General features: G+C 39.4%; 1 protein-coding gene and 2 non-coding genes across 6 annotated transcripts; all 3 read right to left on the bottom strand.

The window, feature by feature from the left end:
- Positions 1-50,619: 50,619 nt before the first annotated feature.
- On the bottom strand, positions 50,620-173,653 carry ATP2B1 (ATPase plasma membrane Ca2+ transporting 1). 4 transcript variants are annotated; one of them, XM_075551192.1, is made up of 22 exons: positions 172,885-173,138; positions 165,266-165,363; positions 109,122-109,551; positions 99,559-99,756; positions 92,106-92,360; positions 91,853-91,978; positions 87,846-87,986; positions 85,458-85,496; positions 84,363-84,524; positions 82,502-82,716; positions 80,906-81,148; positions 79,182-79,423; positions 77,079-77,316; positions 72,093-72,272; positions 69,870-69,957; positions 69,427-69,533; positions 65,444-65,635; positions 65,001-65,214; positions 64,375-64,586; positions 61,017-61,124; positions 58,127-58,309; positions 50,620-52,863 (listed from the first exon to the last, which is right to left on the bottom strand). In XM_075551192.1, the coding sequence occupies exons 3-22, from the start codon at positions 109,327-109,329 to the stop codon at positions 52,552-52,554; spliced, it is 3,663 nt and encodes a 1,220-aa protein (XP_075407307.1). In that variant the 5' UTR covers positions 109,330-109,551; positions 165,266-165,363; positions 172,885-173,138; the 3' UTR covers positions 50,620-52,551. The 4 variants fall into 4 exon arrangements, with proteins under 4 accessions (XP_075407307.1, XP_075407306.1, XP_075407304.1 ...); XM_075551191.1 differs by having other exon boundaries at positions 165,270-165,363; XM_075551189.1 differs by lacking the exons at positions 165,266-165,363; positions 172,885-173,138 and adding an exon at positions 173,510-173,653.
- On the bottom strand, positions 70,373-70,535 carry LOC142451910 (U1 spliceosomal RNA). Its single transcript, XR_012785015.1, has one exon. It is a non-coding gene; the product is annotated as a U1 spliceosomal RNA (small nuclear RNA).
- A 95,511-nt stretch (positions 173,654-269,164) lies between the features above and the next one.
- On the bottom strand, positions 269,165-269,355 carry LOC142451953 (U2 spliceosomal RNA). Its single transcript, XR_012785047.1, has one exon. It is a non-coding gene; the product is annotated as a U2 spliceosomal RNA (small nuclear RNA).
- Between the last annotated feature and the right edge of the window lie 6,328 nt (positions 269,356-275,683).

The raw sequence follows: 275,683 nt of genomic DNA, 5'->3' as shown, positions 1-275,683 counted from the left end.
GGACTAGTGGTGTGAGTGGCAATACGGGGAGGGTGGAGGAAGGTGGGTTAAGGGGGAACCGAATACAAGGATCTACATGTGACCTCCTCCTTGGGGGATGAACAGAAAAGTGGGTGAAAGGAGGCATTGGACAGGGCAAGATATGACAAAATAATAATTCATAAATTATCAAGGTTCATGAGGCAGAGGGAAGGAGAGAGGGAGGGAGGGGAACAATGAGAAGCTGGTGCCAGCGGCTTAGGTGGAGAGCAAACATTTTGAGAATGATGAGGACAATGCATGTACAAATGTGCTTTCCACAATTGATGTATGTATGGATTGTGATAAGAGTTGTATGAGCCCCTAATAAAATGATTTTAAAAAACTCAAACTGGCCAGATGGACTTCCGGCAGGATGGCAACTAAGTAACACATACCAGAGGGACTCCCAGAAATCAGCGCTGGAGAGTTACTAAGAGGGAATTTCCACATTGTCAGGTCGCAGGAGGAACATCATAAAGATAAGTAGGCACAGATCCACTAGGTTTTGAGGAGCTGCGGGCTTTGGGCTTACACATGGAGGCCAGCTACAGTCTAACCTTAGTGCTGCCACTGTCTTTGCCAGAGCCAGGATCATTTGCCACATTGACATGGAAAACTATAAGAACCACATGATAATATTGATAGATGCAGAAAAAACATTCAATAACATCCAACACCAACTCCTGTTTAAGACACTCAAGAAGATAGGAAATGGACAGAAAATTCCTCAATATACTAGAAGCTATATATGAAAAACCAATGGCCAAAGTAATAGTTGATGGAGAAAAGACAAAAACAATCCCACTGAAAAAGGGGACCAGACAAGGATTTCCCTTGTCCCCAGTCTTATATAACATCATACTGGAGGTCTTAGCTAACAGTATAAAGCAAAGAAAAGACATCAATGGTATTTGTCTGGAGAAGGAAGAGGTGAAACTATCATTATTCGCAGATGATATGATTTAAATATGGAAAATACCAATAGCTTCACAAAGGAAGCACTAAAAGCAATACAGGACTATGGCAGAGTGGCAAGATACAAGATCAACAAACAGAAATCTATTGGATTGCTATACATATCGAATAAGACCACAGAAGAGATCAAAAAGGTGGTACCCTTTAAAATAGCCAAGTGCAAATTGAAATATCTAGGGATATACCTGACTGAAAAACCAAAAGATTTGTATAAGCAAAACTACAAAACACTACTACAAAAAGCAAGAGTGACCTGAACAAATGGAAGAATATCTCATGCTCACAGATTGGAAGACTCAATATAGTAACGATATCAGTTCTGTCCAAGGCACTATATAAGTTTAATGCAATCCTGATACAATTACCATCATCTTTCTTCAAAGAAATGGAAAAACTAATTACCAACTTCATATGGAGAGGAAAGAAGCCCAGAATTAGCAGAGAACTCCTCAAGAAGGACACCGTGGGACACAAGCTAATTACAAAGGAGGTACATAAGCAAATGTGGTGAAGAACGCTGATGGTGCCCAGCTATCAAAAGATAAAGCATCTGGGGTTTTAAAGGCTTGAAAGTAAACAAGCGGTCATCTAGCTGAGGAGCAACAAAGTCCACATGGAAGAAGCACACCAGCCTGTGTGACCATGAGGTGTTGATAAGATCAGGTATCAGGCATCAAAGAACAAAAAAATCATATCACTGTGAATGAGGGGGAATTTGGAGTGGAGACCCAAAGCCCATCTGTAGGCAAGTGGACATTTCCTTACAGAAGGGCCACAAGGACGAGACAAGCCAGTCAGTGTGCAGTATAGCACCGATGAAACATACAATTTCTCTAGTTCTTTAAGGCTTCCTCCACCCAACTATCATGACCCCAATTCTACCTTAAAAATCTGGCTAGACCAGAACATATACACTGGTACAGATCAAAACTGGAGACACAGGGAATCCAGGACAGATAAATCCCTCAGGACCAATAATGAAAGTAGAGATACCAGGAGGGTAAGGGGGAGGTTGGGGAGAATGTGGGAATTGATCACAATGATCTACATATAACCTCCTTCCTGGGGAATGAACGGCAGAAAAGTGGGTGAAGGGAGATATCAGACCATGTAAGACATGAATAAATGATAATAATTTATAAATTATCAAGCGTTTGTGTAGGAGGGAGTAAGGGAGAGGGAGGGGAAAATCTAGGAGCTGACACCAAGGGCTCAAGTAGAAAGAAAACATTTTGAGAATGATGATGGCAACAAATGTACAAATGTGCTTGACACAACGGATGTAAGTATTGATTTTAATAAGAGTTGTATGAGCTCCCAATAAAATGATTTTTAAAAGAAAAAAATAAGGCATTTCAAAATCAGATCTCTCACTAATAAATAAAATCACAGGTTGTTACTCTCAAAAAAAGAAAGAAAGAAAATAATTATGGCAACATCTGTACAAATATGCTTGATACACTGGATGTATGAATTGTTATAAGAGGTATAAGAGCCCCCTATAAAATAATATTTAAAAAACAAACAAACAAACAAAAAACTGGCCAGATAAGAATAAAGTTAGATTGAACTAATGAATTATATGATATGGGAGTATGTCACAATAAAGCTGTTTACAGACAGACAAACAAACAAAAAGTGAGTAAACTAATGCTGGCAGAGATGAAAAATCCTAGTTTGGGATTCAGAAATAGGCTTTCTTTCTGGCTTTATTATTTTTCAGTGATTTGACTTTGGGCAATTGCAGTCTCTGTGCTTCAGTTGCTTACTGGTAAAATGGGAATAATTTATCATAATGTTCACCATCACGTTGCTATGAAGAGTGCAGGAGTGAAGCGACAAATGCCAACAGTGTAATTGGTGAGATGTATGGTTATTCTAATTCCTGGCAGGAGTCTGAGGCTCGGAAAGAGGGAAGATCTGAGCAGTGGTATACGTGAGGTAGAGAATTTAAAAAACAAACAAAATGCATTCCAAGCAGGAAATCCATGGTTGCTGAGGCTGGAAGAGTTCTGTCTCCTTCTAAAGTCTGTCCATGTGGATGTGAAAGACTGCTTTCTCTCAAGAGGGCTGCCCAGCTAGGGGTTTCGAACTGTAGCAGAAACTCGACCTCATGTACAAACGTGCCTGACACAATGGATGGATGGATGGATGGATTGTGGTAAGATTTGTAGCAGCCCCCAATTAAATGATTAAAAAAGAAAGAAACTTGACCTTAAGAAAAAATAGGAAGAATTGAGGCTCCCGAGAGAAAGATGAAACTGGTGTGAACGAACATGAGCTCACTAAAGCCCAAGTGGTTCTTTTCCAAACTTGCTTTTTCACCACCCAACGAGTCCTGCCCAGAAGCCTGGAGAGGAGGTGTTAATTGGGCTCTGGAATGCCATTTCATGACTGGCTGCCAAAGATGAATCATAATCTTGGGGGTGGGGGTTATTTCATTTTTCTCAGAACTTATAGTACTAAAGGAGTATTTATTTTTATGTTTGTCCTGTGCCTCAGGGCATTATCTTAGCATGCATTATCTCATTTAACCCTTCTCTCAAGACTTTCCTGCACAAATATTTCTATCATTGAACTTCAACTTGATTTACTTGTGCTTTCTTATTAAATACTCACAAGCTTATGAAAGAATCCTGAATCCGATGGTTTATGGACAGACAGGAATGATGTGGTGTGCTGCTTGATGGTGGAGGCAGAGAGGTCAGCTTGACTCTAACTCATGTGTCTGAAGTCCAACTGTGATCTGTAGAACTTGTAGTGACTGATATTTTTGGAAGTAGACAGACCACCAATCGTTTGTCCCAGCATCACTGAGTAGACTTAAACTGCCAAATGCTAGCTAGCAGTTGCATGTCTTAATTCTGTGCTCTACTCAGGTACTTTAAAGAAAAATTTATGATGCACAGAAGGAGTGGCTGCACAGAGATAATAAAGGATGCGAGGATTGGCACGGGATATAGGGTGGTAGGAGGGGAGATGGAGAGGGTTTGGGGATTTCAGAAGAAAACAGTAGAGGCGGGACGAGAGGGAGCACTAGCACTGAATGTGATTACACAGTTCATTTTAAAGTTCATGATTGAGTTGGGGAGGGGGGGAGATATGAAAATGCTCTGAAATTGATTTTGGTAATGATTATACAATTCTCCTTAACATGATTGAATTGTATGATATGGATTATGTGCCAATAAAACTGGAGAGAGAGAGAGAAGCTTAGAATATCAACAATACGCTCACATGAATGTGTATATGGATTTTGATATGAGCTGTAAGAGACCCCAATAAAATGATTTAAAAGAGAGAGAGAGAGAGAGAGAGAGAGAGAGAGGGAGAGTTTTGTTCAACTCTATACTTCCTTCAACAGCAAATTAGCAAACATTCCTGAGCAACTGTTCTGGCAATTCTCCATAGGCACACAGAGAATGAATATGATCAGTGATTACAATGCAAATTAGGAAATGAGCAAGTGCTATACGTGGCCAAAAAGAACACAGAGGAGAGAGCGTGTTAATTGGAGGTCATATTAGGTGAGGCATGGATTTGGTCTTACATGTGAATTGGGGCGGGTAAGGGATAGAAACTGAGGGCTGGAATAAGTGGAATGACAGATATATTAGTTTGATTGAGGTGGAAATGTAAGCTGTTGGGCCCAATGATAGACGTCATGCCATAAACTCTCTGCTTTCCTTTTTAAGGAGAACCAGTCAAGAGTTGCTAGAGGAACAGTTTCCTTTGCTAGAACCGAGTAACGCTGAAGGTCTCCGTTCCAGATATCAGGATTCTGCCTTACAGATAAGCATCACCTCTCTCGTCCTGTCCTCCTCCTTGGCCGCCATGCCTGCAGGGCCCAGGGCCGACAGTACCCAAGATCTTCCTTACTCTCTTTGCTCCCGGGGGCAACGTGCAGAGACCAGAGCAAGGTGATGGATGGGTTGAGGTAACTGTTTTTAGAACCCTCCCTGGAAAATCACTTAGGGTTGCTGCGGTCCCCACATAACGCCCGTAACTCTTCTGGCCTTTGAGTTCTGAGACCACACACAAATCCTAAAGGTGGTAGCGGCTCAGTTTGGGTTCTCCCGTTCCTCATTCCTCCACTCTGCCGTCTCTGTTAATAATCTCCGATTAAACTTCCTCAAACGATCTGTTTCTAGTGTGCTTTCTATTTGCTCTTGGTGCCTGTCCCCTTCAGTGGTATTACAGGCACCACACACCTTGGTTTACCTGGTGGATCCCACACCCCTGGCCAAGGATTATTGGAAGAGCCTGAACCAAGTGAGGCTAATCAGGTATTTTAGGGGGCGTTTGTATGAAGAAATTCTCCATATGAACTGGGAAGGAGGTGAACTCAGGAGTTTCAGGGTGCCATTTTTGCCTGGTAAATTGACTGAGATGTGCAGGAAGTTAGTCTGCAGAGAAATTCACTTATCAACACTATGCGCATTCTGAATAGTTTTTTTAGTGACTTTAGGTGACTATTAATCTATTGAAAGCTGGAATACAGCTCCCAAGCCAAGCAGCTGAAAGAGATTTATAGTTGTGCCCATTATAAGAAAAGGTGACTCAACAGAATGTGGAAACTACTGAACAACATCGTTAGTATCACACACAAATCCAATGTTGTTGAAGATCACTTTGAAATGATTGCAGTAGTGTGGCAAAAGAGAATCGGCAGAAATTGAAGCCAGTTTCAGAGAAGACGTAAAGGATATATTTGCTGATAAGACATGGATCTTGACTGAATGCAGAGAATACATATATAGAAAAAAAATCTACCTGTGCTCTATTGACAATGCAAAGGGATCCAGCTGAATGGATCATAACAAACGGATAACATCGAGAAGAATAAGAAATCCAGAATGCTTCCAAGTGCTCACGTGGAACCGATATATAGACCAAGAGGCAGCTGTCTGGCCCACACGAGACCCTGCATGGCTCAGTATCAGGAAAGGTACCCATATGCATCCTCTCACCGTATTTATTCAGTGGACATGCTGAGCAATAATTCAAGAAGCTGGACCATATGAAGAAGAATGCACTTCAGGGTTCTTGAGGAAGGCTCATTAGCAAGCTGCAATATGCGCATGATTCGATCTTGGTTGGTGAAAGCAACGGAGGACTTGAATTACCTTTATTGCTGATGAAGATTTAAAAAGTACAGTCTTCAGACAGATTATACCTCAACACAAAGACAACAGAAGTCCTCATTGGACCAGTAACCGCCATTAGAGTAACTGGAGAAAATAGTAACATTTTAAAGAATTTTGTTTTACTTCAATCCGCCACCAACACCCAATGGAAGCAGCAATTAAGAAACCAGGGATGATAGAGTGGGAGAAAAATGTGGAACCAAACTCAGACACCATGAAAGAGACCAGGCTGATCGGTCAGACAGAGCTTGGGGAATCCTCCTGAGCTGGCGCTGAACTCTCTGTGGTTCCATTTTCAGCCTAACAGTGGTCCACAGGGGGAATAAGAACATCAGTGAGCTACGCACTCCTAAGAATAATCAACCACTTAAGATAAAAAGGTACCATTTACCCAAGGGCAATGTTCACAGGGGTAGGAAAGAAGCGGAAGGAATGGGAATGGCAATTACAGGAAGGAATTGGGATGAGGGACTGCACCTTCATTGGCCCTCATTGACTTATTAAAACTGTGTGTTGTGAATTAGGCGATGTGGCCATTACACATCTGTCAACTCGTGAAGGGGCAGAGTATAGCCTGTCAATCAGGTCACAGCCAATGAGGCCTCTGTGTGGGCATGGCCTTCTCCTGAGGATTCTGGGAACCCCTGTCTTTCTCTCTAGAGGCAGGAGATACACTCTCTGCTGTGTCTTCCTGTTGACAAGCCACATGGAGCTATGCTGAGGGTAGCCAGAGCCTTGGAGCTGGAGGAGCCACGTGGAGACCCACATCAACACAGTTCAAAACTTCCAGCTGCTTCATGGCAGAAAGAGGACATGCTTCCACTGCTACTGAATCCACAACACTTTCCACCTGTTGGCCTGTGGTCTTCCTATTTTCAACATCATTGCATGATTGTGTGAGTCTAAAGAAGAAATTATGGACTACTATGTGACCTATGGACTAATATCAGACTTACGGACTTGATCTGGACTGGGCTGGGATGTTTCCTTCATGTACAGTCACTCTTTATTTGAAGCTCTCTCTGACACACACAAGTGCCTCTGGATTTGTTTCTCCAGTCCTCCCAGACTAACACAGGTGAAGATTTACTATATATATATAATTGTTGAATGTAAAACTGATTATCTGCTTGTAAACCTTCACCCAATTCACAAGGAAAAGTCGTTTTTATTATTTTATTCAGTCAATGATGTATAGCATTGGTCAAATATTCTGCAAAAGATTTTTTTTGTCACCTTGAAGACTAAGGTGTTCCTGACCCAAGACATGACATTTTCACTCACCCCCACTGCATGTGCAATCTTGACAATGAACAAGTAAGACTGAAGACTAGTTTATGCAATTGAATTATGGTGCTGGTGAAAAATATTGAAAGTACCATGGACTTCCAGAAAAATGAACAAACCTGTCTTGAAAGAAATGATGATGGCCAGACTTTGCCTCATCTACTTTGGTTCTGTTTTCGGTCTCTAGAGAAGGACATCATGCTAGATAAATGTGTTAGTCTGGGTAGAAGACTAGAGAAACAAATTTATAGACAGTCATATGTGTATAATAAAGAGTTCTATATACAGGAGTAATTGAATATTGAGAAAACAACCCAGCCAGTCCAGATCAAGTCCATAAGTCTGATATTAGCCCAGATATCCAATAGCAATCTATAAATTCCTCTTCAGACTCATAAAACACATACAATGACGCCGATTTCAGGAAGATCACAGGACAGTGGGTGGGAAGTCTTGTGGATCCAGTGGCATTGTAAGCATCTCAGCACTGGCAGGGGTCTCCACGTGGCTTCTCCAGCTCCAAGGTTCTGGCTGCTATCAGCCTGTATCCATGTGGCTTGTCAACAAGAACGTCTCGCAGGCAGTGAGCATCTGTCCCGCCTCCATTGAGCTATGTATCTCCTTCACCCCTCCAAATGAGGTCATCAAGCTGCGGTCTAATTAACAGGGGAAACTCTACCCCTTCATTCAAACTCAAATTGACAACACGTTATGTAACTACCACAGTAAAGTAGCAGGTCAGTGAAAAACAGGAAGAACCCTCAAGGTGACGGATCAACATGGTGACTGCAACAATTGGCCCAAACACATCTTAGGATCAGGCTTTATCTACTTTTGCATATGTTTCGCTTTGACTTTCAAAATAAATAGGGCTTCACAGTGTGTAGAATAAAGATCGCCTAACCCTGGGAGAGGCATAAATTATAAGTATTACCATTTGACATTTAAATACAGGCTGGTATTACCAAAGGCAAGCCGTTAATTCATTTCAGACAATGCATGGTAGGTGTGTGAATCGTTGTGAGTATACTAGTTCATTTTAGTGCAACCGTGTCCATTTTTTATTCCATTAGAATATTTTCTCTTTACCGCTTCTTCTTCCTATAAGGTAATCTCAGGTATGTTATTCCTACTCCCTCAAGTGCGTTCCTTCTTCTGATATCCCAATGCTCCTGTGGATTCTTCCATGCCAGTGCATTAGGTTCAAAATGCTTGTTTTTCGTGTATCTTTTTTACCCATTAGCCCGCCAATTTTTAGAGAAAAAAATCCCATTTCATTTGATCATTTTGTTTCAATGCATATGATAAGAGGCCATTTGATGGGATGGATAAATGGATGGATGACGGAAAAAGGGTGGGAAAGAAAGAAGCACTGGAGAAGGAGAGAAGGATGGGAGAAGGGAAAGAAAGATGAACTGAAAATGACCAGACACCTTTCTGGGATGCCTTCATTTCCATTACTTCCTACACTCAAATTCAATATCTCAGGAATAAAGCAATATTATGTCCTAGAAATATGTAATTTTTTGGTTTGTGGTTTCAAGAAATTAAATGAATGTTAGATCGATATTAAATGAATTGAAAATACTTATGAGAACATCATTGCTGATGTCACATGGATCTTGGCTGAAAGCCAAGAGTACCAGAAAGATTTTTATTTGTGTTTTGTTGACTATGCCAAGGAATTTGACCATGTGGATCATAGCAAACTATGTATAACCTTGAGAAAAATGGGAATTCCATAACACTTTATTGTGATCAGATGGAACTTGTACCTGGATCAGTAGACAGTTGTGTGAGCAGAACAAGGGAATACTGCATGGTTTAAAATCAGGAAAGGTGTGGGTCAGGGTTGTATCCTCTCACCATGCTTGTTCAATCTATATGCTGAGCACATCATCAGAGAATATGACTTATATGAAGAAGAACATGGCATCAGGATTGGAGGAAGGCTTATTAACAACATGAGCTACAAAGATGACCCAACCTTGCTTACTGGGGGGTGGCAGGGGGTGGGGGGGGGAGATGACTTGAAGCACTTTCTGATGAAGATCAAGGATTGCAACCTTAAATATGGATGACAACTCAGTGTAAAGAAGACCAAAATCCTCACAACTGCACCAGGAGGTAGTATCATGATCAATGGAGAAGAGGTTAAAGTTGTCAGGATTTCGTCTTGCTTGAATCCACAATCAATGCTCATGGAAGCAATAGTCAAGAGATCAAAAGATGTGTTGCATTAGGAAAATCTGCAAGACTTCTTTAGAGTATTGAAAAGCAAGGATACTACTTTGAGGACGAAGGTGTGCCTGGGCCACCCCATGCTATTTTCAATGATCTCATGTGCATGTGAAATTTGAACATCACATAAAGACATAGGACAAGCCTACCTGTCTCAGAGGAAGTGAAGCTAGAGTGTTCCTTAGAGGCAAGAGGGTAGGACTTTGTCTAACACACTTTGGGCATGTCAGGAGAGACCAGTCCCTAGAGAAGGACATCATTTTTGGCAAAGTAGAGATGAAAAGTAAAGAGCCAGACCCTCAAGGAGATGGACTGCGGCAGTGACTGCAACAATGGCCTCACGGACAGGAATAATTGTGAGGATGGAACAGGACCAGGGAGTATGTATTTCACTCTGTTGTGCATAAGATCACTTGGGTTGGAGCCAACTCAATTGCACCTAACAACAACAACAACATGAGAACATTAATAATTTTACATTGTATAAAATGTAGTGGGTTTTGAAACAGAAATCATGCTTTGATGCTTACTATTTTGATAGCTTCAGTTTCCTCATCTACGAGAACAATAAAATTTATATAATAACATCCTAATCAAGAGTCAAACACATAGTCATGACTCAACACCTGTCAGTGACCTTCTTCTCTGGCAAAAGCTGAATAGAATCTTTATAATTGGAGATCAAATTCATAGCAACATTTTTATTTAATTTCCAAATCTCTCTCTATATCTATATATAGATATATAGATAGATAGATAGATTAGATGCTGTTAATATAGTAGGTGCATGACAAAATGGTTTAATTTATTTTGGCTCAGTCTAAATTCTAATTTTAGTTACCTTCAATGTTAGGAAGTGAATTTCCAAGCATAGCAACAACACTCAAAAGATTACGGTTTTCTATCCAGAAATCTTGATATATATCTTCAGCGTTTGACTTTTAAAAAGAATAAAAGCAGGGTACATGGGGGCAGAATGCAAGGAGGGTTGATGAGTGGTTTGAACTGCTGAATGCTGAGTTGATGGTCTGAAATGTACTCTCACCACCACCTAATGCACAATAAAATATTCATAAGAAGAAGAGTGCCAATGTTGGCATTATCTTGTTAGCAATGTGTCAGGAACTGGGATCACACACAGTTGGGTGCAGCTCAGAGAAACACCAGACAAAGAATACATTTCTTGCCCACGCAAACTCAAAGCAAAACCCACAAGCTGTCTCATTATTCTGACAGCCCAAGTAAGGTTTCTTGTTTTTCTCATAAGGAAACTTGATAAAATTATAAGTATTTTCCATTATGTGGAATTTTTCCTTTTGAAATTATTAAAGCAGATGCTATATTTATTTTAATAGAGACTAAAGTCTCAAGAGTTATAGAATTTGACAATTCTCATTCGAGCAATAAAAATTCCTGTTTAAGCATCAAGATCAGGGCTACTATTTGGACTGGGCCATCTTTCATCCCTCTCCACCATGCTTTCTGGTAGATATGAGTTCTTGATATGTGTAAGTCTTGGTACCAGGTGCAAGACATAAGAGCCAGGACTCCTTGAAATCTTACTGGAACCCATCTTTATAGAATAGAGAGCAATAGGGAAATATAATTAAATAGTGGTCATTCTACTTTCAACTCCATTTACTGGAAGTTATCAATACTGTGACAGGTTTTGTGTCAAACTCAACTGGTCTAGGATCCTTAGTGGTTTGGACCTAACAAAATATAAACAACTCCATGCTGTCCTGTGTGGTAAGGCAATCAGGTTGCAGCCTGAGGATGTCTTTGGAGATGTGGCCTACTTGATATCTATAAATAGACACCATGGAGAACTCCTTCTTCATGCTGACGTGGCTCTGGCATCTGCCACACCAACTTCCAATAGCCCAACTGATTGAGTACCCACGACCAGTACTCAATCATACTCCCAGCTGAATGCATTAGAATGGAGCCCCATGAAATAACAGTCCTTCACATGAAATCCTCCAAACATATGAAACCCGCAGGTCATTCTGAGCAAAATATGACCACGGATACTCTGAAGAAAATAGTTGCAGCAAGGCTCGAAGTAATGCATAACAAAACCAAAATTAACGTTAATAGTGTGAAACAAAATACTGATGAACCAGAACCTCAGCAAAATTTTCATAGGCCAGCCAGAGTGAGAGAAAAGACAAGATAGTAAAGACCTGAAGACTCCGGGCAGCAGTTCTGGGGCTAGATCTGTCAAACATCAAGCTCATTTGGTGTTCACACACATCTCAGGATCAAACGTTAGTACTGATGCCTAAATCCACAGCTCAGTCTTTGCGTGTGAAGCCCCATGGTCATCCCACTTGCACTAAAGGACCTCATCATCCGGCACAAACTGGGCATTTATGACATGCCAGCCAGAGTAGTGCCATAAGCCCCAGCAGTGGGTCCCAGCAACGGAAACCAATAGTCGTGTGAAGGAAGAGTATGAATATGCAGGTGTAGAGCATTTTAAGGAGGAAGATAGGCTGAAACTTTAAAAAAGAAAAGAAAAATCTACAACCCCGCCAAGGAAGTGGCAGCAATTTTTTTTTGATGAGCCACCTTTGTTTATTCCAGATAATGGAGCTACTGTGTGATGAGAAGGCTCAGATCACAGCTCCGCATTCAAAAGCAAATATATGTGAACTGCCAGCAAGCAGGTGTGTATGGCAACAGGTGTGTATTTGCATGACATGTGTACATTTAAGAGAAATTGCTTTGGGGGGTGAAGGGGGCGTGTGGTTAATGTGAGAACTGTTTTACAAACAAAAACAAATTATTTAACATACAAAAAAATTGAGTACTAATCTTGGGAACTATCAGTGGCCTGCTATAATGTCAGATTGGCCAATCCACCTCGATATCTACTTCCAACGGATTACAGTCATGAAAATTCAACGCAGCAGTGTCCTACTCTACATTCTATGGTGTTGCCCTGAGCCACCATCAACTCAACAACTGCTTTGGTTTTCTGGATTTGGGCTTAAGACATTCCAATAGAAATGGAACACAGGAATGTCCCAGAGGAAAGGGTCACCGACTATATAGAAGGATGCTGCTACGTCTACAGCGATGGGGACTGAGACTCTGATGCTGAATGTATACACACACACCTATGTACATACATATATTGTATACATACTTGCTATATGTATAGGACACATACATGTAGTGTATGTATATATATATATAATTTGTGCTTTTGATAAAAGTAGTTTGATAAAAAATTGTTTGATAGTTGATAAAGTTTGATAAAAAATCAGACTTCTGTCCTTACATACCCAAACTATTTTTATCAAGATCACAAATTATATATATATGCTACATGTTATATACATATAGCAAGTATAAGATCACAAATTATATATATGCTACAGATATGTGTTATATACATATAGTTAGTATATATAAAATATAAGGACAGAAGTCTGATTAGAGTGGTTTTAAGTAAGAGAGTGAGAAGAAAAATGAGAGACAGTATAGAGACCTCATTGAGAAATGCTGCAAACAGGAGTTTAAAAAATGGGACAGTAATTCATGTGGCGAAATGGGTTCCAAAGGTATGTAGCTGTAAGGACAAGCCAGCAGAGTAAGAAGGTAACTGATTTCGGAGAGCGATGACAAATTTCTGAAGCGCTCCCCTGGCATAGGTGAGGGGCCGCAGAATGTGAGGTAAAAACATACATCAACCCTCTGACTTGAGGCAAGAAGAGCGGTACAGTGGGGTCTGGCTGGGTGGGAGGGATGCAATATGAACCCCTGGCAGCACCGCCGTGTCTTCTGAGGTTTGTTGTCATAAATCCAAAGTGAGGTCAGTCCGAGTGCTTGTGTCTTTCTCCAACCAGCTTCAAGGGTAGGTAGTGAGTAGGCAGAGAGGTGAATTTAATGAGAGTATGATGACATGAGAGATGGATTGTTTTTATTAGGTGCTGTTGACTGGATTCCACCTCACAGTGACCTTATGTCCAGCAGAGCAAAGCACTGCCCGTTCCTGAACCATGCTCGCCAGCCCTGCTGTCACCATGTCACTGGGGCTTTTCCTCTTTTCAGTGACCCTCTTCCAAGTCCTTTTCCAGAGACTGTTCCCCCATACATCCATGATATCAAGTGGACATGTACAAATGTAGCCATCAATAATTTAGAAACATTATCTTACTTCATGAGCCCTTTGTTATTAGCTCTTTATTCCCTCCCTCACCCACCCTGCCACCCTTGTGAACCCATAATATGTATTCTTATTATTATTTATACATATCTTATACCACCCCTTCTATCCTTACACCTGTTATCCTGATGTTCCTCCCTCTCACGGGGCCTTCTTCCACCATCATTGCTATCCATTCCCCTTTTTCCCCCACCCACTTCCTTCTCCTACCCTCCTGGAATCATTACTCCCATTACTGTTTCTGAGGGGTTTGTCTATCCTGAACTCCATATATGGAAACCTCTCATCTGTACTGATATATATATAAAATATATATATATATAAAATCCTGCTATATATATAAAATATATATATATATAAAATCCTGCTATACACACACACACACACACCAGTCTAGCAGGATTTTCGAGAAAGGACTGATTTCCTTTTTCAGCTTTCATACCTATTGAGGACATTAAAAATAGCATGGCTTGGATTAGGCACAATTTATTCCCCAAGGTAGTATCTTTGCTATTTAATATTTAAAAGAGACTTTGTAGCAGATTTGTCCAATGAAGTATGTCATTTTGTGTCTTGACTCTTGCTTCCACGGGGTTGATTGTGGGATCCAGGTAAGCTGAAATCCTTGACAATTTTGGTATTTTCACCATTTATCATAACACAGAGGAGCCCTGGTGGTGTAGTGGTTATGTGTTGGGCTGTGATGTGCATGGCTGGAAGTTCAAAACCACCAGAAGCTCCGCGGGAAAAGATTGAGCTTTCTATTTCCAAAGAGTTACAGTTTTGGAAACCCATAAGAGGTTGCTATGAATCACCACTGACTCAATGGCAGTGAGTTTTGTTTTGCATGTCACAGCACAAGCAAGGATGGAAACAGAGAGTGATGATAATTACTGACTATGAAATTTAAGCTGAGTAAGATGCATAATGAGAACCCATAAAGTGAGTGAAGGAAAGTGTAAAGATTTTAGGATCACTGGACAGAATATTTTGGTGAACAAAAAGCAGACATGTCATACTGTCATGTGGGATAACTACTTTTTCTGCCCTGTGACCCTGCCAACTAGCAAAATCTGGCTTTATGAATATCAATTCCTGTTCCTTGGAGCTGGAAAACTTCCTATGAAAATCAGAGGTAAGCTTGGAATAGGAAAAAGACAGATATACCCCTTTCACCGATAATAGTTACAAAAATTAGACAAGATTATGAATTGTATTCTTAATACCCACTCTTCATTTGTTGAATGGGTCCATACTCCCACTCCTCATTAATCAAATGCTCAGAACTTAAGACCAGGCACTATGCCAAAAGTGGCATTAAGTGATAATAGAGGATGACAACATTAGTATGAAAAATGCCAAATTATATCATTACATGACTTATAAGCCACCAAGAATCTTGGCCCAGCCAAGATGACCCATGACATTAACTGTCACAGCCAGTGCTAATCTTGCTTCACACTTTGTCATGTATTCCTGCCAGGTGTACACCATTAATGCACAAAAAAATCAGCTTTTTCTCTATTGCCATAAATGTGAAATGTTTAATGAGGTAGCAAGTAAGGAGTAAGTAGATATCATGAGTTTCATAGAACTGTTTTTCTTTAAAAAATAAAACAGTTTTATTTGCATAAACTTCATATATTATGCAATTTAATTATTCAATCATATTAAGAGGAGCTGTGTAACCATCAGTACAATCAATTTCAGAACAGTTTCCTTTGTACTTGTTGTTAGTTCCCCATTCCGTCCCATCCTTCCCTGTCATGCCCCTAGGTGACGATGAACCAAGTTAAGTCCCCAGACACTATTCCATGTCTCTATTATTCTGACTCTCAGGTACAGAATATTAGGCAAAGCACAAAAAGCAAGCAAGCAAGCAAACCTACAAAAACCTCAACAATGACAGACAAAATAGAAAAACCTCAACAATGCAAAAAGCAGAAAGTACATATTAAAAACGGCAACAACTTTAAAATGAGTCAACAGGGAGATGAAATGAGAAGGCATTGCATTTGAACCTAAGTGCATCTGCCATCGTTGACTTTCCAATGCCCTCTGTGTAACCACAAGGTGATTCACAGCCCTGACCTAAGCTCAGAGGGGGGGGAGTCAGTCACCAGAGACCTCATCCATGCCAATGGATTTGGGGCTTCGACTCTCAACCCTGGCCTTCTGCAAACCAGGTGCTCACAATTTAAGCTTTCGTCTCTCTTTTGGATTATTTAAAACAGGCTAATGTGTTTCTTCCACATAAACTTAGCTGATGCTTCACTTAGATGGCTGATTGTTTGAAGACAAGCCTGTATGACTTCAGGCACTATTCTTTCTGGTAGCCGGGCACCATCTAGTTGCTTCAACACACTTTGCAGTAGCATCCATATCTTCAGGTATTCATAGAGTTCCTTTTCTTTTCCTTCTTATAATAATCTTCAATGGAAGCTTGTGGCATCACACTAAAACCCAATTCTGACATTAAATTTAACATTATTTTGTACTTGTCCTGAGGAGGATGAGGTCAAACTTATGCCGACGTCAAGACATGCACACTTATGTAAAATAAAAGGATTCATTATTTCCATATTGAGGCTTTCTGGGAAGAGGAGGGAATTCTGCTGGGGAGAAGGAAGGGGTAAGTGACTTTGAGTTTTCCAGGGCTTCGGAGGAGATGGGAGGAAGTGAACTTTTCTGCTGGCATCAAAGGAAGCCCAAGCTTTCTTATGTCTTGACCAGATGTGGGGCAAAAGAGAAGGAGTGGGATTGGACTTGACATGGTTGTTGTTGGTCATACAAAAAAGGCAAAGTTTTTTATTATAAATGCAAACATGTATCACAAATCTGTTAGGCAACAGGTCTAGCATGATTTCTAAAATCCCAATTTTGGAGGAGGTTGGTGTGTACAGTCTGGTTTTTTAACTATGTGACCTCAGCTCTTTACCTTAGGAAAATTACTTAGTTTCTATATTGAATCTCAGTTTTCTCACCTAGAAAAAAAGCAATAAATGTAGTTCTTTTCTGAGTCATCATGGGGCTTAACAATGCTTAACACAGTTTTACATATTAGCAAGCCGCATACACTAATTTATGAAAATTCTGTGATTGATGCTTCTCCAGAAGGTATACAAAATCTTTGTGACTAAGTCATTATTGTGTTTGCCATAGCTCCTAATTAATTATTTTTCCAGTACTTCTCTTAATTTTGAAAACATGTCCAGTTACACGGTCATCACAGAAAAGCTGACTTCATTTTGTGCTTCTCTGTTCAGGAGTCTCAAATAGCTAAAGACGTGTGCCTATGTGCTGCGCCTGGGTTTCTCAAACGAAGAGCCAGCGAGCCACTTCCCGGGGGAGCACAGTCTTCTGAAACAAATGGGGTCACTCTCCTACCACTAGGAGTATGAGCTTCAGGAGTCAGGTGATATATTTTTCACTTATTTAAATGTAAACCTTTAAGCACATTATGTAGCCTCTAACCCTCACTTGCTTATCTGTAAAATGACCACAAAAATACCAGGTTCCCGAGTATATGACATAGAGTACTTCTCAAAAGATATCATGCCCACCAATCACCTTTATGTCTTGTTAAAATGCAGCTTCTGATTGAGTAAGTCAGAGAAGAGGCCTGAGATCCTACATTTCTAAAAATAATCCCAAGAGGTGCTGATGTTGCCCTTTTGTAGACCGTGCTTTAATTAGTAGGACGATCAATCTACCATCAATAAGGTATGACGAGACACACTTGTCTGTTGAGCATTTGAAAGGTGACTAGTTCATGTAAGAAAGGGAATGTTTACTTTTATTTCATTTTAATTATTTTTTACTCAGTTCAGTTGTTGGAAAAATTTCTACTATCTTTGGAACACTATGAGTATTTGAGTCTACCTTTTCAGATGTTAATTTCATGAAATCTAAATGTGAACATTGTATTCACAGTGAAAACATAACATTTCATGGGGGTTAATTTGTTTTCATAAATTATCAAGAGTTCATGAGGGAGCGGGGTGGGTAGGGGGAAATGAGGAGCTGATATCAAAGGCTCAAGTAGAAAAAAATTTTTTGAAAATGATGATGGCACCATATGTACAAATGTGCTTGCCAAGCTGGATGAATGTATGGATTGTGATAAGAGCTGTAAGAGCCCCAATAAAATGATTTTTAAAAAACCAACTTAACATCTAAATTAAAATATTATCTACCTGTAAAGTACACATTAGATTTAAAGATTTAGTTTTAAAATGTAGAATCCTGTATTGATAAATATTTTGGATGTATAAGCTAACCCAAATATTAGCCAGGGCACCTAGTTTTACCACAGAAACTGTATTAAAAAATGTGTTCTTCCCAGAATAATTTACTTCAGAGGACAGCACTGAAGCTACAGCTCAGGGAGAGGGACATGTTTGATCAGAGCACACAGGAGCAAAAGAAGGGGGAGGAAGAGAGAGTGGAGCACATCCTGACCACCGAGCCTTGAGGATGATATCCCTGCTCAAAGCAGCCAGTGCACAGAAAGGACCATAGGGCTGGTGCTACCATGAGACACAACATCCCTCAGGGACCCATAGCCCTATAGGGGATGACACTGGAGATGCAGTGTGGGAATTGCGCCCGATCTGACTCCACCACACCAAGGCAAAACATGAAGGGTATGTGACAGAACAACAAAGGGAACAGAACAAGGAAGTCCGGAGGGAGTACCAAAAATAGGCTTTGGGGCCAGGGTGTGGCACTCCATCAGACTGACTGACCAGAAAACATTTCTAAAGGTCAACAAGCAGACCTTGAACTATTTACAGGCTTTTCTTTTATGTCATTTTGTTGTTGCTGTTTTGTTGCTTTGTTTTTGTGCATATTATTATCTCTGAAGGTCTATCTAGATAAGATAGGCTGGAAAAACAATCTGGAGGAGAAAACAATGGGACCAATGGTTGGGGGGGCGGCATGGGAGAGGGAGAGGGTGGGAGAAAGGAAGTGGGTGTTAACAAACCCAGGGACTAGGAAACAACAAGGAGGCAAAAAGGGTGCAAGAGACCAGGTAGGGCTTTATCAAGGGTAATGTAACCGAGAAGAATTACTGAAACCCAAATGAAAGCTGAGCATGATAGTGGGACAAGAGGAAAGTAAAAGGAAATAGAGGAAAGAACTAGGAGGCAAAGGGCATTTATAGAGGTCTAGATACAGGCATGTACATATGTAAATATATTTAAGTATGAGGATGGGGATATAGATCTATGTGCATATATTTATAGGTTTAGTATCAAGGTAGCAGATGGACATTGGGCCTCCACTCAAGTATTCCCTCAATGTTCTATGAAACTAGCATTCCATAATGCATACCTTCCTGACACGATTGCTGAAGACAAAGCAGGTGCATAAGCAAATGTGGTGAAGAAAGCTGATGGTGCCTTGGTATCAAAAGATATAGCATTTTGAGTCTTGGCTTGAAGATAAACAAGTGACCATCTAGCTCAGAAGCAACAAAGTCCACATGGGAGAAGCACACCAGCCTCTGTGATCATGAGGTGTCAAAGGGATCAGGGATCAGGCATCAAAGAACAAAAAAACATATCATTGTGAATGAGGGGAGTGCAGAGTTGGGACCCAAGACCCATCTGTAGGCAATTGGTTTTTCCCTTACAGAAGAGCCTCGAGGAGAAGATGAGCAAGTCAGGGTGCAGTGCAGCAATGATGAAACATACAACTTTCCTCTAGTTCTTTAATGCTCCTCCCACCCCCCCACCCCACTATCAGGATCTCAATTCTACCTTACAAATCCAGCTAAACCAAAGGATGTACACTGGTACAGATAGGAACTGGAAACACAGGGAATCCAGGACAGATGAACACCTCATGAACACCTATATACCGGGAGGGTGGAGGGAAGGTGGGGTAGAAAAGGGAAACTTATTACAATGATCTACACATAATCCCCTCCTTGGGGGACAGACTACAGACAAGTGGGTGAAGGGAGACATCGGACAGTATAAAACATGACAGAATAATAATTTATAAATTATCAAGGGTTCATGGGGTGGGGTAGGCATGGAGGGAGGGGGGGGAATGAGGAGCTGATACCAAAGGCTCAAGTAGAAAGAAAATGTTTTGAGAATGATGGCAACAAATGTACAAATGTACTTGACACATGGATGGATGTGTGGATTGTGATAAGAGTTGTATGAGCCCCGAATAAAGTGATTTAAAAAACTGTGCTGAAAAACTCAGTTTATACTCCAGTATATATGGTATTGGGGTAAATATCTTCTTATAATTAATTTTGCTTGAACAATTAACTTTTGGGAAATAGAAGAACCAGGAGGCAAAGAACTTTTTTTTTTTAACAATTTATTGGGGCTGATACAATTCTTTTCACAGTTCATACATATACATACATCAATTGTATAAAGCACATCTGTACAGTCTTTGCCCTAATCAAGTATTAAGGTGGCGGAAGGACCTTGGGCCTCTACTCAAACACTCCCTCTATGCATGAATACCTTCTTTTATTAAATTGGAACTCTATGATGCTCACTCTCCCGACACAACGGCTGGAGCCAAAGTGGGTGAACAAGTAAATGTGGTGAAGAAAGCTGATGGTGCCAGGCTATCAAAAGAGATAGTGACTGGGGTCTTAAAGGCTTGAAGATAAACAAGCGGCCATCTAGCTCAGAAGCAACAAAGTCCACATGGAAGAACACACCAGCCTGTGTGATCGAGTGGTCCCAAAGGGATCAGTTACCAGGCATCAAAGAACAAAAAATCATATCATTGACTGCACACCTCCATGATAGGATCGCTGAAGACAAATGGGTGCACAAGCAAATGTGGTGAAGAAAGCTGATGGTGCCCGGCTATCAAAAGAGATAGTGTCTGGGGTCTTAAAGGCTTGAAGGTGAACAAGCGGCCATCTCGCTCAGAAACAAATAAGCCCACATGGAAGAAGCACACCGGCCAGTGCGATCACGAGGTGCCCAAGGGACCAGATATAAGGCATCATGCAAAAAAAAAAGATATAAGTGTGTGTATGTATGTGTATATATGTGTATATGTATATATGTATGCGTATATATATATTATATTAAATGAAGGGGGAAGTGCAGAGTGGAGACCCAAGGCCCAAGTGTCGGCCAATGGAGATCCCCTCATAGAGGGGCTTAGGAGAGGAGATGGGTTAATTAGGGTGTGAGGTAGTATCGATGAAGAACACAGCTTTCCCCCAGATCCTGGATGCTTCCTCCCCCCAACTACCATGATCCGAATTCTACCTTGCAGGGCTGGATAGGACAGAGGCTGTACACTGGTACATATGAGGGTTGGAGGTACAGGGAATCCAGGGTGGATGATACCTTCAGGACCAAGGGCGTGAGGGACGATGCTGGGAGAGTGGAGGGTGAGTGGGTTGGAAAGGGGGAACTGATTACAAGGAGCCACATGTGACCTCTTCCCTGGGAGAGGGACAGCAGAGAAGGGGGGAAGGGAGACCCCGAATAGGGCAAGATATGGCAAAGAACTTTTATAGAGGTCTAAATACAGGCATGTACATATGTATATATATATATGTATATATATATATATATATATATAAAGCAAGAGGGTAATAGGTAATAGAACTATGTACTCATATGTATATGTTAGGAATTAAGTTTTCAGATGGACATTGGGCCTCAACTCAAGTATTTCCTTAGCACAAGAACACTTTGTTCTAACAGTCCGGCCTTCTGTGATGCTCACCTTCCAGACATGATCACTGAAGACAAAATGGGTGCATAAGTAAATGTGGTGAAGAAACCTGATGGTGCCTGGCTATCTTAAAGGCTTTAAGATAAACAAGTGGCCATCTGGCTGGGAAGCAAGAAAGCCCACATGGAAGAAGCACACCAGCCTGTGTGATGAGGTGTTGATGGAATCAAGTACCAGGCATCTATGACCCAGAACAAAATCATGCCCAAGGTGAAGGGTGGGGCATGGAGTGGAGACCCAATGCCAATATGTAGACAATTGGACATCCCCTCACAGAAGGGCCACAGGGAAGAGATGAGACGGTCTGGATGAAGGATAGCACCAATGAAATACACAACTTCCCCTAGTTCTTTGGTGCTTCCTTCCCCCCATTATCATGACCTCAATTCTACCTTACAAATTGGATTGGACCAGAGCATGCACACTGCTACAGATAAGAGCCTGCAACACAGGGAATCCAGGATAGAGAACCCCTCCTCCAGGCCAACAATGAGAGTAGAGATACCAGGAGAATTAGGGGAGGGTTGGGGGAGGAAGGGGGAATCGGTCACAAAGATCAATCTATAACCCCCTCCTAGTGTGACAAAAAATGGAAAAGTGGGTGTGGGGTGATGGAGGACTAAGAATAAGGGAAAAATGATAACTTATCAAGGGTTCATGAGGGAGCATGGATGGGGGAGGGAGGCGGAAGAAATGGGGAGCTGATATCAGGGGCTCAAGTGGGAGAGAATGCTTTGGAAATGATGATGGTGGCATATGTACAAATGTGCTTGTATCACTGGATGAATGTATGGATTATGATAAGAGATGTAAGAGCCTCCAATAAAAGTATTTAATAAAAAAGAAAGAAAAAAATTTTCTTGAGTGGGAAGAAAATGGAGACCAGATAGGACTCATCCCTCCAGATCTCCTGCTGCTAGACCAGAAAATTGGGAGGTGAGGTGAAGGAAACGGGGAGGTGGAGTCCTGAAATTAGAACTAGGGTACCAGGGCTTCCCCTGAACCCCTTTTTGTGTGGAATTTCCACTCACAAAGCAAACCAAGAACGCTTTAAAGCGCTCTAACTTTGGCGAGGCTGCAGGCACCAGCTGTGCCCTTGCCAGGAGCAGTGATCTCTGCAGGCAGATGCCCAAGAGGGGACAGAATCCCGGACAAGAGGGGAACTTCTCTCTGGAGCTCTCCACGTGGTTGGCTGCCTTGAGAACATGGCCAGGGTTGTGGTGGCAGATAGCCATACTATAGAGTAAAGGAAAAAATACAGTATTACCTTAGGAAGATTGCGGTGTGGGAGAATATCAACGGAAAGTTGGGAGCCCAGGGAGCAAATTTAGTTCCAATTGGCCGAGAAGGAAGCACCCTCCTAATAAGCTGGATCTCCCCCTCTGGGGGCCAGCATGACAGCCCCCAAATCCGAGCACATCACAAGCAAAAATTAAAAAGGGGTGAAATATATATTATTGGTTTAAAACTCAAATCCCAGTCTGGTTGCTCAACTTCAAGGGAGGTCCTTAATATAAATCAGCATAAGAAGTAACCTAGCTATGGAATGTCAGAACTCAGCTACAGGGCCTGGCAGCTTTTAGCATAACAAAGACCCTCTGTAACAAGAGTCAGCTTTAAACAGCAAGGAGCTACAGCCCAAGTGACTGTGAGAGACAATTACATTTGAGTATACTCTAGATGGCCAGGGAGATAAACAAACAAACAAATAAATAAAATCCTCAGGCTAATCACGCTTTTTAACTTTTTTGTCTCCTCTTTGCCTCTTTCTTGGTCTCTCACATTCTACTGCTAAACTCCAGACCACTCCCCTTAGCCTACGGCATTTACACCTGCTCCACACCCAGCTAGGTGAGCTCCACCCTGGGTAGCTAGATAGGCTGGGAAAAGCCCTGCTGACTCCCTCCAGGGGATACTCTGCTCAACTTCTTACTGGGCAATTCCTGCCTGTGTGCCTGGGGGCATAAGGCAGCTCAGCCTACACTCCTCAACACTCCAAACTGCAGCAGGAACCTCTGTCCAACCTCCACAACACCAAAGCAGGCAACCCTTCTGGGTCACTCCCCTGAGAGGGAAGCCACAGAAGGATAAAGTGGTAGGTTAATTCCATAGTGAAATAAGCTATAGGCAGTTCGAAGAAGTACTCCTACAAGTCTATCAGAGAGAGCCAGTGCTCTTTGACTCCCAGGAAAATGGCACCTGGCTCTTCTAAAACAACACAACGCAAACAGCCATCAGCCCCAACGACCTCAATGAAAAAAATTGGAGAAACAAAAGGCAATGCCAGAAGATGACCTGAACATAATGACATGCATAGAGGAAGCAGACATTGCGCTGCCACAGAAAGAAATTTTCAGAATGCTACTTGGAGTCATAGAGGATATGAGGGAAACAATACAGAAAAAGGATGAAATGATAGAAGAGGTAAAAGCCATAAATCAAAGAGAAATACAGGAGCGTATGGAGGAGATAACAAAAACCAGTAGCACACTCATGGACCTCAAGAAGCGATGGAGGAATCAGAGAACTGCATCAGTGACTTGGAGGGTAAGACAGCAGACTTCAACAAACGCGAACAAAAATCTAATAAGATCATCAGAGAAGCTGAAGAAAACTTAAGAGCTATGTCTGATGCTATGAAGCGGAACAACTTAGATTTATAGGCTTACCGGAGGAAGACACAGCAAAGAAGTCATCTGCAGCAGTAGTGAGAGAATTCTTGGAGGAAAGCTTCCCCAGCTTAGTGAATGAAAACCAGGCAACCACAGGAGGCTGAAAAAAACCCAGCAAAACTGGATAACAAGAAGAAGTCACCAAGGCACATAATAGTTAAATTATCCAACTTTGAGGAAAAGGAGAAAATCATGAGAGAAGCTAGGGAAAAACAAGCAATCACATATAAAGGTTCCCAAATAAGAATATGCTCAGACCTATCAGCAGAAACTATGAAGAAGAGGAGAGAGTGCAGTAATATATTCAAAAAATCGAAGGAAAACAATGCAAAACCAAGAATACTCTACTCGCCAAACTATCGATCAAGATAGATGGAGAAGTAAGAGTCTTCCCAGACAAGGAAAAACTTAAAGAATACGTTAGAAGAAACCCAGCCCTACAAAAGAGCCTTCCGGACCCAGTATGGGCAGAAGAACAACACTCACCAAGCATAAATAAGAGACCACCACATAGAACAACCTCACCCAGAGGGCAAAAAGGAGAAAACAGACCACAAGATAGCATTGACTTAAATACAGAAATACTTGAAAGGCTGCTGAGGTAAGCTTTAAAAAAAGGCAAAAGGGCATAGGGAAAAAGCTACGGTATACAAATATCCCTGGGGTGAGGACCAGGTACTATGTCAGGGACCAGACCAAATACAGGGATATACATGGTAGACAACTAAAAAAAGGGGTGGGGAAAGGAAAAAAAATAATAAAAATGAAAAGGGTAGTGGGGGCACAGGGCACTAACCCACCCAAGTGGAGGGTATTGTTTGTGTCTCTACAGGGAAAGAGGGACCAGACTTCATCCCGATGCTCCAAGATGTGAATGCAACATGCTGGCGTGGAGTAGGGAACCAGTGGAGAGGTCTGGGAGGCCGGCCCTAACCCCAACTACTAAGGGGACATCTGCCCCTCCCCTCAGAAGAATTTATGTCAAAGGATGGCACTGAATCTACAGCTCTGGAAGAGGGACATATCTGATCGGAGCACATGGAGCAGAGGAAGCGGGAGGAGGAGAGAGTGGAGCACATCATGGCCCACCAGTCCAGAAGGTGGATGTTTCCAATTAGAACAGCCAATCGACAGAAAAGACCACATGGCCGGCCCCACTATGAGACACGACATCCCTCACAGACTGACCCATAGCCCTACAGGCGACAACACTGGAGACACAGTGAGGGAATTGCACCCGATCAGATCTGCCACAGTGAGGCAAAACATTAAGGGGGTGCAACAGAACAGCAAGGGAATGGAGCAGTGAGGTCCCCAGGGAAAGCTGAAGGTGGACTTTGGGGCCAGGGCTTGGTGCCCCAACGGACTGGACTGGAAAACACTCCTAAAGGCCAACAAACAATCCTTGAACTAACTACAAGCTTTTCTTTCTTGTGTTTTGCTTTTGTCATTGGTTGGTTGTAAATTGTTGCTTGGTTGTGCTCTGTCTTGTTTTTGTGCATGTTACTGTCTCCGCAGGTCTGTCTAAATAAGATAGGCCGGATGAACCATCTGGAGGAGAAAACAATGGGACTGATAGTTCTGTGGGGACATGGGAGATGGGGAGGTGGGGGAAAGGTAGTGTTGTTAATAAACCCAGGGACAAGGGAACAACAAGCGATCCAAATTGGTGGTGAGAAGGGTGTGGTAGGCCTGGTTGGGTGTGATCAAGGGCAATGTAACTAAGAGGAATCGCTGAAACACTGGTGGGACTGAGCATGATAGTGGGACAGGAGGGAAGTCAAAGAAAATAGAGGAAAGAGAGGGGAGGCAGAAGGCTTTTATAGAGGTCTAGATAAAGACATATACATATACAAATATATTTATACATGAGGATGGGGAAATAGATCTATGTGCATATATTTATAAGGTTAGTATTAAGGCAGCAGAGGGACATTGGACCTCCACTTAAGTACTCCATCAATGCAAGAATACTTTCTTCTATTAAATTGGCATCCTATGATGCTCACCTTTCCAACACAACCGCTGAAGACAAAGTGGATGTACAACTAAATGTGGTGAAGAAAGCTGATGGTGCCCAGCTATCAAAAGAGATAGCATCTGGGGTCTTAAAGGCCTGAAGGTAAACAAGCGGCCATCTGGCACAGAAACAATAAAGCCCACATGGAAGAAGCACACCAGCCTGTGTGGCCAAGAGGTGCTGAAGGGATCAGTTATCAGGCATCAAAGAACAAAAAAATTGTATCATTTTGCTCACCTCCCTGATATGATTGCTGAAGACAAAGTGGGTGCATAAGCAAATGTGGTGAAGGAAGCTGATGGTGCCCGGCTATCAAAAGATATAGCGTCTGTGGTCTTAAAGGCTTGAAGGTAAACAAGTGGCCATCTAGCTCAGAAGCAACAAAACCCACAGGGAAGAAGCCCACTAGCCTGTGTGATTACGTGGTTCCGAAGGGATCAGTTATCAAGCATCATCAGAACAAAAATCTTACCACAGTGAATGAAGGGGGAAGTGTGGAGTAGAGACCCAAAACCATTTGTAGGCCACTGGATATCCCCTTACAGAAGGGTCTTGGGGAGGAAATGAGACATTCGGGGTAAAACGTAGCAATGATTAAAAATACAACTTTCCTCTAGTTCCTAAATGCTTCCCCCCTCCCCTCTGTCATGATCTGAATCCTACCTTGCAAGCCTGACTAGACCAGAGGAGGTACACTGGTACAGATGAGAATTGGAAACACAGGGAAGCCAGTGTAGATAATTCCCTCAGGACCAGTGGAGTGAGTGGTGATACTGGGAGGGGATAGGGAGAGTGGGTTGGAAAGGGGGAATCTATTTCAAGGATCTGCATTTGACCTCTTCCCTGGGGGACATACAACAGAAAAGTGGGGGAAGGGAGATCTGGGATAGAGCCAGATATGACAAAATAATAATCTATAAATTATCAGGGGTTCATGAGGGAGGGGGGAGGGAGGGGAAAAATGAGGACCTGATTCCAGGGGCTTGGGTGGAGAGCAAAAGTTTTGAGAATGATGAGGGCAATGAATGTACAAATGTGCTTTATATAATTGATGTATGTATGGATCGAGATGGGTGGTGTATGAGTCCCTAATAAAATGATTAAAAAAAAAAGAAATGGGGGAAAGTGGTAAGATGCCACTATATTTCAATTCATTTTTTTCTACACTTTAAAATAATCCCCTCATATTATACTTAACCTTAAATAATATATTGTTTAAGGGTATTTTTAAAGATTATATGCCATCTATGTAAAAAAAAGAGAAAGAAAACGTTTTGAAACCGACTCTGGTAGTAATTGTGCAATACTGTTTTATGTGATTGATGGAATGTTATGATATATGCAGGCGCTCCCAATAAAATATTTAAAAAAAGAAAAATTATTTTTTGAAAGTGCTACTAGCAATTAAAACCTGTTGTCATAGTGACATTATGTGTTTCAGGGTAGAAATAAAGTTTTCCATCATTGATTTTTCCTAAGTGGATTGCTAGCCTTTTCTTACAAGGCATCTTTAAATGGACTCAAATCTCCAACGTTTTCGGATAGCCGTGGCAGTACAACGAATTACTTGATACGACTCTTCTAACCATGGTCTTTGCAACTCCCTCCAAATAAGCGGGTAGGGTTTTGCAAATGTGTGTTGTGGCCCACCAACAGGCTGAACAGATTGCTAGTGGTGTAAAAAGAGGTACTATACATACTAGAGTATAAGCCGCCCCGAATATAAGCTGAGGCACCTAATTTTACCACAGAAATACTGGGAAAACGTAGTGACTCAAGTAGATGTCTAGGGTGGGAAGTGCGGCAGCTCCTGGTAAAATTTCAAAATAAAAATAGATACCAATAAAATGACATCATTGAGGCATTAGGTTAAATGCTTTTGAATCTATATTTCAAGGAAAAGCAGTAAACTAGCTCTGTAAGTGGAAAAGAGGGTCAACAAAAGAATAGGTATCAACAATAACTTTAAAACTACAAAATCTTTAGCTCAATCAGCAACCAAGCTAAAACACAAGAGTTAACATCCTTCAAAACTGGATTCCTCCTCCTCATCTGTACGTCCAAAGCTTCAGCTTCAGCTGGTGTGAAGGGATCAGCGTAGACACTGTCATCCTCCCTGAGTTCACAGGCATCACCAGCGCTGCGGTCGTTCCCATACAAAGTGCTGTCTTCATTGTCTTCCACAGCATTACTAACGTCACACTTCTTGAGGGAGCGTTGCACCGTGTCCTCGGGGATCTCTTCCCATGCATCATGAATCCACTTTGCTATCATTTCTGTGTCGGGCTTCATCAGATTTCCAACTTATGTCAGTCAGGCTTGACTGGATGACATCCATTCATGCCACATCTTTCACACATGGTCTTTGAAAGGTTTATTTAAACACACATCTAGGGGCTGCAATACAGATGTAAGCCCACCTAGAATAACGGCCAAAGTCATAAGCATAGTCAACACTGGGTCCAGATAGGGGTTAATAAGAAAATAAAAAATAAAATACAGCAGACTAAGTACTGTAGATAAACGTACTGTATATCCAAGACCAGAGATATACCGGTACTTGTATTCAGCAATGCTTCGGTGGAGCAAGCGGGTGTAACAAAGCACATGTAAGACTGTAAAAAGGCTACGTCATTGGTCTCAGGCCTGGAGAAGAGCAGGAGCAGAGGAGCTGCACATCCGACATTCATCTGACAAGGATGCGGTGCGCCCCGGTACCAGCACACAGAAGCGGGCAGGTTGGGGCCAGTACGCATGGACAACACAGAGGCTGCCGGCGAGCAGGAGAAAAGAAGAGGGGGATCTCAGCAGTCATGGGACCACCCACAGAGGCTGCAGGCCCCCACAGATGAGCGGGAGAGACTGGAGAACACCCATACTGCACTGCACCGCTGCATAGTTAATTGGGACCCTCACTCAAGGAAAAGCCAAGAGGAGCTTTTCAGCATAAAACAGGTGCTGAAAAACTCGGTTTATACACGAGTATATGCGGTATATGGCATTTAGTGGGGTGGAGGGTGAAATGATGCCAATAAGGTATATGGAACCATAACTCGGGGATTGGTTAGTTTTTGCCATCCTGTTAGGTTTAAAATAAGCCATCTCAGAAGTGGAAAGGCGATCTCACAACAGTAAGAAAGAGCCAGGAGTGGAACATGGCCTGTAACCAAGGTCCCTGTGCTGAGTCTCCTGGATCCAGCAGACAGAACTCTAAGACTGCAGATGACGAGAGATGGTGAGAGGCAGCAACTGGGACAGAGAAACAGAGGCAACTGAGGTGGCAGAACCAGGAGGCTGGCAGAAGTCAGCTTGGGGGGCTTCTTCTAGCCAACAGAGCAAGAAAGCTGAATGGTTTAGTAAGGAGGCTTGCTGCAGAGTAGCAAGCCTAATTAAGGACTCATTAAGTACTCCCAGGTACTTAATTAGGAGGACTAGGTTTGCCGACCCACAGAGCTGAGGACATTTGTGATGACACTGAATGGGAGAATGGGCATTTATCTGCAGAACTAAACCAGCTTTCTTTGTACAGTAGAACCCTGACCGCGATGCTAATCCATTCTAGGAGCACTGAGAAGCGATGTAGTCGAGTTCCGAATCAATTTTTCCCATAAGAAATAACTGTAAGCAGATTAATCTGTTCCAGACCACAAAGTTTTTACCCTACCCTTGCCTTGTTATACAAAACAATACACAGAAATTTCAAAGTAAACAAGTTCACAGTTAAATAATATCATTTATATCAGAAACACAACATTAAAAACACTTTTAACAACTACAATATGGCCCATATATATCTGTGGACACAGATGTGGAGAGGAGGGATGGAGAGAAAGTAGTAGTTTGGAAGGGGAATCTCCTTTCAGGAAATCAAGTGGTAGCTGCTTTTCAGGCGTTCCACCCCACCCCCCTTTGCCTTTTTTCACTAGAACCTGTCTGGTATTCTCTAAACATTTAAAAATCTGTCTAATGTGGTCTGCTGTTGGCATTTCCTTAACTGTTTTCTAAAAAGGTTTACTACTCAGTCACAAAAACAACACGTACTTTAAACAACACTTACTAACAACAGCAACTAATGCCGAGTAACCAGAACACAAACTGCTTTTGTTAACAAAAATAACGTGTGTAGTGTTGGATTCAATGTATTATTCGAGATGCAAAATTTCTCGATATTTCAGTTGAAATCTGATTATATCAAGTACTGATGCGGTCAAGTACCGGGGTTCTACTGTAATATTGTCTAGGCGGGTAGAGGCCAAGGGGCCATGTGACTGAGAGGCTTAGAACCAGAGAGATGCCTGGCTGAGTGTACAGCTGAGAAGATCCTGTCCTGACTGAAGAACTGTATCCTGACCATTTCTGATCCTGAATTGTAATTGGTTAAATTTCTCTAACAAACCCTAGGAGCTCTGGTGCACAGTGGGATATGTACTGGGCTGCTCCCTGTAAAATCAGCAGTTCTACATCACCAGCTCATCCTTGGGAGAAAGGAAGCTTTCTACTCCTGTAAAGAGTTACAGTCACAGAAACCTACAGGCACCGTTTTACTCTGTGCTATAGGGTAGCTGTGAGGTGGAATCAACTCGATGACTGTTTTTTGTTTGTTTAATAAACTCCATAACTGTATTGCCTGTGAGTTCTGCGTGGCCATTGCACTGGACTATTAGGCTCAGCAGAGAAGTGTAGGTGCAATGGTGTCGGAAGTGGTAATGAGGTTGGAGAGCAGGACAGGTGGGACCTCTGCATTGTAAGAATCTGCCTTGGGCTAATGCTGATTGTTCCTCCTACCCACCGGTGAAGTTAGGGCACCCAAACACGTTGTCACACCATTTTTCACAGAAGATGAGCATTTACACCACGAGGGACTCCAAGGTGCTCCTGGGAAACTTAAAATTGGCACACCTGGCTCACATTATTTTCCTATTGGGCGGTGTAAGCACAGAGCGATAAGCACAGGACTCGACTCTGCCAGCTCCCTTCTGAAGCTCGTCTGCCTTTGGTGGGTGGCCTCCGGCTGGAAAGAGGAAGTGAGGTGGTGGACAGAGACAAGTTTCCTCTTTCCCTGCAGGAGATGGTGGCAAAAAGCCAACATTCGCAGCAAGTTCTTTAGCTCAAAAGCGGTTTCTTCTTTGGTGGGTTGTTTCCAGTACATTCTGAGGCAGGCTCTGCTGTTTGGAGAGGTAAAGGAGAAACATGTCCGTGTTCCTTGCTCAAAGCGAGCTCTCCTGAGAAGATGCTTACATTTCAAGAGCTAAGGGTCATGGCAAAGGGCCCGTTCAATCTTACCCCTTTAAGGGGAGCTAATTGAAACAGCGTGGTCTTCTGCAAATGAGCTGCATTTTCCTCCTAGTTGACTCAGCAGTTCTGAGCGAGGTTAAAAGCTTAATGAAAGGCAATAACGACAAGCTCTGCAAATTTGACAATCACCGAGAAATTAGCAAAAAGACGTTTGCAGAAATGAACTTTCCGCGTATCATAAATTACATTATGGTGGTTTCCCTCTCTCCACTCATGAATCCTTTTTCCTTCTTAACGCAGGCAAATATTTACATGTGGACTCCGGCCTGGCAGCAAATCGAAAGAAAAGCATTAAGGCTGAGCAAAAACTGCTTCTGTAACAGAGGCTTTGAGAGTCTTGGTCTCAATGAACCTTTTCAAATAGGAACTGACCGACTTGAATGGAAAATGCACATGGGGGGAGGGAGACTAAAATGCTTTTGAAGAATGATGACAAAGTAAACAGCCTTCATAAAAATATTAAATCAGATGTTGCCTCGGTGCTCCATAAAACTGAATGCACAGTTAAGGGTGCTGTACAGTTAAAAAGGCTTGGATAAAAGAAATAGGAAACAATTTCAGTGATGATCCAAACTTTGTGTAATTAGTTTTGTTGGCCTAAGACAGAGAATTTATTTTTTCAAAATTGTTTGATTTTGTCCACAGTTGATCAGGTTCAGTGAAGGCATAAGTGTAGAGATGTTTCTTTTTAAGCCTTGTCCTTCCTGTCACCAAATCAAACCATGAGAAAATATTTCCTAGACATATTATTCACTTCAGAGTAGAATGCCCTTTTGATGACCAACGTGTTAGTTTTAGTTCAAACAGTACAGTAAATATTTATTATTCACATTCAGAGTTTATTTAGCTTTAGAGGAAAGTAAACGGACAGTGAATTTTGCAAATCCATAGCAAAATCAAGACTATACAAGGTGAAGTTTAAATGCTAGAAGACAACATGCTGAAAACACATTTATAAGCCAGTGTTTCACTGTCAAGTGTCAACTTCCCCAATTCTTATTATTCAACACAGCTATTCCCATCTAAATGCTTTTACATATTTAAAAATGGCACCATCCCACCAAAAAATCCAGTTAATCAAACCTTTCTTGTTAACGTGTTTGAGAGAGAGTTTTACTATATTGGAACCATCTATAATCCAATAATTCTCAAAGGGTAGTGAAACTAAAACTTACTTTATGAGCTTGGAGATCATGAAGAAAGCGTGGTGTTCTCTGTTCCTGTGGACTAGCTTTTTTTTTTTTTTTTTTTTTGGTCTAGACTGCTTCCATCTCTCCTGGCTTGTTGAGACTTGACCATATTTCAATTCCTTGCCTCAAGTGTTTCTCTGCCGAGTCTTTTCTCAGCCTGCTTTCCCATCTTTCTTGGAGTTAACCACTACCGGGTCAGTATCATTCTTGTACTTTCCATGTGACAGTATTTATTCCCCCAGCAGTCACCTGACAGATGGTGCATTGTCAACCTTGGTGCCCTGTCAGCCTAGCTAGCAGTTCCTGCATGGTCAGATGTTCAATGAAGGTTTCTGGAAAGAATTCAAAGCATCACTTTAAATGACATTTAAATTTTCAAGCGATTAGTCTAATTGGAGTTATCTTGCTCTAGCTAGTCTGCTCTGCCATTGCTGCTCAGTTTGAGTCTTCTACACTTGCCCTCTGCTCCTGGGGTCTAGCACCCTTGACATTCTTGTTCCATGCCTACTTCTCTCTCCCGATGATTCCTTGTCTTTGCCCTTCTAGTAACTTAGGAAGATCCCAAAGAAGATAACAGCCCTCAGTTTCATTATACAGTCCTTTGGGGAGGAAGGTAGCCTTTACTGAATAATAGCTGGCTAATAAATCTCGAAAGGTAGTGAAAATAGACCACAACCTACTTTATGCGCTTGGAGATGGTGAAGAAAGCCTGGTGTTCTCCTCAGTTCCTCCGAACCAGCTATTTTCTTGGTCTCAACTACCTGGGTGGTGTCAACAGTTAAGCACTTGACTATTAACTGCAAGGTTGCCTGGGGCGTCAATCCTACCGAGGTGCAGCTGAAGAAATGTCAGGTGTTAAGTTAGCAGCTGGTTTGGTTTTATATCTTGTTACCTGGGGCTTTTAATCAACTATTTTCCACTTTCATTCTCTCTCTTTCTTAATTTTTAAGAAAACTACAGAAAATATTTAAAGCAAGACCAAGCCCAAAGTGTATCAGAGGGGAGATCAAGTGACAAGGTTTTAACTGTTCAAGTCGGGTTTGTCATTTTAATCTAGTATTGTCATCTCTCCAATGCTCTGTCTGGCACCTAGTATATTCCCACCCCTCAATTATGGTTAGAGGGAAACCACTGGAGGCTTATTCCCTGTGTAAATCCTGCAAAAGTATTTTGGGCTTTCACTGTCATCCATACATTTTTGCAAACTAGGGTCTCACAATTTAAGGTCTGATGCAATTTCTTCCTTTGGATTTGGATGATAGAATTTACAATCCTTGGATCATGAATGTTGGCGAGCTTCTTCCATGTGGACTTAGATAACATTTCTCTTAGATGACTGCTTGCTTGGAAACAAGCCTTTAGGACCTCAGACACTATTCCATCTGATAGCCGGGCACCATCTAATTTCTTCACCACTCTTTGCTATGGCACCTATATCTTGTTTCCTTCATGTGGGCGAGTTGAGATGCTTTATTAAATGCGACCACTTAGCATTCTTGTAAACTACTGAATATACTCAAGTATAAGCCAAGTTTTTCAGCACATTTTATTTTTTATTTTTCTGCAGCAGTTTCCTTTTAAAATCATTTTATTGGGGACTTGTGTAATGCGCATCACAATCCATCATACATCCATTGTGTCAAGAACATTTGCACATTTGTTGCCATCATCATTCTAAAAACATCTGCTTTCCACTTGAATCCCTGGTTCAGCACATTTTAAATGCAGTTTTTGTCATAAAATTAGGTGCCTCAGCTGATAGTTGGCTTATAGTTGAGTATACAGGTATATCTTCAAATTAACCTGATCACATGATAAATGTCCACAGAGATTTTACACTTAGTAGTAATGTCTCTTTTATTTAGTAAAGACTCTCTAAACAAAGAAAGACAATGTAAAAAGGAAATGATTTAGCTCATTTTGGTTGTTCTTTGCATTAGATAATGTCTTGGGAAAAAGTTGAAATTAATAATGAAATGGGAAAAATATATATGTACACTCCTATAGATACTGAGTTGCTGTTGAGTATTTTCTAACTCATAGCAGCCGTGTAGGAAAGAGTACAGCTGCCGCACATTTCCGAACATGCCTGTCTTGATGGAAGCAGACTGCCATAGCTTTCTCCTATGGAGCACGTGGGGTGGGTCAAGTTTCCAGCCTACCACTGACCTTTCAGTGAGCAGCCAGTGCTTTAATCACCGTGTTTAAAGGGCTCCTCTACACTCATGCATATACATTTAGTAGTTGCTCTTTTCAGCAGTGTCTCCAGTCCCAAAGGTAATCAAAAATCACTGCAAAGTTCTTTCCTACCTAGTAAATGAAATTTATAATCAAAACACCAAAATTACTTTCAATGCATGTATCAAGGTAGTAGGACCTCCAGGGGGTGTGTTCTATCCAGATTCTTCATCCTTGAATAAAATAAAAACCAGTAAGTGCAAACTAAACAACACATTTCAATGTACTCTAACATTTCTGTAAGGATAGAAAAAATCTAGATACTCTCTTATTTTCAATGTAGAAAATCAATAAAGCATCTTAAAAATACTTTCTGGACCATGGTTTTACAGTCAAATGAGGCACAAAAATGATCAAAGGGTTACCAGTTAGGGGGTGTCCAGTTGCCTACAGATGGGCTTTGCGTCTCCACTCTGCACTCCCCCTCATTTACAATGATATGATTTTTTGTTCTTTGATGCCTGATACCTGATCCATTTGACACTTCGTGGTCACACAGGCTGGTGTGCTTCTTCCATATGGGCTTTGTTGCTTCAGCTAGATGGCCACTTGTTTATCTTCAAGCCTTTAAGACCCCAGAAGCTCTATCTTTTGATAGCTGGGCACCGTCAGTTGTCTTTACCACATTTGCTTATGCACACATTTGTCTTCAGTGATCATATCAGGAAGGTAGTCACCCACAGGTATGATCAGGCATAAAAAAAATCATATCAGTGTAAATGAGGGTGAGTGCAGAGTGGAGACTCAAAGCCCATCTGTAGGTAAGTAGACACCCCCTTACTGAAGGGTCGCGGGGAGGAGAGGAACCAGTTAGGGTAGCAATGATGAAATATACATCTTTCCTCTAGTTCCTAAATGCTGCCTTCCCGCATTATCATGATCCCAATTCTACCTTACAAATCCGGCTAGACCAGAGGATGTACACTGGTACAGATAGGAAATGGAAATACAGGGAATCCAGGACGGATGATCCCTTCAGGACCAGTGGTGTGAGTGGCAATACCTGGAGGGTGGAGAGAAGGTGGAATAGAAAGGGGGAACCTATTACAAGGATCTACATATAACCTCCTTCCTGGGGGATGGACAACAGAAAAGTGGGTATAGGGAGACATTGGACAGTGTAAGATATGACAAAATAATAATAATTTATAATTCATGAAGGAGTGGGATATGGGAAGGGAGGGGGAATGAGGAGCTGGTATTAAGGGCTCAAGTAGAAAGGAAATGTTTTGAGAATGATGATGGCAACAAATGTACAAATGTGCTTGACACAGTATATGTATGGATTGTGATAAAAATTGTACGAGCCCCCAATAAATTTTTTTAAAAGGGACTAGAAAAAAAAGCTACCAGTTACAATATTAAATTTCCTAATACCACTTCAGTATATGCATTTTTACTATTAAAACTCATCAAATATTTACTGAGTTCTTTCTACTGTTTTTTTTCTTATGCTGTGCTTTGTTAAGACTGACTTTTCATCTCACTTTCATTGTAAGAACCCTAGGAGTACCTGGATACATTGTTATTCCCATTTTAAAGGTGGATGAAGGCTCATAAAGACCACATAACCTGTCCTACCACACACAGCTAATTTTTAGGTTTAAGTCTAAAATTTTGAAACGAAAATATTTGCAATATTATACTAAATGAAAAAAGCAGGCTAAAAATGCAGATATATTACTACTTTTAAAACATATATAATGATGGCATATTTTCCCGTCGTGAAGGTACGTCATAATGTACTTCAACACACATTTACTTAATCCTTGAGTTGCTATTAAAATCATAGATGAAGGTATTTCTTTTAACATCTGATTTTCATTCATTGATGGCCTAAACATTGGTCACTTTATTAGATGCTGCACATCAAGGGAAGACTAACTTACAATCTTCCTGGGGTAAGTAGGGTTTTATCAAAGCAATCATCATAAGTCACAATGCTTCTTGGAGCACTATGCAGGCACTCAGATAAGCTACATGGGTTTTAGTAATATTTAAGCACTCACCTCTGAATCAATGGTCAGGTTCCCAATTCTATCCTCAGCCTTGGGCTGAAAAGATAGGCTTAGCTGGATGGCTTCCCTTGGAGACTTGCCTAGAGGAGTGCAGAGGTCTCTGCCAGTAACTGTAGGAAGCTTTATTGAGTTTGATTAAAAAGAACGCAGAGAGCTCTCTCACTTAGCAGGCATAGGACCCCTTGTGCGGATGGCGCAGGACTGGGCAGTGCTTCGTTCTGTTGCCCACAGGTCGCTATGGGTGGGAGCTGACTTGATGGCACCTGACAACAACAGTACCTGCACATTTTTAATATTCATAGTGAAATCTACTGTTTCCCTATCGCACAATGATAACTGCTGCTTACTTTCAATGATACAAAAAGTGAAATAGGCTAGAACTAAATTATAAAATGACAAAGTGCTTTGAAACCGCATCTATCAATATGTCGTAGTTTTTGTTAGGTGTCAGAGTCTGTTCCAACCCATCGTAACCACATGCCCAACAGAACGAAACACTGCCTACAACTGCACCCGCCTCACAATTGCTCCTGTGCTTGAGCCCATGTTGCAGCCAGTGCCAATCCAATCCATCTATAAATACTCAATTTTACAATCATCTCATGTTGCAAATTCTTTCATTTTTCCCATAAACTTGATTGGTTTATTTTAAATTGTATTATATATTTTTTTCCAGATAAGGTAAAGAGGTTTTAGTTTGCTTTTAGTAAGCACATTTCAAAAAAAAATTCAAGTTAATTTTTAATCAAAGTCAAAAAACAAACACAATGCTTAATATATCTTCTATATACTTTCTTTTCAAACCTGATTTTTCTAGCAGTAGGGAGAATCTAGAAGACAGCCAAGAGTTTTCTACTCCCATGAAGAGTTAGTCTCGCTCTCTCTGCTCGGACCTGGCTCTTGAAGTCAAGACAGTCCCGGAGACTTTTCAGGTGCATAAATGACGTCTAAGAAGCAGGATGCAGTGATAGTTTGCTGCATGTTGTGAGCAGTCATCTGGACCTGAAGCCCCCTGCCCGCAGTCATGTGAAAGAGCCATCTAGATAGTGGACCCTCCCCTAGTCAAGCCTTCACTTGACTGCAGCCCCAGCCAATGTCCTGAGAGTAACTTCCCGAGACCTTGAGCCAGAACCACCAGCTAAGCCAAGACCATTTTCCTGATGTCAGAATTGTGTAAGAGAATACATGGTTATTGTTGCAAACCATGACATACGGGTTCATTTGCTATGCAGCAACATAATAAAGCATCTCTTTCAGGGTTTTAAAAAAAAAGAAGAGTTAGAGTCTCAGAAATTCAGTGACATTTGTACTCTGTCCTGTGGGATCCCTACGAGCCAGCATAGACTCTATAGCAGCGAGTTTGGGTTTTGTTTTTTTTTTTGGAGGGACCACCTGATGTTTTATTTTGTTTTGAGAGCATTTTGATCAAACCAGTAAAACTTCTTGATCGGCACACTTAGCAGCTTATTACATTTTATATTCTAGCTGCAGGGTTGAAAGTACTTGGCAGTTCAAACTCAAACTCATCAGTGGTTCAGGGGGAAAAAAAAGCAGGTCGTCTGCTCCCACAGCACATGACGGCCTAGGAAACCCGATGGAGCAAATCCACTCTGTCCCAAAGGGCCATTATGAGTCACAATCAACCCTGTAACACCCAACATAAACTTCTTGCATTCCAGCACTGTGGTTGAATTACAGTTTCAAAATTGTTTAACGCAGTAGTTTCCAAAGTTTGCCTGCAGATTAGAATTATTTTAGAAGTTTGTAGTTATGTTGATGCCCAGGCCGCTAGACCATTCAGTGCAATGTCTGTGGGTGGTACTTGGGTGCTTTTGAGAGCATCCCAGGTGGTCCCAATGTGTAGCAAAGTTGAGAAGCACTGCTTATCCCCTGGTCCAAATAGCAAATTCATCTGAAAACCCAGAGCACACCAAAAATTGTGATACTTATAATTCTGAGAAGTGAGGTTTCAAGATATTAAGAACTGAGGCCAGAATCCCTAGGGTTTTTGACCAGTAAATAAACTATGTAACAGAGACACTTTTAGAGCCTCAGCAACATTTTCAGCTAGGGAGATTTGTGTGTGACAAAGACTTTTCCTTATCCTTCAACATATCTTGAGGAGAGTGGGCTGGAAGGGTGGCAAGGAAAACAGCGCTGTGCATGACCTGGTGGCATAGTGGTTGTTAAATAGGCTGAGATCCACATGGTGGGCAGTTTGAAACCACCAAAAGCTCTACTCCCATAAACAGTGACAGTCTCAGAAACCCACAGGGGGGTTGTTCTGAGTCAGCATTGACTCAATGGCCCTGAGTGTTTGTTTTTTGGCTATACACAGTGAAAAGGCATGAAATAAGAAAAAGACCAGAACAGTGGAGGGAAAAGGCTCTGAACATAGAATGCTTTTGTAGCAATGGAGAATAAAGGGCTGGTGACAGAGGCTAGAGACCAGTCTGAACTGGTTAATAAAATAGCTGGATTATCATGTATTTTAGGATATATGGCAAAGGTATGCCATTTACTTTCAACATCGATGAAATCCATAAAAGCCTTCTAATCTGTTTCAAACTCTCTAAACTCCCATAAAACCTCAACCATGACCTGAAGAACTGAGGGAAAAGAGGCTGATGGATACTTTCCATGCACCCTTGAAAATGAAGGACTTTCCATAGGTATCTTAGGAAAGATTTCTGTCCTCTGAAAAAATAGGTCTCTAAGGAAAGATCCACTTTTAACGTTTTTTGTCTATGCGTTACACCTAAGTAGAACAGAGTGCTGAAATATGCAGATACTTAAGGTGGAATAAAACAGGAAAATAGAACTATTGAATAAAAAATACTATCTGCTCTGTAAACCCTGTCCCCAACTTACATTTAAAAGTTAAAAACAAACCAAAAAGAAAAACAGTTTAAAGGTTGAAAAGAGAAATACAAAAACTTTAAAGAACTTTTAAAAAATGAGAGTATGGGCTCAAATTTACTCTGCCGTTTTCACATATCTATTCCTAGGAAATCTCTTTTGAGATGTTAAGGACTGCCAAAAAGATATGATAAAGCATACTTAGTAGGGACTCTTAAAAAGGTTTATTCTTCTTATTCTCCCTAATAATTATAGGGCTAATAATTTTTTTCATGAAAAATTATGTGTACAATCTATTAAGGACCTGTGGTTATGAGGGTAAGTAAAAAAGGATTGCTACAAAATCATAGAAACCATTATTAAACAAAAATATCAAAGTGTGAAACTAGTATTTCTTGACATGTCCCCCATCAAGTCTATACACTTCTGAAGACTGTTTCCATTATTACCCTTCTCTGAAGAATCCTGGCCTCTTCGATTTATACATCAAAACAGCAGGTTGGGCATCCACAGGGGACTGAAATTGTGTTTCTTTGATTGGAGTTTTGGTAACAAAAAGAAGTCCTGAAAGGGCAATATGTTGTATTGTATGACGGATGGAGTAGGGGTTCCCAATGAACTTCTCTTTAAGACAGTCTTTGTTACCCTTGTAAAACAGGCAAATGAATTGTGATGGAAAAAATTCCCAAGAGCAACTTTCCTGACCTTTCTCTCACCAGTGCAGTTTTCAATTTTCTGAAAGCTTCTAATAAGCCCTGTGGCCTTTGAAAAAATTTAATCAAGATGATCAGTGTTGAATCTCTTGAGCTGACCTCTCTGCCTTGATTTTAAATGATCAGAGCAGATCCCTTTGCAAGCCATTGTTGTGACTGGACCCTGCATTGTGTATCATATAGGTAAATCTAGGACGCATCCCTGGTGATTATTCATTCCATAAAATCCTTTTCACTTACCAATCTTTGCCCAATTCTGGTTCCCATCAAGGTTGAAAACGCCCTATCATGTGATATCTCAACTTTAATAGCTATCCCATCAATGGTAGCTGGGATCTCCCACCAATTTCTGGACTTCAGTTTCTTCATTCATCAAGGTTGGTCTTCCGTCTCCTGGCTCACCTTCAATGTTTTCTTTCCCGACCTCCCTGAAAGCACTAAATCCATCTAAAATCTGTTGTCTCATGTGTGGGGAATTCCCATAAACTTACTGCAAAATTTCAATGATTTGAGATGTCTACTTGAATTTTGTTAACTATTTTTTATTAGCTGTAACTTCATCACCTCTGCTTCAACCATGGCACATAAAGTATCCCTTTTTAAAAATGTAAAACACGGCAAATAAAGAAAAAAAATGTAAAACACATCTCAATAAGACCAAGACAAGTGTACTATTGAGAGAACTAGTTGTAGAGATTTGTTTAAACACCTTTGATTTAGAATGAACCCTCATATGCCTGAGCTGGAGGCAAGACACAATACTTTTTAGGCTTACTCTTATATCTGTTAGTAAGAAAAGGCTTTGCTGAATAAACAATGTACTTACATTAAGGCATCATTAGATATGCTTGTACATACAAATAAGAGACAAAATTCTTGAGGTCAATCATGTAGCAAAATTGTTTTAAAATATTCCAGGACATAGTCCTTGGAGTTATACTTGGTTCTTGAGCGAGGAAAGCCAGATGTTGGGTTGCTAGATATCAATCCAGCCAATTCTATACATAAATTTTAGCCATTAAAAAAATAAGTCATTTTATTGGGGCTCTTCCAACAAATCCACACATCAATCATGCACATTTGTACCTATGTTGATATTGGTCAATTCTAAGGTAAAAGTGTGCTTGTTGAAAGCCAAGGGGGCTTGAGGAACCTACCAATGCAGATCAAAATCTACAGTCTTAAAAAGATTCAGTCAATGCTTATGGAAGCAGAAATCAAATATTGCATGGCACTGGGCACATCTGCTGCAAGAGACCTCTTTAAATAAAAGGCAATAGTGGAAGGAATTAGGAGGTAAAGATCATTTATAGAGGTCTAAATGCAGGCATGTGCATATGTAAACATATTTATATGATAGGGAAATAGATCTGTGCATATACTTATAGGTTTAGTATTAAGGGCGCAGATGGGACATTGGGCATCTACTCAAGTACTGCCTCAATGCAAGAGCACTTTGTTTTATTAAACTGGCATTCCACGATGCTCACGTTCCTGACACGATTGCTGAAGACAAATGTGTGCATAAGCAAATGTGCAGAAAGCTGATGGAGCCCAGCTATCAAAAGATGTAGTGTCCGGGGTCTTAAAGGCTTGAAGATAAGTGATCATCTAGTTCAGAAGCAACAAAGTCTACATGGAAGAAGCACACTAGCCAGTGTGGTCACAAGGTGTCTATAGGACCAGGTATCAGGCATCAAAGAACAAAAAATCATTTATTATTGTGAATGAGGGGGAGTGCAGAGTAGAGACCCAAAGTCCATCTGTAGGCAACTGGACATCCCCTTACAGAAGGGTCACTGGGAGATGAGTTAGTCAAGGTGCAGTATAACAACTTTCCTCTAGTTCTCGAATGCTTCCATCCCCCCACCCCCCACCGATCATGACTCCAATTCTACCTTACAAAACCGGATAGACCAGAGGATGTACACTGGTGCAGATCAGAGCTGGAAACACAGGAAATCTAGGACCGATAAAACCCCTCTGGGTCAACAATGAGAGTAGAGATACCAGGAGGGAAAGAGGAAGGTGGGGGGAGAAAGGGGAACCAATCACAGTGATCTACATATAACCACCTCCCTGGAGGACGGACTACAGAAAAGTGGGTGGAGACATTGGACAGTGTAAGACATGAAGAAATAATAATTTATAAATTATCAAAGGTTCATGAAGGAGGGAGCGTAGGGGAGGGTAAAAATGAGGAGCTGATACCAAGGCCTCAAGTACAAAGCAAATGTTTTGAGAATGATTGTGGCAACAAATGTACAAATGTGCTTGACACAATGGATTTATGTTTGGATGTGATGAGTTGTACAAGCTCCCAATAAAATTATTAAAAAATTAAAAAAAAGACCTCTTTAGAAGGTGAAAAAGCAAAGATGTCACTCTGAGGATTTTGGTGTGTTTGACTCAAGCCATGGTAGTTTCAATCATCTCATGCCCATTTGAAAGCTGGACAATGAGGAGAGAAGGCTGATGAACTGTAAATTCTGTGGGCAAAGAATATGGACTATACCATGGACTGTCAGAACAAACGAAGCTGTTTGGGAATAGAGTATTATAATCAAGGATGGCAAGAAATCTCATGCATTTTGGACATGTTATCAGGTGGGACTGATAACTGAAAAAGGACTTCATACTTCAAGTCAGTGACAAAGAGGAAGACCCTCCATGAGATGGAGAGGGCAGATGGTCTTTGTACACAGGGTCGCTGAGGAGGGGCCACTCAACTGTATTAACAAACTAAAACTCAATAGTTCCACTTACCTATTTAGATGTGAAGTGAAAAGCTCATGGAAAAATTCCATTATCTCTTAATTTCATTTTTTACAAACTTTTGAACACCTTTCGTGTATATGCTTTATATTTTTATCTATATATAACATTTAATTGGGTCTCCATCTCTAACATTTCTACTTACGAGATGGGCATCATGATACTGCACTAGTTAGAATTCCATGTTAGACATAGAAATGTTAGAATCATTACTTTTAAGTAATAAATGTACTATAAAATGGGAATGAAGAATTTTGAGTTATTTTACCTATCCCTTCAGAACTCAAAACCAAAACTATGTTCATCAGATCTATGGGAACAGTCAAGGTAGGTTCTCCATCAAACTATACCTGAGCCTGCAAGTTGGAGTATGTTGCCACTCTCAAATTGTACTCTTGCAAAAACATACGTAAGTAAAGTTTTTCTGCTTTAAGAGTATATTATACTCTATGAAGTTATGCTGAAACCAAATTAGTTACATTTGCCTGAAATGTCTAACGTTTTCATTAAAATTCTAACCTTAAAAAGTGCAACAGGTGAAGTAGGGAAACTGATACCTACATCATTGTGTGCTTATCTCCATGATATGATCGCTGAACCCAAATGGGTGCATAAGCAAATATGGCAAAGAAAGGTGATGGTGCCCAGCTATCAAAAGATATAGTGTCTGGGGTCTTAAAGTCTTGAAGGTAAACAAGCAGCCATCTAGCTTAGAAGCAACAAAGCCCACATGGAAGAAGCACACCAGCCTGTGCCATCACAAGGTGTCACTGGGATCAGGTATCATCAGAACAAAATACTTATCATAGTGAATGAAGTGGGGAGTGTGGAGACCCAAAGCCCATATGCAGGCCACTGGACATCCCCATACAGAAGGGTCTCGAGGAGACGACGAGCCAATCAGGGAAAGATGTAGCAACGATGAAAGATATAATTTTTCTCTAGTTCCTAAATGCTTCCTCCAACCCTCTATCATGATCAGAGTTCTACCTTGCAAGTCTGGCTAGACCAGAGGATGTACACTGGTACAGATAGAAAATGGAAACACAGGGAATCCAGGGCGGATGATCACTTCAGGACCAGTGGTGTAAGTGGCAATACTGGGAGGGTAGAGGGAGAGTGGGTTGGAAGGGGGAACCGATGACAAGGACCTCCTCTCTGGGGGATGGACAAGAGAAAAGTGGGTGAAGGGAGACATCGGACAGGGCCAGATATGACAAAATAATAATTTATAAATTATCAAGGGTTCACGAGGGAGGCAGGAGCGGAGGGGAAAAATGAGGATCTGATGCCCTCAGGGGCTTAAGTGGAGAGCAAATGTCTTGAGAATGATGAGGGCAATGCATGTACAAATGTGCTTTCCACAATTGATGTATGTATGGATTGTGATAAGAGTTGTATGAGCCCCTAATAAAATGATTCAAAAATACAAAAAAAAACCCCACCCAAAAACAACAAAAAAAGAAACTGATACGTAGAACACACCCCAGGGCTGGACACTGTACTATGAACATCACATTGTTAGCTCACCACTAGGCTCCCGCTTCTTTAAATGTGTTGGTTACTTCAGGTAATGTTAGAAAGTTATTTCAAGTTTAGAGAACTTAAGAACACAAAGGTATTGAAAAAACATTTGACTACTGCATAACAATCAGCTATGCCAGTGTTCTTAAAAAGAAGTTGGAAAAAAACACTTAAAAGCTAAAATTAAAAAAAATTTTTTATTTTGAAGTGGCCAAATGATTAATTTAGGAAGATTTTGGAACATTTATTGGATCGATTGGCGGGAGATGGGAGAGCATGGCAGTGGGGACATGAAGACAACAGTGAAGAATATTCTGGCTATGGGGGTAATTAACACAGGATAACAACAGTGGAAACAGTACTTGAAATCAAGGAGAAATGCACTGTAGCAAAGTAGGCCATGTAGTTGACAGCATTTCAACAAAGACTGATCACCCGTAGTCAATCTATATTGAGCAAATGTCAGAAGCTGGATTAGATGAAGAATGAATGCTCATCCGTAGTCAATCTATATTGAGCAAATGTCAGAAGCTGGATTAGATGAAGATTGAAGCATCAGGATTGGAGGAAGGCTTATTAACCACCTGCAGTATACAGACGACACCACCTTGCTTGCTGAAAGTGAGGACTTGAAGCATTTGCTGATGAAGATCCAGGACTGCAGCCTTCAGTATGGGCTACAACTCAACATAAAGAAGACCAAAATCCTCACATTTGCACTAATAAGTAACATCATGACACATGGAGAAAGGTTAAAGTTGTCAAGGATTTCATCTTGCTTGAATCTACAACCAATGTTCATGGAAGCAGCAAAGGATCATATGAGACATTACAAGGGGGTAATCTGCAGTACAAAATCTCTTTACAGTATTAAAAAGCAAGGATGTTACTTTGAGGACAAAGGTATGCCTGACCCAAGCCATGGCATGTATTTTTTCATGCATGTGAAAGTTGAAGACCAAAGAATTGATGTACTTGAATTGCAGTTCTCTTGAGGAATAGTGAAAGTAACATGCACTGCTACAAGAACAAACAAATCTGTCTTGGAAGCACAGTCAGAAAGCTCCTGCGAGGCAAGAAGGTGGAGAGAATTTGTCTCATGTGATGTCAACAGAAACCCGTCTTGGAGAAGGGCATCATGTTGGTAGAGGATGCAGTCAAAAAGAGCGAGGCCCTCCACAGACTGACAGAGTGGCTGCAGCAATGAGCTCCAACACAAGGGCCATGGTGAGTACAGTGCACTACGGGGCAGTGCTGCATTCCTCTGTACGTAAGGTCACTGAGTCAGAACTGACTTGACAGGACCTAACAACTGGGTGAATGACTGGATTAGTGACCACTGGTATTAGTCTGGCAGTGTTTTCCAAGTGAGGCACAGGGTGGTTTGCAGATTGGTTCTGGCTGTTTCCCAGTTTTTTTTCATAAGTTGTTTGAATAGAAGCAAAACACCACTGTCTAGGACATCATTAAAATGGGAAAAGTTGACAGTAAATTCAACGTCAGAAGCAGGAGCCAAAGTTTTAAGTGCTAGCAAGAATAAAAACAAAGCTGTTGCCCCTGAGTTGATTCTGATTCATGGTGTTAAGGGTAGAAAGTCCACAGTATTTTCTTGGCTGTAACCTTGACAAAATCACATTGACAGACTTTTCTTCTGTAATGCTTCTTGGTGAGTTTGAGCCATCAACCTCTTGGTCAAGGTAAACTAATCACACCAGCGGAGACTACTGACAAAAACAAGTTTAGGGGAGATGTAAAAACCTCTTGTATTGGAGACTAAAATGCAGTAAGACAAGGAAAAGCAGGCATGTATTTGCTAAAATAATCGGGTAGGGGTGGAAGGAAAGGGAAGGATAGTTTTGGTTGGTCGGTAGAGGAAAAAAAGAGGTGTTTTCTAGTCAGACAATGCAGATTTTGAACACTGGCTCTAAAGAAAATATAAATGTTTGAGATAAAAGAAACAAGGAATAACCCTGAATAGATTAAGACAAATGATTTAATTGTCAATGATGAAAACCAGGAAATGTGTTAATTGTTGTCATCAGTCAAGATTACAATACATTCTCATGCTAAGAACAGGTATAACGTTGAAGGTGGTTCAGGTACTAAGGTGATGAACAGTCAAAGCCATCCAGGCCAGTGACAGTAGGAGCGAAGTAGCCAACTCAAATGCCTTGGGAAGGACCTAATAAAAGATAATTAATGGTAACAGTTTGGGGGAAGATGGAATCAGTCATGGCAATCACGCATAGAGTAAATGTTAGCAAGTACAATGAGTTTCTATAAAGCCAGAAAAAATGCTGGCAAATATACTATGCTTTTGGAGAACGAACCAGGTAAAAAATGGTAATGTTACAAAATGATCCAGATAGGACAAAACCTATAAAGTCAACAGGGAAAACATACAGGATCTGAGATGGCCAAAGGATGGAATAAGCAGCCCAATTTGTATTATGTGGAGCACAAAGCATAGAGAGGAAATGTGTCTACTGGAGGCTTTAGGAAGGACTACAAAGTAGAAAAATCTAGTCTGATATGAAAGGTTATATAAAAAACAAAAACGTTCTAATTGGTTTCTTAGCTTCCAAACTTTAGGCCTCACAACAACAAGCTACTGTTTCAAATGTCTAATACGCAATTCTTCCCAAAATCTCCCACTGATTTTGTATCTCACTTGGCTTAAGAGCCAATGTCCTTTGTAAGTTTTGCAAGGTCAAAGTCCCCATTACCTCTGGTCATATCTTAGCAGTTTCCACTGGTTTACTTCACTCCAGCTACATTGGTCTCCTCACTATTTCCAACTTACAAAGCACAACCTATCGGAACATCTGCCTGAAGATTTTCTACATCGTTAACCAGTTGGCTCTTTAATTCTGTTTCTGATCAAATGGCACCCTACTAGTTTTTGTGACCGCATTTTTGTAGCATAATAACCCACCACTGAGCTGAGGTTACTCTTTGTCTTAGTTTCTTTAGCTATTCTTCACAAAGGTTATGATGACTGTTAAGATTATCTCTGAGCCTTTGATACCAGGAAAGAGGTGCAACAAAGGGAACATTTCTAGGCTAAGCAAGATTGTTAGGGTATGACTCAAAAATTAAAATGAGCACAGCAGGGATGCTTTACTTTAAGTCCCAACTCTACAATGTGGAGCAAGTTCCTAAACTTTCTAAACCTGTTTCTCAACTGTACAAGAAGGTAGGTGCTGACAAAGCTATTGGGGGAAAAGTGGCCATTGTAACCCTGATTTAAATGAACAGAATTTTTGAGACTTCTTCCAATGAATTTAAACTCAGACCCGCGTGCCACTATTTTGGAAACTAGTTCTTTTAGGATCTCGTGCTAGCAAAGGAAGCTGTGCTGGAGGTTGATGTTGTATAAACACAAATGTACTATTTTTCTTTCTTTTTAAAAATTCCCCACTTTGAGGCCATTAGAGAAGAACTGCTCAATAATCCCACCTCGAACTCAAGAGAATACAGATTAGACATCCTTACATGTAGCATGCAGTCTCCGGGCATATGAATGGTTCATATGCCCGGTGGCTAATAGGTAAATTTAAATTCACCCAGAGATGCCCTGGAAGAAAGGCCGAGTCATATACTTCTGAAAAATCAGTCATCAAAACAGGATACTCTAACACACAATCATCATGAGGCAGAATCTGCTTAACGTAACTGTATTTTTATATTGAATGTATTTGCGCGTGGAAGTATTTTTCTAATAAATGGGGGAAATGTGAAAGAAGCAATTATGACAAAAAGCATAACTGCAGTAAACTCTCAAAGGAGACATTAAGAGACAAAATAATCTACTTAAAATGGAATTATTTTTTTAGGCATCTAGGTAATTTTCTTTTTGACATCTACAGATAAAAGGAGCACAGAAACACCATCAGGAACTCCCACACCATAGGCATGAAGCACTTTGGCATTTTTAAAAGACTTATTCTTAAAAAATAAAATAACATCTTTCAAAGATTAATTTTAGTAAGGTGAAAAATTATATCCACACTCTCTTTTTCAGACTGAAGAAGCACAGTATATTAAAAAAGGTAAAGTTTTGAGTGGCTTACACTAAATCAAGTAAGACAGTTTCAAGATGAGGGAATTCTCTAAAGGATTGGTAAAGGAAAAAACAGCAACAAGCAAAGGCTTGAACATGTCTCTTCTTATTCAGTTAACTTTTACAAAAGCTTAGTTAATAATTTAATCCTAATACATAATATATATAAGACTCAACAAAATGAGAAACCTTTCGAGTCATAAATATACATATAAACAATAACTTGCTAATAAGTTATCCTACTAGAAAAATAGGATATTCACAATCATTTGTTTTCTCAGTATTTGAAAGTTGTTGTGATAATAATTCATTAGCAAAAATTAGGGATCATTTTATTAATTTTTATCACACACTTCAGGTAACTGCTATTGACATGCTTCTACTATTTAATATGAAAATAAGACCTTAGTGTCAGTATGCTACTGATCTGTTCTAAAATCAAAATACCATACTCCCGTGAGTGGCAGAAATGATCTATTTTGTTGTAAAAGTTGAAAATGGCAGGTTGGGCAGTAGGGAGAATGTACTCACTCTCTGTTTAGAAGACCATGCATATTAGAACACTGATTCACTGTAACATAACCATAACATTTCAAGCACATTATAAAATTTTCAGGTTTTAAAAATTTCAAGTAAAAAACTAAATTCAAGATGTGATGTTCACATTAATGTCAATATTCAAAAAGTTCAGTCCCCATTCAGAAACAGATAAACAGTATATTTATTAAATGAGTTAAGACAAATAAACTTTACAAATAGACAAATAATAAAAGGCTCAGTGGCTAGAAGATGGTAAGCATCATTTAAAGAAATCAACACCATCACGGTATCTCAGTTGGCTTACATGTGTAAAAAGAAATTTTCAAAGAGCAATTTCACAGAAATGAAGCCAGTTTTTTTCTTATAAACAAATCACCATTTCTTGGTTCAAAACTGACATCTGTTATGAAAATTACCATATCACATATTTATAAGATGACAAGGAGTAACTCATCTTCAAAGTGCAAGTAAGTCTATTTACAACCACAAAAAAGGCAATGAGGAGGAGAAAAGGACTTCTTAAAAAATATACAAAGATTAAAAACATTTGGGATGCAAAATTAAACATTTTTTTTTTTTTTGGTTAAGAGGATAGAGAAAAAGTGATTGAGTTACAGATGCTGATCCAAGATCTTTGACAGCTTGCATTGTTTTCTACTTACATAATGCTCTGGAAATTTCTGGTAGAAATTACAGTGTCTCCAAGAGAAAAATGCATACTAAGCATGTCTTGCTGCTAGTTCATGGATGTCTTAAAACCCGTTTATGGATGAGAGTTGGTGTAAAAAGCCAGTGCCTTGAGTCGAAAGGAGCACTGTCAAAGCTCTGTGCAAATCCTCCAAAGCACATGCACTTCTAAATCTTTTCTTAATTACATTCACATTTAAGCATAACCAAAATAAAAAGTAAAACTGAAAGCATTTCCCTTTTCTTTATTCCCTATGCCTTGTAGGCTTGTCCAGTTGACAGGTTCAATTTTTAGAGTTGAAAGGGTTTTTCAAGAGTCTAGTATACCATCATTCAGGATAAATGATTTCTCCCAAGGCCATGCAGCAAGTTAATTGCAAAACCAGGACTAGCAACCAAATCTTGATTTCTAGGCTGGTCTGCTTTTCAGCGTATCATGCTTTTTTTTTTTTTTACAGTATGATTTACTATAATAACCTGATGAATAAATGTACAAATGCCTAAAGAACCGATGTGCTTCTAAAACTTGCAGAGGACACTGCACAGTATGGATCGTTGGAGTCCCCCCACCCACCAAAAATATCAAGCACCATCAACTAAGTTTTTCTTTGCTGGGTCAGCACTTTCAGATGTGTAGGAGTCTTCGTAAACTTTATGTCAGCCTGAGGATAATATATCTGACGAAACCTGGGCCCTGACACGATGCAAATCCTACAGGGTAAAGGAAGAGTAAAAAAGAAGATAGAGAGACAAAGGAAAGAAACAGCTGGATGATCTAACAGGCTTAGGGATGGGTGTATGGTTAACTTAAAAATCTACATGTATATATTTTGGGGACTTTTTCTATCTTTTCATCTAATCTCATTTTACCTAATCTGTTATTTGGCCACTTAAGAATTACAATTAATGTATCAAGAAAATGATGGTCATCGTTATGTATTTACTTCTTAAAGTGTGAGACTATTTTAGATAAAACTATATCTATGAAGTACAAATCAAATGGCAAAACTAGGGTATTTTTCTCAGTAGGCTTCTACTACTACCACCAAGTAATTAGAGTCGTACTTTATAGGGCTGTTACCATCTTGAAATGTGTTCCAATTGTGGCTAAAGAGAAAAGACTAATGTACCATATATGCAGAATTGAGTAAAGAAGCTGAAATTTCTTTTAAAAAAACATTGCTGGGTATTTATTTAATAAAAGGGCATATTTATTTATGTTTACAAACAAATTTCAAAAACAAAAGGAAAACATGTGCTTCTATTTATTAACCATTTTCAAAATGCCAACAGCCCTCATGCTGTATGAAGGTTCCTAAAGATTTATTAGAAAAAATCAACACAGTTCACTCACAGGTCACCAAGACATCACTTAGCTAACATGTCTAGACAAAAACAAGAAGGACTAGGGTTGTTCTCTTGCAGTCTGATTTAATTTGATTTGCCTGAAATAACAAAAGCATTTCAAGCACTTCTTATTACGTGTTGATGCCCCGCATTAAACAATCTACTAAATCCGGAACAAAAGGTTATTAGCAAGTTTTTCAAAAATTTTAAAAATTAAACAGTTGTTCAAAACCATTAAGTAGTAAATGTATTTAAGAAACTAATTAGGACAGATGCCATAATTTCATTAGAACACCACTGCTCATGTTTTTTTGTTTTGTTTTGTTTTTTTTGTTTTTTTAAACAAAGCATTAGTGTTATCTATTTGGCTATTAGTATTAGCAATTTATCTACAATATTTAACAAGGTAAATTGTAGGCAAAATTTTAGTACAGTTTCAATAGAAACACCCCCCCTGCCTTTTTTTTTCTCCTGAAAATACAGCAGTATTTGAAGGACTAATTTTTCTCTGCATCAGTTATAAGGAAGCTTCCCATCTATGAACAAGAACAAAAAAAAGTATCTACAAACCTTGTAAACAGATCTGTATCATTTATAAACATAAATAATCCAAATTATTAACAGCCAACAGCAGAAATTAAAGTATCAATTCAGTGATCCAGGGCTCTTTTGCCTTGCCCAGCTTGACTCCTCCCTCACTCCCACCACGGACTGAGATAAACGAACGTGCTGCTAATAAACGGTTCCGGACCAATCTTAGGTACTACTACTGATGATCCACAGGCCACTTATGCTGAGTTACAGTTTATCTGTCAGTTCATTCCCCCACCCCCCAAAAAAGCACCCTCAGTCTGGCAGAAAGCTTTGCTTTTTTTTTTTTAAAAAAATAAATCTACATTCGTACAAGTGTGTCTTCTGTTGAAGTCCAAAGACAAGAATACTATCTTGTCCATCACAATATGTGAAAAGACCCAGTTTCAATTTTTCTTTACAATGCAGCTAGTGTGTTAACATTCAGCTTACAATCAGAGTGATGTTTCCAAACTATGTAGTGGGCTTCCTGGGGATGAAGAGGTAGCAGACTTGTTCATTTCTATTGTAAGGTGAATTCCGCTGTCAACAGCATTGTTATTTTTGTTGGGAGAGGGTGGAGGACTGGGGTTACGTTTTGTAGGAGCATCATCTTCAGCATCAGTGTCATCAATAAGGGGGATGTGAGGCTCTGAATCTTCTATCCTAAACTCAGGATGTGACATAAAGTTGTGAATTGAACTTCTTGATTCTGGTTTTTCTAACCCTTCATATAAAGAACTACGAAATGCATTCACCACTCGAATCTGTAAATATGAGAAAACACAGAAATTGGTCAGTATATTATTAATTTAACTTTAAAATGGTTCATTTATGAGACTGAATCCACAAACAGCACGGTATGAGTGAGTCATATTTGCATGTGATGCAGTGGGACTTGCAATACACTGTAAAAATAAACGTTTTAGTAGGACGCTACAGAACAGCAAAACCACACACCCTGACAGTTGAGAGGCACAGATTTCAAAGTAATATTAAGAAAACCTCATTATAACTAGCTAAAAATTTAATAGCCATTTTATAGGTTCTTTTCCCTAAGAAAATAAAACAAAACACAAAATGAACAAAACAAAGGCGAAACCACACACAAGCTTAGTTGATTTAAATAATAAAAATAAAAATTGTGAAAGCAATTCAAGTAAGTTAAACCAAGTCAAGCACAAAGGGTTACTATTTATCATGCTAGGAGTCAGGGTGTCACTGACTATGGAAAAGCCAAGCAGATATAAGCTGAATGCCACAATGAACTGACATCTACCCCACTATTCCCGTAATTCAAAAATAAAATAAAGACAACGCCCAAATCAGTAGCTATAAAATGCCATTAAACAGCTATAAATATTTGAGTATATGCCATTTGTCTACAAGGTTAGTGTTTTCCTCTACAATAGATTGAAACACAAGTCAATTTGTATACTATCGGTCACTAGGAAGATTTAAAAACGAGACCATTATCCTGGAATTTTTCTAGGAAAATTTTCTGTAGGAGAAGACAGCTTTCTCACGTTTTTACCCTTAAGCACATTTTTCAATGATTCCTATAACTTTCTTTCCTGGAAGTTTGCTGTATGGATTAAATGAAGTTAATGAGAAATCAAATGTGAAAACACGGCATACTTTAACATTAGGTTTTATTAACCTGGTGTTAGTAAGACTTAAAAAGAAAAAGGCCAAATACTTGACTACCCCACTACATGTCCCTTAAAAGGTAATTTATGCTTTTCCTTTTATTAGGGTGAATTATTTAGTCATGAAGACATCATTTACTCATATTAAATGAAGTAATCAACACTTAGATAAGATATTCAAGGGGAAAAGATGTCTCATAAGACAAGCATCAAATTATATGATCACACTTTTAAAACACATTAGGATGAATTTAAAAGTCTAATTTCTACTCAAGATGTCTGCTTTGATTTACACAGTAAGCTATTTTAAAGCAGTCCATGTTCACTTAGCCTTCCTATGGTGAGTGCGGCATAAGAGTTGAGTAAGGATAACGGAGCTAAACTCTCTGCGTCTAAATGGCAGCTCTGGCACTTACTAGCTGAGGAAACCAGGTCAAACAATGTCAACCTTTAAGGTTCACTGAATGTCAACTGGGGAATGACAACAGTACCTACAGCAAAAGGCTGTTATGAAATTACGTAAGTTAAGACACAACAGACTTAGTGCTGGCTCCCTTGGTGTCAGCACCATAGGAGCTTCTTGGGGATAAATTTCTAACAAGCCCCCAGTACTGTTGTTGCTGGTGGTCCACAAATCAGACTATTAGGAGCAACCATCTACTCTTACCGTGCTACTTTTATGCAGAGTATCGTTTTATACACATTACATAAATGACTGCGGATACACGGTTCGGCTCCTGTACTGCTTTGCAGGAGTCTACATAGTTCCGTCAAGAGTCACAGCCCTGGGCACCCACAGGACTGTTCTACCCTGTCCTACAAGGTCACTGTGAGTCCACATCGACTCAACGGCAGCGAGTTTGGAGTTTTTAAAATATATCGTTCTAATTAGATATTTGGTAGCTTTTATTATGAAATCCTATAAATCATATTTTATACATGTGAATGCTTACTTAAGTGTCCTGACTCTTCTCATGATCAACTACAGAAGTTAAAAACAAAACAAAATACACTCCTCAAAAAAAATAGAAAAAGAGTGAGAAAAAAAATCTGTTGGTGTCAGCTATCACCAGGAATAAAGGAGAATAAAAATTAGAGATTCAAGAAGCAGGACCAAATCAAACCAAGCCCACTGCCATCAAGCTGAACCCAATTGACAGGCACTCTTTGAATGACAGAGCAGAGCAGCTCCTAATAGTTTCTCAGACATTCAATCTCTATGGGAGCAGGTGAAGCAGCTGGTGGGCTAGAACCCCCGACCTTGAGATGAGTAGCCCACTGCTAAACCCACTAAGCCAACAAGCAACATAGTGATTGGGGTTGAGAATTATTAGATGAGACTGGGATTGCATATTTGATTAGGCTGCTTATTTTTGCGACTAGTAGAATTTGAGAAATAATTGAGAAATAATTCTACTTCCTGTCACTTTTGTCTTTTGTTTTGTCTATACCAGTCTGGGCAGCAGGAAGGAGGAAGCAAATCAAGAAAGGAACAGGTGCATTTTCAAAACTTGTTAAGTTTGTGGCAGCTGCAGAACATCCCAGTAACAACATCAAAAGCTCAGGGGAGTGGTAGGAGCTTACACAGCTGAGAGGCAGGGTGCAGAGTGAGCAGGAGGGCGGTATGTTTGTAACCTCCCTGTCCCCGCCCACACGCATCTGTGGTTGGTGGGATGAGATTAAACCCTTTTATATACCTAAAAACTTAAAGTCTATTAAGAACTTTTCCTATCTGGGAAACAATATAATTTTCCTAGAACTCCAGAGCTTGAAAGAATAAGAGAGATTATTCTAACTACTTTATAAATGCGAGCCACTGCAAGGATGGGTGATTGACTTGTTAAGATCAGAGAGCCACAAAACCAAAGCTCAGAACTGTCAATATTAGGATCCTTGGAAATCTATTTAAGAATAGAACATATGATCATATGAATACTTATGTCAGTCAATGAAGAGCTCCTAATGCTTCCCTCCTCTAACTTTTAAAGCCATATGCCAACTGATAGCAGGCATCAGCACAGTACAAAAGATAGCTTCACGCTGCTCCAAAGCAGTAACGATGTCCAAGAACAGGTCTCACACTCTACTGCATATGCGTAATGGAATCTGGTCCTCCACTTGCAAAGAACCAGGTGCCTCTTACTTTCCCTAACCTTAGGCAGCACATGAGGGCAGCTTAAATTTTGCCGATTTTTATTACTTTCTGTTTGTAAAACTCATGCTATACAACAGTAACTGTGAAGAAAAAATAATTATGCTCACGATACCTTAGGAAGATAATAAATTTTATCAATACAAAAAAAAATTAAGCAGAAATTTAAAAAGTGACTGTGACTACCTACTACCCGTGACAATCAAGCTTTATGAACCACTATGAGACAACATCAGTATGACTTAGATGGAAAAAAATTCAGGTAAATCAGAGATTCTCATCCTGTGGGTCGCAGCCCCTTTGGGGGTGGAACTACCCTTTCACAGGGGTTGCCCAATTCATAAAAGGAGTAAAATTAGAGTTACGACGTAGCAACAAACATAATTTTATGGTTAGAGGGTCACCACAACAAGAGGAGCTATATTAAAAAGGGTCACGATATTAGGAAGGTTGAGAACCTCTGAATTAAGTCCTATGTCAAGAAAAATTTCAATGCCTAAATCATTCAGTACAAAAAAAATCAGAGTAAAAATATGAATATGCATTAAGTAAAATAATTGATTATTAACATAAAGTAATTTTAAGAAATCAGTCAAAACCAGGTCATGCACCCTGCAAATAATCACCTGTTTTTCTAAGCACTATCCTAATTGTTAATCAATTGTCCCAAATATGATATGAAAGCGGACAGTTTAAAATCTCAGCCTATTTAATCAGTTGATATGTTGTACTTTATACAACAGATTGTGTTTCTTATATTTATTTTCTAATTGCTTTTAATATATGTACAAAAATTGCAATGATAAAGCAAAAGACACTTCAAAACAAGAAAAAAAAGAAAGTCTAGGTTATTTTCCAAGATTGGATACTTGGATCCCAAATTTTCTCAAAGTGAAAAGTTTTGGGGTGGAGGCAAGAGACAGGTTTCTAAAGACCCCATGAGATCAGAAGGTTGTAATCCAGAGTAAGGATTATTATAATGTGTTTAGAGAGGTTTGTTACTATCTCAACACTCTAGTCAATGAATGGAGATTGCAGACACTCCATGGGTCCATAACTAAGCAATGGCACACTTTTCAGGCACACGTAAGATAGCAAAGCATTATCTATGTATGACATGAATTGAAATTAAACTTATTATACAAATGGAAAAAATAGAAGAACAACTTGATAAATATTATAGGGAGAGATCTTCTTGAACAACAACAACAGTCCAAAGCAAAGCACACAAAATTCAGGCTAAGTAAGTACTTAGTTATCTATGCTACCAACGTACTTTTCGAAAACTGAGAAAAACTTAGAACACTAAATTCATTTTTAGCTTTAAAAATGTTATTTCCTGGTTTTGTTAGACTAAGTTTCAAATCACATGCTTCTGGAAACCATGCAGTATGAACATGTTTAAGGGCATATACTCAAAAATTTATAGTAGTTTCACAAATCCCAAGCTACAATTTTATTCCCCATTTAACTGTAAGTTAGCAGAGAGACAAGCTCACAAATTTCTTATCTAACCTTTTGTTGCAAATTGTTCCACCTGTTATCTAGCCCTCTAAGAAATGAAACAACAATGACAACACTCTGAGGTCTCGATCCACTTTACGAAAAGAAAGCTTAATGAAAAGCCTGAACAATGAATTTAAACATTAAGGAGAAAATGAGAAACGTTAGGTGTGTGAAGTAGGAAATGTTAATTTCATGCACTTAGGAACACACACTCACACCCCACAGTAGTAGAAGCAGTAGAAGAGGAAAACACTACATGTGTAGGGGTAGAAATATTTGTTACATCATGATGCTGGCTGGCGATGGAGGGTTGCCGCCTTAGAGCCCCCTGAATGGAACTTCCACTCTGGAAAGCATTCACTACATCCATCTGCAAGGAATCAGAGATTGTGACAGCTTGCTCAGCAAGAGAGAGAGAGAGAACAAGAGAAAGGGCCATTCCATCTATTAACATATAAAAAGTAAAGAAAAAGGCACTTTTTACAGAGCAAGAGTAGCATTTTGAGAGGAAGAGGGAGAAGGAATCTAGAGGAATCTAGATACATTCTTTCATGTCCATTAAAACTTTCGCTCATTCCAGTCGCCAGGACTATTTTTCAAAAGCGTTAGTTTTGTGGGCCAGGAAAGCTGGAAAAGAACGTAAGTTGCGCACTGCAATCTCCTCCCCAGGCCAAAAAGCCCCTGGCCCCTGGCATCTGGCCTACCTGCCTACCAGGCCCATACCTGTGTTTGGATTCTGTTCAGACCTCTAAACCACAAGATCTGGCCACGTCGCAATTCCCTTTCTGCATGATCAATCTCTTCAACATCCTCTGCTAATTCCTCCTCTGGTATCTCTTCCTTTTGTGTTCCATGACCAGCTTCTTTTAGGAATTTTAAACGGCTAGTTGGAATTGTTGAAATAAGCTATAACACAGGGGAAAAAACTTAGAGAAAATTCAATCAAGTGCAGTTAAACTGATCAACTTTAATCCAAAAGGTATTACAAATAGCACGCATATCCAACTCTCTTTATCAATGAAGCGCTGAGGTCATGTGGATCAGGTTTTCTTTTTCAGAGTAAAAAACAAAATAAAATTAAAGTTCCAAACCAAGACAATCTTCTGTTAGCTACAAAAATGGCTTAAGTTTGTAGGGTAAAAATGTCTCTAAATGAAAATGAACCTAATTGGATTATTTGAATTTCAGTTAGGACATATACGATAGTAAATGACAGTCATGCTTTGATATATTAAACTAACCTCTTATTAAATTTAAATTAAAATGCACCTAACAGGACGTCTTACTGAATAAAAAATAAGTCTTTATTAGCACTGTAAGACTTCATGAGAAAAAACATGTCAAGAAATATTAGAACTTTTAAAATTGATACTGAAAATAATTTTATTAACATTTTATAAAATGCAAACATTTAAAATTGGATGAAAATGGATTAATAATGACAAGTAGAAACAAATGCCCTCCAACTTACAAGGATACAAAACACCAATTGGTAAGTATTCTCCTCTAAGTATTTACATCTTTTGTTGTTTTAAAGGCAGTAAGGATTATCATGAGGAAACAAGTAATTGCCCACAGAACTTCTAGTCCTAACTTCTCACTGCACACTGGTGAGACAGGCCCTGAGTCACATGGAGTGACATCAAATGCCTATGACCTTTGAACTTCTGGTACACCTGAGATCAAAAGAAGTGGCCAATCAAAGAGTAAGTAACTGAAGCCCATTGAGATGGTGTACTGACAGGTAATTAATTTCCTCTTCCTCAAGTTAGGCAACCATTTTGGGAGGTTGAAAAGTTTGTTCCACCACGAGAGAAACTTATAAAACAATTACAATAATAATAAAAAAGGTGAATCAGTATGGATCCCACTTAAAAGAAGCTCTCTATTAATGAGGTCTTTAAAGCGAGATGAGAAGCGAACGAGATGAGAAATCTCAGAAGCTAGAGATACAATGAAGAAAAAGGCAAGATAAAAGGTACATTAAGTACGTTTTAAAAGGTAACTAATATCTTTAAAAGGTACTTGATATTTTTTTAAAAAAAGGGTAAGTAATATCAGAAATGTTTGATTTGACTAACTTGGAAAATGATAATATATATTTGTTCACAAGTTATGCTTCAAAAAGTTCACAGAAAAATAGAACTAAAGATAATGGAATATTTACATAAACTCTTTGAAGCCTCTTGTGTACTAACTTATGAAAATGTCAGTATAGATTCTCTATCTGCTAGTTCTATAGCAATAGTAAATGGCTTAAAATGAACCATGTACACACTATTTTTTCACTTATTAAAAAAATAAGCATTCACTTATTTGCAAACCAGCTATCTATTATAAATATTAAGTGTACCACAATTTTAGGCTATATACAAGAGTTAGTCAAAAAGTATTGCTGCAAAGAATAAACTTTCATTAAACAACATCAAAATGTGAAGTTATTGCTTACTGACACAGCCACCATCTAGTGTCCATTCAACTCTGAAAGCAGGGCTTTCAAAGCTCTAACCCTTCTCTGAAGGATTCTGTGTTCTTCAATTTACACCACGTAACAATGACAGTTTTGGCGCTTCAAGAAACTCAAATAGCATCCCTTTGAAATGTTCTTTTCACTTTTGGGAACAAAAAGAACTCCGAAGGGGCAAGATCAGGGCTGGAGGGTAGACAGACTAAGATGTCTCAACAAAATTCTCCCAGAACAGTCCCTCTGCCCCTTCAAGAATGAGACAGGTACGTTGTGATGGAAAAGATTTTCTTGGTGCAAATTTCCTGGCCTTTTGATCCCCAATGAGGTTTTCTGTATTCTCAAAACTCCTTCATAATAAGCCCCCGTGATTCTCCCGAGTCCGTCCAAAAAAAAAATAATCAAGATTCTTCCTTTAGAATTAAATAAAAAGGAAAAACAACAAAAAAGTCACTGTAACCGTTTGAGACGACCTCTCTGCCTTGGATATAACCAGCCCAGAAGAGCTGGGAAACAGCTGCTTGGATGGAACCTTTAATTTTGTAAGGCACTCAATTCTGGAAACAAAAAGAAACTAACAACCTAACAAAAATAAACAAACCAAGGCATGTGTGTTACAGGAAGAATCTGTCTGCTGCCATTCACTGATCGGAGAGACATATTAAACACAATAACACAATGTTTGGAAGAAACCTCTGAATGTACGAACTGAAATACTAGTAGCAATACTTTCTGATGTAACCTTGTACATCTCATTATGTAACACAATCATGAAAAGGCTTAAGTACAAAATAGTTTTACATTTTTGTTAAATTATTCCCAAGAAAAAGAAAACAGGTCATGAAGCAAAAGGTAAGATATTAATATCCTAATCAGTTATAAATACATCATCTTTAATGTAAAAGTTATTGTAAAACACAAGTTAAAAACTAAGAAATTAAAAGTCTTCTATGTAAGGCATAATCATAAAACCCAGGTGATACATTATAACAAATAGTACATTAATAAGACAACAACAGATCCTTAAATAGCATCTCTTGGTAACTAGTTACAGTCAAATACTACAGGTAACTAAAGAAAATGTACTCTAGAAATTTTAAATTAAAAAGATAAAATCATTATAGATTTAAATAAACAATGTATTTTTACCTGGCCCCAGAGTAATGTCCCCATTCCTAGGAATATTGACCATAGCCACTGTTCTATCGAAAGTTCTGAACAACTGAAAGGCTTTCCACCAAACTGCACAATTATTATCTGGAGGGATAATCAAGAGTAAATTTATTGAAATATTAAAACATTTATAAATCAATACTTCTTTAATATACAGATTTTTGTCCTCTAGGATGCAAATTGAAGAGCCATTACTGTGATGGTGAATTATAGAATATTAGTGAGTATAAAATAAATGAGTCTCTACCAAAATTTTTCATGTATATTTTAACCAATGCTTATATAACACATTTAAATATTATGATGAAGAGTAACTACATATTTTTCCCTAGAAATCCCAAGTAACTATGTTTCTCCTGCATTTAAAAGAAAAACTCTGACTAATTTATGCCCTTCTACAAAAGATAGTGCACTTTTGTGGAAAAGACCACATGTTCTAGAAAAGTACACATAATATTCAATTTTTTTCTATATAGCTGTTCCTTCCAAATATGAACGGCCTGTAAGAGAAAAAAAAGCAACCTGCAAAGTTCTATGACATTGAATTGAAATTCAGTTCCCATAAGTTTGCTCTTCTTTATAGAGTGAAGTGCAACAATCTATATAAATAAAATTTGTAATATTTGTACATCTCTCTTCCCATTTTATAAGTCCTAAAACAGACTACTTGGGAATAATAAGAGTTAATTGAACAACACCCGCCTGTTGTGTCTGAGAGGCCTCTCTCCCACATGGCAGAGAGTAGCTGCCAAACATTGAAAGACAAAGAATCATTTCAATAGTTAACATTTTTCAACTTGAAAAAAAAAACCCACCCGAAAAAATCCATCTTGACTCAGTTATATGCATTTACCAATTCTACAGTACTTCAAAGTCAAGAAAATTTGTATAGACAAAAAATGCTCTGTAACTGCCCAATCACCTGGATTATAACTGATCTGTATTTTAATAGCAATATAAAAATAAGTAATATTCCTTTGTAAACTTAAGTAAACTGTGAGCAAAACAGCAACAATTTATGAGGGCTCTCAAAAGTTTTAAATTTAAACTTTGCCTTTTTTTGTATATTGAAGCCTAAAAGGAAGATACTAAAATATTAGGGAAATGAATGATCACTTTGATTGGCTACTTTTGTTTCATAAGAAATTCTAATCTTTCACTTTAATGTTGGAGGAAACAATATTCTTTAACTTGTTATTACTAAACTACTAGGTTAATATAAATAGCAATGCGTATTTCTCACGTCATTTTGTATTTGAATTGCCTACTGAAGCATTTCCTAAATGGCAATAAGGAAACCAGGTATTATCTCTTATAATATATTGGATTAACTAAAGTTGAACAGGTTAAAGCCTGTAGTTTATCTGGAGAAGAACTGACGGACTATCAGGCACTACGTGCAGAAATGTACATGTATGGCTGTCCTTGGTGCTTCACTAGTTCTAAGATGTGACGTAATATGTGAGTCCCATTTTACAGCGGGAAACCGTAGTTCATAATAAGGGCATACAACCAATAAGAAGCAGCATAATGATGTGAACATGCTGACTGACTCCAGAGTTCACAGCCCAAAGCACTCAAATTAGATGCCTTTAAGAAGAGACAAGATTTTCTAAAATTCTTATCTCATGATTTAAGAGTAACTCAAAAGGATTAGTACCTTCTTAGAAGATATTTTAAAAACAACAGTTTTGTATTAACTAACTACTACAAAGAAATTACAAATATTGGCAAAGGATTATTGTGCACTCCAAGATCCATTATAAATAAAATGAATGAAAACTCAGTGTGAAATAAAACATAGATGTGACAATTTAAAAGGTGAAGTACTTCAAGTATCTAAATCTAATAGGACTTTGGCTAGACTGCCCCAGGAACAAAGAAAATATGGGTAAGTCACAGGTCCTAGTATCTTCCTACTTACACTGTCTACAACAATGTTACTCAAAAATGCTGGTCCACGATAAGGTAAGGTATGTTCACTGGCAACCAACACAGTGTATTCTTCTTCATCAAGAGATAACAAGAAATACCCAGCAACAACACTAAAATCCTCACTTGAGGTAAGCAGTGTGGTAACTATTGTTGCCAATTTATATTCTGGCCCAAACTCCTTACTGTTCTGGTCCATAGACCATACTCGGAGTAGCACTGAAAAATGACATCTCACATGAACTCTCTCTGGTCAACATTAAGCCTCAGTGAGAACTAAGTTACTAGATTTACTTGATGGATAAGCAGTTGACTCTTGCAATCTCCGGAGTAAAAACAACTGTTTCTAAAGCAACAGAAGAACTAAAATTCTAGGGTCACAAACAATGATTTTTATTAAATTTACATGAAATACTTTCAGAAAATGCACAGCAAGAAAGGTTTCCTCCAAAGGTTATAGGAATTGAGAGCTAAGGCAAAAGAAGTTTTTACAGAAGTAATTTTAGGTTTGGATATCGATCCACAGTGCACAAGGTATAAGCTAAATGAACTACTTAAAATTCTTAAAGATTTTCTTTCTAAACATGTTCTGTTCCCTGTATGATTCTACTGTTGCAAAGCTTTACTTTTTAATTCTAAATCTTATTTTGTTCACTGGCTGGTAGCATAACCACACAATTCATTCCTTTGGTCTGATTCTTCACCGCCACCAGACACTATCCAGAAGGATGAGGAGGCCGTCTGCTCCTATAAAGGCAGTCTCAGAACATCAAAGGAGCAGTTTTATTCCATCCTATCAAGTTGCTATGTATTAGAATCAACTTGAAGGCAATGAGTTTTGGGGTTTGGTCTTGATTCCACATTCCACTACTCACAATAATTTAAGTAAGCGTCTCAAAGTCAAAGGTCATATGAAGACACTGCTAAGTAAAATCACTACAGTCAAAAGTCCACGGCACTCCTTTCACTGCACACTCCACTGCCCTTTAAGTTTTGTTTGGACAATATTACACATCTTAGACAATGGGGAGGTACCACATAATGCAGGCATTCAAAATCACATGGATTGTGAAATGTGTCAAAATCTTTATTACCTAGTAATAAACTATAGTGATCAATCTAGCTAAACTACAAAAAGTGGTGTCTCTAAAGTCTTATTTTAAACAACATTAAAATGATAGTACTTTTGATAACCATGACATGAAGAGAACAATTATCAAGAGAGAGAATGTGAAGCACCATAGCCATAGAGTCAGTGGTGCGCTTAGTGGGGTACACACTTTATATACCAGCTCCTTTAGGATTTGTAGCAGGCCAGTCATTTCTCAAGCAAGCCAGCTGTTTACCTAACAGGTCTCCCACATAAAAACAAAGTTTGAAGCTATTTTCTACAGTTACCCACCTGTACTACAAAAGTCCCTAAAACAATTGTGCAGAAGATGGCATTATTAAAGATTCCTTCAAAAACATTTCTTTCCCCATGAATCTTCCGGGCATTTATCTCGTTGAAGAGCTGCATCAGCACAAAGGTGTTGAACACGATGGTGTAGTGTTCTGAAGGAGGGGCGTGCAGAGGGGCGTTTCTTCCATTGTCAATGTCAAAAAACCTTTCTCCTAAAAGAATGACGAGAGCTTTTATAATTAACATATACAGCAAATCTACATTTCCAGAAAGTATGAAATAACAAAACTTGGCCAGTCTGTTTATTAGATTTCAAATGATAGCATATAGCATTAACTCTCTCTCTCTCTCTGATTCTACAGCTGAGGAAACTGAAGGCTGAGCAGTAATGGTGGTGTACACAGCTACATGATTTATGTTAGTGGCACAGCCAGGACAAGACATTAGAGGACACTACCCCACTACCTATGGTGCTGACTCCTCACACTGACCACGTATTCCCTTATAACAAAGGAAACATTCAAGATTAATAAGGAGTTGGGAACAACTAACTTCTTGACAACTTTGCAACATTAATACATCTAAGAATCAACGAACTGAAGCTTTTTTAGAGAGAAAATTCTTACCAGCAAATAAGAGTGTAAAGACTACCACAAGTTGATAGAATGCATGACCCAAAATATTCTTCATCATTGTGCGTGAGATGAGAGGCTTATTTCTACCGTAAGGTTTCCGAAGCAAAAGAGACTCAGTGGGTGGTTCGGTTGCCAGAGCCAGGGAAGCGAGCGTATCCATTATGAGGTTTACCCATAGCATCTGCACAGCCTTAAGCGGTGAATCCTAAAAAAGATATGTTTCCTAATAGATATTCACAACTATCCAGGGACTCAGCAATTCTCAGAAAGCCTTTAGAATTTAAAAAACTTAAGGTACAGAACAGGATTATACTTCTATTATACTTAACCTAAGCATTAAGCTTCTACTTATTTAAATATTCAGTATTTTAAAAAGGCATATTATAAACTTGTTGCTTATCAAAAGAAGTTTCAATAAATAAACTGCCACCTACTTGAGTAATACAGGCACCCGTGAACGCAACAATCACTGCGACAACATTAACGGTCAGCTGGAACTGCAGGAATTTTGAGATGCTGTCATAGACATTTCGTCCCCACATCACTGCTTTAACAATGCTCGTGAAGTTGTCATCCGTGAGAATAATATCAGATGCTTCTTTAGCTACATCAGTTCCAGCAATACCCTGTGAATTAGACCAATCAATTCAAATAAAGACTTTTAACGTTCAAAAATATAAAATTAAGAACCAAGAGATACTTAATAATTACTGTCTAAAATTTACCACAAAATACTTTAGCTATTCTAAGATACAGAATTTCAGAAAGACATTTTAGTAGTAATAAAATGTAAATATTGAAAATAAAGTTCAAAGTTACATACCCCATTTCTTTCAAAAAGTCACCCAAAAAAGATACTTAAAAAAAAGGCCAGAAGGAAACTTAGGCAGGAAAGCAAATAGTCAAACAATAAGCAATTCTGCAGACCGCAGCTATCTGTTTCCTAAACTCACAGTAGGGAAGGAGAAAGATTGACTTTCTGTGTCCACGTGACAGCATTCATTAACTGTGGAAGAAGGGGTGAAAATGGGTATGGCAACAGGGTTTTACAAAATCTACTGAAGCTGTACTTAGAAACTCCAAACTAGGATTAACCCAATGGCAATCAGCAGAATGAGATGGATTACTATTGTGGATTAATAAAAATGAGTGAGCTGCAGTTATAAGCAACACAATACTGAAGAAAATCATACTTAAATCAGAATACAGATATCCTCAATACTTTTAGAAAATTTGCTTTCTGCCACTTTGCTTAAAAAACAAACCAACAACCCTACATTAACACCTGTTTCACCAATCAAAAGAAACCTGTAGATTTGTGCTTTTATAACAAAATGTGAAAAGCAAAACAGCATTCTATGTCTGTTTTACAGTGAACTGCTAGTAGTGGAGGGGCACTGCCCAGCCCCTTCTCCGGAGCTACACTCCGCCTCGCAGAATCATGCTGCCAGACAGGTGCCGGCTACGGCAGCGCCTTGTTGCAAGCTGAGTCCTCGGTGGCGCAGTGTGTCCATGTTAGCCTGCAACTGAAAACCTTGCGTTTGGAACCTGCCAGAGAGTGTGGGGAAGACCTGGAAACCCATCCTGCAAAGACTCCTAGGAACGCCTAGGAGGCAGTTACAGTCTGTCACCCAGAGTAGTCACGGATCAGTCAAACCGATAGCACAGACTAATAAGAAACTGCTTCTAGTTCATTATTAACGGAGGGTCTTCTCCCTCGGTCAAAGCTACCTCCTTTAGGAAACCAGTGCCAGTTTCCACCAGCAGAGTCAAATACTTCTTCCTGGAGGCTTTCCATGTGCAGCGTTTAGTCCAGACTGAGCTGCTTCCCTGCTGTGATGATTTCTTTGTATGTCTGCTGAAGATTCAGGAGGTGGGAACTTCCGACACACCTCTGGTTCAAAGTTTTAAGAGCAACCTCTTAATGCTTGAGGTAATGAATGAAGCCCCTCACTAATCCAAATAAAGTTTTAAAATGATAGCATTAAAAAAAAATTACCAGCTAGAAGGTAGACACATTAACGTGGGTGACAGGGAGGGAAACAAAACAGTATTTTAATTACCTTGGAAAAGGTTTTACTACCATAAATGTTTCTGGTTGTAGGAATCTGTAATTTGACTCTTTTGGTGACAGAAGTATCTGTACCAATTTTTGGAAAGATGTAACATATAATACAATAGTAGTAATAATCACATTTTAGGCACATTAAAAAGGCCTGCTATGAATAACATTATGTACCCATTTTGTTGTTTGTTATTTTACTGTTGAAAATTTAATTTTAACGTTGAATTTATAAACATACTGAGTGCTCAAAATTCCACTTTTGAAAACTAGAAGACATTGCTACTACTCAAAAGAACTAATTAATAGTGACTTCTTGTGGATAAAGCTCTAAGACAAATAACTTCATTTCTGTTTCAAAATAAGAAACTGCACAACCAAAGCAAATAAGCATGAGTAAGAGTGCTTTCATTCCAAGGCATTATGCATGTATGCTTTCTCTATTTTTTCCAAATGAAGATGTTTTTTGGCAACCAAAACAGATAAAATAAAAAAGCGGTACAATGGGCCTAAGACATTCAGAGCACCGAGGAAAACGAATTAACAAAATCCTCCACAAATATAACTACCACTGCACTATATTGGTAGCACTACATATACCTGCGTTTACTTAAAAAGGCCAAGCAGTGCTGGTGGCAGTGAGCCGCTAACCGTACAGTGGCTAAAACACCCACTAGCCACTCCACAGGAGGAAGACAGGCAGGTTGCTCCCATAAAGATTCAGTCTCAGAAGCCCGATGGAACATGTTCTCTGTCTTATAGGACTGTTATGATTCAAAACTGACTTAATAGCAGTGGGTTTGATTTTTTTTTTTTGGTTTTAAAGCTCTTGGTATCTCAAAATTTGAGAAGGAAAATTAAAAAAATTTAAAATACATCCTATTACATATATGCATTTCATTGCTAGCTAGCTACATGAAGTCCCCCCACCCCGAATGCACTGAATGCTCAAGAGCATGGTATACTTGGAGCAAAAGGTGTGCCTATTTACATCTTCACTTACTCTTTCATGTCTTCTGAAATTCATACAGGATACGGCCCAACCCTGTAGACTTTGGGATGGGGCTGAATGGGGACTTGTGAGTACAAAGCGATTGAGTTACTCAAGCAGGTCCCCTGTTCTCAAAGAGCCAGGGCGGTTCTTTTTCTAAATCTCTCTAATGTGGCAGCAATGTGCCTGGGGACACACACTGCAAATAAACCTGGATGGATAAAATCCTATTTGAAACATTCCAATGCGTATCAGAATTCAATATTTCTCTAAGAAAGATAATGAGCGCCCATAATTTATCTCATGAAATATTGCCAGATGTGGGTTTTTCTCACTACCATCAAGTCCATTCCAACTCAGCAAGCCTGTAAGACAGAGCAGAACTGCCTGCCGGGGTTTCTGAGGTTGTGGGCTTTCGCAGGAGCAGACAGTCTCATTGTTCGTCCGCACTGGGAAGCTAGCACACCATACAAACATGTTGATTCTATTTTCTTGTTGAGTGGAGAGTTTACATTTTAAACCATCAACTCTACAGTCAATCGTTTAAACTAATTGACCCTTTACTAGAAAGTCCTATACTAATGGGTCAAATCATAGTCTAATATCAATTCAGAACAACGTTAAGAGGTAAACACTTGTCTGCTGCAAAAGAAAAATATTGCCGATTTCAGAAATTTTTGGACTGTGAATTTTTATTATAGATCTGTTTTCTAAACAAAGTATAATACTTAAATTTCCTTAAGTACTAAAGGTATTCATTACAAATTAAAAAGCTTTGGAAGAGACGGATTCAAGGATATAAATCCTAATTTAAATGATTTAATATTTATGTATATGCGTTTCATGGTATCCATTATTGTGAACATTTCACCAATACCTGTGCATACAGTATAGACATAAACAGAACATTTCTAACGCTTTAGATATTCAAGTTTCAATCAAGACTTTCGACCATACAAGTCGATTTTTTCAATCAAAAAGATTATGTCCACATATTAAATGATGACCTTCAGTTACTCGTGACATTTTTAGCTTAGCAGAAGACTCCATTATACTCAATTTAAATACATATAATCATCCTAAGAATGTCTTTTATTTGAAGAGACTACTATTATGTTCAAAAAAAGAAATTTCTAGTCAGATTCACTGTATCAAGAAAAAGTAACGTGTAAGCTAATAAGATTTACAAAACAACTTCAGCCTAAGGATTATTCTACAAATTAAACTAATGTTTTAATTTTGAAATTATGTAAATTTTAAATTTAAATACTGGTTTAAAGCCACTATTTAAAATAAATCTAAATTCAAAAACCAAAAACCCACTCAGCAAATGACATCTGAATGTGGTATAGGCGAGTTCCTACCATTGCGAATCCAACATCTGCTTTCTTCAGTGCTGGGCCATCGTTTGTTCCATCACCAGTTACAGCCACAACCTGGCGTTGTTCTGAGACAGTGCTGTCGATTATACCTTAAATACAATTACACATTTGTGTTTTAGTGATATTCTCATTAATCAGTAATATGACTCTTCAGCATATCCTCACTAGTTTACAGATTCACTGTTAAAAATAAATAAACATTGAAAGGTGGAAACTATTAAATGTTGGGAAAAGACCAGCTCCAGAAACTAAGTTACAAAAGGAGCCACATTCTAATTTAATTACTAAAGTTACACATACGCACTTTTCATAGCCAAAAGAAATGTATTTCAATTTTATGATAAAAGGTAAGTTATCTATTTACTCTAATATTCAGTGTCTATTATTTTCTCATTAAATTGTGATATAACTTAAATGTTACTCACCTTTAACCAGTGTATGTTTGTCAGTAGGAGATGATCTTGCAAGTACTCGGAGCTTTGGCCAAATCTTGTCTATTCGTTCTTGTTCAATCTATAAATTTTTTTAATCAAAATTAAAATGTGCCCAAGGCAAGTTTCAAAATTCCAAATTAGTGATCATACAGATCAGTGGTTCTTAGTGTGGTGAACACACTTGACGAGTCAGCAATTCCTGGGAACTTGTTAGAGACGCAAATTCTAGAGCACCACCCCAGGCCTAGATCATGAGGGGTGGGGCTTCTAGCACGCTGAGACTCCAGGTATCTCCAAGACATACTCGAGTTTGAGAATCACTGTTATTTTTCAGTTGGTCAAATGTTTAAAATCTAAGAACATGGTTTACCATTAAAAAGCTCAGGGCATTTGGAATATATGCCTTTCCAACAACTCCAAACTCTTCCTCCAATACTTCCTTACATCTGAAATTGACCCAAGACTGCTACAAATATTATTACTCCCCCCGCCCCCAGGAGAGAGTGTGAACGCAGTCCCCACTACCACATATTATGCAGTCGGGTTTCCCACATTTGGGGAAATCACAGGGGTCAGCACATCCGGAGGGCAATGGATAAGCCTCGCCCTGGGAACACCACCTTCCTGATCATGGTATCTCCCCTGCCAGGTAAGTATCTATCATTACTTTCATAAAGCATGCTACCTAGAAGTGCTCACTCCTTTTATGCAGTTTCTTTGTTATTTTATCCTTTTCAACTCCTACAATATTAACAATATTAGTTTAAATGCCTTCCCCCCACCCCGAAGGGCAGACTCCCATTTATACACGTGGTGCCTAACAAACAGCAGCATGATGAGGATTTCTGATTGCATCAAGATTGAGTCTCAGAAACCCACATGAGGTCATTATGAGTCTGAATCACCTGATGCCAGTGGGTTGTGGTGTCTAATACCTTGTATAAGGAGCCCTGGTGGCACTGTGGGTTTTCAACCCACTAGCTGCTCCCCCAAAGAGTTAGACTCAGCAACCTTTGAAGGGTGGCTGCAAGTAAGAATCGACTAGATGGCTTGTTGTTTTTGTTACGTGCTACTAAGTCAGTTCCGACCTACAGCGGACCCTATGCACAAGAGACCGGAAGCATGACACAGTCCTGTGCCTTCTTTACACCAGTTCTTCAGCCCAGTGTTTCAGCCACTGTGTAATCTATCTCCCTGAGGGGCTTCCTCTCTTCCACCATCCTTCCACTTTAGCAAGCAGAAGTCCTCCAGGGACTGGTCTCCCTCGACAATATGTCCAAAGCATGTAAAGGAGCACTCTGGTCTTACTTCTTCCAACACAGATAGTTTATCTTTAGCGGTCCCTAGCATTTTCAATACTCTTCTCCAGTACAATTCAAATGCATCGATTCTTCTTTGGTCTTCTTTATTCAATATCCAACTTTCACATGCGTATCAGGCTATTGAAATTACCATGGCTTGGTTCAGGCATATTTTGGTCTTCAAAGTAACATTCTTGCTTTCTCAATATCATATAGAAGTCTTGTGCAGCAGGTTTACTCAATGCAACACATCTTTTGTTGGATCTCTTAGCTTGCTGCTTCCTTGAGCACTGATTGTGGATCTAAGCAGGCACAATCCTTAGCAACTTCATCCTTTTCTCCATTTATCATGACGTTACCTATTTGTGGGAATTCTGGTCTTCCTTACATTGAGTTGTAATCCATAATGAAGGCTGCAATCTTTGATCTTCATCAGTAAGTGCTTCAAGTTCTTCTTACTTTCAGCAAGCAAGGTTGCGCCATCTTCAATTCACAGATTAATAAGCCTTCCTCCAATCCTGATGCCTTGTATCCTCTCACCATACTTGTTCAATCTGTATACTGAGCAAATAATCAGAGAAGCTGGATTATATGAAGGACTAGAGAGCAGTGGGGAACACATCACCGAATCACTGCCACCAAGTCACTTCTGACTCATAGTGACCTTAAAGGATAGGGCAGAGCTGCCCTGTGGCTTTCTGAGGCTGTAAATCTTTACAGGAGAAGAAAGCCTCAATTTTACCCCTGGAGTGGTGGCTTTGAACTGCTGACTTTGTGGTTGGCAGCCCAACATGTATGTATCTCCTATGCCACCAGGGCTCCTTGGGAAATACATAGTACATTTTTAGTATGTATTTGTTTAATGAAATCACTAATAAAAACAGATCAACAAAAAAGAAAATTTAAACTTTACCTCTCCTTTCTCATTTCGTATTCTTCTGTTGAAATCTTTACCTTCTAGGCACAGGAAATCTTCCCCAGGATGTAAAATACCACACTTGGTAGCAATAGCCCGAGCAGTATTAATATTATCACCAGTGACCATCCGCACAGTAATTCCAGCCTTCTGACATTTTTTAATTGCATCTGGTACCTGATTTACATGGAAAAAAGAGAAACTTATTATTTCTAGAGAAGGGTGGAAATTGTCCTGACTATGCACTGCATTTTAGTTCCACAAATAACTGAAACTTTTATATCATCTCAAGTTATTCAATATTTCTTGAATTATCTCTAGTAATCCTTCCTTTTCCTTCAACCACTAGTTTTACTGGTTGTTTGCATTATTTATTTCCCAAGGGTTTTTAAAGCCTCTCTACTCAAATCATTGTTATTCTTTTTCAGTTGGCTCTCTGCTTTTCTAGTTCGACAGCCCAAATCACACTAGAGTAAATGCTAGGTTCTGACTGACCCACCTTCCTTCCCACTATAAATGAAGGGGGCTTCAAAATGTTTGTGGCAATACCGAGTTAAAAGATGATGGTATTTTAAAAAAAACCACATTTTCGGAACTCTCAAAGTTTTAAGGGTTACCTCACCTTTACATATCTTTTACTACTCTTTATAAGCTAATGATTCTTAAGTACACATTTTTCACTGACCTCATTTCAAGTCTAAAACTGAACATCAGAATTTGTGTTATTTAAATGGGAGGCTGTATTTTTTTAAACCTACCTACCTACCTATTGCAACAGAAACCTAAGGATCATATCAACCTCTTTTCATCTCTTACCCCATACACCTCTACAGGTCAAAGAGTCTTGTGGATTCTAACTCAGTTCTTAACCTATACCAGGTCTTTCAATTACCAAAGCTTTTTAATTGCTTTTTATAATAGCTTTTGTACTTAATGGTGGAGTGCTTTTTCTAATACACCAATACACTTTCTTAAAAATGTTTGATGACTCAACTGCTGTGCTGTAAGCCATAAAGCTTTCAGCATCAGGGGGAATTGCTATCAAGGCTCAGTTTAGTTTTCTAGGCTTGCCTAATAGGATTCGCTGCTTTTTATCATTTCATAGATGAATTTTGTATACTATTTCTCCGCCTCCATAGTTCCTTCTGTCTGTCTCTCCTTTTCCAACTTTCTCTAGCCAGAGACTCCATACTTCTACCAAAACAGGAATTGCAAATTCAAATGCTAAGCCACGTATTTGGCCCACCACCTCCATTTCAGGAAAAACAAAAACCAAGTGCCGCTCTAATTAAAAATTTTGTACTATGTTCTATAATCCAGGAAAAAGTGCAGCCATCTGCTTTGCCAGGGCCCTGTTATCATTCATCATCTTCACCTCCAAAGACTGACACTGCCCACTTTGGGAAACACTGTGCTACACAGTCTTGCAGGTAACACGATCAAGGAAAACCTGGGACCCTTGAGACAAATGCCTAAAGAGCGAGCTCCTCCATTAGGGACCACTTGTAGCACAGAACGAAAGTTCAAGTTGACAGAACCTAAGATTTTAAGAGAGCAGAAATCCAGATTTGTGTGCGTCACTTCCCAATACTTAAGTGTTTTTACACACACACGCGCACTACATGGGGCAAGCTATTCTGACTAAAGGTTAAAATTGGCCTGCAGGTTATCTGTGATTACCATTCTGAATTCAAGCAGTCCTGGTGGTACAACTGGTCCTAACTACAAGGTCAGTAATTCAAGCCAATCAAGAGAAAGAAGAGGCTGTCTGCTTCTATAAAGATTTAGTTTCAGAACTCTTATAGAGCTAATTTCTTGGTATGACTTTTGGACCAGGTATGTTAGTAAATACTAGTGACACAGTAATGAGAAAAAGAGGGAGTCTACCCAGATTAAAAAAAAATCAGTGTTTGATTTCAAAAATACTACTTGACTGTGTAAATATTTTGGCTATTCCTCTATCTTATTTAAGACAAAAAGAAAATCTACATAAAAAAGCACTCACTGACTCTAGTATTCACAAATCCTTTGGACAGGGGAACATGGAATAAGAAAAAGAAACTGTGCTAAAATCAAACTGTGTGGCAAATAATGTTTAAGAAAGGCAAGCTAACATATACTGATTATTTCTTGTGTGCTTTTGAGTCAATTCTAACTCACAGCAGCTCTGTAAGACAGCATATCACTGCTCCACAGAATTTCCAAGGCTGTAATATTTATAGAGAAGCCTTGTTAGTATGGTGGGTAAGTGCCTTCCTGCTAGCTGGTCAGTAGTTTGCACCCACCAGGACTTCTATGGAGTGTGGCAAGATGTAGCTATAAAGGTTTACAGCCTAAGAAACATGGAACAGTTCTCTGTCCTATACAGCCACATTATAAAAGAGTTGAAATCAACCCAATGGCAACTATTTATGAACTCTGTAAGGGAGCAGACTTCCATATCATTCTTCTGCAGGGACTGGTGGATCTGTACCACTGCACTTCGGTTAGCAAACTATCACTGAGCCATCAGGGCAGCATTTGGAGTAGTTAATACCCACCAAGTACTTCCACAGAAAATTCACAAAATCCTTGTTTCACAAAAAAAGGATTTAAAGAAAGATCAAGTATTCAAGTGCCTATGCAGAAAGAGTTACCGTATATACTCACGTATAAACTGAGTTTCTCAGCACATTTATAATGCAGGTTTTGTGATAAAATTAGGTGCCTTGGCTGATATTCGAGTCAGCTTATACTTGAGTATATATGGCAAGCTGGATTTGTTCCAGATATCTAATGACTCATGATTCTTTTTAACAAGAGTGCACAGTAAAAAGTGTTCAGAGAAAGTTACTATCATGTCAATTAAAAAAAATTCTTATTTTGTGATACCAAAAAATGCAAGTGTCACTCATATGTTAAAAAAACGATAAAGTCCTCTGGGAACCTCAATGCCAGCAGCACTGGTAGGTAACAGTGCTGCTTTTCAAAGGACTGAACATGAAGACATCCTGATTTAACTTTTGAAGCCATGAACCCATGCAAAGAAATTTGAATGGTTTTCCTTTGATCAAACGTTGGTGGATGGATCCAACTGGTTATTTCATAGGCATTTTAAATGCCAAAACCTACAAGTCAATGATTTCCAAAAGGTTCGTTCTGACTTACTGCAATAATCTTAATGGCTTCTCTACTTCTCTTCTATTGACTTCTTACACAGAACCCCAAATAGTACTTTAACAACATAAATTGTCACTTCCCAATTGGAATTTTTTAAAAAGTAACTTCTCACTGGTCCTTCTGGTCTAGTAAGGTCTAGTAAGGTCTATAATCAATTCCCCCTTGCTGTCCACACTTGCAGTCACTGTGGAATTCTCCCCATTTTTTTGCATTAACCAAGTCTTTTTTCTCACTGTAAGAGCTGTAAATATTTGACCCCCTTGGCCTGAATGCTTTTCTTGCAGCTATGTGCACAGTTGGGAATCCAGGTAAGGAAGATACTGGGCTATATGTTGGGTTGCTAATCGCAAGGTCAGAAGTTTGAAATCACCAGGTACTCTGAAGCAGATGAGGCTTTCCATTTTTGTAAAGATTTACAGTCTCAGAAACCCACAGCAGTACTATCCTCTCCTATAGAATCAGTGAATCAGAATTGACTTGATGGCAGTGAATTTAGAGTTAGAAATTTGAGCTTAGCTCAAATGTCCCATCCTCAGAGAGTCTCCCTGTAGTTCCCCTCAGTTGCTTTATTATCTTACGTATAATGTTCTTAACCCTTATCACACTTACATCTATCTTGTCTATGTCACTCAGCTAGTCTCCCATATGCAATCTGGAATGTAAGGTCTCTAAGGGTTAAGGACCAAGGTTAATGTTCTTACATTATTTTCATTTGGTGTCTTGTCCATGCAGCTAGCTGCCATTCTGTGCTTGCTATTTTCCCTCTCCTGAATACAAATATCGTGACTATTTTGTTCACTGTTGTATTCCAAGTGCCTAGAGGGTTGCCTGATACATTAAGTGTTGAGTCAATTAGTTGATAGTCAGATACCTTACGTTGTCTACTTTGTTCAGAATGTGCATATTTGCTTTGTCTCTTGGATTAGCTTATCATCATCCCTTTATTTTTGTCATCCTCTTTTAATTTCTAGGGCAAGTAATTAACCTAGAGGACATCTTATCAGACACTCTGCAATATTTAATACTGCAATCATAACGTGCCATAGAATTGGCCCCAAACTCATGGTAACTCTATGCACAAGGGGCTTGGACTGTTGTGATCTACAGAGTTTTCACTGGCTCACTTTGGGAAATAGATCACTAAGCTCTTCTTCTGTAGCATGTTTTAGCCTGTAAGCTCGCTGAAAACCTGGTCAGCATCTCAACAATATGAAAACCTACATGACAGGCAAATGATGCCTTCCTTGGAGGGGTACAGCCCCCGTAAGAAGGCAGGAATATAGCACCAAACCCACTGCCCTCCAATGTAACAGAGTGATCTTTTAAGCACATGCATTTTTGGCAAATCTGGGATTTGAGCCATAGTACATACATCTCAGTGGAGCCCTGGGTGATTGGTGGGTATGTGTTGGGCTGCGAACTTCAAGGGCAGGAGTTCAAAAATACCAGCCACTCTGAATGAGAAGGATGTGGCTTTTTACTCTTATAAAGAGTTAATAGTCTCAAAAACCCACAGGGGCAGTTCTACCTTGTCCTACTAGGTCACTGTGAGTTGGAATTGACGAGATGGCAATGAATTGTTTGTGGTTTTGTTTATAGCTCTATTGTCTACAGATAATCACAGTATTTTTTTTAAAGAAATCAAACGAGAATGATAGTACTCACACTTCACAGAACTGAACATTGAATAATACTTCAGTTATCTTGGAGTCATACCAAAAACTCACAAAACCACAACTAGCGAGAATTTTATCAGAAAACCAATGAAAGTTAACCCCTAGGTTTCCTACAGTTAAAAGAATCTGAAGCAGAATCCTTCATCACCTCAGGTCTCACAGGATCTTCAATCCCCACAACAGCAATACATGTAAGGCCGGTGACAATATCATTTTCATTATCCCACTCTGGTTCTGGTTCTCCTGCTGGAAAATCTCTGAATGCAAGACATATGGTTCTCAAGCCTTCTGATGCCATCGGTTCAATTACAGTTTTTACAATATCATCACGGTCCCTTGGTCTGAATACTTTCGCCTCACCATTAGCACTCAAGATTTTGAAACACCTAAAAGGTAATATTTAATTAAAATATCAATAATGGACAAAAAATAATGGGTAATGCCATGCTAAATGAACCGGATGGGCTAGATATAATGGATCTGATATATGAAAATTTTATGTATTTCATTTTTACAGAACTAAATCATATCAAATTTACACTTTCTTTACAAAAAGTTATAATCTTTTAAAATTTCATGTTCTCATTTTATCGGTCTGCACCCCATTTTATCGGTTATGTTAGATATTGTCTAAACTTCAATCGGAAACGTAGTGTCTTTAAATTTTTCCCAAGACTCCCGAGTGGCAGAAGAGGATAGACTATATAAGGATGTGCCAAAAATTCACGAAAAACTTGTTTCGAAGTCCTTTTATACGCCTGATCATATTGGTATAGAATGAGCCATTAATGTGAATTTGCACACAATTTTTAATGTAAAAAAGTCCATGTTCAATCAGTTCCTTACCTGGAAGCTATTTCATTACCAACATTTTAACTACTGAAAGAAAAAAACTTATTTTAAAGCAATCATTCTGTCTCCAGTCTATCTGCCCTGTCCCTTCCCCCACCAACTCACCTTATTCCCTGATGCAAAAATTATTTTAAATCATGGCTTGATTAAAAACAAACAAATTAAAACTGCAATTACACTATCTGGCTTATGGAATTCTGTTCTAAGGGCTCAGCCTAACATTCAGAGGTGCTACAGTAAAATGTAACTATCACCACGGGACCATTTGCAGTCCGCTGTACTACCAGGTCCTGGGCTAGAGGGTTCACATGCGTTACTTCACCAGCACAGAGTTGGTGGTAGTTATCCTTTTTGTTTGTTTAGTGAAGAAAATAGAGTCTAATCAGTTTTGCTTGGGAAAAAAAACTCCCTACTTGTTCCTCCATGCTATCTACCTGCTACCCAACTGGTTAAGACTGAGTTTTCAACCTTTTTACACCGAAATCAGCTAATCTGCAGTATTGTGAAGTTAAGAAATCTGTGTGTCCTGTGGGGAACGCGTCTGTCCACACATGTGACCTGCACATTCCTGGCTGTATCCCTCTGATACGGAGGATTGCTTCAACTATCTAAAAGGCCACCCCCTATGGACCGCGACCCGGCAGTCTGAAATTTTGCAACTACCTCTCATGTGCTACTTGTTCAGTTACTTGTCTTAAGCATATCATCTTAACATCTAGCAAGTGTTCATTAAACTACTATGCATTATAAGCCAGAAACAAGTTAAAAGCAGACATTAAAAATACATGTTAAAATTTCAAATGATTTCCAATTCGAAAAAACCATCTGTTCCTTGCTAGAACAAAAGAAAGCAAAGTAATCCTAATACCTGCAGCAACAATAGGGAGATTATACATAAATATGTAGTCAGAATTGATACTACTGGTCTGTAAAAGCAAGCAACATTTTGATCCGAAGTGACAAGATACACTTAAAGATGACATCAAAGCAGCATGAACGACAGCTCTCACTTTTCTAGACCCCATTTCCTTTTGAGCCTATAATCTTTAAAGCAGTGTTGAATGATACACTTGTTTTCCTTCTTCCCAGGCTTGTAGTTTTCACGATACTGTAACAAGGGGAACACCATGTCTTAAAACAAAGAACCAGAGTGCACTTCATCAAATTTACCAGGTTGAATTCAATGACATTTTTTTCTTCCCTGTATCAGAGCACTAAGAAATAAGAGAAACCAGAATGTGAAAATGGCAGAGTACACGGCACATGTCTGAAAAGCATAAAACACAGCTCATCTTCAAGTCCTGTCCAGTATCTGAGGTTCACTATAAGAAAACAACAATAGTTATTCCACAGATCAACTACTGATAGCAATTTATTCACCTAAGTGGTTTACTCTTACTTTTTCAGAATTATCTCAGATGCACCCTTGCTGAATATTCGAAAACTTCCATCTGCATTTTTCAGGACAGTGCTCATGGACTTTCTAACAGAATTGAAAGTGTAGACTTTGTGCAGAGCTTCTTCTGGGATTTCATTTCTCACATCCTGATAATCTCGTTTCAAATCCAAAAGAAGGCCCAACAAGGCACACTCAGTTTTATTACCGACATGACGAGGCAACCCGCCCTCTTTCTCTGGCGGCTGTAAGATAAAACAGGGTCATAACCTAATAAGATCTAAATTCTCGATGAATGCTTTATTTATAAGTCAGGATGCTATACTCTAAAACAAAATTAAATAGAAAATTTCTAATGCCACCACTTCCAAGAGGGACACAGAAATTTACAGTAAAAAGGAACTCTTGGGGGAGAATGACATTGATTCCAATCTCAGCCCTTCCAGTTACTAGCTATGTAAACTTCTGACAAGTTACTGAACTGCTGTGATCTTGGGTTTCAGCATCTGTAAGACAGGGATACGTATGATCCAGAAATTGAATTTGTTAAGCATAAATTCATGACATACAGTAGACTTAATAAATTCTAAGTTATTTATTTTTTACTTAAAACATATTTACATATTTATAAATAACTGAAAATTAAAGCATTAAAATGATTTACAGCATAAAATAAAAGTGCATGAATTAAAATGCACTTTTTTCTGCCTTAGCTATACAGAAAAGCTTTAGTCCCTTCCCTTCATGTTTTTTTTTTGCACATGTACTATATGATTACTACAAAGGTGAAAGGCAGACGTGATTGTCTTAACAAGTGAGTGTGAAGTTCAGACTTTGTGGGAATAAGTGCAAGACATGGCTAGATTTAGAACCAAGAGCGCATAAATCTAATTACTATACACTTTCATTAGCTCAATAACTTGCAACACAAACTTTGTCAATGGCTTTGTCAACCAAAGTATAATTTAGGCTTGTTATAAATAAATATGATTTAATAAACTTAAGAACTTGAAAATACTCGAAAATAACAAAAACTTAGAATAACTTTAATGCATTATTTTTTAAAAGGACCATATTGCAGCCTATTAAGAAACAAAGACCAGATTATCAAATATATAAAACAGTTTAAGTTTTGAAACAATCTAGTTTCAAAACTTTCTTTACAAAATTGAGAAATGGGGGAGCAGGGAGGTAGGGGGAAAATGAGGAGATGATATCAAGGGCTTAAGTGAAGAGCAAATATTTTGAGAACGATGAAGGCAATAAATGTACTGGACATAACTGAGGTTATGTGTGCATTATAATGAGTTGTATGAACCCCCAATAAATGATTTTTAAAAAAGAAAATTGAGAAATGACTTTCTATAATAAGATAGCTTGGTATTTCATAAAATAAGTTTAAGACAAATTTTGATTTTTGTGTTAACAAGTGCCTGAATACAAGATTTTCAAAGAAAGAGAAAAAAATACAAGCAAGCAGAATATTTATATAACCAATGGATTGTACACATAACACAAATTGTGCTGAAAGAAACCTTCTATGTAATACACTGACTTCAGGCGTCCTGGTGGCACAGTGGGCTATGGGTTGCGTGCAATTTTTAAAAACCTAAAAGAACTTAGTTGTTCTATTTATTTAATAAGTATAGACATAAAGAATTACAGTCTAATTATTATAGATTTCGGGAATGAATTTTAATTAATATAAATTACTAGAGAAATCTTACCAATATTTTTGATGTATAAGCACAGTTCACGGAAATTCCCGTTACAAGATAGGACAAGATATTTGGTGGAATAGCTTCAGGTTCAGGAATCTTTTTATAATGTTTTTCATTTATGTAAGCTTGGACAACTGTCATTCTGTTCATTGTCAATGTCCCTGTCTTATCTGAACAGATGGCTGTGGCATTCCCCATGGTTTCACAAGCATCCAGATGCCTTACCAAGTTGTTATCTTTCATCATTTTCTACAGTAGAAAGGAACATCTAGTTAGTTACTTGTAAAACAAATAATCTCAGTATATCAAAATGATTTTATCTGAAGTAAAGTAAAAACCAAAACTCCCAAATATATAGTTACATAGTATTAAGTATTTGCCAATTTGTTACTGGAAGAGTTTAATTTTACATGACGCATTCAAATTGAGCTACAAAGAATACCGTGTCCTGTTTCCGAGTCCTCTATCATTACATGACACAAGCTAGTGAACGGCAGCAGATACCTGCAGATACACCTATTTATTATGTACAAAAGATGGCTTCAAAAAGTTGTGGAAATATTCCATTATCTTTTAATTTCACTGTTCCTTGAAATTTTCAAAGCCCCCTCAAATGCCTTCCATAGTGTCTGCTATTGGAGTTTTCCTATTCCAAGGACAAATGAAAATCTGTACTCAGGCAAAATCAAACTTAAAGCAGTATAAGAATATATTACACTTCGGTATTAAATGTCCTTATTAAGTGGTGCCTTGGTGGCATAGTGGTTATCTGTTGGGAAGTGATCCGGAAGGTAGGCATTTTGAAACTACCAGCTGTTATGAGGGACAAAGATAGGGCTGCTTTCTACTCCCATGCATAGTTAAGAGTTTTGGGCAGGTCTACCTCAGCCTGTACGGTCATTATGGGTTGGTATCAACTCAATGGCAGTAAGTTTATTTGTTCTTTGGTTTATTAAGTAGAAAACAAGTTTCTTTTATCAAACACGAAGGGGGGAGGGGCGGGATTTCACCCCCGCTAATTTTTATTGCGAATGATTACAGAGCAAATCAATGCTCCATTCAGTAATTCATATATATTTTGTTTCACACCACTGGTTGCTGTCTCCACAGTTTAACATCACTCATTCCACATATCCCGTTTCCTGTTTCCATTTCCTTTCTTCTTTCCTCTTTGCCTTCTAAACTTTTTTCTTGAGTAAATGCTTTTTTCTCAAATGGTTTCTTTAAGAACAGTCTTCCTACTATGGAGAAACTAGGTATGAGGGCAGAAGCGTGGAAGCACACAGACCTTAGAAAACTGCACTATAGAGAATCCTTATTGTCCTTGTAGCACTTAGGAAAGGGACCGGCATTCTTAGCTTAATTTTATAGATGGGGCAGTGCAGATGGTAACACTTGACAGTGTCTAACTATCATTTAATGAAAATTAGGCTAAAACATTGTCTATACCAGAGATATTAGCCTGGAGAGAAAAGGAAACAGTAATTCTACTAAACACAGTGCAAACCCCACCCCCACCTCCCCTGCACCGGTGCTTTCAAAAATCAAAGAGAGCAACCACATTTGAGTCTTTAAATATAATTCTAACTATTTTCTACTTACCTTGACTGAATAAGCCAGTGAGATAGTAACTGCAAGTGGAAGACCTTCTGGCACCGCTACCACTAAAACTGTAACTCCAATAATGAAGAACTTCACAAAATATTGTATGTAAATTGGAGTACATTCAGCAAGCCATGGCTTCTTCTGAACCCAAAATGTATTAATTACAAAATATAATACTAGGATGATAACTGTGATGGCGGACATCAACAGACCTTTCAGCATATAAATAAAAGAAAAACATATTATTATTTTTATATTCTAGATACTACTCATTGCCAATTTTACACTAGCCACTGGAAATATAATTGACTTAACACCTTTATTTTAATTTTCCTGAAAAAACGGTTACCCCTTTCTCTTCCTAACTCATTCATCACTGACACTGTCGGACTAAATTCTTGCTTCTAATAAAGACCTATTCTCAGAAAGAACTACAAGAAAAGCATTTAAGACTTTCTTCCTTAAAATCAATTCTATCTTCACTAGGACAACAAAAGAAAACTCAAAGGAAATATCAACAGCTTAGCAAAAGCGAGTACTTTATATGCTGAAGAGGCAACTTCCCTGATGCTGAAAGAGAAGCCAGTAAGAATATGATTAACAGAGACAACCTGAAATAAAAGTCAACCGTATGCTTAAAAAATAAGAAACCCAGGTGGCACAGTGTTTAAGGGTTGGCAGTTGCCCCAAGGGAGAAAGATGGGGCAATGTGCTTTGATAATGATTTATAGACTAGGAAACTCTTAAGGGACAAACCACCTTCCCTGTCCTATACAGGTTGTTATGAGTCAGATGGACTTGGCAAAGGGTTTGGGTTGCTACAAAAAGAAAATAAATACTTTCTGAATTATTAAATTTAAAATTTTTGCCTATTTGTATAGCTCCATTAACTTAACAAAGACTAAGCACTACTATGCATTAAAGGAATTTCTTATTTAGAAGATGTTCAGCCTTTCATCATTGAAGACTAAAGACCTATAGCAATTAAATATGCAAGGGGGCTTCAAGAAGTTGGTGGAAAGATGCAGTTGAAAGATGGACTTTTCTTCATGAACTATCTGAAGGCCCTCTTATTGGGATCTACAATGTTCACTAAATAATGTCAATCATCTTAAAGTGCCCCTTCTCCTAAGGCTATGCAAATAAATGCTACCACCATTTACTTAGGTACCACACAAAGCAAGTGTCTGCTGCTAGTTAGTAAGCTTACTGAAAATAAAAGTAAAAAGTCCACTTTTTCCAACATAATCCTAGAGAGTATTAAAATAATGCAACTTAATACTAATTTTATTAACACATGTTGACTTATCCGCATTGTTCTTTGGCTAAGATGCTGCTGGTAGAGGGCATGAGCTGCTTGTTTTTTAAGCAACAGGTGCTTGGACAGCAACTGGTCAACTTCAGTCTCACTGGGATGACACTATTTCATCCAGTTTAATTAGACAAAACCTCTAAGTGAATTAGAAACACACACCTAAATTATTGTATACGTAATCACTAAAAATAATGAACCAAATGTGCAATACATTTTCTCTTTTTTTAAAAAAATTTTCTCTTATTTAAATATATTTTTAGTGTCAGATTTAGAAACTAATCCTAGCCAGCCCCAATTAGCTAGCTGACAGTAGACAACTGCCTCTAAGAAAATGGGGGTGATGGCCCTTAAGAGGCAGATGTTCTAGAGACTTGCAGTATCGATAGACTTATAAAGGTTATAGCACATTGTGGATAAATATCTTTTTAAAAACTTCCTTTATACTCACTAAATAACAAAGTCTGTCAAAAGGTAATTTCTAAGCAGAAAATTATTGTACGTTAAAAAACAAAACAACCTAATTGTCTTCTATATACCACAGACCTGCTTTGCCAATCTGGACAGCCAACTTTGTGAGTTTCCCCTGTAAGACAGATTTTTCCTTTTTTGGCAAATTTGCTTTCTTTTTGTCTTTTTCATCACCATCGCCACCATCTTCACTCTTCAAAGGCTGCATTTCCATGGCTGCACCATCCTGGGCTTTTGCTACATTTAAAAGCAAATATCACTTCATTACGTCTTAGAGAGACACATCACGCATAACATTTGAAGCATTTAAAAAATGAACTATAAAAATAAAGCTTTGAGTATAATGTGTTTCTATATAGACAAAAGAAGACAATATCTACATTAGATTGTGAAATTGAACAAAAATTGAAAATGTTTTGCTAGGTACACTAAGTAATTGAATCAAGGATCCTTAAATTAAGAACTAAGAAATACTAAACAATCATTTTTCTTCATGCATGTTGTGTTAGGTGACTGACTTATCCCAGACAGCAGAACAGCCCACATTACTCCCAGATATGACAGTATATCAGACAGACAAATGTGCACACGCTTACAGACTTCTAACTGAATGCGAGATTTCGATGGGTGTTACAAACAGTTAAGCGCTCGACTACTAACCAAAAGGCTGGTGAATTTAAACCACCAGAGGTACTTCTGGAGACAGGCCTTGCCCTCTGCTCCCAAAGATCCTAGCCTTCAAGATGTAGTTGGCACACACACTGTCACTATGACCAGAATGGATCTGACAGCAACCAACAATGTAAACAAATAATGGCAAAGCCACTTAAATGATACATAGTGTTTATTTTGTTTCTTATGCACGTTCGCTAGCAATTATCCACAGAATAACTGGTATTAAAATATATGAAATGCTTAACTTGAAAATTACCTACATTTGGATCTTTCTAAGTTTACTATCTAAAGTCCTAGTTATAATCTTTTTAAGCATTGTAGAGGTTATATAGCTAAAGCAATAGCAGGAAGACAGGTGGTTAACCCAAGTTAACATACATTGTTTGATTTCTCTGCTACATGTATCTGACTTTCACAGATGATTATCTGTACACTGTTGACATAGTTGGGGAATAATGACACCAACCTCTATATTTTTTATCCTCCTAAATTTACCTTTGTTGCGATTCTCAATAGCTCCATCTTGTTTCTTATCTGTAGGAAAAAAATGGGAATTAAAGCTTTCCAAAAGAAATGAATACAGGCATGCTAAATTATGCAGAGGTAGCTCACATTTCTATAACTGAATTGTTATACAATGGGCATGATGGGGTGGTGTGTGTTGTGTTTATGCATTACATACTTAGCTTCGAATGACCTGATTATCGATCACTTCTTATATCTTTCCATCAGGGAATATTCCAAAATAATTTATGGCAGTTATACTTATCTGGGTTAGGTATGTGTTCACCTTCTAACTAACCGCAAAGTTAGCAGTTTGAAATCGCTAGCTGCTCTGTGTGAGAAAAATGAGGCTTTCTGTTCCTGTAAAGATTCATAAGTTGAGAAATCCACAGTAGCAGTTTATACTTGTTGACTTCTCCCTAAGACTTTATTCTTTTATAAAGTCAAATAGGTACAGAAGTTTCCAGGCTAAATGCAGGCATACTGCTAAGAGAGCCAAGGCTTGGGGGTGGGGTGGGGGTGGGAGAAGAAAGTAATAAAAAAACATAGATATGCAGCAAAGTTCTAGTGGGAGAGAGAAGAAAACGATTACAGCCCCAGAACATAAATCTATGAATACACAGAATAAATCACTAAGACTGTTAGTTAATGTCCCAAAGCAGTACAGATTGGGAGATAACAAAAAGATGAGAATGCTTGAAATAATAATCGAGGCATATCCTATGGTTGAGTAGATAAATAACAACAAAGCAGTAGTTGAACCATTCAGCCGACTTTTCTCCCAATCCCTCTATCACAGAGAATTATCTTCAGCTGGAAAAGGTGGAACAAACATAGCCACGAAGGAACTGAAGCTCAGCTAGAGGAGGAGATAGTAAGAGAACACCTAGCTCCTTTCGGTGAGCTCAAGTTTGGAGGCACACCAGATAGCCACACTCCAAGTTACTAAGGGAACTGAGACAGGTTACCATGGATTTCTTTTGAGTAATAGCCAAAGCAGTCAAGAGAAATGGAAAAGGGCTGGAAGTCCACAGATGGAAAATGTTCTACAAAACAAGGTTCAAAAATCATAGACTGTGAGTTGAATGTTAATTTCTGGGAATACACTGGGCTAGATTAATAATAATCAGTGCATAAATCTTTCGAGAAAGGGTGTTTATGGGAAGAGACACTGAGGGGTCAAGCTAGTATAAAGCTATGTGAAACTCTTCTTTCTTCTTAAGGTTCCTTAATTTTAGGCTCCTGTGTGTTAGTATGCACCAGTCTGTGTCAGCAGCAAACCCAAGAAAATAGAGTTGCATGTGTTACTTACTAACTTTCTGGTCTAGAACAAGTCACAAATTCCGCGAGCCTTAATTTATTCATCAGAAATCAAGAATAACAGATGTCACCTCCTGGATCTAAAGAGATAATGCATATATAAAATCCAAACTCACTGTCACTGAGTCCATTCTGACTCCTAGGGACCCTCAATGACAGTCGAACTGCCCCTGTGGGTTTCCAAGGCTATCCATCTTTACAGGAATTGAGAGCCTCCTCTTTCTTCTGTGGAGCAGCTGGTGGTAGTTTCAAAGAACCCAGCTGTGTACTTAAGAGTGGGATGAATGAATGATACCAAACTTCTAAAAGAGTAAAAGTTTGATGAGACCAAAATAAAATATGGCTGGCAACGTCATTACTGAAGGCAACGAAAAAAAGGGACCAAAAAGAACTGCTATAAATTGTTACTTTGTCAGTCAGATGACAGCGGGAGATGATAAAGTGAAACAAAAGAAAAAGCAGGAAAAAAAATGAGGTGTTCAAATACATGATGAGTTTGTCTGGCTATTGTAAAGGGAGGGGGCCGTGAATTGACCGCTTATCCTTCAAGGACTATTGTAAAAGGGGTTAATGAATTCACCAGAGAGCCTTCATGGAAGATTAAGATTATAGTGTAAATATAAAAGCGGTGAGGTTTTGTTTTGTTGTGTTACAAACGGAAGGTCTGTGGCAGCCCTTATTGAGCAAGTCTATCAGGCCATTTTCCAGTAGCAAGTGCTCACTTCGCGTCTCTTTTTGGTCATTTTCACATTTCAAACGCCTTAACAATAGGCTAATGTATAGTGTAAAACGTAACTTTTATATGCACTGGGACACCAAAATATTGTGCGACTTGCTTTATGGTGATATTTGTTTACTTCAGTGGTCTGAAACGGAGCTAATGGTGTCTCCAGTGTCTGTCTGCACTTCAAAGTATGGTGCTCAGTAATGAGCTTGTTGTACAAGTGTTCATTCCGAGTCTCAGGAATGAAGCCTATATTTCGTACCAGTCCTTACAACAATCTAACTACTGCACACATTTTAAAACGTCAACTCTTAAGAGAAAATTGGTACGTTTACTTTTCTTTTCCTTTTTCTTCTCATCTTTCTTCTCCTCCTCTTCACCTCCAGCTCCAAGTAAGGTAAAGATAATTCCAGTTTGAGAATTTATGCCGACAGCTGTAACTACCATTCTTCCAGAGCCTTCCATTACATGAGTACCTACAACAGAAAAGCTTGTTTTCTATCAATTTCAAAACACCTCCCACCAACCCCCAAACTTGAGTAATGCTGATTTTAATGTTCCCAGTATCTAATAAACCGAATTTAAGACATTAAACAAAGCCAACTCTTTTGTGCTTACAGTTTTGTTATCATTATATCTGAGTTCGAATCTCATGGTACCATTTATTGGGTGGTATCAGACAATTTACATCTCTATTCCTCCTCTGTAAAATGGGATGGATTACAGTGCCTATTCTCCATGGAAGTCACGAGAATCAAAAAGGCTATTCAAAGTAAGCATCCAGCACACTGGTTGGAATTTGCAGAGGTTCAATGACTGCTTATTGTTATTATTATATTAATTATAATTAGGGCTACTATTAGGGGCACCTTTCTGAGAAATGCATTGCTTATTTTAAAGAAGGTGCTTATGAACAAAAATACTCTGAAAGTCATATTTCATCTTCCACTCCCAATTGTGCAACCCCAGTTTGCCAGATTATTACAACGGCTTCTTAGCAAAGTCTTTCTGATTTTTCCATTCATCCTGGGATCAGATCTAATCTTTGCAAACTACTGATTTTATCAAATCTTCTCGTCTCTAAAAAATGTCTACTCTACCCTGTCTGCTGAATTATGTCTAAATTCTTTACCCCGAGACTGACAACCTTTCAAACTGATGGACCCACTACTTTAACACAAGCTCAGTTACATAAAGCTAAGGAACAGAGGCGAGAACATCTATTGGATTCTATCAGGTTGGCAGGCAGGCGTGCTGAGGATCTAGAGACTTGACCAAAGCTCCACAATCTCAAAAGTAAAACAAAGATTTGACTCAGATCTATCAGAGGATAGAAGCTATATTCTTCCTGTAACAAATGCTAATAAGCTTACATATCGTTTCCTAACTTGTGTATTCATAGCTATGCATTATTTCTCACTCTTTAAGAGGCTTCTTTCCCTTCTATAATTTTTGTGGATTTTCTGTGTTTACAATCAATGAAGTCTTCAATTAGTAATTACTTGAACTTGATCTCCTCTTAATTCACAATGTTATGGAGGGCACCAGTAACCATTCGCTATGCCAAATCAATGGCTCAGTGGTTATTCACTGATGAAGAGGGCAAAGCATATGCACTTAAGAATTTGATTAGAACTTTGGTTCTCTTGCTGGAAAAAAGCAGTGTTTATCTGGAATGCTGGACAAGTTACAGACTACCCTGGTGCTGCCATCACATTCTCACCTACTACTTCTTTGGCCGAGAGCAACGCAAAAAACTAGCTTGGTGAAAATAAGGAGCCAAGCTGGGACAGGTTATACCCTCAACACCAAAAGACAGCAACTATGATAGAAACAAGCTCTTTTGCATTATAGTCCTCTGTTGAACAAAACATTTTTCTCTTTCATAAAACAGGAAAATCCATTCTACTAGACAATGGGTTGAAAATGAATTTAATTTATACATGGGCATACTGGAGGGCAAGGATACCGATTCAAAAACCTTGCAGTGTGCAACAAAAGAGGAGAGGAAACGGCATGGAGTCACTGCTGCCTCTGATTTTAAAAGGCAACTGTAAAGTGAGTAAAAGAAAAACTCTCCATATTAGGGCATATATTACTGAATCACAGTTATTTACCTTTCTGGGTATATTTTAAGCCTTTCATAAAAAACAAAAACAGAAAACACGCTTTAAGAATCTAGATCCTGGATATCCCACTAGTGAATAATATCTTTGTTAATGAGAAGGCAATGGAGTTTATTGGAGCAACAAAAAGTGAAGCTCAGGATGGTGAAATAACATTTAGTAAGCAAGTACAATGTGTAAAAGAAAATTTGTGCCTTTTCAATAATTTTGACTTTTTGCAGATTTAAAAGTTTTATGTTCTGGTCTTTCTTAACACAGGTAAGGAAATTAAATATGCTCAGGCAAAGCAAATAGTTTTTGTCCTAGTCATGTCCCCACCACCAAGTTAATAACTACTTTAAAATTCTAAATTTAAGAATCCAAGAACAGCCGTGAGAGATGGCATCATGAGAGTAAATTTAAAAATAAATGCATTTCATGTTTTTCAGTACATTTTTGGAATAGAGAAATAAATGCAGAAAAACTTTCCCACCAAAAATGTGGTAAGGGACACAAAAAGTTATTTCAGTCTTTTCTTAAACATGGAAAATTCATAGAGTTCTCTTGGTATACTCGGTGCATTAGAAACCTGAGTCTACACAAAGCGTGCTAAAACAGAAAAGGACTAAAGTTAGTTAGGGGCAGTCAACCTGAAGTTAGGGACTATGTAAATAAGCTAAATACACACAAAAGGCCATGATGTATATATAGTAAAAAGGGCACAAGAGACTATCCCTACTGCAGAATATCACGGCCCAGTTTGTGAGAGGTAGTAAGGTATGATTAGATAGACTCTTTCATCTTTAGGAGACATTAGATTTAATTTAATTGAAACCAATTACAGTTTATTGGAAGCATTACAAGGAATAATGGAGTACATATACATTATACTAAAATATACTATATTTAAATATCCAGGATAGTTCTATTCATAAAGAAAGAAACCACATACTGTAAGAATTTCCTAAGTGAGGCAGGATACTGAAGGTATAAAAAGTTGAAGATTTCATCAAAGTAACATTAGAACTTTTGTCCTAAATAGTATTTATTTACATACAATTATTTGGGTGCATGCTACATACGTGTGCGCACACACATACACATGTTTTTAGTGGTAGGGAGGTTTTGCATTAAAGTTTCAGATACCTCAATATACTAAAAGATACGACCTAAATTTGGGTGTTTGTGCTTCAAACTTGTGATGCCATCATAATTAGCTCTTAGGAGGATATTACAAATTTGACATTTGTGAAATCATGTTTAGGCCATTAAAATATAATGTTCACAGAGAAAAGACTGAAAATTGGTAACGGCAAAGGTGTTAAATAGTTAAATAAGGACTTTTTGAAAATACATAAAATGTTAGCATTAGACTAACACTGCCTCTCCCCAAGCTCTACGATAAATTCAAACGAACAAATACAGTTCATAAAGACCATTATGCAAATTCTTCAAATAATACCAGAAAATGACAAGAACTGGAAACTGAAAGTACTGACAGTCATGCGGTGATACTCTGACATCATTCTATTTAGCATTTTAGAAAGCAGCGTATAATGCTCCCATCATCCTTTTCATTACATTTTTAATTACCCTTAATTCAAATAATCATAGTTTGGCTGTTACATGAGCTTCCTAGTAGAAACCACTTCTTCCTCTCAAACACAAATTCTTCCCCTCCCCATTTTCAAAATGCTCTAATCGTTAGCAAATTCAATCCTGAGTAGAAGTGGGTGCTACTATTGGACCTACTGTTGATTTTTCATATAATCTTGGACAGTTTATATTTTAAGTAGGTTTCAGAGAGAGTTGGATTAAGTGAACTTTTAGAATTTATCATTCTTTTTTACATAAAAAAGAAATAAACAAAAATAATAACAGCACTCAAACCTAGGTTTTGTAGAACTAAAATATAGAATTGATTAATTTGCCTTATATACATATTAGCTTTGAATTTTAGATTTCAATGGCCTAAAGAATAAACATGAGTAGTAACTGTCATTAAGTCTGTATTTTAGTTTTATTAATAAGCCAATGTTTAAGTCTCAAGCCTCTTGATTTTTTTGGACTCAGATTTTTCATTTATAAAGATTAAAAGACCGAAAACTTACAAAAAACCAAAACATTGAAAATTTGAAGGACAGAAGAACACAATACAGGAGGATTAGGAAAAAATGCTATCAGTCAACAATAGTTATACTTGTGGGGGAGAAACCACTTCAAATTGAAAGTCATACCTGATAAAAGTAAGGGATCTTTATCTAAAGACTTCTTAACATGATCAGATTCACCAGTCAATGAACTTTCATCAATTTTAAGATCGTTGCCTTGAATGAGTACGCCATCCGCGGGAAGAAGATCACCTAAGAGAAAAAGCGATCAGGCGCTCCACTACAGTAAACATGACCTGATTGTAGGAATGTTACTCGCCGTGCCACGGCAGCGCCCCTTTTACTTGTAATGCCCAGAGTTTAAGCTCTTTGTATTTACCGTATTTCACTTGCGCAATATCTCCAACTGTAATGTCGGCTACAGGTATCTGAATGACCTGACCACCCCTGATGACAGTGAACTTCTGTTCTTGCTCAATACGACTCTGCAAACCTCGGAACTGTTTTTCCTTACTCCAGTCATTGAAAGCTGTTACTAATACCACACACACCACTGACAAGAGGATTGCAGCGCCTTCAATCCAGCCAGTTTCACCTTCACCTTCTTCCTCTCCAACAGTAACTTCTCCGCAAACTATTTGGAAGGAAAGAAAGATGGTATCAAAAGACATTCTGAACTGATAGCAGCACTCATGCAGTAAGCCCGGACTGTATTTATTTGGGTTGTTAATCATGTTTATGAACTTCCTCCTGTTTAGAGTTAGGGTAACAGTAAATGCTGCTTCCCTCAAACACTTCTCAAGCTGAAGAAGAAATCACGCATAACTGTGTGTGAATTTACCATTTAACTTCCTTTAAATATTAGTTTTAAGAACAATTTAGATGATAAGAATAACCTCTGTATTTATACAGAGTAGGTCTGGACTTAGAAACAGAACACGGAAGTACTGTGCTGACTCACGTGAAAAACTACCATAGAGTTGATTCTGACTCCAAAGTTACCCTTTGGGTTTCCAGACTGTAAATTGTAATGCGATTAGAAAGCCTCTCCTTTCTCCCATACAGCAGTTGGTGGTTTCGAACTGCCACCTTTGCAATTAGAAGCCCCATGCGTAACCCAATAAACCATCAGGATTCACACTGTGCTGCCTATTCACCTCAAATTAGAAACATAGCTAAAAATATTACATTTCAAATGAAACAATCCAGTGGATGCAGTGTGAAAGGTCTGAACCCAACAGCCACTCCGTAACGGGGGGGGGGGGGGGGGGGGGGGGGGGGGAGAAACAACCACCATCTGCTCACATAGGAAGAGGAACAGGTCTAGGACACCCTGGGGGCCGGTCTACTCTGTCATGTAAATTAGAATCAGTGGGTTTATTACTATTTTTAAATGCACTGGTATATTTTAAAACTTCTTAGTTTTAATTTCAAATACATAAGCATCTACAGTTGGAATTCACTATAAATAAAAAGCTTTATGAAATTCTCAATAATTTGAAAGTGTATAGAGGTCCCAAGACCAAAAAGCCTAAGAATTAATGGATACAGATACTAAATTCACTTGTGATGCAGGGTAAACACTTCCATGTCAAACAGTATTAGTCATAAATTTTTATGACTATATACTTTTAAGTAATGGATTTCCTTTTGGCAAATTACTGTTTCTGAATGTTAAAACACAATATGAAAAGATGTATACAGAATACTATTATGGATTGAACTGTGTCCTCCCAAAATGTGTGGTAAATTTGAATTCCTCTCCAATATCTGTATGTTTGCAATCCCCATTTTTGGCTATTTTGTTATGTTTATAAGACAGTATTGGAACAGGGTGCTATATTTTTTCTCTTTGTCAATGCCACTTACTACCTCATCCCCAATTATAGCCACATTGATACTTTTTTTTAAAACTCACAGTCATTGATTTATGACTCCCAGTACCCTATAGGACAGGGTAGAATTGCCCGTGGGTTTCCAAACTGTAATTCTTTCCAGGAGTAGAAAGTCCCCTCTTTCTCTTGCAGAACGGCTGGTGATGTTGAAGTGCCAGCTACCTGCCCAACACACACAACCACTATGCCCAATCACACCATGTCACTGTATAAAAATTAGCATCTTGTGATTACAAAAATTCCTGGGTGTGAGGAGGTAAATGTTGGAAGGAAAAAACAAAGGCCACATAGCGGAAGCATTTATTGTAAGCACACAGTTTGGGAAGATAGATGGCAGCCACGTGGAAATCACCAGGAAGTACAGACAGAAGCTAAGAAGAGACAAGGACCTTTTCGTTAAGTCAGCAGAAGGAGAAAGCTTCCCAGAGAGTAGCCCCCTAAATTCGGATCTCTAACCTCTTAAACAACGTGGGAAAAAGTCACGCACCCGAGGCATTTCTGTTATCACTAGACAACCAAGAAATACACTAAAAAATGTTTTTATTTTTTAAAAGTACAAACACTGACTTATTTTTCAACATGCAGTAAAAATCTCACAACTTACCAACACCTCCCAGTGGGTTTTGACTGACAAAAAAAAATTCCTAGTTGTCTGCACTAAAACATTAGGGATTCATTTACTTTAACACACTTTTATCCTGTTACTACAGTGACTGTAACCTTACAGTGGTCTAAAATCGTGGGGAAATCAGTGGCTTTCTATTCCCTTAATGTGTTACAGTATTGAAAAGCCAAAGGGGGCAGTTGTCTTGTCCGATAGGGTTCATGATGAGTTGGAATCAACTCAATGGCAGGGTTCAAAAGAATCTGATTGGAAACTCCCGAGTATAGCCAACTATAGACTATCAAGCAACCAGAAAAGCACTTCCCAATGGAAAATCAAGAAGCATATAACCCACTTGAATCCTCTCTTTAAAGCTATAGAATTTAAATTCCTAAAATCAGAGGTTCAACCAGTAAAAGGGAAATAGTCACAGGCTAGAGGCACATTCTTTTCTGTCCTTATCTTATACTTCCAGAGACCAACAATGAGAACATTGCGAAAACAAACAGGAATCCTTCTTAGGGAAATATCTTTCTTTAGCTGGAATAATATCTTGTAATGGTTGAGATTATTCTATTTCTGTTCTTTTTATAGAGAGAGATGGTTTGAACTCATTAGGACTAGCTTCCTCTGTATCTAAATAATTTAATTCATTCGAGTTTATTAAAGTTACAACCTTTGTGTATGTGTAGCTGCTTTATGAGTTATAACAAGTTTTCAATAATATAAAAAGAGCACAGAAAAAAGTAAGAAAATTGTAAAAAATACCCCCACCCCTACCTACATTTAATTAAAATTTTTGGCAAACCATTATTTTAAAGAACTGAAGGATGAACGAATTTCACACTGGAAATTCACTGATAATGGTGTTTGGTGTTTCACGTGTGCCACTGTAAAGCTATGATTTGCTTTGTCTCCTCTCCCTACTGTCCCACAGTGGTCTGCTGTAGCCACAGAGCTATGCATTTGAAAACTTTATGGTTTTGTTCCTGCTGTAATATTACTGTGGTACTCAGAACATGATAACTTTTAATCTAACCATGTTACCATTTAAAAAATAACTTTTCATATGAGCTCAGGGCAACCACCTACAAAAATCAGTATTTTCTTAATGCTCGCCTTTCAAACCATTTACTCCCTTCAGAGATAATCTAAACAGATAATATTAAAAGCAAAACCCTGGAAAACTCAAACCTTTCAGTTAGCTAGAAGTTCAGGTTCTCTTCAGGAGAAAGGTGAGGCTATCCTGGTCCTATAAAGACTTACAGAGCTAGCAAGCTGAGTGCCTTTGGAGGAGGGCACTTCCTGGCAAAGTGTGATCCCTCTGAGAAGTAGTTAATTGTGAGGTTGGATGAGGTCTTCCATTATTTTTATATAAGAAAAATAAATAAGAGTTTAAAAAGGTAATAATAATTTGGTTCAATGCTGATGAGAGCGTTGCTTAAAATTAATGATGCCCTAGTGGCCTAGTGGGGTATGCTCTGGGCTGTAAGGTCAACAGTTCAAAACCACCTCCACCGGAAAAAGATGAGGCTCTCTACTCCCATAAAGTCTCAGAAACCCACAGGTAAGAGTTCTATCCTATATTATAGGGCTGCTATAAGATGAAACGACTTGATACTGTCAAATTTTTAGTTTTTGGAGGGGGCACTTGGCAATGGCTAAAGGCTTTCCCGGGTGCTTCAACGAGGGGGGAGAGGGTTGGTACCTGGCAGGGGTAACTGGTTTAGTTATCTAGTGGGGACCGATCAGTGATGTTGATAAACACCCTACAATGAACAGAGTAACAACCCACATAACAAAAAAATTTCTTGGCACAAAATATCAATAGTGCTGCTGTAGCTATGAAACCCTAATCTACCCTCATAATCTCAGGTAAACTGGCTTATTTTTCAGAAATTAACTAAATTTTCATTTTAGTCTTAGGCATGCCTTTGATAAAATTACTTTAAATAATTACCCAAACCCAACTTTTTTCCCTCTGCGTCTGGGCTGGGACAATGCTGGGGGTTAGGACTACTCGGCAGCTCTACGGGAAAAGCCTGGCAGTCTGGCCCCACAGGGATTACAGCACAGCAGCTCTCGAGGGCAGGGCGCACAGTCCTTCTTAGTTGAACATCATCTCAACAGTACCCAACAACAGCAAGCCAACCATTAGACTTAGCCAAATGCTTAGTTAATTTTTCATAAGCAGAAAAAGTCTAAGAAGAAACTTATGAAGTTGAATCTATTTTGGTGAAACAGTTTTTTGTTCCATAGCATATGTTTGGTTCACTCCTATAGCAGTGATTCTCAACCTTCCTAATGCCGAACCTTTTCATACAGTTCCTCATGTTGTGGTGACCCCCTCAATCATAAAATTATTTTTGTTGCTACTTCACAACTGTAATTTTGCTACTGTTATGAATCAGGCAACACCTGTGAAAGGGTCATTCAACCCCCAAAGGGGTCGCGACCCACAGGTTGAGAACCGCTGCTCTATAGCTACTGTAGTATAGTAACCAAAACCCAAGCTAGATGTCCTCGCAGCTATAGAATACATTGGCAAGAACACTTTAAATGAAAACAAAATAGCTAAAAAGGCTAAGAAAAACGTAAAAGAGAAATGAAGGGCAGGGAAAGGTAGGAGGGAAAGTACAAAAGCAAAAGCAGATTGACTGCTGGTCAGAATGCGTACAGAATGTAAGCATTTCTAGAATGGTGAGGAAGAACCCAAGATATCTTAATATTATCAAAGTAATGACTGGATAGTACATTTTTGTTTTATCGACATTTCCTCTAAAACATAAATTTATAATTGAAATCCTTCCAGTTCTCTAAAGAACTTAAAAAGCTTGATGGCATAAACCGCGTAATAAATATGGTTTAGCTGAGTGCTACACAGTTTGTGCATATTGCTGCCGATAGGTGCTATTAAGTTGATTTCAACTTACAAGGAGGCCACATGACATAGAACTGTCCCATAGGATTTCCTCAGTAGTAATCTTTATAATCAGATTATCATCTTTTCTCCCATGGAGTAAGCACCTGAGCTGTGATCAGTTACTCAATATGGTCCTTCTAGTCATCCCCTCTTGTGTTGTACTATGAATTAAAGCCTCTATGCCTGTGGTTATAATCCCATTTTGCAGAGAGGTCTCCTCTATGCTTATGGACAGGATTAAGGTGGGATGTATTTTGAGTTCCCACCTTACTAGAAGATGTGCACCATGCCACCACCTTTTGATTCCTTATGGAAATGGTCTGCTGAAAGGAACACACACACCCACACCCCTCTGCCTATAAGAGCTCTTTCAGAAACAAAAGAGAGAAATCCCCCCCCCCCCCAAAAAAGAGAGAGAAATCCCAATACCATCACAGAAGAGCCACTAATGGAGTACATTCAAGATCTCTGTCTGAAGTGGCGGAGGCTGAGGCAAGAGACAGAATAGAGGCGTAGTGTTGAGACTGAGGAGAGCAGCAGGCTGACTTCCTGGCTTATGGAGGTACAAACCAAGGAAGCTTCCTGGCTCATGGAGGTACAAAGCATGTAGCTGAGAAACTGAAGACTAGACAGAAAGTTGGCTGCTGGCAGAGAAGTACTGTTTGGACACAAGATTATCTACTGAATGGCTCTTATCCTGCTTTGTGGCAACCAGTTAAGTTCCCTAATATTCCCAAACTCAGCGCCATCAAGTCAATTCCAAGTACCCCTGTGGCTTTCCAAGACCGTAACTCTTTTATGGGAGTAGAAAGTCTCATTTTCCCCCAGAGCGGCTAGTGGTTTTGAACTGTTGACGGTGTGACTAGCAGCCTAATGCGAAACCACTCTGCCAACAGTGCTCCTTTAATAAAAAAACCACCCATAATTATGAATGTTGTCTGTGAGTTCTGTCTAGCCATTGCAACAGATTATCAAGTCCAGCAGAGGTAGAGTGCCATGTGAGGAATGACCAGTGTGCAAATAAAAAAGGAGAAAGGGTAGAGGCGTGTCTGACGTCACCTAATGGGACTATACCTGGGGATGCTGAAGAGTTGACTTTCCGTCTCCATAATAGAGGAGGTCAGATATGGCCCTTTATGCTGTGTTCTCAGCATCTAAAACCAACCCCCAACCTGTTGTCTTTGAGTCTATTACAATTCATAGTGCCTCTCTATAGGTCCTATGCCCCACAGGCTTATCAAATCTGTCATTTAATGGACATAAACTACGACAGCTTTTGTTCACAGAGTGGCTAGCAGTTTTAAGGCCCTGACTTTTCATTAACAGCAGACTTCACCACTGAGCCACCATAGATTCTACGAATAACACCACCTGAGACTTAGAAAACAAGCAAATATGTTGGCTGATTATTATATATTAAATAACCTAATGAATCGAGATAGTTCTACATCACGAGAGACAATAATCGTTTGTTTCTATGATGGAAAGTTTTCTCTTTATTTCACTAAATCAGTGATTAGTCATCGTTTTGTTAGGTGCTACATAGAAAGGCAACAGAACAAGGTTCCTATTCGTGATTATTATTCAAATTTTAGAGGAAAGAATTTACATAATTTATCAATAATAAATTCAAACTCAATGCCACTCAATTTCAACTCCTAGTGACCCTATAGGATAGCATAGAACCAGAGCCTCTCTGGGTTTCTGAGACTAACTCCTTTTTCTCCCCAATTAGTTTATTTTTAATAATTTCATTGATATACAATTCACATAGCCCATATTTCAGTAACATTAATAAGAGTTAGGCAATTATCACTACAATCAATTCCAGGACATTTATTCTTCCTTGTACTGGTTGTTGTAATCTAATTTCCTGCTAACCTCCTGTCTTATGTCACTTTGTGCTGCCTAGGTTTACCTAATCTGGGTTTCATCTACAGAAAATCATACATCAAGAACAAATACAAATGGGCAACAAAAATGACACAATTAAACAAATAAATACCTCAAGTGTAAACAAAGCAGAAAATATCAAAAACAATTATACATTAGATCAAGAGGTACATCAGTGACAAGTATCACATTTTGACCTAACTACACCCTGCAACAAAGCCTTTCCCATCTCTGTCCACAGTCAGAGGGCACTCATCAGAAGCTCAATCCAATCCACATTGGGGACCCTACAATGGATTTGGGGCTTCACTGTCATCTGCACTGGGTGTTCAGAATTTTAGCTGTAATATCATTCCCTCTTCTGGTTTTGAATTTTATTATGTATAATTCTTTGGTCACACATACTGGTGTGCTTCTTTTGTGTGGATTTAGCCTTTGCTTCCTTTTAATAAGTCATATTAAGACAAGCCTTTAAGTCCCAGATGCTATGCAGAGAAAGTCATTTTTATTTACTTACGTGCATTATTGCCTTCTGGAGGTTGGTAAAAAGAAAGGCCCAATGATACTATGGCTGCAATTTCTAATATAATTAAAGTAACATCTTGTAAAGCTTCCCATACTAATTGAAGAAAAGTTTTTGGCTTTTTAGGAGGTATAAAATTCTTTCCAAACACTGCTTCTCTTCTTTCTATATCTGCAGGATTTCCACTTAAACCTATAAAACAAAATTAGAAACAAAGAAAAACAGTGAAGACCTTTAGTATTTACAAGTAAAATATTCATTTTATTAAAAATCTATTAATTCATTAATTGTAAATCTTAATGAAACTGCATCAAAATTATTTATTCCTGTGCTTTAGATAAAGTGTACAGAATTTAAATTATTGAGAAACAAGTGAAATGGATTATACATTTTTACTTTTCCTAACTGCTTGCTTCTGACAAAAATATTTTATAGCATTTTGTGACTAGCACTTAGAACTGATATTAGTCTTTATGTAATAATTAAACATTCCCATGACATTTAATATGTTTTCAGGATAAAAATATACAAAGACATAGATTTACTTATTGAGTCTTCGGCCACTTTAATCAATAAGTCTGATTTCACTCTTATTTAATGAAAAATAAGACAATCTATCACAGTTCTAAAAGTTTCCTTATCTCTGTTTAGTAAAATTTCCAAGTCTCAAAACATAGTATACTTAGGATTATCGTTCTTTCTACTTTTACTTTTAGTATGTAATTCCAAATGAAGAAACAACTCATACTGACTGACCCAACGTACTCTCACTGTAAGGGAAATAATGTTACAATGTAGAATGTATTGTTTATTGCCTGTGGTGTAAAACTGGAAAGAAGTAGTTAAGGGAGTTGGATGAACAAGAATACCACCTTTCCTTCACCTATTAAGTATTCCTTTAACCTTCTGTTAATCTTGCCAGACTTAATAGGTGAAGGAATATGAAATCTTTCCACGTAATACCCAAATTTTTGTTATTTAAATGTTATTGGCCAAAGAAATATGCGTACTGATGGAAACAGGTATTTACAACATTCAACTACTTATTTCCCACTCCTTTAAGCATACATATTTTTTAAGTTCAAAGAGCTCTCTTACAACAAACCTTTTGTGGTCCAAAATGCTTGTATTGCGTAAGTGTATATAATAAATATTGTTTCCCCATTAATGAGTTGTAAGAAATTTGAAAATAAACGACATCAGTTTAACTTAGACTTAAATAGGGCCTACCGAAAATTACACATAGTTTCTCTGTGGGAAAAATATGTGTCAGCCTGCTTCCATAAAGATTACCAAACCAAACCCACTGCCATCAAGTTGATTTCGACTCACAAGGGCCCCCCCATAGGACAGAGTAGAACTGCTCTGGTTAGTTTCTGAGCAGGTACCTCTTAATGTAAAAGATTACAACCTAGGAAACCTAAGGGGGCATTCTATTCTGTCCTACAGAGTCATTATGAGTTGGAATTAACTAAACGACAATGGTTCAGTTAAGAATCACCAATGGAACAACAAATGTAATTGATGCTATCTTAACATACATGGCTTATAACAAGGACCACTATTTTATGTTAATACTGAACAATCTCTAGAGAGAGGTTGGAAATGTACCTTCAAGCAGACTTAGGTAAGGGGGAAAAGCAATTGCAGCTAAAGATTTCAAGTTTTATAAACTGCCATCACCACCACAAACTATACCAAGACCTTGACTAGTTTAGAAGTCAGAAGATTTAGATTTCTGTTCATGTACTGAAATCGTATACAAGTCACTATGGTGGTAGGTAGGGGCTAGTAATATTTGGTGGTCTAAATTAAGCTTTAAAGGGCCAAAATAAAGGGTAAGTGATAACAGTTTTAAGATCATAAATCACAGAAGAAACATTATCACACTAAGAGGGACGGAAAATTATAAGCTGACTGAACACTATACAAATTAACTTCATTTTGGCAACATTTACTTTCTACTATGTAGTCAATTTAATATAATGAAGTTTAAAGCTTTGTACTAACAATCTGTTGACCAACAGATACTGACTGACATCTACTATTTATAAGGAGTCAGTGTGAACAAGACAAGCCCTACAGTCAACCGACTTACACTGGAGGAAGAACAAAGAGCCAACTGAAATAATTATGTGCACCAGCAAATGCCATGAGGAAGAAAAAAGAAGGCAGAGTTCCTGTAATCCAGGTCAGCTTTACTGAGGAGGTCATGTTTGATGTGAGGTTGGTCGATAAGGCATCAGCTATGAAGACCTCAGAAACAAAAACAAGTGCACAAGCCCAGAGACCAAAGCAAGACCGGACGACACAAGATTAAGAAATGCATCCAGGATGGCAAGCCAGGGTGCCTAGAGGAAAAGAGGCCTGAAAGGGGGAGGCAGCCACAGGGAAGATCATGGATGAGTATGGGGATAGGGTTTTGGCCTTTATTCTAATGATCTGAAAACCAGTAGGAGATTTTGAATCAGGGTTATGATAACAAATCTGCTTTTAGAAAAATCATTTTAACTGTTGCATGACTGATCAATGAATGGGTGCGGCAATGAAGGAGAAAAACGAACTAGAAACAAACAAATAGAGCAGTCCATTAGAGCCATGAGAGTGCTCGTGACTTGCCAACAAGTCAATGACTTCCTCTGGGCAAGGGTTCTGGGTTAAAAAAAAAGTTTTATGTTAAATTTTATTTCCAAATTTGAAATGTTAGTTTTATTGTATTATGCCATAGTCAAAGCACACCACTACTAGGAGGCTTATTTCTACTGGTTGCAAACATAAACTATGGTCAGATACAGATAACTATTTTTCTACTGTCATCTGAAAAATTACAGAAACACTAGCAGCCAAGGGCAGCTTGTGCTGGCCCTACCCTGCTGCCTATCATAGTTTTGTTTCTTTCTACCATAGCTTTTATTTTCTCTGCTTTCTCTCTTCTACCTAACTTTAGCAACCACTACTTAAAACGTGCTGTGTCCCATTTGCTTCCATGTCCTTTATAGGATTTATGACAACATGCCTTTTACAAAATACTGCTCAGCAGCTACTTTTAATTTAAAAAATCATTTTATTAAGGGCTCGTATAACTCTGATCACAATCCATACATCCATACATTTTGTCAAGCACATTTGTACATTTGTTGCCCTCATCATTCTCAAAACATTTGCTTTCTACTTGAGTCCTTGGTATCAGCTCATTTCCCCCCACCCTCCTTGTTCCCCTTACTTTTAATTTTTATAAATTCACTTTTATCCATTAATTATGCAGCTCTCCTGGATGTTACACATGTTGTCAGTGCTAGAGACTTACATTTTAGAAATCTTACTAGAAATTCCACTTCATCATAATATAAATAACAGAACAGATTAAAATAGAGAAAAGATATCAAGGCCACAGTAAAAAGGTTCAATGAGTATGATGTAGACCACAAACTAGCCAAGGTACAACAGGAGTATAAAAAGGGTAATTTTATGAAGTTAGGATATTATAAGCAGGATATTTTAGTATAAAAGGGATTTTTAGATTTTGAGGATTAAGATAGGTGCTTGCTCTAACAGATAAGGTGAAATATAATGAAGTTATAAATCTCAATCATAGTTAACTTTGAAATTTGTAGTTCCAATTCCTTTAAGGGTGATTATAATTAAAACCAAAAGGTTTTTTTTTTTTAACAATTTATTAGGGACTCATACAACTCTTATCACAATCCATACATACATCAATTGTATAAAGTACATTTGTACATTCTTTGCCCTAGTCACTTTCAAAGCATTTGCTCTCCACTTAAGCCCTTTGCATCAAGTCCTCTTCCCCCCCCCTCTCCCCGCTCCTCCCTTCCTCACGAGCCCTTGATAATTTATAAATTATTATTTTGTCATATCTTTCCCTGTCCGATGTGTCCCTTCACCCCAAAAGGAAATTTTTTATTATGAAATCATACATGTTTCAAAACACATCCTACTGTGCAATATACAGGTAAGATAGTATAGTACATACTTTTCAAAACATAGTAAAGGACTATTCGGACAGAAAACAAATGATAAACTGATGGTTCAAATGAGGGACAAACACAATTTCCTTAATATGGCACATTTTCAAAGACCAGACCGATAAATAGAACTTAAAATCAATTTGTTTCATCTTGTGCTACTTTTACAAAAAATGTTACTGAGATGAGGGAATGCAGCACTTCTTTCTGCATATTTTGAAAATTGTATGATCTGAACTTCATAGCAGGAAGTGTATTATAGTAGTCAGATGAATGGCATCTGGAGCAAGAATGGCAAGGTGTGAGTCTCAGCTCTGGTAGCAATTACAACAATGAGACTTTGAGTAAGTTCCTTAACCTCCGTGTGTTATGGGTTTCTCAAATGCAAAAGAAATGGTAACAATCAACCTGGAACAAAAAGTGCTATTATATATGTTACCTATCTCTTTTTTTGGTCATTAATTATCTCAAGAAATGTCTTTCATTATTCCTCCAGGCTATAGTATTGGAATACTTAATAATTCTGAGTTACTTTTCTATTTAAAAAATTATTTAATTGGGGGCTTGTACAACTTTTATCACAATCCATACATCTATCCATTGTGTCAAGCACATTTGTTGCCATCATCATTATCAAAACATTTTTCTACTTGAACCCTTGATATAAGCTCATTTTTCTCTCTCCCTCTCCGCTCCCTCATGAACCCTTAATAATTTATAAATTATTATTTTGTCAAATCTGACATTGTCTGACATCTCCCTTCGCCTACTTTTCTGTTGTTCGTCCCCCAGGGAGGAGATTATACGTAGATCCTTGTAATCGGCTCCCCCTTTCTACCCCACCTTCCCTCCATCCTCCCAGTATCACCTCTCACTACTGGTCCTGAAGGGTTCATCTGTCCTGGATTTCCTGTGTTTCCAGTTGCTATCTGTACCAGTGTACATCCTCTGGTCTAGCCAGATTTGTAAGGTAGAATTGGGATCATGATAGTGGGGGTGAGGAAGCATTTAAGAACTAGAGGAAAGTTGTATGTTTCATCATTGCTACTCTGCACCCTGACTGGTTTGTCTCCTCCCTGAAACCTTTCTGTAAGGGGGTGTCCAGTTGTCTACAGATGAGCTTTGGGTCTCTACTTCTGCCCTGTGCCTCATTTACAATGATATGATTTTTTGTTCTTTGATGCCTGATACCTGGTCCCTTCTACACCTTGTTGTAACACAGGGTGGTGTGCTTCTTCCATGTGGGTTTTGTTGCTACTGAGCTACATGGCCGCTTGTTTACCTGCAAGCCTTTAAGACCCCAGGCGCTGTATCTTTTGGTAGCCAGGCACCATCAGCTTTCTTCACCACATTTGCTTATGCAACTCATTTGTCTTCAGTGAGTGTCGGGAAGGTATGCATCCTGGAATGCCAATTTAATAGAACAGTGTTCTTGCACTGAGCAAGTCCTTGAGTGGAGGTCCAATGTCCATCTGCTCCCTTAATACTAAACCTATAAATATATGCATATAGATCTATTTCTATTTTTAAGCATTTATCATGAATACACTACATATTTAATTTCTTCGGAACTGTATGCTAATGCTATGTGAAAATAAGGCAGGATTTTTTGTTTAATTGTGGATAAGCACACAGCCTGGAAATTAGCTGCCATATAGCAGATATAAATAACTGTATTCCAAACAAGTTTCCATATGGTTTTACATTTTATTTATATTCTGAAAAGGGTCTGCCAACACTTTTTCTTCTTAGATGTTATGTAAAACATATTAGGATCACTATGTGAGGTCTGATGAAAGATGTGTCAATGAATGGATGAATGATCAGATCAGATGAACTAAAGGAAGGGGTAAACAACTTCAGTTTAACCAAATCAAAATTCACGTACTTTTGGGAAATCATTTTAACTTTTCCTTTCCCAAGGATAAATCAGTTATTCTAATAAAAGAGTACTGACTGTCTAAGATTATTTCCTTAAGCATACAAATAGCTAGTCATCCTTGATTATGCTTTATTATCATTTGTCTAGTTGAGTAGATACAAACGGTTCACTTATTTCTGCATATAATACAATAATGAAGGGTGCTGCTATTTTGTTTTTAATTTCAGCAATTGCAAGCACAAATGGAATGCTTAAAATGACTTATTTTACATTTTATAAGAAATTCAAATAATGATGAATTAACAGTGAAGATAATTGCTTGTACAAATTTTAGCAAAAAGTAAATTCAAAATTCAGGGAAGATGAACAAGAGAAAAGGTGAAAGTTCAAATATAAAAATGCGAGGACTTTTCAAAATAAAAAGGCTAGAGAATAAGAAAACGAAAAACAGGCCAGTAAGAAAGTACACAAAGAAAGAAACAAATAAATACAGAATGGAACAGCTAGTCTGAACAAACACACACAATCACTGACTACTTATAGTGTATAAATTAAGAAAAAAACAAATCCTACTGGTATAAAAGTTTTCATCTATGAAATTAGAAAACAAAGACTAATTTAATGCTAATAGATTTGTTGGAAACAGTTTTTTCACACTGATTTTGGTATTCAAATTGGTAAGATATTTCTAAAAACATAATTTGGGACTATCTATTACTTTAAACTTTAAAACATACCAATCTGATCCAGTAATCTCATTTTGTAGGGGAAACCTGTCTGGAAAATGATTTGAAAATTTTAACAAGCTGTGTTCACCACCAACTAGAACCAATCTAGTGTCTAATTGCGGGTGACTTCGTAGCAGTAAAGACTTCGAAGGGTAGTGGGTTTCACAGCACTCTCCTTCGATCTTCAGAGATGATTAACATCAGCTCTACTTTGTCTTCACCCAGCTGTATACGCCAGAAGCTCAGGGGCCACAACACCAAAGTTTTAGTTCTACACTAACCACATACTGCCTGGATTTCACATGAGGAAAAGTTAGCTAGCTACCTACAGATGGCCTCACCCGAGAGGTGGGAGGGGAGAGGGGAATCTGAAAACAATTATCAAACACTTTCATAGCGGTGATGGATTACACTCATGGCATTATTTTACTTATCTATTTGATTTTTAACAGTTCTATTCACATATAATTCACAAATCATACAATTCCATGGCTTAAACATATTAAAATGAGTTGTGCAACCCTAACCAATCTATTTTTAGAATTTTTTCTTCTTTCTTGTACTCATTGGTAGCTACCCATTTCCCCCAAATTGTCCCTGCCAGAAACTATAATACAATTACTGTCGCTAGAGCTTGCCTATCCTAGATTTCATAAAGTAAAACATACCACAAAAAACCCCAACAAACTAAGAGAAAAACCCTCAATCGAAAAGAAATCGGAAAATAATAAAAATGAGAACACATTTAATAAAATGGGCCCAAAAGGAGGATAAGTGATAAGCTGTTAAACTTTAACCTAACTCATGTGCACTAGTCCACTTTCCAGGGCCCTGGGTCTGATAGCAAGGTTAGGCCCCAACCTCGGCTGATGATGGTCAGAGAGGACTCACCCGAGGCTCAATCCATGGGTAAGAACCATCAACACAGACTTCCATATTCCTACTAGTGGTACTAACTTGAGGAAAAGATCCAGAACATTTTGAAGAGTTAACAAGATGCAGGAAAGAATTATTCCTCGTGGTCTGAAGTTCTTCGTCTCACATATTTTGTGTGTACTGACACAGACCTCTTTACAGAGATCAAAGTAGCTAAGATTACAAACAATTAGCTGTGACCACAATTCTGTGATCACACAGAATTAATGACTTTACAGAAATTTTTGGTGCGATTTAAAATTCTTTGGCAATTTTGGAAACAACTTTTTCTATTAAGTCTTACTAAAAATAGAATGTCATTACGTTTCAAGAAAAATAATCAGTAAAATGACTTCTGAAAAATTTGTCCTGATATGGTTTTGGAATATAAATGAATAAACTATACGGTTTCACATCATCTGACTCCTAAAAGAGATGTTCAATAATAACCACTAATTTTAGTGTCCTATCTTACACAAAACATTCTTTTTCTCTATCTGCATGTTTTCATTGTTACATGTTCTCATCTCTCCCCTGCACTTTGAGAACACCTTCCTGGAATATTCTATGTCTAGTTTTATATTCAACATGATCAATGTATATAAAAAGTCCATCCTTCTCACTCCATCTCAAAGACATATAGGGTGAGCCAAAAAGTACTGCTTCAAAAACCAGAGAAATAATTTTGAACACTAATATAAAAATATGAAGTTACTGTTTTGTGACATATCCTGTCAACCAAAACTATAGGCTTCTGAAGGCAGTGTTTCCATCTCTAATCCTTTCTTGAAGAAATCTGTTAATTCACATCATAATTATAGTCTGGGACATCCTCAAAGGCTAAAATTGTGTTCCTTTTAAAAAGTCTTTGGGCTGTGAAACAAAAAAAGAGTCTGAAAGCAAGATCAGGGCTGCAGGTAAGCTTTCCAAATGAAATTCTTGTAAACAGCCTTTGTTACCCTCAAAAAAAAAACGAGCAGTTGCATTATCGTGACAGGAATAAAGTCCTTGGAGTAATTTTCCTGACTTTCCCAATTTAGTTTACAATTTTCTTAAAATTTCTTCAAAAAAAAAAAGTGACCATGACCATCCTGTGTCCTTTGAGGAAATCTACCAAGATTACTCCTTTGGAATCTTAAAATACAGTCAAGTCATAAACCTTGGAGGTGACTTCTATGCCCAACAGATCACCTTTGAAGTCACTGTTTTGATGGGGACTGTTTTTTGAAATTTCTCTAATGAGACTAAGACAGGTGTAGTTCTCTTGAGAAACTGTCTGCAGCCTTCCACTGATCTCAGAGGCATATTTAAGCATGTTTTATTTGGAGCAAATCCTCAAGAGGTACCATATATACTCGTGGATGAGCCGAGTTTTTCAGCACATTTTAATTGCATTTTGTGGTAAAATTAGGTGCTGATATTCGGGGTGGCTTATATATATGATAATAGTTTTTGACTTATCTTCGCATGCAATGAAGTGACAATGAAACAGTGAATTGTTTCCCTTGCGCAATCCTAAAGAAGAAACTACAAATCATAAGTTATGCAACCAAGTTTCTCTGAACATAAAAATTCAAAATAACTGAAAGACTCATCAATTATTTTTAATCAAAGAAAGCATTTGCTAGACAAAAACTATGTGCTATTTAATCTATTTTATTTGCCTATCGGCCTCCTACATGAATTATGACAGTCTAAGTTAACAACAACTTTGTCAGCTACTGGCAATGACGACGATATTATGCCACTGGCAAAATGAAAGAGAGAGAATAGGGTTTATCTCTACGGAATCCCTGGGGCTACCAGTAGCCCCATCCATCTTCTATAACAAGAGCTGGGAGACAATTGTGCTATCATGAGCAGGTAATTTGCAGCATTATTCCTTAAAATTACTTTAACCACACCAATCTGATTAGCTTATCTCTGATATCACTAAAGTTATAGCCACAAAAATATAAGAACCCCCAAATTTTATGCTTATTTATTTGAGTCAAATAGACAAACATTCTCTGAACAAGGACTAAAAATAAATGTAGTAAAACTCACCTTCGTTGGGAGATGTTTTCAACTTAGTGCAAATTCCATAAACATCTCCATAGCTTTCTTGTATTTTTCGTAATGCATCTGTGGACCTGAGCTCCATGAGAGCCCGCAGCTCTGCGAGCGTAATTCCAAAGTCTCCATCATGATTTGCTTCTTTCAATGAGTTTTTTACACCACCATATGAAACTGAGTTGTTTGCCATATCGCCCATTACAAGGATAAATTATGAGGAGGAAAATGTTTCCCAAAAGAATTTAATTTTCACTTGATAAAGTTCCAAGATGAAAATTTTTTAAATATGAAAATCTTCCTTAAACCAAACACTCATTGTATTACTTAATAAAGCAGCTTCAAGCAGTAGTATTTCCCAGAGAAGTATCTTGACCTTTGGCCCATGACTAGTTTCTTCCAATCAATCATGAGATGCATACATCTGCAATTAAAAGAAAATAAGTTAATGAAATCCACTTTAGTCTTATGCATATAAGCACCGAATGCCAAGTCACTAATCAAAGTATATCACTTAATTATAAAAATATTGATTAATATTTTTGAATAGGAGTTTTAAGCCTCTAAAGTTGGTTACATGACTGAAGTTTACTGAAATAACATTACACAAGAGATTTTATATCTCTCAATTATTAGAAAAAATGTCATTTCACACGATTGAATTTTACATTCCATTCAGTTTTATTATTACCATAAACTATGACTAACAATTACCATAAATAATTATCAATATTAGAACTTAAGTTCTAAGCACTGCTTTAAATTTGTTTTTTACCATTGAATTAAGTTTAACTGTGTCAGACAGATTAGAACTGTTCATAAATTTCTGAAACTATACATCTATAAAAAAATCATTTTATTTGGGGCTCGTACAACTCATCACAATTCATCCATCCATCCATCCATCGTCAAGCACATTTGTTGTCATCATTATTCTCAAAACATTTGCTTTCTACTTGTGCCCTTGATATCGGCTCATTTTTCCCCCTCCCTCATGAACCTTTGATAATTTATAAATTATTTTGTCATGTCTTACACTATCTGACGTCTCCCTTCCCCCACTTTTCTGTTGTCCGTCCCCCAGTGAGGAGGTCATATGTAGATCCTTGTAACTGGTTCCCCCTTTCCACCACACCCTCCCTCCACCTTCCAGGTATCGCCACTCTAACCACTGGTCCTGAAAGGATCATACTCCCCGGATTCCCTGTGTTTCCAGTTCCTATATGTACTAGTGTACATCCTCTGGTCTAACCGGATCATAACAACGTAATCCCCAAATCCCACGAGGTTTTATTATTCTTTATTGAGAAGTATAAGATTCAGAGAATGAGGGTTTGTGCACAGTTAAGAAATGGCTAAGCTGGGTTCTCTACTGAGTTATCTTTCATCTGAATACTTTAAACATTTTCATACCCATTTTCAATTTTATATCCAATTACATGTTTCTTCCTATCGATGACTCTATCCTCCTAAGTATTTCACATCAAATAATTTATGAAAGGACAAAATGCACAACAAACCCACTAACACTGCCTTCTTACAATTTTTCTTGGCCTCACTATGACTACCAAAGCTTGGCTTCCTAGTACAATCTCCTATGATGACTTTTGTCACATGTCACTGCCTTAAGTTTTCCCAGGACTAGTAAAGTGGAGGGATGGATGCCTTACTTTATCTTCACAGTTTGAGGGGGCTTCAAAACGTTCTTGGAAAAATTCCATTATTTCGATTTTTCCAAGAAACATTTAAAATCCTCTCTTACTTTTCAAATCTTTCCCTTATTCTACTCCTGGAGAGTTCTCTTCTTTGTCTACACGTTCTTTTGCAAAAGCACGCACCATTCTCCTTAACTAGCTCATATCTATTAAGTCTTAGTTGTGGGTGCTTCACCATCTTTCAGCCACTCCAAAGTTAGTCAACAAGTACAACATAGCATTCCAATCTCATTCCCTATCAAAAAGCTGCCTCCACCCATTTAACCTGAGTGACATCACCATCACTCTCACCACCTGGACTCTCTTACATCTTCTTTGATGCCATCTGCTCTAGTTTCAGTATGTACTGAAATGAAGTCCTTGGTTTCTTTGAAAAGTCTCTTTCATATAACTATTTTCCTTCCCCATCTTCAAACCCCAGGTACAATTTATAATCAAACCACATAAGTTCTATCTCATTTTAATATTTGCTACATCCAATCCTTTGTGCATTTCACTATTTTAATTGATATAGGCAACATGGTACTATACTTAAACCTACGGAATTAAATCCAATCCTATTGCTTCTGCTGTGTTTGTCATTCAAAATCAAGTTTCACCTACCTTTTTCTTAAACAATTCTCCAACACATCAACTCATAATAACCCAACAGAAAAGACTAGCACTATCCCAAAGGGTTCCCCAAGCTGAAATCTTTATTATTATGTAGGAACATATCTCCAAAGTTTTGGCTTTCATGGAGCAGATGGGGGTTGAATGACTACTTTCCAGTTAGCATTCATGTATCTTAACTAACTACTGCAACACCAGAGATCCTGTGTAATGATTAAAAACTAGAAAAGATTACCAGCAAATACAATTAAACTTCATCTCCCAAAATATTACAGGATGATTGCAATTAGAGTTACATGGTCCTTAAACTTCTGTATGTTCTAAGATAACCTAAGGGCTTATTAAAATTGTTGGGCCCCAGCCTTGAGACTTTTAATTCAGTAGGATTTCATAGGGGGGTTAAATGCACATTTCTAACCTATTGTCCAAGTGTCACTGATGCTACTGTTCCCGAAACCACAATGTGAGAACCACTGAATTAGAGAATGGGCTTAAACTTCTGAATTAATACTAGCTGGTTAAGGACAGCTGTTTGAAGAAAGTGTCCTTGCCTTGGGTTAAATTTCCAATGAACCCAATGCTTGTTTAGTCTTGATAGTTATGGGTTCTCGAAGACATCATCGCCTATCTTTTTCCACTTCCAAAAATAATTATCCTCATCTGATTATTACTTAAAAGGAGTTCTGGTGGTGTAGCGGATTACTCAAAGGGCTGTAACTGCAAGGTCAGTGGCTTGAAACCACCAGCTGCCCTGTGGGAGAAAGATGAGGCTTTCTACTCCTATACAGATTTGAAGTCTCAGAAATCCACAGGGACAAGTCTACTCTGTCCTACAGGATCATTATGAATTGGAATTAATTCAATAGCAGTGTTATTTTACTCATCCACTAAAAAATTATTTCCTTTCTTCTCACACATTGTTCTAACTTGATTTCAAAGACTCAGTAAAGGTGGTGGCGATTTGCTATTTTCCCTAAGTTTTTACAGCAAAAAACTTTCACTGAGACATAGCACTAACCTTAAGAGTTTATTATGGTTATTATTTACAAAAGCCCGAGTGTGTTTGGGCTATGTGCGGTGTTCATTACACATCTTGTTTCCACGATGAGGAATTTTCTTCAACAACTCCTGGCATCCTACTCCATCATTACCATTAAGGTGAAATGGGCTGCCTGACTAGAGACTCTCTAAGAAGAACTGGGTATCTACAGCTTCTTTATCTTGCTGTCTTCTGGGAACTAGTTGTCTACAAGAATCCTGCATCCTGGTGTGAGATTTTAGGATCAGGCTTCCTGGTCAAAATCCTGCTATTGTTAAAAACAAACTGAGTCGGGCAAGTGGATAACTGATTAGTTCTGGGGTCAATACTAGAACCCCATGTTGACACTCAAAAACCAAATAAGGATCCCATTTGTTCAATTTCAGTTTTTATCAGCAATAAAAATGCTATTTTTATTTCTATGTTCTGAAATTTGTCTTTTCACATAGAAAAGAAGGTTATTTAGTGGGGGCCCATAAATTCCTCAACAATAGTAAAGTGGGAACATGATTCAAGGAGCTATCCATGCCCCTCCATTTGCAGAATGAATGAAAGGCAAGAGAAGGATTGATGCTAAATAAATAAGACAGACACCCACTTCTTCCCAAAATAAAACCCCTATGCCATCAAGTCTATTTCAATTCATAGCAAACCTACTGGGCAGAGTAGAGCTGCCCCACAGGGTTTTCGAGGCTGCAATATTTATGAAAGCAAGCTGGCACTTATTTTCCTGAGTAGTGGCTATTGGGTGCAAACTGCCTAGTTAGCAGCAGAACATTTTAACCATTGCACTAGGGTTCCTGATTTTAAAAAGATGACTACAGATCCAAATTCAATTAAGCACACTAAAATGTATACAAATGATTGTTTGTCAACACCTCAATCCCAATCAGTCTACCCTTTAAATGTCAATATTCCTTTTAGGTTAGATTACTTAAAGACAAGATACTCCCAACAAGAAAGGTTACTCTTTCTTGTATGTAGTATATGAAAGATAACATACAATTTGAAGGCCTGCAAATTGTAGTAATAAGTTTAGGGATGTCTTTTGATTAATTTTAACCCTAACTTTAAATAATGTAATTAGAACTCAGAAGTCATTTATTCGTTTAAAGCATTCTTTTCTTTAAATTACTATTGCCATCAGAGTTCAGTGCTGCAGTGGCAGTTTCAACTCACAGCAAGGCTGTGTACAACAGAAACACTGCCCAATCCTGTACCGTCCTCACAATGATGACTGTTTGAGCCCTGACTTGCAACTATTATGTCAATTCATCTTGTTACAGGTCTTCTTCATTTTCCTTAGTTCTCTAACAAACAGTTTCTCCAGGGACTGGTCCCTCCTGATAATATGTTGAAGACATGTAAGAAGTTGTTTGCCATCAGCTTTCATATGCATCAGGTGATTGAAAATACCATGGCTTCTGTCAGGCATGACTTAATTCTTCAAAGTGACATCTTTGCTTTAATTTAGGTAGGTTTTCTTCCAGCAGATCTGCCTAATATAATACACTGCTCCACTTTTCAACACCTGCTTCAGTGGGTGTTGATTTTGGATCCAAGTAAAATAGCTGCTGAAGATATGTTGCTCATTAGTCCAGTTGTGACCAGTCTTTGTAATCCTTACAGAAGGCTGGGGTTTTTGATTTTCAATATGGGCTTCAAATTCTTTCCAACAAGCAAGGCTGTGCCACCTGCCTATTTCAGGTTATTAATGAGTCTCCCACCAATCATGAGGCTGCATTCTTTTTCAGACTCCAATTTCTCAAATTATTTGTTCAGCATGCAGACTAAGCATGTATGAATAAATATGGCGAAAGGACACAATCTTGATGCATACCATCTCTGACTTTGAAGCAAGCAGTTTCCCTTTGCTCGATTTGAAAGACTGTCTTTTGCTCTATGTACAGGCCCTGCATGAGCACAATGAAATAGACTGGATTCCTATTGTTCTCAACCTGAGCCAGTTTATGATCCATGCAGTCAAAATGCCTTTGCATACTCAATAAAAACACAGGTAAACATATTTCTGGTTTCCTCTGCTTTCGGCAAACATCTGTCTGACATCAGCAATAATATCCCTCGCTGCCCATATTCAGAATTTGGCTCGAATTTCTGGCATTTCTCTGTCAAAGTACTAATGAAAATGCTTTTGAATTAAGTTTGGTAAAATTTTATTTAAACATTAATGACATGGGTTAATAATTTATGCTTTCCATTGGATCACTTTTTGGGGGATCTTTTTCAGTTGTAGGCCAGGTAGTTAGTTATCTTCAACATTTTGAGCACTTCTATTTTACATCCATTTTCTAAAACATCTCATATGGAATCCTGTTAATTCCTGAAGCCTTCCAAGTAGCGAGGATTTCTTTCAAACCAGTCACTTTTATCATATGCTATTTCCTGAGATGGTTGAATATTGACCAATTCTTTTTGCTACAGTGACTGTGCATTCCTTCTACCTTCTTCTGATGCTTCCTGCATCATTTAATATTTTACCCAAAGAATCTTTTATTATTTTAACTCAAGGCTTGGATTCTTTCTCTCTACTCCAACCCAATCCCCCCAGTTCAGCTGGAGAAATGCCAAGCATACTTTTTCCTATGTTTTCTAACTACAGGCCCTGGCACATTTCCATGTATCTCACTTTGTCTTCGTGGCAACCTTTTGAAATCTGTTGAGCTCCTTTTCTTCTGGAAGCTTTAGCTACTCTAGTCAACTGGATTGAAGCATATTTCAAAAACCGAATGTTCGTTAGTTTCTAAAATTTGGTCTATAAAATGTTCTTGAGTCAAACGATTTAAAAATTCCCGACTATCTTAAATCATGGTATTTTTATCACTTACAATGTATAATAAAATGTCAAAATGAAGTAAGCGGAATTTTGGTCATAAATTTTACTCAGTAAAAGGTACATTGAAATACCTCCATTAAATGTCTTTGAAATTTCATTTAATATAATGAAATATTTAAGTGTTATGCCTTATTTCTATTTAATAGCTGCACTACAAATCAGTATTTTTGAAACATTTCCCAAACTAGTATTTATAGAGGTTCTTAATCCGTAACTAATTCTAGAGTAACACAGATCCCCTAAAGATAAAAAGCTTCTTTTCAGTCACGTGATAATGTTATGACAATTGAATATCAAACTTGACATAATCATACAAAATCATAGCTTGCTTACCAAAATCAAGTCAAGCCCACTGACAGTGAGTGAGTGCACCGTGACTCCAAGCTACCAATAGTGCAGAGCACAAAGGGTTACCAATGCTGTAAATCTTTACAGGGACAAAGAGTCTCTTTCCTCTCTCATAGAACGCTGGTGGGTTAACTGCCAGTCCTGTAGTTAGTAGCTGTTGCCTCACTGGTGTAAAAAGGGCATACTGGAGTCAGATAAACCAACAGAGCTCTTATTGAGAGTAACTGATACAATTTTGAAGTGACTTAAGGTTTTTATTTGCTATGTTTTTGGACTGACGAAGTTTTTAAAGTAACTAAATCTAAATCAAAATAAAATACAAACCATAAAAACAAAAGTCGCTATTCTGTTAAATGATGACTACAGAGCAAAAATGTACACAATTTAATAGCGGAAAGGGATGGTAGATATCAAATCCAATTGTTTGCTGATAGCCACTGAAACTATATACTCATAAATCATCTATGTGCTAAAGCTGTTTATAATCAAAAGCAAGCAAGCATTAAGGACTCATAAAAATCAATAAAGAGTGAAAGACCAAAACTTAAAATGAACTCAATGGCAAATGAAAAAACTACAATGGAACACAAATAACTGGCATCCTACTTCAAAATACGAATGACCAAGAATCATAAACAATTTTGAGTAGTCTTTCAAAAAAGAACACTCAAGACACTTCCTTTTTAATTTCTGAAATATAAAAATGAATTAAATTTCCTTTATCTACAAGTAGAGAAAGAATTTTGGGAAGAGGTTTGCTCTTCACACTTCACTGGGAGTATGACCTCATAAATTGAAAAACCTGCACTCCACTTCATCCCTACTAGATGCTATCCTGTAGTTTCGTGTACATTAGGAAAAATGTCAAACTAGTACATCAAAACTGTGATTTTAAAAAGAGAAGGAAAAATAATTGCAAAATTTTCATATAAATCCATCAAACACAAAAGAGCAACCTCTAGCTCAGGGGTTCTCAACCTTCCTAATGCCGTGATCCTGTCATACAGTATATGTTGTGGTGACCCCCAACCTTAAAATTATTTTTGTTGCTACTTCATAACAGTAATTTTGCCACTGTTATGAATTGGGTGACCCGTGAAAGGGTTGTTTGACACACACACACCTCGCCCCCAGCAAAGGGGTCCTGACCCACAGGCTGAGAACCACTTCTCTAGCTGCTTGTTCTATTTTCCACTGCTGTTTCTTCTTTGACAAATGCTTAATTACCAAGGCAGTGTGTGTGTGTGTGTGGGGGGGGGGTGACATTGTAATCTGAAAGCCCAGACCAGACCAATTCAGCCAAAACCAACACCATCAAGTTGATTCTGACACAGTCAACCTTATAGTATAGAGTAGAACTCTCCCTGTGGGCTTCCAAGCCGTAACTCTACAGGGCAGGTGTTCAAAGCCTCATGTTTCTCCTGTAGAGTGGCTAGTGGTTTAGAACTGTTGGCTTTGTATTTAGTAGGCTTACACTTAACCCACTGTGCCCCCAGGACTACTATAATCCACAGAGAATGAGAGCCGTTTACAGCTAATAGTAATAATTTATTCTCATGTTCATTTACAATGCTCATTTAAAAAATTTTTTCTTAGTATTTCACAATTCAATGAAGACAGTAGTCATTCTATAGAAGTTTGGCTTAGAGAAGATATGCACAAAAGCCCACCATTTTCTTGTCCTAGACTCAAACACAACACGTATTCTATACAGTGATGTCAATTCAAAGGAAAATAGTGCCTATAAATTGGTGATTCGCACCCTCCTTGGAGTTGTATCACAATTACTCTGGCTTTTGTTATCTGTCCTTACCACCACAGATCATTTGTTCATGCTAACAAAGTAATGGCACTTAAATAAGCAGAACATGATAAAAAATTAATGTGACTTTCTAACATATATACCTTGAGGTTCACTGCACTGTATGGTCAGGTCAGTTGCAATCATCTTATGCCAAACACTGACAATACCTGTATTTATTAAGGAGTTGGCCTAATTTTGCAGTTATATATAATTTTAAAACATATCATTCTGAATTTGCCAAAATCAAGGTTATAGTTCTGGGTCACATTAGAATATTACATTCATTTTGTATTATTTACATATGTAGATCAGTAATTTTTAAACTACATCTGCTCTCATATGACACAGATTGGTGGGCCCCACCCCAGAGTTTGTAGTTAGTGGGTCTCCATGAGGCATAGCCTAGTGGCACAGGGATTACTAATTATACTCATGTATAGGCTGAGTTTTTCCAGCACATTTATAATGCAGTTTTTGTGGTAAAATTAGGTGTCTTGGCTGCTGTTTGGGTTAGCTTACACTTGAGTATAGATGGTATACATGGCCAGCTGCTAACCTAAAGGAAAGGCTGGAACTCCAAACTCACCCTCGAGAAAGATGTAACAGAGTATGCTCTCCTGAATACTGGAAACCTTGCGAGGCAATTCTACTCTGTTCTATCAAGTCACAGTTCACAGTGGTAAATCTAAACCTGACTGTGGGTTATGATATGGTACGGAATGCCGACGGAAGAGAGCCAGCCTATAGCTGGACTACTGGGCCTCTCTTTAGGGTGTGGTAAAGATTTTAAAAGCCAAGAAATATGTAAACAGCACTCTGGAACCCCACTATCATGGGATTTTTGGAGATGGGATGTAAAACACACATTCCTACCAGCTTATAAGGTGACAGTAATGGTGATGATGCTGGTCTAGTGAACCACATCGCAGACAGTTAAGTGTCTGAAACTGACTCTCAAAAAAATAAACTTATAATTATTGACTGAGTCAATTCCAGCTTCTAGTGACACTATAGGACTGAGAAGAACTCCCCTCATGGGCTTCTGAGGGTATAAGTTATTACTGGAGTAGAAAGTCTCATCTGAGGGGCTGGGTGTGTATGTGTCCAAAAACTTACTGGGATTACCACCTTAATCCAAAAATTTCCTGCAATGATATAAGCAAATTACTAATGGTTTTTTATTAAGTTGTTAACTTGCAAAGATAACTGAAAGTAGATCATATTCAAAAGATCTTTTATGAGCAGTATTTTGAGTAATTTGATTTTCAATACTAAATACATATATTTCTTACTTACAATTTTATGGTTCATAAATATGGCAAATATTTTGCCAAAGTAAAAATGTAGACCTTAAGTGGCTACATTTGAACATATGAAACACCTACAGGTTTTAAATTAATTTGAACAAGTTTAACAGAAACTACAAGGGAACTAGGAGCCTGGGTGGCTTCACCAGTTACACGTTAGGCTAAGAAAATAAACAGTTCCAAACCACCAGCCCCTCTATGGGAGAAAGAGGAGGCTTTTTATTCCCGTGAAGACTTTTAACAAGCTCAGAAACCCATAGGGAAATGAGTTTCAACACAGGGAACTATAAAATCTCTCCTCCAAAATACAGTACACTTCTTTTCTAATTTTCTATTTTACTTAGGCATTTTGAAAACACTGTTCATCATAACAGTAATTTAAAAACAAACTAACTGCTAGAGAGTCAATTCTGACTCATAGTGACCCTACTACAGAACAGGTTAGAACTGTACCTTTGAATTTTTTTACCACAGTTGAAAAAGACACATCTTTCACCCTCATAGTGACCTTGAGGTTAGCAGCCAAAGGCTTAACATACATCACCTGGGTTCCTATAATAATACTAGTGTCCTACTAAAAAAATTAAGCCTTTCAGCAACTCAAAAATAGAAAAAAGTTAATTTTATATAATCCTGTGAAGTTTACCACCAAGTATAAAATCATATAATATCTCCAGTTAAATATCAGAACCAAATGTTCTATCATTTTCTAGTCTCACTGGTGTTGAAAATTTCAGCTAGTCAAGGAAGAGATTTCTAAATTAAAACAGTGTTTCTTCCTTCTGTTCAGGAGCTAAAAGGCAATATGAACGCTTGAATGTCACACCAGCTGCTCTGTCAGCCTACTCAGTTCTTAAGAGCTTCTATCCTGTCAGTTCACAAGAACCTACACTTAAATGCTTAAGGAAACAGGATGCTCATTATGTCACTGAACAAGCTCACAAAAATAAAGTTGGCAATATTTAAGGAGGCCTAACTCTTATCTGTAAATGTAGCATGAGATTTTTTGTCTTCCTAATTAAGAACTCTGGATTTCAAGGATGATCTAGTCCAGTATTTGAGCATTTCACTACAGAATTAAGGGCAGAGGACAATTTGGTTTTCATTACAAAGTGTGTTGTTATTACTAGGTGTTGTCAAGTCAATTTCAACTCACAGCGACCCTATGGTACAACAGACCCACACTTGACCTGGCCCTGTGTCATCCTTATAACTGTTCTGATGTGTGAAGCCACTGTTGCAGCCCTGCATTAATACATCTTGTTGAGGGTCTTTCTGTTTCCCACCTCTGAACTTTACCAAGAACGATGTCTTCTTCTAGGACCTCATCTCTCCTAATAACATGTCCATTGGTAATGTTGCTAGGTTCCAGTGAGTTGGTTCTAACCCATAGGGACTTTATGCACAACCGAAGGATACACTGTTTAGTCCCTGCACATCCTCACAATTATTCTTATGCCCAAGCCCATTGTTGCAGCCACTGTGTCAAAATCCCCCTGTTAGGGCCCGCCTCTTTTTTGCTGCCCCTGTACCAATCATGATGTCCTTCCCCAGGGACTGGTCTCTCCTGACAACATGTCTAAGGTATGGAAGGCAAAGTGTCGCCATCCTTGCCTTTAACAAGCACCCCTGGACCCACTTTTTCTAAGACCGATGTTTGTCTTTTTAGCAGTCCATAGTCCAGCAACACAACTCAAATGCACCAATTCTTTTTTGGTCTTCTTTATTCAATATCCAACTTTCACATGCATAGGAGGCAACTGAAAATATCATGACTCGATGCAGGAACACCTTACTCCTCAAGATAACAACCTTCTGTCAATGCCCCAGAGGTCTTGAAAAGCAGAATTAGCTAACACAACTTATCTTTTGATCTTGACAGCTGTTTCCATGAGCACTGATTGTGGATCAAAAGCAGGGAAAAATTCTTAACAACTTCAACGGTTTCTTCATTTATTACGATGTTAACTATTCCTTCAGTTGTGAGGATTTTGACCTTCTTTATGTTGAGATGTAATCCAAACTGAAGGCTGCAGTCTTTGAACTTCTTCAGCCAGTACTTCAAGTCTTTCTCACTTTCAGCAAGCAGTTTTCCAAAGGACACAAGATGAAAGTCGGTCTCCTCAGACATACCACTTTGCTGAACAACGTTGGTAAAATTTTTAATTCTGAACTGTTAGCACCATTAGAAATTTATTCTTTCTCAGTTACATGCAACCCACTGTGTTGCATCTCTCTCATGCACACTCGCTGCCCAGTCACCTAAACTACCGTTGTTCCTATTTTCCACTACCCAGTCTACTTCAGTCACTCCAACACCTTCATCTTTTATGGTCACTGCAAACACTACTGTGCTAGCTTTAATCTCCTTTTGTACAGGGTCCTTCACTTAGTCTACCACCTCAAAAACTTTTTCACATATAAGAAAATGGCCACTTCTCAAAAATAAACCTCCATGGAACTTAACTAATACTTCAAATTATGAGCCTTTCTTGTTTTCTTTCATCACATTACAGTGAGTCATTTTGATTATCCTCTCACCTTGATCCCTAGAGAACTGGGTCGGTCTCTCTCTCTCTCTCTCTCTCACACACACACACACACACACACAGTATTGAGACCCACCTCCATGGTGATTAACAGCTGCAGGCTTTTTCTCAAATCTCACCCTCCCCTACATTTGTCATTTGCCAGGAATTTCCCTTCCCGTGTATAACTTACTTATGCTTTATACCACACCAAAAATGAAGATATCATCCAGGCATCTAGTCACAGGTCTTACCTATAACTTTCTCTCTTACCGTATCATGAACTACATCTAAAGCCTTGTACGGGCCATATTCTCAACTGTTAACAACAGACTTCTCCATTTGAACATCTTGTATGATTTCAAATATAACCTAATCAATACTGACCTAAACATTGTCCTTCCAAAACCTGTTTTCTTCAAAGTTCCTATCTGTCCCTAACTCATCTGAATATGCCCCAAGTCCAAGACTATGTCTTCAAGGAGTTTTACAGTTCACAAAAGAAAAACAAGTATACAAACAAATACAATTAAATACTGTATAGAGCATCACAAACATATGGGGAAACACACAAAAAAGTGGTAAAATGGGCATGTGATTTCAAGATAGGATTTCCTGTCTGGGATACTCCCAAACTGGTTGAAGTAGGACAGGGTGGGAAAGACTCCAGTCCCAGAGGTGTGATTCATAGTTTTATATGGGTGAGTACAGGGAGAAAAGGGGCAGCAAAAAGAAAAAAACAGATACCCTGATGAAAACGTATCATTAATTTGTATCTATGGAGGGTTTTTAAAAGCTTATCTTCTTACTTCAGGGGGCCCTGGCTGCATAGTGGTTATTACACTGGGCTGTTAACCCAAGGTCAGCAGTTCCAAACCCCCAGTTGCTCCAAGGGAGAACGATGAGGCTTTCTATTCCTGTAAAGAGTTACCGTCTCAGAAACACACAGAGAGTTTTACCCTCTCCTATAGGGTAACTATGAGTCTTGATGGCACCAAGCAAGTAATCTTCTTACCTCAAGAATAACTTACGCTTCCTGTGATAGGCTTTTTTGTGCCAACATGGATCTGTAAGAAGATATGGGAGGCGTTTAACCTGTCAATCAGGTCGAAGCCCAATTACCTCCCTTGGAAGTGCGACCAAGAATAATATAGTTCTCTGGGGACCTGCAGCCCTCTCTCTCTGCCTTGATCTTCCTGCTCGCTGACCCAAAGAGCTTCTGGAGCCCAGCCATGTTTCCATACGACCCAGGATCCACACAATTTGCATGTACTGGCCTGTGATCTTCCTGCATTATGCATTGTTCCATGTGGCTGCATGAGTCTGAAGAGGAACTTATAGACCTGACTTGAACTGGGCTGGGTTGTTATCTCGATATATAATTACTTCTTGATATAAAACTTGCTCTTGTTGCGTGTCACTATATTTGTTTCTTTAAGAAACTTAGAGACCTAACACACTTCCTAAAGGAAATAACCTTAACTATTGTCTCCTTTGTAGCCCTTGGTTCGTGAGAATAAAAAAACGGGTAGGAGTAATGTTTAAATTATGAAACATTAGTAGTATTAAAATTCTCCAACTCTTAAAACAGAGAATGGAGATAAAGAGATGCGTATAAACATACACAGGACCAAATGTCCAGGATAATATAATACTGAGAGTGAGAAAGCAAGCAGTGTTCGAAAGTTTCTAGATATGGCTGTGTCATCTTATAAGACTAAAGAGAGAGGTGTGTCATCTTTTGAGAAGATCAGAATATGTTTAATTTCCTTCTTAGCAATTGAAATAAAAAAGAATGGACCAGGAAAGCAATAAAAAAGGAAGGGTACTTTCAAGGCAGTTATAGAAACCGGGCATCTGGCCTGTAAACATTTCTCTTCCATATACTTCTTCACTTGAAGAGTCACAAGTCAACTTCTCATCTCTCATCCATTTGTGCCACAATAGATGGCTCCTTGGTTCCTTTATTTTTTGGTCAACTTACAAATAATAGTTTCCTATTTCCCTGGTGAGACCACTGGATAAGTGTTGGATTGCCAATCTCCAGCTTGGCATTTCAAATCCACCAGCTGCTCTGTAGGAAAGGTTAAGGCTACCTGTTCCTATAAAGATTCACAGCCTCAGAAACGCCACAGAGTTGACATGAGTCAGGGCTGACTGAATGGTAGTGGGGTTTCTGGGCACTGTCATTTGTGAGTTAAGCATTGTACTGCTAACCGCAAGGTCAGTGATTCAAGCGTACCAGTCTACAAGAGAAAGATGTGGCCATGTTCCTATAAATATTTAAAGCCCTGAACCATAGGGAGCAGTTTCTCCTTTGTCCTACAGTCACTTTGAGTTGGGATCCACTTGATGGCAGTGAGTGCGTGTGTTTGAAGGAATCCTGGTGATGCTGTGGGTTAGGTGCTAGGGCTCCTTATGGAAAAGCCAGCAGTCCTTCTAGCCACTGGCCATTTCTTAGGAGAAAGATGAAGCAGCTTGCTCTGGTAAAGATTTACAGACTCAAAATGCAGGGAGTGGTTCTTTGTCGTCCTTCAGGGTTGATATGCCTGGATGACAGTGGGTTTGGTTTTCTATTGTCATTCTGGGACTAGTCCCAGGGGTGGTACAAAATACCAGAGTAGCTTTCAACTGCTAGCCAAGGCTGGAGATTTGAGTCCACAGTTGGCATCAATTCGATGGCAGTGAGTTTTCAGTTTGAAGGCACCTTAGAAGAAAGGTCTGGCAATCTACTTCAGAAAAATTAGCTATAGCAAATCACTGTACATACATGGTGAGGCTGACATGAGTCAGCACTGATTCCATGGCAACTGGTTTGGTTCATTCTGGATAATTTTCCCTAATGAAATAAATCTAATTCCCTTTGCTTTTCAACTAACTTATTTTTCTGGATAAATCTGTTTCTGTACTTTTGGGGGTCTCTATTAACAAATAAATATTTACTATAATTACTGCAGGGGCAGTGAATTATTTAAGGTGGCTTTAACTCCCATCAGAAGACCTTTTCCTACATGAGTCTGGTAAGGTGGGAGAAGATACTGATAGAATTTGCTTGTGAGTAACTGAACAGGATTCCCTGCAAAGTCATCCTGCTGAGTATAAAATGAGCCCTCCTGAGAAGCAGGAGGAGGGATTTCATTACCCGCAGGAGCCAGGAATGGAGCATCCTCTGAGCCCAAGACATCAGAAGAGTAGAAGCAGGAGTCCAAGCACTGAACCGCGTGATGGATGGGCTTCCCAACCCTCAAAGCAAGTGAAGCTGAGTGCTTTTGTGCAGAAGGCTGGTTCGCAAGTTGTACAGTGGTGTACTTCTGGGTACTTAATTGGGGAAACTGGGCTTGCTGACCCACAGAAGTAGAGCAGAGTGCCTTCAGGCTGGGGCTTACAGGAGTGGGGGTGCCACTCAGCACTTAATTCAAGGAGCTGGGTATATTGATTCTTGGAGCGTGAGCAGAATGCCTTCAGGTTGCAGCTTCCAGCTGCGTGGTATACCCTTTGGATATTTATTAGCATACTTGAAAGAATGTTACAACATATCATGATAAACAACTGAACCCTGAGCATTTTTCACTAGCATTACAACTTCCTTAATAAACCCTATAATCATCAATTCTCAGAGTTCTGTGTAATTACTGCACGGATATTAGAACCCAAAGAAGTGAAAAGGAAACATTAAGACAACAGGAATACCTGTGTAACTCTCAAGTTCTGGAATAGCATGGTCTTGTGCTCATCTCTGCATCTAACAACCACACATCAACACTACTATGTCCTTCTATTCAAACTATTCAATGCAGTGGAGTTCAAACTGAGTTGCCACATATGTGGCAATGACATTGAAGACAAATAGTCCTTTAGTAAGTCCATCAGGTGCCAGTAAGAGGTTGTCAACCTCAAACATACCCAGATCCCTTAAGCACTCTGGATGTATGGCTTGCCATTAACTCATGGGTAGGATAACCGCAAGTCCATAAATTCTTAGACTATACTCCTGAGAACCTTCCCTTACTAGCTCAGTGGCTTTGGCCAATTTTCTCAGTGCTTCAGCTTGCTCATCTGTAAAATAAGAAAACCACCACCTACCTCTAGTAATTTTTTAAAAGACAATTAAGTGAATTAGTAAATGAAATAGTTTAGAACTATTCCAATGTCTTATAACTAGTGCCTGACACTTAATAAACACTCAATAAACTACAAAAATTGTAATTTTAAAATTAGCGGCAACATCTGTAGTTCATTTCCATTAAACTCAGATTCAATCAAGTTAGCCGTATGATAGAGAAACCACATAATACATATTTGTTAAGTATAATTTAATACAATATATGAATGTAATGTCCTTGAACATGACAAGGTAGTATTTAAGAATTAAAAACTAGGGAGCTTTATCACACATCTAGAATTTTTTAAACTAATCATTTTATCAGCGTGGGGGGGGGGGCTCTAACAAAGCATAACAATCCATCATTGAATTGTATTAAGCACACTTGTACATATGTTGCCATCAACATTTCCAAAATATTTTCTTTCTACTTGAGCCCTTGGTATCAGCGCCTCTTTTTTTACACATCTAGAAATTTTAACATTGCATCTTCAAACTAGACTGGTCTACTTTTAAAACAAGAAAGAATGACACCCGAAGGGCAGAAAAAGATTTTCTTCTCATAATTAAAATTATATAATTAACTGTTTAAGTTTGTAAAGACTTCAAAATAATTATTAGGAAATTAAATACCAATCTGGGCAACTATTTTTGTCACAATATTCAGAGGAGTAAATGGGAAGTACAGGAACATGAGTCTATCTACCAAGGGATTAGAAACATATAAAAGTCACATACTGTACATGGACAAGAACTAGGAATTTTGTCAGATAATCAGTTCTACAGATTAGTTTCTTTCTTAAATGCAAATATGCTATTTGCTCCAAATAAAAGTGAAGCATTTGTGTTCAACTGCTAGCTTTCCTGACTTTGATCCATCAGCATCACAATCAATTTCAGTAGTAGTGCAACCAAAGGGGTTGCCACCTCTGGTGCTGTTTCCCAAAAACGGAACATTTTAAATGTTGATGCTTATGATCTAGGGTGGGGTTTCCAAAAGTGGATGACACTGCAAGGAGGGGAGGGGGCAGCACTGGAAGGATACAGGAGGCTGCAAGAGTAGATACCACACTTTATCCTTGGATTAAAAACAAGGGTTTTTAATTGTGGGGTTGGGGGAGACAATTAAGTAATTTCTTTTCTGAAAAAGAGATGGTAGGCCAAATAAATTTGTGAACCCATTACCTAGGGTATCATATAAAGAATGCCCACTGAGCAGCGTACACTGGCTTCATAACCAAAATTCCTACTTACTAAACACGGAGTTTAAATGATCAATCAAGGAAGTATAAACAATCATTACATATGTTCAATGATGGTCTAAGCAAACAGCTTCATGAGAAAAGGAAAAATGACCCATTATATCGAAACACATGCACTTACACATAGAACCTTTAAAAACATGATCAGAGGTAAAGAAGAGATATCTGAAGATATAGATTTTTGTATTTAAAAAGAAATGCTTCAGTAGTGAAGAAAGCAGATAGTGCTAGGCTACCAAACGATATAGCATCTGAGGTCTAAAAGGCATAAAGTTAAACAAGTGGCCATCTAGCAGAGAAGCAACAAGTCCACATGGAAGAAGCACACCAGCATGTGTGAGCATTTGGTGTTAACGGGATCAAGTAACAGGCATCAGAAGACCAAAAATAAAAATACTGTTGAGAGTGAGGAGGGTTGGAGCAGAGAACCCAAACCGATCTGTAGACAATAGGACATACCCTCACAGAAGGGTCACAAGGAAGGGATGAGTCAGCCAGGGCGCAATATAGCACCTATGAAACACACAATATTCCTCTGGTTCTTTGAGGCTTCCTCACTCCCCAGTATAATGATCCCAGTTCTGCCTTTCAGTTCAGGCTACACCAGAGCATGTACATGGTACAGATAAGAGCGCATGAAAAACAGAATCCAGGTCAGATAAACCCCAGGAACAGAAATGGGAGTAGCAGTACCAGGAGAGTAGGAAGAGTTGGAGGGAGGAAGGGAAAAGGGGGAACCGAATGCAATGATCAACACATAGCCCTAGCCTTCCCCAAGGGGAGCAAACAACAGAAATGTTGGTGAAGAGAGACAGTTGTAGGTGTAAGATATGAAAATAATAATGTATCAAGGGCCCAAGAGAATGGGAAGGGAGGAGAAGGAGGGAAAAGGGCTGAAACCAAGGGATCAAATAGAAGGTAAATGTTTGGAAAATAATGATGGCAAGATATGTACAAATATGCTTGATACAATTGATGTATGGATTGTTATAAGAGCCCCCAATAAATGTAATTATCTTAAATTAAAAAAAAGTAATATAAGAAAGGCTACAGAACTCAACATATGCCATCTATACTTGTGTATAAACAGAGTTTTTCAGCACAAAGAATGTGCTGAAAAACTGGGGTTCGGGTTATACTTGGGTCAGTGATACCACAGTGAGATGTAACATCTCGAGGGTGATTGCCGTTCCTGTGCTGTTCATTCAAAGCCCCGCTGACACTGCAGGGTTTTGAATGTTTGTTTACTCACATCTAACTAATCAGAGCTGTCCTATGACGTGGACAGCTCCAATTCGCAGAAGCACCCGTAGTGATAACTTACGCTGGCAGCTGAATTGGTAAGGATGTGTCTGTGGCTGCGCTCCGTCTCTCCTCTCTGGTCTCTGTGTTAATTCACATCCTTCATTTTCCACCCTAGGCTTAGACTCTAGTCAATCAGTTTTTCTGGTTTTCCAGGTAATAATTAGGTACCTTGGCTTATACTTGGGTTGGCTTATATTCGAGTATATATGGTATATTCTCTTAATAGGAACAGCTGAGGCTATCTGGGAAGTCAAAACCCAGAATATAAGCAATTTCATATACATGTACTGCTTATTTTGAAGCCTAGTAATGTAGTATGCACATTATGTGCTGGACAGGTAACCATGCGACCAGTAGTTTGAAACCATCAGCTTAATCTACTCTATCCATAAGACTACTATGTGTCTTGACTTAATGGCATTGAGTTGATTTTTATTTTATTCTTTGGTTCTGGTTAACTTCTCACTATCAGAATTGACCACCTCATTATCAGAATTACATTAATACAAATAAAAATCTACCATTAACCTATTTTGTACATTAATGACATATTTCAGGTGGTATGAACACTGAAATATGAGGTAAGAGTTAACAATGGCTGTGACAGTTAAGGTTTTATGTCAACATCACTGATAGGATTCTCACTGGTTGGGCAGGTACGCAATTATGTACTTTGGCAGCTATATAATATACTCATCTTCCATGTCATGATCTGATGTTCTTAACCTCCATTTTTGCATTCAGCTGATATTTGCATTGACAACCTTGAATTTGGTACGCAACCAAGTCAGTGAAAAGTAAGAATAGTTTAACCTAATATAAACAGATGAAGCAGCTCATCCAAAGTTACCTAAATGAGGCAGAATGACATCTAGGACTCAAGACCTGACATTACCTGGACTGTACGAATCAATTCAACTTAATGGGGGCCAAGCACTGAGCAATCAGAAAGGGGCAGGTCAGTCATGATGCACAAACAAAGGGCAGTCCTCAGGAAATGAAAATCTGCCATTATTGAAAAGTACGTAGATGAGTTTGTTCTAAGCCCACAAACTGCTTCTGGCATTCTAGAAATACTTATATTCTAATTGTGGAAGATGATATTGTTGATTCAACCAAAACAAAGTCTACAAGTTAATTTTGACTCCAAGCAACCCTGGAGGGCGGAGCAGAACGATTTAGTGTGGTTTCCAAGTCTGCAAATCTTTACAGAATCAGTCTCCTGAGGAGAGCCTGGTCGACTTGAATAGCTGACCTATTCATTCACATTTGAGTGCTTCAACTATCCACCAGGTGTGCCACCAGGTATCCTTATGATGTTGCTGAACCAAACACCAAAGCCACTGCCATTAAGTCGAGTCTGACCTATTGTGTCCCTGAATAGTTTCTGAGACTGTAAATCTTTATGGTCATGTCTCCCTAGTTGCTGCCGATGAGCCTGTACCACTTAGCTCATGGTTAATAGATAACGCTTTACGCACAGTGTCATCAGGTCTCTTTATAACATTGCTAACAGTTGCCAATTAAAAGTAGAGCATATGAGGGGGTACCCCCTCAAAAAAAGGAATTTTTTTCGAAGCTATTTATTAAAATGGTTTTTACGAAACAACCTTACAACAATCAAAGTATTCTCCATTACACTTATTATATTTGTTAAATCTGCGATTCCATCCTTGGAAAGTTTCCAAATAGCTGTTTCCTTCATTTGTGGAAACAAAAAGAAGTTTCAGGGAGTGGGGTGGTCAGGTGAGTCAGGTGCATGGGCAAGAGAGGAATGCTGTTTTTGCCAAAATCTAGTGCACTGAGATAGCTGCAGGAGCAGGTGCATTCTCGTGGTGGCAAAACTAGTCCCCCATCTGCCACAAATCAGGCTTTTGTTGCAGTGTTATACAATCTTTCCACACACTCTAAATCAGTTCTTAACCTGTGGGTGGAGACTCCTTTGAGGGTCGAATGACCCTTTCACAGCTGTCACCTAAGACCATCAGAAAACACATAGTTGCAATGGTCTTAGGAACCCAAAGACACGGCACCTCTGTTTCTAGGCAGGTACAGCCACATGAAGATATGCCCACATACCAGTACCTGGTGTGAAGACTTACCCATGCTGCACCATGCTTCAGGATAAAATTTCACTTACTTGTTATTAGAAATCAGTATTTCACAGTATCTAATTCCATATTGTTTTGTGATTCATCACTATGCTTTAATTATCTTCAACTTGTTACAACAGTAGCAAAATTACAGTTATGAAGTAGCAGCGAAAATAATTTTAAGGGTGGGGGGTCACCACCACATGAACTGCATGAAAGGGTCGTGGCATTAGGAAGGTTGAGAACCACTGCTCTAAATAGAGAACTTGATTAACAATATGACCTGGTGGAATGAAGTCCTTTTGGGAAGTTGATGGATGTCAGAAGGAGGTTTATCATCAATCAATATTCTACCTATTTTGAAACAACAAAAGCACTTGTACACTTGAGTTCTTCCCACTGCACTGTCCTTGTACACTGTGTTCAACATCACAATAGTTTCTGCAGCATGTTCCCCAGGAGGTAACAAAATTTCACAGTTGCATGCTGTTCCCTTAAATTGGCCATCCCCCAAAACAAGGTTCGAGCAAACTGCTTCTATGAAAAAATTCAACGTGACCAGAGAGACACTTCTCAGGCAATGCCACTGGGTACACTAACTCAGAGCAAGTTGTTGGATGCTCGCCAAGTGAGAAAAAGGCTACTACTAAAGCTCTGCTAAGCAGAGTTTTTGCTGTTGTTTTTTTTTAAGGGGGGGTAATTGCCTCATATACTATGCTATGCAAATTGCAGTACACTCTACAAAGATCATTCCATTTAATCTTTCCACTGTCACTACCCTCACTTGTAGATAAGGTTGCTGGTCTTTGAGACATTAAGAAAAGCCTGATTTCATTACGCATTCCAAACATACCACTTGTTCTGCCTACATACCCACTAAAGCAACCTTCTTATTATCATGTGACCTCCCACATGGCAAATCTATGGGGAAGAGAATATGCTAGCCAAGATTTGACAGTCTGCTTCCCAAGGCAGCTATAGTTTTTACTGTAAATTAATAAACCGACTTTTTTTAACATCTTGCTCATGACTGACTGTTAACATGAGTATGGTTTTAAAAATATGATTAACAAAATATGGATGGTGGATGAGTAGAATTTTAGTCTCTGCCAGGGTGTCAGTTTCCCCGTTTCCCAGATATATCTCACAATAACCATCTTCTTTTTTGAATCTCTAGAGTACAAAGAGTCAACAATGAAGGGACACGATTCTATTCCTAATCCTACTGTACTAACATTTATCTGGAGCTCCCATGGTCTCTCTCTTAAAAAATTATGATTTGGACAGAACTTTATAGAACAAGACCAGTTTTCATTCACATTTTGTTTCATGCCACTGATTGCAATTCTGGCAATATTCATTCATCTCACTTCCTCCCTGTATTTACCCTTCCTATTGTCTTTTCTTTCATTCCCCTGCCTTCTGTGTCCTGGGCAAATGCTGGACTGTTGATGTCACATGGCAGCTGCCTGAGAAATCAATGCTAGCTAACAGCACATGCCTCACTCACTGAGGGGATGTCATTTCAGCCATCACATTAGGGGTGAGTTAATTAAATGTCTGACCAGTAAGACTCAAGAATGATGGCCCTTGGTAGACTAAATATCCAATGGCCTTTGGCAGATGAAGGGTTCCTCATTCCTGATTTTAAAATGTGCATACCTTCCAGTTGTTACTGCTCAATTCATAATGGTCTATTGTTTGGATGAAAGCTGAGCTTCAGGGGCAAGTTCAGTACCAGGCTTAAAGAGTGACTAAGAGCCACAGTCTGTGAAGTTTCACCAATCTCTATCCAACCAGTAAACCCAGTCTATTTTATGATTTTTGTTTTGTTCCATTTTCCTTCCACTCTAGCCAGGACCTTCTAATGTAAACTCTTTCAGAACAGTTAGTAGTGGCAGCCAGGCACCCCCTAGTTCTTATGGTGTTCAGGGCAGGTCTTCAACTTCTTTAATGCAGAAAATAAAGAGGTTGGTCCAAAGAGTTTATATTCTTTTCATGTTTACGATCTGTAGCTGTAGATCTAGTGAGACACGCCTTCCTTGGTTTCTAGCTTTGTATCTATCTCTTTGAGCATTCTTTTGTGTCTCATTGGCTTCCCCATCCACTTTCTACTGTTCTCTATACAACCAGTATTCCATCTGAGGTCCTCTACTCTCACTTCAGCAGTATTCATAGTTAAGTTTATAAACATTACCTGTGTCTGCTTAATGACCACTGCAGGTCATACATAATCTAGCATGACACATAGACCTGAGGTATTAAAAAGCTGTGCCTTATATCTTAAGGACCCACAGTCTTGGGTTAAGGATTATAATTAAATATTAGTATTTTACTTTACTTTTCTTGGTGCCACCCAATTGATCTATTCAATTCTACTATTATACCACAAACTCCATTTCTCATTATTTCCCCAAATCTCCATCATCTTTTTAAAAAACATCACTTTATTGGGGGCTTATACAGCTCTTATCACAATCGATACATCCATACATTTTGTCAAGCACATTTGCACATACATTGCCATCACCATTTTCAAAACATTTTCTACTTGAGCCCTTGGTATCAGCTCATTTTTCCCAACTATCCTCCTCCCCTCTCTCCCTCCCTCACGAACCCTTGATACCATATATACTGAGTTTGTCAGATTTTTAATGTAGTTTTTGTGGTAAAATTAGGTGCCTCTGCTGATATTTGGGTCAACTTATACTCGAGTATATACAGTAATTTATAAATTTTTTTTCATGTCTTACACGGACCAATGTCTCCCTTCACTCACATTTCTGTTGTTCGTCCCCCTGGGAGGGGGTTATACATAGATCATTGTGATTGGTTCACCTTTCCTCCCCACCTGTCCCCTTATTCTCCTGGTACTAATCAATCAATGCTCTCAATATTGGTCCTAAGGGGTTTAAATTACTGGATTCCTTATGTTTCCAGCTCTTATCTGTATCCTTGTACATACTCTGATCTAGCTAGATTTGTAAGGTAGAATCGGGGTAATGACAGTGGAGGGGAGGAAGCATTAGATAACTAGAGGAAAGTTGTATGTGTCATAGGTGCTATACTGTACCTTGACTGGCTCGTCTCTTCCTTGTGACTCTTCTGTAAGGGGTTGTCCAACTGTCTACAGATGGGCTTTGGATCTACACTCTGCACTCTCCCTCACTGACATTGATATAATTTTTTGTTCTGGGTCTTTGATGCCTGATACCTGATCCCATCACCTCTTCATGATCACACAGACTGGTGTGTTTCTTCCATGTGGACTTTGAATCTCCATAATCTTGATGGTAATTCCTAACCTCAAGCTCATAAAATGGTCTTCCTATACTCAATCCCAAAATTCCAGTCTCATCCAAATTGGAGTCCCACAAAAGGCTAATTCACAGTAAATTAATAGCATGCTTTAAAAGTGTGTTTTGTGTTCAGAATAAACAGGTTTGTTTAGCCAAGAACTTGTCATAGCTTTGCACATTTGTGAATCTTCAAGAAGGAAATATAATATGAAGCATTTCCTTAACTTATTTTTAACTACTCCCCCTTTTCCCCCAATGGAGAGCACCTATTAATATCTCTTGAAGGCAGTGCTTCATAGAATACTTTTCAGACACTGCTCTAATTATTCCTATTTCACTGAAAGTATCCACCCTGCATGCCTTAAAGCAACTCTGATATTTTCCCTCTCTCCAATGTCCACTCAGTAGTTAATATCCTCCTCCTGATCAATCTTATCACATTCACCCCTTCTTTTTATTCCTTCTAAAAGCACTCATGTTCAGACTCTGCTATACATGAGTTACATATCCCTTCTATAAAATGAGGATTTGATATAATAAAATGCCTCTCTCATAAGCATCCAACATTCTTCCTGAAAGGCAGTTAATTTTTTATTATCTTAAGATTTTATTTAATGTTTAAGGATTTCCATACCCTTGGTAAGGTCATATAGGCAGCATTGGCCCTATACATCTTAGCCATGATTACGGACCTTTAGATTAGATAAATATGAAATGTAATGACTTTGAACATGGCATGAATAACGAAAGTGGTACAATTATCTCATAACTTATGAGTCACTATCCACTCCAAAATATAACCAAGATGTATAAAATCGGAACAATTTACAATTACCGCAAACAGGTATTTAAGTTGGGGTTTTCTTATTCTACACATCTATATCGAGCATCTCCTAAACAAGTGTGTAAGCTTCTGAAAGTTTAAGACTATGTCACTCATATACATTTGAAAAATCTCTTAGCATGAAAATAAAATGTCCAAACATAATTTCTTCATGTAAGGAGTATCATCTCGTGCTAGTGCTATGCTGGGAACACAAAGAGGAGTAAGACAGAACCAACTCTAGTGCGCTGGTGGGATAGACAACCATTAAAACAATTACTAACAAGTATACGATTACTACTTAAACATAGGTGTGTTTAAGTACACAGTGATCAAATAGCAAGCAATCACAATGAGGGTGCAGGACAAGCCAGTGCTCTCTGTGTGGTGTTGCCCAAAGTCAAGGGCTGACCTGACAACAGCTAGCAACAGTAAGGAATATAGTCCCTGATTCTTTTATAATCTGATTAGTCATAGTTTACAAGATTCACACAAAACAAAACAAAAATATAACCTCAAAAAAGGACTGCCACCAAGTGGGTTAAAAAAGAAGTAGAACTAAACCCATAGCTGTCAAGATGATTCTGAATCCTAACAATTCTATAGGACAGACCTGTCCTTTAACTTCCAAGGCCATAAATCTTTATGAAAACACACTGTTACCTGTTTATCTCATGGAGCTGCTGGTGGGGTGAAATGATAAGTCTTAAAAAAATTTTTTTTAGGTTATCACATTTTATTTAACTAAGGGAAATGCAGTTTGGGGAGCCTGATCTTACAATTATAAAAATGTTGTTGTTATTAGGTTCACTCAAGACCTTCTGACTCATAGCAGTTCTATGCAAAACAAACCAAAGCTTTGCCTAGTCCTGCACACTGTTACATTGGAGACCATTACTGCAGCCACTATGTCAGTCCATCTTGTCAACGGTCGTTTCCCCTGAGCTTCTACTTTACAAAGCATGGCAGCCTTTTCCAGGGATTGGTCTCTCCTGATAACATGTCCAGAACAAATGAGAAGTCTTCGTCATTCTCATTAAAAAAATCATTTTATTGGGGGCTCATCCGAAGCTCATCACAATCCATACATCCATCCATGTCAAGCACACTTGTAAAATTGTTGCCATCATCATTCTCAAAACATTTGCTTCCTACTTGAGCTCTTGTTATCAGCACATCTTTCCCCCTTCCTCCCTGCTCACTCCTCCCTCGAGAACCCTTGATAATTTATACATTATTTGGTTATATCCTGCACTGTCCCACATCTCCCTTAACCCACCTTTCTGTTGTCTGCCCCCCAGGGAGGTTATATGTAGATCATTGTAATCAGCTACCTCTTCCTCCCCCACCATTGCTCCACCCTCACAGTATCAACATTCTCACCACATGTCCTGAGGGGTTCATCTGCCCTGGATTCCCTGTTTCCATCTCCTATCTGCAGCAGTATACATGCTCTGGTCTAGCCGAATTTATAAGGCAGAATTGGGATGATGATAGTGGGGGCGAGGAAGCATTTAAGAACTAGAGGAAAGCTGTATGTTTCATCATTGCTAAACTGGCTCGTCTCTTCCCATGGCCCTTCTGTAAGGGGATGTCCAGTTGCCTACAGATGGGCTTTTGGTCCCCAATCTGCTCTCCTCCTCATTCACAATGATATGAGTTTTGTTCTTTGATGCCCGATACCTGATCCCTTTGATACCTCGTGATCACACAGGCTGGTGTGTTTCTTCCATGTGGGTTTTGTTGCTTCTGAGCTAGATGGTCACTTGTTTACCTTCAAACCTCTAAGACCCTAGAAGCTCTATCTTGTGATAGCCAGGTACCATCAATTTTCTCCGCCACATATGCCTATGTACCCATTTGTCTTCAGTGATCCTATTGGGAAGGTAAGCACACAATATGATTTTCTGGTCTCTGATGCCTGATACCAGATCCCTTCAATACTTCATGAGCACACAGGCTGGTGTGCTTCTTCCATGTGGGCTCTGTTGCCTCTGAGCAAGATGTCCACTTGTTTACCTTTAAGCCTTTAAGACCCCAGAAGCTATATCCGTTGATAGCTGGGCACCAGCAGCTTTCTTTACCACATTTCATTTGCCCATGAACCCATTTGTCTTCAGTGATCTTATGGGAAAGATGAGCCCACAAAGATATGATTTGTTTCTTCTTTGATGTCTGAAACCTGATCCCCTTGACACCTCCTGATCACATAGGCTGGATATTATAAATCTTTTTCATTACCAGTCAAGCACTTTAAACCACTGTATGACCATTACTCCTAAAGGGCTCAAAAGGTGGGTGGTGGTGGTTATGACTCACCAGTCTTATGGGACTGGACAGAACAGATACTTTTAAAAAACAGTATTTGAAGGAAAATTGGCATGTGTAAGTAGGGAATCTATGACTACAAAGTAGCATTAGAAGCAAACTGAAAAGGAACTGTTAGGTAACAAACAAAATCACTGGTTTGTTGCCAAATGTGGGGGGAAATAATCACCCAATTTTGAAAGCTTACATTACAGATCACTGCAATTTGATGTGTTTTTCTCTAATTGGGCTTTGGTTTATCCTGACAAAAGTAAATGGTTGACCCAGAGCCTCTCCTGCAATGAGTCCATTTTGTACACCTGAGTGAGTCAATCTACTAATCAAATAGCCCAGCAGGAATGGCTGATGACTGTGTAAACTAAGTGTGATCTCCCAAGATGATTGGTTAGCTCAGTGTGGTGAGAGGGAGATGACAAGTAGGTTTACATAAGGTCAATTTCCTAAAGGTTTAGGTGAACCTCACACTACCATCCCAGTCTAAAGAGGAGTGAGTGTTCCAGTGCGCAGAGAATCTCCTAGAACTGGACACAGAAGAGAGCTGTAAGGTTAAAGACAGTGAAAGACAGCAGAGCCCAACAAGGGTAGCAGCGTGAGGCATGCAGCACTGAGGCGGCTTCAGTGGGCTTACTGACCAATGGAGTAAGAAAAGTAAAGAGTGCCATTAGGCAGGAGGCTTGCTGGCAGGGTGAGGTGCCTCTGGGCACCTGGCGGAACTGAAGAGCTGTAGGGCTTACCTGAGCATGGCATAAGCAATAGAAGCCCCAAGGTTGTGAACTTAAGAGTAAGCCCACTGGCCAGTAGTTGAGAGAAGGCCGGCTTGCCTACAATAACTGAGTGCTGTCTTGGTGGGAAACTGCCTTGACTGAAAAATTTATTCTGTCTCCTGTTATTTTCAAGTTGATCCCGATCCCAAGTTGCAACCTGTCATTCTCTCCTAGTAAATGTCTTACCTGTGAGTATGGTTCTGTGTGGCACACGTATGTACTGTCATCATCAAATCTAGCAAAGAGGTGGACAGAGCTGTGGGTGGGTGACTGGTGTCAGAAATGATGAAAAAGTTGCAGAGTGAAGTTATGTCTGAACTCCACCACATAAAAACCAGTTCTGTGCTGATGGTAATTCTCAACCCCTCTCCTAAATGATGCTACACAGGAACTCAAAAAGGACAAGTTTATGATCCAAGAATTGAATTCCTCCATAAAAATGGGTTGTAGCTCACTGTCACTGAGTAGCAAGCCTCATCATTCTACTGTACAGGCTGGTGGTTTCAAACTGCTTACCTTCCAGTTAGCAAAACAACTTTAAAAAAATCTGTTTTATTGGGGGCTCGAACAACTCCCATCAGAATACATGTATACATTCATTGTGTCAAGCATACTTATACATTTGTTGCCATCATCATTCTTAAAACATGTGCCTTCTACTTGAGCCCTTGATATCAGCTCCTCATTGTTCCCCTCCCTCCCCTCCACCTCCTCCTTCATGAACCCTTGACAATTTATAAATTATTATTTTGTCATGTGTTATACCATCCGACATCTCCATTCACCCACTGTTGTCTGTCCCTCAGGGAGGAGGTTATATGTACGTCTTTGTAATTGGTTCCCCCTTCCTACCCCACCTTCCCTCCACCCTCCAAGTATCAACACTCTCAACACTGGTCCTGAGGTGTTTGTTCATCTGCCCTGGACTCCCTGTTTCCAGTTCCTATCTCTACCAGTGTACATCCTCTGGTCTAGCTGGATTTGTTAGGTAGAACTGTGATCATGATAGTGGAGGGGGCAGAGGGGGAAGCATTTAAGAACTAGAGGAAAGTTGTATGTTTCATCGTTGCTACACTGCACCCTGACTGGCTCGCCTCCCTCATGACCCTTCTGTAAGGGGGTGTCCAGTTGCCTACAGATGGGCTTTGGGTCCCCAATCCACAGTCCCCTGCATTCACAATGATACGATTTTTTGTTCTTTGATGCTTGATACCTGATCCTTTCCACACCCCAATCACATAGCCTGGTGTGCTTCTTCCATGTGGGCTTTGTTGCTTTTGAGCTAGATGGCCACTTCTGTACTTTCAAGCCTTTAAGACTCCAGACACTGCATCTTTTGCTAGCTGGGCACCATCAGCTTTCTTCACCACATTTGCTTATGCACTCACTTTGTCTTCACTGATAGTGTTAGGAAGAAGAGCATCATGGAAAGCCAATTTAATAAAACAAAGTGTTCTTGCATTGAGGCCTCCACTTGAGTAGAGGCCCAATGTCCATCTGCTACCTTAATACTAAACTTACAATTATATGCACATAGACCTATTTCACCATCATATATAAGTATATTTACATATGTACGGGCCTGTATTTAGACCTCTATAAACGCCCTTTGCCTCCTAGTTCTTTCCTCCATTTCCTTTTACTTTCCTCTTGTCCCACTATCATGCTCAGCCTTCATTTGGGTTTCAGTAATTCATCTTGGTTACAATGCCCTTGATCAATCCCTACCAGGCCCCTTACACCCTCCTTTCCACTGATTTTGGATCACTTGTCTCCTTGTCCCTGGGTTTGTTAACAACACTTCCTTTCCCCTCTCTCCCATGTCCCCTCGAAACTGTCAGTCCCATTGTTTTCTCCTCAGGATTGTTCATCCAGCCTATCTTATCTAGATAGACTTGCAGAGATAATAATATGCACAAAAACAAGGCAGAGAAAAACAAAACAACAAAAAAGAGAAGAGCCTGTAAATAGTTCAAGGTCTGTTGACCTTTAGGAGTATTTTCAGGTCAAGTCTAATGGAGTGCCACACCCTGGCCCCAAAGTCTATTTTTGGTACTCCCTTGGGACTTCCTTGCTCTGCTCCCTTTGCTGTTCTGTTGCATGCCCTTAGTATTTTGCCTCAGTGTAGTGGGGTCAAACCTGGCGCAAATCCCACTGTCTCTGGTGTTGACCCCTGTAGGGCTATGGGTCAGTGAGGGATGTCGTGTCTTATAGTGGGGCTGGCCATACGATCCTCTCTGTGCATTGGCTGCTCTGAGCAGAGGTATCGGCCTCCAGGCCTGGTCGGCCAGGATATGCTCCATTCTCTCTTCCTCCCCCTTCATCTGCTCCCATGTGCTCTGATCAGACACGTCCCTTTCCCTGAGTTGCAGTATCAGTGCTGTCCTCTGAAGTAAATTCTTCTGAGGATAGGGGCGGTTGTTCACATAGCTATGATTGGGACAGGCCCCTCAGACCTCTCATCTGGTTGGCTGACTGCTCCATGCTGGTATGAGTAATACAACTCTTAACCACTATCTCATTCAGTTTACTCTCATTATATTCACCATCAAAGACATGGGTTTGGGACCATAACTTCAAAGGGTTCTTAGAAAAATGGAATTGAAAAATTATAGAATTGTCCCATGAACTTTATGAAATGCCCTTGTATATATAGAGATTCTTATATTACCTTAAAAAGTCTGATGTTAACTCTCTTTTATGAAAGATGGCACATTTGTTCCTTAATGCACCACCAATAGTTACTCATTCTACTTAAAATACTATTCTGAAACTTGAGGATAATTTGAATTATTGCTGTATTTACAATGATCCCAAGAGACCCATCTTTTATCCCTAAATTATATTATTTGGCACACAGTAGACACATTTACTGAGTGAACAAATGGTGCTATTGATGCACTTTAATGCTAACAACAGAAATCAATGAAAATACAAAATTTTCATAATCCCCAGTATTAGTGTTACATAACTTAAAATTGAAGCAACGAAGAACCTTTTATTACATTCTGGAGAACTCATCCCTTTAACTCAAGTCCATTACAATAAAATATCTTGCACAATTCAATCCCTAATAAAACAGGTAAATGAAAGGGATCCTTTTCACGTTGTGCCACAGACCATTACAATTCCAAGGTGAGTGAGCTGCTACCTTTTTGAGGAAATTAAACTTATACCTTAAATATATGGCAAATCAGAGATTATTTTCAGGTGTAATTATTTTAAAAAACTAATGATAAAATATTCTCAAAAGATAATGGTGCTTTAAAAATACTCAAATCTATATAATCCAAGATTGAAAACAAACAATTCTAAGATTTATTGTCATCAAAAATCAGCCCCCCACTTTTTGAAAGAGGAGCATTTAGATTAATAGAGATATTTTAGTATTTAAGGCTATTGAATAGGTTTGCTTGTTTACTCGATTCTGAAAATTCAAGCTGGGTAGAGACCAGAAAAGGAGAGAAATGTAGCAATGAAGAAAATTTTCCTAGTCTCTAATCTCCCTCCACAGAAGGTGTTTCTGTAAAGTCTGGGAGGTATATTAAATGGTTAAAGCCAAAGTTTTTTCAATTTACCCAACACTAAATAGCTCCTCAATTCATTTCAGATGCCAAGAACTATCTAAGGATTTACAAAATAATTACTGACATGGTTTACACAGTTAATTTTTTGTAAAATTACTAGTGATATGTTTAGTAACGCTTCCTATAGCAACACCAACAAATTGCACATAACTTGGAACATTCATTTTGAAATTATAAAGCTCTCCTAGATAAAGCTGAAAAGGCATGTAATATATTTTCATTTTTTCCTGACTGTTGAAATGTTTCTACTGTTGATGTTTATGCAAGTAATATCTACATTAAATGGATAGCAAGGTAATAATCAAGGTTTGGAGAATGGAGAATATACAAAGATCCTAAGCAAAAACATCACTTCTAACAATAGGTATAAAACCTGCAAATAGATTAAGCTTCTTCTTTTTATAACTGTTGCTCCATGTGCAAAAATGGAAGCAAAATATTGTGGTGCTTACATTCTTATAATTATTTTTCTAAAGTAATATTTTTAAAAAATTATAATTTCTAGATTTACAAACCAGTCTTCTACTATTACAGGTCAAACCCAAAAGGAAAGTGAACTTTTTTACAGAGACAAACTGAGTTCTCTCCTTAGGAAAAAACTCTGTAGGAAGTACCATCCATTCGAAAATAAATACATCTAAGGAGGGAAGGGAGGAATTAATCCCCAAGTCTCTCTCTCAAAAATTAAAAAGGAAATGCAAACCCAAACAAAAATTAACAACTACTTCATTAGGTCTGTGGTACCAGCCAAGTAACACAAGAACCAGCAGATAGAAACTTCTCTAATCATTGCCAAATGACACTGAATACAGACCCGGTAGGATATTAAACACCTTGTATTTCATATGGATCCAGGACCAGTTCTTGAAGTACTCCTAGGTAGAGCCCAGCTGTTCTGAGTGATTTATCCACAGGAGTTTAATTTCAATTGTGTGTTGGGAAGCGGGAAGCAATGATTATACCCTCCCCCAACTCTTTGTCCCATACTAATGAACATGTTAAAGAATAGTTTCCAACTGAGATTAATTTGTCTTTCAAATATTCTCCTCAGTAATAGCAATACCTGATTCACTATATTTTAAATAGAAGAACATAAGGTGAGGCTTGGAAAGTTAGGCTTTACTCATTTTAAGACTGAAAATGCCACTCTCTGCAGCCTCCTCAACTACCTTCAAAGAGAAATTCTACTGGAATTAATACATATTTCTTGAAAATACTTACATAAATGGGGTCCTTCTATTTTTTTCTCACTCGCTTATTCTTCCTTGTATAAAATCTCACCAGGGTTCATTTATTCTTCTCCATAGTACAAAAAAACCAAGTACGGCTATTTCAAAACACTCCATTCCATTCTCACCCGGTTACTTGGTACTGGTTTTAATGATGCCTAGATATTTCAGCTTATTTATACATGGCCCAGTGTGATAATCTTGTCACCTTTGATTAAACAGACAGTTACTCTTCATATCACAATTTCCATGCTTGAACAAACAGAACAAGTGAGTAATCACATATTTCAGTTCAGGGAAGGTGTGCATCAGGGTTGAATCTTCTATCCCACTTATTCAATCTGCATGCAGAGTAAATTGTCACAGAGAAGCCACGCACTATAAGAATGCAGCATCAGGACTGGGGGAAGGCTAATTAGCAACCTTAGATATACAGATGACACAATCTTGATCGCTGGTGAGAACTTGAGGCACTTGCTGATGAAGATCAAAGTTCATGCATCCAATTCAATATAAAGACCACCAAAGCTTTACAATTGAGCAACGAGGTAATATTGTGACAAATGAAGGAAAGTTTGAATTTATCCAAGATTTTGTCTTGCTTGGATCCACAATCAATGCTCATGGAAGCAGCAGTCAAGATATCAAAAGACATACTGCCTTGGGTAAATGTGCTGCAGAGAACCTCTACAATACTGAAAAGCAAGGATGTTACTTTGAAAACTAAGGTGCACCTGACCCAAGCCACACCTTCTTCAGTGCATCAGAAATGTGAAAATTGGACACTGAATAAGGAAGTCTGAAGGAGAAATGCTGCCTTTGAATTGTGATGCTGGTTAGGAAACTGAAAGTGCTATGGACTGCTAAAAGGAAAAAGCTATGGAGACCAGGCAGGAGCCAGAGCCAGCAGGGCGTGTTTCCTACTCACAGGGGGCTTTATTTCACGATAAACTCAATGCAGCCTAAGCACAGGTGCATACCATTCTGTTAAGTACAAAAGGCAGCATGGCTAACTAAAATTTCCTGAAGAAATTAAGAATAAGTATCATTTGCCTGAACCAATCTTTGGTGCTGAGTAAATGGCTCAATTTTAGGAGCCTAGGACTCATGAAGGGAAGGGTCAAGGTGGGTGCCAGACATCAGAAACACAGAAGAGGCCCTCCTTTGTTTGGGTGTCAGCAGTTAAGGTAATTTCAAGGTCATGTCATTTTTACAGATATCTAAATTCAGATATTCTTATGGCAGAGCACATTAAAATAATAAAATGGAACAAACCCCCCCCCCAGTTTTTCTAGGAACCAAAGTATATGTAAAATGCAACTCTATCATGGAACTGAACAATGAAATAACAACAACTTTAAAAGTTAATTGATTATAGCCAACTCTCTGTTCTAGAATCATTATTCTATGATTATCTGTAATGGTAAAATCTGCCTCTCAAATAAAAACTTCAATCTACAACTCATGAATCAGGGTAAGTCAACCATGAAAGAAGTATTATTAAGACTGTTTCTGAGATATGCTGAGAAAGCCTGTAATTTCCACTGAAAGTTGTGTGACGGTATGGGGACTATGATAGTGTTACCTACCAATAATACATGCCATTTTGAACAAGGCAAAAATCATAGTTTAAGTTAAGTCCCATTCATTCCTCAAAATGAGTGTGAACCGCGTGCAAGCCACTACTTTAGAAGCCAAGTACTCAGAGATAAACAAGGCGGGGTCCCCATCTGAATGATTGATTTTCTATTAATTATATCTCTTCCCCTTCTTATCTACTTTCAAATAGTGACAAATATCTGAAAGTATTTGAGTATCTCAGGCAAACCGGGATGACATATCCAACTTGATTCAGAGAATCTTGAAAACAAGATAAGCAGGCAGCCTCAGAAAGATAGGGAAACAGGAGTGTTTCCAAGCAAGAATGAGCTGCTTGTGGGAAAGGGCAGGAAGATGGCCACTGTGGCTGGTGAACAACGAATGCACAAGGGGGCAACAAGCAGGCACTGCAAGAAAGGGACTTCACTGTGTTATTTACTATGCAGTACAGTCTGATTTGTGTTGTATGATTACTTTAGCTTCTTAAAAAAAAATGGACTTATGAGGAAGAAAGGTGTAAGAGTGAATGAAAATATCTCCTTTATCCACTTTTGTTTGGAAAGGAAATGAAAATTATATGATTGCCAACACAGATCGTGGAGGAGGATCAAGGGTACTCCAGAGCAAAACTACTATGTTAACGATACCCTCCCTTATTCCACCCTGCCCGCCCGCACAAAGGGCTTGTGTAAAAAAGACTTTTAAACAGTGACCATATCAGTGAATAATGAAGATAAGTTGAATGATTTGTGACCAAAAAAGAAAGTTGACTAATACCGATTTTCCCCTCACACAACGCCAGTGTAAGTCAGAGCGACTCAGCAATGGAAATCAATCTTCTCACAGAATACAAAAGGCTTGAATGACATGACCCTAATGATTTTAAAAAGGTCTCTTTTTTCCTTTTAAAGTAGGCATTTGGTCTCCATTTCATGCTCTCTTACAGTGGGTGGAGAGTGACATCCAGAGTCGCTTAGTGATTTGTATGCCTACTAGGACTATTCTTTCTCACTTCTACCCGAAGTATGTACTCTCCCAAGATTAGCCTCTGTGCTCAGCAAGTAAGGGCTACACCTGTAAATTCTGTTTAATGTTAATTGGAGACTCAGAACTAAAAGATGATCATTTACAAAGTTAATATTTTACCCACCTTCTCTAATATATTTAGACAATATGAAGACAAACTTTCCTTTAAAAAATCAATTTATTGTGGGCTCATACAATTCAAATCACAATCCATCCATCATGTCAAGCACATTTGTACAAACATTGCCATCATCATTTTCAAACTATTTTTCTACTTGAACCCTTGGTATCAGCTCCTCTTTTATCTAGATAGATATGATAAAAAGCATCAACACCCTTGAGAAATAGGAAGGTATCTTACGTCTGTCTTACTAACATATTAGTGAAGAAACTAATCAAATATACACTCAAGACACAGTAAAATTCACTGGTGATGCAAAAGTTGGAAACAAAGATAAAGAATTGGTAGGTAGAAAATATGACTTTGGTGATAGAAATGATACCCCAGATCTCTGGATTGGCTTGCTCACAACAAAGGCCTTATTACAAATACCTTTATTTCAACACCATAAATGATTCTTGTATACTTGGGCTTCCAGACTACAGAATAGACAGGAATCAAACTGATACAGCTGGGGCAAAGACACAGTGGAGAAGCTCATTTATCATCTTTCAGAAAAAGGTCAATGGTTCACTGTGGAACAGATCATTAATTGCTTATATGTAAGTTCAAGTGGAAGCCAAAGAAAATTAATGTAAGTTCTTGTTAACCATGGTATAACCTTGTGTGTATGCCACCTGGATTTCAAGAGCATCCCAAGAATAGGTTTGATGCATTGGACACTAATAACCAAAGCAAGTTATGAAATTACCTCAAGGATATCATGCATAGTATACTGCTACCGACCGATAAGAGCCACAACACAGAGAATCCAGGTAAGATAAAGCCCCCAGGAGCAGAAATTGGAGTAGTGACACCTGGAGAGTAGGGGGACTGTGGGGGGAAGAGGGTGGGACAGGGGAACCTATCCCAATGATCCATGCAAGGTATGAAAATAATAATAATTTACCAAGGGGTCACAACGGGGAGGGGGAGGGAAAATGAGGAGCTGATACTAAGGGCTCAAATATAAAGTAAATGTTTAGAAAATGACGATGGCAATACATGTACAAATATGCCTGGCATAATTGATGTAAGACCTCCCAATAAAATGATTTTTTAAAAAGAATATTATGCACAAAGAAAGCAAAGTTGTTAAAGTCAAGAAAAAAACGACAGACATGACACAGACAAGACAGATTATAGATAGAAGAAACCAAAATGGGTATAAGGAGATGCAGAAACTTGCTTTTAAATGCAGAGTAGCTAGAAAGAAAGAAAGAAAGAAAGAGAGAGAGAGAGAGAGAGAGAGAGAGAGAGAGAGAGAGAGAGAGAGGAGTTGCACACAGGATGGGAAGGGGAGGCGGCACTCTCAAGAACTGATAATGACACAACTCATTTTAAATTGATGTAACCAAAGGAAGAAAATGTTCTAAAATTGTGGTAATGATTGCACAACTCTTCTGCTATGATTTAACTACTGAATTGTGTGATATGTGGATTGGGACAAAAAAAGAGCTGCACAGGAAATTCCAAAGAATGGCTTCAGAAGACAAAGTAAAAATAAATATAATGTGCAAAGCATCAGAGTTAGAGCACTAGAAGAACTCAGAATTTCACAAGCTACAAAATGCAAGTATCGAATTGTAATAGCAAAAGGATTCTATGAGCAAATCATTGATAAATGCAGTAAATATTAACAGAAGATGGAAAGAACACAGTCATGGCACCAAAAACCTAATAGGTATACAATCATTCCAGGAAGTAGCATATGGTCAAGAATGCTGGTCAAGAAGTCCAAGCCATTGAAAGTATTGGGGGGGGGGGGAGAAGAATAAAGGGCTCCAGGAATTGCCAGAATATCAATTGAGTTTAAAAAAAGCAGCAGCACTGAAGGTGCACGCTCTATGCCAAGAAATCTGGAAGACAATTACCTGAACTGAGAAAATATTCATATTTTTCCATTCCAAAGAAAGGTGATCCAACCAAACACAGAAATTATGAGATACTATCCTTAATATTATATGCAAGTAAGATTTTGCTGGAGATAATTCAAAAGCAGTTGCAGCAGTACATTGACAGACAACTGCTATAAATTCAAGCCAGAGTCAGAGGGGGACATGGAATAAAGGGTATTTTATAAGAGACTTGTCTTTGCAAGTTAATAAAAAGTTAAGGATAACTTGTAAGAAACAGGGATTTAAAAACATTCAATTGTGCTCATGTGGAACCTATTCATGAACCAAAAAAAGCAACAATTTTAACATAAAGGTTGTGAGAGTTTGTCCTGGTAAACACATGTTGAAACCCATCAACCATTCATGAAGAACAAGGTGAGGCTGTCTGCTTCGTAACCTTTTATACGGTCTGGAAATCTCAAGAGCAGTTCTACCCAGTCTCAGGAGGTGGCTAATGTCAGAATCAATTTGATGGCAGTGGGTTGGCATGGCTTAAATTTAGGTTAAGTGTGTGTCATAGTTAAGATTAGGCATGGTGTAAACCATGGCTGTATGCTTTCTCCATATTAATTCAGTCTGTATACTGAGTAAACAATTTGAGAAACTATCTGAGGAACGCAGACTCAGGGTTAAAGAGTCCAATACAGATTCCCAGGTGATCTAACAGTAAAGGCAAAGAAGGAAAAATGACAGATTCTTCAGAAACCAAATATGAAAAGATACACACAATCCTGCATTCTTCTTGATGCAAAAACGATTCTACGTTCTTCAAGAACCAATGGTGCTGGAGAGAAGTTCAAACTCCACTGAAGGCATGAGCCAAACACAAGGCTCTAGGAATTGACAGACTGCCCATCAAAATGTTTCAGAGAGCTGATGAAGCACTGAAGCACCCACTAGTCTATGCAAGAACGTTTGGAAGACAGGCTGCAGTAGTACATTGAAAAGAAGATGCAAGAAGTTCAGGTTGGATTCAGAAGAGGAAGTGAAACAAGGGTTATCATGGATGATATCAGATGGATCTTGGCTAAAAGCAGAGAATACCACAAAAGATATTTACTTGCGTTTTACTGACTATGCAAAGGCATTCGACTGTGTGGATCATAAAAAAATATTCATAGTTTTGAGAAGAATGGGAATTCCAGAACACTTCATTGTGCTCACGAGGAACCTGTACATGGATGAACAGGCAGTTGTGCGAAAAGAACAATATATACCACATGGTTTAAAATCAGGAAAGGTGTGCATCAGAATTGTTCTCAGCAAACTTAGTCAATATTTATGCTGAATAGATCGTCAGACAAGCTGGATTATATGAAGAAGAATGAGGCATCAGGGCTGGAGGAAGGCTTATTAACAACCTGCATATCCTTGATCTTGATATGCAGATGACACAACCTTGCTTGCTGATGAAGATCAAGGATTGCAGCCTTAAGTATGGATTACAACTCAGTGTAAAGACCAAAATCTTCACAACTGGACCAAAAGGTAACACGATAAAAAAAGAATGAAGTTGTCAAAGATTTTGTCTTGCCTGGATTGACAATCGGTGCTCACAGAAGCAGCAGTTCAGAGATCAAAAGACACATTGCATTGGATTAATCTACATAACACCTCTTTTAGTGTATTGGAAAAAAGGGCTATTACTTTGAGGACTAAGGTGTGCCTGACCCAATCCACGGTATTTTCCATTGCTTCAAATGCATGTGAAAGTTGGGCACTGAATAAGGAAGACCGAAGAATTAATGTGTTTAAATTGTGATGTTGCTAAGAATATTTAAAAGGACAAACATCTGTCTTGGAAGTACAGCCAGAGCATTCTTTAGAGGCAGAGACAGTAAGATTTCATCTCATGTACTATGGCTATGTTGTCAAGAGGGACCAGTTCCTGGAGAAGGACATCATGCCTGGTAAAGTGGAGGAGCAGTGAAAAAGAGGAAGGCCCTCAATGAGATGGATTGACACAGTGGCTGCATCAATGGGCTCAAGCACAGGAACAACTGTGAGGGTGGTGCAGGGCCAGGCAATGTTGCCTTCTGTGCACGGGATCACTATGGGTCGTAACTAATTCGGAAGTGGAACCCAAAAGAACAACAGTATGTACCAAAGAGTGTTAACTGAACATAATCATAAACAAGCTAAACAGCCTTAGAATGTTTTTCTGTATGTGAAATCTAAGACAGGCGTATCTATGGAAACAACTAGATTGATGGTTTCTTGGGGGTGTGGCAGAGAAGATTGAGGGATAGGTACAAGTGCGTTGGGGAAAATAGCAAAGAGTACAAGAATGAAGAAAATGTTCTAATACTGATTGTATTGATTGTACAATTCTTGATGTGCCTATTGGATTATGATGTTAATTACATACCAATAAAACTTTTCTTAGAGAAAAACTCGTGTTCTTTGATTTACACCGAGTCCTTGGCGGGACACCTCTCATGTTCCTCTTAGGTGTTGAGTTTTGGTAACAAAACCAGTCCAAATGAGGCAAAATCAGGGATGTATGCTGAATGGGGTAATTCTCATAAGACAATATTTGCTACCCTTAAGAATGAACAGGAGTATTGCCAGAGGAAAAAAGATAACCAGCTTTTGGTCTTTTTTCCGCACCAATGTAGCTTTTCACTTTAACTTCTTCCTAATAGACCTACAGGTTTGCCTATATTATTCAAGGACATCTATCAAGATTATCCTGTTGGGATCCCCCAAAACAGTTGTAACTTTCTGAGCTGAACTTAACTGACCTTTCTGCCTTGAATTTAACTGACTCAACAGATCCCCTTGGAAGCCACGGCTTTGCAGGGACCTTTCTATGTTTGGGAGGTACCCTAATGAGGAAAAGACAAGTGTATGAGGGGTTTATGAAAATATGCAATTTGAAGATAATTGATTTTTAAAATGACCATTCTGAAGTACCTTGCCAGTATTACTGAGAGAACTTGTTTGCAGCCACCCACTGATCACAGAGGTATATGTGAATACATTTTGTTTGGAATAAATCCATGCATATATCAACTGGACACCCAGAAGCAATAATTTTGATTCATCCTCATAGCTACTTGGATGCTTCTAAATATTTATGAAATTTTCTTAGAATGACAAAATATGGAAGAAAACTCATGCTGAATAGTTATATTTCAGAAAAAGCACAAAAACACAAAGAATACTCTCCTCTCCAAGTACAAAGAAAACCAAGATAGTAGTGCTAATTAATGCAGAACCCCTACAAAAGAACCCAGAGGCACCCACCTTACAAATTACTTTAGAGCAAGGTCATTTGCAGGGAAGATGAGACATCCAGCCAAGGTTGGACATTTGTCTACTCGCTGAACCATGGAATAAATAAAATAGCTGAAGAGGTTTCATCAATGTTGCTCTACATAACTGAGGACAACTGAGTGAACTGTAAATCAAAGTACTGTTAATCTTATCAGTTGCACAAATTCTTCGGGTTACAAAATATCTAGAGAACAACACATTTTTGCACATCCATCACAAGCTGCAGAATAGGGCAGTGAGCAACAGAGATTTAGTTCAAAAGTTGAACTGATCACTTACACAATTTTATTTTGCTTACTTAGCCCCAACTTATGATAAATGTGAAGAGCAATACATTTTCATTAGACTACCTACTTTGAAAAAATGTCTTCAGAGAGTTAATTCTGATTCATGGTAACAACCTGTGTCAGAGGAGAAATGGGTCAGGCTGATTTTTTTCAGTCTATCAGAAAGCCTTTCTTCAGAGGCATGTGAGTGAAATCAAACTTGCAGATTAGTTGAGGATGAACATTGAGCAATGTTCACTGTTTACATTATCCTGAGACTCCTGCTTTATCCCCAGCATCTAGTCTACCTGGAACATACCAAACCTCAAACTCAATACCACTGAGTCACTATCAACTCAGAGTGACACTACAGACTACACAATAGGGCAGAACTGCCTCTGTGGGTTTCCAAGGTTGTAAATCTTTTTTTTTTAATATTTTATTTTTTATTAGGGGCTCATACAACTCATCCCAGTCCATATATACATCGATTGTGTAAATTAAAGCACATTTGTACATTCATCGCCCTCATCATTCTCAAAACATTTGCTCTCCACTTAAGCCCCTGGCATCAGGTCCTCATTTTCCCCTCCCTCCCCACTCCCCCCTTCCTCAAGAATGCTTGATAATTTATAAATTATTATTTTGTCTTATCTTGCCCTGTCTGACGTCTCCCCTTACCCACTCTTCTGCAGTCCTTCCCCCAGGGAGGAGGTCACATGTAGATCCTTGTAATTGGTTTCCCCTTTCAACCCACCTTCCCAGTATCACCACTCACACCACTGGTCCTGAAGGGATCATCTGCCCTGGATACCCTGTGTTTCCAGTCCCTAGCTGTACCAGTGTACATCCTCTGGTCTAGCCAGATTTGTAAGGTAGAATTGGGATCATAATACTGGGGGGTGGGATGGGCGGGAGGAAGCAGGCTTTGGATCTCCACTCCGCACTCTCCCCCTCCCCCTTTCACTATATGATTTTTTGTTCTGATGATGCCTGATACCTGATCCCTTCGATACCTCGTGATCGCACAGGCTGGTTTGCTTCTTCCATGTGGGCTTTGTTGCTTCTGAGCTAGATGGTCGCTTGTTTACCTTTAAGCCTTTAAGAGCCCAGATGCTATATCTTTTGATAGCCGGGCACCATCAGCTTTCTTCACCACATTTACTTATGCACCTATTTGTCTTCAGTAATCGTATCAGGGAGGTGAACACACAATGATATGATTTTTACTCTTTGATGCCCAATAATGATCCCTTCAGTACCTGATCACATAGGCTGATGTGTTCTTCCATGTGGGCTTTATTGCTTCTGAGCTAGAGGGCTGCTTGTTTAACTTCTAGCCTTTAAGACCCCAGATGCTATACCTTTTGATAGCCAGACACCATCAGCTTTCTTCACATTTACTTATTTACCCACTTTGTCTTCAGATGTTGTGTCAGGAAGGTGAGCATCAAAAAATGACAATTTAATAGAAGAAAGTATTCTTGCATTGAGGGAGGCCCAATGTCCTTCTGCTACCTTAATACTAAACCTATAAATATATGCACATAGATCTTCCCCATCCTCAAATATATTTGCATATGTACATGCCTTTATTTAGACCTCTATGAACGGAGTAGTAATTTCTTATTTTGTTTTTACTAGGAGTGTGTCCAAGATTTTGCATGGAAAATATTAGGAATATATTAGGAAATTATTTTTGTGTATCTTTAATTTAAATTTAACTATGTGTCCTTCTGTCCTGCATTTTATCTGGCAACCCTACTACGACTTGAAAGCGCAATGGAGAGACAATGAAAACTCTCCATAGAGTAGTCCTGGAGGTGCACTGGTTATGTGTGGGGCTGCTGCGTGCAACGTGAGCAGTTAGAAACTACCAACCACTCTGCGGGAGAAAGACAAGGCTTTCTACTCCTGTAAACGGGCACTTCTACTCTATCTTAGTGCCACTATGAATCAGTACCCACTCGGTGCCAGGTGAGTTTGGTTTGTAGGAGCCCTGGTGGCACTGCCACTGAAGTACTGGACAAAAGATGAGGCTGTTTGCTCCAGTAAAGATTCACAACCATGGAAAGCTCACACAGGGTTGTAATGAGTCCGAGTCAATTCAATGGCAATGAATTTTTCTAGGGGGTAGTAATGCAATCTTTCTTTTATTCAACAGGAAATCAGATCTTCATGCAACTGAACTTCACCTCACCTTGTTTCCCTAACCTACCATTCTTATAAACTCACTGTAAAGAGATTTTTAAATAGCGCTGTTCATCTAGCCTCATACTAACCCACCTCCTCCCGATCAAAAAACCCAACCCTACTGCTGAGTCGATTCTAACCTCACAGCTACTCTATCGTAGTGTAGAAATGTGCTACAGGATTTCAAAGGTGGTAATCTTTACAAAAGCAGATGTGCACATCTTTCTGTCACAGAGCAGCTGGCAAGTTTGAACTGTGACCTTTCTTTCGTTAACAGCTGAGCATTTCTCTCTGCCAGCAGCTGAATGCTTAACGTCTAAGTAAAATATCTAAAGAGAAATCAGTTGTAACACACAGCCTTCTGGTTTCTTACAGAACTTTCTTGCCAGTTTTCTGGTTCTCTACTTTTGTTTTACATGGTTCAGAAGTTGGGTATATGGCTTTAGGCAAAGAAAGACATTACTGTCCATCCCTTCCCATCCTTCTTCGAGTCTTTTTCCAGGTAGCCATTAGTCCATTAAGCTGCATGCCAATACAGGGCCATTATCCACTGACCTCAACATGAGATATGCCATGATACAGTTCATTAGGTACATTTCATCCCTTTAGACCTTTGACTTTTAGAAGTACAGCCAGAATGGTCCTCAGAAGGGAGGGTGGCAAGGCTGTGTCTAACTATGCAGATATGTAGGCAGACACTGTGCTTGCTAAAGCTGAGAGTCCGTGACAGAAGAACAAGACCTCGGGCAGATGGATTGACAGAATGGCTGCAACAATGCGCTCACACTTAACAACTGTGAGAATGGTGCAGAACCATGCATTGTTTCTTTCTGTTGCCCATGTGGTCACTACGAGGAGGAATCTACTAGACAGCACCTAATAACCGAGAGAAAAGGAGCCCAGCTGGTATAGCAGTAAGACTTCAGCTGCTGGTATCATGAAGGTGGGCAGAGTTTGAAATCACCTGTGTTTTCTTAGAAAGAAAGAATCGACAATCTCATATCAAATTCTAACTCATAGTGGTCCAGTGTAATAAAGTAGAATTTCCCCATAGGGTTTCAAAAAAGTATGAAAAAGCAAATTCCCTCATCTTTTTTGAGTGGAGCAGTTGGTAGGCTTGAAAGTTAGACCTTTTGTTTTGCTTTGTTTTTAAAGCTTACACTATTTGGTTGGCAGTTGAACCATCGTGCCACCAGGCTCCTTCCATAAATATTTCAGTCTAAGAAATCATAACGGGTGATACTACTCTGTCCTATAGGGGTACAATTAATCAAAATCTATTCCACAACACAATAACAGCTACTATATGTAAAGGAGCGACACTCAACCAACTACATAATCTGTCCCATTCTCCCTCCCCTTTGCCATGGCCCACTTCCACAGCTGTCAGCTGATCTCAAAGTGCCCAAACCACTAGCATCGGTGAATTTCCAAGATGAACCACAACCTTTCAAATACATTTGTAGCTTTAGATTCAACAATAATCTCTAAGGCCCCAAATTATTCAAGAATTATTCCTTTCCACTTCCTGGGGCATTCAATTTATGTTGCTTACCTGGTGATAAGTACATTCTCCAAGGGCATAACCAAGAGTCTCTTCAGAGGTTTTTATTATTTTTTTCCCAAGGTTTTATCCACTAAGAATTTTTTCTCATGCAAGGAAAGAGGTTTTCACAAATACAACCCTTTTCAGAGAAATGATCCACTGAAATCTAGGGTTGAATATAAATATCAGGAAGATAGTAGAAGCAAGTTCAAGATATGACTCAATTTACAGCTGAGAGGCAGCCCCCTGCATTGGCTGTATGTAGATATATAAAGAATTCATGCTGTCCCAAAATAAAAACCCTTCAGCAGCAATGCTGGCACAGGACAGAGATAACCATCAAGAGTTCTAAGACTATGACACAATGGTGGCAAAACCATGCTACTCGAAGATTAATAGCTAGTTCTATAAAATATCTTCTTTGTTTGTGTAAGAGTAACTCGAAATAATCTGTTCCCATGTCCTCAGGGACGAGATGAAAAACCAGGATGTAAACATGTGCACATATTTATATTGACTCACTGGACGGACAGCACTTAATGAGTAACTGTGCTAACAAAGGAGATGGACCAGAGGACACACTGAGTGAGGCATTACATAGAGCTCAAATAACAGCATCTCTTCTGTGCAGTTCACAGCTGCTACAACCTAGCAGAGATCACATACATATTACTTGAAGAAACTAACTTACACCAAAATTTAAGTTTTCCTTTGTTCAGTGATTAGAAAACCCCCCGCAAAAAACAACAATGTATGATACCTTCCATAAACAGCACTGAACCTGAACTTTGAACTTTTTTTGTATTAACTTTTCTCCACCTGATCCAAAAAGGCTAAGAAGCAATTGCGTTAATTTTTAACATACATTTATACTTAAAATTTTTTGAGGTTAGTTAAGTGTCTTTTTTTCCTTTCCTAAAAACAAACAAAAAGAGATTAATTTACATAGAAGCACTTAGAAAATCCATTCAACTACTTAATGACATTTTAAAATAAAACTTTTCTTTCTAAAGACTTCTTAATATTCTCTTTAGGAAAGTTTATCCTGTCCTTTAGAAGTATAAATGGGGGACTATGATTAATTGCTTTTTAGGAACAATTATGGTACTTCATAAAGCATAGTTATAACAAAATATTTCTCTTCTCTAATATTTCATTCAGGTAAGTTATCTGTCAAATAACATTAAAAGAAATAGTGGCTTATGCTAAATTCTCACCCAAAAAGTTTCAAAGATAGACAAAGCCAGTATGTTATAGAAGTCACAAGTCAGTGGGATTCAGGATCAAGAATGAATAAATGACAAATATTGGTGTCATGCAGAATCTTATGTGTATAAAACACTGTCCCAGGGCAAATGATTAAAAAAATTAACATTAGCAGTCCTTATCCTCAAATTTGAAGAGCAGTTCCACTCTGTCCCATAAGGTTACTATGCGCGAGCATAGACATTAATGGGAATGAATGACGTAATCCTCAAACTCAACATCTCACGGAGGTGTCAATTACATACACAAAATCATTGCGTAAATGATTTGAAAATAAATTTTTAAAAATACTATGGGAATCTGAGAAAGTATAGTGAAGACCTAGGAGTCAGTGGCATTAAGAATAAACGAGCAAACCAAAAAATGGCAAAGAGTACCAATATGATCAGTTACACAGAAAAACAGAATGATGGAAGAAAACTTTAATCCAAAGATCATAACCTACCTAAATTCTTTAAAACCAACAACTACAAAGGAAATGCACAGCAATACAGATGGACACATACAAAAAAAGGTGCTTGCCCTAAGATTATTTAACAGAAAAACTCAAAATCACAACATCCATCTGGACTAGTTGTTAGTGCCACTGTGTCAGTTCTGACTCACAGTAGTGCTATGTACAACAGAAGGAAACATTGCCCACACCTGCACCATCCTCACAGTTCTTATGTCTGAACCCACTGTTACAGCCACTGTGATGGGGGCCTTCCTTCCCGCCCCACCCCCCACCCCGACCCTGTTTCACCAAGTATGAAGTCCTTCTCCAGGAAGCGGTCTCTCTTGACATGTCCAAGGTACATCCTTTCCTCTAAGGAGCACTCCGGCTGTACTTCTTCCAAGACAAATTCGTTTGTCCTTTTAGCAGTCCATGGTATTTTCAAGGTTCTTAGCACCATGATTCAAATGCACATCTTGTGTTCAGTAGAATCTACTCCTTGTCAAACTACTGCTGTAACTGTTGTTGATCTTTAGCAAATTCTTACTTGCAAGTGATATGTAATATATCATTCTGGAATCTGAGCATTCTATTGGGTCCCCTTTCTTTGGAAATGGTAGCAATATGGATCACTTTCAGTCAGTTGGATAAGTAGTCTTCCAAATCTCCTGACATCAACAATTGAGTGCTTCTAATGCTTCATCAGCTTTTGGAAACATTTCAACTTGTTGAAACATTTCAACTGGTATTCTATCAATTCCTGGAACCTTGTTTTTGGTTAATGCTTTCAATGCAGCTGAACTTCTTCCTTCAGTACCATTCAGTAACACTGGTGGCTGCTAATCACAAGGTCAGCATTTCTAAACTACCAGCTGTTGCTCCTCAGAAGAAAGATGAAGCTTTCTTTCTACCTCTGTTAGTTATTTAGTCTCAGAAATCCACATATCACTGTGAGTTGGTAACAATTTGATGGTAGTGCGTTTGGACCATTATAATTCAATACAAATACAAATTAGAAATTTTTTATGAGAAAATGATGTAGTTTTGTTAAAAATATAATACAATTACACCTACATTTAGCATACTAATATATATGTACAAGGAAGAAATAATTAAAAAATTAAAGTTGGCTATATGTCAGAGGTGGGCGTGCAAGTGATTTTGCTTTATTTTTATTCTCTTCCACATTTTCCAAACATAATACAATCTACATTAGATTTTTAGCTGGTAAAAGGTGATGTAAGCCACTTTGTTTTCTGAAAACCATTAATAACCATTTTCATTTTCTATAGAGCTTATCTTGCACACAGATTTCACTGAACCCATGTACTTAAATGAGTTGATATTTGTAATTGCTTAGAAACTACCTGGCAGGTAAACAGCAGCCACACAGATGTTGATTTTATTCCATATAGAGTGGTGGGTCTATTTTTATGCTACCTTGACAAAAACATATTATTTCCTCCTCCCCAAATTCTAACATCTCGGAGATAATTGCCTCTATCTCTGAGATTCTAGTTTGGTCAAAGAAATTAAATTTAAAAAAATCAATCAAATTCTTAAAAAAGAGAGAAACCTGGAATTTTCAAACCAACTTTTAAAGCATACCTATAAAAGTATCTACACCTTAGCAGATTTATTAAAGTCATTTTCAATTCCATATTCTATAGTATTAATAGCTGACATTAAAAAGAATATATACTTAACCTGATAAGAAATATAAAGAAATCATACACCAGGCTAATCAGAGACCTGTGTGTAATTGTTAGGAAATAAAATATCCTTAAAAAATTCTGAACTCCTTGGCATGTATGTTTGTGTGTGTCAGTGTACGAATTGATACCTGTGTGAATCAGGAACCTTGGTGGTGCTGTCCATTAAGTGATGGGCCATCACCCCCAAAGTCAGCTGTTGAAACTTTCCAACTGCTCTGAGAGAAAAAGACGATGGCATCTGCCCCTGTACGGTGTACAGCCTCAGAAACCTCATAAAGGATGGCTGTGAGTCAGAATAGGCTCAGCAGCAGTGGTTCCATAGCTTGCAGATAGGTCATGAGGGAACAGAGACTCTTCAAACTAAAGATGATGGCAGTGAACTATTCTACGCAGAGCAGCCGGTCTCAACCTGTGGGTTGCGACCCCTTTGGGGTTGAACAACCCTATCATAGGGGTTGCCCAATTCACAACAGTAGCAAAATTACAGTTATGAAGTAGCAACGAAAATAATCTTATGGTGTGTGTGTGGGAGGAGGGGGGGGGTGTCACCGCAACAGGAAGAACTGTATTAAAGGGTCACGGCATTTGGAAGGTTGAGAACCACTGATATAAGGGGTCAAGGAACTTGAACTTGGAAAGTGAGGGAAGACTTAGGACAGACATCTAGGAAATAAAGAAAATTTTAAGTTTTTATAGACCATTCACTACAATATCCTCAATAAAGTCCACATTGCTCACTTAGGTGCTTGTATAAATTGACTAATTTGCTCATAGTAATCCTGAGTTCTGCATGCGATTTTTACAAGACTGCAGGTGTAGGAACCTGAATGACACATGTAGGTTATTCATCTATTTATAGGTACCCCATATAGAGATACATACATTTTGGACTTTGACAAACTTATACATGAAGTAAATTTTGTTTAGAAAACATATACAAGGCTGTCTTTCCTTGTTTTTTTTTAAACATCAGCAGTCCTCTCTAATATACTCTGAGGCCACTGGGACTAGTATTTTTAATATTCTAGTTGTTTGTTTTAATACCAGAGTTAGTTTATTGTGCCAACCTGGCTAATAAACATGTGTAGAGTTAATTGAAGGGCAGAGAGATAAATGGCTCAATGAGCCTTGCCTTTGGAATTCTTGGGTCTCTTGCTTTGTGATGGTCGGACCAGGGTGCAGCTGTCTTAGCCAGTTCCCCGCTTCAGCTGGCAAAGCGCACTTCCTGCAAGACATCCTAGAGGAGAAGCTGCATGGACCTAGCCTGATGCAGCCCTGAGTGCTGGAGCAGCCATGTGGAGACCCTGCCAGCGTTGAGATGCTTACACGTTCACTGACTCGGCTTTCCTCCTGCAGTCGGTGTCATGGTGTGTGTTCTGTGAGATGGAGGAGGACTTTGTGGATTGGTGTCGGACATGTAGGTTAATGTTGGACTTGTGGGCTAGGGCAGCACTAGGTTGGGATGTTTTCTTGATGCGTACTTACATGAGTTTCTGTGGATTTGTTTCTCTAAAGTACCCAGACTAACACAGTACCTAACTCCAGCTCTACAAACAATGCTGGCGGCGTTACTTACTTCCTCAGTTTAGGTATCATACTATAACCTATCTGTTATTAACATTCGTCACCAACTTCAACATAGTGCAAATGCTTCTCAAAGTACTTTTATGTAGAAATCTAAAGAAAATTCAACTCGATTAAAAAGTGGGCAGAAAGGAAAAAAAAAAGTGGGCAGAAAGGTATGAAGAGATGCTTCACCAGAGAACAAGTATGTTATGGGAACCCAGCGTATTATTCACCAAGGAACTGTGCAAGCAAATTGTGATGTAGCCATACAAAAAATACTAATCCCCAATAACCAATAATGATTAATATACACAATATAAAAATTTCATCTCTAAATAATCACACAGAGTGAAAAAAGTCAGACTAAGAACACAACGTACTACGCCTGGCATGGCATCCCACCAGACCTGGCTACTCCGAAAGGCCAACAAGCAGACCTGGAACTATTTATAGGGTTTTCTTTGCCAGTTTTTTTTTTTTGGTTTTTTTTGTTGCTTTGTATTGCTCTTCTTGTTTGGGGGCTTACTATTGTCTCTGCATTTCTATCTAGATAAAATAGGTGAGATAAACAATCCAGAGGAGAAAACAGGGCTGAGATTGGTGGGGGGGTGGGGCACATGAGAGAGGGGAAGGCAGGAGAAAGGAAGTGGGTGTTAACAAACCCAGGGACAGGGACAAGGGAACAAGTGATTGATGGCAAGAAAGGTGTAAGAGACCTGGTAGGGCTTGATCAAGGGCAATGTAACCAAGAGAAATTACTGAAACCCAAATGAAGGCTGAATATGATAGTGGGACAAGAGCAAAGTAAAAGCAAACAGAGGAAAGAACTAGGAGGCATAGGGCATTTATTGAGATTTAAATACAGGCATGTACATATGTAAATATATTTACATATGACAATAGGGAAACAGATCTTGGTACATATATTTATAGGTTTAGTATTAAGGTAGCAGATGGACAATGAGCCTCTAACTCAAGTACTCACCCTCAACGCAAGAACACTTTGTTCTAATAATCTGGTATTCCATGGTGCTCACCTTCCCGACAAGATCACTGATGACAAAATGGGTGCATAAGCAAATGTGGTGAAGAAAGCTGATGGTGTCCAGCTAACAAAAGATAGCGTCTGGGGTCTTAAAGGCTTGAAGATAAACAGCGAGCATCTAGCTGAGAAGCAACAAAGTCCACATGGAAGAAGCACACCAGCCTGTGTGACCATGAGGTGTCGAAGGGAACAGGACCCAGAACAAAAAATCGTATCATTGTGCATGAGGGGGAGTGCAAAGTGGAGCCCCAAAGCCCATCTGTAGACAAATGGACATCCCCTTACAGAAAGGTAGCGGGAGGAGACAAGCTAGTCAAGGCGCAGTATAGCACCGTTGAAACATACAACTTTCCTGTAGTTCTTGAATGGTCCCCCCCCCACCTGCCCCACTATCATGACCCCAATTCTACCTTACAAATCCGGTTAGACCAAAGCATGTACACAGGTACAGATAAGAGCTGGAAACACAGGGAATCCAGGACAGATAAATCCCTCAGGACCAATAATGGGAGTAGCGATACCAAGAGGGTAAAGAAAAGGTAGGGGGAGAATGGGGGAGCTGATCACAACGATCTACATATAACCCTCACCCAGGGAAATGGACAATAGAAAAGTGGGTGAAGGGAGACATCAGTCAGTGTAAGACATAAAAATTAATAATTTATAAATTATCAAGGGTTCATGAGGGAGGGAGGGTGGGAGGGGGAGAAAAATGAGGAGCTGGTACCAAAGGCTCAAGTAGAAAAAAAGTGCTTTGAGAATGATGAGGCCAATAAGTGTACAAATGTGCTTGCCACAATGGGTGGATAAATGGATTGTGATGAGTTGTATAAGCCCCCAATAAAGTGATTTAAAAAAATGTACAACTCATGTACATATAGTTACTGAAAATCCAAACTAAGCTATAGTGATAAAACAAAACAAACCCAGACCAGTGATTACTTGATGGTAGAAGATGAGAAGGAATGTAAGGAGACTGCTAAGAGGCACAAAGAAATTTTTAGTGGGGTAGCTGCGTGCCCAAGTTGATTCTGGTGATGGTGCCAGCAGTAAATATATAATCATGACAGGTTTTTTTCACTTTATGTGTGTGAAGCTAACTACATGTCAATTGTACCTCAATGAATATACATTTTTAATTATTTTAATTATGAGAGAAAAATTGTGACACGAATAAACGAACTAGAAGCTTGGGAGCCACAGGTGGGGCTCTCTAGCAATGGAGTTGATTGTATTCTTTGGACAACCTCACACGTCTAATCCTACATCAGAATCTTTGTCTTTTCCCCTGTCCAAGTTAGAGCTCTTCGTAAAGACACCTCCACTCTGGTTGCCAGCAGTCTGAAAACTAGTAAGGGAAAGTGGTCAGGTCCTTCCAGTAAACATGTAAGCCTAAATAGTTTCAGTGTAGTGCCCTGGTTGACAACTGTGCCCAATATTCCCCACTAAGTTTAGTCTTTTCTAGAAAACAAGCTTACAGTCTTCTGCAAGGATAATGGAAACGGGTCTCAGAGCTCAGAGTGAGAAAGGGAGCTGAGTATTCTTCATTTTCCAACCAGAAGTTTGGTTTTCCTCCCACTGTAGTTTAGTTTCCTCTAACTCTGGGGATTTTACAACAGGAGGGAAGGCTTCAAAAAGTTTCTGGATGGGAGGGTAGAGGGAGAGTGGGTTGGAAAGAGGGAACCGATTACAAGGATCTACATGTGGCCTCCTCCCTGGGGGACGGACAACAGAGAAGGGGGTGAAGGGAGACGCCGGGCAGGGCAAGATATGACAAAATAATAATCTATAAATTATCAAGGGCTCATGAGGGAGGGGGGAGCAGGGAGGGAGGGGGAAAAAATGAGGACCTGATGCAAAGGGCTAAGTGGAGAGCAAATGCTTTGAACATGATGAGGGCAAAGAATGTACAGATGTGCTTTATACAATTGATGTATGTGTGGATTATGATAAGAGTCTTATGAGTCCCTAATAAAATGTTTTTAAAAAAGCTCTGGAAACACAGAACTAAAACATTATGGAAGTTTTTCACAAACTTTTTGAAACCCCTTTGTATCCAGAGTTGCTTTGGGATTTTTCCATTAATGACTGTGTGTCTACTAAGTCTGATACAATCCAGCCAGCTCCTTCCAATATTCTGCTGTGAAGCTTACCTTTCCCTTGTGGACTTAGGGCTTTTTAAGAATTCTACTCTCATTTTCGTTTACCTTTGGCAGAGTAAAGTTACATGCCAGTATATATGCAACTTCTTTAGTTGGAAATCTTGGTTAATTTAGCTCTTCAGTAAATCTATCTTTGTGAATTAAGAACAGTGTACCACACATAAAACATTAAATACTAAACTAGTTACATAATAAAGTACAAGGAAAACCTAAAACAATAAAGAAATAAATTATGAAAAATTTGGGATGATACACCTCAGTTTGAGTCCTTGGACGGTGGAAAACATTTACGAATGTGGCTACTAAATGAATGGCTAGAGGTTCATTCACGCAGAGGTGCTTTTAAAGAATGGTCTGGTTGAAAATGCAGTCATTTAAAATCTTACGAAACATAAATCTACTCTAACGCACATGGGAATGCCCTGAGTAGAAGTTGACCAGATAAATGTTAACTGGTATATCTGCCGTGGGCACACATTTTTTAAAAAAATTAAAAGCACAAAAAGAAAATTACATAAAACCACAAGACTTTAATTCTAGGCTTCAAATCAGTTCAGTCACAGCTGAAGCAAAGCTCTAACAAACCTGAATTTTTAAATTTGGGTGAAGCAAAACAGCATCTGCATGGGAAAAATTGCAGGTTGAAGTGAATCTCTGGAAGGGGAGATTTGGAAAAGCCACGGTGAGCTGTCTCAGGAGCCCAACTCGGAAACTGGCTTATTGCCAGGACTGTGCAGCAATACACATTCAAAGCGATGTGGTCAGCCACCTTGTGTGAGCAGGGTAACCTGGTTTCTGACTGCTAATCAAGAGTTAGGTGTTACGCAATGCTCACACTGCCTTTGTTTTCCAGGAGATGAAATCTCTAAAGGGGATTCAGTTCACAATAATTTCATTCAAATTCATCCACATGTTGTCCATCGGGTCTGTTTTCTGGATTTGCTTCATATGCCATGACTGAGCGGGAATAAACACAGGAAAAAAAGACAAGGCTGTCTGCTCCCATAAAGATTTACAGTTTCAGAAATCCTATACAAAGTCCGTCAATTCAATGGCAGTGGAAAAGCCAACTTTCATGTTTAAATCTAGAAAGTCCCTAGATGCCATCAAAGAGTAAAATCCCAAATCAATAGTTTTAGATTAAGTCTCAGACAGGAATATCATAAAGATATAGTGTCTGAGAAAGGAGAACATTTCTAGCAAAAGAAAGGATGCCAGCATGAGTTAAGAAAATCAAGTAGGTCCCAATTTCGAAAAATGCATACAAAAAGATTAAAGTTGAAGCTCAAAAACAAATTAATTAAATTAATTAATTAAACCAAAATCTATTCCATGGAAAAGGAAAATGGGATGTCTATCGGATCTTTGGTTTTGGACACAGGAATTCAGGGGCCTGCCATCCGTCACCTCGTTCCTGTTTCCGAGGGGCTCTCCCACACTGTCAGCCTCCTAGCTACACTAAGGTCCTCTACCTCCATCGTTTCAACCACTGTTGTAAGAAGTGTCAAAAGAAAAAAGTTCCTGAAGCTCAAAAATATTTTTTATTTTTTTTTAAACATTTTTTTCTTCTTTTAAAAATTTTAAACCTACTATTGTGAATTGGGTGGTGGTGTTACAGGGCAAATTGGTTTTCCATCCAGTCATTCATACACATTTTGCTTCATTCATTGATTGTAATCCCCTCAATATAGCATCACTTTTCCCACTTCCTCCATGCGTTTCCTATTTCTGTTCCTCCTCCTTTCCTAACCCTTCTGAAACTCGTCCATAGCTGAATGGTGTCCTTCTGATCTCAAATGGTAGATCAAAGTAAGGAGGGTGTACCTCACTAGTGCTATTGTTTCGCTTTATAGAAATGCCTATTGTTTGGCTGAAAACTGAGACGCGGGGATGAGTTCATTTCCAGACCTGAAAGGTGACTAAGGGCAACAGTCTCCAGGGCTCATGAATCACTTTTTTAAGCAGACAGACAACAAAACTGTTATTCTTATAGCATCATTAATTATGGGTCATAGTTTCATAAATAGAAAAGAGGGCAGGTTTGAAGCAAAGAAATACGTTGTACATACATGTGTCACAGTAGAAAAAGATAAAAACTTATTGCACTCACCTATTTCACTTTTGCTGGCTCCATGTAACTCTGCCCCTTCTAGATGTTATTTTCTTTTTTTCACTAACAAAACTATCTCCTTTGACCAACTATTTTAATTACTACTCTAATACCAAAGTATGAACAAATTCCAGAATTCCTTCTTCAATCTTACCAAGAAGGAGGTACATAAAAGCTTAAGGAATTTGAAGAACAATGAAAATAGAAATACACTTGTATAGTTTTAGCTGCATCAGTTTCACTGGCAAATCTTTGCCAAAGCAACTTTTATTATTTTCATTCATTTTTAATATACAGGTTTATACACTGAATCTATACAAATCGTCCCAAGCCATTGTATTCTCCACTGCATCATATGCACATGAAAGCTTGGCATTAAAAAAGGAAGTCCACAGAAAAATCGATGTTTTTGAGCTGTGGTGCTGGAGAAGAATATGTAAAGTATCATGGACCATTAAAAAGGCAAACCAATCTGTGTTGGAAGAAGTAAGGCCAGAAGGCTCCTTAGAGACAGGGATGGCAAAACAGTCCGGTAAAAGAACATCATGTTTGGTAAAGGGGAAGAGGGGCGAAAAAGAGGGAGGTCCTCAAGGAGATGGACTGACAGTGGCTGCACCTATGGGCTCCGGCATGGGGACACCTGGGAGGACGGTGCAGGGCTGTGCAGTGTTTGGTTCTGATGTGCACAGGGTCACGATGGGTAGAAGCAGACTCAATGGCACCCAACAAGAGCAGCATGTAAATGAAATTACAACTCCATGGATTATAGGAGCAGTCAACAGAAATGACAAATTACAGCTTTCGCTCTTGACCTAAGGAGGGCATTTGGAAGAATGCCACTACTCTTTTAAACGGTAATAGAGCTTGTATACCTACACTTCTTCCTGATGCCTACAGTGATTCTGTACCCGTCACGGACAACAGTTCACTCTCAGGTCATGGAAAAGAACTCTCCCAGAAAAATTAGAACCTGTAGCAAACAGAGATTTCAATACTTAGTTCCAACAATATTCCTATCAATAAATAGCAATTACAAGAGTATCATCATTTAAGTTGTAAACTATAAAATGCACTTTAAATTAATAGCATTTTATATCATGCAATGTGCCAACGGAGTACAAATCCAACAAGAACTTCTTAATAACATCAATCCTGATGAAAGGAAAAGATGCCACAAGCCAAAGGACAATGAAATTAGTTCATTTAAAATACAATTTCTTACTGCTACCATAATGATTTATTATAACCCAAATAAATTTTTACATAAGCAGACTAATCGCCACACTAAATTCAGAAGTGAAAAAGTATTTCCTATGTAGAAGCTAAATTCTACTGACCGGTAATGGATTTATGAAATAAAGCTGCCCTCCCGAAATGAAGCAAGTTGTCCAATAAAACCATCTTAGCAAGGTTAGAATTTCAAAGATAAAAAGGCTTTACAATTTCGCCAAGAATTTCCTAAACCATATGAGTTTTATTTTAACAAAGCAACCTATACAATGTATGAATCATAAATCTACTTACCAAAAGTACTGATTAAAACTACATAACCTCAAAAACTCATCTCATCGCAATTTTAACTATATTATCTCTGAGTGACATGAGTGAACAAGACAAATGAATATAAAATTAGGTGGGACAAGTGTGACCCAAACGACTAAAGCCAGGAAATCCAAACTACAAAAACAATGAGGGTAAATGGAAAAGGGATGGTCAGGTTTAAACAAAAAGACTGAGGGGCCTTATCAGGCTATAAGTACCCTGGTGGCGTAGCATGTTACCTTGAGGTGCGAATCACAACATCAGTACGGTAAGTAGTTCAAATCCACTAGCTGCTCCGCAGATGGGGCTTTCTTCTGTAAACAGTTAGTCTCAGAAACCCACATGCACAGTGCTACCCTGTCCTATCGGATCTCTGAGTAGGCGGTGACTCCATGGCAGTGTCCTGGTTTATCAGGACGAGAAGGAACCCTGCTGGCAGAGTAGTTACTCACTGGGCTGCTAAACTAAGGTCAGTAGTACAAAGCTACCAGGCACGCAGTGCAAATTAGGCTATCTACTCCCATGAAGAGCTCGTCTCAGAAACCCAAAGGGCAGTTCTACTCTGTCCTATAGGGTCACGAGGAGTTGGCATCGACTCAATGGCGGCGAGTTTGGTTTTCATCAGGATAAGAAAGTAGTCCTAGCAGTGCTATGGGTGAGGCATGTATTGGCTGCTAGCCAAAGCCAGCAATTCAAACCCACCGTCTATCTGCTCCAGGTGGAAAAATGAACCTATCTGCTCCTATAAAGATATATAGTCTCAGAAACCCCATCTAGGACTACCTGGGAGTCAACATGATGGCAATGGGTTAGTGTTGTTATTGATGGTGTGTGTGTGTGTGTGTGTGTGTGTGTATACACACGTGCGTGTGTAATTAAGGTAAGGCATAGATTATAAAGCTCAGTTCATTAAGTACTCAGCTGCTAGCTGAAAGATTGGGGAATCAAAACCACCAGTCACTGACGGAAAAGGATGTGGCAGTTTCCTTAATTTAAAGACTGCAGCTTGGGAAATGCTCCGAGGGGAGCTATGATCAGAACCAACTCGATGGTTCCAAGACTGCCTTTTTGGTCAAAGAAAGAGAAAACGCACAGGTGTATCTGTGAGACCGTCAGACGATGAACAATAATTCAGTACTGCAGCACTGGCCAACTCCAGGAAGTGCCATCCAGACTGTGTTCTATGTAAATAGCACCACCTGGAGGTGTGCAAAGTGGAGATACAGTGAGATGCGTCACAAGAAGGGACTCTGAAATACACCAGCAAAACACTACACACATTTGGATCTATCCACTTATATTTGTCTTCATCCCCCACCCCACCCCCTTTCCCCAGGAATCCTCTATGAACATTTCTCAGAGCACATGTTCTAAAACACTGAACTATCTTATAATAGCATCACCATGTTTCGAGAAAGAAAAATGAAGAACCACTGAATGTTTCAGTGAAGAAATAGCTGCGGGAAAGCTATTTAAAAATAACAACATTAAAATCCCAGCACAAATATGAAAGGCAGGTTCAATCAGCAAATCTGAGAATTTTGTGAGTTTACAATTGTTTTAAATTTTCCTCCTGGGAGCAAACTAGCTCACTAGGTTAATTAACAATAGACCCACATAGCTAATAATCGTTATTAAAAAACATCTTTTAAATGAAAGTCAAATCCTTTTTAAGATGTTTTTCAGGCAACCTAAAACTAATACAACACAGCTACCTGAGATTTTGAGAAGCCTTACTTTGAAAGTTATAACTTTTAACAGTTATGAGGAAAGGTTTCTCCAGAGCTTTTCTGAGTTTCTCTCTGCCAAAAACCACCACTAATTTAGATTTCAGCAGTTATTAATAAATTGAAACCTATAATTCCAAAACACACCCTAAGAAAGGGTCAGCAGCCCCAAGCTTTTGGAGCAACATCAAAAATAAATGTTCAACATATTCTTTATAGAGACTTGCTTTGAAATTAATTTTCCTATAAATAGAATTTAATACAAGTGCAGGCTATTTACTTAGGAAGTAACTTAAGTAACCACAGACTAGTCTTCTGAAAGAAGAGAATATACACACAGATAACTAAAGTATTTTAAACTGTAAAGAATTCTACAATTGTCACAAGACCACCAAATCAATACATCTAACTTGCCACAGTGGTCAAAACTATTGGAAAGCAATAACAAAGATTGGTCCATCATTAAATGATTCAATGGCATCTTCAGAATTTATAAAGGGACATCAACCATATAACTATAACCTCATTACATATTCAATGTCAGTGCCTCTCAAAAAAACTACTGGGGCCCCAATCCAAATCTGTGGAATCAGAACTGCAGGGCAATGCCAAAGGATCTGTACTTTCAGTATCTCTCCCAGATGATTTTCATGCCCGCTAATGGAGGAGACCCACTACCTTACAAGGTTCTAGATTTCAGAAACTAGCAATCTTATTTTTATGAAATAACAAGTTGCTTCTTCCAAAGCATTTAGGCAAAATGTTCTAAAAACATTTTGGCAGGAAAAAAAAGTGTATTCTTTAAAAACAGATATTAAAGGATCATTTTAATATAGAAATCATTTAGCAGGTCTTTTATTACAAAATTCATAACATTAAAAAAAAGCCAATTCGCAATGTTAAAAAGTAGTGTTTCAAACGTTCCAATTATGTACTTATATTAAGTAAATTATGTTTACATTATATGAAACATATCCAATGAATGCATTTACAAAGCCAAATCCAAATAAAACCTGTTTATTTTCCATTATTAAATTTACTCTGGTTAGAAATTGATTTTTATGAACTTACATAACTTTCAAAAACACATATAATGGAAATAGCATTGAAGCAAAAGAAGCCACCTAGATTCCAATTCTGGCTAATCGACCAGCCCACTATATGACCGTAGGGCCTAGGCAAATCGTATTACCCGTGGGGAAGGCATTGTACAATTGTCTACCATACTCATATCACAAAGTTACTTTTTGTGAGACTCAAATGAGATCATATAGAAGTAGTCTGGAAAATTACAAAGCACTTCACAAATCAAAGGCATTATTATTAAGGCAGAAAAATTTAAATGATGTTATCTTTAGCTGCTTACTATAAAACAAGATTACCCCAAAATTGAAATGCATGATGACATGTACACAATAAAATACACAAAACTAACCTTTAAGGTTCAAGAAGATACTGAGCTGTCCTATAAATTAAAAGCATAAAACAAAGAACTTCATTACGTTTTCTTTCCTAAACCTCTATTTATGAGATATATTTATTGGCTCAAATCCTAAACTAAACTAGATGGGCCATGAGTTGGTAACTGTCTTAAGTGGCCAGTAAATATATTCCATGTATTTTGCAATGTCATAATAAAAAATTAAAACAATGCATAGGTGGCTATGTGTATATAACCCTTGTAAAAGTTTAGTAACTTGTTTTAAAGGTTATCTCTATTTGAAAATTATTCTTTCAACTCTTGGTTCATCTTTTTCATGCATTCTTCAGGTTCTATGTATACCAAAATAATTACTCATGCTATCAGAACACATCATGACATCTACTAGCAACTAACTATCCTTTCAACTGAACTGTAGAGATGTAATTTTTACTTTTCTGACTCTTGATTCTTTACTATATTTGGTGGTTTTTCATTCCCAAAATGACATTTTAAAATGTAAAAATGACCAGTTTTAGCTGTATGTAAGGGGGTGGAGGGCGGAGCTTCAAAAAGCTCACCGAAAAATGGAATTACGATATAATGGCATTTTCCCACTAATTTTTTTTTAAGGCCCTTTGTATGTGGTAACACATAAGAAGAAAGGGGCAAATACTCTTTCTTTGGTCAATATTGAAAAGGATTACATTATAAATCAGTTATTTGCTTTTAAATCTGTTAACTTATATTTCAATTAATAAAAGACTTTCTATCTAAAATGAAGTTAATATGCCAAAGGAGATAATAAATCTCACCGAAAGAACGGTTTCTATCAAAACCTGCAAAAGAATGTGTAACAACTACCCTGTGTACATCAACCTAACTGCACAAATAAAATCCTTTAACCTGGGATTTTATTTTCACAGCTTGAAAAAGACCACATAAAAATATATAAATCACCTTTACTTCAGATATTCTGCTTAATTTCAGTATTTATAGACTTACCTATAGTTCTACAGGTAGGTTTTTAGTAATCCATGAAGGAACTGGAAATGTTAAATCAAAAATTAAATGCAAACAGGACAGTAATATCATGTCGTTTATAATTAGAACTATGCTTGGAACCATCCCTACATAAGCTTATACTTATTATTGGAGCACTAAAACCAGTTCTTCGTGTTATATTTGCAGTTACAAATCATCAAAACACACTTTACCTCTATACCATAGATTTTTGATGGGGTGGCTGAGGTTAGTAAGCAAAGTGGGAGGGGAAGAGAAATCTCACCAATTTAATTGTCACCAAAGCATTTTTCCCTAAGCATGAAAACTCCATTTTTATTAATCGGAAGTGCATTAAAGAGGAGTCACATACAAAAATCCTTTCTCCCACCACACTCTCTAATAACTTTGAAAATAAGTACTTCTGCTAGAACTCCTCATCGGCATTATTTAAACATCAATTTAAAACTTTAAAAGAGTTATTGTTGGAAGATGACAAGTTGTTTGCATATTTTAGACTCTTCTGTTAATAGCATAGTCGCTAATAAAAATGTGAAACTGTCATCACGGTTGGTTGGTAGTCACCCTCATGTAGCACCATTCACAAAGCAGCCATCATTTTTCTTATTTTTTCTCTATGTAGATCCACTCTACCAATCCTCCTGTTAAATGACCATAAACATGGATTAAAACGGTATTTTCACATCTCAGTATCATATATTATGTCCCAAGTATCCGCTTCAAAACCATGATTTCCCATACAATGGCAGAAAGTCTCCCCAATAGTGAAACAATGAACACAGAAGTGGAAAAACTGAAGCATGCCAGTAATGAAATAATTGATAAAAATCAAGAAGGCAAATACTCTCCTTTTTAGCCTTTGTAATAAAAGAAAAATCACAAAATTTTAAATTAAAGGTGGCGCTGTCCTCAACTCACCCGAATATGACTCACTTTGCAGACTATATGGTAGAAAATAACGGTTACTTTTCAAAGATCCTTGCAGTTACACCCAGCCAAAAATCAGGACACAGATCCACCCTTAATTACAGTAATTTACTGTCTCATGCAAAGCAAGGTAGAAACTAAAATGCCCCCTCCCCTGAAATTAAGGCTAAGCCCATTTCTAATACTAGTTTTCAAAGGTTTTCAATAAACAATTTAAAATGTAAAACCTTTTCCATTTGCTTCAAATTTGAACCTGCTGGGGAGAAAAGGAAAAAGAAGGGGGGTTCAAAAGAAAAGCACAACTATAAAAATCAGATTCTCCAATCCCTCTTAACTCCCCAATCCATTCCAGTCACACACCAAGGGCAGTGTGTAAGAGGCAGGTCTGAGCAACCTAGCCCTCCATCCACCCCGCCGTCCACCACCATCCAAAGGGTTCCACACCCTCTGACCCATGGGTCTCATACAAACCAGGCCCGGAGAAGAATTATAAACACACCCACGCGGAACACGAGCTTTATTTTACAAGAAGACGGTCTTCAGGTGGGGGAGGTTAAACACAACAAAGGCTTCCATGTTGAAAAGCAGACCGTCTACATATGTGCATACAGATAGCTACACACATAAAAAGATCCGCATAACTAATTCATCATGAACAGCAATCGATATCAACAGGAGCCATTTAGATGATAGATAAACCAAGCAAAGTAGCTTGCCCAGCAGCCAAAGGTGACTGTCTGCAGCGCTCCGAAACCCGGAGGGCAGAGTAAAAATGTGTCTGCGGGGGAAAGTCCAACACGATGTGGCTCTACAGAGCCCCCCAATCTACCCCTGACCACCGCCTGCTGCCCTGGCTCCAGCACCGCTACACCGCTCGCTCAGGAGGCAAGTGCTCCCGGCACCGCGAGTCCCGCAGAAAACTGCTGAATGAAATGCAAACGGAGACCAACCTGGCGGGGGACTGCAGTCCAGACCCAGAGGCCGGTAACCAGCTCAGCCACGGGCTTCTCCGGCAGGATGGAATAAATGAGGGGAGCACATGCCCTCCCGGCACTGGCATTCGCTCTTTCTTGGAGACCTTTTCCGAAAGGGAGGCGCGAGCGAGTGTAGCATTTTGTTGGAGGATTTTTGGTTTTGGTTTACGTAGTTTGGACGGATTTTTTAAAAACCCAACTAAGTCCTTGAACATGAATCGGAAGCAACCGTGCACATCTTAGAAATCTCTTACTGAAACGGGGGGGGGGGGGATAAAATGGCAAGGCGAGGTGGTTCTCCAACTCCGGGGAACCACCGTCCTGCAAGACACACGCCGGCCAACAGCCCCGGCTAGGGGCCACCCAAGGGCCCCAGCTCCCATCCCGGTCCGCAGCGCGCCCGGGAGGAGGGGGGCGGGGGGTGCTCAGGCCGGGGATTAGAGGGGTGACCCTCGCTGGGTGCCGGGAGACGGAGCGCCGGCTACCGCTGCCCTCAAGGTCACCACGAGTCGGGCAGGGGCGGCCGGCGGCTAGAGGGGCTGCGGCTCGACCAAGCGGCTCGGGCGCAGCCAAGGACCCGCGGGTGTGGACACGTCGCCCACTGAGCACCGTCCCTCTGGCCTGGGCGGGGACTGCCGGCAGGACCCGGCGCGGAGGCGCACGCTGAGCAACCAGCTCACCTTTACGGTCTACGGTCTCCCCTCCCCGGGCGCGCCGCTCGGCAGGAGACAACCTGTGACGACCCCCCCAACCCCCCACCCCGAAAGCCCCCGTCAACTTCTCCCGAATCCGCCGCAGTACGCACGGCAACCGGCTGGCAGGACCCCGTCCCCGGTGTCCCGCCCGGCCTCCCCGCAGGTGACCTGCTCGCCACTCACCTCACCCAGCAACAGAAACCATTTTCGGGGGGGTGGTGTACGGGACGCTGCGGGAGGGTCGGGGGGCAGTGAGGGGGAACGCGAGGCGCAGAGATAGGAGGCTTGGTCCTCGGCACGTCCGTACCCCGCCCGCCCGGCTCCGGGCGCCACGCGGAGCTGCGCTTGCACCTCGAGGATGAGGCGGCCGCGGAGCCCAGAGGCTCGGCGTCCTACAGCCGGGGTTCCCTACTCACGCTGCCCGGCGAGGAGGCGGCGGCGGCGCCCGAGGAGGAGGAGGAGGAGGCAGCGGCGGAGGAGGCGGCGCCCGACCCGGCCCGGCCCCCGCCCAGAGCCCAGCTGCCGCCCGCGTCCCCGCAGGACCCGCCTCCCGGGCTCCGCAGAGCCGCACACAGGGCGCGCCGCTCCGGCACGGGCAGCTCCGCCGGCCTCACGCAGTGGCCCGCAGCGGGAGCGGCGGGAGGGTGCACCCACTCCCCGAGCCCCACAGCCCGGGCCGCTCGGGGCGGATCCCGCGGTCCCCGGGGCGCTTCGGACACGAGGGGTTGCGCGCCGCTCCGGGGAGGGGCCCTGGCTGCACCGGGTGGCCGGCAAGACGGCCGGGGGAAGGCAGGGGCAGAACTCTCACCCGTTCCGGTCCGGCGCTCCCTTTCCTTCACCCCCGCACGCCTCCCGCTCCACGCTGGCGGCGCAGCTGCTCCCGCTGCCACTACTCTCGCCGCCGCCGCCGCCGCCGCCGAAGCTCGCGCCGTCGCTGCTGCTGCTGCCTCGGCTGGGCGCGGTCACGTGACGCGGCCCGCGGGGAGCCTGGGGGCGGGCGGGTGCGCGCGCGCGCGCACGGAGGAAGCGCGACTCGGACGGGGCTCCCGAGAGCGGCGCGGCGCGGCGCGGCTCGGCACCGAGGGGGCGTTTAAAAGGGGAGGACCCAGCGCGCGCGCCCCCGGCTGGCGAGTGTGCGCCCAGCGATTAGAACTTGCCGCGCGGTCGGGAAAGGGTGGCCGCAGCGAGGGGCGGGGGAACTCGCGCCTCCGCGAGCCCCTCCTCCTCTTCCTTCCCGGAGAGCCGCGGCTGGGCCCTGCCCCCGCCCCCTCTCGCTCGCCCCTGCCCCCGCCCCCTCCCGCTCGCCCCTGCCCCCGCCCCCTCCCGCTCGCCCCTGCCCCCGCCCCCTCCCGCTCGCCCCTGCCCTGGGCTGATGCCTGCGATTGGCTGGCGGGCTCTGACGTCCGTGTTTCCATGACGTGTCGGGGCGGGGGGAGCGGCGGGGGAGGAGGGGGCGGCTCGGGCGCGCGGGGCGGTGATTCCATCAGTCACCGCCGCGGCCGGGGCGAGGGGTCGGCTCGCTGCGGCGCCGTGCGGAGGCAGGAGAGCCACGACTGCCGCAGTAGGAGCGCGGGCGCCCTTCACCTGAGACGCCGCCCGGGCCGCCGTCCCCCGGGGCCCTGGAAATGGGCCGGCGGGCGGACGGGACGGAGGCTCTTGACGTGGACAGGTTCAGGCGGACTTCGCCTCGGCGGCCACTCGAACGACTGTGGCCCTTTCTCAGCCCCACCCCGTACCCGACTCCAAACCTGCCCCGGGTCGGGACGCACGCACCGCACACCAAGTGCCCTCGGCTTGCGCCCACTCCGGGAAGGAGAGCGGGCGCGGGGCATCCTGCCGTGCCCCTCCCGGCCGGAGACTCTTCGGAGATGCTCTCCAGAGTCCAACGCCGCAGCCCCGAGCGCCTCACGGGTTAACGCTGGCGGCCGGTGCAAACAGGCCCTGTAGGATCTGCGTTTAAAAAATCCCCGTTTTCGTCCTGACTTTGCTTTTTCTCCATGCGGAGCGTTGTTTGACTCTTGTAACTCACGTGTACATTACAACTAGCCCCCTTCTTTCATAAGGGGACAAGAAAATGGGGGTGGGGGAGGCCCGGAAAGCCAGGATAATGTGCGGAATTTAGATGCTAAAAGGCAATCTGCTTTGTCTCGACATTCAAGTATTTTGAAATTTAGTAAAATGGAAATAACCATTTTCGACCACCTGCTTAAAAAAGAAAACTGATTTTACTTTCCGACACGGTAGACTGAGAAGATGTGTGTCTTAACCTAGGACACGGTGCTCCATCTTCTTCTAGAAGTTACACTCAAAAGATCGTGTCCGTGCTATTTTTTAGACCACTTAATCAGAACAAGAGGAAGTGTTCGGTGAAGTCCTCTACTTTCACCTAGCTCCACGACTGGCCAATTAGTGTTTGCAATGTCTTTTCAAAAGCACACAGCCGTTGCGAAAGACAATATGGATTCACTCTTGAAAGGCATTGATTTTCCATTGTTTTCACAGGGTTGGAAACAAAACACAGGTAAAAGCTTACAATGCCAAAATTTCCAGTGAATCCTTGATAAAAATTAAGCCAGCTGATGTATTTTGCCAAGTACAACACTGAGTCTTTTCAGCTGTGAAAAATTATCACTGGGCAGAATGATACTTTCCCCTTTTAATCACTGTTAGGGTATTGCTTGATATGGTACGCAGCCCTGACACTTTCAAAATTTTTTAACAACAACAAAAAGCATTAGCTACAATTTCCCTTAAGTAAACCAGTATTTTCTGCCTCAAATATTTTTCAAACCGATTCAGAGACATTTAAGACTCCTTGGCTTACCCCCCAAGGGAGTTACATAAAAAATGTCAGCAGTCTACTTTAATCAAGAATGTTAAATAAAAGTTTTATATGAATCATTGCTATAGTATACTAGTAAAATTGATAATAGATTTAGCTCTTGTTCATTTTGTGAGCCTTTGCAGTACCAAAATACAAAATACATGCTTTTATAATTTATAGTCATATATAGTTAGTTACTCAGCATGATTTCAATAAAGTATATTTTAGAGAATGATTTCAATAGTTTTCATTTATGGATTTATATGCTAGAACATTATATGAATTTTAATGAATTGTGAGTCACCTCCAATGATATATTTTTACTGGCATTGTCAAGATGATTGATTTCTATATTTCATTGTTCAAGTGATAAGTAATTGTACTCAGCGATACAAATTTCAACAAAAGCTTAAGACAGAAATCTTCAAGGCAAAGTTCTCATTGTGAAAATCAGGAAAATATTGGATTATGGGTGTTGCCAAAAAAAATTTAGCAAACTGAATTCAAAGATGCCACTGTTCATGATACAGCTATATCTCATACTTTACTTATATAGCTTAATGTGGGTGCATATCTGTACCTAGTAAGAAAAACCATAGTAAAATAATTTATTGTTGAAATACTTAATCTTGCAAACATTTTAATGCTCTGATTTTCTTTTTCTTTTGCTGTCCTTTTAATAAATTTAAGTCCTACAGCAAGTGACTATATGAGATGTTAATTTTTATCAAAGAGAAGTCACATACTCAAAATATGTCTTTGCAAAAGGTATAAAGCAGAGTTTTTTTAATGCAGTAAGGGTAAGCTGTAGACATTTTGGGCTGATAAGTTCAAAACAAACTAATCATGTATAACTTTCTAACATCTTAAGTGTAAAGGGAAACAACATTAAATCTTTATTTTCTCAAGAATTCGATTGCATACTTTCAGCAACAGGACAAAAAACATGCCTATTGCAAAATGTTTTTAAAACTCTATCCAAAAATACACAATTATACATCTATGACTTCATCAATCCTGAGCAGTGCAGAGAGCTAATGAGGACTGATGGGCAAGGTGAGCTGGAGGAAGAGATACTCAAAGCTTTCTAGAAATTCGTTGTATGTGTTCTCAAATTTCCATTGACCTGGATCACCAAAGAAGCATTGCTTAGCTGAAGTGACAAAAAAATAAAAAGTTACCTGTTGTAAATTAATCACTTTTTAAAGTTGAGATTTAGTATGATTACAGATAAGCCTAAACATTTATTTTCAAATTCCAAAACCAAACCCACTGCCATTGAGATTCCAACTCACAGCAACCATGCAGGGCCCAGTAGAATGCCCCTTGGGATTTCCAAGCCTGCCAATCTTTGCAGGAGCACACTACATTACATGTTCCCCTCTGAATGCCTGGTTGATGTGAACGGCTGACCTTGCAGTTAGCAATCCAACATGTAATGCACTACATAACCGGGACTCATGAACTTAATAGAGTTTTTGTAGTTTAAAGATATGAAATAGTGGTATACTGACATTTGACAGGTAAGACTTAGTTCCTAACCATAATGTTAGCTATTGAAACCTATCCAGCAATATCATTGAACAAAATCAAAAACCAACCTCATTGCCAAGCAGTCAATGCTGACTCATAGTGACCCTGGTAGGACAGGGTAGTACTGGCCCTGTGACTTTCCAAGACTAACTGTTTATATAAGAAGAAAACACTGTCTTTTCTCTTGGAGAATCTGCTTGTGGTTTTGAACAGCTGACCTTTCAGTTATCTGCACAAGTAATCCCATTTCCATTGCACATGGCCTTTATGCTTACTTTCACTCACTCTCAGTCAAGTGATACTGGACTAGCTACTCTTGACATCAGTGGGGTGTACACTGAGAACAGCCAACTGAGATCTAAAGGGCAACATTTGCCCAGGGACAAAGTTCAGAATGTAGGAAGGGAAGGAAAAAGGACAAATGGAGGTGAGGACCACAGGGAAGATCTGGGATTGGTATTGTTGCATTGTGGGCATCACAATCAATGACAAGAAAAGGGTGTGTATAATTTGTTGCATGGATAGCTGATTTGCTCTGTAAACCTAGAAATCACAGTAAAGGGTTAAAAAAGCACCCCAGTCAAGAACACTTTGTGAAGGGCCCATCTATTTTGTAGCACATGAGGTCACTGTGAGTCAGAATCGAATCCACATTAAGGGTTTGTTTTGTTTTTTTAGTTTACACACTCTGTACTGTTTATGAGTCAGAATCAGAAACAAATAAAAATAACAAGTCTTATGAGTATTAGGCATTTTCCCCCTCCCCAAATGTATAATTTAGTATCACACTAGCATGGTCCTAAATCTAAATTCCCAGTGATCATAAAAGGGAAAATTCATATCTAAATGTAGTCTGGTTGAATTTGGACTTGACTTGAGCTACAAAAGTCTAAGATTTTGATCATTTTGTGCAATGGGAATGCTAGGAAAAATACCTTTAAAAAAACAAAAAAACATAGACTGCCATCAGATTCAAACTCACGGCAACCTTATAGAGCAGGGTAGAACTGGCCCCGTGAGTTCCTGAGATTGTAACTCTTTCTGTATATGGGAGTAGAAAGCCCTCACTGAAAAACTACCAAAAATTGGCAACAGTATAGCTTCCATTTTACTATCTTTTCATAATCAGTGCAGTACATATGTATTACCTTTGGAATATGTTGATATACAGGTGTTCCTCAACTCCATAAATGGAACTCATTAACTTTTCTATTACAGTGATTTATGGTATGTGCTGAGATTATTTTGAGATTTGGGGAAATATTTGTATAAGGCCCTTAACAGTGGTTGGTGAGTAATAAATACTCAATAATTGTTATCATTGTTATTCAAAAGCATATATTCTTTACCCATTATTACCAGGTAAATGCACTGCAAGCAAGAGTGTACATTTTTACTTAGTAAAATAGATTATCACAGAACAGTGAAACACTGAGAACCTATTAAAACACACCAAGTTTAACAAAGCCCACATGGAAGAACACACCAGCCTGTGGGATCATGTGGTTCTGAAGCCATCAGTTATCAGGCATCAAAGAACAAAAAATCATATCATTGGGTGCACACCTCCAGGATTCGATCGCTGAAGACAAATGGGTGCATGAGCAAATGTGGCGAAGAAAGCTGATGGTGCCGGCTAGCAAAAGAGATAGCATCTGGGGCCTTAAAGGCTTGAACAAGCGGCCATCGAGCTCAGAAGCAACAAAGCCCACATGGAAGAAGCACACCAACCTGTGTGATCATGAGGTGTCAAAGGGATCAGGTATAAGCATCATCAGAAAAAAAAATCTTACCAGAGTGAATGAAGGGAGAAGTGCAGAGTGGAGAACCAAAGCCCATTTGTCGGCCACTGGAGATCCCCTCACAGAGGTGTCTAGGGGAGTAGATGAGTCAGTCAGGGTGCGATGTAGCACCGATGAAGAATACAGCTTTCCTCCAGTTCCTAAATGCTTCCTCCCACCTCCCCCTCCCTAACTATCATGATCCGAATTCTACCTTGCAAGTCTGGATAAAGCAGAGGAGGCACAGGGAATCCAGGGCGGATGATACCTTCAGGAATGGATGTGAGTGGCGATACTGGGAGAGTAGAGGGAGAGGGGTTGGAAAGAGGGAGCCGATTACAAGGATCTACGAGAGACCTCCTCCTTGGGGGACGAACAACAGAAAAGTGGGTGAAGGGAGACGTCGGACAGGGAAAGATATGACAATGATTTATAAATTATCAAGGGCCCATGAGGGAAGGGGGAGCGGGGAGGGAGGGGAAAAAAGATGACCTGATGCAAAGGGCTTAAGTGGAGAGCAAATGCTTTGAAAATGATGAGGGCAAATAATGTACAGATATGCTTTACACAATTGATGTATGTATGGATTGTGATAAGATATGTATGAGCCCCTAATAAAATGTTAAAAATAAATAAATAATTAAAAAGAAAGAAAAAAACACACACCAAGTTTAACCATTCATCATTTCTTAATTTGACTGATAAAGACTAAACTCTTTCCCAACAAATAAAATCTATAATGTACTGAGTCAATGAAACATGGTTTTGGTCACAAGTAATAATAGAAAAGCAGACATATTAATGTTGCTGTTGTTGTTAGGTGCCTTTGAGACAGTTCTGACCCATAGCAACTTTATGCTCAACTTAAAGGAAACACTGCTTGGTCCTGTGCCATCATTACAATTGTTCCTAGACTTGAGCGACCACTGTGCCAGTCTATTTCTTTAAGGGCTTTCCTGTGCTTCACCGTCCTTGGACATTACCAAGTGTGTTAGGCTGGATGAACTAGAGAAACAAATTCAGTGAAAAAAATATATACAGAAGAACTTAACATTAAAGAGCCATTGTATATTGAGAAACAACCCAGCCCAGTTCACATCAAGTCCATAAGTCCCATATTAGCCCATATGTCTGATACTAGTCCATAAATTTCTCTTCAGACTCTCACAGCACATGCAACGATGCCAAATGCAGGAAGATCACAGGCCAGCGGGTAAGACGTCATGTGGCTCCAGTGGTGGAAGCATCTCAGCGCTGGTTTGACGCACCTCCAACTCTCTGAATGTGGCTCCTTAACAGAGTGTGTGTGACCCACTTCCAGGAGAAAGAGAGGAAATTCCCAGTATCTTCATGAGAAGGTCACACCCACCAGGAAGCATCATCAGGCTATGATCTGAATGACAGGCTAATTTCCACCCCTTCACTCTACTTATCAAGTTGACATGAAATTATGGTAACTACCACACCAAGCATGGTTTTCCAATACACTATGGAGGGCTTACTGAAAGTAAGGAAGAATTATAATGCTTAATCATGAAGATTAAAGATTGTAGCCTTCAGTAAGGATTACAATATAAGGAAGACCAAAATCCTCAAAGCTGGACCAATCGGTAACATCATAAAAAAATGAAGAAAAGGTTGAAGTTGTCAAGGATTTTGTCTTCCTTCGATCCACAATCAATGTTCACAGAAACATCAGTCAATAGAGCAAAAGACCTGTTGCATTAGGTAAATCATGCTGCACACGGCCATGGCGTTCTCCATTGTTTCAGATGCATGTGAAAGTTAGACATCGAATAAGGAAGACAGAAAATAGATGCATTTGAATTGTGGTGCTGGAGAAGAATATTGAAAATACCTAGAATGGTTAAAAAGACAAACTGATCTGTACCGGAAGAAGTAGGGCCAAAGTGCTTCTTAGAGGCAAGGATGGTGAGACTTTGTTTTACATACTTTGGACATATTTGGGGAAAGACATTGTTTTCGGTAAAGTGAAGGGATGGTGAAAAAGAGGAAAGCCCTCAATGAGATGGATTGACACAGTGGCTGCATCAATGAACTGAGGCACAGGAACCCTATCCATAGTTTGTGACAATCTTCACAGTCAGATGTGTTACATAGTAAATTATTATTACAGACACATATTAATAGACTACAATAGAGTTTATTATTCTCATAAAAGAAGTTGAGAGAGAAAAGTTTAGAGAGTGATGCGGTTGATTCAACTGGTTAACCAGTCATCAATGATTCAGGCTCACAGGTGTCTGCCCTACCATTCCTGGGGTGTGGTTACTTCAACATCTGCATGTTAACAATAGGAAAATCAATGGAGTCTCTCACCTATGGGGCTCTGGTGGCATGGTGGTTAAGCATTGTGCCTTGATCTGAATGGCCAGAAGTTCAAAATCACCAGCTGCTTTCTAAGGGAGTAGCTTTCTACTCCCATAAACTGTTAACAGACTCGGAAACTCACAGGGGCATTTCTACCCAGTTCTATAGGGTCATTATGAGTTGACATCAACTCTATGGAAGTGAATTTGGTTCTGGTTTTTTGATGTGGGACTAGGAGTAGGAGGTAAAAATGCTATCCTAATATCAATATAGAAATAATCCAAATTTTTCATATTTTAGTGCTTAAATTTTTATGTAATTTTCTACTTTCCTACCTTTTGATTGAAACTCCTTTGTTTTCCATACTACAGACTTGGTGGCATAGTGGTTATACACTGAGCTGCTAACCTCAAGGTCCTCAGTTCAAAACCACCATCCACAACCATCTGCTGTGCAGGAGAAAAATGAAGATTTCTACTCCCATAAAGAGTTACAGTCTCAGAAATCCACAAAGGAAAATCCACCCTACCCTATAGAGCCATTATGAATTGGAATAGACTCAACAACAGTGAGTTGGTTTTTATTTATTAATTTTGAGGGTATGCAAAAGAATAATCTGCATGAACATAGCAGAAATACGGATATCCGGACCATGCTCGCAGAGCTTCTGAATGAACTGGTTTCGAGTGGAGCCACTGGCTCTGCATTCTTGCAGTCGTTTTAGGTGCTCTGGTCACACCAGTCTGTCTATTTCTGTAATCTGGCATGATGTGCCTTTTCTTGTGCTTTTCACAAGTCCTTCCGTTGGGTGTCTATTTCTCTTTATCCTAACTGCTATAAAGTTTATTCATTTTTATGACTTCAATCCCCTGAGATCAAAGATACTGGTACTCATTCATTTATTTATTAATCATTTGTTGATCCAGACAAATGTCATCTCAACCAAATAAGGTGGGCAAAAAGGAAGACTTCCACTTGGCGGATACTGGCATCTATGTGGTGGTTTGTTCATTTTACCAACATGCTTTTATTATACACTTACTGTGTGCCAGGACTAACAGGGTCTGACCTGACACATAATAAACCCCAGTGCCATTAAGTTGATTCTGACTCAGCAACCCTTAGGATAGAGTATTACTGCTCTTTAGGCTTTTAGAGACTATAAATCTTTATAGAAACAGACAATCTCATCAGGTAGTTAGCAGCCCAGTGATTAAACCACAGGACCATCAGGAATCTTTGGCCCATAATACATGCTTTCAATAAAAATTGGTTGAAATGAATGAATGAACAATTATCTCTCAGCTGAGGGATTATAAATTTATGTCTATGGCTTTGTTCCCTTATTCTGGTCGCTTCCGAGAACTCTCATAATGTTTTTTCCTTCCCCTTATTTCTTCCAGGCAGAGATTGTATGGAAAAAAAAATCAATTCGCTAGTCATAAAAATTCAAGTCATTGATAGCCAATTTGTGATTTATGTTTTTTTTTTAATGTCAGGGGCTAAAGAAGGAGAGTTAAAAATGCTGGAGAGTAGAGGAATGTGTTAGAGAAGTAACATTCATTACATAGAGAAGGGATCCACCTTTAAAAGAAAAATGAACATTTTTTTCTCTAAGGTAGAGGAAAGGGGCCTGAGGATTTTTGTTTTTGTTGTTACTGTGGTTGATAGTGTGTAAACGAGGGTCACAACATATAACAGCATTTTGAATTTTTTTTCTTGTTGTCTAGGGATTTGCAATGAAGACCCAATCTGAGGAAAAGCGGTCAGTAAGCAACCAACCCACCTTCTAAATAGAGCCACGAGCCATTGGGCCATGCACCACACCAAGAGCAAGCCATTGGGCCATGCACCACACCAGAGCGTCTTCAGCTCGCATCAGAGCAGACCAGCGGTGTGGTTTGCGTGCTCAGCCTGATCCTCTTGTTTTCAGAAGTGCAAGAGTCTGGGTGGGGAGGGGAAAATGGAATGGTGAGTGGAAATTGAGCTAGCATAGTACGCGGCATCCCTCAACAACTCTCTGCCATCCAGTTGCTTCCCACCCAGAGAGACCCAGTATTCCTAGTGAAAGGCAATTTCACCAACTCCCAACAAAGGCAATGGGAAGGACTTATAAAAGTTGTATTCCTAAAATAAATAAATAAATAGATGCAGTTGCATTCCTTATTTAGATATTTACATAGGTAGTCGATATGTTGATGATCCTCACCTTTCATCTAAGCAGAGTGAAAAGAAATGGTGAGATGTGATCCTGAGGGAGGGCGAAGCAGTAGAATGGTTTCATTTGATTCATAATGGATGTCTACTATTGGTGGGTGCACTTGAGAGGCAGCTGCTAGCCAGGTGACAAGACCTATGAGGGGACTCTAAGGAGAAGCTCCAGTAGAGAGAGCTGAGGTGAGAGGACATAAGGTTGGTAGGGAGTCTATTTCCCAGGATAGAACATAATGTGGTGGGAGGCCTTACTGAGTCCTTCCAAAACTGTCTTCATATCTCACAAGAGAGCCAGGTTTGCATGTCTGCTATTGAAAATGGCAACTGGAAATTACTGAATGATGGAGGCGTCTCCTCCTTGTTCCCAGCGCTGGAAGAGTCAGTGCTTGAAAAAAGAGCAAATGTTACGCTCCTCCTTCCTCCCAAACACACAGACAATAATGGGGATGGGGAAAGCTTTGACTCAGAGAAGACAGTGAAGTTTTTAACAGTAAGTTTTTAGAATGGAAAACTCTTAGAACTGAGGGAACTCTCACTACCAGCTAGTGTTAAACGAACAGATTAGAGGCATTCATTGGTGCATGGTGGATTCACTGGGGCAGGCTGAGACCATAACCCAAAAGGTATGCATCTGTTTCAGGTTGAGTGAATGGAAAAGATGAAGCAATTATAAAGCTTAGTTACAATGAAAAATAACTTTGGTAGATTTCTAGGGGAAGAATGGAGGTAACAAACAAGGAGTTCTTTGGGAGTGAGAAAGAGTGGGGAAACCACTTTGAAAACGTTGTATATAAATGATGGTCATCATCAGCAACTTGACCATAAATCGGGTATGGTCAGTTATATTATATTATTTCTGGAACTGGAAGTGGCAAGACCTTTTCCTTGTGGTAATGGTAAAGAAACTTCTGGAGCTTGACATAAATTCAAATTGTTCTGCTTACTCTATCCTAACCGCTGTGAATTAGCTGGTTCTAGACGCCAGTCCAACACGACTATTTTCTTTCCTTTCACACTGTATCCTGTGTCTTCTCAAATTTCAGTGTTGGCCCTAAACTATGGTAAGAGTGTAGTCTTATTAACCTCCTGCTCACTTTCCTAACTTCTGACCCAATGATTAAACTTAGTTCTCACATATTTTTATACTCACTACTGCATACTTGTTGTTTAGTTTCTGACTTCACTGACTCTCATCTGGAACTTGAACTTTGCAGGTTACTGAAAAATTTCCTGATGGCTGACTTCCTAATCTTGTTCTGAGTCTCAACTGCTCTGTATTTCAGGTTTCCAAATTCTTGCTCTTTTTCAGTGTTCTTCGAACATTACACACTGTCCTAGCATTAAGAATTAAGGTTGCCCATTACCATTCATTTATTTTATTCACTCTTTTCTTAGAACATCTCTCAATGGCCTTGTTCCTATGTTATGCACAGTCACCATGGAACAAAAACTGAACCATAGCAAAATTGCCTTTTTCAAGGACCAGTTGATATCATACAGTGCAGTGTTTATAGAACTACCAGACCCTGAAAAAACTAATTCTGTAAAAAAAAAAAAAGAAGAAGAAAAAGAACTTATAATTTTGATTTGGTCATGTTAAATTCTCTTTGCTCAACCATTATTCTACAGACATAATAACAATTATTTGACCCTTTATATTCTTGTTACTGTATTTCCAAATAGTCCTATTCCACCTAAAGGCTGTTATGTTTCTACTTCTTCCATTTTCTTAAATGTGACATATCTTTCATTCCTATACGCATTTTTATACTTGTTTTGCATACATTTTACCAAACCTTTCTGCATTATTTATTCTCACAATCCTTAATAATTTCTCTTTGTATCTTTAAAAACAACACAACATAAGTGCTGCGTAATTAATGACCTCATAGTCTTTCTCTTTCTATGCCTTAGCATCCTTTCCCAGAATATTTAGAACTTTATCCATTATTATTATTATGGACAGACAAAGAATTGAGCTGCCTAAATTATAGTTAATTATATAATTATCTATACAATTATAGTTAATTATCTATACCTTGTGTTTTTTAAAAGACCTAATGATAAATATCAAATGTTGAAGATAACAAGGAAAAAAGTACAAAGAATACACACACATTTATATGCTAATATGCCTGACTTTACTGTTTGAGCTCTTGCAGATTGACAGATATAATAATAATTTTTTTTCTTAATCTGTAAGAGTTCGAACAGCAAAGTCAGGCATATATTAAATAATGTGTGTATTCTTGTACTTTTTATTACCTATTATCTTCCACATTGGACATTTATCATTATACTTTTTTAAGTAGTAGGTATAGATAATTACCTAATGTATGCTTATATATATATATACACTATATGCATGAGAACTCTAAACAAACTTTAGCAACAATATCCTCTTGTTATGTTTGGGTGTGATTATAGATCTCTTTTACTTTTTACATTATACTTTTTGATATTGTGTAAATAAAAATAATAATATACGAAAACTTAGGAAATGTGCCTTCATATTCTTTGCAACAATAGTATATTTGAATGATTAATTTGATTTCTTATCAAGACAAAGAACTAGGGTGGTGTAAAACCACTAGAGACAAACTTCTATGAACTTAAAACAGAAGGGGGTAACATTTAGCTTATCTGAATGACATGTGGAATGTTTTGGAGTTTTTTTACCCAGTCAATCATGGGTAGATGACAGTGTCTCACAGAGATGGAAGAAAAGAGTGCCTTTCTTACTTTAAGACTGCTTCCATCTGCCTACTGTACCCTAAAGTTATCTTTTCCTCCAATGCATTACAATTACATTTGTGGCAGCTCTCTTTATTTTATAGGATTCAGTTCTGCATATGGAAAAGCAAACCAACACATCAAAATGCTTTCATGTTCCTTTGTTTAATATTTTCTAGGCTGTATTTAGAGAAAGTCTAGATAAGACTGTATCTTTCTACTTGTTTAAATGGTTACTAAATAGGCATTTAAATCAAAATGAAAAAACAGAGCATAGGTAATACACATTCATTATGTCTTCTGCTTATACTTTGTCAAAGGTATCTCTTTGCCTCAATAGAAGTGGACTAGTACAAATTACTAATGATTATTCATAAATTAATTTGCATTTTATAAAATATACAATACAATTTTAACTCATCTCATGTTAACAGAATGAAGAAAGCCTAAGAATTATGTCTCAATCCACAGCCGAATTTACTACCATCAAGTCAATTTCCACTTATCGTGCCCTTATAGGTCAAAGTAGAACGTCCCCTGTGGGCTTCTGAGACTGTAAATCCTTATGGAGGTAGAAAGACTAATCTTCCTCCCAAGACTTATGTGGGACAGCATTCAGAAAAATAATCCATGCACAATAGATATTCCAGAAGAGAAGGAAGGAAAAATCTACCAGAATTTTTGGAGCAATATTGGCAGGAACTTCTCAAATATCAAGAAAGTTAAGAATGATTTCATCCAGGAAGCCCAATGAACTCCATAAAAGATATGCCCCAAAGGAAACTCACCCCAAATTTTCACATCACTTTCAAAACCAAAGATAAGGAAAAATTCTTAAAAAAGAAAAATTCTTAAAGCATTTCATGAAAAATGGAATATTATTTGCAAAAAGCACTAATAAGACTAAACAGTGATTTATCATCATAAACCATGCAAGCAAGGACAGAGATGACATATATGAAACCTGAACGAAAAGGATTGCCAACCAAGAGGCACATGTCAAACAAAACTGCCTTACAAATATGGCAGCAAAACTCAGACATTTCCAGGTTAGCAAAAATCAAGGGAATTTGTAAAATATCGACCAGTCCTACAAGAAATATTAAAGCAGGTTTCTAAGTTGGAACCAATAATATCAGACAACAACCTAAGATAAAGATACATGACATCATCACCCAGCTATCAATCCAGATAAAAAAACTTCAAAAATAAAATACAGCTACAAATTTGACTTAGGGGAAGCAGAATGGTTAAGCTGTAAATGACAACAACTTCAAAACGAAAAGGAGACATAACAGGTATAGTGACAGAACTTCTATATGGAGAAAAAGTCAAGGCAATTTCTGTATATGCTTGTATCACATTAATTCTAAGAGGACAAAATTAAACTTCAGGGTAGCCATAAAGAGAATTAATAAACTTAGTCATGAAGTTATAAAGAAGAAAGCCCCAAGGTTTCAGTAAACACAAAAGCAATAATGACTGGCAGAAAAAGAAATCAATAGACAATTTTAAAAATTAAGAACAAAGAAACAAACGACACAAAAATGATAGCAAAATGATAGGCATGAATGAATATCTATCACTAATCACATTGAATCTAAATGGATTAAATGCACAATTGAAGAGACACAGAGGCAGAATGGAACACGAAACATGACCCATCAATATGATGCCTACAAGAGACACACCTCAAACACAAAGGTATGAGTAACGTAAAACAAAACTATGGGAGATATGTTAAGCAAATAACCAAAAGGGAGCAGGAAGAGCAATACAAATTTTAGAAAAATAGAGTTTAAGTCAAAATCCATTATAAGAAACAAAGAAGCACATTACCAATAATTAAAAAGTGAACTTACCAAGGAGACATGATGGTAATAATAAATATTTATGTACTCAATAACCGAGTTCCAAAAGACAAAAAAAACCTTAGCAGAAATGGAAAGATAAATAGACAGCTCTACAGCAACAGTAGGAAACTGCTTCTTCACTACTTTCTGCTGTAGCACCCTATCCTCAGTGATCATTTCCTGGAGATGAGTATAGAGCAGGACCATGATATAGTAACGGATTGTTCTTCAAGTGGAGCTAGGATTTAGTGCAAACCCCAAACCCATTCCTGGATCTATGCCTTTAAATATTTTTTGCTGTCACTCATTTTTGTTATTGTTTTTCTGTATATGAAATCCAGGATAAGAAAACCTATAGAGATAGTAAATGGATTAATGGTTCCTTGGGGATATGGTAGGGGAGGTTAGGGAAAAATGGAGAGCTAATAATGGTGAATACAAAAATGAAGAAAATGTTCTAAAATGAGTTGTGATGATTGTACAAATCTTCTTGATGGGATTAAACTATTGAATTGTGTGATACGTGAAGTAAATGCCAATAAAACAGGGGGAAAATCAAAAGTAAAGATTACATTATCTTCTCAATTGACACAGAAGTTAATTTGATAAAACTTGTGGTAGTTACATGCTCTGTTGTCAATTTGAGACTTAAGAGTGAAGGGGTGGAATTTAGCCTGTCAATCAGGTCGCAGTTTGATGACCTCATTTGGAGGCACTAAGGAAAGATATATATATAGCTCTCTGAAGGAAGGACACAGACTCACTCCCGGAAGGACATTCTTGTCGACAAGCCACGTGGAGACACACTGATGGAGCCAGAGCCCAAGAGCTTGAGAGCCACATGGAGACCCACGCTAGTGCTGAGCTGCTTCCACCACCACTGGATCCACAAGACTTTCCACCCACTGGCCTGTGAGCTTCCTGCACTTGGCATTATTGCATGGCTGCATGAGTCTAAAGAGGAATATGGACTAGTGTTGTACATATGGGCTAATATTGGACTTATGAACTTGATCTGGACTGGGCTGTGACGTTTCTCAATAGACAATTGCTCTTTTATATAAAGCTCTTTCTTATGCACATATGAGTCTCCCTGGATTTGTCTCTCTAGTCATCCTAGATAACACAAAACCCAACACCCTTTTCTGATAAGGACTCTGCCAAACAGGACGAGAAAGGAAACTCCTCAACATGATGGAGGGCACGTCGGGAAAAGCAACAGTCAACATTGAAAGCACCTTTGTTGAGAACAGGAATGAAGCAGGATGCCCATTTTTACCAATCTTACTCAATTTGGATAAGAATTCCTTGTCAGAGGAATAAAACAAAAGAGATAAAAGTGATCCAAGTTGCTAAGAAAGAAGTAAAAGTATTCCTATTCAGAGATGACATGATCTGATACATAGAACATCTCCATGATTCCACAAGTTATTGAGAATAATAAAAAGATCCAGCAAAGTGGCATGACAAGAGCAGACTATTAAAATCAAGTAGATTCTTCTACATTAACAAGCAGAATGTCATAAAATAATACTTAGAGAAGATAATAATATTTAAAATAGTCCCTAAAGGGTAAAATACCTATGAATAAATCTAGCCAAAAATATAGAATATTTATACAAAGAAAACTACAAAACACTACTGCAAGAAACTAAAAAAGAACTACATAAGTTGGGGGGGGTGGGGAGAATGGAATCCCACGCTCATGGACTGGAATATTTACCATTATGAAAATATCAACACCACTGAAAGCAATCTATAGATGTAATGGAATCCTTTTTGTATGCAATAAGTATATAGATAACACAGTTATTTACATTGCCTAGACATATTAAAATACCTCATGGGTTAGATTTACTAGGTTTGAAAGTTCAAGACCATTGTCTCATGGAACAACTAGGTTAGTTAGCTTTAACTTAGTTTATAGATTTCTACATCTTAGCTTTGTGAGCACTATTTCAAAATCGTGGCATCTTAAAAGATGGAAAGCAGCCATCTAAGGTACACTTATTGGCCTCATTATCTGGAGAAAAAAAAAGTAAAGAACATCAATTACTCAAGGAAGAAATTAGACCACAAGACAAATGACCTATGTGAAGTGAAGCACAGTCTCCCAACTGCTCTGATCAGTAGAAAATCTGATCAATAGAAAGTCCTGGTTAGAATGGGAGACAAATGTAGAACAGAATTCAAATTCATAAAAATGATAAGCAGACTTACTAAATTGAGAGAGATGAGAGGAACCACAAAGACTATTGCCCTAAGATATCCCTTTCGCATGAAACTAATACTACTCTTTCAGCCAAATAATATTTTGGTCTGTGTGATAGTTAAGTTTTATATCAAGTTTTCTGGGCTAAGAGTCTCCCATGATGGACTCTAAAATAATGTAATCAATTCCACGATGGGCTCTTATGGGAGCAGCCTACCAGGAGTGGGAAGAGTAGTGTGGAATGCTACCCCTAATCTGGTCACTGTTTTGAAACAATTGAAAGGAAATTGCATCAGGAATGTTGACTACTCCTGTAAGTTGACATGGTGAGGAAGCTCCCTTCTGCTGGTTCTGGATCTTATAGCTGGTTTGTTACCACCTGCTGTCTTGCTTGCCATCTGGATGCTGCTGACCTTAGATTCATTCCACCTGCCTAGGCGTCGTGCTTCATCTTCCTGCTTCCTGGTTCTTCAGTCACTGCAGCTCAGGAGAAGCCACCAGTTTAACATCTAACCCACACACCTGAACTGGACTGAAATGGACCGGTTCTACAACTGTGTGAGCCACTTTCTTGGTATAAATTTCTTTCTCTGTATACACACGTATAAGCATCACTGGGTTTGCTTTTTATAAAATAAACAATAACATCGATGAGGAATATGCTCTTTTAATCAACTATGTGAGACTACATGATCAACATTTACCCTAAAGAAAATATGACAAGGCAAAGATGGACAAAGAAACTGGAGAGATAAAAATATGGCAGATTGGATGGAAATAGAGGGAGTACAGACACATTGCAGGGACTCCACCCAGTGTCATAGATTTATGTAAAGAGTATTGAATGGGAATCTAATTTGTTGTATAAAATTTCACCGAAAACAGCATCATTTTTTAAAACAGGGACATTATCATAGAAAAGATGAATCTTAAGTATGATGTTGATTAGGAGGTGACATGATCTTTAGAAAGCTTGAGCTTTGATATAAAATAGGCACTGTTCAAAACTTGATTCTTAAATTCACCAATTGTGTAATATTGGTGAATAGCTTCATTTCTCTGAGCTTTTAATTTCACCCTATGTAAAAGTAGACAACAGAATCTGCTTTCTATGATTATTATGAGGATATCTTTCATAGTAGACAATAATTATCATTTTCAGCACAATTTGCCACAATTTTAATTGAGTTTTCATATTCTGTAGTATATAAATAATATAAATTACTTGTAAATATAGAAAACCCAGTTAAAATGTATGGAGGGCAAATTTTAAATTTTAAGGAATTTTGAAATAGTAAAGAAACTGAGATGCAGGTTATATCTGCGTGACTTATGTGTTAAACTGAATAATGCAGAGGGCGTGTTTAATCAAGTTGAATCCCTCCATATCTAGAAGGTGGCCAAGAGTGGTTACTTTAAGGACAAATCAATAGCTATAAAGGCATAGCAAGAAAACCAGCAGACATTTCTGTAGTGGTTAAGTAAGAGAACATACAGTTTTTCCTGAAAAAAGCCAAGCAATTCTTTAAGAAAGCGTAAAATGACCAATGAACTTTGAACCAGAGCTGAAAGAAATGTTATCCCAGCAGTAGAGCTGTGAACTAATTAAACAGCCCTGATTGCTGGGCTGAACTTTAGCACTGCAATTACAGAATTAATTTCAAGGACATACTATTAAAGTCTGAGATTTATCAGCAGTCAGCCTCCATTTTGAGTACCATTTTAAAATCAACATACTAGATATGCTACTTATTATAGACGAGGCCTATGAGATCCTTTATATAGATGCAAAACCCAAGCAATGAATATCTAAGCAGGACTTCAAACTAGTCCTTCCTGTGTCAGTCAAAGGTGGAAATCATCAGAATTTGTTAAACGTGTATCAGAATGATAATTGGAACAGGAAAAATTACAGGCTGACATCCTGCTAGAAACATATGTCCATTTTAGAAAAAAGCGCAGCATGTATATCACCTAGCAATCAAGACAAGAAGAGTCTTGTCTTTAGACAAGACAAGAATCCAAAACAATAGCGCCCAGCTTAAAGATGGTGGCTGATCCTGTCGTTTTGAATGTGGCCCACACTCTACAGCCCTTGCCAGAGTCCAGCCTCCTGCGGCAGGCTCCAGAAAGAGTGCATTGTGTCTCTTCCAAGGCTTCCATTCTAGAGTTTTCACCAGTCATTTTTACTATTTCTTTTATCATTCTGATACAGCCACATTTAATAGATCCATATCTGTTCTAATTTCCTTGTACTGGCCAGACCTGAACCTGTTTAAACTAGTTCAAAGTCCTGTTTCTAAGAAAAATACATAGTCTATTGCACTCAGACATGTTAGATAACCTGACAGCACTTTCACAAAGAAATTTACATTCTGCTTGATTATTTCTTAAGTTTCCAACAGTCATCATGAGGGCCAATAAGATGAGGCTTTCTACTCCCATCAAGAGTCACAGTCTTGGAAACCACAGAGGCAGCTCTACCCTGTCCTAAAAGGGTCTCTGTGAGTTGGAATCAACTTGATTGTAGTGAGTTTGAAATTTTATTTTAATCTTTTTGAAGCTGGCAAGTAGACATATGTCTGAGATATGTAACAATTCTATACTTAATTAATTGATCATTAGAATGCATAAGGCAATTATATTTTAAATTACTGTGAAGCATACTAACTTCCTTCTTAATCTGATACTAGGCTGTAAATTTTACCTTGTGAAATCTAAATAGTAGAAATAAGATTAGCAAATGCTGAAACTTGTCATTATTTAAACATTACATATGGATAAATTTTTTTCCTGTTGAAAATAGAGTCTCCATGAGTAGGAACCCACTCAACAGCACCCAACAGTCCTGACTACAGGGAGTAAAGGTAGATGCAAAATTCAGAGATATTTGATGATCAGAAAGATATTTTTGGAGACCGTAAAATGTCATATTATTTGAGACACGTTGATATAGTATGTTCAAAAGAAATAGAAGAGGTTAGTGGATTCTTTGAGTTCCTATTTACATAACCAGCTTCAGTGGTTACTGTCAGAACTCCAACAAACTGAGATTAAAACAAAGATAAAATAGGTTTGATACTTATAATGTGACATGTTGAGCAATAGGAGCCTAGACGGGCAAAACTTCATAATGAAAAACAATTAAGCCTTACATATGAGATTCATTACTTCCATTTGCAAATTTAATAGATGCAGAAGTAATTACATAAATAATTCAGAGGAAGAAATATAATATAAATTTATGCTTATTTTTAAAGTTATTTTTCATTTTTATCTTGAGTGATGCAAAATGTTAAGCATATATTTAAGTATGACATCATAGGAACCTACATATAATATCTATCTTTGATTTAAGGACATAAGGGAAATCTGTTAATCTCTCTTAATGGGGTTGACTCAGTTGATTTTTACTTCTTTTTATAAAGCAGGCACCCTGGTGGTAGAGTGCTTACACTACACAGTGGGCTACAATCCACATGGTTGGCAGTTCAAAACAACCCATAGCTCCGAGGGAGAAAGACGGAGCTTTCTACTCCTGTAGACAGTTACAGTCACCGTGAGTCAGCATTGACTCAATGGCAGTGAGTGAGTTATATACATATCTACTGTTATTGTTCCTGTGGGCTCTACCAGCTTGGTTTCTAGATGGAAGAACATTTCTTTCTTCAATATAGAAGCACCATACGTTGATACATGAAAGATGGAGATTTGAGCCCACCCAAAGACTTCTCAGAAGAAAGACTTACAATCTATGAGGGAGTACACCTAAAGCACCAATGCTCATTTGTTTTTTGATGTGAGGGGGGATAGTGCATTGTTCCCCCAGGTCAGACTGTTAATCAAGCTTTCTATTTAGAATTTCTGAAAAGATTGTGTAAAGGTGTGTGACAAAAAAAGACCTGATTTATGGCAGACAGGGGACTGTTTTTGCCACCACGACAATGCACCTGCTCACACAGTGTTCCAGTTTTTGGCAAGAAACAGCATGCCTCTCTTGCCCCACACACCTGACCTCACTCCGTGCAGCTTCTTTTTGTTTCTGTGAATGAAAAGGGACATGAAAGGACAGTGATTTGACTGTAGAGAAGAGGTGAAGAAAAAATGAAGGAGGTGCTGTCAGCCATCCAAACAGATGAGTTTGAATAATGTTTCCATGAATGGAATCACAGACTTGACAAATGTATTAAATGTAATGTAGAGTACTTTGAAGGTGATAAGGTTGTTTTGTTAAAACATTTAAATACATGGCTTTGAAAAAAATCCATTTTGGGGTGTGTGTGCCCCCCTTGCACTTCTAAAAACAATAGATCATTGAAAATCCAAGGAGGCACAGTTGTATTCTGACACATATGCAGTTACTATGAGTCAGAGTAGACTCAAGGGCAACTGATAAACTATATACTTTGATCAAAACCTTTATTTCCTTTCCATCATCACCTAAACACCTCACTAATTAATTTTCAGTAATAAATGAAAGACTTTCTCAAGGGTTGGTTTTCAAAGCTAATTGAATGAAAACAAAGAGAAAGCCAATTAGTTGTGTTGTTTTCATGTGTTCAACTAGCAATGTGAACATTTTGATCCAGGGCGCAGAACTTCACAAATATTCTCTCCAGCTCATGCTATCTAGACATTTCCTTAATAAATGGCAAGGTGAGCACCTGTCCTTGTTCCGAACTGTTGCTTCAATTGGTTGATCGGTACTTGTCACTTTGAGAGTACAGCTTGGGAGAGACAAAATGACTTGGTAACATTGTTTTTCTTAGTGGGGATAGCTTTAGGAAAAAGAGATGACAGATGAAATTAATTTTTCAGAAGAATTCCAGTGTCTTCTTAGGATTCAGAAGAAGAAGAAAAAATTGCTGGGCATACTATTACAGGCTTGTAGTAGTGTGACTATGTCAATAAATTGGATACATGTTAGATTGTAAAGCTAAAAACTACTGGAAGTGATAGGGGGGCTGGTCAGAAAGTGAGAGGTAGGCAAGCTGGTCAGAAGGAATTTGTGGTCATCAAAGCAAAGATGATCAGAGACTACACAGCAGGAATGGAGAAAACAGATAGAAGTAGGAGGACATCAGGAAGTTAAATGCTGGTCCTTTCAATGGACTGATTGCATGGCATCTTGCAGGACTGTTGACATACTGAACATAAGAAGATACACTTTTACATAATAGCTATTTCCAAATATTACGGCTATTCACTGGAAAAGGTAATGAGTAGCCTTTGGGGAAAATGACGCAAAAATAATTTTTTGCTTAGTGAAAGCAATCTCACATGCTCACTCAACAGTAAATACCTAGCTGTGTTTCAATCACCATGATAGGAGCTGGATATACACGAATCACAATTTGGCAAAAAAAAAAAAAAAGAAGAAAAAATTAGCAATTCATTGTAATAAGCACCAGGTGAAAGGAATGCATGTGTGCCGTGAAACCTCACCTGTGGAAATAATATGTCTGAAGAATGAGTGGCTGGTCATGAGCTAGGCAAAGGAAGGGAAGAAAGGTAGACTTTGCAGGTAGAATGAAAAACATGTTCAAAACCAGGGAATTCCCAGTTTTGTTTTTAAACAAATTACAGGTTACTCACTATGGCTGGAACACAGACTGGAACATTGGATATGGAAATGAGGTTCGAGAGATAACTGGCACTAGAGACTTAACTATGATACCAAGAAGTCTGGATTTATTCTAAGGGCAATGGTATGTCATAATGGAGTTTGAAGTTGGAGGTGACAGGATCAGATTGATAGTTTTAAAAATTAGGCCTGGCAGCATTATGAAGTAATGGCGGCAGAGGGTAGAAGACAGACACTCTCCAAGAAGCTTGGGCTATTGTAGTAATGAGAATAGAAGTGTCGAGGATATAAATCATGAAAGCAGTGATGAGGACGAAGAAGAGGGGAAATATTAAGGAGGAGTCAATAAGATCCCAAGATCAATTAAATTGGAGTGGTGGAAAAGTAACAGACAGGAAGGACTCAGATTCTCACTTTAGGCTTATAATGCTTATGAAGTCAAGCTCCCCCTTTTTAGAAACAAGAGATCTTCTGCACGGAGGGAATGCTTTGATTTTCATCTCTTCTAAGGTCCCACACAAGTGCAGGTGATGCCCAACAACAACAATTGCAATGAGTCAGAATTGACATGACAGCAGTGGGGTATCTGTAAAAGATGGCAGTTCTCTGTCTGTAAAGGTTTCTAAGGATTCCTTGGGAGCAAGGGTGGTGTGACTGTCATATATTGAGATTTTGTGCCATATACTTTGGACATGTTATCAGGAGAGATGAGTCCCTGGAAAGTGACATTATGCTTGCTAAAGTAGAGGGTCGGTGAAAAAGAGGAGGCCCCTCAGTGAGATGGATTGACACAGTGACTATAGCAATGAGTTAAAACATAACAACCCCATGAAAGTGGTGCACGACCAGACAGTGCTTTGTTCTGTTGTACATGAGGTTCCTGAGCCAGAACAGACGTGATGGCATTTAACAATGACCCTAGTAGTCTGTGCATATGGTTCCTGCAATAACTTCATCTGAAACAAACTCCAAATATTTAGGCAAATATACATCTAAGTTCGAACATAAATCCCTCTACCTTAAAGCATTTAGTCTATCTGAAGCCGAAGATGGTCACATCCATTCCATAGCCATTAATGATATTAGGAAGAAATTAAACTGGAAAGGAGTTAAACGGGAAAACCTCTTTCCAAAAAGAAGCAAAGTTTTTTACAATATATATAAAAAAAACCAAAAATCAAAAACCCTACATGTCTGTAAGCTACAAAAATGATTGAGTTAAAAATGGCCCAGTTAGTAAGTAAGATAAATAGGAAAGAAAGTAATACTCATTCCTGTTAGACCAAATTATTGAACAAATTAGGCAACATTATTCTCTGGGACTTTCTGTTCCCTCCTGGCTGTACTCTGTGTGCCAAGTACTCGTATCCTACTCAGGCTCCCTCTCCTTGATGGTCCACCCAACTCCATTTTTCCAACAGTCTCGGAGTCTTTCTGATGCCTATCTAGACTATTACTCATTTCAAGGTACAATCAGCTGAAAACTGTACAACATAACGTATCTTTTATTTTTGTACCCTATAAAAGTAATCAATGATAGTTAAATTTCAGACATCTCAATCAAGAGGAAGCATAGTTTTGGTTGGATTGGAGGTAGCCCTTTCTGTGGATTTTCAGATTATAGAGTACACAGGGAGCTGCTTCTATGTTTATGAATAGAATTTTATTCCCAAACCATTCCTGATATGATTACACCTAAGATATCACTTAATTATTTTCCATGGTGCAAGCATTTATCTCTTGTGTGACCTTTAAAACAACAAAAAGAGGATCTGTCTCAATGACCTGATTCACATTTTTATCACAACGATGACTCAGGGCATTCATAGGCATGTGACTTTCAGACTTTCCCCTGTGTCGTTTTTCCACTGGACTTCTTTTAGTGTATGTGCTAATCACAATAATCCTCGTACAGTAATTCAGTAAAGTTTTCCATGACTATAAAGAGGCGGAGTTATAATGCACCCCATGAACAAAAGTCTTTTTTTTTTTTCCAGCTTCCTAGTTAGGGTTGCCAACCTTGCTGATAGTAGCTTAATGGACAAAGAGTAAACTATTATACTGTTAATTGGTCTCCACTGGATAATTCATAGGAGGCTTTTTGAAATGCGCTTATTATATAATTAACAGAGATTTGTGACTCTTTAGTAAGTCATTGTGCATAAAAGGCTTTGTCTAGTAAATGCCATCACCTATTTTTTGCTCTGTGTCAACAGCAATCTCACCCTGAGAGATGCTTGCTCAAAGCCCCAGTCTTCTACTCTTTGATTCCTCCCTAAGTTCTCTCTGAAATCTGGATTCTCTTCCAGATCTGCAGTGTCTCTTGTAGAAAATAGCTTCAAAAATTTCAAGAACATTAGAATCATCAGACTGCTTTCCCACCCATTTCTCTCTTCCTTCTGTAATTATCATATCCTCTTACTCTAGAGCAGTCCTCCTACTCTACGACTCAAAACTCTAATTTTGTAACTTAGGCAATTATTAAATCTATGCTAATGAACAATTCTGGTATTTAAATGTAGCACTTGTAAATATAGTATTTATTAGAATTCAGGAACATTTCCCTCTTTTGTATATATCCCTTTTTTTTGATAAATACTCTCTGCATTTGCCCTCTAAGAGTGTTTTTCTTCTAAGAGCTCTAAGCTTTCCGCTTAGGTCACTTAGTGCTGTTCTACTTCTGCCTCGGTGCAATGGCGCATTTCTGTTTCATGTCCATGTTTCATCCTGTGTAGAGGGTGCAGCTCTTGCATGTGGCAAATGCAATCTATCCTTTGTTATTTGGTAAGCAAGTAGCTAATTTAAAACTTAAAATGTAGCATGAACTATTTTATACATAATAATTACAAGTGGTTGAGTACCAACCTTGTGCTTTCAGTTATAGAAAAGGAAATCATTTTCTTAGAAAGTTGTGACTATACATTGTTTGTTATAAAATATTCATGCTAATCAAAGTAGTAAGACTGTGAGAATTAGGAATGCTGATATTCTTGTTTTTACCCCTGTGGTATTTAGTAGAACATGGAACTAGATATAAAATCTAGAACAATTTTCTTTCAAATACAAATCATTATTGCTGTTATTTTAACTCAAAAAGTAAGCATTTCCTAAAAGTATTCCTATTACCAATGAAACAATTGCATTGACAACCCCCCTACTACTTTTTCAGTGGAAATATTCTTTTGGCTAGAATCAACTTTAATTGTTCAAACTAGATAGGTCTCCCTGGATTTGCTAAGGAGATAGGGAAATTTAAGTTTCTGAAACACCTTTTTTTCTGAAGCATCTCTCAGTATAAATATTTAATTATGCCAGGAGACATTGGCCTGAAAATGTGACACACAGTGGAATTGATTCTGCCTGTAAGTGGAGCACTAGCTATGTGTCTGAAAAAGAAACCAACACTTAAAAAATCTTTCTAAATGGCTGCCTATTCTGAACAATTTCTTATAGATAAGAGATTGAGATTAAATTGCTTGCCTTTGGCTGTACAATTAGTACAAGGAAGAAGCAAATTACAACACTGGGCTGAGTCTAAGCTCATGCCCTATTTACATTCTTAAGTCAGGTCCCAGGCATTTATTCTTACTGAGGGAAACCTGCCTTGCATTATATTCTGTTTAGTTACAATGACCTCTCTGATGACATCTCATTTGAGTAAAAAACCAAATTGAAGTTTCAAAATTATGCACTCACACACTCACTCACTTATTAATCCATCAATTCACTGAACAAATATGTACTCATCATTGCTGACATCAGCTGGATCTTGACTGAAAGTAGAGAGTACCAGAAGGATGTTTGCTTGTGTGTTATTGACAACACAAAGGCATTCGACTGTAGATCATAAGAAACTACGTATAATGTTGCAAAATATGGGAAATCCCACAGCACTTACTTGTGCTCCTGTAGAACCCGTACACAGACCAAGAAGCAGTTGCTTGAGCAGAAAAAGGAAATACTGATTTTTTTAAATCAGCATAGATGTGCACCACAGTTGTGTCTTTTCACCATATTTATTCAATTTGTATGCTGAGCAAATCGTCTGAGAAGCTGGATTATATGAAGAATGTGGCATCAGGATTGGAGGAAGGATTCTTATCAACCTTGAATATGATTTGAAGTGCTTACTTCAGAACATCAAGGATTGTAGCCTTTAGTATGGATTGCAATTCAATGGAAAAAAGAAAGGAAGAAAGAAAAAAATCCCACAAGTAGCCAATGGACAATGGAGAAAATATTGAGATTGTCAAGAATTTAACCTGGATCTACAATCAATGATCATGGAAGTCCCAAGTAAGAAACGAGACAATGTTTTATTTGGGGCACACATGCCGCACATGCCCTCTTCAAAGTCATGACAAGCTCTTTATTTTAAAGAGCAAAGCTATCACTTTGCGCACTAAGGTGCACTGAAACTTATTTATTTTTAATTGTCTCATTTTCATGTAAAAGCTGGAAGAAGGATAAGGAGGACCACAGAAAAATTAATGGATTTGATTTATGGCGATGGCAAAGAATATTGAAAATACCCTGGACTGCCAGAATAATAAATAAATCTGTTTTGAAAGAAGTACAATCAGAATGAATGGTCCTTAGAATGGAGGATGGCAAGACTAGATCTCATATAGTTTGGACTTGTAAGTAGGAAAAAACAGTGTCTGGAAAAGAGATGATTCTTGGTAAAGTAGAAAGTCAGCCAAAAGAAATGTATGACATTCACTTTCCCAACATGATCACCGAAGACAAAATGGGTGCATAAGCAAATGTGGTGAAGAAAGCTGATGGGGCCAGCTATTAAAATATGTAGCGTCTGCGGTCTTAAAGGCTTGAAGTTAAACAAGCAGTCATCCAATAGGGAAATAACAAAGTCCACATGGAAGAAACATACCAGCCTGTGTGATCATGAGGTGTTGATGGAAATAGGTATCAGAAGTTCAAAAACAAAGGAGAATGCAAAGGAGAATAGACAAAGTGGAAACCCCAAACCCACCTATAAGATGATTGGACTGTCCCTCACAGAAAGGCTACATAGAAGGGATGATATATCCAGGGTGCTGTATAGCACTGATGAAACACATATCTGTCCTCTAGTGCTTTAATATATCCTCTCCTTACTGTTATGGTCTTGGTTTTACCTCATTAATCTTGTTAGACCTGCATAAGTTCATTTGTATACTTAAGATCATTCAATGCATGAAATCCAAGATAGATAAACCCTTCCAAAACAGTAATGGGAGTAATGATTCCCTGAGGGTATGGGAAGAGAGGCGGGGAAGGGGGCAAAGGGGGAACTGAAAGCAATGGCCACAGGAGGGGTAAGAATAACAGAATTGTAAGTGAATAGATACATTGGATGGTATAAGATATTGATATATAAGAATAATGAAACTGATGCTGGCAGCAATTGTACAATTATGCAATTGAATTATGGATTGTTTTAATATCTGTAAGAGCTCCCAATAAAATGATATTTGTAAAAAGTCAACAAAAAGAGAAAGACTCCCAGTGAGGATGGATTGATGGATTGAAACAGCGGCTGCAACAATGGACTCAAATATAATAATTGTGAGGATGGTATAGAATTGGGCAGTGTTTTGTTCTGCTGCACATAGGGTCGCTGTGAGTCAGAACCAACTTCACAGCACCTCACAGCAACAATAACAACTCTGTATCAAGCACTGTTCCAAATTTTGAATAAGAAAATTATTATGAAAGTCTTGTGAAGCCTGCAGACATGTAGAGATAATAGTATCATGTGGGTATGCCACAAGAGAAATATACATATGGAGCTTCAAGGGCACAATAAAGGACCATCTGGCCCCACTAATGTGGAAACCAGGAAGATGTGGCACTTCTTTAAGTAATATGCCTTTCAAACTCATCAACTTGGGAGGGTCAATAGTCATGAAAATAATATTACTGTGGCTCAAAGTCCATCTGGAGTCTCTCTTTTGATATTGTGCACATAAAAGCACAGACCATAGGCACTGCATAGATTTTTTTTAAAATTAAAAATTGCTTTACGATTCAGTTTGCATGTCACATAAGAAAACCTCTTGTTGCTCCTCTCGTTTGAGCCCAAAGGGTCAGATACAGTTTATTTAGCTTATTTATCAGACTTAACTCTAATTACTTTTCTGCGCCTTCCAATCAGATATATCCTGACTGAAGACGTCCCACGATGGAGGATATTCAAAAGGAGGTCTTGTTTATTTTAAAAATGGTCAAAAGAGCATTAAAGCATGTTTAGCAGGAGCAGCAGCAGGACCAGCATGAGTGCAAATGTTCCTCTCACCGGAAGGGCGTACCAGCCCTTTGGATGCGCAGCGTTTGCTTTCCGAAGAACAGCAAATATGCCATGCATTTGTGGGTGATCATTCAGGTGAAGTCCATCTTATTTGTGTACATTTTCTTGACTACCTTCTGGTATTTTAATAATTTCATCAAAGTCTTTTACTTAGAAAAAACACACCTCATTTCTTACCATCCCTACCCAAAAGTTTCCCAGAAATTAAAATTTTGTTTGTCCTAAGGGGAATGAATCTTCCTTCTTTCCTAATGTTTGCGCCTCTAAATGCTCTAAAAATGCCTACTCAATGTGGAGTATTAGTCCCAGCCTGGTTGCTTAATCGTCAAGGATTTTGTCTCGCTTGGATCCACAATCAGTGCTCATGAGGCAGCATTCAAGAGATCAAAAGATGAGTTGCATTAGGTCCATCTGGTGCACACGACCTCTTGAAAGCGTCGAACAGCATGGACATTACTTTGAGGACTAAGGTGAGCCTGACCCAAGACCTGGTATTTCCCATGGCCTCACATGCCTATGAAAGTTGAACATTGACTAAAGAAGACTGAAGAATGGATGCAGTGAATTGTGCTGGGGAAGAAGATTGAAAGTGCCATGTACTGCTAATAAGACAAACTGAGCTGTTTTGGAAGAAGGATGGCCAGAGTGCTCCTGAGAGAAAAGGACAGTGGAACTACATGTCTTACATACTTTGGACATATTATCGGGGAGACCAGTCCCTGGAGAATGACATAATGCTTGGTAAAATAGAGGGGCAGACAAAAAGAGATAGATTGACACAGCAACTGCAACAATGGGGTCACACATAAGAGCAATTGTGAGGACTGGGCAGACCGGGCAGTGTTTTGTTCTGTTGTGCATAACGTCCCTATGGATGGAACCAATTTGGGTACCTAACAACAACAAACAACAGTTGCTTAAGGTAAAAAACATGGAAGCCTTTCTGGGCACCTTCTGCTTTCTCATCTCTTATCAGCAATCTCCCCTTAAATGTTGTTCTTGGTACTTTCAAAACACATTTGCATTTCTAACCACTCCCTGCTTTTCATTCCCTTCATGTCCAACTTTCTCACTATATGATGTTTTACAAGGTCAGAAGATGACTGCTTTGCTCAGCAGTATCTAACAGACTGCCTGCCTGCTGCCTACTGGTTAGTTCAATGAATAAATGAAGGAATGAACAGAATGCCACACACTGTAACAAGATATAGATAAGGGGGGATGTCAAAGAGAGACATCAACATCAACATAAATGATCCACACTACACTGTGGTTTAAGAAACTTAGGTGGCACAAATACTTAAATGCTCAGTTGCTAACCAAAATGTTGGCATTCCTATCATCCAGCATGGAAGAAAGACATGGTGGTATGCTTCATTACAGCCAAGAAGATATAGGGCAATTCTGCACACAGAGTTGCTACTATGGGTCAAATCAACCTAACAATAACACTGACAATGAACAATGTGGCTTTGAATTACAGAAGTGAGCTTAGCTGAGTCTTGAATCATAAGGTCAAGGTGGAAGAGACAATTGTGTAGAAAAGACTATGACATTCCTCAATTAAGCTGGCAATTACATTAAAGGACAATTCACATAATAGGTGGATCACATGCAGCCATATATATACATATGTATGTGTGTGTGTATTGTACTTATGTGGGTTTAGAAAAGTGTTTCCTAAGGCACTAACATTTGAGAGCTGAAAGATGATTCTGAGTCAGCCAGGTTCAGGAGAAGGTGGAACTATAAGAAAGAATATTTCATTGAGATGCAAAATCACGTGCAAAGACTTGGTAGTCCCAGAGAAAGACCAATGAGAGGATGGAAAGAAAGAAAGAGAAAGCTTTCATTGTATTTACCAGACATTATTCATGCAGTAAATATTTACTGATAAGCAATAGAGAGTGTCATGGTGTGGGTGGATGTTTGGTGTCATAAATGCTGAGAAAGTTGAAGAATGAAGGCTTGTCTGACCTCTGTGTCATGAGAGTCACCTTTGTGCTGATCTTGATTCTCATCGGCCCTCCTGAATCTAGACAGGGTCTCACGATGGATTACAGAATCTCACAAAACCACTTTTTCATTTGAACATAATTTGGTAAATATTGAGTATAATTTCCCCATTTTATAGATTGCATTGTTGATGCTTAGAGACATGCCTACATTTTAAAAGCCAGCTAGCCAAATAAGTGCATATCATGTCCAGGTTTCTGCTCATTGACTCAATGCTATTTTCACTTAATCACCATTCTCATTCCTGTCTGTTGCTTTTCTCTGTTGTTGTGGTTGGTTTTGACTCACAACGACCCAACACTGAGCCATCCTCACAACTGGAACTATGTTTGAGCCCATGGTGGTGGCCATTCAGTCATTCCTATAACTCTCTTATAGCTTTTCCCCCTTCCCTGTAATCTGTGGGATCATAACTCAAGTATTTCTGGCTCAAATAATAGTAGACAGGATCTTATTAAAGCCTTAGCAGTTTTCTTGTGAACGGAGTAGCTGAGCTCAAGCAGAGGCCTTTTGTGACTGACAGAAAACTTTCTTTGCTTTGTTACTGCCAGGATCCTCGTTGGACTCAATAGAACCACTCACTGCCATCAAGCTGATGCAGATGCCAGAGATCCTGTAGGACAGAGTAGAACTGGCCCATTGGATTTTCAGGGCTATACATCTTTAGGGGAGCAGACAAGCTCATCTTCTTCTGCAGACTCTTTAGTCAGCTTGAACCTTGTGGCTAGCAGAACACCACTTAACCCACTGTCCCACAGAAGTTCCTCAGATTACAAAAAAATCTTCTAACTTCTAAGAAATTCTTCAATCAAAGGATAATTTACTTGAGAAAAATACATAGGACAAAAAATAGAAATGCAACAACTAAACATTATCTGGTACATGTAGCAGAAATTATTATACTTCTATTTTAAGGAATAAACAATTGCTAATTGACATGGAGTTTATAGATTACTAAAAATGCCAGTAGAGTCTCAGTCTTTGGTAAGAAATGTAAGTTATAAAAAAACTGAAAGTCTGGGAAAGTAAACATTTTAATATACATAAAAGTACTAACAGTTTTAATCAAGGATATAGGAAATATAATGATTTTTATGACATATGTAATATCCAATATTGTTTAATTATCCTTGCAAACTTGAGCTGGTCAATTAAATTTTCAAGGACTTTATTTATATGTAACAAGAAGAGATAGAGTTCAGTCATCCCTAAGTTTTGAGCACTAGGCCAGGGGTGGGAATGATTGTGTTTTAGACTTTTAGCCCCCAGTCTAGAGTGCAGTTATTCTCACCCCAACTCTAGTTCCGAAACAAGAGATAAAGTGGGAGAGAAGTTGTGCTATATGATGGAGAATGTCATTTCAAGATTTGAGGAAGGCACATTGACAAACTGTGACACATATAAAACACAATCTTGCTTGCTGAAAGTGAAGAGGAGTCCGAGCACTTCTTGACGAAGATCAAGGATTGCAACCCTGAATATGGATTATAGCTCAATGTAAAGAAAACCAGAACGGTCAAAACTAGACCTACAGGTAACAGCAAGACAGGTGGACAAAAGATTGAAGTTCCCAAGGATTTCATCTTACTTGGCTCCACAATCAATGCTCATGGAAGAAACCAACAAGATATCAGAGGATGCATTGCTTTGCATTTATCTGCTACACAAGACCTCTTTAATGTATTGAAGAGTAAGAATATCACTGTGAGGAATAACTGCAACTGACTCAAGACATGGAAGTTTTAATGGCCCCCAAAGGCAAATGAAAGTTAGACATTGAATAAAGAAGACCACAGAAGAGTCAATGTATTTCAATTATAGGCTGGCAAAAATATTGAAAGAACCATGGACTGTCAAAAGAACCAAAAAGAATCTGTCTTGGAAGGCATATAGCCAGTATGCTCTTTAGAAACAAGGATGGTAAGACTGTATGCCATGTACTTTGGATGAATCATCAAGAGAGAGCAGTCCCTGGAAAAGGACCCCCTACTTGGCAAAGTAGAAGGGCAGCAAAAAACTGGAAGGCCCTCAGTGAGATGGATTGACACGATATTTACAGAGAAGTGGAGGATGGTGCCAGACCAGGCAATGTTTCAGTTTGCTGTTCAAATGGTTGCTCGGAGTCCGAACAGACATGGCAGCATCTAACAACAACAGCTAACTTGGAATAGGCAAACTTTTCTTTTAAAGGACAAGATTATTTTACAGATTGTATTTCTGACATCATACCTTCACGCAAATTCATACCTGCACGCAAATTCATACCTTAACACAAATTCATATCTTCACACAAGTTCATACCTGCATGCAAATTCATACCTTCACTCAAATTCATACCTTCACCCAGTGTCTAAAGCAGCAAAAGACGGGAGGGAGTAAAAGGCTTTCTTCTTATATGAAAGCATCAAAGAAAATACTTATCAGAAACCTTCCAGTAACTTTCTTCTTCCTGTTCAGAAAAAGATTACTTGCCCACTTCTCCATAAATCAGTAATCAAAGAGAATAGGGTGTCCATGACTGCTTTATGTGCTATAGCAGGAAAGTTGATTACTTGTTACAGAAACCAGATGGCTTACACACATGTACTTTACCACTCTTAAAAGAAAACGTTTGCCATCCTCTGACATCAACTAATATGATTCATTCCCTAAGGTTGGGCACAAACAAATCAAGGTTATTTAGCCAAAAGAAGCAGAAATGGCTCTTGGACAGGTGACTGCCACCATTTTATTGCATCACTTTTAATACAAATTTCAACCAATACCAATAGAGGTGCTTTCTGAAAATCTTCTCCCCAAATTCTCAGTTTGGACTTTGTTGTTTGGGTTGCCATTGTATTAATTAGTAGCGACTCTAGTTTCTTTCTTTCTTTTTCTTTTTGTAAATCAGTTTTTTTTGGCTCATACAACTATTATCACAATCCATACATCCATCCATTGTGTCAAGCATATTTGTACATTTGTTGCCATCATCATTCTCAAAACATTTGCTTTCTACTTTAGCCTTTGTTATCAGCTCCTCATTTTCCCCCTCCCTCCCTGCCCCCCCTCTAATGAATCCTTGATAATTTATAAATTATTATTATTTTGTCATGTCTTACACTATCCGACATCTCCCTTCACCCACCTCTCTGCTGTCCGTCCCCCAAAGAGGGGGTTATATGTAGATCCTTATAATCGGTTCCCCCTTTTGACCCCACCCTCCCTCTACTCTCCTGGTATCGCCACTCTCAGTACTGGTCCTGAAGGGATCTTCTGTCCTGCATTCCCTGTTTCCAGTTCCTATCTGTACCAGTGTACCTCATCTGGTCCAGCCAAATTTGAAAAGTAGAATTGGGATTATGATAGTTGGGGGGTGGGGGTTAAGAGGAAGCATCAAAGAACTAGAGGAAAGTTGTATGTTTCATTGTTGCTACCCTGCACCCTGACTGGCTCAGCTCCTCTCTGCGACCCTTCTGTAAGGGGATGTCCAGTTGCCTACAGATGGGCGTTGGGTTCCCACTCTGCATTCCTCCTCATTCACAATTATATGATTTTTTTGTTCTTTGATGTCTGATACCTGATCCCATTGACACCGCGTGAACATACAGGCTGGTGTGCTTCTTCTATGTGGGCTTTGTTGCTTCTCAGCTAGATGGCCACTTGTTTATCTTCAAGCCTTTACGAGCCCAGACACTACCTCTTTTGATAGCTGGGCACCATCAGCTTTCTTCACCACAAGTGCTTATGTATCCATTTTGTCTTCAGCGATTGTGTCAGGAAGGTGAGCCCCATGGAATTTCAATTTAATGGAACAAAGTGTTCTTCCATTGAGGGAGTACTTGAGTGGACGCCCAATGTCCATCTGCTAGCTTAATACTAAACCTATGAATATATGCACATAGATCTATTTCCCCACCATCCTATATAAATATATTTACATATGTCCGGGCGTGTATTTAGACCTCTATAAATGCTTTGCCTCCTAGTTCTTTCCTCTATTTCTGTTTACTTTCCTCTTGTTTCATGATCATGCTCAGTCTTCATTTGGGTTTCAGTAATTCCTCTTGGTTACATTACCCTTGATGAAGCCCTACCAGGCCTCCTATACCCTCCTTGCTACTGATTTTGAATGCCTTGTTGTTCCCTTGTCCCTGGTTTAACATCCACTTCCTTTCCCCACCTCCCCCTCTCCCATGTCCCCCCAGGAACAGTTGGTCCCTTTGTTTTCTCCTCTAGATAGTTTATCCTGCCTATCTTATCTAGATAGACCTGCAGAGATAATAATATGCACACAAATAAGACAGAACAAAACAAAACAACAGCAAAACCAATGACCAAAAAAAACCCCCCCAAAAAACAAAAAAAGAAAAGCCTGTAAATAGTTCAAGGTCTGTTGACCTTTAGGAGTGTTTTCTGGTCAAGTCTGATGGGGTGCCATGCCATGGTCCCAAAGTCTATTTTTGGTACTCCCTCAGGACTGCCTTGCTCTGCTCCCTTTGTTGTTCTGTTGTACACCCTTAGTGTTTTGCCTCGGTGTGGTGGGGTCAGATTGGGCGCAATTCCCACACTGTGTCTCTAGGGTTGTCCCCTGTAGGGCTATGGGTCAGTGAGGGTTGTTGTGTCTCATAGTGGGGCCGGTCATATGCTCCTCTCTGTGCACTGGTTGCCCTGAGCAGGGATATCGTCCTCAAGGCCTGCTGGGCCAGGATGGCACCTCTAGTTTCTAATCGCTTTTCTCTCAGTACTTTTTTTCACTCTTTGGTACTTGTAACAACTCTTCAAGTCAAAGGCACTGTAGGGACTGTAGTAACTGAGTGAAGTTGAGTTTCATTTTTTTAACCTTCTTTTTCTTCTTCATCTTACAAGATATAATAAGAGTGCCTTCCTGATTCCTGTTTCTCCTGAGTTTGATTTTCTTCCCCGGCAACATTCTGTGGGCCTAGTTAGTATTTTCTCTAGAGTTTGAACTCTCCTACCAGAACTGAGGCAGAATCACTAGGGGGGTAAATGTCCTTTATTGATATTGGTGGTCGTTTAGTGGTTATGCATTGGGCTACTAACTGCAAGGTCAGCAGTTTGAAACCACTACCTGCTTTGTGGGATAAAAACGGAACTTTCTATTCCAGTGAAGAGGGACAGTTTTGGAAACTCACAGGGGCAGGTCTACCCTGTCCTATAGGCTCACTAGAAGCCTGCACTGGCTCAATATCAGTGAGTGTTTTTAGAGCTATAGAAGCAATTTAAAAATAAACCATCACATTGTAGGTAAAAACATGTGTCCATCCTACAGGAAGTTTAAAGGAGAATCAGAGGGAATTTCCTGAGTTCTATCTCTGAGTTGTAGTTCTATGACTTTGTGGGATATGAGTTTGTACTGAGATCAGATTATTGGATTAGAAACTACATCTTATCACAACATAAATTCCTACTCCTTCACCTGGCCCCAGATCCTACATCTTTTCATCTAGATATAGTGACATTAGATTTCAAAAATAAAAGTTCTGGATGAGAACAAGGGACTGGGACAGGAAAGTGACTATCTTACTTAGTTCTACAGCCACTAGATGTTAGTTTTAAGTCTTCAGATCTAATTTTATGGAGCATTAAAGCAGTGTGCTATTTTGGAATATGGAATGTATATGAGTTGGGATACACATGCCTTCCATGACTCATTTATTTATTTTTATTAAATACTTTTTTGAGGGGGGGCCTCTTACATCTCTTATCAGAATCCATACATTGATCCAGTGTGTCAAGCACACTTGCATATATGCTGTCATCATCATTTTCAAAGCATTCTCTTCTCACTTGAGCCCCTGACATCAGCTCCCCAATTCTTCCCCCTCCCTCTTCAACCCTCTCTCCTTCACAAACCCTTCATAAGTTATAGAGTATTATTTTCATATCTTACATCACCCTCATGCTCTCACAGGTTGGTGTGCTTGTTCTATGTGGGCTTTGCTGGTTGTCAGCTAGATGGCCACTTGTTTATCTTCAAGCCTTTAAGACCCCAGGCACTATAGCTTTTGATAGCTGTGCACCATCAGCTTTCTTTACCACATTTACTTATACACCTGCTTTGTCTTCAGCGATCATGGCATGACTCATTTTGTGACTGTAATTTCAATTCAAAAAGGAGACAATCCCAATGAGTTGACTTAATTGTATCTCCCCTTTCATTGGAAATAATAGTCACATAGGACAGAAAGGATAAATAAGGTTTCCAAAGTTTAACTTAAAATGAAAATCCCCTTCGGACTCTCAGGCCTCCAACTTCCTATCGTGCCCCCTTGGCCATACTCTTTCTGCAGTGACCATTTAAGACTTACTTCTGTAGCAATTGCCACTCTTGGTTGCCTAATTATTTATGGTTCTTTCTCTCATTGTAGCTACTATTTCTTCTGTCGTCTCAGAAGTGTGGAAGAGTTCCTTCTTCACCATTGATCAGAGTTCTATGTTGAGTTCATTGCATTAGGCAGTCTCAGTTGATTGGCACTGATCTGCCAAATGATCTACAGCATTTGCTAGCAGTTGGTCAGAGTGAGTTTTTGTGACACAGTGTTCCTAAAAACGTTTTTCATCCATTCACCCCAATGAATTCGTGTCTTATAGTAAGGTCATTAAAATGTGATGCTTAACTTTGGCTCTTCTGATATCGAAAAAAAAAAAAGAATCTCTAGAGTTTCTTAGTTTATATTCAAACCTTTATTCTCTTTTTATTGAGAACATCTCAGTTTCAATAAATCTTGGCAGACTTGGGACCACATTGCCGTCAGATGCCATCAAGCTAGTTTAATGGTGACTCCGTGTGCACAGAGTAGAACTGTGCTCCATAGAGGTTTCAAGGCTGTGACCTCCTGGCAAATAGTCTGGCTTATCTTTCAAGGTGCCTGCACATGGGTTCCAAATGACCAATCCTTCAGGTAGTAGTTGAGTGCTTAATTATTTGTGCCACCCAGGAACTCCTGGATCATACAAGAGACATGTGGAGTTGGGCTTTGAGGTAGAAAGCCCACGACTTGTGGTTCTTCCTATTCACTTATTATAAAGAGCCCTGCTAGCACAGTGTTTAAACACTAGGCTGTTAACTGAAAGGTTGGCAGTTTGAACCAACTCAACAGTTTGTCAGAGAAAAACTAGTGATTTGCTACTGTCAAGATCACAGGCTGGAAAACCATATGGGAATGTTCTATTCTGTCACATGGGGTTTCTATGAATTGAAATTTGTTCACCAGCCCTAACAAAAACATTCACTTATTTTATTTTTATTAAATATTTTCTGTCTCAGACAATATAAAGATGCAAGAAGCATAACCCATGCTTCAAACAGAGAATGGTATAACTTTCTTCAGGTATTACTAAATAGAACTGGGGAACTTTGAAACAGAATTTGTATTTGGAAATAATTCTCCAAAGGTGATATTGAAAATTTCATAAATGGTATTCATTAACAAAGAGTTATTAAAAATCACATAGCAATAACAACATGTTTCTTATGCTCCTGGGTAGTGCATTTAGATACTTTGTTGCTGTCTAAAAATGATTGTCAGTTTAAAATAAAATTAATAAATGATTTTCAGTTCAAGTCCACCCTGAGGCATCTCAAAAGAAAGACTTGGTGTCTTAGTCTTGGTAGACTAGAGAAACAAATTCATAGACACCCATATGTGTACAAGAAAGAGATTCATATACAAGAGCAATTGAGTATTGAGAAAACATCCCAGCCCAGTCCAGATCAAGTCCACAAGTCCGATATTCCCCCATATGTTGCTACTAGACCATAAATTCTTCCTCAGACTCATGAAACATATGTAATGATGCCGAGTGCAGGATGATGACAGACCAGTGGGTGGAAAGTCTTGTGGATCCAGTGGCAGTAAAGGCATCTCAGAGCTTGCAGGTGTCTCCATGTGGCTCCTTCAGCTCTAGGGCTCTAGTGTAGCTCCATGTATCTTGCCAGCTGCAATGTCTCCCAGGGAGTCAGCCCTGTCAGTAGAGAGTCTTCAAGGGATAAGAATGTGTCCCACCTCCAGCCAGCTATTTGTCTCCTTAGTGCCTCCAAATGAGGTCATCAAGCTGTGACCTGAATGTCAGGCTGAACTCCACCCCATTCACTCTAATACTCTCAAATTGACAACAGATTATGTAACTACTACACTTGACAATCTACTTCTGAAAACCATCCATTGCAAGACCCTATGGCACACAGTGCTACTCTGATGGACACGTGGTTGCGATGCATTGAATGTGATGTCATGGCATTTTTTATGTCCCTTAAAAATAAAAATAAACAAAACAGACTTTTGTCTCTACAGAGCTTATAACCTAGCGGGGGGTATACACAACAATTAAAATTATAATATGTTAGAGTGTGATAACTATTATAGAAACCAGAAGAAGAACAGGTCATTAGGAATCCCAGGTAGACATTATTAGGGTAACCCTTACTAAGGAGTTTACTTGTGCAGATGATGGATATCTGAGTGAAGAACATTCCAAGAGAGTGGAAACAACAGGTGCAAAAGTAGCAAAGTATTGTATAGCACTGATGAAACACAAAACTATGCTCTAGTTCTTTACTCGTTCCTCCCCTTACTATTATGGTCTTTGTTTGACCTCCTTAATCTTGTTAGATGCGCATACATTCATTTGTATAATTAAGATCATCCGATGCTTGAAATCCAAGATAGATAAAACCTTCAGAAACAGTAATGGGAGTAATGATTCCCTGAGAGAGGCAGGGCTCGGTGGGGTGGGGGGAGAAGAGGAAATTAATAGCAATGATGACTGTATAACCCCATTTGAGGGAAATGAATAATAGAATTGTGGGTGAATGGATACATTGGATGGTAGAAAACAGGGAAATATATCAATATAATATAATAACAAATGTTCCTGGGGGTAGGGTGGAAAGGGGTGGTGATACAAAGAGTTCAAGAAGAAAGAAAATCTTTTGAAACTGATGGTGGCAGCAATTGCACAATATGCTTGATCTAATTGAATTATGGATTGTTATCATTTCTGTAAGAGCTCCCAGTGAAATGATTTTTTTTAAAGTACCAAAGTGAGAGTATGCCTTAGATGGGAACATGCTCAAGGGCAAAAAAGAAAGCCTATGTGGCTGGGCAGAATGGATATGGTAGGAGTTGAGAGCAGAGAAGTAATGTGTGATGAGATCATACAGATTTGTGAGATCATTGAAACATTTTTAGTTTTTACTTTGAAGGAAATGAGAACCATGTAAGATTTAAAGCAGAGTAGTGACAAGATGTGACATATTACACGCACACCAAAACAATACTTGAGTTATAGAAAACACATTTGTGGAGCAGAAGATAGACGCAAGGACACTGCTAAGAGGATGCTCTTTCAATGATCAGATGTGGCTTGTGGACATTGGATAGATTTTATCCAATAGATTTTAAAGGTCGAGTTGACAGCATTTCCTGAAGCATTAGAAATTCTTTGGCGAATAGAAGCTGGAAGAAGGACCCCAAAATTGATGAACTGAGCAGATGGATGGATAGAGTGCCATCAGGGAGAGACGGTAGATGGAAAGATTACTTTTTGAGGAAGATCCAGGGTTCAGTTCCAAACAGATTGAGTTACCTTTGTTATCATTACAATTCATTTAAAAAAATGGAATAAGTTAGGGCCATGGAAAGTATGAATCAATGCCACAGCATCTGGCTCAAAGTAGGTGTGTCCTTTTAGATGCGGGAAGGAAAGAATATGCAGGCTGTAAGCACTCCATCAGCAGCTCATGTTTTTCCTGGCCCTCACTTGAAGAACTTTAAAAAATTAATCATTGTGATAGCAGATGCACCAAGCACAATGCATGTTAATTCATGCCTACATATACAATTGAAGGAAACAAAATATTTTAGTTAGAGGCTAGTGAAAGCAAAGTTGTAATTTCTTCCCTATTCGATCACGTAGACCAGACTGTTGTGCGGGGACTGCAGCTTTAGAACCCTGGAGTACTTGACCGTTGACAAGCACCTTTCTTGTGCAGTCGTCATCTTCACAACAATCTTAAGTGGTAGTTCAGTGGGGTTATCTTTTTAATGATCAGAGGGCTAGAGTGACTTGTCCAATATAAAATGACCGGCTCAAGTTTCCAGGTTCTCTGAATCCAAGGCCAACCATTTCCCAGTGGCTTTCTGCAACTCAACTTTTTATTTAAAGCATTTCCAAACCTACAAATTGCTAAGGTAGTACAATGAACACTTGTGTATCTCTCACCGAGTTCATTTTACTTTGTTCCTTTGCCTCCTTATAGGACATATACACACGCACACACACAGTTTTTGTGTAAGTTATTTAAAAAGTAAGTTGCAGGCATCTCCAAATGTACTTAGCTGTATCACTTAAGAATAAAGGCATTCTTTTTCATGAATCTTTTTAAATTTAAGAAACCTAATAATATAATAATTCAGTAACATCTACCATACCATCTCTAAGTACCTTTCTTTAATGGCTCCAACTGTCTTTTAGCTGTATTTTCATTTTGCTATCCAGACACTAATCTAGGGTCATTGAAATGTTAGTTTTTTTTTATCCCTTTTAAATAATAACAAGCATTCTTCTTGTTTTTTAGTGCTATTATTATTTTAAAAGCTGTCCAGGTCATTTTGTCATAGTGCTCCCCCCCCCCCCCACTTCTGCATTCAGTTCCCTTACAATTAAATTTAAGATTAAACAAGTAAGGAGAAATACTTGTGGATTAAGCTTGTGGGGATTTCCTTCTAATCATAGATGAAGGATGTGAATAGTCTTGCAGAATGCATTAGAAAGTGGACTAACAGGGAATGAGACACATGCAAAGGAGCTGAAATTGACAAACAGGATATACTAAGGATAAAACAACCATGTGCATCGAAAGACTTCACCAAGAGAAGTAATAAGAGAACCCACAGACTGGGAGAAGATCTTTAGCAATGACACATCAGACAAAGCACTTATTACAAAAATGTACAGTATTCTGCTAATTTACAATAAGAAAAAACTAATTGCCCACTGAGGAGGTGGGCAAAGGACCTGAACAGAAGTTTCATCAGGTAGGAAACCCAAATGGCCAATATAAATATGAGAAAATGCTCATGATGATTAGCCAACAGAGAAATATAAATTCAAACAACTATGAGATTACCACCTAACACACCTGAGGATAGTCCAATAAAAAAAATCAGAGAGCAACAAATGTTGTAGGGGATGTGGCAAGATAGGAACTCTCATCCACTGCTGGTGGTCTTGTAGATATGTACAGCTACTGGGGAAAGCATTCTGGCGATTTCTAAAGCAAATGGAAATTGAGTTACCTTACGACCCAGCAATTCCCCCTATTGAGCATACGCCCACAAGTAAGAAATAGACCGCTACCAGTCATCTGCCCTCCAATGTTTATTGTGGTACAATTCACAATCACAAATATCTGAAAACAATCTAAATTTCCATTGATAGATGGGTGGATTAGAAAACTCTAGCACATACACACAATGGAATACTACATATCCCTAAAAAAAGTGATGAAAACATGAAGCACATTGTCTCATGGGAAGAGGTGGAGGAAATTATGCTAAGCGAAGTTAGCCAAACACAAAAGGACAAGTATAAGATGAGTCCACTGAGGTGGGTCCAATCAACACAGTGGGATCAGAAGAAAAACTACTTAATACATAATTTATGGATTGAGGGACAGGCAAACAGGCAGGGGACAGACCAAACTCAATGATGCTTACAGCACTCCAACATAAAGGAGGGGGAAAGAGGGATGGGGAGTAGAGGAAGACACAAAAAAAGGGGGGGGAGAGGAAAGCACTGAGGGGAACAAGCCACTAATCCACCATGGGGAGGTTACTATTAACTAATGTCTCCACAGGAAAGGGAGAGAGGGACCAGACTTCAATCTGGTACTCCGAGCCTTGAGGGCAACACACCAGCATGAAGCAGTGGACCAACAGAGAGTCTGTGAGGCTGGTCCTTCACCCCCTCCTGAGAAGAATGCCCTACAGAGGACACCACTGAAGATATAGCCCGGGGAGAGGGGCAGGTATGCCCAGACCACAAGGAAGAGAGAGGAGGGTTGGGGGGGGGGGGAGAGAGAGAGAGAGAGAGAGAGAGAGAGAGAGAGAGAGAGAGAGAGAGAGAGAAGAGAAGAGAAGAGAAGAGGAGAGGAGAGGAGGGGAGGGGAGGGGAGGGGGAGGGGAGGGGAGGGGAGGGGAGGGGAGGGGAGAGGAGAGGAGAGGAGAGGAGAGGGGAGGGGAGAGAAGAGGAGAAGAGAGGAGAAAAGAAGAGAAGAGGAGAGAACAGCATCCTGGCCCACCAAGCTTCGAGGATGACATTCCTTCTGAGAATAGCCAATTCACAGAGGTCTGTAGGGTTGACCTTACCAAAAGACACAATGTCCCCTTACCGACCCACAGCGCTGGGGGGGGGGGGGACAGCACAGGAGACACAGTGCGGGAATTATGCCCGGTCTGATGCCCCGCCCCCCCCCCACCGCCCCCACCAGAGTGTAACATAAAGGGAGTGCACCAGAGTAGCAAGGGGAGCAAAGCCACAAAGTCCCGGAGGAGTACTGAAAATAGACTTCAGACTTAGGGGGTGGGGGATGCATGGTGGCAGGGCTTGGCACTGCATCAGACTGGTTCAGAAAACATCCATAAGGGTCAGCAGACAGACCTAGAACTATTCATAGACTATTTTCTTTTCATCATTTCTATCTATATAAGACAGGCAGGATAAACAATGGGACTGACGGTTCCAGGGGAACAGGGGAGAGGAGGAGGTGGGGGAAAAGGAGAGCAGAGTCAATAAACCCAGGGAAAGGGAATAACAAGAGATCTAAAATCGATGACAAGGAGGACATAGAATGCCTAGTGGGGTTCGATCAGGTTCAATGTAGCTGAAAGGAAGTACAGAGAATAGAATGAAGGTCAAACATGATAGTGGGACAGGAAGAAAGTAAAAGGAAATAGAGGAAAGAACTAGGAGGCAAAAGACATTTATAGAGGTAAAACATAGGCATGTACATATGTAAATACATGAATCTACAACAATAGGGATATGAGTCTATGTACATGTATTTGTAGATTAAGTATTAAGGTAGCACATGGACACTGGGCCTCTACCACAATGCTTATCTTTCCGACATGATGGGTATATAAGCTAATGTGGTGAAGAAAGCTGATGACACCTACTTATTATAAGATATAGTGTTTGGGGTCTTAAAGGCTTTAACATAAACAAGTGGCCATCTAGTTGGGAAGCAAGAAAACCCACATGGAAGAAGCACACCAGGCTGGATGATCATGAGGTGTCAATGGGATCAGGGATCAGGCATCAGAAAACCCAGAACAAACAATCATATCAATGCGAAGGGGGCATGGTGGCAGAGTGGAGACACAAAGCCCATCTGTAGATAATTGGACATCCCCTCACTGAAGGGTCATAAGGAAGGGACGAGCTAGTCAGGGTGCAGTATAGTACCCCCCCCAAAAAAAAAACCAACCAACTATTTCGATGAGAACGAGGGGTTTGGAATGGAGACCAAAAGCCCATCTGTAGACAACTGGACATCCCCTCACGGTAGTGTCACAAGAAAGGGATGGGCTAGCGAGGGTGCAGTATAGTACTGATGAAACACACAACATTCCTCTAGTTCTTTAATGCTTCCTCCCCTCCACTTTCATGACCCCAGCTCTATCTTACAAATCTGGCTAGACCAGAGCATGCACACTGATACAGATAAGAGCTTTCAACACAGAATCCAGGACAGATAACCCCCTCAGGAACAATCATGAGAGTAGCAATACCATGAGGGTAGGGGGAAAGTAAGGGGAAAAGGAGGAGAAAGGGGAATTGATCGCAACGATTGATATACCATCCCCTGCCCAGGGGACATACAAAAGAAATGTGGGTGAAATGAGACAGTGGACTGTGTAAAATATGAAAATGAAAATAATTTATAAATTACCACCAAGGGGTCATGGGAGTGGGAGGGTTTGGGAGGGAGGAAAAAAGAAGATGTGATACCAAGGGCTCAAATGGAAAGTAAATGTTTAGAAAATGATGATGGCGATATATGTACAAATATGCTCGATACAAATGATATATGGATTATTATAAGAGCTGTAAGAACCCTCAATAAACTGATCTTTAAAGAAAAAGAAGAAAGCGGATGACTGAAATGGAGCTAGGTTAAATTTTAACAGCCTGTATTTGATTTCCCTTTTGAGCCATTTAAAATTTGCTCTAATTTTAATATTTCCTACTTTCTTTTTGATCAAGTCTCAGGATTCATGGCTCCTTGGGAGGATGGCAAGAGAGGTCGGGGCTATAGGAAGCTGATGGTAATGAGAACGAGAAGTGGATGTTCTAAAATTGATTGCGGTGAGGATTGCACAACTCTTCCTGAGACAATTGAATCATTGGATTTTTTGGTTTGTGAATTATATGCCAATAAAACTGTTTTTTTAAAAGGAAGGAAAGCATTGGTGACGTTCCATCACATCAGGGGGCACAAAATGTCAACTTGCTCTACTGTTGGTGATACTAAGTTTGATAACTTGATAATAGATGTACCAGGCCCATGGTGGTAATGCTACCCTTATAAACTGTCCTTCTTTTAATTAGGAAATTTTCTGTGGGATAATAGTTTGAGACTGAAGGTTTAGTATCCACTCACACTTTAATTAGTTACTACATCAGTGGCTACAAGACTCCAATGACCTCCACACTATACCTAAAGACCAGGAATCTTCTGTTACCAAAAGTTCAGTTACTGCCAATAATCTGAGGTCATTGGGTCTAGTAGTTCTCCCTCTGGAAACCCTTCTGTGATGGAAGGAGCAGGGAAGTTGCCAGGGGACCAGAAAACAGGGGAGGGGTGGGGGGAGGGGGGATTTGGTGTGTTCTGAAGGGCCCAGCAGGGACACTGTTTTCCAGCAGAAGGGCTTCTATGGTAACAGAAATGTTTCAGTTCTGTAATTTTGTGGTGCGCACAGTTTGTATTACTCTGTCTTTTTGACAAAATAGGTTTTGTTTGGGATGAAGGGAGGGAAAGCATTAAGATACATTTGATGTATCTGGTTTTTACTCCTTTTGCTATGGTTTTTATATTCTGCGTCTCCTTTTGCTCCCCTTAGATTTCTAGTTTCTCCTTCTCTCTAAAGTCCCTCTGTTAATAATAATAATAATAATAATAATAATAATAATAATAATAAGCTTCACAATTTGTTTCTGACTCTTACATTTTCTCACTTTACCTCTTCCAGTTGATCAGTCCACTTTTTTTTTAACCTCATTTCCTTTTTTGATCTATAGTTCTTGTTCTTCCAGGCAGAAGTCATAAGACAACATTTACTTGTGGCACATAATGCTGTAGGCTCAGTTCTCCACAAACTAAAATACTGAATTTCTGTAGCTACTCCTAAGGACATTACACTATATTCTCAAATAATCATTCATGGACTCGGTTGTCTAAACAGGCTATTTTAAAATACGTTATTTTGAGAACCACACCCTTCCTCCTTCTATAGAACTAAGAAAATAGGAAGCTGTCTTTTTTCTTTTTCTTTCTTTTAAACTTTTCTTGGTAATTTCTAACCACATTTTTGTCCTGTGGTTTCATGACAGTCCTTTTTGATAATCAACTGATAAGTGCTGTTATGTACAGTACAGAAGAAATCCTTCTGCAGTATGGAGATGCTTGTAAAAGAGCATTTGTGAAAATGAACATTTAATACCAACATCCAGTTTCTATGGCAACACAAATAAACAGATTTTCTCTATCTCTCATAGATTATTAGGATCCACTTTATAACTTAAGCTAATATGATGATTCCCTCCCCAAGTTTTCCTTGTGTCCCTTTAGTTTAATTATTTATTTTAAATGAGTTCCCACCAAGCTCTACCAGTTTTTCTTGAATAATTTACAGATCAGATGAATAGTAGCAATACTATAGTGAATGAGAGATTTAAATGAGTGATTGATATGATTTTTGAATTTAATTCTCTGGATCCAAGTTCGGGAGGCATCTCTCGAGTCATGGATGAAGAAGGTCTTCTGTAATGGCAGAGTATATGAAATGGCTTTGAATTGACCTTCACGAATTTAGAAGGAAATGGGAGATGGATCTTTTACTCTGCCTTAAGGCCCTTCACTTACCATGCCCTGTTTTTATCAGTCAAGGAATTCTACTTTCTTCTAAATGTTAACTTAATATGAGTTTTAACTTAAAAACTTTCTGAGAAATTAGGGCATATTTTACAGAGTGAAAAACATATTAAAGAATAAACTGTCTGTAGAGGGTTGGTTTTGAAACTAGATTAAGATCAACCCACAGCTTCTCAATCGCAGTTGGCCCTGGAAATTAACCTTCTTATCAAACACCACAAACAAACACAAAACATGTTATAAAACAATGGTTCTTGTGTTAATTATAATTAACTCTGGAAATTAAAATGTATTGACTATTATAGTTCAGGTCTACATCTGAAAGCTTCTGAAGTCTCCTTCAGTTCTTATAACAATAAATTCCAGCATAACATGCTAACAAGATGTCATTTACAACATTAAGTGTTACTGTAATATTACAGACTTCTATTATAAGTAAAAAAATTTATCACTTAATGTAAATGCAATATTAAAAAGAAATAAAATGATGAGTCTTAAGTAGTTTTTAATAAAACTGTAGTTTTAAGTGGAAAGATTTGATATTTTATTATCTTGGAATTTAAATAGTCATTGTTTCTGACTCAGAAATGTTGACAATATTTTGAAAAAACATGTGTTGTGGTTTTAGAAAGTCACACACCATGAAAAGGTCAGACTCTGCTATAGCAGATTTTTTGACATCTTAGCCTTTGCCTTTGAAACCTGGGGGATTATTTAGATGAAACCAAAATAAATGTGATAGTTTTGTGTAATAAAATGATTTCACTGCACAATCAAACTATATATGAAAGTGATAAGAACACCATGCTGCAAGACAGCTGAAAATGTAGAAAACATTGATTTCACTGTTCTTCTCAGAAAAAGATCTTCAGAGTTGCCCCTTTACTTTCTGAGTTTGACCAACCCCAACCCACAGCCATTTGGATTCTGTCTTGTAATGACCCTCTGCGACAGAGTCCAACGGCTCCCGGGGCTTCTGAAGCTAAGTCTTCAAGGGAAAGGCTGTCATCTTTGTCCCATGGAACATTTGTTGGGCTTGGATTGCTGACACGGAGCTACGGTGTCCAATCCATAATCCGGTGCGCTACCAGGTCTCCCTTAAACTCAATTTGGGATTAAAATTAGATTTACTACTATCACCATTTACCAAAGAGTCCATTCAGACTCCAGGTGACCCCATGTGTGTCAGAGAGAAATGTATTCTTAGAGTTTTTATTATTTTTCCCTTTTTTATATCATTTTATTAGGGACTCACACAACTCTTATCACAATCCATACATACATCCATTGTGGAAAGCACATCTGTACATTCATTGCCCTCATCATTCTCAAAGCATTTGCTCTCCACCTAAGCCCCTGGCATCAGTTCCTCATTTTCCCCTTCTTTCCTGCTCCCTCCTCCCTCCTCCCTCATAAGCCCTTGATAATTCATAAATTATTGTTTTGTCATATTTTGCCCTGTCCGACGTCTCCCTTCACCCACTTTTCTGTTGTCTGTCCCCCAGGGAGGAGGTTATGTTCTCAACCTGTGGGTCACCACTCCTTTGAGGGTCAAATGACCCTTTCACACGGGTCGCCCGATTCATAACAGTAGCAAAGTGGCAGTTATGAAATAGCAATGAAAATCATTTTATGGTTGGGGGGTCACCACAACATGAGGAACTGTATTAAAGGGTCATGACATTAGGAAGGCTGAGAACCACTGTAGGTGAACCCCAACCTCCAGCCACTCAGTCAGAAGCTAAGGGTATAAACTGAACCACTCAAGGCCTCCAAGGTGACCACAACAATGATAGAGCAAGAACCTTCTGACTCTTATTCTTTCTGCTCCCTAAGACATCTAGTTTCCACACGTTAGTAGATCTTTGGGGGAATCCCTAGGTGGTTTTTTCAAGCGCAATTTGGTGCTAGTTCTCTTGACTACCATGTCGGGGTTCCTGTTTGCTTCCTCTGGGGCTCATCCTTGTGATAACAACAAAAGTGGTAATTATGTAACGCCTACTCATGAAGCCCCGCCTGTTGAAAGCTCATCATCTTGCGAGGGTTGCTCAGTGTTGTTCAATGCAGCTCACTGATGTCTGTACTGCGGAGCCTGCGGCTGCCACACCCACAAGCAGTAAAGATAGTTGACCAATACTCTCAATGACTCATGGGAATTTTGGAGAATGAAGCGCTGTTTCTTTTCAGTTTTTGTCTCACATAGATTTGTCAACCTACGATCTTGAGCTGAAGGAAAATTGTGATTGGCCTTTGATGCTTTCTACCCTTTGGATGAATGTGAAGCTCAGGCGGCGGTCTTTCTGCTGCTAACTGAAATGCTGGCAGTTAAAAGCCACCAGATGAAGAAAGATGTGGTTGTCTGCTTCTGTAAAGATTTATAGCCACGGGAACCCTGTGGGCAGTCTGCTCTGTCCTTACGGGTGACCATAAATTGAAATAGACTCCACGGCAATGATTTTTTTATTTTTTATTAAGGAAGGTTAGCCTCGGGATACTTACAGCCTCCTCTCAACTCAATAAGCCCTGGGATTCCTGTAACTCATGTCCCTCAGATATGCCTAGAAATTCCTGATTCCTAGAATTCAATCACTTTAGGTTTAAGCTTGTACCCCTATTACATTACCACATATAATAGGAAAATGCCAAATGGAGAATGAGAGTTTTCACACTCAAAACTTCTTTATTCTGTTTATATGTGTGAGTATAAATGAGGTTAAATACAATGGTATTTCCCCACAAACTCTTTGAAGGCCCCTCGCATGTATATGGATAGGCAGGCATATATACACTATATTATGTAAGTAAAACTCTAAGTAGTACTCAATATTTTGTAATTTGTTTTTGGACGAATCCTTGGCATATAGTAGACATTCAATAAAAACTTTCTACATATATTAATAAGTATGTATCAAGTTGACAGAAGGACAAAACTCTATCAGCAACGAGTAGTTAAGGAATAAAAACTAACTCTCCAAAGTAAATAAAGTTTGTGTGATAATATGACAATACTATGACCTCTGCCTGAGCATTGCAGCTGGGGTACAGACATAGCTGAATCATGGTTTCAAACGTCATCAGTGTTTTTAATGTCTGGTAGCTTTCTTCTTCTGCCTTGTGGCTAAACTTGCTGGGTGGAAAATGTGCCAGCAGCCGTTGAGTTCTACATGTGGGCCAAGCCAGCCAGTTGGACTCAGTCTAGTTCTAAAAATTCCTCAGAACTCTGGTTGGACTGTCTGGGCATTCTTAGTATCTCTCAGTGCTGGTGTGATGAGGCTTTGAAGCACCCTAAGAACTATGCAGATTGGTAGAGAAATTGGAACTGGAAAACAAACTCATAGATTTTTCTATAGATTCTCAAATTACGATTTGAAATGCATCTTGGACAATAAACATGAAAATTTGGCTATGAATGTTTTCTATCTATTGAATTAGTTTGGTAAGGCATTGAAGGAATTATGATTAGAAATGATTTTCATGTAGTATAATCTAATTTATGTTTTATATTATTACTTTAAAAATTACTTTTAAAGAAAGGTCTTTCTCTTATTAAGTCTGTATTTCCTGTTACAGAAATCCTTGTGCAGTGGTAATTCCTCCTTGAGTGATGAAGGTAAAAATAACGGGGAGAAGTAGACTTTGAAGCTATTTTATTGACATCTATGTTTCAGTATAGAAGTCACCTTGCTTGTGGCGAAAGTAAAAATCTTTTTCTTTGCATCACCTGTTGCAAGATAAAGTTTATGTAAGGAAACCAATACAAACAAACAAACAGACAATTTACTTCCATTGAGTCAATGCCAACACATAGCAATTCTATTAGACAGGATAGAAAGGCCCCTGTTAGTGTCCAAGGCTCTAGCTGTTTACTTTAGCAGAAATCCGCGTCTTTCTACAGAGGAGCAATTGGGCAGTGATTCTAAACCTTCCTAATGCCGTGACCCATAATACAGCCGCTCATGTTGTGGTGACCCCAACCATAAAATTACTTACATTGCTACTTCATAACTATAATTTTGCTATTGTCATGAATCCGAATGTAAATATCTGATATACAGGATGTACTTCATTGTTACTAATTGAACATAATTAAAGCATTGTGATTAATTACAAAAACAATATGGAATTATATATTGTGAAATATTGACTTTCAATGACAAATAAATGAAATTTTGTCTTGAAGCATGGTTTAGCATTGGTCACAGTCTTCACACCAGGTACTCATAAGTGGGTATATGTGCATGTGGGTGGGCCTACCTGGAGACAGATAGAGAAACTGTGTCTCGGTTCCTAAGACCACTGAAATATGTGTTTTCCGATAGGTTTAGGCAACTCCTGTGAAAGGGTCATTTGATCCCCAAAGGGGTCACGACCCACAGGTTGAGAACTGCCGGCCTAGTGGTTTCCATCTTCGGACTTTGTGGATCCCAACCCAAGAGGTAGCAAAGAAAAGCTACAGTGTTGAGGAATTTGCTGATATAACACGAGGGCGAGCACAATGACAAGTTCCCATCTAAGGTAGTAATTGCTCTGATCTGGGGTTCATTGCAATTGCTTCTTTATAGTAGTTCTTAGCAAGACATGATTTTGTAACTGTTACTCCCATTCATCATGTATTAGCCTAGTCTTTATAACTACTAGTGTTCAACAGGTTAGAGACTCTCTCTGCTTATGTCTGCCACTCTGGGGATATGCTATCTAATACGTTAGATCAGGGGTCGGTAACTACAATTCTGAAGTCCAATCTGACCCACAATCTGCTTTTGTTTCTATTAGAACAAAGTCATGCCCATTACTGCCATTCGTTCTATGGAGGCTTTACGTGCCACAGAGGCAGGACTGAGTGCATCTGGTAGAGACTACATGGCTGGCACATCCTAAAGTATTTATTATCTGTCTCTTTACAGAAAAAAACCTTGCCAACCTCTGATCTAGTTGGCTGTATGAATGGGAGAGAAAATAAGATTCTTTCAAATCTTTAGATTAAAACATAATTTCCACATTACTAATGACATGGATTCCACGTTTCTGAAACAGACCCCACATTGAAATTCTAATTCACTTATTCATTTAACTGAACCTACAAATTATTATTGCTTGTAATTTACAGTTATTTTCCTCTTATAAGATTTTGTATGTTTAAAAATAGTGTAAGAAACTAGACATGGAAGTGCAACCTGAAATCCCCAGCTGTTCTGGTGAAGTTATCAAGAATGAAGGGAACCGTAGAGGGACACTTGGTGAACATGGGCCTTATTTTATGAAGTTCTCACACTTCCCTGACAGTGCCATAAATTTCTTGTTGCCGAACTTACATATACGATTCTTATTCAGAATGCTCTCTTTCCCCTTCCCTGATTGGAAAAATCTCACTCATCTTTCTAATTTGGTGTCAGTTTCTCTGAAAGGCCTGCAAACACTCTCCCCCCCCCCCCTTTCCCTTTTGGGGATGCTTAAAAAAAAAGTCTGAAGGCACTTTATAACTACCCGTATTATGACATTTATAAGATAGATTAGAAAACTTCTGTTTATAAATCTGTCTCTTTCCATAGACAGTATGTTCCTATAGCTCAGAGATTATACTCATATCTTACACATCTTTAAATGTATTCAATTGACATTGGTTAAATAAATGCTTCTTTTTCAGAATTCGTCAGTAGACGTTGACTAAATAAATGCTTTCTTTTCAGAATGTGAGCAAGTTAGGGGCATGATGGTATCCCCTGTATAGGTATCATGCCTAACAATAGTAGAGTCCCAATAAATACTGACTGAATAAGTTCTATTATCATGTGTTGTGAAAAAAAGGCAGTATTTCATTAAAGGAAATTATTCCCAATGTTCATAGGGTCAAATACGTAGCAGCATGAACAATTCAGGTAACACTTGATTACAATTAAAATTTGATTTAGATTTGAGCTTTTCTATGAATGTTTAAGCCATACCAGTTAATATGAGGCAAATGGAAAGTTGAGCCAAAGTGAACATTTACAGTTCAACTTTAGGACAGACTTAGAAAGACTTAGATTCAAAGATTGCATTGGATTGGAATTTTGTCTGGAATTTCTTACAGCTGCTGCGAATGGCGTAGCCTAGAGGTGTGCAGCTTGTGTAACAACAGCTGTTCTGTGGAGCAATGAAGTCGAGCAGGTCTTTTAAGTGGGTGAATTCTTATCAGGAAAACCCGCTTTTGTTTTATTGGTTTAAAGTAGTACAATGACATTCTGGCTATCAGTTCTGTGCATCAGATTCTGTGCATCAGAATCACTTGTGGAAAATTTTTGGACAAAGACATTGAACGCCACTTCAGAGATTCAGAGTCGCCAGGCATCTATAAATCTGGGTGATTCTGATGTATCCACAAGATTAAGAATTGCTGAAATACAGAATCATGTTCCAGTAAAGGGTCCTTTTGTTTTAAAATCATTGACTATCCCAATCTAATGCTGACAGAAATGTTTTGGGCTTATTAAATTTTAAAAAATAACTGAATTGGGCCCTTTGTGGGAAAGCCCAAATCATGCTATGAATGTTTCGTTAGAAACATTTTTTCCCTCTTGCGTGGGACAGATCAAACACGGATAATTATCTGAATTTCAGGTATTTAACTTTGTGATGATAGCTCTTGCACTCAGGTGAATGAAAACTAGGGTGGTTATCAAGTCAGAGCGACCCCCCCAGGCACGCTTGGGTGAGCTCTTGGTCGAGAAAGACCATACCCAACTTCAAAACAACTTGGGAGATGCCAAATTTTGAGGTTTTACAGTTTTTATCACTTGCATTTTTTAACCTTGGAACTACTCCTGTTTTCACAGAATACACGATAATTTTTCGATTCTATGTTAATCCATAATTGATTAAACGCCATTGCTTGCATGACGTTCTGAATACATCTGACCTTTCTATCCAGTTAGCACTTATTTACCCGGCTTCTGTTTCATCGTTTTGACTTGAAAGTATTTCCTTTCCCTACAAAGAGGACGATGCTTTTCCCTCTTACTTTAGTGATCCCTTTTCTTTCCTTTCTCTTCTTTCTTTCACTTTAAAAAAGTCCTTTTCCCTCCTTTCTTATATGTTTGAAGAAGAGCCGTAGTTTTTGCAGCATATGAATTTAAAACCAGAAGGCTCGGGTTTGAGTCCACTCTCTTCTATGTACTCTATGATGTTAGACAGTCTTTTTGAGGCTCTCTTTCCATGCTACAGTGCCCGCATGGTGAGACTGGTTGATGCACTGGGCTACTAAACACAAAGCTGGGAATTTGAGTCCATCCAGAATCGCCACAGAAGAAAGGCTTCCAATTTACTTCCCCACAAACCAGCCACTGACAACCTATGGAGCATAATTTTACTCTGACATATATGGGGTCACCGTGAATCAGAATTAGCCAGATAGAACTAGACTGAGTCCACAGAGAGAACCACATGCCTGGCCCCACTATGAGACATGATGTCCCTTACTGACCCATAGCCCTACAGGGGACCACACTGAGACACAGTGTGGGAATTGAGCTCAACGTGATCCCACCACACCGAGGGAAAACACTAAGGGAGTGCAACAGAACAGCAAGGGAACAGAGTGGCGACGTCCCCAGGAAATGCTGAAGGTGGACTTTGCGGCCAGGGTGTGGTACCACAATAGACTGGACTGGAAAACACGCCTAAAGGCCAACAAGCAGTCCTTGAGCTAACTACAAGCTTTTCTTTCTTGTTGTGTTTTGGGTATTTTTGGTCATTGGTTTGTTGTTGTTTTGGTGAATATTGTTGCTTGCTTTTTCTCTGTCTTGTTTTTGTGAAAGTTATTATCTCCGTAGGTCTGTCTAAATAAGATAGGCTGGATGAACTATCTGGAGGAGAAAACAATGGGACCAACAGTTCCAGGGGACATGGGATATGGGTATGTGGGGGGAAAGGTAGTGGTGTTAAGAAACCCAGGGATAAGGGAGTAACAAGCGATCCAAATCGGTGGTGAGGAGGGTGTAGGAGGCTTGGAGGGCATGATCAAGGGTAATGTAATCAAGAGGAATTACTGAAACCCAAATGAAGACTGAGCATGATAGTGGGACAAGAGGAAAGTAAAAGGAAATAGAGGAAAGAGTTAGGAGGCAAAGGGCATTTATAGAGGTCTAAATAAAGGTATGTACATATGCAAATATATTTATACATAAAGTCGGGGAAATAGATCTATGTGCATATAGTTTTAGGTTTAGTATTAAAGTAGCACAAGGACATTGGGCCTCCACTCAAGTACTCCCTCAATGCAAGAATACTTTCTTCTATTAAATTGGCATTGTATGATGCTCACCTTCCCGACACAACCATTGAAGACAAAGTGGGTGAATAAGCAAATGTGGCAAAGAAAGCTGATGGTGCCCAGCTATCAAAAGATATAGCATCTTGGATCTTAAAGGTTTGAAGGTAAACAAGTGGCCATCTAGCTGACAATCAACAAAGCCCACATGGAAGAAGCACACCAGCCTGTGTGACCACGAGGTGTCAAAGGGATCAGGTATTAGGCATCATCAGAACAAAAAATCTTATCATCGTGAAGCAGGGGCGGGGTTGCGGAGTGGAGACTCAAAGGCCATTTGTAGGCCACTGGACATCCCCTTACAGAAGGGTCTTGGGGAGGAGATGAGCCAGTCAGGTTGTGATGTAGCAATGATGAAACATACAACTTTCCTCTATTTCCTAAATGCTTCCTCCTCCCCCACTATCATGATTCCACTTCTACCTTACAAATCTGGCTAGACCAGAGGATGTACACTGGTACAGATAGGAACTGGAAATGCAGGGAATCCAGGGCGGATGATCCCTTCAGGACCAGTGGTGTGAGTGGTGATACTGGGAGGGTAGAGATAGGGTGGGTTGGAAAGGGGGAACTGATTACAAGGATCTACATGTGCCCTCCTCCCTGGGGGACGGACAACAGAAAAATGGGTGAAGGGAGATGTGGGACAGAACAAGATATGACAAAATAATAATTTATAAATTATCAAGGGTTCATGAGAGAGCAAGGAGCAGGGAGGGAGGGTAAAATGAGGAGCTGATGCCAGGGGCTTAAGTGGAGAGCAAATGTTTTGAGAATGATGAGAGCAATGAATGTACAAATGTGCTTTACACAATTGATGTATGTATGGATTTTGATAAGAGTTGTATGAGCTCCTAATAAAACAATTTAAAAAATAATAATAAAAAAGAACTGGACTGAGAAAAGTAACAACTCAGTAGAGAGGTCCTGAGATATATAATATGCTTAGCATTAATAATGCCTGGTGCACCTCAGACCCTTGGTATGTGTAAATTTGTCCCTCACCCCCGCCAGATCCTTTGTCTTGTGTTTATATTTTTCAAAGAATTGACACTTGGAATTTAAAACTTTTTTTAAACATGTGTTTAAGCGTTATAGCTTTAGAAGTAAGACAGGAAGTATGATAAGTAGGTTTATTGTGCCAACATGGCCAATGGGAGCATGTGGGATTAATAAGGTCACAGTCTGATTGGAGGGCAAAGACATACATGGTTCAGCAAGCCCCTCCCCTCTCTCTTGCTCTCTGGTGATTGGACCAGCTTGTGGCTGCTTTAGTTACTTCTCTGCCTCAACTTTTGAACTACACTACCTGTGGGACACCCAACCCATGGATCCTGTCACTGGACCTTGAGGTTCCTTCCAGACCTGCTTTGCCACGCTGCTGCTGTATACGTCACCTGAGCTTGAGGATGTTGGATCCTGTCATTTTGCATTGCTTGAGTTCGATATTCCATCTGGGCTTACTTCCCTAAGCTCCTGAACTGCTGACTGTCTTACTGTTTGGTGCCTGTGAAAGGACTGCCTGCATTGCCCTATGGAGGACTCAGCTGTCTGCCTTCTTGACCTTGGAGTCAGCGGCCCTGGTGAGTTGAAGGACTTCCAGCATACTAACTGTTCCACAGAAGTGAGTTGAACTGACCCCTCTGTACTGCTGTGTGACTAATTAGCTGTTATATTCCTTCGTGCTGTGTCTGTCTGTCTGTCTGTCTATCTATCTATCTATCTATCTATCTATCTATCTATCTATCTATCTGATCATAAGTGTCCTGGTTTTGTGTCTCTAGAAAACCCTTTCCCACACAGGAAGTAAGAAGAAGTCAGACATTTCACAGAGTACCTGGGTGGTATAACTAGGGAGCAAGATGTGGCTGGCTACTCCAGTGGAGCTTTGTCAAGGCTCAGAAACCCTATTTGGGTATCTATGAGTTAGAATTGGCTTGGTGGCAGAGGCTTGTGAGGTTGTTTTGGATAGTACAAAGTGTTAATGCACAGTTAGTGTACCTGGTTACTAACTGAACATTTTAAAGTCCAATTCTATCCATAGATACCTGGCGAGAAATTCCTGGCAATCTACTTCCCAAAAAACAGTCGTTGAAAACATCATAATGCACAGTTCTACTCTAATAGATGTGGGTTGTCAAGTGTCAGAATAGATTTGAGGGCAATTGGTTTTAAGATATTTTATAAAAGGTTCTGTTCATGATAATCATTCCTTTGTCTCTTACTCCCAGCCACCCTATAGGACAGAGTAGAGCTGCCTCTGCCTCCCCAAGGGTGTAAACAGAAGCACACTGCCACATCTTTCTCCTCTAGAGCTGCAGTTCAAAGAGGCACAGTGGGGCACTTACCAACTATCCCACCAGGGCTCCTTTTCCATTTAAAGAAATTACCTTACATTAGGACATTGTGTGTTCAGTAAATGGGAAGCTACTTTGAAAATAGTATCAAATGCATTCTCTACTATTCCCCAATTCACATCTAGCCTGGTGACACAGACTAGCTTCCTTTTTTAGTCAATGGCACTGTTATCATTCCAGGCAACTCTGAGTTGTCCTTTTCATTGAACACATATTGGTCTCTAGGTACAATAAAGTCTTAGGGTTCTTTGTTAATGTCTTAGTGGTGTCCCTAATACAGGGCTTTACCATGTCTGCATTATTTGGATGGTGTCTAGCTGTCTGACTCATCTCACACCAGGCTGCAGAATTATCTTGTCCTTCACGCCAACTGTGTCATTTTCAAATGCGTGCTGAATCCAAGGTGCCGGTCTACCCTGGCACAACCTCCTCCACTGTTTGAGTCGTCTGCGCTATTGACCTTTGCCAATCTTATCATTTTCTCCTCTGCATGTGACTCTCCCACCCACAGCGCAGCCGTGCTTTTAAAGAATCATCGTATTGGGGGCTCGCTCGTACAGCTCTTACCACCATCCAGCCATCCAGCCATTGTGTCAGGCACATTTGTACATTTGTTGCCATCATCATTCTCAAAACATTTGCTTTCTACTTGAGCCCTGGGTATCAGCTCCTCATTTTCCCCTCCCTCCCTCCCTCCACCTCATGAACCCTTGATAATTTATAAATTATTATTATTTTATCATGTCTTACACTGTCCAATGTCTCCCTTAACCCACTTTTTTGTTGCCCATCCCCCAGGATGGGGGTTATATGTAGATCCTTATAATCGGTCAGTATCTTAAATCCCCAGAGAGAGACCATGCATACTGGACTATAGTACTTTAATCTGTGCTGGTCATGTGTGGAATTCATAATTTTCTTTTTGTGCTTCTATATATTTTAGGAACATGTGAAGGTCTAGTTTAAACTTCAACTCTTCTAAAGGTTTCCCTTCCTCCCAAGAAAAGTCACAGAATCTTTTATGCTTTCTGACTTAGTGAACAGAAGCCCTTGTGGCATAGTGGTTATGAGTTGGGCTGTTAACTACAAGATTAGCAGTTTGAAACCACAGTCTGCTCCATTGGAGAAAGATGGAGCTTTCTGCTCCCAGAAAGAGCTACAGCCTCTATACAGAAACTCACAGGGCAGGTCAGGGTTACTCTGAGTCAGAAGCAGCCCCGCAGCACTGAGGCTGTGTTCTTGTTAACTTAATGAATGTCTGGATTTTCCCCTCTCTTCATCTAAGCACCTATATATTATTTTTTTGTTTTATTTCAAGAGCCTTTAAAGTAATTTTTCTGTAAACCTTTGTTACCACAATGAATCTGTAGGCCATTTAAGAGTAAAAGACTGCCAACTTTTCATTTAGATACTAACGTTTTAGTTTTCTGCAAGTTGCTTAACTGTGACTGTAGGCAAGTGAATGAAATTCTGTTTTTATTTAATTCAGATATATTTGTTAATATATAAAATGAGAACAATTTTATTTGACCTCATTGAATTACCACTTAGGATTGCGATGTATAAAAAGGAATCTTTGTGACTGAAAGTACTGTCTAGATGGAAATAGCCTATACACTTCTCCCACGCCCCTCCCCACCCCAAACAACACACAAAACCAAACAAAACAAAACGAAAAAACCCGAAAACAAACCCACTGCCATGGAATTGATTCCAAATCATAGCCCTACCCAGGGTTTCACAGACTGAATGTACAAGAGCCTTATCTTTCTCTCAAGGACAGGCCTGCGGGCTTGAACTGCCAGTGTCATAGAACAGCTCCTGTGGGTGTCTGAGGTTGTGAATCTTTATGGGGACAGAAAGTCTCATCTTTCTCCTGCTGATTGGCTTGTGGGTTTAAACCACCAATCTTGTGCTTACTAGCAGTGCAATCTAGTATGCCACCAGGCCTCCTTGTGCTTGTGTAAGCACTTTGAATTGAAGGAACACTAGCTAGTGTCGTCGATGCACTAATAAACACACACACACGGATAGCATATTCATAAGTTGTACTCGAATTTGTTTTATGAGAGGGATGTCAATGGCATGACAATTAGAAACGACCTGACCCAGTCATAATAATATGGCAAGCTCCCATTGTATGTACTGAGAACCAAGCACATCTATTCCTACTGCTCTGCTATGTTAGTTGCTTCTTTGGACTGGTGAATTTTGCTGACAAACACTGCAGCGATTCCAAGACAGAGGGTATTAATGTACTTGCCATAACTTCAGTAATTGTCCTGAATCTTAACTCTTTCCTCTGAAATTGTATCCACAGGGAAACATCACAAACGAATCAACTTTGCTTTGCTTTTCGAACTAGCACCTGCAGGGAGTTAGATTAAATATAGGTGAAGTTCTCAGTGGAATACTAGCCTTTGATCACGACAGCAAAGCCTTAATTCTGGAAATGTGACAAGAAGATTAGAGTGTTTTTAAGACCTTCGTACCAGACACAACGCAGAGTTGAAAGTTTCCATGAATTCTGCTACTTAGGCAGAATAGCATCCTCTGGGGCACTAATTGAGGAAGAAATAGAATGTTAAATAAAGAAATTGAAAGTCAAATCAAGACTAAGGCATATTTGGAATGCTGTCAAACATGCTGTGGAATTTATTAGGTACCCGATCTTGACCTAAATTAGGAAACAATGAAAAATTTAAGGCCTAGATTTAATAGAGGTTTCATATAGAACTCCAAGTAGTTTTATAATTACTCTCCCACATGCCAGATTTTATGTTAAATAAAAATGAAAAAGGATGTTTCAGAATTCCACTGATATACCACAGTGAAAGAGGTTTTTAGGTACCGGTATCTGTAGTGACCAGGTAGCCTGGGAGAACCGAGGAGCAGCACAGAGAGAGCTGTTTTAGCTAAAATAGGCTGGACCACAACAATGCCATAAGGTCAATAAGAACAACATCACTGCTATGACTATAGAATAAAAATACAACCAGGGCTGACTTTCAGAAACATTTTAAAGCAGAGACTGTGTTTTCTTCTTGTTCTTCAGTTTTTCCTAAGCTCCTGATGTCCTTACTACCCAATATTTCTCCATTGTTGTGCCTTGCCAACTCTTATCTAAAAGAAAGCCCAAGGACCAAGTATCCCCATTTTTCTGGGGGATCTTCTAGGTAACTCGTTACCAGGATAAACTAGCTAATAGTTATTACCGGTTCAGTGTGCCACTGCTCTCCGCCTCCCTTTGTATCACGTGCTTTTAAACAGGATCCTTTGCATAAGAAAAATAAAATAAGAACTCATTTAATCATGTTTATACAATAGAATATTTTCTGATCCCTGGTGGTGCAGTGCTTAAAGCACACAGCTATGAACCAAAAGGGTTTCAGTTTGAACTCCCAGCTCCTACACAGAAGAAAGACGTGGCAGTCTGTTTTTCTATGACTTAAAGCCTTGAAAACTCCCAAGGAAAGTTCTATGTCCTATAGGCATGAATTAGAAATGACTTGATGGCAGTAGGTTTGTCTTTTGTTGTTGTTGTTGGTTAGATGTTAGTCTAAGCACTTTGCATATACTAACATTTAATCTTCATACCAACTCTGAGTCATGTACTGTTTTATGTCTCGTTTATAAATTATAGAACTGGAACCCAGAGATGCTAAGTAGGTCATAAACTAAGAAATGGCAGAGCCAGGATATTGAAACCAAACAGCTTAACTCCAGAGTCTCAACTCTTAATCACTTAAGCTATCCTGCCCAAAAAAGGCTGCACAGCTTGTAATGGAAAAATCCTATGCATTGAAGTTAGGAATACCTATTCAACTCCTGCTCTGTGACCTTTACTGGCTATGTGGCCTAGAAAAAAATTTTGATTTCTCTGAAATTAATTTTCTAGTATGTACAATAGAGACAATAGTAATTACATTAAAAGTTAACGGTAGAATTAAATGATTTGCTGCAAATAAAGTACCTACCAAAGTGCCTGCACCATGAAACATACATTCTTAGAATGGAAGACTGGGTTGAAATGAGAAAGACATTTCTGTGCAAAGAGAGTTTTCCCAACCACTCAGAGAAGGCTATTGTGGAATGCTTAGAACAGTTTGGCTACCTTCTCAGATCCAGCAGGGTAGCAATTCAAGGGGCAGTCATTGTAACACACAAAAACAGGAGGATACTGGAATTTTGGTGAGCATGAAACCCTCATAATGACATGTATTTGTTGGTAAAAAATTTTAGAAGAAGATACTTAACCTATGGTTCCTAAAAGTTATTGAGCAATAGTTCACAAAAGGAAATTATGGTCTCACTACTTTGTCTAATTTATATGCACATATAGGTATGTAGAGATGAATACATACATCTATATAAGGGTAAGCAAACAATATAGGTATCGAATCTTAGACAACTTTATTAAACAAAATACCAAAATGCAAAGTTACTGTTTCTTGACCTGTCTTCCACGTGTGGTCTACACTTCTGAAGGCAGCAGTGCAGTGTCTCTAATCCGTCCCTAAAGACTTCTTGCTTTTTGATGTACACTGCATCCCAAAGGTAGTTCTGGCCCCTTGGGGAATTCAAGTGATTTTCCTTTGAAGTCTTCTCTCACTGTTGGGAATCACACCAAAAATCTGAGCAAGGGTAGATGGGGTGAGATTTACCACGGAGATTCTTGTAAGTAGCCCTTGCTACCATTGAAGAACAAGCAGGTGCATCATCATGATGGGAAAAAATGTCTAGGTGCAACTTTCCTGGATTTTTTTCTCACCAAGGAAGTGATTTCTATTTTCTTAAAACTTCTTCCAAATAGGCTCCCATGATGGTCCCACATCTTTCAAGAAAAATGTTACCTAGATTAACCCTTGGGGATCCCTTTTGAGCAATCACTGTAACCTTCTGAACTGACCTCCCTACCTTGAATTTAACTGGTTAAGTAGATTCCCTTGAAAGTCACTGTTTTAAGTAGACCTCTTTTTTTTTTAAGGCACCTGTGGTAGTCACCTAATCTGGTGTCAGTATAAGGATGAAGAGTGTAGGGGTGGAATCTAGGCTGTCAATCTGGAGATAGCCAATGAGACTTCTGTGTGGGCATGGCCCCCTGGGAATTCTGGGAAACCTGGTACTTCCTCCTTGGAGGCAGAAGACACTTCTCTCTCTGCCACTCCCTGGGAGGCCTTGCAGAAGACAAGCTACATGGATGCAACCAGACCTCGGAAGCTGGAGAAACCACAGAAAGATCCTTGCCAATGCTGAGATGTTTCCAATGACACTTGATACAAAGACTTTCTACCCACTGGTCTGTGATCTTCTGCATTCGGCATCATTGCATGTATTTCGTGAGTCGGAAGAGGACTTTATAGATTGATATAAGAAATATGGGCCAGTATCGGACTTATAGACTTCATCTGGACTGGGCTGGGATGTTTTCTTAATGTTCAATTGCTCTTGTATATGTATCTCTTTCTTATACACATATGTGTGTCCATGGATTTGTTTCTCTAGTCTACCCAGACTAACACAGCACCCCACAGGGACAGACAAATATGTGATGGTTGGGTTTTGTGTCAACTTGTCAGGGGCAGAATTCTCAGTGGTTTGGGGGGTTGATGCCTAGAAATCCTCCATGAGGTCACCTAATATAACGTAATCAGCTACATGATGGATGGGATCTGCTGTGAATAGACAAGTAGTTATAAGAGTAGGGTAGAGTGCAACCCCTTTACTCAGGTCCACAGTCATGCTGCAACTGAATGATTTCCTCAGAGGTATGGCCTCCTTCCTATAGGAGTAGACGTTGTAGAGACGCTTTCTTTGCTTTTTGCTGAGTCTGGATCCTGTATCTGGCTTGACTTCTGGGTCTTTAGATTTAAGCCAATGACTTGACATATTGACAGCCAATTGCAGTAGCCATCTGTTGTCTGTAATGCGATCTGCCAACCTTAAGTTGTGAGGGGGTACTCCCCCCAAACTGGAAAAAAGCTCTGCTGAGCAGAGCTTTTGTAGTACACATTTTCTCCACTCAGTTAGCATTGAGCAACTCGCTCTGAGTCAGGGCATCCAGTGGCATCACCTGGGAAGGTTCTCTCTGGCCACAGTGAAATTTTTTGTAGAAGTAATTTTACTCAAACCTCATTTTTGTGATGGCAAATTCAAGAGAATAGTGTACAGCTGTAAAATTTTGTTTCCCATTTGGGAAAAAAAGCCACAGAAACTATTGTGATGTTGAACACAGCTTACAAGGACAGCACTACAGGAAAAACTAGTGTATGAGTGGTTTTCTCATTTCAAAACTGGTGAAATGTTGATTGATGACAAACCTCATTCGGGATGTTTGCCAACTTCCAGAACGGAGGAAAATGTTGACAATTCCGTGCTCTCGTGCTTGAAGACCAACGATGAACCATTGAAGAGATGAGGAAGTTATTTGGACTATTTGGAACTCAGTTCAGAGAAGTTGAATGGAAGAGTTAGGAATGAGAAGGGTCTCTGTGAAATTTGTGCCTCGGGTTCTGACTGACCAGGAAAAAGAGCATCAACTGGAAACATGCCATACTTTGAAAGAACAGCTCCAAAGTGACACAGACATACCCCCAAGGTCATGACTGGTGACAAGACAAGGTGCTATTCTTATGTCCCCAAAGCAAACATCAATCAAGCCAGTGGAAGAGACCATTGTCACCTCACCCCCCAAAAGCGTGTCAAGTGAAATCGAAGATCAAGATGATGCTCATTTTTCATTGCTGTTGTTGTTTTGATGTGAGTGCATTTGGTCTTACTGTTAACCAAGCTTTCTATTTAGAGGTTCTGAAAAGACAGCATAACAATGTGCAACTAAAAAGGCCTGATTTGTAGTAGATGGGGGACTGGTTTTGCCACCGTGACAATGCACCGACTCACAGAGCCACCTCATTATGCCAGTTTTTGGTAAAAAACAGCCTCTTGCCCCATGCACCTTACTCGCCTTACCTCACTCTGTGCACCTTCTTTTTGCTTCCAAGAATGCAAAGGAAAATCAAAGGACAGCAGTTTGATTATATAGAAGAGGTGATGAAAAACCATGAAGGAGGTGCTGTCAGTCATCCAACCAATGAGTTTGAAAAATGTTTCCAAGAATGGAATTGCAGATTTGACAAATGTATTAACTATAATGGAGAGTACTTTGAATGTGATAAGGTTATTCTATAATTTTTAATACATAGTATTGAAAAAAAATCTTTTTTGGGGAAGTATCCCCTCGTATTTTGCCTCTCCAGTCATAAGCCTGACCTACTGACCTTGAATTCATCTGCAGCCTTGAAAGTCAAGAGAAACCTCCAGCTTAACGTCTGACCCATACACTTGAAAAGCAGACCAAACTTACTAGCTTCTACGACTGTGTGATCCATTTTCCTGATATGTTTCTTCCTATATGTGCATACACAAGTGTCACTGTTTTTGCTTCTCTAAAGACCTATCCTTATTCAGCTGTTGAAACCATCAGCTGCTCTCAGGGAGAAAAATGAGGCTGTCTGCTTCTGTGAAGGGTTTCAATCCCAGAAACTCACAGAGGTAGTTCTACCTTGTCCTACAGGGTCACTATGAGTCAGCACTGACTGGATGGCAGTTTGAGATTCACGGACACCAGAAACATGTTTAAGTATATTTTATGTCAATAAACCATGCAGGTACGAATTGAAACCCTAGTAGCAATACGTTTGCCTTCTTCTTGTATGGTTGAGGGACTTCAATATGTAAAAAATGAAATAGGAAGATAATGGAATTTTTGCAAGAACTTTTTGAAACCTCTTCATATGCGTACATAGATATTTATAATTTATATAATACAATGATATATATTTAATGATACATTTTGAAATAAGTGATTTATATAATATACTTGGATTCTGTGTAGATAATAACATTTACATTTATATAGACGTCACTACAAATACTTTCAACTGTTTTAAAATTTGACATATCTATGAGAAAGTGAATTATAAATTTTTATTCCTTCCTCCATGTGTTCCTCAAGATATAAAATTTGAGTTTTGTTTTGTTTCTGTGTGGGCCATTTTGTTTAACTTTACCTACTAAAGAGGAATCTATGTAGCAGCTCCATTCCACTTTCCTTCTAATTTTGTAAATATCACAAAACAGATGTTATATGTAATAGACTGTCACATTCAAGGAATGATGTCAAGAAATTCACTTGTAAAAATGGTATCATGCGCCGAGGACAAACAGGTGCATAAGCAAATGTGGCAAAGAAAGCTGATGGTGCCCGGCTTCAAAAGAGATAGTGTTTGGGGTCTTAAAGGCTTGAAGGTGAACAAGTGGCCATCTTGCTCAGAAACAACAAAGCCCACATGGAAGAAGCACACCAGCCTGTGCGATCACGAGGTGCCAAAGGGATCAGGGATAAGGCATCATCCAAAAAAAAAAAATCTTACCATAGTGAATGAAGGGGGAAGTGCAGAGTGGTGACCCAAAGCCCATTTGTTGGCCGCTGGAGATCCCCTCACAGAGGGGTCTAGGGGAGGAGATGAGTCAGTCAGGGTACGATGTAGTACCGATGAAGAATACAGCTTTCCCCCAGATCCTGGATGCTTCCTCCCCCACAACTACCATGATCCGAATTCTACCTTGCAAGTCTGGATAGAACAGAGGTTGTACACTGGTGCATATAGGAGCTGGAGGCACAGGGAATCCAGGGTGGATGATACCTTCAGAACCAGGGGGTGAGGGGCGATACTGGGAGAGTAGAGGGTGAGTGGTTTGGCAAGGGGGAACTGATTACAAGGATCTACAGGTAACCTCCCTGGGGGACGAACAACAGAAAAGGGGTGAAGGGAGATGCCGAATAGGACAAGATATGACAAAATAATAATCTATAAATTCTGAAGGGCTCATGAGGGAGGGGGGAAAAAGAGGACCTTATGCCAAGGGCTTAAGTGGAGAGCAAATGCTTTGGAAATGATTAGGGCAAAGAATGTATGGATGTGCTTTATACAATTGATGTATGTATATGTATGGATTGTGATGAGTTTTATGAGCCCCGAATAAAATGTTTAAAAAAATGGTATCATGAAGACTGAACTCAAGAGAGAAGAGACTTCTCAAGTACTGATTACTGAAAAAAAAATTAAAGTTCAATAAGCAATATAGAACTCTCATAGACAAAGCAAGTCTTGATTGTTAACAATTATTTTGGAAGCGTTAGCATTAAGGACATTTTGTCCAGGATCCATGTCATTAATAGTTTACATTAGCTTCCCTCATAAGGGAAGATACTATCCTGCTTTATAAGTAGGTCTCCTGGAGAAATCTTCTTCCTTGAGGTTAAGCAATCTGACATACATTTTTAATGTAGTGATAGTTTAAGGTAATCTGAAAGCCAACCCACGTTAGGCTGTAACATGCCAAACTTCCAATATAGCAAAGACTTTGCTCTACATGGTGTTTTAAAGACTCATTAAGTTTGGTCTCCATAGCTTATGGAAAATATAGAGAACCTAGAGAATGTACTAATAAAAGTAAAGGAAATTACTCAAGCATTCAAAAGCAGGCAATGGTTAAGTGGAATAAATCATCTTAGTGAAGATAACATGTTGCTATAAAATTTTTAATAATGGCAAACATATCAAAGATTTTAAGTGGCAGGTGACAGTGATTAACAGCTCCTTTTCTAATTGATTGGGAATGGAAAAGGAAATGGTTTGAAATTGCAGCAGTAGAGATTTAGGTTAGATATCAGAAAGGACTTCCTAACTGTGAAGGTGGCTGATCCCCAAATAAAGGCGATATCACATTCTAAAAGAGCTCCTTGGAGATGTTTCCTCACATGGATGGTTTCAAAGCAATCACGCCCATTGAAGGTGCTTTCTGAAGTCTTTAACATTCATCAGTAAAACGTGGTGTATGTGTGTTTGTATGCTTGTGCTTTTGAACATAAGTAGATAGAATTCATAATCACAAAACAAGGTGACAGTGACAAAGCTGTGCGGTCTAATAAAACTCAGATCCTTCGTGCTTGCAAAGTGATAGGAGGAAGTCAGAAATCCTCACATTATGGAAACTAAGTACTGACCTTGAGGGGTATATTGGTGTGCGTGCTTTAATTAAACAGTGAATTAGGAAAACCTGTTTTATTAAAAAACTTCCAATGTGAATCCTCTCTCCTTCATCCAACCTTGAAAATACTATTTGAACTTGCAAACTTGTAAATACAAAGAAAATGTGAATAACTTTCAAACAAAAGGTCAGAGTGAGACATATGTAAGTTAAAAAACTCTGATTTCACTTCCCTCTCATCGCTGTCAGGAAATTTAAGTTTACGAGGGCTGCATAGTTTGCTCCTACAGAGTAGATCTGACTCATAGGGTTTCTAAGGCTGTAAATCTTTATGAAAACAGATTGCCAGAGCTCTCTCCCACAAGGCAGCCGTGTTAGGTATCACTGAGTCAATGCAGACTCAAAGTCACCCAATGCACAACAGAATGAAATACTGCCTAGCCTAGTCCCATGCCATCCTCACGATTGCTCTTATGTTTGAGGTCATTGGAATATCCATTTTGAATAATGGAATCTGTTTCAAGACCTTCCCCATCTTGACTCTCGGAAAACTATTCTAGCATGGAGCTAATGTATGCAGGAAATAATGGTCATGAGGTGGGAGCAGTTTCTGATTTAAGATGCATTTTTGGAGAAATTGCTCCTTTGGAATATTGTGATTCTGAGCTCCTCACTCATTTGGAGGATTGTGATGTGTTTCCAAATTTTAGCATTTCTTTTGATAAAACCATTAATGTTATTATTATTCTACTATGAATCAATTGTGACCAGAGTTCTCTGTGATCTTTGCATACAGCAAGCTAAATTTATTTTCCACCTTTCTTAAATGAGCACCCTCTGCCTCTAATCAGCAGCGGCCTTATATCACAAAAACATGATTGTGTTCACAATGCTTTCTGGAGCTCACAATTTGCCATTTAATCACAAATTCCCTGGGCTTGATGATTGACATTTTGGATTTATTAGTGCACTTAATAGACACCTCCTGCTGGCCTTAAATCATAATAAAATAAATGTAAATGATGCTTCCAAATTTTATGGCAAGAAAAGAGGTTAGAGAAATATATTTTCTAGGAAATAGAGACTCATCTTAATTCTCATGAATGTTAAGCATCTTGATATCAAATTGCTAAACATATCTTTAGAGAGTTTTTTTTCCCCAGGAGATACACACTATAGATTTTGAGAGTAAGCACTTCAACCATCAAGAAAAAATATATTATTTGTTCTACATTTCTAGCTGAGCATGTACTATTGCTGGCATATAATATTATTAACATGGTAAGCCTTAGAAGAAATGACAGTAAAATCAGTAGAAGCGCAAGGAAATTTTGGTTTCTTGGTGGCAGCTTTGTGAAAATGCTTTAATTACTTAAGAATGTCAGCCTTACATGCAGTTAATGGAAGTGTAGGTTTACATGTGGGTGGGAAGGGGGAGGAAGCAAGAGAGTAAATGTGAGCGGTGCTGCCTTTCAGAGAGACAGTCTATTAGCAGAACCCGGACTTGGGTTCAGAGTGATACAATTTGGCATTTGAGTCCAGTCTTTGTTAGTTACTGGGTGTCTGCTGCAATCTCTTAACTGCTTCAAACTTCATGCTATCTATTATATCTGAATAATGGGGTTGTGAAAAGTAAAATAATGATTCCCCCACAATATCCATACCTGAATGCCCAGAAACTGTGAATACGTTATGTTATATGCTAAAAGGAGATTTTCAGATGTGATAAAGTTATGGGTCTGAAGATGGGGAGAATATACCAACCCCCCCCCCCCCACCCCACCCCCGGCCTAATATAATCTCGAATCCTTCATAGCAGTGACCTTTTCCTGGTTGAAATTTCAGGTGCTCGGATAGATGAGACAGGAGAGATCTGAAGTCGGAGGAGGACTTACTGTAATGTTGCTGGCTTTGAAGAAGAAAGGGGACCATGGACCAAAGAAGGCTGCAACCTTCGGAAGATGATTGTCCTTCGCTGGCAGCCATCCAGGCAATCTCAGTCCTAAAACTGCAAGAGCACGAGCTCTTCCAGCACACCTAGAGCCTTTAGAGAGGAATCCAGCCTGCGGATGCTTTGCTTTTCGGCTGTGAGTCCTCAGGGGGATTTCTGAGTGACGAGACTGTAAAATCATACATTTGTACTGTTTACTTCACTAAATTACTAGTCATTTGTAGCAGAAGCATCAGAAAACAAATATATCCATCTTCTCTCTTTCATTGGGTTGCTGTATGATCATACCACACATCCGCTAATTTTTATCATTGAGGTGCTTAGCATCTTCATGCTCTAGCCTGCTTTTGAGTTGCCAACTTTTTACACGCCAGTATTGGACAATAATAAACAATGCAGCGATTTCTCATTCTCTTGGGCCTCCCTTCATCATGCTTCACACCTATTATCCACTTTCTGTTTGAACAAATTGAAGGTCAGTGGCAACCCTAAGTTGAACAAGCCTACTGGGGCCATTTTTCCCAATAACATGAGCTCACTTTGTGTTTCGATCTATGTTTTGGGAGTTCTCACAATATTTAAAACACTTTCATAATGTTGGTGTACATCTCATAGACTGCTCACTTACCTGCCATCAACCCCAACTCACAGCAACCTCCAGGGTTTCTGCGGATGTAAGGTGTCATGGAAGCAAAAAGCCTCGTATTTCTCCTGTAATAGATTCCAACATAACGTAGACATAACTTTTGTATACACCGGGAAACCCAATATTTTGTGTGACCTGCTTTGATGTGATGTCTGCTTTATTGTTTGGTGGTCTGGAACTAGACCCACAATATCTGGAAGGTATGCTGCTAACAACTGCTGGAGAGTAACTTCAACCCACAGGGACTTTTGTGTCAGAGCAGCATTGTGCTTCCCAGGCTTTCCAGTGACAGATGTTTTGGAAATAGACCGTCTAAGTCATTTCTGTGTGGACTCAGACTTCTCATTACTGGTTAGCAGTTGAACACATTGCTGCTCTCTGCACTACCATTTATCGATCCTCTATTGTGTGCAGGACACTCAATATAGGCGATGTAATTTCATCGGCACCCTCAGATAGGATAGCAACCATTCTTTCATCTTACCTATGTGGAACCTGACAAGAAACAGGGCCCTGTTAGATTTTCAACAGTTTATTTGGGTTATCATCTTCAGAAACAGTCAAAGCAAGAAACATCTTGGAAATGGAGTGCAAGTGAAAAAAAAAAATACTATCAGACAATGATCATACGTTTGTTTTTGCTCTTTTTTGATCACAGAAGAAAAATGAAAACGACATTCTCAAGAGAAAAGAGACAGAGCAGTTGGAGTGATGACTAAATAAAAGCTCTTATTCAGAGGGGTGCTTGTGGAAATAAGCGCCGTCTAGCTTCAGAGCATGGCTCGGAAGGCCCCTCCTGCTGATCCGGGGCTGTGATCTGACGGGGCTCCGGCGCGGTGTTGGCCAGTGCACAGTCTGTGTGACGAGAGAAATAAAAGGAGACTGCTCCGTTGGAAAAGGAGCCGTAAGATAGAAGGCTTTGAGTCCTGAGATTCCAAACATAGCTCCATGGAAGAAAGTAGTCTTTGAAAAGTAATTGAAGATGTTCTGCCCGGCTACCCTTCTAAGCAGCTGTTTGACTTCAGCGACGTTCTTTCATGTATTCAGAACAAACTTTGTTTTTGGCAGGGAAGGAAGGCTGATGGTAGGGCATGGGAAGCAAATAGGGAAAGTCTCAACTCTCCTGGATTATTTAATGATTTGGATGCACTTTCTCACATGAGAAAGATGATGTCAGTGGTGGGGGGGGGGGCAGGGGCACACACTCTCAAAGTTCCAGCAGTCCTTTTAAAATATCTGTTGCTCCATTCTCTTTCCAATATCATGTGTTTATCTGAGTTTGGGGAGGTAGGCTGTGCCCTTGAAAGAAAGTTCCTGGACTGGACAGAATGCAGTAAGACACACCCCGTGCACTCATGACTCTGGTCCCAGGGCTGACCGAGCCACAACTGGGAAGCAGGCGGATTGTGTTCCCCGCTCGGAACTGTGCACTTCCCTCTTCTCTGCCCTTTCCTCCGTTGCATAATCAACCCCTTTCAGGCCTGAGCACACCCTGTGCTGCTCTTCTTCTTCACGATGTTTCTCAAGCCTATTTCTCTCTCGGTGCTCTATGCTGATAGCAAAGTTATGCCATGCCTGAGAGCGCTTACGTTTTACTGGAGACCTTCTTGTCCACAATTATTTTAAAGGCGGAGAACGCTAATGGTGACGCTATAGTACAATTGTGGGTAAAGGTGTCTTACTGAAGCCTTTCAAAAGAACATGATTTGATAACCAGGGGTTGTTGTGCCTTCTCAGCCTAAGAGGTGGGGGTAGCTCTAGCTTCCTGGACATAAGTGGCTAGTTCAATAAGGATCAAACAACATTTAAGTGTTCTAGTCATGACTCGCTAAGGCTGTGATACAAAAAAGCTTAGGACAGGTACAAAAATAGCTAGTTGCCATTAAATCCACCCCCACTCCCCTGTGTCAGAGTAGAACAGGGCGACATGGGGTTTTCAGTGGAGGATGTGCTTGGAAGGAGACGCCAGGCCCTTCTTCTGAGGTGACTTTGGATGGGCTCAAGTCACCAACATCTTTCTTGGCAGTGCAGCATGTTAATTGTTTCTGTCATCACGGATGATTGGTAAAGAACATTCAAATAATCACTCACATTCATTAAGCATTCAAATTTAAATGAATAATTACTCCTACAAAACTCACATTCGTATAAGAACTCTAAGGAATTAATAATTGGTCCTACAAATTCACAATTAGTTCCCCAAGCTCACACTATTTATTTTAAAAACACTTAATATTATTTTTTAATTTAAAAATTTTTTAGAACTTTATATTCTTTAGGTCATTATTTCTTGAAAAGTATGATTATTATTGTTAGTGTCACCGAGTCACTTCTGACTCCTGGCAATGGACTTACCCATGAGTCTGAGAGTGATTCCAATTTTGGTCCTACTGGTTAAGTATGTGCTACATATTTTCAAAAATAGACTATGTCTTGAGTACCTGATGCTGGTTTCTTATATCAATGACTATTAGTGACTGGTAGAAGTCTATGAAACATACAATTTCAATTATGTGCAGAAAAAGAGAGTTTTACAAGAAGGCAGACCAGTGTGGGATATTCTCTTTCACAGCCTCCATCCCCCATCATTTCCAGATAATCACTCTCTCCTACATCCTCAGTGCCTTTGCATGCTAACGGCAGTGCTGCTTTGAAAGATCGCTCACTCTGTACCCCAGGGAAGACAGAAGAGGGACTGGTTTGCTAGAGGCAAGTTTTCACCTACTAAGCCCACAATTGCCTGCTTTGCTTGGGGGAAATAATTAAGCCCTTATTACTATTGATGAGGTAGAAATTTTGGATCCTCTTTTGCATTTGTTAATATTTAATGACTCTGCCACTCAAGTGCCAATGCAGTACAATATAATAAATAAGTTATAGAGAATTATTTTGATTCTTTAGTCATGGTACAGATAAACAATTCATACCACTTAGCAGTTCTTGCTGAACATGACTGTGTTAGGCCAGGTAGACTAAAGAAACAAATTCATAGACATACTCATATGTATATAAGACAGAGCTTTATGTACAAGAGGAATTGAACATTGAGAAAACATCCAAGCCCAGCCCAGATCAAGTCCATAAGTCTGATATTAGCTCATATGTCTGAAACCAATCTATAAAGTCCTCCTCAGACTCACAAAACACATGCAATCACACCGAATGCGGGAAGATCTCAGGCCAGTGGGCAGGAGGTCTTGTGGATCCAGTGGTATTATAAGCATCTCAGAGCTGGCAGGGGTCTTCACATGGCTTCTCCCGGTCCAGGGTTCTGGCTGCATCAGGGATGATCCATGTGGCTTTTTCTCAGGGATGTCTCGCAGGGAGTCAGTCTTGTCATAGAGAGTTTCCCAGGAAGTAGACCAATAGAGAAAAATGCCTACCACTTTCAAAGAGGGAAATCCCAGAGTTCCCAGAATTCTCAGGAGAAGGCCATGCCCACACAGAGGCCTCATTCGCTATCATCTGATTGACAGACTAGACTCCACCCCTTCACACGGTGACCAAAGTGATGGCATCCTGATTGTACGTCCTGTGGTCGTTGTAGACTCCTCACATGCCCATTCTGCTACTGCTAGTTGCCACTGAGTGTGCTCTGACTCATGACATGCTTGTTGGTATTGTTGAGCCTGCGGCTCTGGTCCTCTGAAGTTTCCCTGCCTTGACTAGCTCTCCACTTTGCAGCATGTGATGTCGATATCCAGCAATTTGTCTCTCCCAGCAACAGGTACAATATATGTGAGTTAAAGTCTCAAGTAATATTCTGTGATCCACAGGGTTTTCATTGCCTCATTTTGGGCAGGGGATTGCCAGGTCTTTATTCCTCGTCTGTCAAGAACTAAAGGCTATGGTGAAACCTGTCCCCGCGAGGACCCCTGCTCAGACTTGAAATACTGGTGTGATAGCTTTAGAAACACAGCAGCATGTCAGACGCCACAGGGACGATGGGGAAAGTTTTATCTCCCGCCTCTCTCTCTAGCCCAACTGTTATTGGGCCTGTAGAGCTCTGTTCACCTTAAACAGATTTCAGCCTTACAGAAAAGTTTCAAAAATTGTAAGGCAATTTCCATATACTCTTCACTTAAATCCCCAAATGTTAATGTTTTATACTTTTTAAAATTTCTGTATATGTTTCTCTGCTATGATGCCCATTTACCGCCAAATACTTTATTGCCTATTTTAGAAATGCAAGGGCTTTTAAGAAATCACATAACCTAAACCAGGACACGCATCTTGATATACAGGCAGTTCCTATGTTACAAATGTGCAGTTGAGGGACTACTCTTACTGGCCTTCTTTAAAGCTATGTAAATTTACTCTCACTTCAAAACAAGTGAACCAACCCCCTACTTGCAACAAATTCCTCATCTTCATTGGCTGCACATGTAGCTTCTAAGTTATTGAAAAGACTTCCAGTCTTTCCTTTCACTTACAAACCCAAAACTCATTGTCATCGAGTCAATTCCAGCCCAGTGACACTAGTTTGTGAGACTGTACATCTTTACAGTGGCAGACACCTTTCTCTCAGCTTGTGGCTTTGAACCATTCACCTCGCAGTTGGTAATCCAACCCCTAACCTACACTGCCAAAGAGTAAATAATAATCATCTATAGCTATTACGACTTACCTCCAGATTCTTTATGACGCTGTTAGGGCTCTATCTCATTTGTAGTCCAGGGGCTGCCTGTAATGCTATTATGTAAGGGGTAGACCTCATTCAGGTGTCAACAAGTTGTCCCCTAATGGCTTTGTAACAAAAGAAAATCTCACATAGTGCATTGCATTCTGCTGTCAAGTCCCTTCACTCTTCTTTCTCCTGAAACTTTCTTTTCTCTCTTTTTGCTTTTTATTATATTGATTTTTTTAATTGTTCAGGACAATTATTTTGTAGTCTTCCTCCATTTTGTTTTGTCTGACGAGTCTTTCAGGTATGAAATCTTGGCCGAAAGACCAGGAGTGTGAGATATTCTTGTTGGTGCATCTTACAGGGAGGCACTGGGGATCATGAACTTTGCTTACTTAGTTAAGGTTGTGTCTGCTAGTGTTTCTAAAAGCCCATTTGTAGGCCACTGGACACCCCTTACAGAAGGGTCTCAGGGAGGAGATGAGCCAGTCAGGGTACGATGTAGCAATTTAAAAAAATTACAACTTACCTCTAGTTCCTAAATGCTTCCTCCCTCTCCACCACCCCCTGTCCCCCACTATCATGATCCCAATTCTACCTTGCACGTCTGGCTAGACCAGAGGATGTACACTGGTACAGATAGGAATCAGAAACACAGGGAATCCAGGGTGGATAAACCTTTCAGGACTGGTGCTGTGAGTGGTGATACTGGGAGGGTAGAGGGAGGATGAATTGGAAAATGGGAACTGATTACAAGAATCTACATGTGACCTCCTCCCTGGGGGATGGACAACAGAAAAGTGGGTGAAGGGAGATGTTGGACAGGGCAAGATATGACAAAATAATAATTTATAAATTATCAAGGGTTCATGAGGGAGGGGGGAAGGTGAGGCCCTGATGCCAGGGGCTTAAGTGGAGAGCAAATGTTTTGAAAATGATGAGGGCAATGAATGTACAGATGAGCTTTACACAATTGAGGTATGTATGGATTGTGATAACAGTTGTATGAGCCCCTAAAATGATTAAAAAATTAAAATCTCTTTGCTATTAATAAGCATCTCAATGGGAGGGCCTCATCATGCTTCACCAGAATTGTATGATGATGTGTATCTTCTGTTTGTTTGTTCCACTACAACCCCTCTCCACCCTCCTCTACCCTGCCTTGTGATGTAGAAAATTCACCTGTGTGGCCCACGTCAACCTGGGTCTCTGGCTTCTGGTTGGGTGTGGCCGTGGGAATGTTCTCCAGGAGAGCTAAGCGAGGAAAGGGGGTGAACCCAGATATGTATCACCCTTGGTGTCTTTGCCAAGGGCCTGCCAAGATCTCATAGTGCCCCTCTGGTGAAAGCTCGGGCTGTAGTTTTGCACTCTGTCACGATCCTTCTCCGTTGCTCCAAGCACTCAGCTGGAGGACTCATCGCTTGCAGTCTCCCTGCATTCTTTCCACACCTTTGTGAATAGTGCCTTTATTAAGTCTCCTCACATTTTCCACTCAGAGTGTGGTGGCGTCCATTCACTGCCAGGGCCCTTCCGACACATCTCCTGTTGCACCCTTAGCTTCCGCCTTTCCGGTTTTCTCTAAGTTGCAAATACTGTTGGCCTTCAATATTGCCTCAGCCCCACCCAGTTCTTACGGTAATCCTGATGCAGGCAGAAAGAACATTCAATGCCAACGGCATCAGTGAATTGGGCCTGGATGAGCTGCTCCACTATACAGTTAGTCCTCTAGCAAGCTCGGGGACCTTCCTTTACTCCCCCACAGTGCTGGCATAAATTGTACCAGCAGACTTCTGCATTGGTTTCTGCCTAGCAACTGACTTCCTTTTGGGATAGAGTTGTCTTCTGACCCAGTTTTGTTTGCCGTGGGTTCCAGTATCCTGTGGAACGCGGCTGGCTGTCAGAATGCTGGGCGGTTGCCCTCAGACGTCCATTTACTTTCTGGACTTAGGCATGGAATAGAATGCTCTCCCGAGCATAGCATCTTCTGTTTGTCACTCCAGAACTCCTCTCCATTCTTTCCCACCTGCTTCTCCCTCCAACTCCTCTGCACTGACGTATACAGACTAATGCAACGTTGCCTTATGGTACTCAACAGAGCTTGGCCAATGGCACGGTCTGGCAGGAGGTCCCAGGGAGTCACCAGAGCTAGTAGTAGCTGTCTTACCACATCATTCCTTTGGGCATTACCTTAAGCGCCTGCCACCTTCCACTGTAGGTCAAAGCTCCTCTCCGTGTGATCCCCTACTTCCTGATCCCAGGATTCACTCCCATTCCTCTCCCTGCCTCGATCAAGGAAGGTTGCAGCCCCACGGTCACTTAAAAAACAGTTGTGGTCAAATTGATTCTGACTCAGTGGCACCATGTGTGTCCGTCAGAGAAGAACTTTGCTCTTTAAGTTTTCAGTGTTAGATATTGCAGAAGCAGACCACCAGGGCTTTCTTCTGAGGTGCTTTGGGTGGATTGAGCCTCCAATCTTTTAGCTAGTTGCTGAGACTGTGAATTATTTGTACTGCCCAGGTACTTCCAGCAGTCACTAGCTCCAGGGCATTGAATACTCCTCTGTGATCTAGTCCTATACTTTCAGAAAGAGTTCCTTCATCAAATCTCCCTGACCTATCCTAATCTGAGTATGCCAAGTGCACTTGTTTTTGACTCTGATCCAAGTCCATGGAGACAGTCCAATTTGCTGTGACAGGCTACCTAGTATCTCAAGCCTCATTTTGCCAGGCTTTACCTCCTCAGTGGATCTCAGACACTGAGAACTGCTGCAAACCAGCTCAAGGCTCACTGCGCCCATTTGACTGCAGGTACCTCCTTGGTACCTATCCTATAGCTGGGTCAGTTTCTCCCGGCTTTGTCCCTGCCCAGTCCTGACCTCATTCCCCTCATCGCTTACTCTGTTGACGTATCAGCATGCCTCGAAGCAGAAGTAACACTTGCCCAAGTGAAACCACGCTCTCCCTTTCTGTGAGTCACACAAGAGCCTAGGCGTGCCTCGGTTGATGTTAGGACAAATCCCAGAAAAGTCGTTTTCTAATTCAGTTCTACTATTACTGTAAAAGTATGTCTAAAATACTCATATAAAAACCACTCAGGGCATGCTTTTGAATATGATCAAATACATAATTTACTCATTCAACTTTACAGTTGTGTTACATAATGAAACATGAGCACAGACGAGCTCCACACGAGAAGGTCTCACTGTCAAGAAAACATGTAGCTACTCGATGACTGTAAATCTCTTTCCCGATGGAGGCATTTGAGAAATGTTTTTAACAATTGAGCCAAGTGATGACTAGGCAAGTTTTAATAGTTTTAGTTAACCTGTTTTTAGGATAAATAATTTTTCACATAACCCAGAAACATATCTTAGAGAGTATCTTAAATTATGTTAGGTAACAAGGACACTTCATAATGAAATGCCCTAAATTATTGTATAATAAATGAAAGCCTGTTTGGCTTAGTTTGCATTATGAGATTACATTTGGAATTTGCTGGCATGGTGTACTCGCGCTGTAATCTTTGAACTCTATACATTTTGCAATTGGTATCGGGATCTGTTTTGAGCTGGTAGGTTCATGATTTGGCAGGATCTGTTGTTTATCTTACGTGAAGTGACTGATGGTCTTGCTCTAATTCCTAATGGCTTGTGTTTATTTTTGTTGAGGTTGGCATTAATAGGTCCTGTCAGCAAAGTTGCCAAGGACTGACCTAGAATAGACTCTCAATTAATTTTTAGCCTTGACATTGTTCCTTCTAGGTCAGGATTGAGGCCAACTAGTAGCACAATGCACTGAAACAGAATCATCCCCGACCACATTTCTCCTCTTCTGTAACTTGCAGGGATCCTCAAAGATGCTGGACTGTCTCCTCATTTGTTAGAAGCACGCAACATCCAGGGTCACACCGGGGATATTTTAAGGCTCAACCCACTTATCACAAAGATAGAGATAGGTGGGATTTTCAGTAGATTTCATAAACCACTTTTGTGCATCCATGATTATAGCTAGGGCTTTGCTGTAGAGAATTTATATGATTTATTTGCCACTCCTTTGCTTTTACCATCCTTTTTACTCTTTATTTTGTTTAAAATTGCAATTATCAAAGACTAAGCAGGAGTGAGAGAAAAGGGCTAAGGAAAAAGCCCCAATTCAATGTATAAAGTAAGTCTTTGGTATTATCAGTTTCATAATATTAAACACAGGCCATCCCGGGGCTACAGATGCTCGCAAGGACAATCACAACATGCCCTTTAAGGTGTTGTAAATTTGCCCTCACTTCCAGATAGCTGAAGCGATCCTACTTAGAACAGATTTTTCATCATGCTCACCTTCACTGGCTGCATGGGCAACTTTTAAATCACTGGAAAGTCTGAGCTTTTTCTTGCACAAAACCAGGGCCAAATAAGTACCCTATGTACCATATATACTTGAGTATAAGGTGACCCGAATATTAGCCAAAGTGCCTAATTTTACCACAAAAACGGCATTAAAAATGTGCTGAAAAACTCGGCTTATACATGAACATATATGGTACCTCTTCTGATGTACCTACTAATTCTTAGGACCAAATCTTGCTTGTAAGATGAGGCCTGCCTGTGTGCAAATGTTACCCCAGTTTTTTAAGAGCAGAAGCCCAGGTGGTGCGGTGGTGAAAGCATTGTGCTAATAACCTAAAGGTCAGCTACTCCAACCCACCAGCCACTCAGTGGGAAAATATGTGCCAATCTGCTTCCACAAAGGTTTAGAGCAGTGTTTCTCAACCTGTGGGTCACGACCCCTTTGGGGGATTGAATGGCCTTTTCACAGGGGTCACTTGATTCATAGCAGTAGCAAAATGACAGTTATGAAGTAGTAACAAAAAATAATTTTCTGGTTTGGGGTCAACATAGCATGAGGAAACGTATTAAAGGGTCACGGCGTTAGGAAGGTTGAGGACCACTCTGGGAGACTGTTCTACACTTTCCAGTCGGGCCAATAGGAGCTAAAATGCACTCAGCTGCAGTGAATTTTGGACAATTTAAGGTTGTCAGCATCTCTTTGCCATTGAAGTAGAAGCATAAAGTGCTGGAGCTCAAGGGACCCTAGAACAGACTAATTCAAGTATTTTATTTATAGATTAGGTAGGAGTTTGGATTTCCACAGCTTCATCAGGCCCTCATTTGCTAATTGTATTATCTCACTGTCTAATTTTCTCTGATAAAATGATATAAGAATTCTGCATATAGATTTTTAAAATTGCTAATATTTCATTGTTGTTTTACTCTACTGAGCTCATGGTAATGAATCACAGGGCACAATTACATAAATATAAGGAGACTGAAAGAGGTAGAACTAATTAAATGGTTGAATTTATGCCCCTACTGCTTGCTTTCTATTACAAATTTTGTTTCTCTACTGCATGGCTTCTTCGTCAGTTGGTCCGGTGCATGCTAGCCCTCGCCCTAGGAATCTAAAAAGGAGCCTGGAGGTAAATGAGATATGAACTCCCCCAGCCATCTTTATCTACAGGTGCAAACCAACCTGCTAATGGAAACACCTCAAGTCCTGGGCCCATATCTTAGCTTCCAGATATACTGTGGCTGGAAAGTGGCAGGGGCAGGGAAAAGGGTCAGGTCATTTATAGAAACCTTTCTTGCTGCTTTGATACCTGCACAATGAAAGCCCAAATTTGAGCCACCAGCACACTTCAGGTATAGAGAACATTGTACTAGTAACTGTATATAGGATATATTGTTTTTCTCTCTCTTAAATCTAAAGTGAGTAGATAATTTCATTTCTTTGGAAAGCATGGTGACTAAAGAATATATATTATAGCAAATGTCTTAATTGTTCTGAAATATTTGGATTAAAAATTACAGTTCATATTGTGTAGAGTTTTACACTACTTTTAAAATATCATTGTTAGAGCTTTCATTAGGATTGCTATTTTACTTGTTATTGGATGAAAGTAACAACCATTTTACATTTGGGACCCCTAAAAGATCATGAGTATATATATGTATTTGTATATGTATATACATATATGTATATATATACTTAATACCTTTGTTTATGTTCCTGCTATTATTTCTGTTAAGTTTCCATCTAGTGATACACACACAGTCAAAGATGGGGAAAGGTGAGCAATTGTGAAATGACTAAAATTCATAAGATATTATGTAATCCTATACTATAGGAAAAAAAGAAATGAAATTTGGACAAATAGCAGATCTTTGAAGTCAGAAGTTACCTCAACTATATATTTTCTTCTTTCACATATTCTAATATAGGGAAATTTACCTTCAGGCACATTATTCGTCTACTTTTCTATACTCAGGGGTGGTACATTGCTTTCTGAAAGCTTCCCCTCCTTTGCATCCCTGTGGCTCTATACCCGGCACAGCATTTGCATGATCTGTGCTCCATGCAAGGGTCCTTGGTGGTGCAGCAGTTAAGTGCTTGGCTGCTAACCGAAAGGTCAAGGGTCAGAGGCCCAAGCTATGGTATGTTTAATTGCCGTATTTGCATGCAAAGTTTGGACATTGAATAAGGGAGACTTCAGAAGAACCAATGCATTTAACTTATGGTGATAGTGAAATATCTTGAAAGTACTATGCACTGTCAGAAGCACAAGCGAACCTGTCCTGGAAGAAGTAAGGCTAGAATATCTCTTAGAGGCAAGGGTAGGTAGACTTTATTTCATATACTTTGGACATGTTGTCAGGGAAGACTAGTCCCTGGACAAAAGACACCATGTCTGGTAAAGTAGAAGGTCAGAGAAAATATGGAAGACCTGTGATGAGATGGATTGACAGTGGCTGCAGCAATGGCTTAGTCATAAGAACATGTGTGAGGATGACACAGGACTGGGCAGTTTGCTTCTGCTGTAGATCGAGTTGCTCTGAATTGACTAGATGGCACCTAACAACAGAGCACAGGGTTGCTATGAGTCAGAGTACAGGGTTGCTATGAGCACAGATGGCACCCAACAACAGAGCACAGGGTTGCTATGAGCACAGGATGGCACCTGGCAACAGAGCACAGAGTTGCTATGAACACAGGATGGTACCTAGCAACAGAGCACAGGGTTGCTATGAGTCACAATTCACTCCATGCACAGGGATTCAGTGGAGGATGCTCCATGCTGACACCAAATAAGTTATGAATTTATGAATTATCTTGGTCTAGCCTATTTTTTTTATGAAGCCAAACACTTGATGTATAAGATCAGAGAGCTGTGTTTCAGAGTTGAGCAAGTAAACAGTGGCATCCTCTGCTGAAGGTGAGTTCAATTTCTAGGAAACTATCATGCAGAAGTCACCAAGATGTGTGTACATGAGAGTCAATAGGGTGACAAATATGGTGACCAGCACTCATTTCCACCATGGTTCGTTAGGGTTCTTGGGAAACTTAAAGGAATACAGAGGCCACATAAATCTTAGAAGGTTGAACTTATAACATGATGCTTAATATAAAACAGAATCAGACACACCCTAGAATAAGGCAACCTCTCAGAAAAATGTTGAATTCATACTTGCACTGTTGAAACAGAAAGCGCGTGACTGACACTCCTGTAAGAACTTTGCATGTTGAGACATGGTCGTATTAATGTGATGGTTCAGGGATATTGTCAGTTAAATAGGTTTTTATGTTAATGATGCAAAGTCTTGTCAGGTAAAACATCGCTAAGCTTCGGAATGGGAATGTTGTCAGGTTGTCACAGATTGTGAAACACCATGATTGCCTTCCTCTGGAAAAGCAGCGTCGAGGCGAGGCTCGCAATAGACCTGCAGCTCAACTCTTACACAGGGGAGGGTGAGGGAAGCTCACTTAGAGTCTCAGCCCAGCTCAGAATGTCCAAGAAAAATGTGTCTCTTGGCCATCATTTCAGAACTAGCAGGCATCAGGAATTTCAATCAAATGGGTGGGGCACATTGGCAGATGTGGTGCTCTTCTCTCATTTAGTTTTCCATTTGATTTTTGTAGTTGGAGAAGTTAGGTTTGTGGGCTACTTAAAGATACTCTTTGTCTATCTAGGAGATTTTGATAACCACAGGACACAGGTTTCTGGGTGTCAGATAAGGCCACAGTTAGAAGCAAACCTTTACAAATACTTCTGAAAATCCTTTGAATTCCTCACCTCTCCTTAAGTCTATATAAAGATGAGATGATCTTGTTCTGGGACTGGGACTTATCCTTTGTAATGGTCTTAGTTTCCCAGTGCTTCCTTGACACAAATACCACAAGTGAGTGTCCTCAAAGAGCAGAAATCTGTCTCTTCACAGGAGACTAGGAGTCAGAATTCAGACCACTGCCTCTGAGGGAAGGTCCTTCTCTGGCAATCAGCTTCTAGTAACAACTGGCAGTTATGGGCTCATGGGTGTATCTGACTATCTTCATGTAACATTTTCCCCCATGTCCCTCTTTTGTGTCTATTTTTTCTGTTTATGACACTGCTCAGATGGGTTAGATTTATGACCCAACCTACTCTGGTATGGCCTCATTAACAAAGCAAAATAAAAACATTTATTTCCAAACAGGGTCATCTTCACAACAGGTGTAGATTATATATATACATACCATACTACAATTCATAACTATAAATGCACTGGGTAAATTCGCACGATTTGTCTATGCTAAGAAGGAGGTATGGATGATCTAGTGGCCGAATCTTGCCTTGCCTGTGGGAGCTCGGGAATTGATTCCCAGCCAAAGCACCTCAAGCGCGGCCACCACGTAGCCATCAGTGGCAGCTGGTGCTGCTATGATGCGAAACAGGCTTTAGCAGAGCCTCAGACTATGACGGACAAAGAAGACAGGCTGGTTGGTCCATTTCAGAAAATCAGCCAATGACAATGATTGGGCTAAGCTGAGGCAGGCTGGGCTCCGCTTCCCTGCATGTGCCTGAAGATTAGCAGTTGCCCCCTGGAATGTGGAGACGGCACCAGGGATGCCTGACTCCCCGATAACCGGACACCCTACCTGCCAGAGCTGGTAAACTGCATCCTGGGCCACAAACCGTACTGCTGACCTCCTAGGCCATAAACCTCGCTGCTGCAGCACCAAACTCCCTCTCCCCACTTTCCCTTAAAACCCCAGACCCCGAATAGGGCCCCACGATTCCCCTGGGCTACTTGCTATATATCTTGGGGCTTCGCCCGGGAGCTCCCCACTAAAGCTATTTCTGTTTCTGCTCTCCCGTTGTCCTGTCAACTATCTCCCTGTGCTTCAGTTTACCTCTCACTCATCCTGTGCCTCAGTTTGTCTTTACAGATACTCCTATGGATCTCAATGATAGGATGGGCAGGTACAGGCAGTGCTTTGTTCCATTTGCACGAGGCTGTCATGGGTTGGGGCCATGTAACAGCATCTATCGAGTTACTGGAAATTTTCATATAGATTCCAGCCAGGACAGCTAGGATTAGTGGAGATGCTTCCAAGTGACTAATTGGGGCATTATAAAACCCACATCTGGACATTTTTTGTTCTCCCCCTTGGGATGACAGCAAACTCCTAGCAGAACCATTTATCTGGATTAGTAGAAATTCAGCCTCTGTAATCTCAGACCTATGATGCCCTATACCAGTGGTTCTCAACCTTCCTAATGCCGCGACCCTTTAATACAGTTCCTCAGGTTGTGGTGACCCCCCCCCCAACCATAAATTATTTTGTTGCTGCTTCATAACTGTAATTTTGCTACTGTTATGAATTGGGCCACCCCTGTGAAAGGGTCATTCAACCCCCAAAGCTTGAGAACCGCTGCTCTACACTAATGATGGCCAGTGCGTCTCAGGTGGATGGTCCATATTATAGCCTCAAAATATATAGACTGAATGAATGAAGGACTCATCGGGACATATAATAAGCAATAATGTGTGTCACTATATAGAAAGGTGTGCTTTGAGGTTGAATATAGTAACTTTCATTACTTAAAAGCTGATCAAAGTTTACTTTCTATAAGTATTTAAATGAGTTTTAGTGGAAGGAAATGAGAATGTCTGACAGGTGCTGAAAGTCTAAAGATCTTTCCTTATATCTCAATTCTCAGGATTATCTAAGTGACATTCCTACCAGTGTTCCTGAGGTTTTTTGACTCAAACACCATTCATAATTTATATTAGCCTACAGAATTCCTTAGAAATTAAAAATATTTTATATGGTATATGATAAAGAAGTGATTTTAAAGGCAGGCCCCCAAATTCAGATCATTAGTAGATCAGTATTGATTGCTGTCTAAATATTTATTCCTTTCCTTAATATTATTAGTATATTTCTTTTCACAATATTTAAATTTTTCTGCCTTATATTTAAATTTCCTGAATTGGGGGCAGGAGAAGAATGATTTGTTGATGAATTATTTAAAAACAAATTACATCATGCTTCATTTGGGATTCAATATACTAAATAAGAAAATACTAAAATAATAAGGATCAAATATTGACAGAAATATTACTTTTGAAACAATGTTAGAATTATTGCACTTTCATTTTACCAAAAGCTACCTATCTTTTGTAATTTTTGTGTTTTATTTCTAAAAGGTGTGATAGAGGTGAAGGTTTCAAGCTGCTATTGCCAAATACTTGTCAACAAATAACATATTGTGGGTTTGGAAAATCTTCATTCCTAATATATTATAAGCTTAACTGGATAAAGTAGTATCATAGTTACTTCTTCAACATTGGCTTTTAAAGTACAAGATTTACATTGATGTTTCATTTAAGAATTTTGGTCATCTTGAAGAAATACTTCAAGATTTTTATTCTTATAGTTTTATAAACAATGGGAAACTATTCAAAAATAGAATTGATTGGAAGCTTATGGGATCATTCACAGCAGGACTGAGAAACAGCAGGGCTGAGAAACAGCAACATCTTGGGCAACTCTTAGCATCTTCTGTGAAGTAGTTAATTAATGAGTTAGCTTTAATATTCTAATATCTTAACAACATATCACCACGGAGCTCTATCAGGACCAGTCAGTTGTTTCAGGTCAAGAGAGTGAATGAATGGTCTCAGTCAGAGTTAGATGCTCACCACAGCTTTTGAGAGAAGGGCACCTCCATTGACAGTCCCAATGTAAGAGAGCATGATAAAAACATGAAAAAATATATTTCATGAGAAAGGGTAGGGAACATGAAAAATGGGTTATTATGGATGTTTTCAAGTCTTTAATAAGGGTTATGTTATGGGTAATAGTTTTACAAGATATAGTTAAAGTTAAAATAAATTAAGCCTGAAAATGATTTAAACCCGAAGAACAAGTACAGCCTTCAACTACTGGTATTCTCCTTAGGGACGATGAACTGACTAAAGAATCAAAGGCTTGAGGATATGTACTTGACCTCAGTTGGCTGTAACAATGCTCATTTGCTTCATCCTTGGAACTCAAATTTAAGGAAAAATATCCAAGTCATTATTTCATTTGTACATTAAACAATCTGCGTACCCAGTCTTCCCTCCACTCGTGTAGTAGCCACTCATCCTTTTGGGTTGCTTGGCATCCCGTGGCACTTCCCCATGGCAATAGTATGCCAGCCTCTCATTTGTCCGAGGAAAAACCAACCCGGCTCGAGCATGCCATGGGAGTGGGGGTCTGATCGATTGGGGCCAGCTCATTCTCCTGTCCACAGTTAGGCTCCATGAACAAAACTCAGTCAAGGGAAAACAAGAGACTCTCTAGAACCTAGAGACTTCCAAGATTCTTTCTTAGAATTTGCCTGGAGTGCCACTTTTCTTCCTCTGACGGTATGGAATGCAAGTTATAAGTCTGATGCTGCTCCTGATATTTTGCGTCAATGTGTGATGTCATGTTTGAAGCTAAAATTGACCCGAGAAGGAATGTAAATCCAAGATAATTGTAGAAACATGATGTTTGTCCCACAGGATCAAACTGTGCCTGAAACTGCAATCACAAGTGAACCATAAATGAGCTCAATGTGGTTTAATCATTTATGCTAGTGTGAGTTGAGGTTCATTTTTTTCCTGAAATCATATTAGCTGCTATGTCACAAGAAAATATTTGTTAACCTTGTGTGAGGTGACTTAAAATACCTGGCATGGAAGAGGCACTTCATAATCCTTAAAATGACATCTTTGTTATTGAAGACTTTGAAGGTTTTGTCCAGTGCTGTTACGTGGTCCCACTTACAGTGGCCTTGTGCACAGCAGCCCCAACACTTCCTGGACCTGTGCCTTCCTCACCATTTGTCTTGTTTGAGCCCATGGTTATGGTCACTGTGTCAATTCAGCTCGGCAGGCGCTTTTCTGATTGCTAATGCCCCTCTACTTAATCAAGCACGATGTCCTTCTCCAGGGACTAGTCTCTCCAAAACATTTCCAAAGTATGTGAGAAAGAGTCTTACGATCCTTGCTTCTAAGGAGCATTCTGTACTTATTCCAAGACAGATTTTATTTGTGCTTTTGGTAGTGTGTCGGACTTGCTCTATTCTTTGCCCACACCAGTATTCAAATGCAGTGATTCTCCTTCAGTTTTCCCAACTTTCACATGCATATGCGGTGATATGAAAACACCACTGCTTGGACCAGGCACATTTCAGTTCTCAAAGCAACATCCTTGCTTTTTAAAACTCTATAGAAGTCTTGTGCAGGTTGACGCAGTGCACTGAGTCATTTGATCTGACTGTTGCTTCCATGAGCATTGATTGTGGAACCAAGCAAGACAAGATCCTTGACAATTTCGATCTTTTCTCTCTGTATCATAATGTTGACTATTGGTCCAGTGATGAGGATTTTAGTTTTCATTACATTTAATTGCAGTCCATACTGAAGACAGCATTCCTTGATCTTCATCAACAAGTATGTCCAGTCTTCTTCACTTTTAGCAAGCAATGCCGTGTCTTCGGCATATTGAAGACTCTTAATAAACCTTCTGCCAAACCTGATGCAAAGTTCTTCATGTAATCCAGCTTCTCTGATAATTTGCTCAGCATACAAAGCACACGGGCCTTCAATATTGTCCTTTATGTCATGCCACAAGTGCCCGGTTTTCATCACTGATGTTCCATTTGCTTTGTCAGTACTTGAGATGCTCTCTCAACTCAGGTGCTTGTAGTTTGAAAATACCGGTTCTTAAACTTTAGTATACTATCAAATCGCCTGCTGGGCTTATTAAGCATAGGTTTTTGAGCTTTACCTTGGATTTACCAGTTCTAGTGTGAAGACCCAAATCTTTCATTTCTAACTAGTTCCAAGGTGAAAGTGATACTGCTGGTCTTGGGTTTGTGTTTGAGAAACACCACTTTGAAAACTATTCACCACAGATCATTGAAATCAGAATCTCCTGGTGGGAGCGATGTGTAAGTGATTTTGATTGTCAGGCTCAGAACCATTGCCTGAAAGCAAAATGGCTGACTTGTATCTTTATTTTCCCAGACAGGTTAACTTTTGACACCACAAATAAACTCCTTGACTCATACAAAATATCTCATAAGAAAAGGCCAGTAAACGTTAAATCAGCAGTTCTCAACCTGTGGGTCATGACCCCTTTGGGGGGTCCAATGACCCTTTCACGGGGGTCACCCGATTCACAACAGTAGCAAAATGACAGTTATGAAGTAGCAATGAAAATAATGTTATGGTTGGGGGGTCACCACAACACAAGGAACTGTATGAAAGGGTCATGGCATTAGGACAGTTGATAACCACTGCTTTAAATGAAAAAAAAAATTACTCAGAAGACTCTCAAGTCAAGAATCCACTGTCTCCAAAACGTAACATCACCTCAAAAGAATGTATGACTGCTTGATGAGGCAGGGTCCAGTCAGGACAACAAAAGTCATTTCGTGTTTGGAACTGGTTACACAGGTGACGGAAACGGTAGCAAGTGCTGTGGGGGGAGGGCCAACTAGGGTCCCATTGGCTACGCTCTGTAGGTTATCTGAGTTCCACTGCAATGGCTACACAAAATTCAGACAAAATTCTTGATGAGAGGGTTTGATAAGGAAGTTAACAAAAAGTAATACCAGTGAGAAATGCTATGCTTGCGTTGCTTGAGGACATGTTATAAAGTTATTTCAGACCTGCCAATACATTCCCAGAGGGGCATACCACCCCACATAAACCTCCGCCCTAAGGCCTTCTGCTCAAACGACGGGTCAGTAAATCCAGCTCCCTGAGTCACTGCACTCAGTAAGCCTTCACCCCAAAGCATTCGGCTCCCCTTCCATGAGTCAGGAAGCCCAACATCTTAAAGTAAGTGCCCAGAGGCCACCCCCACTGCAAGCCAGCCTCCTGCACAAAAACGCTCGGCTTTACTTGCTCCAGGGGTTGCGAAACCCATCACCGGTCAGGATTGAGCTCCTGATTCTGCCTCTGCATCTCCGTGTCATAGCTATCTTCTGAGGCTAGAGATTCCCAAGCAGGGAATCTCGGGTCCAGAGGACGTGCTCCTGCCCTGGCTTTGCTGGTAATGAAATTCCTACACCTGCCGATCCGAGGGCTCATTTGATACACAGCAGGGTGTCATTCCAGGGAAGCCTGTTCATAATCACTCACAGGTGAATCCTATCAGTAGCTTCACCCACCTTCTTACCAGACTCACGCAGGAAAAAGGTCATTTGGCAGGAGTTAGACATTTCGGCTAGAAGAGCCACCTCAAATAATTCCGTTCACTTGGCTGGTAACCAAAAGGTCGGCAGTTTGAATTCACCAGCAACTCTACAGGAGACATAACCGTCTTCTTCCTTGAAGATTGTACTCTTGGAGACTTAGATGAGGCAGTTCTACTCTGCCCATAGAATTGCTCTCTGCCAGAATCCATTCAATGACAATAGAGCTTTGGAGAGACAAAAAAAAAAAAAAGGAAGTAATGTTATCTGAACCCAAGGTCCTGTGATACCTGTAGGCAGGGATAAAGATGGGCTTTTCCCAGGATAGCTGGAACCAAGGAGGTGATGCAGCCCTCTCATTTGTCATATTTAACTGGATAATCTTTGATGGTTGGTTTTTAACCTCATCTATTTTTAAGAACAATAGTCCTTGAGTAGCTAGTAGCTAGTAGTTAGTGCTCACATGGTTGAGTATTAGATTTCTAGCCAAAAGATTGGCAGTTCAAAGTCACCAGGGGCCTCCTTTTAAGACTGGCCTGGAGTTCTGCTTCTATAAGGGCACGATCCTGAAACCGTTTGGCCTGCAGTTCTGTTCCGCTCACAGGGAATCACCAGGAGTAAGCCCCCACTTGAAGGCAACAACCGCAATCTACAAGAGATGACTAGATTGTGAACAATCTATTCTTTCACATTTAAATATGTACCATTAATCTGTTAGTTAAAAAACCCATCAACAAAAACAAAAATAAACAAAGAACCCTAGCAGCTTTATAAAATGTATTTCAGGGGGGATTTTTAATTTTTAGTTACTTAAGCATCCCACAATAAATTATTCCTCTAGATTTTAACTCTGCTAACTAAATGATGGAGCACTGGAAGTGTTCATTTATCTATGCCACAACATTTGGAAGGCAGCTACTCAGCCAGCTAAATGGGAGAGATCTGTATTTATACCCATTTGAAAGAAAGTTGATCCAATAGAAGGTGCAAAATATTGAACAGCACTATTAATATCACATTCAAGTAAAATATCACCAAAGATCACCCAGTAATGCTTGTAGTGATATACTGACAGGGAGCTGCCAGGAATTCAGGCTGCATTCAGAAGAGGACATAGAATACAGGTTTCATTGCTGATTCCAGCTGGATCTTGGCTGAAAGAGAATACCAGGATGATGTTTAATTGTGTTTTATTCACTATACAAAGGCATTTAACTGTGTGGCCCATAAAAAACGATGGATAGAAACTCCAGAACATTGCATTGTGTTCGTGTGGAACTTGTTCATGGTTCAAGAAGCGGTTGTGAGAAGAGATCATGGGAATACGGCCTAGTTTACAATCAAGACAGGAGTCCTTCAGGGCTGTATCCTCTCACCATACTTATTCAGTCTTTATGCTGAGCAAATTATCAGAGAAGCTGGATTATATGAAGAAGAATGAAGTATTAGGATCAGAAGAAGTCTAATTAGCAACTTTGATATTCAGCCACAGCTCTGCTTGCTGAAAGTGAAGAGAACTTGAAACATCAACTCGTTGATGAAGACCAAAGGTTGCAATCTTCAGTATGGATTACAACTCATAAAGAAAACAAAAATCCTCCCAACCCTACCAGTAGGGAACATAATGATTAATAGAGACAAGCTTGAAGTTGTCAAGGATTTTACCTTACTCGGGGTCCACAATGAATGTTTATGGAAGCAATAGTCAAGACGGTCGAATGGGCAAATCTGCTGCCAAAGACGTCTTTAAAGTGGTGGACAGCAAGGTGGTACTCTGGTGAGGATTAAGGTGTGCCTGACCAAACCATGGCATTTTCCATTGCCTCATATGCATGTGAAAGTTGGACACTGAATAAGGAAGATAGAAAAAGAAACGATGTGGGTAGTTACATAATCTCTAGTCTACCCAGACCAACACATGATGCAATTGACTTATGGTGCTGGCACAGACTACTGAAAGTACCGTAATGGCCAGAGAACAAACAAATCTGTCTTGGAAGAAGGACAGCCAGAATATTCCTTGGAAGTAAGGATGGCGAGATATTGTCTCATGTACTTTGGACATGTTAGCAGTCCCTGGAGAAGGACATCAGGCTTAGTAAAAAATAGAGGGGCGGTGAAAAAGATGAGGGATTAACCAGTGTCTGCAGCAATGGGCTCAAACATAAGAACAACCGCGATGATAGTTCAGGACTGGGTGATGTGTCGTTCTGTTGTACAAAGAGTTGCTGTCAGCAAGAACCAACTTTCCGGCACCTAAAAACAACAACAACTAATAAGACCTCGTGGTACTGTTGAGTAAATGTTGGACTGCTACCTGAAAATTGACACTTCAAATCCACCAGCACTTCGGGAGAAAAAGCGGAGGTTATCAGCGTGCATGCGATGTACAGTCTTGGAAACCCTAGCTGATGTAGCTCTGAGTCCGAATAGACAGAAGTGTTGTGGGTTGAGTTACTAATAAGACTAGCCTCTATCATAGGAGCTAGAGTAGACGCCATTGCAGGGTTTTTCCCCCCATTAAAATGGTATTATTAACACACATAAATTGCTGGACATTTATATGCTAGAATTTGCCATGCTTTTGTTAAAATTTCATCCAGGCAACATCTGCCTTAGAAGATTATTTAATCTGAGACACTCCTTTAGGAATATCAACTGAGTCTAGGATGAAAAATATAAACTTTCATAACAGGAGAAGTTTTGGTGGTGCAGTGGTGAAGCACTCAGTTTCTAGCCAAAAGGTTGGTGGTTCAAAGCTACCTGTGGCTCCACAGGAGGAAGATGTGGCCATCTGCTTCTGCAAAGATGTGCAGCTTTGGGAACCCTATGGAGCAATTCTCCTTTGTCCACGTGGCTACCTGTAAGGGGGGACAACCCAACTGTCCACAACAACCGCCTGTACTGTGAAATGGCTGGCCCTCTAACACCTGTGTGATAGAAGGGAGTAAGCTGACATTCCTAAGCAAGAGGCCAGTAGTTAGCTTTTTAATGTCCCTGTTTTTGTTCTTTTAGAAGTAATGTGATATAGGTAGAAAAAATTTTAAAATGTCAAGAAGTAAGCAACATTCATCTCTAATTAAAAAATAAGTGATACATATTATTAACTATTATGTATATCTTTAGGTTTATTTTATCCAATTTCCTTTCATTTATGAGCATAGGTCAGAAAGCTTTGCTTGGAAGGTGCCAGGTAAAACATACATTGACGTATTCCAAACATATCTAAGCATATCTCTGTGCTCAGTGGATAGCTGTAGACATGTTCGCTCAATAATGTTTTAGGGTGCATTACATAAATGATATTTTTGTGTCATAGATAAAAACAATTTTGAAGTCAGGGCTGATATCAAATTCCCAACAACCCTCAAGTGGACCTCTCAAATTGTTGAAGCTCTGCAGCAAATTTACAAGAATACTGCCCCTCACAGAACAGGCTACAGATGGATGAAGCACTTAAGTCCCAAAGGAGAGCCATGGACAGGGAACAACATTAACATGGAAGAACGAAGAAATGGTGGCTTACATCCAGAAACTGTTGGGAAAAGACAGAAAGCGATCATTAATGTCATAGCTACTGAAAATGGTTCAGCATTTTTCATTTTCGTGAACATCTTGGCCTCAGCAAGCTTTTGACTGGATTGGTATAGCCTCCTCCCCGGGGGAGGGGCAGCAGAGAAGAAGGTTGGGGGGAGACATCAGACAGTGTAATATATGACAAAATTATAATAATTGATGAATGATGAAGGGTTCTGAGGTGTGGGGGAGTGGGGAGGGAGGGGGAAAATGAGCAGCAGATATTAAGGGCTCAAGTAGAAGGCAAATGTTTTGAGAATGATGATGGCAACAAATGAACATATGTTCTTGACACAATGGATGTATGTATGGATTGTGATAAGAATTGTACGAGCCCCCAATAAAATGATTAAAAAACAAAAGTTGGCCTAAAATCAGCTAGCTCAAAGCTCTGATCTTTCCTTTAGTTTTTTTAAAAATCATTTTATTAGGGACTCATACAACTCTTATCACAATCCATACATCCATCAATTGTGTAAAGCACATTTGTACATTCATTGCCCTCACTATTCTCAAAACATTTGCTCTCCACCTAAGCCCCTGGCATCAGCTTCTTATTTTCCCCCTCCCTTCCCAATCCCCTCTCCCTCACGAACCCTTGATAATTTATAAATTATTATTTTATAATATCTTGACCTGTCCGATGTCTCCCTTCACCCACTTTCCTGTTGTCCGTCCCCCAGGGAGGAGGTCACATGCAGATCCTTGTAATCAGTTCCCCCTTTCCAACCCACCCTCCCTGGACCCTCCCAGTATCACCACTCACACCACTGGTCCTGAAGGGATCATTCACCCTGGATTCCCTATGTTTCCAGTTCCTATCTGTACCAGTGTACATCCTCTGGTCTAGCCAGACTTGCAAGGTAGAATTCAGATCATGATAATGGGTGAGGAGGAAGCATTTAGGAACTAGAGGAAAGTTGTATTTTTCATCATTGCTACATTGAACCCTGACTGGATCATCTCCTCCCTGAGACCCTTCTGTGAGGGGATCTCCAGTGGCCTACAGATGGGCTTTGGGTCTCCACTCGCACTCCCCACCTCATTCACGATGGTAAGATTTTTTTTCTGATGATGCGTTATACCTGATCCCTTCGACACCTCATGATCGCACAAGCTGGTGTGCTTCTTCCATGTGGGCTTTGTTGCTTCTGAGCTAGATGGCCGCTTGTTCACCTTCAAGCCTTTAAGACCCAGATGCTTTATCTTTTGATAGCCGGGCACCATCAGCTTTCTTCACCACATTTGCTTATTCACCCGATTTTTAAAGCAATATCACAGCTAATGAAGGTACTTTCATGGGATGCGCCTCAACTCAGGCAAGCCTTATTTACCAATATGATCCAGAAAACAAGGCTCAGTCAAAACAGTGGCTTCAGAGAGGACCTGCAGGACCAGTTAAATCCAAGTCAGAGAGGTCAGTTCCAAAGGCTATGGCAACTGTTTTGGAGTATTCCAAAGGGATGATTTTGATAGATTTTCCCCTTTCAAAAAACCACCGGAACTTGATTTGAAGAAGTTATGTTAAAAAAATTGTAACAGTTTTATTGGCATAATTTACATACCATGCAACTCAATGGTTTAAACATATTGAAGAGTTACACAATCATCACCACAATCCCTTTTAGAACATTTTCTTCATTCTTGTAGTCATTATTTTTAGCTCCCCATTTCTCCCCAACCTCTCCTGCCATAACCCTAAACACAGTGCCATGAAGTCAATGCAGTCTCATAACGACCTTAAAGGATAGGGCAGAACTGCCCATGTGGGTTTCAGAGACTAACTCTCAACAGGAGTAGAAAGCCCTGTCTTTCTCCCATGGAGCGTCTGGTGGTTTCAAATTGCTAGACATGTGGTCGCAGCCCAATGTACAACCACGACACCACCAGGGCTCCTGTAAGGTGCAATTAATCCAGTTCCTGTCTCTATAGGTTTACCTGTCCTGGATTTCATACAAGGAGAAATATACACAAACAAAGAAACACCCCAACAACAAGAAGATAAACCGGAGGAAAACCTCAATAGAATAGAAAGCAGAAAATAATGAAAGTTAGAATACACTTAGCATGAGTCAAATGGGAGAAAAAATGATAAAGGTAATTCCATTTCAACTGAATCCCAACTGCATTCATCGACTTTCCAACGCACTCTGTGTGGTAGCAAAGCTATTCCCATCCCTGGTAAGTGAGCAGTGGGACTCACTGGATGCTGAATCCATGGGAGATCCTGCGAATGGATTTGGGGCTTTCACGAACGCCCAGAGCCATCTATAAACTGGGCGCTAAGAGGTTAAGCTGAAATATCATCCCTCTGTCCAGTCCTGGATTGTATGATTTACAATCCTTGGATGCATTAGGCTGTTGTACTTCTGTATGGACTTAGCTGACACTTAGATGGCTGCTTGTTTTAAAACAAGCCTTTAAGATCCCAGCCGTGATGCTTTCTGACAGCCAGGCACCATCAGATTTCGTCACCACAATTGGTTTTAGTGCTCATATCTTCAATGATCTTTTCATGAGGGCAAATATTGAGTAGGGCTATATCATAAGAACTTTGTACGTGAATACTTTTGAAATTTTATCATAATACAAATTTGTAACAATGTGTCTTATTATAGCTCTATTTTAAAAATAATTACAAGTAAAACTTTAAATCTGGAAATTTGGTAATCATTTTAGGCTGTAAAACTTTATATTTCAATTTTATGTTTTCATTTTGAAACTTTCTTTTGGGTTTCCTTAATAGTACCAATTATGTGTTTATTACATTTCTATTTTCTGAACTTTATAGCTATTGTTTCTGCTTTTATATAATATTTAAAATTTTTCTTTTTTTTTTAGAAATCCCCCAAGGGGGTGCACCGTTCCCGGAGGTACTGCAATACCAGGTCGATGCGTGGAGTGGACGGAGCAAGCTCCTATTCCAACTCCCTGCTCCAAAAATCCATTTAATATATTGTCCTCGGATAGAGGACGTATCAGATATTAAACTGATAAGAACAGATACTACACTTGATCTTAGCCAAAAGGCCGAGAAGCGATATTTAAATTTTTTCTATGCATTTTTTTGAATTTAAAATTTTGACTTTTAGTGTCAATTTTAATAAGATTTAAAATTTTATTACAGCCTTTGATTTTTCTTCAGTTCGTTCATTTTTACTGTTATTTAAACCCTGCCCTAGTCCCATTCTGTTTTTAGTTTTACAGTTCCTTTTCTGCTCTGTTCTAATCTTAGTTCAGTGGTTTATTGTTTGATCTTATTGAATATGTCTGTGAGGTTTATATGTTTCTTTTGGTTAAAATTTTTTTAGATATGGTATTCCTGAGATTCTCTGGGATAGTTTTATGTTCTGCTTGTGCCTAAGAATTTGTCAGAGCCCCATGTTTGATACTTGTTTCTTCTTACTCACCCGACTGCAATGTGTTTGGCAATAGATACAATGCATGGCTGGCTTCTCATCTGATTTATGTTTTTTTTTTTAATGTCAGTTGAGTTGCTTTTTTAGATTCCCAACGAGTAACAGATCAATGTTCACAACTCCTAGTCTTTTTAACTGGTGCATATTGGCTGGATTGGAAAGGATTTGAATCTGTACACAATGCCTGGTGTCTAATTCTTTAACTAAGGGATTTTTTAAAAAGTCACCAACATGATTAACTAAAGAGTTTGTCTTATTTTTATTCCTGTTCATACCATTTGTGGAAGCTATGTTTCAAAGCATCCGATATATCCTCTGTCACTCTCTCCTCTTTCACACACACACACACACGTGCACACACACACATCTTAGTATCTATAGAAAGGAGGGTCAGGAAGGGGTCATGGCACTAACAACAAAGATAATTTGTGTGCTGGTATGGAACTCTTTATCTGGTGTTCTGGTTAGTACTGATCCTGGTCTTGGCTCTACATGGAGATGACGAGGGATGGAACAGTTCTCTGTTTTCTAATATATGACTAACAATTATAATTCACAGTTCATTTTGCCAGTTCCTTCAGTTTATGAAATGTCTTTTCAGCTTGTGGGGGGTTGAATGATTTCGGGTTTAGCTTTTCTATGCATCATTTTTTTTTTTCATAAGTAAGGGTCATTTTATTCTGAGGCATTGAGTTCTTTTTTTTTTCAATTTTAACAATTTATTAGGGGCTCATACAATTCTTATCACAGTTCATACATATACATACATCAATTGTATAAAGCACATCTGTACAGTCTTTGCCCTAATCATTTTTTTCTCCTCTTTCCTTTTTTTACATTTTATTAGGGACTCATACAACTCTTATCACCATCCATACATATACATACATCAATTGTATAAAGCATATCCATACATTCCCTGCCCCAATCATTCTCAAGGCATTTGCTCTCCACTTAAGCCCCTTGCATCAGGTCCTCTTTTTTTTTCCCCTCCCTCCCCTTTCCCCCCTCCCTCATGTGCCCTTGGTAATTTATACCTCTTTATTTTGTCATATCTTGCCCTATCCGGAGTCTCCCTTCCCCCCTTCTCTGCTGTCCCTCTCCCAGGGAAGAGGTCACATGTGGATCCTTGTAATCAGTTCCCCCTTTCCAACCCACTCACCCTCCACTCTCCCAGCATCGTCCCTCACACCCTTGGTCCTGAAGGTATCATCCACCCTGGATTCCCTGTACCTCCAGCCCTCATATGTACCAGTGTACAGCCTCTGTCCTATCCAGGCCTGCAAGGTAGAATTTGGATCATGGTAGTTGGGGGGAGGAAGCATCCAGGATCTGGGGGAAAGCTGTGTTCTTCATCGGTACTACCTCGCACCCTAATTAACCCATCTCCTCTCCTAAACGCCTCTATGAGGGGATCTGCATTGGCCGACACTTGGGCCTTGGGTCTCCACTCTGCACTTCCCCCTTCATTTAATATGGTATATATATATATACATATACACTCTATGCATCATTTTTTGTCTTTCTGTTGACTTTAAAGATGTTTTAGCAAGCAGCTGGAATGGTTTGTAGCTGAGCCTAATAGTCAATTGTCAGTTTTTGAAATGATTTTTTTGAATTCTAATTGTAAACATTAATGTCCCACTATCTCTTAATCACTTTTCTAAATATCACTGTCATGAACTGAATATGTATCTTCCTTCCTTAGCAATCAGGAGAACTAGTATCCTGCTCTATCCTGATGATATAGGCTTATTGTTTTCAAGGAGTAAAACACAAGAACCCATTGAAAGTCAGTGCATTTCCATAGCAACTCTGCCAAAATTCAAATCACTTTTTTTGACATCTTCTCTTCAGGATGCATATTGACCAAACTAATTACCTCACCTCAACAGGTTAGTTCTTATAGTCAGCAGGAATACATTTTATAAGTAATTTTGGGGTGGAGGACAAAAGGATTTAGGGTCACACAAATTTGTATTAGACAGGGTACTATATGTAATAACTGCAAAAGTCATCTATTTGCCTATAACTATGTTTCAATTCTTGTTAGTTGTTGAATCAGCTCCAACTTATGTAGACCATCTTCAAGACCTATGTTACCTTGAAAGGTATAGTGGGCTACAAATTGAGCTACTAACTGCAAAGTTAGTGGTTCCAACCTATGAGCTGAATTCATCGAAGGAAAATGATGCTGTCTACTCATGTAAAGATTTAAAATCTCATAAACCCAAAGGAGAAGATATATTATAGGGTTGCTTACTTTTACATACTTTGGATAGTTGTCAAGAGAGACCAGTCTTTGGAGAAGACATCATGATTGGTAGAGTAGAGGGGCGGTGAGAAAGAAGAAGACCATCAATGAGATGGATTGACAAAATGGTTGCAACAATGGGATCAAGTTTAGGAACAATTGTGAGGATGGCACAGGGCTAAGCAGTATTTGCGTAGTATCATGTATAGGGTTGCTGTGGGTCTGAACTTACTTGATGGCACTTAACAACAACAACAGGTTGCTTTAAAGTTGGAAGACTGAAGAAGAATCAATGCATTTGAATTATGAAAAGAAAAACAAATCTGTTTTGGAGGAAGTACAACCAGAATGCTCCTTAGAGGCAAGGATGGTGAGACTTTGTCTCTTGTATTTTGGATGTTTTGTCAGTAGAGTCTCATCCCTGGAGAAGGACATCATACTCAGTAAAGTAGAGGGGCAGCAAAAAAGAGGACGACTGTCAATCAGATGGACTGACACAGTGGCTGCAACAATGGACTCAAGCATAAGATCAATTGTGAATATGGCACAGGACTTGGCAATGTTTTGCTCTGTTGTGCATAGGGTTGCTATGAATACGAACAAACTCGATGGCACCTAACAACAACAACAATAGGGTTTCTATAAGTTGGATGGACTCAACTTGATGGCAGGGAGTATGTTACCACTCTGGTGTTCAAAATGAGGTATGCATCAACATCAGGACATGTTCAAGATGATGAAACATAACTTCAAGAACATTTTACTTCTGTAGATGTAGCACTAGAACATGGAGTAATTCGAAATTAGTAGTCTCTGATATTGTATGGGAGAGTTGAGACTATCTTGAAGGTTTTACTACATTGGAATATTACTAATACTGCTTAGCAAACGGTAATACTTTCAATTTTAGTATCTTTAAACAACCATTCTTAAACTCACAGTTTTATGGTAAGCAATCTTAACCAGGCTCAGTTAATCGATCTTTGTCTTGGTGGAGACTACTCACTTGTTTGTAGTCAGCTCTTGGTGATCTGGTGGGGTGGAGATTATGGCTATTTTTCTAAGCCATTAGTTATCTAATATTGAGGCAGCTTGTCAATTCTCTAAAGGTATCCATTTCCTATGGTTATGGAAATAAGCCATTACGTTTTGGTGACTTGAAACAACATACATTTATTAGTTTACAATTCTGGAGGACAGAGTCGATTTCACTGGGCATAAATTGGAGTGTTAACAGGCCCTATTCCTTCTGAAAGGTCTAGGGGGTGAATTTATTCTTGGTATTTTCTAGTTTCTAGAGTTGACTCTCCAGACTATATATCTATTTCCTTGGTCAAAAAACCACATGGTAAAAAAATGATCTGATGCACCCATAAAAAATGTTATCTTTGCCCCCTTCAAATCTGACACCAATAGAATATGGGTTGTCTTTAAACTGAAAACAGAGAATATTTATATTTAACAATTCAACATTCATTTATTCATTCCACAATTTTTTGTGTGTACAAGAAGGCAGAAATGGTTCTACTGTTCTAGGTTATGAGCATTCCCCAGTTAACAAGAGTTATCATTTTCAAGATGGCTGTCTAATATACAACTGGCCAGGCATGGCTATTGAACACTTGAAAGATTATTTGTCTGAATTGGGATGAGTTGTCAGTATAAAATACACATTAGATTTTCAATGCTTAGTGTGATGGGTAGGTTTATTGTGAAAACCTGGCCAATAAGAAAATGTGGGATTAATAAGGTCACAGTTTGATTGGAGGGCAAAAATATAAATGGCTCAGCAAGCCCCACCCCTCTCTCTCATGCTGTCTGGTGATAGGATCAGCTTGCACGGCTGCTTTAACTAGTTTTCTGCATCAACTTGTGAGCTACACTACCTGTAGGACAGCCAACCCATGGATTGTGTCGCTAGGGCTTGAGGTTCCTTTGAGACCAGCTTTGCTTTGTCACAATGTTGGTATGTACATTCTTGAGCTTGAGGATGTCAGATCCTGTGGTTATGCATCGCTTGAGTTCAATATTCCACATGGGACTGCTTTGCTAACCTCCTGAACTGCTGACTGTTGCTGACCCACCCTGCTGTTTGCTGCCTGTGACTGGACTGCCTGCATTTCTAGAGAGAAGATTCAGCTGTCTGCTTCCTTAATCTTGGACCCAGGATCCCTTGTGAGTTGAAGGACTTCCAGTATATTAAATGGTCCATGGAAGTGAGTTGAAGTGAGCCCTCTGTTATGCTGTGTGGACTAATTCACTGTTATATTCCTTCATACTGTAGCTATCTATCCTGTGTGTGTGTGTGTGTGTGTGTGTGTATACATAAGCGTCCTGGTTTTGTTTCTCTAGCAAACCCTGTCTAGTACACTTAGCATGAAAAAAGTAACATAAAATCTCATTTTTTATTTATTTCATATTAAAATGCAAACATTTAAAATATTAAACTAAATATTATTAAATTTATTTTTGTGTTTATTTTTTATGAGAATACTACTATTATCTTTGGAGAACTACAGTCATAATGCTCCTTATAAGTAAGAATGGCAAGATTTTGTCTCATGAGCTTTTGAAATATTATCTGGAGAGACCATTCCCTGAAAAAAATGCTTTGTGAAACAGAGTCAGTGAAAAGAAGATGACCTGTAATGAGAATGATTGACATGATGGCTGTAACAATGAGTTAAAACAAATACTTGTGAGTATAGAGCAGGCCTGGGAAGTGTTTTTTTTTATTACATATTGGAGTCACTGTGCATTGGAATCTATGTGATGGCATGATGACAGCTAACAAAGACAGACAGAGTCAAACGATACTATATGTTTTCCTAGGCTGCAATGAGGTTATCAGGCTTTAAAATAACACACGTAGGTTCTATTTACAATTAATATCATATTTCTTTAAGATAGCACTGTTATAGGGGTTGAACAAAAAAAAAGGAACATAAAAAATAAAACATTAAAAAAGAGGTTAAAAAATTAACAATATATGGTGAATAAAGCTGATGGTGCCCAGCTATCAAAAGATATAGCATCTGGGGTTTAAAGGCTGGAAGATAAGCAAGTGGCCATTTGGCTCAGAAGCAACAAAGCCCTCATGGAAGAAGCACACCATCCTGTGTGACCAAGAGGCATCAAAGGAATCAGGTGTCAGGCATCAAAATACAAAAAAATCATATCATTGTGAATGAAGGGGGGGGGGTGCAAATTGGGGACCCAAAGCACTTCTGTAGACAACTCAACATCCCCTTACAGAAGGGTCCCAGGGAGTAGATGAGCCAGTCATGATACGTGTAGCAATGATGAAACATACAACTTTCATCTAGTTCTTAAATGCTTCCTCCCCGCCCCACTATCATGATCCCAATTCTGCCTTACAAATCTGGCTAGACCAGAAGATGTACACTGGTACAGATAGGAACTGGAAACAGGGAATCCAGGACAGATGATCCCTTCAGGACAAGTGGTGAGAGTGGCGATACCAGGAGGGTGGAGGGAAGGTGGGGCTGAAAGTGTGAACCAATTATAATGATCTACATCTAACCTCCTCCCTGGGGGATGGACAACAGAAAAGTAGGTGAAGGGAGAGGTTGGCCAGTGTAAGATATGACAAATAATAATAATTTATAAATTATCGAGGGTTCATGAAAGAAGGGGGAGTGGGGAGGGAGGGGAAAAATGAGGAGCTGATATCAAG

The sequence above is a fragment of the Tenrec ecaudatus genome, chromosome 6 (assembly GCF_050624435.1).
Source record: "Tenrec ecaudatus isolate mTenEca1 chromosome 6, mTenEca1.hap1, whole genome shotgun sequence".
NCBI lineage: Eukaryota > Metazoa > Chordata > Mammalia > Afrosoricida > Tenrecidae > Tenrec > Tenrec ecaudatus.
Note: the sequence above shows the minus strand (reverse complement) of the source record. Positions and strands in the feature narration are given on the sequence as shown.

Coding starts and splice junctions, on each gene's coding strand:
- ATP2B1 (XM_075551189.1), bottom strand. CDS start 109,329: ATGGGCGATATGGCAAACAACTCAGTTTCATATGGTGGTGTAAAAAAC. Junction 69,958..72,092: donor TACGAAATGAGAAAGGAGAG/GTAAAGTTTAAA, acceptor AAAAATTTATAG/ATTGAACAAGAACGAATAGA. Junction 65,215..65,443: donor CGGGTGCCTGTATTACTCAA/GTAGGTGGCAGT, acceptor TATCTTTTTTAG/GATTCACCGCTTAAGGCTGT.